The following is a 288,358-nucleotide window of genomic DNA, read 5'->3' on the forward strand; positions in this document are numbered from 1 at the left end:
TCCCAAGTGGGAACATGATGATAAAGATTATTAGTTCCTGCCTACGGCAGGAATACTTACACTTTCGTGTAAGTGCTAAAATCAATTCTTCTAGCCAATCAAAATTTACAATTAATTCATTTCTAAAGCTTGTTACTTTAAGCTGATTTTTTTAATATATTTTTAAAATTAGTATAAAGCTATTTATTTGAGCTTTGATTAGGTCACGTCCAAAAAAGCAAGGTGAAATATATTTTTTCCAAACAAAAATTAATTCAAATTTCAACAGCCACAATACTGCCATAGTGCCATCTAGGAATTCATGATATCTTTTCTTCTTATTAAAGATGTATCCACCGCTATATCTTTATAATCTGACGTCAAGCACATATTTAATGTTATGCACTTCAATCAACACATTACCTACTTGCTTTCCATTATCCCCGTGCCAGTAAATCACCACTAGGGCCAGATCAAATTAAGCAAGCAGATGGTTAGGATCTTGGTTAGCTCACAACAATTGGGATAAGTAGGGCATTCAATTTCTTTAATGGTGGCTGGAATTATTTGATTTACTCAAAGGATGTGACGAGGCTAGCTATAGGGATATGATCAAGCCCCTACTATGCTATAGGGCTGGTGAGAATAGTCTTAAAAATATCATAATTTTAAATTTAATATTTAAAACTTTTAGTTATTTATTTTAAAGTATTTTTTTCTAAATATTTAGTAAGTAAAGTAATTTTTTTTAAAAAAAGACCGAAATATTATTTAGTTATATTTTATATTTACAATTACTTATTTAATATGCTTTATATTTACTTCAAATTAAATAGTATAATAGTTATTTTTTCAAAGTACATTAAAAATGTTAGTTTTACTTGCTAAATAGTTATTTTTTCAAAGTACATTAAAAATGTTATTTTTGCTTGCTATTTTGAAAATTTTAAGTATTTTGAAAATATTTTTACTTGTCTTCAATAATAATGCCAGTTAAAAACTACCAATAGTCTTAAAAGAGATTAAATTTTTTAACATTGCTTTTAAAAAATACTTTGATTCATAGATATAAAGATGCACATCCAACTATATGAGTGAACAATTATCTCGTTTATGCATTCATCTTACTATGCATACTTTAAAGCTATTTGGAGCATTGGATATTGATCACTTCACCTCATCTCCGTAGTTTCCCACTCCAACACAATTCTACAATCATTAGGTAGGAACTATGATGCTATGCGTCTCTTGTTTGAAATCCACTATTAAAGGAAAGACAAAATTTCTAATTGCTCAATTGCATCATTTGGGATGTGAAATTGGTAGATAGATAGTATACACCAAAGTGTGTGAGGAAAAAAACTTGTAATTTTTGTAGCAAAGGGGTGGTGGAAATGAAATGTCATTTTATCAAAGAGTTTACAACATATGAAATTTCTACAACCAATATGAAAATAACTTAAAAGTAAACAATCTAGACGAACTCTTCCAAGAAACAAGATAAAAAAAATTTAAATTTCTTACTTTGGATCTACAACAAAAGAAGAAATTCAACATGCAAATTTATTGATTTGTTCTTGATCCCTTAGTTGAACCCCCAAATAAGTGATCTTATGAAGTCATTAAAAATATTTCATTCATTCATCACCAATAGTGCTAATAACAATTAATAACTAGCAGTTGTACATTTTTGTACGCACAACGATAAGCCGATAGAGTGATATATTTGATGGGGATGAAAAGATGACATAAATAATAATGAGGTTTTGATAAAAGGAATAGACTTCAACATGACATAAAATATAATAGTCTGCATTTTAGAAAATCAAAATGAACAAGAATATAACTTTGAGAATACATGACTGAAAGTGAAATCTTAAATTAATAGTATGAAAGAGAAAGTAACATTAACTAACTGACATGTTTAGATCTCATGTAGATATTATTTCTAAAAACATTTGTAACAATTTTATTTTAGATTTTTTGTAAATAAATACTATGAAAATTTGAGAGAAACTTATTATTGAAAAATAACATATTATTGATAAGCTAAAATTTGCATATACATGCAAATTTTTAAGTAAGTACTCTTGTTCTCATTTTGGAAGATAATCTATAAATGTGTACATATGCAATAGTTGTTGAGTTTGGCTCATTCCTATTGCCTTTTTTCTCCCTATATACACATGAATTTGACATATTTAGCCCCAACTTATCAACATAAGTATTGTAAATAGTTGGATATTATTCAATTAATTACATAAATATACATACATCAATCCTAGTATAGTTCATATCCACCTAAGTCGAGTAGTTTGCCCTCCTAGGATTATCGTTGTGGCCATAAACTCAACCATATAGACGTCGACTTGACCACCATCTTAGAAATATTTAAATTTAAAAATTAGTCAACTCGACTCTATTATGTTTCTTCATTGAGTTGATTAAGTACACAGTTTTAAAGATGTCGTGATATGTGTTAGTATTTATAACATTTAGCTCACTTTTATCATCCAAAGATCTTATCCTCTATGTTTTATCCACATAATTTTACTTTAAATCACTTTAATTGCTATTAATATTTCAATACAATTATAAATAATTTTATCCTTTAAATATTAAAAAAGAGCTAAGAAAGTGAATATACGTTAGGAAAATAATAAAGAGAAACTCTATATTGAGTAGGTTCAAATATAGATATAAAGAACGAATCAAAAACCTAAACTTAGACTTGAAATTTTGATATCAAATAAAGTATAAATTCAATAGGTACTAGCTTGTCTCGGATGTAGTTTCCACAAATGGCTCATCACAAGTTTATGTTTATGTATAGAATTAGGGTTATACTATGGTTTTGCATAATTCTTGGTATGATGGTTAAGCATGGAAGCTTTAGCAATTAGGATTAGGGATTACCATTAAGAGTTGGCGTTAGGGTTTAACATCTAGCTTTAGTAATATAGGAATATGGTTATGATACGAGTTTACTTCATTTTTAGAATTATGTTTAAGGTTAGGGTTTGATTAGGGTTAGCACGTAGGATAAGGGTATAGTGTTAGGATTATGATTTTTAAAACCATACTTTATCATTTAAGATTAAGAATAACAATAACCATAATTTTATTCTTAATTTGAGTACCCTTTAATCATAATTTTAAATTTATTATTTATATTATACATATTTAAATAAAATATTATTTACTAACTAAAGTTAAATTTTTACTTTGTAATATATGACATCATTTAGTTGTAAAAACAAAATTAATATAGACTTCAAAAAAATTACTATTCTATTTTTTAGATGAAGTAAAAAATATTCTATAAATTAAACTTAATTATATTTTAAAAAGGAATTAAAATGAGTTATCACCTTTCTAAAATTAATTTTGAAAACTTAATTTTTTATTTCAACAAAATCTTTCTAAATTTTAACTAAAATCTACGTAAATTTTTAAAAAATATTTTTCTTATTATTTCAAAATTAAAATCTTGATCATAATAGAATATTTCTATATTTTAACTATAAAATATTTTTTGTAACGTATTTTAATTTTTTTAAAGAAGTTATCGATGATTTTAAAATAACTTTTAAACCTAAAATCTATATTTCAAAAAATAGATCTATATTATCAATAATATTTAAGAAACATTACTTATCAAATCATTGTCTATTATTAATTTTTTTTCAAATTCTATATTAAGTTAAGTTGTAATCTCTTAATTTTAAAATGAAACATAAATTAGTTTTCAAATAAATCATTTTTTAATTTATAATTGACTAATATGAAAATAATAAATTAAAGATTTTTTTAATTAAATATAGATTTATGAAAAATAATGCCATCTTCCTCTATTCAACATTGACAACTTGTCAATAATTTGCAAGTTGTATAATTTTTTCAATTAACAATATGACTTTTGTTATAAAGTAGATTTTCCATTTTAAGCATTGCTTTATTTTGTTCTTCATTTACTTTCGTTTTTCTTTACAATCTATTAGCAAAACTTTTGATAAGTAGCTCAGTAAAATCATTTTCATTTTCAAAATATGTATTGGAAGTTTTACCTTTCAAAATATAGCTACTACTGTCAATTAGTATAGTTCAATTTTCCTATATTTTCTTTGAAAAACCTTCTTTATCATTGAAAATAATTATTCAATAGGATATAAATACCTATAAGATTTTAAAAGAAATCAACGTAGAATTCAACAAGATATAAATACCTCTCATTTCTTCTTTCCAATCTGGAAATCATTATACCTCAACAATGTCAACATATACAAATAGGAGAAAAATGACCACATTTCAAAGATCAATCTGGAGAGAATAATATTAGAAAATTGAAATCAAATTGAGAATAACAAACAACATTATCAAAAAAATGAAAACATTAATGACCAAATTCGAATCAACTAGCTAAAATTTGAGCTTTCTACTTTGAAGAAGAGATTTTTTTTTTTTTTTTGGATCAATAAACGGCAAAAGCCTTGATTTTATTTATTAATATAAGTTTTTTACAAATCCACCGTTCAAGTGGGCACTGGTAGGAAAGAATGGGGAAGAAAACCTCTAGTCTTGCTCGGGACAAATGTCTTTTATTTTACATGTATCTTAGGGGCATACCCCAACAATTACATCATGTTTTAATATCAATTTTACAATTTTCACTTTGAATCATTTATCATACAATTTACAAATGATACTTTCCAATGAATTTCATGGGCCGCTGTTATAAAGGACACGAGCCAAGGAGGATATCTTTGACAATTGCTGAGAAACTTGCTTTAACTTGTTTGCTTTACAACAAAATCAAACAAGAGATGCTTCCAAAGAGAGGGAATTAGTATTGTTAGAATTCCATATAAGTTTTATATTAGTATCTTATGCTAATATCACAATCATTTGATATTGGAGCATTTTAATATTTTTGTGTGAATTATTTGATCTTTCAAGCTTCGGATTGAGTTCCATTTAGATATCACTGAATCATCAGAAAAGGGGATATTTATGATGGGAAATTGTAATAACTTCACATCCTATTTTTAACATAACACTTTGAAGAAAAAATTGTTCTTATAAACAAAGTGTAAATAAAATCCTTCAAATGTGGAGGTAGAAAATAGAAACTATAATTTGAATTAGAAATTTAGATAATAAGAATAATTTGAATTAGAAATATAGAGGGTATATAGAAATATTTAGAAAGTGGAAATAAAGATAAAATTTACTATCAAAAATATAAAATTCGAGAGGGGCTACAGCGAAAAATTGTCAAATCCAAAGCAAAACTCCCACATATAAGCCTATCGGCTTAATCAATAGAAAAGGAACATAATAAAAATAAAATAAAAATAAAAATAACAATAACATAAAAATAATAATATAAAAAACAAGATTGCCAATCGTGTTTTTCTAAGCGGATTTCAAAATCAAATCAAATCCATGGAAATGTAAAAAATGTCCATTAATCCCGTTTCATTTTTTTCCTTCGTTGCTGCTCTTGGTGCAGGCGATTATGCAAGAATATCCATACTTTTACGTGCTATACAATTACTCAAATCGGTGGCGAAAGCATTCGATCTGATTGCAGTTTCGTGATTTTGTCCGGAGCACTCTAATCGACTGTTTATTTCGTCAAATTTGGGCTTGGTTTTCGGGAGATCTCGTTCCATCATTAATTTTGCGTCTTTTCTGAATATTTTTCTGTAACGCCCTGGACGATCAAGGACTACTCTTCCAGGTACAGTTATTCTCAAACTTATACGTTTATTAAATTTCAATTTTCACTGGAGATATTTATGTTTATGTAAATCTTGAGATGGACAGTCCCAGGTCTATAGGTTCGATTCGCTGTGTTATAAACCAATTTCAATTATGCCTTTTTATAGTATGGCATTTAGTGCATTTTTAGTGGGGCTTAAATGACTGGTTTTAGATCGGCGATCGTTTTGGGCGAGATGAGATCTAAACTTTTGGGTGGAATCCGTGTATTGCAGGGGGTGGCAGATACAAGGGCTGAAAGATCAGAGCGTTGAAGTGGCACTCGGATTTATAAGTCAATCGAGCAAACGAATTTGGGGTTTTCACTTTAGTTCTCCAAGTGTAATTGTAGTTACTCTGACAATTGCCAGTAAGGATTTAGATCTGAATATGTGGAATTTACATTGGCAGTGGCATTAAATCTGGAATAAGAATATAAAGTCAGTGAAATAATTCAATTGTGCACTGCAACACCATGGCTTCTCCAGTTCCTCCAGGCGAGCGGCCTGGCTATCCCAATTCTACAGGATATCCTTCTCAGAGAGCTTTTACACCCGGGCCTTCAGATCCAGCAGGAGCGTTGGTGGGTACCATGCAGAATCTGAATATCAATAGGCCTCCCCCGCCACCGTGGGCTGCTCAACAAGCTCCAAGACCAGGTGCAGCACCCCAAGGCATGCAGAACTCTGGTCCTCCATTTGTTCCAGCCGGGAGTCGTCCGATGGGCATGGGTAATCCTTCTACAAATGCTCCTCATGCTCCGCAGTCTTCGGCTTCACCATTGGGTGTCATGCCCTCTGGATCTCCAGCGGCCAGACCTACAGGAAGACCAGCTAGCAGGCCTGCAGGCCCAAATTATGGCGGAGCACCGACCGTATCAGCACCGACTAGCAATATGGGAAGACCCGTAACAACACCTTTTGTCCAAAGACCCAATGCTCCACCTTCCAGGCAACCTGGAGCAATGCCATTGCAAGATGGGTTGGGGTCCCCGTTCGCACCTGGATTGAATTTGAATTCGTCTAATCAAGGGATAAATGGAACTTCGCCTTTTGTTCAGGGGGCTCCTCCCATGCGACCTCATTTCTCTCAAGGAGCTAATCCCATGCACCCACCAGATGGGCTCCCAAGAAGTTCCGGGCCGATAGCTGCTTCAGGAGCTGTCACACATGCAAATGCTCAGCGACCTCTTGCATCAGTAGCTCCACCACCACAATTTCCTTCTGCTAGCTATACCCCATCACCTGTTCCATCAACTACATTCCCTGCCCCAGGTCTTGCTCCATCATCAGCGCCACCACCTCCTTTTGCTGGCGCAAGTCAGAGAGGACCTCCGTCGTCTTCTTTATATGGAGCTCAGCCATGGCGGCCTTCTTCTCTGCAGCACAATTATCCAGACAGCTATGTAAGTATTTGAGCACCGTATTGTTTTGACATTTTGAATTCTAACGAATTGTCTGGAAGCTTTTTTAAAGAAGGCCAGAAAGAAAATATGGTATTTTCCTTATTCAGAAAACTTACTACAGCAAACATTTACGTCTAGCTTTGCACTACCCAAATTAATAAAATGATTTTTCACATATCTCAAAGTTATGTCACCAGGTATTTAAATTTGCACAAATACATATACAATTCAAAATTGGGCTTAGAGTGTAGTTTGCTTCGTTTGTTTGCCCTTCTCAGTTATGTTGTTTTTCTCCTCGCAATGAGTTTTAATTTAACAACATGCTGTGCATGGTTTTGTGCACGCATATTTTAGCTACCTTATAGATTTTTGTCTCTTCATAGCTTCCTAATTTGGAATACCTTTTACTTCACAGTTGTTTTTTGTCCACTATTCTATAGTCATTTCTTCCTTGATTGTGTGTTGCAGTTTATCTTTTAAACTTTTTCTTCTTTTTTCCTTTTCTGACTCAGACAATTCGAAATAGTCAATTGTTTAATCCTCTGTGTTCTTTTTCTCTGTTCGGTTGTTTTTGTGACTCCCTTACTATGGTCTTTTTGATAGGTTATAGGTATTGCTTCATTGAACATCAACTGACGGCATAAATTATATGACTTATAGAGAACTGAGCAGCATATTTTTTAGTGTAACTTTATAAGGGACAATACATACAGTTAACTTGTAACTTTACTATCTATATATAATGCATTGTGGAAATCTGATGTCTTTGACTTCAGAAGTGACTTGGAAAACAGTACTAGTAATCTGTTACGAAGCTTTGTAGATGTTTATGGTTTAAAAATTAAGAAAGGAAAAGATGCACACCAATGGGTTATAGTGAAATTCACACAAAACAAAAACACGGAAAGGTGAAACATTCTTGGAAATTCAATCATCCTGTCTACAACAAAATGTCACAGGAAAATGGTGCAGATAACAAATGTTGAATTGATGGAGAATGAATACACGAAAGCTATCATGATGCAATTATACTACAAAGCAGTGTTTAAAAAAAGTTTTTAGTAGTTAGACTGAGCAGTAAGTGATCAATATTTTTGGAGGAGGCTGTTTTCTTTCTGAGAAAGTTATTTCTATGTTGATAATCGTACATATGTCGTTGTGCAGAAGAACTAATAATTTTCTTGTGTCAAGTTAGAAGAATTTGTCGATTAATGAATGCATTAACCAAATCCCTGAGGAACGTTCATTGATAAGGTTGCAGGATGATTTTTATTATTTGGTGACCGTCTATTTTTAGTTCATACAATTCTGGGAAACCACCTGTTGGGGATCTCCAGAATAGCAATGAAAGATCTGTTGTAAAAGGAACCTGTAAAAGTTAAAATATGAAGAATAACATTGAATCTCTTGAAAAAAATCTTTAAAACTTGAAGAGTAATATATTTTTAATTGAAAGATGCATTAGAAAGGAATGTTCCACAGTGTGAGGTACGCTGTGGCCATAGACATTTCCAAGTTCCAATGTGCCAATTTGAGGGTGTAGTATCTCAGCTTACTAACAATTGTAAAAATCAAAAGGGGGTGGATGAGAAATGTTGAGAATTAGGGAAATATGCCTCTGTTATATATTGCTTAACTTTTGTACCGTAGGTTTTGATCTCCTTGCCAAGCTTAGGAGTAAATGGAGTCTTGCAATTATAATCACTCATCATTGAAATCTTCCAGAATATAATATATATGCTTTTTTGAGGGTGTAGTATCTCAGCTTTGCTAACAAATGTAAATACCAAAAGGTTAAAGTTGGTTTGTAAGGTCCTGGCCTGGCTAGCTCTCCTCTGGGCGGTGAGAAATGTTGAGAAGGAAATATGCCTTGTATATGGCATTTAACTTTAGTACGCTAGGTTTTGATCTCCTTACCGAGCTTAGGAGTAAATGGAGTCTTGCAATTATAATCCTTCATCATTGAAATCTTCCAGAATATAATATTTTGCTTTCCGAGGACATGATTATAATGATTTAACTGTTCATGACTGATACTATGATATGTATTGAACATAGAAATCCATCAATTGCAGTTTATAATCTTATGGATATTTGCCAGTTTTGTATAAGCTTGTATGTGGTTGGACCTTCTACTCACATTTGTGGAGATTGATACTAAAAAAATTTATATCTGTGAATTTCTTTCATTATTTTTTGTACGGACATTTCCACCCTGGTTCATAGCCAGGGTTTTTGAAATTGGCATTTTCTGTGCTCTTATCCTCACCCACATTGTGCTTAACCAGTGTACAATACCAAGGGTAATTGATAGACAGTACTAAGTACTGTTCAAACTGCATAAAAAGCAATACCAATAATCAATGTGTTTTTAAAATATGATCCAAATAAATCCCATCTCCATGAATTATTCACTTCAACATCACCGACTGTTGGGTGACATTTTAAATTATCGAAAAAAAAACAAATATTTAAGATCAATTTCAAAACTTTTACTTTTGGATAAATGCTCTTTTAGATTACATCAGATGCTTTTAAAGCTTCACAGTTTGTATTTGTCATGTCTGTCTTTTATTTTGGTATAGATAATCTATCAGAGTCAAGGTATACAGTCTAGAAAAATAGTTGAGATGCCAAAGGCCAGACAGGGTTTAACTAATCAATTGGGAAGTTCAGATATGAATTATTACATTTACTACTTATCATCAAAATCAGTAGAGGTGCTTTGGTCTTTTTCTCTTCATCACTGTTCTTATATCTTTATTGCTAGCTGAAATATTTTCATCATGAAGCAGCTCTCTGATCTCTCTATGAGTATGTAGCTGCTTCACTAAAGTTCATCAGTTAGTTTTCTTAATCCCTTCCTCAATCCTTTTCCTGCTTTTGTTCCCTTTCTGTATTTTTAACTGGTGTGTGCATGATGATGCATTTGATTTGGTTTAGTTTGCAAAGAGAGGCATTTCTATCATTCCTTTGATTGTTTGGAAGAACATATCCAAATTTGTAATTATTTCTGAAAATTTTGAAGAGTATGAGATATCCTCTCTTGCCTTTGTTTCTTTCAATATTCTTGCTGAAATTATCACCCATGCAGATTATATTTAATGAAAGTCAATTCGTCAAATCCATTGACACACTATTTATATGCCATCCAATTTCTGTTTCTCAACCCTTTACCCAATGGAAGAGCATTTGTTTCAGTTTTAAAATCACATCCAAGGGTAACTCATTCTGAAGGTGGGAACTAGTGTGTTTTTCTCTCTTTGATCAGTTTTGAGTGAATTATAGTAGAGCTGATAATTAAAATAAGTATTTGCATATGGGGAGTCCTTCTTCCTGCAGATCACATACACTTTTCCTTGAAATGGAGCCAATCAAGCTGAAATAAATTGGATGCCACATTATGTATGAAGGTGAAAATGTGCATCCTGCACCAAATTTATTTGAATTAATTATGCCTTTTCTTTATATGATGTTATGTCTGAGTGGATAAAGTAGCTTTCGTTCATGTAAGGGATTTGAGGTTGTAAAAGAAAAAACATGACACGAAAGAAAAGAGAGCATTAATTCATCATTCTTCACGCTCCTCTTGTAAGAAGTCTGTGCTGTTAAAAAAATGTGAGAGCATTCCTTACTCACTTCTTACACATTTCTGTTCTTTTATCTTACTGCAATCTATTTGTTAAAGCTACTGTTTTATTGATCTTCTTTTAAATATGACAAGTCCTAGGCGGACCCTGAAGACTTTCGTAGTCATTTGTCTTTGGCTAAGTTGCTGGTTTGGGTTTGAGTATGGGTACAGGTTCGGGTGCTCTGATACTGTGGGATTTTGATCCTCTAGGATCCATATGGATGGGCATGGGCATATATATAACCAAAAACAAAATACTCTTTATTACTGATTCATGTCATGTCAAATGTCAACTCAATACAAAATTGCATTAAATAATCTTCATGGTGCGTTTCATCCAAAGCATCAAGGTCAACATTTGGTTTATTTGAACGACAAGCAGGCACAGTGAACTCCCACCAGCGGTGTCATGTGTATCTTTTACATTACATAAAGAGACTAAGGCAATCTGTGCAACTGAAGCATCTAACTCAGCACACTTGACTTTCTTATGTGACAAGAGATGCAAGTTGGGATGTACTTGTGCCACCTCCTTTGTCTTTTTAAAGCCAATTGGTTACATTTTAACAAAATCGATATTGCGATATGTATTATAATCTCACATAGCTCGAGAAGATAATATATTGATTCTATTTATAAATGTTACATTAAAAAGAACTAACTAATTTTGGATCAAATTTGGAAAGGTTGAGAAAATGAAGCATTATATTTTTATATATGTATTATATATAAAGAGACAATAGCATAGTCTTGAGAAATATTCTATTGTAATAAAATCAATCTTTTATTGATTTTTTTAATGATTTTGGTATTGAATGAATGAAAGTTTTTAATGATGTCCACAAGACCAACGGCCTATGGGACCACGAGCCAAAAACTATAAACTAATTCAATATTCCTTCCCAGATCCGATCTCCTGCTATGAATCTTGATAATCAAACTGGCAGTCTGCCTCATCTTATCCTCTTCAAATAAACTATGCATGCTTATGCCTCTTCCAAGATGACCCCGTAATGGGCCCGAATGTCCTCATATGCTGTGCACTCAATGAGAAAGTGTCGTTCAGTTTCAACAACCTCTTTTTAGCAAAACCTGTAGGTCCTCTCCTCCCACTCCTTGAGTTAGGCCTTTCCCATTGACACATCTCACATCTGAGACAATGTGAACTGGTCTTCAGCTGAGCCGTTAACAACTTAAACACCCTAGCCTTATTATTAATAGCTGACCCAAGATAAACTTGATCCCCATGTACCTCTGAAGGATTGAACACTTCAGTATAATGTGTCTTTTTCCGCTCCATGCTATGAGACCACATGGTAGTTTGGAATTTTCCCATGACAAACTTCTTTATTTCCAGAGGGATGGTAGGACAATCTTGCAACTTGCTGTTCCATGTACTAAACCACTATGTATTGTTCCATCCAAGTCTTCTTCCTACAAGTCAAGCCCTCATTCATTGCAATTTTGTGCCAATGTTGGTTATTCACATTTTCAAGTTTCTTTGAATAGCTTATTAACCGAGTTATTGCTGCTGCGTCCAATGGGTACATACCAGCTTTTGCTAGTAGAATTTCATATGGCATTGATGCCTTGACTTTGATATTGGTAGTGATTAAGTGTTTCAGGATCCTCCTTAATTGTCTTTAACCACATTTTCTCATGCTGCCCCTGCAAACCTCGCATCTGTAAAGAACAATCGTTGTGACCAGCAGACCAAAGAGAGTTTTGTTCGTCTTCCAATCCCAAAGCTCAACATATCTACATCTGTTTTATTGCAGATAGAACACTTTCCATCCTCCCTGAATCCTTTTTGCTCTACAACTCTCTTAGTTGAGCCTATTATGGAAGTTAATCCCCAAATATTTGTATTTCTTCACAATTTCTAATGGGCTGCCTTCGAAAAGAAAGTCCAAATGTTCCTTGTTCCTTTTCAAAGAAAAAATCGTCACTTTTGTCTTGGCAATGTTCACCTGCATCCCCACTTATTGACAAAAGCACTCTAAAACTTTTAAATAATATTTTAATCCCTTTGCCAGTTTTGATATCAAGATTAGATTATCATCATAAAGAATAAGTTTCACCACATATTTTGCTAATTTGACCCTCTCACTGATAGATGTCATGTAGGATCTTCAAATTCATTAAATTACTCCCTTGCTGTTCAAGGGCTTCTCAAGATTTTACAAGGCTTCTGGGCCTTCCCAAATGCTCACAAGACTCTAATTCACTCACTCTAGGTGACCTACCTTAATGCTTGTTTATGCATACCCTAAATGCACTACTTTACTTAAAACTTGCTCTACCTGCATGATTGTCCAAGGAAACCTTGCAGGGGTGTGGAATTGTTCAAATGCATCCCAATACCATTCTTGAGGGTCAACTCTAACTCATCGAGGGTTAATCTTCCTATCGATCTCATAAAACATGCAATTAGGCTTAGTAGCCTTTTGAGCCCCCATTTAGGCCAATCAATTAGGTTCTTGCAGCTTAGTTCTGCAAATCCAAAAACAACCCTATAGACAAACTTACTTTCCAGATACCCTTTTATCCGTACATGCTCTAATCAGGAAATGAGGGTTTAACAAGGGTTTTAAGGGTTTCAGTGGTGGTTTGAAGACAATCCTTTCAAAATCTTAACAAATGGACTCCAATGCTTCTGCACTTCAACATGCACCATCTGAAGACATCACTCTGGTTCCATGAAACAGAAAATTGCATTTGAATGTTCACCCTTGCAAGTTTGCATTCAAACTTTGTGACAACACCTAGCCGGGAAAGCCATCGTCTCGCCTAGGGCATCACACTAACAATAGCAGACTGCCACTTTCAAACTCCAACTTGGGACATATTATAATACATACTTCCTACTCCCAAACCTCCAAGCACCATATGATTTCAACGGTAAGAAAATGAGTAGTAAGCCATAATGTACAAACTACCCAGTTCAGGCCAGAGACTGGCAGAGAACTTGATGATTTTCCAACACATGCCAAGACTCAACAACTATCTACAAATGATGCACATAGTGAAAAAACAATCTGATCTAACTATCTATAATGGAAAAGATTGCACGCCAATCCATTAACACATAGATGCTCAAGTTGCAATAGAAATTTGTTATCACAGTTTGGATGTTCTTTCATCTATAGACAACCCTATTTTCAGTACATGCCCTAATCAAGAAATGAGGGTTTAACAAGGGTTTCAGTGGTGGTCTGAAGACAATCCTTTCAAAACCTTAACAAATGGACTCCAATGCTCTTGCACTTCAACTTGCACCAGCTTAAGACATCACTCTGATTCCATGAAACAAGAAATTGCATTTGAAAGTTCACCCCTGCAAGTTTGCATTCAAACTCTATGACAACACCTAGCGGGAAAGCCACTGTCTTGCCTAGGGTATCACACTAACAACAGTAGACTGCCACTTGCAAACTCCAACATGGGACATTATAATACATACTATCTACACCCAATCCTCCAAGCACCATATGATTTCAATGGTGAGAAAATGAGTAGGATGCCATAATGTACAGACCGCCCAATTCAGGCCAGAGACTGCTAGAGAAATTGATAATTTTCCAACACATACCAAGACTTAAAAACTATCTACAAAACGATGCATAGAGTGAAAAAACAGTCTGATCTAACTATCTATGATGAAAAAGATTGCATTTCAATCCATTGACACATAGATGCTTGAGTTGCAATAGAAATCTGTTATCACAGTCTGGCTGTTCTTTCATTCAAGTCTGCACCAAAAGCATCTCACTGTACAAAATAAATTGGGAGGGCTTAAAAACACTTACTCGACCTATCCCAACTGGTTCTTGGTTGCTGGTAACTACTTGGGCAAGCTTTTCCATGACTTGTAAAAGGTTGTCAAGTTGTATGCAAAAGTTGCAAGGTTGTCAATTGACAACTTTTTCAACATTTTGCAACTTTACATTTCTTCATCCTTCTATGCAATCTAGTGATGCTAAATGTCGTCTTAAGGCATTTCAAACATGCCTAGACCAAAAACAAACCCTCCTACCACTTGGATAGTGACTTTGACTATTAGGCCCAATTTGGCCACATTGTCAAACTTGGCATAGTCAGAACTTTATCATTCTAAACACATCATAAACAACCTAACACACACTTGGACCCCTCTATGAGCCCTTATTACTTATTTGACTCATCAATGAGTCATCAAGCCAAAATTTGACTAGGGTTTCCTATTTACCATAAGGTGCTCTTGCACCACTCACCTTCGGTTTCGTCTAGCCATGATTCTAGTTCATCAATATATAAGCCAAACAAAGTGGGGGACAATGGGCATCCTTGCTTCACACAAATGTCACTACCTAAACTCCGACATTTCCTCATTATATTTCCAATTAAAATAGCAGACATCAATCACAAAGGTGTATACTTGGTTACATTTACTTATTCATACACAAATTAAAATCTTGACAATCACAAAAAAAAGAATAGAGAGTGAATATTTTATACACATCAATGCTATAAGACTTGATTGGATGTTCAAGACTTGGCGAGTATTAAGGTGCATGACCTTGAGTGGGTCTTAGGGACTTGAGACTTGGGGTACTTGACAATTCTAGGAGACTCACTAAGACTGCCAAACTTGTTAGTCTTGTGAAGTCGAGTTAAAGCTTTAAAAAAAGCACAAGAAACATAAAGTTGTAATTTTACTTTTTAGTTACTATTTAAAATAAAACTTATGCCCCTTCAATGCTTGTTTGGTCTATTACATGACCATCTAGAGCTTAGTAAAATATATGAGAAGGGTGTGCACAATGAAAGTCAGTGTGGTTTTGAGGGTCTTTATTTGGGCTTAGTTGTGAGGGCTTAGCTCCTTGACCCTACCTTGTACTGTTACAGGGAATGCATGAAAGGTGTTGCATTGGAACCTTCACGAGACTCCTTAATGGCTCTGTGGATGCTACCCCCATATCCTTGCAAGGGGCACTTCTTGTCAGCCCTATTGAGGGTGTTGCCCTAGATCCCATAATAGCATAACCAATGATGAATCATGATCCCAAAATCTACAAAATACACCTCTTGTTGCAAATCTTTGCTTCTTAACTGTTGATCTTCTATATGCTATAAAGTTCTATGTTGTTTCATATGTTGGACAACTGATTTATCACACAAGGGCTATCATAGACAAAGTTGTCATGCTAGCTTGATTATATTGCCAAATACGATTTAAGTTATAGTTGGTTAGGAATGCCATTTTCATAATGCAAAAATGTATCAGTCATGGCAGATATCATGGCTGCATCATGATCTAGGATCTGTCTTAGACTCTAGTAAGTGACTTGCCGTAATGTTGGAACAAGTGATGTAGGGTCCTTTGAGCCATAGACTTGCATTTTTAGTTTTGATATTTGTTCTAGTGCTATGGATTTCATAATCCATGAGATTTATATAAATTTGACAATATATCTAAATTTTTTGATGTATATTATCTATGTTTTTTCCTTGAACAAAAGATCAAAATTTGTTTTTATACTTGCAATTGATGTTAAGTTTTTTATATGGTCACAATAGCTTCCATTTCGTTAGTTTATTGTTTCTTTACAGTTTATTTGTTTATTAAAAAGGGGGCACAAGTGTATTTATTAAAGGGTGCTGGACCGAAGATCAAGTTAAAAATCAGCTTGTCAAGTGCGCATCATGTAACAATGATATATGCTACAAACATTATTGTTTTATCCACATTTCTTCCATTTGGAGATGTTTTAGCATCTTCGAATACCAATCATATTGATGAAATTTGTTAGTTTGCAGTACAGTGTAAACTTTTATATGTCAATGGTATCAGTTTATTGTAGTTTACGTGCCGCACTTTGATTTGGTGTTTTCCTTGGTTGAGAAAAATACGAATTTTTTAAAGTGAGCAATGCCCCAACCTTCAATAAATGGCTACACTTCTATCATTATCATATGGTACAACCTATTGGGCTAGGTTATAGGCTCCTGCAGATGTATTTGTTAGGTGCTTGGGTTAGACCTTAGTTGTATCCAAGTTTGTCTTGAGCTCATACCTAGATCCAAATTGAAGCCTGGAAATACACTGCTCAATTTTGTTGAATTTGGTAATTTAAGTATTAGGGATGCTCATTTAATTGTTGAAGCATCCCCTGTATGCGGACAAGAGTTTTTTAGGTCGGGAGCGTGTCCTTGGGTAACACTGATGGATTCGTAATGAAGATATAATAGGATTTACTTTGAAAAGGCAATTGCTTAGTTGTGTTTAAACATGTAATGTTTATGGATATCATGATGTAATATCAATTTTAATTGGTAATGTTATATTCCTAAATGTATTACATTTCTTATTCTTAAAGGAAATGGTGTTGTTAGGGCAAAATCTAGGAATATCCCGATAAGGCACATTACTATTAGGTTGAGATAATTTTTTGCAAGACTTCTTTTAGAAAAACCCTTTGTATCAATTGAAGCCCGAATAAATCTGTAGAAGACGCATTGTTAAATAAAAATTAGTTATCAGATATAGAGGTTTGTCTAGGATTGAAATGAGTCAACTTTCCTTAGCCACCAGAATTGAGGGATCTATGGACATTGAAGCACTACGACTTAACCTGGTTCACGTCATTCTGGTTATTGTGAATTTTTACTGTTTAGTTTTTTGTTTTCTTGTTTGGATCTTCCTATTTGCCTTACTCTTTTCGTATAACTGGACCATCTGGACAGATTAAAACTAGCTATTCAAGATACAATCTTTGAACCCATAAATGGACAATGCATGTTACTTCTGGACTTTCCCTATTTACCTTTGCAGGGGAAACCATCAGCCCTGGGCTTCTTTTGCTACCTGCACCTGACTGTTTATGATATCCCTTAAATCAATTAGTCTGACTAAATTTGTGATCCATTTCAGAATCCTTTGCCAGTCCTTGCAGAGGCTTCTCCAATGCCAATTTCTTTGCTTTAGCTTCACTATGTTCTATTGCTGCTGGGTAAGTGGTTGGAATACGGATTTTGCTTCATTCTTTGATTCCTTGTGTTTTATTTTATTTTAAAGGTTGTATCCAGTCTGTACAGACAATTGGGTACTCTGGGTCCCTGGGATATGGCTTGGTCAACCAGTTAGTAAAATTTAATGTAATCATTCTGGTTGCTCCTCCTGTTATAATTTCTATTTGGCTGTCCATCCTGAAGTAAAGTAACATGCACTTTTATGCTATGTTATAACTCTAGAAGAAATTATTGATACCAACAAAGTTAAAATTTATACAAGACGTGGGAGAAGTTTTAAGCTCATTAGATTTCTTGTCTGCTTATCTTGTTGAATTTGTTCATTCCAAGATGGCTTGAGATGAGTTCCCATGGCTAAAGGATATTCTCCTGGGAATAGTTGTGTTGTAATCATCATTGTTGATAAGATCACAGAGTCGTTGAGGAGCTGATATGAGCTTGAAAGACTAAATGATTTTCTCAGAATATATATTTTCCATATTTATTGATTGCTAATGAGAAGATAGTGATAAGAGATGTTGCTCAATATATGTGCATGGATTATAGCAGAATCATACATGCTTGCTTCTAAAATACAAGTATCTGCTACCGGGTCACTGTTATGTGGTTATCATAACGCCTTATTTATTTTTGATTGAATACAAGTCTTTGCATTATACTAAAATATTAGTTCAGATGTATTGGAGTCCAGTAAGTACTAATTAGTTTGCAAACAATGTTCAAAATATTTCTATTTATTAAATTATTACCTTGTAATTTATCTAAATTTTAATATTTCTCAGTACCTAGAATTTCTGTAATTTCTATTCAAGGATGCTTAAATATGAAGAATGACATTTTTTTGTATTGTAAAATGCTGTAGGTACCGCCACCACCGCCAGTCGCTGGAAATCAAACTCCAGGGATGTTTGGTATGCCAGCACCTCCAAGACAACTGAGTCAAACTGTTCCACCTATGCCTCCTACCATGGGCCATCCCCCTGGAACAGGTGTCTTGGGTATGGGACAACCAGGATCACCTGCAGGAGGGCAAGGATCAGGACCTTCACGTATTGATCCAAATCAAATTCCCCGTCCAATACCAAATTCGACATCACTAATATTTGAAACCCGTAGCAACAACCAATCTAATCTTCCTCCTGTATGTCTGGATGCTATTCTTTCTGTTATTATCTATAAGAGTTTTTGGATTTCAATTGCTGTGACATTAAGGACTTGGGAAAATTGCAGATCGTCTGTATTTCTGTTGTTTTCTGAAACTTATTATAACAAGATGTACAAGGACTTAAAAGTTGGACTGATGTTTGGTTACTTTTCTGAAGTCGGCAACAAGTGATTTCATTGCTAAGGATACTGGAAATTGTAGCCCACGTTATATGCGGTGTACAGTTAACCAGGTAATAATTCTTTCTCTGTCCTTCATATCATCGAATTTTGTGAATTGAACATATTTATTTATGCTCTTGTGGGCTCAATCAATCAAGTCGAATTTTGCTACAAATTTTTGATTACACAGAAACTGTTTAACTGTTTGATTATGCATGGGATGTTAACAGATACCTTGCTCAGGTGACCTATTAAGTACTTCAGGAATGCCTTTGGCTTTGATGGTGCAGCCATTTGCTCTCCCTCATCCTTCTGAAGAAGCAGTTCAGGTAATGTTCCTTGGAATAGTGTACAATAGCAACTGATGATCCTACTGGTGTACGATATCATGAGCTTATTCTTATGCACGAATCATATAACCCACCTGCATTGGAAGAATATTTTAAAATATGCCATAGTCCCATTCCCTTCATAGTTCAGAATGATGTGAAGATTGAGATTCATTCTGTTTAAGTGGCATATGATGAAGGTTATATATATACACACACACACACACATACAAATTTTTACCGTGGAAAAACTCACTGGATATTGAAGAGTGAAGATGTTTGTGTTGGAGCTTTTCCTGGTCTTTTGTGCTTATTGTTTGAACCCCTGTGATGTAAATTTTTTATGACATTGTTTCTGGAATATCAGGCCACTGGGAACTAAAGCATTTCATTATTCTAAGCAATGCATTTATCCCAATTTATAGAACCTGCATTTGTGCAGGTAGTTGATTTTGGAGATAGTGGACCTGTTCGCTGCTCACGTTGCAAAGGATACATAAACGCTTTCATGAGATTTGTTGATCAGGGAAGGCGATTTATCTGTAATTTGTGTGGTAGGTGATTCCTTTAAGATGTTTTCATGTCTTTTATTTTTTCTATTATTCTAGACACACGATTTTTATCTTCATATGTGGTCATTGCTTTGTTTTTTATTGTTTATAGGAAAATATAAAAATTGTATTCTTGCTATGCAAAAAGAGAGTTGAGACATGGCGCTTGTGTGGATTTGAAGAGAATTATTTTATTGATGCACATTGTATAGAGTGATGCTAACTACAAACATTTCTGTATGATTGCTCCTCTATGGAGTTTGAACTTTCCATTAAATACTACAATACTTGCCAATGTTGTAATATATATGAGGATGCTAGTAATTATCTGGGCATGACAATAATACCATGCTATGGTAAATTTATGTTGTTGTAGTTGTGGATTAAACAAAGGAGATGGAAGCTCCTTATATAGATTTACAAAGACAATGTTTCTAAAAGAAACAATTGTGAACTAAAGATGAAAATAGAAGCTAATCAATAAACTAAAGACTAATTAACATGATCATTAAAGAAACATCATAATATTCTAATACCCTCCCTTAATGGTCATTGTCTAACTGCTGTCTTTTAGTCACAAATTCTTCAAAACATTTTAGACCCTTTCTAGATCTGCAAAATGTAAATGACCAAGAAGCTGTAATCCGTCCATAAAAGAGCAGAGAAGGGTGCGCCCTTCTTTTAGAAAGCTTTGTAAAAAGATACAAGAGCCTGCCATTGAGATGAGTCTGCCACTAACCATCCCAGAATTAGCAAAACATCTGACCATAAGTAATCACAAAATATCCAATCTGATGTTTGATATTGAAGCTACTCTTCCTTGGAGATAGAGGCAAGCACTGAGAACAACTAGCACGATTTTGAGGAAAAACTGACAAATCCTCCAAATTTTGCAGATGAGCATAATGCCCCAAAGTAGACTACAAAAAGCCATGATTTTTTAGGCGAAAAATTGAAAAAACCAAACACAATTTTTGTGGTGAAAAATTGATCAAAACTAGATAATAGAATCAGAGACGTGGATTGGTGTAATGATCCCATCTTTTGGCCTTCACGTTCTTTTAGTAGTTGACCAAGTGTGTGTGCGTTAGCCTTGTTCTACATGGTCGCGAGGGCTAACGAAGGGTTTAAAGGGATCCTGGAGTGTTTTGGCCTAGTCATGTCCAGTTTGGGCCAAAACGAAGTTGATTTACTCAGTTTCAGGCATACTTACTATGTTTAGTAAGTTAGCAGGACACAGTGCAGGTCAATTTTGGTGATTGGATTCGATACTCCTCGGTGAGAGCTTTCCGATGAGCTATCACTCGCATTATTCGGAGTCCGATTGCTAATACATTTTAATGCCTTAAGTTTTATTAAAGTAACATCTAATTTAATTGTAAAATATTAAAGTGTTACTTTAATATTTATTTTATGGTGATGTGTACCCAAGGGAGACATAAGGGGTATTTTAATATATGTTTTATATATTACACATCTTTTATCCCACATTGCCCATATGAGTTGAGCGGACCCTTGGAAATAGAATAAAAGGAAGCATTTGTGGCTTCATTAGGTAGGTTGAATATGAGAAGAAATTGGTGTGTGAGTTGCAGCTCCGTTCTTGGCATTTGAGGATGTCTATCCTCTCTTGTAACATTCTAGACGTCATTCCCTTGGGGTTTGGCCTTTGGAATTCTTTGTTATTGGCTTCATTATCAGGCAGTTTAGTTGCATTTCTGGCTACAGGCGGATTTGGTATTTTGCTCATATCTTCTTCACTACTTGTCCGACGCTTATGCCGCTTTAGGGGAATGGTATTACGAAGGTAGTGGATTGATTGAAGGACAAAGTATTGTAGCAGCAAGTTCGAAAGCATGGATAGGAGTATTATGTCAATACTGCTGAAGTAATTAGTGAGTTGTTAAATCTGCCATGTATTTGGTTTTATGAATTCTAAAAATAACATTTTATTAGCAGCAGTTCATTTCCACTTTGCATATTATTGTAGTTTCTTTCTTGTTTATGTTGTATGATACCAATTCCATGCACAAAACACAACAACCAAATAAACGTTTGATTTTCGGAGTTATAAGGGGTTTAAAACATTAAACGGAGAAATAAGAGGTTTCATGCAAACTGTTTGACAAAATTCCTTTCAGCAAATTGGTTTAGTTTTTGGGACATCCAGGGGTGCCCATTACAATTGGAAAATATAAAGCTTTGTTTTTGAGAAAAAAACAATAAAACCCAACATATAATTTTTTAGGAAAAAATAATAAACCCTCAAAGAGACCCCACACAACTATGTGAATTATAGAATCAAAATTTTTTTGAGGAAAAAAATTATGAAAACCCAATAGATAATTTTTGAAGTTTTTTTTTTAATGAAAACCCATCAAAAAATCTTCGTGAGGCCAAACGCGAGACTTCACATTGGTAAAACAGCACATGCAAGAAACAAAATGCACATGCAAGCAGCATGCAACTCACATGCAAATATATGCAACCTCCGAAAATTAGAGACTTTTTCTCTAACCAAGAAATCCACAATCAAAACCTTCAACCAGGCTTGTGATTTTCAGCAAAAATATTTGAAAACAAACCACAACTTTTTAATAAAATATCTCTTAATGATTTTTATTTTAAACAATTGAAAAACAAATTTTTAGATGAAAATAGGCTTGATTTTATTTATTTTTGCCAAATTTAATGAAATCCCATCGACCTACTCTGATACCATGTTATGGTAAACCAATGTTGTTGTAGTTGTATTAAGCAAAGGAGATGAAAGCTCCTTATATAAGTTTCACAAAGACAATGTTTCTAAAAGAAACAATTGTCAACTAAATTTAAAAATAGAAACTACTCGATAAACTAAAGACTGACTAAGATGATTTTGAAATAAACATTATAATATTCTAATATGTCAAAGATGTGTAGGAGGTTTCTATGATGTGATTTGAGTTTGTATCATAGTTCCGAGACTTGGACTTGGTGAGGTTGACCTGACAAAGGACACAAAACTCAGTTGAAAAACTTAGTGCAGTCATGGCAGCCTGAAAACCCAAGGAATTCAAAAACTTTCGAAGATTTAAAACTTGTTTCATGAAACCCTTTATTAAATAAACCATATAGATACAATAGCATCATCTAATAGAAGCTGATTTACGAGTCTTAAAATATTGTAATGTTCTGTTAATGGTCATCATAGTTAGTTTAGGTAGTTTTTGTATTTTGTCTTTTTCTTTTTAATGTTTGTTTCTTTTAAAAACATCATAATGTAATTGCCTGTATATTGTGAACTCTGTTTTCTTTATTGAGCACAGAATTACCATTATGTGGTATTAGAGTGGGTCTATGGGGCTTGGTAAACTAGTCGTGACCTCATTTTGGCAAATTTTTTAATAAAGAAATATTCATAGTTATTTTTTACCTTTGAAATTTGAGGGCTTTTCAACCGATATTTTTCCCTATTAAATACAAGATGAGCACCACGCATGAGTAGATGGATTACAAATTCTAGTCGCAGTATAATGCGAGTGTACTATTTTGTTCATCAGTTGATCAATGCCTGTCCATTATCATAGTTACAACATAATTATAAAGGACTACAAAATACAAAATACAAAATACAATATACTACAAAAACTTACACCTCTCCTATTTGGTAGGCTAGTATAAAATTCAAAATTGCTAATAGAAACAGTTAGTTTGCCCTGATCTTCTTCTATTTGGTAGACTAGTATAAAATTCAGAACCGCTAATAGAAACAGTTAGTTTTCCCTGATATGACTATCTTTAATGGTTTCCTTGAACCATCCTGTCCATCCTAAAGGACCCACTGTCCATTTTAGAATTGTAATCTCTGCTCCTGGAATTGTATTAGGTACTGCAAGTGTTAGGGGCACCGCAAGGTTTGCGACTGCTAAAGGTATCACTTGGGCTGCTGCTACAACTGCATCTAGATTTTATTTCTCTCTCTGATATTGTCTTCTCTGTTCTTCCAAGTCTGCTATAAAGTTTGTCAGCTCTATCTTGAATGGGTGCGTTCCTCAGAGCGTCTTATCCAAGTATAGCCATAATAAATTTCCCAAGAGAACTCTCTTACGGTGCCATCCTGTAATAGTCATTCAAATTTACCTTTGGAAAACCCTCAGTGTGATTGTTACCTGCCAAACAACATCATGTATAATGAGTCTCCTCAGAGAATAACTTAATAAGTGCTCTAACATTGCCATTAGAACTATCATTATACCTAGCTTTCCAAATCAACCATGGAACCTCACTGGAGAGAATAGACGAAAAGACATTAAAACCTTTATCAAGGTTATGGACCTACCCCATAAAAACTTCCCAAGCACAAATATTATGGCCAATAACTATACCAAATAGATTTCACACTTCCTTTGCAAAGATACAATCAAAGAAAATGTAATGTCCAATCCTATGAAGTTTGTACAAAGAACATAAACTAACATAACCATCTGGTTTAAGAAAAGGCACCTGGCAAAGGAGAACACTCTAAATAAAATATCGTTTCTTGGGCTAAATTGGCCTACTCTAGATGCTACTGAGGATAAGGCTCCAAGCTGGGATCAAGGCCAATGCTCCACCGTCTAGCTATATGGTTAAGGATATCAATGCTGTCTGCAAGTTGCAAGTAAATGGATGTGACTTAGACCAAGGGTAACAGGGAGCCATCAGGCCAGAAAAAGCAAGTAAATCTATCAGTAATTGAGTCACAAGGAATGGGGAAGGAAAAGGAAGAACATGCCTCTCTAAGAACAAAATAAGTTGTAACACCTCCACTAGGGATCCATAGGGTAAAGCTAGAGAAGAGTGCAGACAGGGAGCCATTGGGCTAGGAAATGCAAGTGAATCTATCAATAATGGAGTCAAGCTATGGGGAAGGCATATGAAACATGCTTCTGTAAGAACAAAATAAGTTGTAACACCTAGTCGAGGAAACAAAGGGTAAAGCTAGAGAAGAGTGCAATTTTTTTGATTGTACAACTTTTAAAGGAAAAGTTTAGATGATAAATATAAACTATCATTCTCTAAAGTTCCCCGACATTACTGACAATGCAAAACATCATGACGTAATTGATGTATCATGATCATTAATTTTCTAATTTGTACACATTGATAGAATGCAATACATAAATCCATCTCATGATACATCATATAGTTTATAATTTGCAAGATCTCTAATGTTTATGTTTACAAGAGTTTGCAACTCAATGAACTTTACATCAAGAAATACAATGAAACATCATAGAACATAAGTCTAGTAGAAATCATGAAGATGAGGAAGTGTCCACAAAGCCGTAGAAGGTAACCAGAAGTGTTTGACTACTTTGGGCCTTGGCTTCCTTTCCGGGCCACTCTCCTATACATGCCCTAGATTCTACTTTGCATACAACAAAGCCAAAATGCACAAAACATGAAAATGTCGAAAGGATTCATTAATATAGTCAAAGTCAATAGAGCCACATGAGCATATCAAAGTACCATACAGGTATAGTTGGATCCATCATAGATGCTGAATTGCCCATCATGACCATTCACCCACATAGGATAACATGAATCCAAAACCAATAGATTCATGCGTATACTCAACGATTACCCACATAGAGATATGAGCAACTTTTATAAAGAAAAATAATATGAAATAAACCATCAAAACTTAATCAAGGCACAAGAAACTTAAAATGAAGGCTGTCCAAGTACCACATCAATCAAGTCAACACAATTCTCACGGTCCAATCATTAAAGTAGTGTTGAACTCCCAAATCAAGCAAATGGGCTGTGAAACATATATTGACTAGGATCACAACACTACAGATTAAAACATGACAAGAGATGTGATTACATCACATTCACAATATATGGGCACAATAGTCTCACAATTTCTAGTAACAACAAATCCAAGTATTGCATCAAGCCCATTAATGTTATGTACATCTATAGAGGACAATAATCCAATCTTTTAAACACACAATCTACTTATGGGCTCATCAAGTGTGATGTCCCCTTCCAGTTGACATTATGTCAATTAAGTAGGTTGGCCTATAAAAGATCCTCGTAGGCTGATGAGGTTGGGTAGAGGGTCATCCGAGGGGAGCTTCTTCTTTAGTGGTCAGAGCTTATGCAGGATTGGTGTCCATTTGACGTCTTTTGGACCTCACATGGAGAACCTACTATTTATAGTAAGACAATGGGTGACTAAGATGGACCCCTGCTATTTTTAGAAATAAGGGTTGGTCATATGCAAAATCCTCATGCCAGTTTATAGTTTAGACGGTGTGCAAAACAGATGAGTAATAAGAGAGATATTAATATTTGTTTGGCTAAATAAATATTAATAGTCTGAGCTTATATTATTAAGTTATAAGATGATTTTATTTTATTTTTAAAATCACTTAAGTGAATGGTCAAGTTATCATGGATGGGGCCAAGTGAACAATTAATTTAAAAGAATTATTGGTGTGCCAACTATTGGGTTTTAAGTGAAAATTTAAAAAACGGTGGGAGCAGATCTTTTTATCCCACATTGGCCAGGAAGGTGTGTGAGCTCTCATAAGTAAGAATACAGGAGACTTAAGAGCTTATCCTTGAAAGGAGAAAATATATTTGTTCATTGTGATTTTTGACTTTGAGAAGGGATTACAGCTGTGCCATTGAACGTTCTTCTATGTGTTCATCATTTGAGCCAGTGAAATACCTGGTGAATTTGATATTTCAGAGAGAATCTCATACAGAGGTTCTGATTGTGCTCCAACAGTACGTATTTTCGTATTCATCTATTTACAGAACTAAGGAGAGAAAGTTGCAGCTGTGAATAGTGCGCGTGAGCAGTGTGCGTGAACAGTAAAATTTGCAGCTTCATCAACATTTTTTTTTCAGCTACATCAAGTTGCATCCTTGCTAGTGCATACCAGCTTATAGCAGCGTTTACGAATCAGAAAACAGGTTCTCATTTGTTGTGGCACTTGCTTTTCGTTAGTTTTTTCATCGGAAATAAGTAGTCATTGTACTTAATCTTTTAATAGTGAATTCAATACAAATTGCAGCAGTCATTTCATTGTTTCCGAATTCCAGAATTATATTGTATTTCTTTTTTCGTTCAAACAACCCTCAGAAATTTCAAAAAAACTATAAAATTGCAAAACAAAGAAAAGTTATTAATGATTACAGCAGTTAGAGACCAACTTGGGTTCTTACATCAAGATATATATCTATGCATAGGTAATATGACCAGCAAGGCATCATTTATCTTTAATTTTAACCTTGACATTTGGCACCTGAAACTTATCAGTATCATACAAGAACCATATACATCTGTTAACCCACTAGACTAAATTCAACGTTTACAATGGAAGAAGCCGAATATAAGTGAACCCTCAAGACATGACCCAAATCACAGTAAAAACACCTATGTACAATAGAGAACCATCATCATAATGTATAACTAGGTACGAAAAATCAATCCCCCAATGAATCAAGTTTTTTTTTTTTTTTTGTGAATACTATTCATAATTCCTTACAGGTCAAAGCCAAAATTTAGAGGACGGGACCTTAGGGGACGACGATTAAAAACATGGGATTTTTATATAGAGAGACAAAATTCAAGTATGCATATCATAACATTGATAAACCATTCACCATAGACATTTATTAAAATCAATACATGGAAAAATATCAAATGACAAATATTAAGTACCTCCATTATAACATATCACATACATAAGTAGTAAAATCAAAATGCCTAAAGTCTCCAAGTATTATGCATGAAATCAGAATGGAATAAAGAGAAGTGCAACTAATATAGTAAGTAGTAACTAGAAATACTAAATGCAATCTTTCCTCACTGTTGCTACTGCTGTTGCTCTATGTTTTTTTCCCTCATAGCAAGTACATCATATATTAAAATGAGTAGAAGAGTTAGTGTTTAGTGTTTTAATGGACAAATATGGTTTGCACATTTTTATTATGTCTTTAAGACAACTACGAACCTGCACAAAAAGTAAAATTTATTGTTTTGCCTTTATCTGACTAGCTGGAAAAAAGGGGACGGCGGTACCGCTGGCCGTCCCCAAGTTTCCTACCCAATTTTTTTGCCATTTCGGGGACGTTTCCGAATTTGGCAAAAAGGGGACAGCTTTGGGGATGGCAAAAATCCATCCCCACATCCTCGTTTTGTTCTCGGGATGGGTACGAGCCAAAAAGCCTAGGGGACGCATCCTCGTGGAACATAGGATTTTATGCAATGCTAAGATTATTTACCCTCCTTCCAAATTTTATGGTAAAATAATGAACGTGTTATTAAACAGAGATCATAAATGATCTATATATACACGTATAAGAAGAATGTTTCTATAACAAACGAAGAGAGAGATAGAAATATTCTGCAGAGAGAGTTTCCATATTGAACAGAGAGAGAATATGGAAACATAGAAGAAAAGTGACTATTAGAAATAGAAGTAAATCTATAGAAGAGAGAAGCAAAATAGAGATATTTAATAATACCTTCCTTTAATGGTCAATCTAACTTTAAAACAAAAAATTTGTAGAGGAATCTGCTTTGTATGTTTTGCAATATTGATTTGTGGTAGCATTTACAGTGGTAGGACGTGTGTCAATACCCAAAACAAGCACCTCAAGGCAACAATACTTAAAGATCATCATCATTCTTTGCTTCCAAGTGTTGTAGTTCTTTCCATTGAATTGCTGATTGCCTTCCAAGAGAAGATTGGTGAAAGATGCCATAACACGTTTTTGATAAAAACATGAATATTTGAAAAGGTACAAACTTCGAGGCAGATTGATGGGAGATCCAGAAAAATGAAAGTACACCCAAAAGAGAGCTCGAAAATCCTAGAAAGAATTTGAAGGTGGATTCTTAATCCACTGGCTCAAAAATTGAGACATGAAAAATGGTGCACCCCAAAAAAAAAAAGTCTGACTATTTGTAATTTTGGCTTGATTTGAAGAGCAGAAACCTTAGTCGAAAGTGCAAGAACTAGAGGCGGACAAGAAAGCTCAAATATGTGCAGGAAAACAAGTCACGATCGACATAAATGAGCCATATGGAAATGGAGGGAAGAATCTGCAAAATGCGAGCCGTGAAGCGTTCAAAATTGCAACCAAACAAAACTGAAAATCATGTCAAATAGGGCTGAAAATCGTGTCAAAACAGACGCAAGTTAGAGACACAACAAACCCCAAACCAAGCGTCGTAAAAAAACACAACCATAAACTAGAAAAATAAAAGTAGAAATGGAGGGAAATCATGCCAAGATGGCCCTGAAAAAAATAATAATGGCCCTCAGACACTACGAAAAACTGTGACTAATACAAGAAAAAATAATCTCCGATTTGCAGCTAACAAAACCCTATATGGATTTAAAAAATTAAAAACGAGTTCCGGCAAGTTTAAACACACCCAAGCAAAGGATGTTGAAAATCTTGAGTATAAAATTTTATGAAGAAACTAAAGATTTCAAAAACGTTTTTTGAAAAATAACTAAATTTTTTTAATAATGTAATTATTTCTCAGAAAAATAGCTATGATACCATATTATGGTAAAATAATGAATGTGTTATTAAACAAAGATCATAAATGATCTACATATACAACTATATAGAAGAATGTTTCTATAATGCACTAAGGGAGAGCAATAGAAACATTTTCAAGAGAGAAAGAGAAAGTTTCCATATTTAATAGAGAGAGAATATGAAAATATGTAAGAACCCCAAATAGGCTCTACGCTGATCACTGTTTGTTTCCCTGGGTGTAATAATTGTTTTTGGTTTGTTTTTGAATGTTTTAAGCTGTTTTTGGGTTTTTGAGTTGATGAAAAGAAAATACAAATATTGAAAACTAATCTACCTCAAATTATAACTAAAATCTGATTATAATGCTAATCAAATTCATTTATTCAGATGGCTCCTAATGTTTGTACAATACTTATTGCTGGAAGCATACATTAAAAACATCATCATTAATAGTTGAAAAAAACCTGATTTTTGTCTCCGATACGCAACCACGCTGCTGGTTGCTTCCTCCTTGGGCAGCGCCTATCAAAAACCGCAATATTAAATCTCTGATTTTTAATTCACTGTAGCGCTGTACTGTTCACAGCACTGTAGCTGCTGTTATAACCCCTTCCAACCTGTAACAGATTCATCCAATTCTTTCCTATTAAACACAATATTGACTCCAGAATGAAGTCAACTCACAGGCAAAATTCAAGTGATATTTCACACCCTCAAATTGCATCAACTCTGAAGATACTACGTCCTCCACAGTCTGAATTCTTCTCAAACTTGTAGAAACCCTTGTTGCCACAACTTCAAGAAATTTCACAAGGCAAAGTTTTTAAGCAATTCTCATAACCTGCTCTTGAAGGAAGATAAGGTTTGTTTATAAGGACTCCTCGACTCCAGAATGAGTCTCCACGCTCAATGTGGGATAAAAGATATAATAATAACATAAAAAATGTTATTACATTAAAACTTAGAAAATCCCTTTTAATTTTTCCATAAGCTTGGACCCACAATTAATTGAAACAATGGCCCCTTTTATGATATCATGACCCTCACTTAAGTTATATATTATAACTTAACAATATAGGCTCAAAACCAATAATGTCTATTTTAACTAAATAAACATTAATATCTCCATTATTACTCAACATTTTTGAATGTCGTTTGGACTGGAAGCTAACATGATAGAACTGCATATGACCATACCCCTTTTCTAAAAATAGCAGGGGTCTATCTTTATAACTCCAAAACTGCTAAAAATAGCCTGACCAAGCCAAACTCAAAGGAAAACTCATCATAAACAAACTCTGGCAACCCAAAAGAGTACTTTGCTTTGGTCCTTGGAGGATCTCCACACCAAGGTGACCCTCTATCCAATCTTATTAGCCTACGAGGGTCTTTGATAGGCTAATCACCAGCTAAAGTGATGTCTCTAGCTAGAAGGGGACATCATAGTCCGCCCTCCTTGAAATTGCTTGTCCTCAAGCAATCTCAACTCTGGATGCTGTAAAATCTCCTCGCTCTCCCAAGTAGCATCCTCTACCGGCAAATCCTTCCACTTCACCAAATATTCTCGGATGGTACGTTTCCTCAAGTTCCTCTCTCTAAAATCAATGATAGCCTCCGGTATCAAAACAAGTTTTCCCTCATCATCCAAGGGTGGTAGTACTGTAGAAGGCACAATATGATGCCCTAGCGCCTTTTTGAGGCGTGACACATGAAAAACATTGTGCACCTTGCTCTCCGCCGACAAGTCTAACTCATAAGCCACCTCTCCCACTTTCCTAATAATCCTAAATGGACCATAGTATCGTGGCTTGAGTTTCTCGGCACCACTCTTCTTGAGAGTGGATTGACGGTAAGGCTGCAACATAAGATACACCATGTCTCCAACCTCAAAAGTCCGCTCAGTCCTCTTCTGATCTGCATACTGATTTTGTGCCTTAGTTAGATTATCCTTGAGAGTCTTAACAAGGTCTTGACTCTCCTGTAACAAATCACCTGCACTAGGCACTCTATTGTCACTCAAAAGCAGATCCATAAAATTGGGTGCCTCATATCCATATAGGGCCATAAAGGGTGACATCTGAATAGACATGTGATAAGTGTTATTGTAGCAATACTCACAGAGATAAATCCATTTTACCCATGCCCTCTGTTGCCCTGCTATATAATTTCTGAGATATCCCTCCACCCATTTGTTTACTATCTCTGTTTGACCATCTGTTTGAGGGTGGTAGCTAGTACTTGGAGTGAGCTCTGTCGCACACAACCTGAATAGCTCCTGCCAAAAGTGACTCATAAACCTGCTGTCTCTGTCACTTACAATGCTCCGAGGTAAGCCATGTAATCTGAATATCTCTTTGAAGAACAACTCTGCCACCTGTGTAGCAGTGTATGTAGCAGTGATCGGAAAAAAGTGTGCAAACTTCGTAAGGCGATCCACAACCACATATATGCAGTCTCTGCCTTGGGCTCTAGGCAGTCCTGTGATGAAGTCCATAGACAAACACTCCCACTTCCTATCAGGAATCGGAAGTGGCTGAAGTAAACCGGCTGGATAGGAGTGTTCTTGCTTATTCTGCTGGCAAGTGGGACACTCCCTAACATATTGAAGTACCTCTGCTTTGAGCCCTTTCCATGTGAATCGCTCTCTAATCTGTCGGTATGTCTTGTAGAAACCAGGATGTCCTGCCATAGGTGAATCATGAAAAGATTTCAAAACCAGCCTCCTCACTATTGATCCTGGGACCAAAAATATTCGTCCTTTGTAAATGATGAGCTCATTCACAAGGGTGTATCTGCTGTCCTGAATAGTCCCATCTATGAATCCAGCTGCCCAAGTGTCCTTTGCATACTCTGCAAGGATCAAGTGTCTCCAATCCTCCGATATGTCTGTCAATAAGCTCAAATGGGGCCTACGTGATAAGGCATCAGCAACTACATTCTGTGTCCCCTTAAAATATGTAATGTCAAAGTCATAGGACTGTAACTTGCTCACCCACTTTTGCTGCCTATCATTGAGATCTCGCTGCCCCAAAAAGTGTCTTAGGCTATTATGGTCGGTTTTGATACAAAATTTGCTACCTACCAAATATTGCCTGAATTTGGCCAAAGCATGCATAATGGCTAACATCTCCTTATCATATATGCTGAAGCTCCGCTCTGGCCCTCTCAATTTCCTGCTCTCATAAGCAATAGGGTGCTTCTCCTGCATAAGCACTGCTCCAATGCCCTCTCCGGAAGCATCACAATGTAGCTCAAAAGATTTGCTGAAATCTGGTAATGCTAACACTGGACAAGAAGTCATCAACCCCTTAAATTTCTCAAAACACTCCTGTGCCTCAAGAGTCCACAAGAAAGCTCCCTTTCTCATCAAATCTGTCAAGGGTGCCGCATGCCTGGAATATCCATCCACAAACCTTCTGTAGAAACCACATAGTCCTAGAAAGCCCCTCAACTGTGTAAGGTTCACCGGTGAAGGCCACTCCACAATGGCACGAATCTTTTCAGGATCCATGCACACGCCCTCTGCATTGATGATGTGACCCAAGTACAACAACTCTGTCATGCCCAAATCACACTTCGACTCCTTTGCATACAAGGATTCTCTGTCCAATATACCTAGCACCGTGTCCAGGTGAACCAAGTGCTCCTCCCAAGATCTACTATATACCAAGATATCATCGAAGAAGACAAGTAGAAATCTCCTCAACTGAGGATGGAAAACCCTATTCATTGTTGCCTGAAAAGTAGCAGGTGCGTTAGTTAGCCCAAATGACATAACTACAAACTCAAAATGGCCACAATGACATCTAAAGGCTGTCTTCTCGATATCCTGCTCTCTAACTCTGATTTGGTGATAACCTGATCTCAAATCTATCTTTGAGAAGAAGCAAGCTCCATGAAGCTCATCTATCAACTCATCGATCTTGGGAATGGGGTATCTGTTTTTAATCGTCTTCCTATTAAGCACTCTGTAATCAATGCACACCCTCAATGTCCCATCCTTCTTCTTTACTAACACCACTGAAGAAGCAAAATGAGACTTACTTGGTCTAATGTGGCCCATAGCAAGTAACTCCTTTATGGTTTTCTCAATTTCATCCTTCAACCTCTTCGGATGCCTGTAAGGTGTAATCATGATGGGCTTAGCCCCCTCCTCTAACTCAATGATGTGCTCAATACCTCTGTTTGGTGGTCTACCTGGTGGAATGTCACTGAACACCTTAGAGTGTTTAACTCTAAGCTCCTGAATATCAGGAGGATATTCAATCTTATGCTGTCCCTCCTGTGATGGCATCAACATGCACTCTGCTGCCCACTCTATCTGATCATGTCGAATCAATCTAGCCATTCTATGAAAAGAGACCATCCTGAGATCACTGTCCCTGATTGCCTTAAGAATATGTGTCTTCCCATTCACTTTAAACCTCATCTCCATCTCCTTGAGGTTAAGAGTGAACTCACCAATATCGTGCAACCAACTCATCCCAAGAACTATATCTGTATCTCCCATAGGTACAACATAAAAATCTGCCTTAAAGTCATAATTATTAACTTTGAATGGGATTCCAGTGATCCTACGATCACATTTGAGGACATAGCCATCTGCTACCCTCACTCTAATTCCCCCAAACTCCTCTGTTTGTATGCCACGCTTCTCCACCATCCTAGCATCAATGAAATTATGAGTGGCACCTATATCAACCAAGGTTATGACTCGCTGTCCAGCGAGTACTCCTCTCATCCGGAATGACCCTTCTTGCTTAATACTAGTGAGACGAGCTTCCCTAAGTTGCCCATCTCCTTCCCCATCCTTGGACTCCATTTTAGACAAGTTTTCAGCCTTGTCTTCCTCTTTTTCACCATCTATTTCCTCTATATCAGACTGCTGATCTGAATTATCTGATTCTGATTCTTCATAGTATGCCCACATAACTCTGTTAGCTTTTCCCTTTGGCCTAAGAGGACAATCATGGTTTGCATCATAGGGTCCCTTACAGTAGAAACATAATTTTTTCTTCCTCAAATCGTTTAATGTTTCCTTGTCAAAAGGTGCTGGAGTTTTATCTTTAGAATCATTTTTAAAATCAGTCCTCTCTGGTTTTTTATAAAATGGTTTGTTATCCTTACTAGAAGATGCTCCTTTGGACTGAAATTTGTTTGTTGGGACTGCATGTTCCATACTTCTTGCCTTTTTCATCGCTTCCTGTAAAGAAATAGGATCAAATGCCTTTATCCAACCTCTCAGTGGTTCGGATAGGCCCTCAATGAAAAGAACTATCAATCTATGCTCTGAAATGTTTGGCACCATGACTGCCAACCGCTGAAATTCACCAATGAAATACTCCAAGTTGCCTGTTTGTTTCAGCTGTGCTAAGTCTCGGAAGTAAATCTCTGGATCTTTTTTGTCAAATCTTTCAACCAACCTATCCACGAAGTCCTGGTATTCTGTCACTTGGTTATGCTGAAGTGTTACCATACCATGGTACCACCAATCATGTGCTATTCCCTCCAAATGCAAGGTGGCATATTTGATAGCTTCAATCTCTGTCATTGGCCTCAGTGCCAAAAATGTGTCAAGCTTATGAATCCAAGCTTGAGCTGTCATCTTACCACTCCCATCAAATGTAGGCATAGTAAGCTTGCCTGTAGCCCTCTTCAGCTCACTATTTTGACCTCTAGGCCTCCTATCTTGTCTGAGTGACCTATAATGCTCTCTCCTCTGATTTACAAAGCGTTCAAAGGTCATCCTCTCCCGAACCTGCGGAGCTAATAATTCCCATTCATCATTTGCAGCAATGAGTGCATCTGCGAATATGGGGTCTCCTGTCACCTCCTCTACCGGAGCTTCTTCTGGCTCCTCTAGAACAAATGTAGGGCGTGTAGGCCTATCAGCTGTTCTGGAATGGGTCCGTTGTGGTCTCTGATTACCTGTAGCACTCCTGTTATCTCCTTGTTCTCCCGGCTCCCCATTTTGTCTAACAGGTGGGTTCATCCTTTCTACCATAGTAGTGAGTGCCTGTAATGCCTGTGCCATCTGCTGCTGCCCTGTAACCATAGCACGGTAGAATTCTCTGGTATCCTGATCATCATTATTCCTCCTGTTTCTAGGTGGACTACCATCATTCCTCTCTTCCATATTTCCTGTTTCCTGTAACTGTTCTCTTTCAATCAGAGCTCTTCTACGAGTATGGTACCTGTGTGGTCCAATTTCCAGTGGCTGCATATGACTCCCCAAACCCTCAGGATGGCAGGAATGAGGCTCTGATACCAATGTAAGAACCCCAAATAGGCTCTACGCTGATCACTGTTTGTTTCCCTGGGTGTAATAATTGTTTTTGATTTGTTTTTTAATGTTTTAAGCTGTTTTTGGGTTTTTGAGTTGATGAAAAGAAAATACAAATATTGAAAACTAATCTACCTCAAATTATAACTGAAATCTGATTATAATGCTAATCAAATTCATTTATTCAGATGGCTCCTAATGTTTGTACAATACTTATTGCTCGAAGCATACATTAAAAACATCATCATTAATAGTTGAAAAAAACCTGATTTTTGTCTCCGATACGCAACCATGTTGCTGGTTGCTTCCTCCTTGGGCAGCGCCTATCAAAAACCGCAATATTAAATCTCTGATTTTTAATTCACTGTAACGCTGTACTGTTCACAGCACTGTAGCTGCTGTTATAACCCCTTCCAACCTGTAACAGATTCATCCAATTCTTTCCTACTAAACACAATATTGACTCTAGAATGAAGTCAACTCACAGGCAAAATTCAAGTGATATTTCACACCCTCAAATTGCATCAACTCTGAAGATACTACGTCCTCCACAGTCTGAATTCTTCTCAAACTTGTAGAAACCCTTGTTGCCACAACTTCAAGAAATTTCACAAGGCAAATTTTTTAAGCAATTCTCATAACCTGCTCTTGAAGGAAGACAAGGTTTGTTTATAAGGACTCCTCGACTCCAGAATGAGTCTCCACGCTCAATGTGGGATAAAAGATATAATAATAACATAAAAAATGTTATTACATTAAAACTTAGAAAATCCCTTTAAATTTTTCCATAAGCTTGGACCCACAATTAATTGAAACAATGGCCCCTTTTATGATATCATGACCCTCACTTAAGTTATATATTATAACTTAACAATATAGGCTCAAAACCAATAATGTTTATTTTAACTAAATAAACATTAATATCTCCATTATTACTCAACATTTTTGAATGTCGTTTGGACTGGAAGCTAACATGATAGAACTGCATATGACCATACCCCTTTTCTAAAAATAGCAGGGGTCTATCTTTATAACTCCAAAACTGCTAAAAATAGCCTGACCAAGCCAAACTCAAAGGAAAACTCATCATAAACAAACTCTGGCAACCCAAAAGAGTACTCTGCTTTGGTCCTTGGAGGATCTCCACACCAAGGTGACCCTCTATCCAATCTTATTAGCCTACGAGGGTCTCTGATAGGCTAATCACTAGCTAAAGTGATGTCTCTAGCTAGAAGGGGACATCACAAAATATAGAAGAAGAGTGACCATTAAAAATAGAAGTAAATCTACAGAAGAGAGAGAAACAAAAATAGAGACTTAACTCTAATACTAAATAACCAAACTCTCAGCATATAAAGTATTAATTGTCAGGCTATGAGTATGACTTACGTTTAATAATTGGCAATATCCCACTATATGATATTATCTATACATATTATCTTTAATCCTTAGAACCTCTACTATTTTCTCATATAGGGTGTATTCATTATAATTATATAATTAGTTTACTCATCTCTTTATTAGTTCTATTATAATTTTACTTGGAGTTGCATTAATAACTTCTATACTCAGATAAAAGGTAAAATAATGAATGTGTTATTAAATAAAGATCATAAATGATCTATATATACACGTACACAGAATAATGTTTCTATAATGAACAAAGAGAGAAAGTTTCCATATTGAACGGAGAGAGAATATGGAAACATAGAAGAAAAGTGACCATTAGAAATAGAAGTAAATCTATAGAAGAGAGAAACAAAAATAGAGATATTTAACTCTAATACCTTTCCTTTAATGGTCAATCTAACTTTAGAACAAAAAATTTGCAGAGGAATCCGCTTTGTATGTTCTGCAATATTGGTCTGTAGTCGGACGTGTGTCAGTACCCAAAACAAGCGCGTCAAGATGACGATACTTGAAGATCATCATTCTTCGCTTCCAAGTGTTGTAGTTCTTTCCATTGAATTGTTGACTGCCTTCTAGGAGAAGATTGGCGAAAATGCCATGACATGTTTTTTTATAAAAAACATGAATATTTGAAAAGGTACGAAATTCGAGGCAGATTGATGGGAGATCAAGAAAAATGGAAGGACACCCATAAGAGAGCTCAAGAATCCTTGAAAAAATCTGAAGTTAGATTCGTAATTCACTAGCTCAAAAATTGAGACACGAAAAATGATGCACCCAAAAAAAAAAGATTCCGACCTAGTTGAAATTTTGGCTTGATTTCAAGACTAGAAACCCTAGTCGAAAGTGTAGGAACTAGATGCGGCCAAGAAAGCTCTGATATTTGTAGGAAAAACAGGACACGACCTGTAGAAACAAGCTCGATGAAAAATGCAGGGAAGAATTTGCAAAACGCAAGCCTTGAAGTGTTCAAAATTGCGACCAAACAGCATTGAAAATCATGTCTAATAGGGCTGAAAATCGCGTCAAAATAGACATAGGTTAGAGACGCAACAAACCCCAAACCAAGCACTGCAAAAATTGCAACCAAAGACCAAATAATGGGAGCAAAAATAGATGGAAATCATGCCAAGAAAGGTGCTGAAAGAATAATAACTACCCTTAGACCTTGCAAAAAACTATGATTAATACAGGAAAAAATAATCTCCGATTTGCAGCTAAAATAACCCTAGATGGATTTGAAAAATAAATTATGAATTCTTGCAAGTTTGAACACACCCAAGCAAAGGAGGTTGAAAATCTTGAGTCTAAAATTTCATGAATAAACTGAAGATTTTAAAAACCTATTTCGGAAAATAACTCAAAATTTTTCAATAATGTAACTATTAATTATTATTTGTTAAAAAAATAGCTATGATACTATATTATGGTAAAATAACGAATGTGTTATTAAACAAAGATCATAAATGATCTATATATACAACTATATAGAAGAATGTTTCTATAACAAACAAAGAGAGAGCAATAGAAACATTCTGAAGAGAGAAAAAAAAGGTTCCATATTTAATAGAGAGAGAATATGGAAACATAGAAGAAGAGTGACCATTAGAAATAGAAGTGAATCTACTGAAGAGAGAGAAATGAAAATAGAGAGATTTAACTCTAATACTAAATAACTAAACTCTCAGCTTATAAAGTATTAATTGTCATGTTGTGTATGACTTACATTTAGTAATTGGCAATATCCCACTATATGGTATTATCTATGCATACTATCTTTTATCCTTAGGACCTCTATCATTTCCTCATATAAGGTGTATTCATTGTAATTATATAATTAGTTTCCTCATCTCTTTATTAGTTCTATTATAATTTTAAATTCATGCCAAAATTTGCTTGGAGTTGCATTAATAATTTATATGTATTTTTTTATTGGTAAGAGGCCTTAGCCAAGATTAATTATTATGTGTTTTGATTAATTATTATTATTTATTAATTTAGCTCAAGTAGATTTGAACCTAAGACCTCCCAAATAAGAGGCTCACACTTTACTGTTTTGTTGTAGGCTCTTGTCTAATAACTTCTATACTTAGGTAAAAGGAAAATCCTTATATTAATATCATTTGAATATGAATTCTAAGGTACATATAAATATTCCTTATTGGTTATCATTATCATAACCAACATTGAATGACGTAACCAATTAGATTTCGGCTATTTCTCAAATCAGTTATATGATCATAGATATATATATCTTTGGGCTATATATATAACATTTAAATAACAAGGAGGGGATTATTAAGGACATAAATTTTTCTATACTATACATAACGATGATAACGTTCTCACAAAACTAACTCGAAACATAGAGCATTGTCCTTTCACCATTTTCTAAGTTCAATGGACATTCATGTAAAAATGTAAACAGTGTACCTGTATCGTCTTTGAAAAACGGCCATCCTCTCTTCATCCTCTCAATGTGTGCTGCCCATATTGGGTAGATAAAACTCCAACCTGATTTCCTCCACCTTTCGATGGGCTTTATCTGCAAGCCAAAACTCAAGTAATGGGCCCAATGCTGCACATCGTTTCTAGGCTTCATTTTCTGTTTAGATATATGCAGTCTCCTCATGCAAGATGCGTCCAGCCGAAACCTCCTTGAGACTTCTCGCTGCCAATCTCAGAATGCATCCTCTCTTTCATAGCGATCATAGTCTGATATCCTCTTGCAGTGTAGATCACATTCCCAAACTTGCGCTCCATTTCTCCCTCTCATGCAAAAAGCCACACCTCCAAGACTTCATGCACCTTGCAAAACTTGGGCTGCCTTCCCATTATGCATACCTAGCCTGCAAATACCTTCCTTACAAGCGTTCAGTAATCACCTTTCTCCCTTTCTCTTCGAAATGAAAATGCCTCCCTTCCAACAGGATCGACCATCTCTTATGTAATAAGTGGTTGCTGTTTCTAAAAAGAAGCTCATGCCTTCTAAGACATTTGACATTATTTCCTCCCTTATACAGCGTTTTCCAGCTAACTGCAAAATTACTTCAGATTTGCAAATAGAATTTATTATTAAGTTGAAACACCACTTTGCATAATAATAACAATACGTTTTCTGATTAAATGTTTGTAAGAATAATAAGAATCAAGATCTTTATGAATATATTATTGTTGAATTGATAATTTTTAATAACATTTATAATAAAAGGTATAATCGATAATGATGTTCTAATCATTTCTAATGTCATTATCATTATTATTAAGATTGTTAAAAATATTAATGTTCATTCAAAAAGAATTTCGACCTTAATTATTATCATTCATTTATTGTCGACCGAATTAATCATTGCCGACAATGCCAATATCACTATTGTTATAGGTATATATGTACACTTATATACATACGTGCATGCTACTAGTAAATGTAACATCCAGATTTTACGGTTCTAATTTAACATCTAACATACTCAAGGAATATAGATATAATTTCGATTTCATAGGAAGGTAGTTACATCATTCATGTTCATGTGAATATGATTTACCGTTAAAAACAGTTATACAAAATTTTCTTAACTAAAAAGACTTGAATTACCATCAAATGAAATTACTACAGAAAGTGAAAACCACATACCTTGGAAAATTGAGTTCGAATCAAACTAGGGATGCCTCTGCAACCACCCGGGTTAGTCCACAAATACACTATAACAACTTCATATGACAACTATCATCTAAAAACTATTTTCTTAAAATCAAATTAAATATGCAGTGTAACCTGGGTGCGCGCACCTGGGTCAAAACCCCGACGCACCCGGTGCGCGTAAGCACCCGGTGCGGGTGCATCACACCCGAGTACCCCCGCTGGGAGTTTTTCCGCTGCCGCACCCCCGCCGCACCGGTCAAGCACCCGGGGGGGACGCAGTGCTTGGTTGCTTCCAGGGTGCTTGGGTGCTTCCTGGGTGCTTCTCGAGTGCTTGCAGGGTGTTTCCTGGGTGCTCGCGGGGTGCTTCCCGAGTGCTTGCAGGGTGCTTCATGGGTACTCACTTTGATATGGCTATGATACATTATTATTATTTCATTGTTTCATGCTATTCGGCTCATTGTCATCATGAGCATCTTTATGATATATGATATTCATAGAATCATATTTGAAGAATGAATTTTGAATCTTGCATCTTGAACTAAGTTGATATGTTAAATGGTCATTAGTAATGGTTATGAAGTTTCAAGTTTCAAGTTTGAACTTATGGTTTGTGAATCACATTTCAATTTTCTCTTTTCATTGTATTCAACTATATTTGGTATGTTAATGTTATATAATATATTGAAGTATCATTTCATAATTAGCATTTTCAGTCATATATATTATATATATTCTATGCAACCCTCTCCCTCCACTCCCCCTCCTCGCCTACCCCCCCACCCCCCCTCCACTCCCCCACCGCCGCACCCCCGCCGTCCCCCCGCCGTCCCCAAATTGAGGCTTTTTTTTTCTCGCACCCGAAACTTGTCCCGATGTCCCCCCGCACCGCCGCACCCCTGCGCTGGGGTAATACTGTAAATACGTCTATTATTTTAAATTAGGGCATCACTTACCACTGTATCAAATAGGGCATTGTTTACCTTCGGTTCATTTAGGGCTTTTGATACAGCTATCTCACTTAAGGCTTCCAATACCACAGATTCATTTTAGGGCTTTTGCGACCAAGGATTTCAATTTAGGGCTTCCAATACCACGGATTCATTTTAGGGCTTCCACAACCACGGATTCAATTTAGGGCTTCCAATACCACTGTATCATTTAAGGTTCCAGCTGTCACCCAATCAATTAGGGCTTCAGATTTCTTTTCCTTCCAATTACTTATCTGTGACAGTTTCTTAAAATTAGATAAATACTTATATTCAATATTCATATAAATGAAAACAATTCACAAATCAATCCAAGTGTAAATTAATGATAACCATGAAATACTTCAATTTAATCTTACCTCCTCATAAATAAAAATGATTATACCTGTTTCCGAAAAACAATTGAATGAATGGCTTATCTTTGTCTGACGCATTTCTGACATCTTGTGAGAGGTGAAACATTGTCAAGGGCTTAACCACCCAACCTTGGACCACAACATATCCCCACACGATCACTAACGAGAAGGGCCCTCCCTACCCGGAATTGACAGGGTACATCTTACCATCCACTGGACATCATGGTATACAACACGCCATACAACTTGGTAGCAGGAGATCACAGTAGCAAGAATGTGCATGAGCTATTAATTCATATTTAAATGATAACATTGAAATGTCATAACTAATTACTGTTTCATGTTGTTGTAGAGTTCCTTTCTCTCACCTCATCACCCATTTTCTTAGCTACACAGTCAGGTGAGTCCCAGGTGTTTGGAATCCTCATACAACCGGTTCTGTTAGTTTTACATGCTTCCAGCATTTCACTAATTGTGATTACATAATTATGTTCTTTAAAGATCTCAAATTGAATGTCTAATTAATTAATTCCACCACTTCACCATAACGCCTGGTGAATTTCATCGTGTTTGGATTTATTGATGATATTTTTATCTTTGTATGGCATGAATGAATGTATAACTTCCTAAGCAAAATATAATTGCTCGCAGCTTACATTGCACTTCAATCTCTTATATGAATAAATGGTACATTTTTATGAATTAAGAATCATCTCCGATATAAGAACAATTTCCAATAACTAGAAATCAAATACTGTTCACCATATTTCAGTCGGTGTTTATATTAGTTCCATTACGTTGGATTTTCCATGATTTCTTATTCATCGCCAGATTGAGTATAAATGGAAGAATTTTAGATTCTAAACTTCATAGCATTACTATTCATCATTTTGAGACAGTTTATGGATTAAGGAACAATCGATGATATGAACATATTTGGTGACCTAATATCTTGTAACTGATATCTAACTGGATGATAACTTTATTGCCTAGAACCTTAAATGAATTCAGAGAATTTTCGAATCTCGCATATTCGGTTATATATAAATAAGAAGCATGACAGACCTTTATTCATAGGTCAGCGTCACATGATCAGATAGGAATCGACCCACTGTTTCAAGCAGTGTCTTAATATCTTAAAGAAAAACCATAGACATTAAAAGAGGAAAACGATAATCTTTTCATGAAATATGACAGACTTATGCATTACATCTTTATCTTATTATCTTAAGGAAAACGACAGATCTGGAAAGGGAAAACAACAGTAACCTATGGATATAAATATTACATTTATATAGAATACCCAAATCATAATAGATGTATATATTCAGTTTGGATATCAAGATGAATTGATATTTAAGTTGTAATAATAACTTGCAATTGCTTATGGTGCCTTGATTACAAAGGTAAATACATGTACAAATGTTAATGCCAAAACATTCTGATGTAGTTGATCACAATCAATATATATAGACACACACATACATCTGTGTGTATGTGCATACATTTCGAAATTTAATTAATTATAATATTTTTTAAATAGTCCACATACTATGCCATCCATATTCAATGTGTAAAACAAATCAACCGACCAACCAAACCTCATCAACCTTATCCTCAAACTGTGCCCAAAACAGAGTATAGTTAGAGGGGCATTACATAAGTTCACTGAGTGTGAGGGATGCCAAACTCAGAACCAATTTCATTCCAGGAATCATCTGACCAACTATAATAACATCATTGAAAGTATTGATACCTGTACTAGCCTGACTCTTGGCCAAGCATCCTTGTAGGAGTGTGTTGGCTCCAAAAACCACAGCTTGGAATCCTATGAGTCTTTCCAACTTGATGCTGGGATATTCCAATCGTTTATGGCCAGCTTGACGAGACTGATCAATGCAATCCAAGTCCCTTGTACATCTAGCTCTGCAAAGCCAAGGCGGGTGCACTTGATCCTGAACAGATCACTTAAGTCCAAGTTAATTATATCAGATCGATTTGAATTTGAATGAAAATTTCCCAAATGGCAAGAATAATGGGAAACTTCAAACTTTGTACAAAATTTATGAAAATGCTGAAATTAAATTAACTTCATAACTTTCAATGATAACTTCGGAATGTAAAAGCCTCAAACTCATAGATTCTAAATTGAAAACAAACTAAATAGTTATATAAATGTAAAAGTATTTGAAATGAAAAGTAATTATGAATTGGTGAAACAAATTGATGTATTAATTTTCAAAGGAAAGATATGAAATAATTGCCAGTGTATGAATTATGAAATCACAAACAATATAAAGTCCAATGCCAAAATTAGAAGGGCAATAGAGTCAATATCATAAGGGTATGAATTATGAAATCACAAACAATATAAAGTCCATTGCCAAAATTAGAAGGGCAATGGAGTCAATATCATAAGTTTACAACTTACAACTTTATAAGATACAATGCAATTTGACTATAAACAATTTTAATTTTTAATTATCAAGATGGGACGGATCAAATATATATATGCAATTTTGAACTAGTCTAGATTTTTTTTTGAAACCCTTGAAGAGACAAATTAAACACTGAAATGGAAGCAATTAAATATTTCATGATATTAATGATAATCGAGTTTAAAATGCTATAATTGATCCAATCCACTTAACTAATATTAAAACTGATTACAGAAAAAGATATTTATAAAGGACTGAACTATATAATATTCAGATTCTAAAGCGTCATGCACATAAAATAAAACCAATAATCTTACTGATTACACCAGAGACAAAAGAGCAATGAAGACACTCATTAATGATGATCAATCCATTGCAGTTCGAATCTAAGATCGCATTCAAGAGATTTGCTCAATGATCCGATATCCACGGGCTTAGTTCAATATTTCAATCTTTGCCAAATGAACAATAATATATCGGGAGTGTATAGAAATTCTGTATGCAGGAAATTTAAAAATATTGTATGTGAATCGTGTTGCTTATCTGATTTTACATCCCCTATTTATAAATTAGTGAATGGTTATACGGTTCTCACCCAACCATCACATTTCTTTGTATCAAATGACTAAACGCTCCTAAACTTTTAATATAATTCTGACAAAGATAATCAATGGTTTGACAATTTTATGTCCTCTTGTCTTCAGCAATAATTAAGATCGGTTTAAAAGGTCTTGTTCAAATATATGAATATGCTTAGGCCTCTATTCTCCAAATTTGCAAGCGTCTTCATTAGACCTGCAAACAAAATAATATTATTAGACATGAACCGCTAAATGAAACATGAATAGATAAGCGACAATAGGTGATGAGAAATCCCCATAATTCCAGACACAACAAGTTCAATTATTTTTCTTGGTTACCGTAGATTTTTATAACTCCAATTCCTTCTTTGTTTGTTGCGGATGTGAAATTAATAGCTTCTGCCTTATATTTTGAATATTATCTTGGAATATTATTCAATTGATCCTCTTGCTCTAGATATATACCTTGTATAACAAGGGATATATATCACCGACGCACAAGATTTATTTAACATGGAAAACATTCATAATTCATCAGCGCTCCATCGCTCGACTCTTAGCACACGCCATTCATGGTTTTTGTTCTTGTTGAGGGTATTTCTCAAGCTCTTCCATCAAACGTTCTGTTCAATGGTTGCCCGCAAACAATCTGAACACAAATATTTTACTTATATGAATTTTTTATGGCTTCATGTAACCATGGTTTTTTTTCATGCTTACGGGCTTGACATCTGAAAATATCTATAACCAGATATCACTTTTAATTCATGCTGCACCAGATCATACGAGAATGGGCACAATTACTCAAATCAGCAAATAGTAATACCTTTTCTTCTGTACTGGTTTGGAATGTTGTATCTTCTCTACCTGGGTCTTCTTATATATATATATATATATATATCGCTGTTGTTACTGTGTGACCTCATGATAATATTATTAATATATATCTTCATATGCTTGATCGTTTTTACTGACCAGGAATATCTATAAAGGAGTTTGCTATATACACTTTTGTGCTATTTGTATATTTACCATGTTGGACCGGCACGGGATGCTGTGTATTCATTTGAACTTAGTCATTTGTGTACTCCGCTTCTAATTTGTACATACTCTTATGGTTCCAACTCATAAGTTTCTGTCTTAACATTTCTGCATGCTATTTGTATAACTTAGTCATTTGTGTACTCCACTTCTGATTTGGACATACTCAAATGGTTCCAACTCATAAGTTTCTGTCTTAACATTTCTGCATACTATTTGTATTGAATTGCATATGGTTTGATATGAGCAGTCCAGAACTTTGTTGTTGACTGAATTTGCTCCAGATGCCACCTTTGTCATATTGCTAGAGACTTTGCTATTTTCAGAATACATCAATCCTTCTTGCTGTTGTATATGTTTCACTGAGGAGGTCACGAGTTTCCAACAATTGCTTCAAATATTAGTGCTACTGACTTGGTATATCTTGCTGGCAATAATCATAATTTATCTGCCTTCTTCCACACAGCCGTCCATGTGGTTTGTCAAACGCTGTCTCTATATTCAATGACCCATGCATCTGACGGAATACTAGTGATTTGTATTTAGAGTGCCAAATGTTTTGTCAGTCCCAAAAAGCATTTGAATTAGAATTTGGTCTGAAATCCTTAGGACAAGATATTTCCTTGACTGGGTAAATCATATCTCCAATATGCTGACTTCTATATGCTGTAGTATATTTGCCCATTAGCTGAGTGTATCCATGAATCACTATTTCTATGTATATATCATGCCTGCTGCAGATGTTTTATTCACCTTTGCTAATAGTAATATTGCAATTTATATTCATAGCATTTCAATAACTTTGATAACTTGAACATAATCTCCACTTCATTCAAACAGTGAGTTTAGCTCCTCATTTTTTGATATTGGTAATGGTTATACTAACAATCCCACCTACACTTATGAATTCCTTATATCGTCAATCTTCAACATTCTTCTTCAAATGGAGGCCTCATTTTTACGGAAAATTGAGTTCCATCAGAGTGCACGGGGCTTGCCCTAATGTTTTTCCACCATAAAGATCTTTCCTCACACAGTCTATTGTTCTTATCACTAATTCCATTATGAGAAATGAGAGTCCCAAGCTTCCCATAAAGATTTGAACACAATTGACCCAGATAATGTGACATGGAACTGCTTAGCAAGCAGACCACTAATAGGAATCCATCCCAAGAATGACTTTGTTTTGGAACATCGTTAGGTATGTTAGAGTAAATAATTAATAATTAATTATTTATTCTATTACTTAAGCTTACTTAGGTTAATGCATTTATTTAATATTTAGTATTTAATGCATGTAGTGGTTATTGGTTAGTTGTTGACAACACGGGAGTTTGTTCCCTTCTAGTTGTCACACTTATCTTCTACCACCTTCCAGCTTGTTCTACAAGCTTCCATGAGGCCTTTATAAGCGGTCTCTCACTCATTGTAAATTCATTCCATTTTCACATAGCAATTCTAATTTTCTATTGTGAAACATTCTTGTGCGTTTTTTGCTTCAAGCTCTTTGCTCCCTAGGCTTTTTTTAAGCAAGTTATTTGCACTGCAGGTGATCTTGGCGCATTATCGGAGTCGGATTCTCAACTCCTACATGGTATCAGAGCCTCCCTGCTGCTTCTTGTTCGAAGGTTTTTGAAGCCGTGATTTGATGTCACAAACTCTAGTTTGTTTGTGAAATTTTTTTTCAAATCAGGAGTAGAGCAATTTTCTGGAGCATTTTCAGCCCAAACGGACGCCACCATTGAATCCGGAAGGCCGTTTACAGTCATAAATCATATAAAATTTTTCGATTTCGGACACAGGGCATTTTTGGAGACTTTTTAAGGCCTCTAGGGCACTGTCGTACGGACTGTACGGACGAAAAGGGCGACCGCCGTAGCAGTGCCGGAGCGCCACCCGGCGGCCACCCCGCAACCACCCTCCGCCGTCACCACCGGCTCGTTCTCTGCCCGCAGTTTGACCGCCTCCCGTCCGCTGCCCTTCGGAAACTCCACCGACACTGTTTTTCGGCGTCGCCTCAGCTCTGCGCAGCCGCAGCGGAGCCTCTGCCACCGTAGCGGAGCTTCAGCCCCGCCGTCGCAACCCGCTGTGTAGACAGTCGCGCCGCCGGGTTTTTCTCCCGGGCGCCACCGCCGCCGGCGGACACTGCTCCGACCCTGCTATGCGGCCTTTCTGGCGGTGACATCATTTGCCGACTTGCTGACGTCACTTTTCTGGTGACCAGATTTTTTTGACAGCGACAGTCTTGTGACGGGCATACGGCCGTCAAATTTAGGCCACTGTCTGTAATTTTTCAGCAAGTGCATTTTTGGAGCAGCAGTCGGTTTTTTGGCTATAACTTGAGCATACGGAGGTCTTTTTTCGATCCGAAAGAAGCGTCGGAAAGCTGACTTATAGACGGAGACATTGGTGCTGGTTTTGTACAATTTTGAGTTTGTTTGAGCTTCCATTTTTAGCGTCAAAGTAGAGGCTTCTGTTTCCTCTTATTCTGCATCAACAAATCCAGGTTCCTTTCCAGTTTTTTGCTTTCCTTAGTTGTTTTTGTGGTATTTGGGAGATATTCTTGTACGTTTGTGGGGGGGTGTCTTTCTTTTCTGTAATTTACTTCAGTTAAGACCCTTCTACTTCCGTCTTCTTCTTTCTCTCAATGGTGGATCCATCTATATCCCGTCTCACACCACACAACTACCACACGTGGAAGGCACAAATGACTAGACTTCTCATGTCAAGGGGTTTATGGTCATGTTTGGATGAGAATCAACCTGTTCTTACACGAGCTTTTGAGGTTCTTCAGCATAGGAACAAAATGGATGAGGCCATGGGATTGATTGCACTGAACATTTCAGACAATCTACTATTCCACTTGGATGGTTTGACTACTTCACGAGCTTATTGGCTCAAATTTCAGACTTTGTTTGGCCAAGTGAATGAGTTTCGGGCACTTCAGCTAGATACAGAGTTGACTTCTTTGACACCTGATAGCTTTCCCACCATTGAGGACTTCTTGATGAAGTTCAAATCTCTACATACACTTTTGCAGGGATGTGGGAAGAACAAAACAGATGATGAGTGTATCTTTTTGATACTCTCAAAGTTAAAGGGACAGTATCAGATCTTCTCTTCCACTTTCTACTCCACTATGGATGCCTTGGGTGATAGACATAGGATGCCTTCATTTGAAATATTTTGTGATCGGTTAACCCGTGAACAGTCCAAGATCACTCAAATGGATTCACTTTCAGGTTCACAGTCACAAGCATTGCTTACACAGGAGCAGAAGTCAACGCAGATATCAGATCCCTCTTCTACTGGTTCATCATCTTCTAAGAAGAAGGAGAAAAAGAAGACCGCAACTCCTACTTGTTCCTATTGTGGGAAAGGATCTCATGATGAGGCACGTTGTTTTCAGAAGAGATGTGATGGCTATGAGAAACAGATTGCTGATTTGCACGCTCTCCTTCAGAAGAGCACCATTTCCTCTCCATCCTCTTCTACCTCACAAGGGTCTTCTTTTCAAGCTTCTTCCATCTCTTCAACATCTACATCAGATCTTGGAAAGGGTCATGCATTACAGGCTTCCATTGCATCTCCTTCACAGGTTCCTTGGATACTGGATTCAGGTGCTTCTCACCATATGACATCTTCTCAAGGTGTCTTCTCCACCCTTGAGGCTTCTCCTATTCCTCACATTCTCATGGGGAATAACACTGCATTACCAGTCTGCGGGAAAGGTTCAGTTCCCATCCAAGATGGTATATTCAATGATGTATTGTATGTTCCATCTTTGTCTGCTAACCTTCTCTTGATTTCTCAGATTACACGCAGTGGATCAGGGAAGACAGTTGAGTTCACTACTGATTCAGTCTTCATTCGAGATCGTGCTATAGGAGATCTTATTGCTACAGGGGCAGTTGATCCTTCCACTCATCTCTACACCTTCTCACACTTTGGTCCACCATCTCCATTGTTGAAGCACACTACTTCTCTTTTGCAGGAGCATCATGTGGTGCAGTCAGGATACTTGAACCTTTGTATTGTTTCTGAGATCCCTATTTTGACTGCCACGCCACATCCAGTTGAGGGCTTTTCTTCTCTGCAAGATTCTCCTTCCGCTCTACCTGATCTTCCAGCTTCATTTATTGAGACTCTAGATACACTTGTTGCAGATACTACAGTGGACATTCATGACAGTGTCATCACACCTGCCTCGGGGATTCCATTTCCAGATCCTCATACATTCTCCCCTGGGCCTCAACTAGGCTTTCCAATTTTGCCTCTCATTCAGGGATTCCCTTGTTATGTACCCTTGTTTCTTCCACATTGGAGTTGCATTGGTTTGATCCCTCCTTTAGGGGCTCCTTTATTCTGGGGAGGCTCTAGTATCTCTCATGGGGGGGCTGGTTTTACTTATGGTTTTGAGCGGGTCTCTTGACTCTTTTCTGATGGAAGTTTTCCTTGGGGGGATTGGTTGAGGCCTTCCTTCCTTCCTTCCTTCCTTCATGTTTTTTTTCTTTTCATTGTACATGGGTACCTAACATGGCCTCGTTGTCGGGACCCATTATGCATTTCATCTTAGTTTTGGGAGCTTAAGGCATTCCCCTAAGTTGCACTTAAGGGGGGGTGTTAGAGTAAATAATTAATAATTAATTATTTATTCTATTACTTAAGCTTACTTAGGTTAATGCATTTATTTAATATTTAGTATTTAATGCATGTAGTGGTTATTGGTTAGTTGTTGAAAACACGGGAGTTTGTTCCCTTCTAGTTGTCACACTTATCTTCTACCACCTTCTAGCTTGTTCTACAAGCTTCCATGAGGCCTTTATAAGCGGTCTCTCACTCATTGTAAATTCATTCCATTTTCACATAGCAATTCTAATTTTCTATTGTGAAACATTCTTGTGCGTTTTTTGCTTCAAGCTCTTTGCTCCCTAGGCTTTTCTTCAGCAAGTTATTTGCACTGCAGGTGATCTTGGCGCATTATCGGAGTCGGATTCTCAACTCCTACAAGATATATTATGCCTAATCGACACCTTCCAAGGCTCATTAGTCATTACCTTGCAATGCTTTGAAAATCCATATGGCTGCAAGGGAAATTCCTTGCATCCTGAGATCCTTCAGCCCCAAATCTCCACACTGTTGCTCATGATACACCATGCCCATTAGACTGCATTGCTCTTTTTATTACCTTTGCCATCTGTCCAAAGAAAATCTCTAATGCAGTTTTGAAGATGGTTAAAGTGATATTGATTAAAGAGCCAAGTAGAGGAATAGTAGATTTGTAGGATGATAAGATTTCTTTGACATACCTAGACTCTTTGCGACGATGAAAGATATTGATTTTTCACTTCTTTAATTTTGTTTTCAATCAATTTTTTCTTGAATCCAACGCCTCATTTTCTTAAGGTTTGGATCAAAAGCAAATGGAATACCCAAATATCAAATTTGGTGAATAGGACCCCCCACAGTATAGGATATTTTGAAAACCAGGTAGGAGGATGAGCATCCCATCCAAGCATAATAGATTTGGGCAGAGAAATTTTATTCCCAGATTCAACACAAAATAGATCCATCTTGTTCATCAGTGCATCAAAATTATGCTCATCAAGACTATAATCAAAACCACTGTGTCATCTGCAAACTTGATATTGGATAGATCTCCATTGTTGGGGAGGCTAATGCCTTTTATAGGTGAAGATAACTGAGCATCCCTTAGCTGATAAACCAATACATCAATAGCCAAAACAAAGATGGTAGGAGGAAGAGGACACACACTTATCTAATAGATCTAGTCAAATCAAAAAGTCACAGAGCTAACCCCATTCACCTCAACCATTGTATTAGCATCCTGCATTAATTTTTGACCATATTTTAGTATTGCTTTGGAAAGCCAAGTCCCCCAAGCATCATAAATATCTTAATTACCAGTTATAGTTTGAAGAGCCAATTTGCTAGGATGACAAAATTTTGAAATGGGGGTTGGGTTCATTTGGATTCTAGTTAGTACAAAAACACACACACACACACACACACACACACACACACACACACATATTTATGCATATTTATTTATATGCAGCCTAGAAGAATGAATTAAGATTAGAATGCCTCTTAGTATCATAAAAATAACAAAAACACCATAAACTTGTAACCATAGCATCATATCTATTATCAACACCCAAATATTAAAATAATATCGAGTTCAAGTGTCATTGTTTTGACTTCAGCAATTAGAACTTTATACTAAGTTTCAATCATCTAAGGATTATCTTCTTCTTCGTCTTCATCAAAGACATTAGTTGATTCATAAACAGTGCCAATATCACTAGGATCAGCTGCACTAGTAACATTCCTGCTTTCCAAGTTATCAAATGCTTATTACTTTTTTATTGCACAGAGAGCTCTTTAATCTGTAATTAACATCTTACTTGAGTTTTTTTATATAAGTAGATTGCAACTCCCTTCACCTATTGAAGATGTTGTTTAATGTTTAAAATATGATTTAATTATCACCCTACAAAACTTCCAATTAATCGGACAAGGGCCATTATCAGCAATTGGATATAAAAATATCACTAGAAGAAATTTTGAGTGTTTGTTTAATTTAATGTAATAAATATCTAAACTTGAGCAAACTTTGTTTTGTAATGTGAAAGATCTTTATTCAAATTCTGTAATAATCGTCTTTTGCACTAAATTATAGTGTGTTTCTCAGTGGATCTGTACCTGGTTTGCACTCAGTCTGCCTGGGTCTTCATTGGTTCGACCTAGGTTCGGCTTGGAGGAACTAGCCCGCCTGGGTTGGAACTCGATTGGAACCCAAAGGGAACCACGACCAGAACCAAGGACCAATTCGATATTCACTTGGTTCGAAGGGCCAGGCGAGAACTGGGTAACTAAGATAAATATAAAGTTTTATTCTTGGAGGAATCAACCTCGCTGGGTCGGAACCCAATTGGAACCCAGAAGCGAACTGAGACCAGGACCAAGGATTGGTTCAAAATCACCTGATTCGAAGGGCCAGGGGAGAACTGGGTAACTAGGATAAAAATAAGGTTTCATTCTATGCAGTCATAGGATTTTTCAATGTCAATAATAGCAAAGCATAAGCCTGGTTTAAGTATTGCTCAATTCATGGCCTCCCAAAAATGAGGATGTTAACTAATATATATCTCCCTTTCACAAATCCACAAATCCAGTATGTCTGGGTTGACAAATTTTGGCAGGATGCTCTCCAACCTTTTGGCCAAAATCTTAGCTAGGATCTTATTAGAAACATTGAGCAATGTTATGGGCCTCCAGATTTTCTTTACCCACAATGCTCATTTTTTGTCCATTTTTACTTACATCATTTGGTATTATCCGACGTGCAGAGTTTTAGTCTGAGTTTTTTCTTAAATTCTATTAGGTGTTTTGTTTGCATGTTTTTGCAACCTTAGACTTGCGCTAGGGTTTGTTTCTTTGCACTATGCTCAGTCTTTTTGGCTTTCGATTGAGGTTTCTCTTTCATGGGTTTTCAAGTCCACATGTTTCCTCTTTTTAAAAGCGACCTCTGTTTTCATTGAACTGCTTGTGCTCTTGTTTGCTCTATTTGGCTAGATCATGCCTAGAGTATGCAGCATGTGAGAAAAGGTTTGCTTTACTCTGGTTTGGGTTTTTGCATTTTGAGAGGGTTGTCTGAATATTGTTGATTATTGTAATTTTTCTTAAAAAATTAGTAGTGGGTTTTAATAAATTTTTCTCAAACAATTCTGGATGGGTTTTGAAATATTTCTCCTTTAAAAAAATACTGGAGGGGTTTTATAATTTCTTCCAGAAAAATTTGTTCTGGGTTTTTAAAATTTTTTTCCTAAAAAATTATGGGTTTTGTGTGACTTCTTCCACAAAAATTGTTTTGTTCAAGGGTTTTACCATTTTTCCTAAAAAACGAAGTTTTGTTTGCTGATGTGTATCTTGAATTTTGTGCCAGCTGCTTGCTGAGGTTCTTTTTCTGCAAGAGGGTTTTAAATTTTTTTTTCCACAAAAAGTCATGATTGATCTTTGAGTTTTTGGGTTCTTCTGATTCTCCTAAAAATCGTCTGTGGGTTTTGATCAATTTTTTCCTTGAAAATGATGTTTGGTTTTGATTGTTTGTTCTCCTAAAAAATCATGTCTAGTTTTCCATTTTTCTCCAAAAAAATTGTTTCTAGGTTTTTTAAATTTTCCCTCAAACAATTCCTGTGAAGTTTTAATTTCCCTCAAAATATTACTGTTTGGGATTCTTTTTTTTGTGATCTCCATTCTCAATATTACATCAAGGGTTAGGCAATCCTTTTCACAAAAATCGTGGTTTCTTGCAATTTGTTTGCTCATCTGCAAAAGGGTTTGGCATTTTCTCCCTTACAATTGTGGTTTCAGTTATAGAAAATTTTCTTGGTTTTTTTGGCTATGGGCGGGGAACAATTTTGTTTCCCAACTTTAGTTGGAATTTTTTTTTGTTATCTTAGTCATTTTCAGAATTAAGGAGGGTCTTGGTTGAAAGCTCATTTTGCAGAACATTTTGAGAAGGTTACAGCCTTCTATATGCATTCACAACCTGAAGGGGGAAGCCTTTTATACATTTCTGACCAAAAGACTTGCTGATTGTCTTTTGTAGTGTAGTTATAACAAATGACCATTGAGGGATGCTGTTATAATATTGTAATGTTTTGTTATTGGTCATTTTAGTTAGTTTAGTTGGTTTCTATTTGTGTCTTCTGATTACGTTTGTTTCTTTTAGAAACATCATAATTTACTCGCTTTATATTGTAAAATTGTTTTTAATATTGAATATACAATTACCATTACAAGTCCTTGAGACTTGGCGAGTCTTGCCCAGACTGGAGAAACATTATAATTTAATTGCTTTATATTGCAAAATTGTTTTTAATTATTTAATATACCATTACCATTACAGGTCCTTGAGACTTGATGAGGTTTGCCTAGACTGATTGAGTCCAAGTCCGAGTCCGTGTTCGTCCCCTAGGTTCGCTGAGTCTTAGAAGTACGGCTTGTATGTTATGTCTTTAGAAGCTAACCCCTGTGTTGCTTACACAAACTTTATACAGACCTTCACTCGGAAAAGTAATAAATATGTTTGACCTTTAGGAAGGATGAATTTCAAAGTATTAGTGTAAAATTGGATGTGGGTTAGATATTGTATGGAGATACCCTTTGTTTGTGGAAAGAAGGGACTTCAACGTTAATGGTTTTGGCATGGGCTGTAATATTGAAGGTTAGATAGATTAGCATGCATCCATACTACGATGAATATATGAATCTTAAATTTGGTATGCTTTGGGCACCCAATTCTGATAATTTCCCATACATGTTCTTTATGTACCAAATATAGAAGCCCAAAAGTTGGGAGTAAAAGGCAAAACATTTTTCATGCTGCAGTGATAATCTCATTTCCACTCTTTAAGAAATTATATTTTGATTAAATATACTTGCAGAAGTGTTCAAACATTATAGTAGGTGTACGATAAAATACTTAAATTACATAAATGGGCCCTTATTATTTATAGCCTTTCTACTATAAAACTTAGCAAAAAGAGGGGACATATTGTAATCATTGTAACAGTCAATAATTCAATAAGGTGATGAATTTTGGAAAGAAAACTGTAGTATTGAATTGATAATTTAATTAATAACATTTATAATAATAGGTAAAATCGATAATGATGTTCTAATCATTTCTATTGTTATTATCATAGTAATGAGAATTGGAATCAGATCAGAATTGGCAAGCCCGAATTGAATCAACAAATTTAAAATCTCATGAAATCTAGAGATTTTATAAACTTAAAGTTTATTTCATGCACCCTTTATTGAATATAACTTAAACACACTATAACATCATCAAATAGAAGCTAACATACATAAACAAGGAACGTGAATGAAAAATCCATCACATACGTTACACGTAAAATGTAAATTGTAGCTGAAGTAAATAGAAATCATTTGAAGTTTTGTTCTTCCAGGAAAACTTTCAGTATATTTCCAACATTTATCTTTTTTACCCATTGAAGAAAGTGAAAGTTAAGGCTGAAGTAAATAGAAATCATTTGAAATTTTGTTGTGCCAAGAAAGCCTTTGGTATATTTCCAATATTCATCTTTTTACCCATTGTGGAAAATGAATGTTAAGGCTCCCTACAATAAGAAAGTTCATATAAAACCTCAAAGTTTCAAACTAATAAACAAACAACAGAGTAAGGCTGCCTGCAATAAAAAAGTTCAAGTAAAGCCTCAAAGTTTCAAACTAATAAACAAACAACAGAGCCTACTTTGCAATTTAGCAAAACTAAAAAAATTCAAGATTTGCAAATGAAAACTAAAAAAAATTAACAAAAAATGAATAATATACTACAAAAAAATCAACACTTACCTCTTGCAAATGAGTCTAGGAGTGTTGCTACTGACTCCTTAATGCTCCCAATGCAATCTTATGGCCTCCCCAAATGGATTTTTGAAATCTTTGATGCTTTTCATTTTTGCTGGTTGCAAACCTGTGGCTTTTTTTGTCTGTTCTTCTCTCTCACTTTTCCTCTCTTCTACTCATGCTAAACAATTAGAAGGTCCTTTAGGGTTAAAACAAAGAGCAAAGGCAAAAAACAAAACATTAAAAAATGGGTTTTTAAACAAATTGGCTTGACTTTTTAGCAAGCCGCGTTGGCCTATTTTTTGCAATTCATGCAAGCGATTTTGTGGTTTTTTGGATGAATCAATGAATCAGCTATTCATCTGATCGATGGCGATGAAATCGCCAATCTGGTTCAATGATTCAAAAAATCCAGGAAGCCCGAATTGCAAAACTTGCGATTCACGCGATTTCTGGGCTTCTCGTTACTACGGTTATTATCATTATTATTAAGATTGTTAAACGTATTAATGTTCATTCAAAAAGAATTTCGACCTTAATTATTATCATTCATTTATTGTTGACCGAATTAATCAATGTCGGCATTGCCAATATCACTTTTATTGTAGGTATTGTACACTCATATACATACATGCATGCTACTAGTAAATATTGTTGTTATATAACGGACAAAATTTGATAATGATAATGGTGTTGCAACTCTGCTATTCGATAGTAATATGAATGTATTAGTTTCCATGTATTCATACCAACTATTATTTCAATTTCAGTAGTAATTATGTTATGATAATTAGTATATTGCTTCTTAATATTCTTAAACTTCTGCTTTGATCACTTATTAATGTCAATAGAATAATGGCTTCTAATATTTGCCACCTTTGTGTTATGATGCCATCGATGTAATAGTGATTATTAAACTATTCATTTCATTATCAACTTGATGTTGACAAGACTTCACATAAATGATGTTGCCAATGAATATATATATATATATATATATACACTCTATTACTATTTGTAAGTTGATACTCAATCCCCTCATCATGAGAATTAATTGTGTTGATTGAGATGATTTATAAATAAATAAATAATTTTATTATGTTACTCCCAATTCCAAATATTTTTACTTGAGATCCATATTTGACCATTTTCCACTCAAAATCGATTTAGTGACTGATCTCAGAATAAACGGGTATATATAAATATTATAGTTATATAGAATACCCAAATCACAATAAATGTATATATTTAGTTCAGATATTGGGATAAATTAATATTTAAATTGTAATAATAACTTGCAATTGTTTGCGATGCCTTGATTACAAAGGTAAATACAACTACAAATATTAATGCCAAAACATTATCATGTAGTTGATCACAATCGAAATACGTAGATGTGTGTATGTGCACTTATATATATCTGCATATATTTGTAAATTTAATTAATTATAATGTTGCTTAAATATTCATATACTCTGCCATCCATATTCAATATGTAGAACAAATAAACTGACCAACCAAACCCGACCCCCAAACTGTGCCCAAATCAGAGCATAGTTAGAGGGGCATTAAATAAGTTCTCCACTGAGTATGAGGGATGCCAAACTTAGAACCAATTTCATTCGAGGAATCATCTGACCATCTATAATAATATCATTGAAAGTATTAATCCCTTTATGTACTGACCCGTACCAATAGGCCACTAAACGAACTCTAGATTTAACACACTGCTAAAATATATTGCTGAAATAAAAGAAATAATAGTGCCAATGTATTCATTCAATGAAAACCAAATGTTTTTACAAATGATATGGCAAATTTCAGCACCAAAACATTATAACATAGCACATTACAGAGAAACCTTAATTGGCTGTATTCAATTGAGAACTTGTTGCAACTACAGATTGAAAAGAACCTGGATTGATCAAATACTGGAGATTGACTACTGAAGATGATATGGTGAAAGTGCAACTCCAACTGAAACTCCAAATCAGCAATTAAGTACAAATGAAAAGACTGAAATATCCTTCCCACAGCTGCAATAATTCAGGTGATCTCTCACACCCTCAAAATTGCGTACCAATTGAGAGTTTTCGTTCTCAATGGCCAATTGTGACTATTTGCAGAAACCCTAGGCTCCACAACGCACATAAGCAAAAATCAATAATAAGTCTCGATGATAGACAATGAGCCCCTCAATGCCTATTTATTCTTTTTTCCTTGATAGGTCGGCCTCCCTTTTTTAATTTTTCTCCGCTTCTTCCAACAACCTCTAGAAGCTTTTTTTATTTAATTTATAAAGTTACTTTGTAATATATATTTTTTAATTGATAACTGTATAATTAATTCCTCCCAAAAAATAAAAAAAATGGGACATTACAGGTCCGCCCCTCCTAAAATTGCTTGGCCTCAAGCAATCTTAATGCTGGATGCTGCAAAATCACTTCTCCCTCCCAAGTAGCATCTTCAATAGGTAAATCTTTCCACTTAACTAGATACTCTTTGATTACTCTCCTGCGAAGCTGCTTCTCTCTACTATCCAAAATGAATTCTGGCACTAAGATCAATTTCCCTTCATCATCCAAGGGAGGTAATACTGCAGAAGGCATCACATTCTGACCCAATGTCTTTTTGAGGCGTGATACATGAAACACATTGTGCACTCGACTATCTGTGGGAAGCTCCAACTCATAAGCCACCTCACCAACTCGTTTGATTATCTTGAATGGTCCATAGTAGCGTGGCTTGAGTTTCTCTGTACCACTCTTCTTGAGAGTGGACTGCTTATATGGCTGCAACATGAGGTAAACCATATCATTTACCTCAAAACTACGCTCAGTCCTCTTCTTGTCTGCATACTGTTTTTGCTGGTTCTGAGCTCTAGCAATGTTGTTTTTGAGAGTAGCAACTATATCCTTACTTTCCTGTAATAGTTCACCTGCACGGGGTACTCGACTGTCTCCCAACAACAAATCTAAGAAACTAGGTGCCTCATAACTGTAAAGTACCATGAAAGGTGTCATTTGTATAGTCATATGATATGTAGTATTGTAACAATACTCACAGAGATATATCCATCTGACCCAAGCTCGCTGTTGATCTGTCACATAATTCCTCAAATACCCTTCCACCCATTTGTTTACAATCTCTGTTTGACCATCAGTCTGTGGGTGATAACTGGTACTAGGTGTAAGCTCAGTGCCAGACAACCAAAATATCTCCTGCCAAAAGTGACTCATGAAGCGGCTGTCCCTATCACTCACAATGCTCTAAGGTAACCCGTGTAATCTAAAAATCTCCCTGAAGAAGACCTCTGCCACCTGAGTTGCTGAGTATGTAGTAGCGATAGGGAAGAAGTGAGCATATTTTGTCAGCCTATCCACCACCACATAGATACAATCACGCCCTTGGGCCCTAGGCAAGCCCGTAATAAAATCCATAGAGATGCACTCCCACTTCCTGTCAGGAATAGGAAGTGGCTGTAGGAGCCCTGCTGGATAAGTGTGCTCTTGTTTGTTCTGCTGGCAAACATGACACTCATGCACATACTGCAAAACATCAGCCTTAAGTCCCTTCCAAGTGAATCGTTCCCATACTAACCTGTAAGTCTTGAAATACCTAGGATGGCCTGCTATGGGTGAATTATGGAATGCTCTCAAAATCAACTGCTTCACTTTCAATCCTGGGACTAAGTAAATCCTGTTCTTGTAAATGATCAAATCATCTATGAGAGTGTATCTGATGTCGATTGTTGTCCCCTCCACTATAGAAGAGGCTCACGTGTCTTTGGCATATTCTGCTACGATCAAGTGTCGCCAATCCTCTGATATCTGAATCATAGAAGTGAGGTGTGGCCTACGGGATAAAGCATTTGCAACAATATTCTGTGTCCCCTTAACATATGTGATATCAAAATCATATGCCTGTAACTTACTCACCCACTTTTGCTGACGATCATTCAGGTCCCGCTGTCTCAAAAAGTGCTTCAAACTATTATAATCAGTTTTAATACAAAATTTGCTGCCCACAAGATACTGTCTGAATTTGGCCAAGGCATGCATTATGGCCAGCATCTCCTTATCATATATGCTGAATGATCTCTCAGCCCCTCTGAGTTTCCTACTCTCATAAGCTATAGGATGCTTGTATTGCATGAGTACAACATCAACTCCCTCTCCAGAAGCATCACATTGAAGCTCAAATGGCTTCGTGAAATCAGGCAATGCTAATACTGGGCATGTAGTCATTATTTCTTTGAATTGCATAAAACACTCCTGTGCCTCCCGAGTCCACACAAATGCCCCTTTCTTTAGCAAATCTGTCATGGGTGCTGCATGTTGTGAGTAGCCACTAACAAACCTGCGATAGAATCCACATAGAGCAAGGAACCCTCTTAACTGTGTAAGGTTCTCTGGTGGTGGCCAATTAACAATAGCACGGATCTTTTCAGGATCTATTCGCACTCCTTCCGCACTAATGATGTGTCCAAGATACAACAATTCTATCATCCCCAAATCACATTTGGACTCCTTGGCATACAAGGACTTGCTCTGTAAAATGCTTAATACTGTCTCCAAGTGCTCTAAATGTTCCTGCCATGTCCTGCTATAGATCAAAATATCATCAAAGAACACTAGCACAAATTTCCTCAACTGATGGTGGAAGACCTTGTTCATAGTGGACTGAAAAGTGGCAAGTGCATTAGTCAAACCAAAAGGCATGACTACAAACTCAAAATGACTGTAATGACATCTAAAAGTAGTTTTTTCAATATCCTGCTCTCGAACTCTGATCTGGTGATAGCCTGATCTCAAATCAATTTTTCTGAAATAACAAGCCCCATGCAATTCATCTATCAGCTCATCGATGAGTGGGATGGGATACTTGTTCTTTATAGTTCTCTTATTCAACAACCTATAATCAATACACATTCGTAGAGTTCCATCCTTCTTTTTTACCAAAACAACAGAAGATGCAAAAGGTGACTTACTTGGTCTGATGTGTCCCATTGCTAGCAACTCGTTGATGGTCCTCTCGATCTCATCTTTGAGTCGTTTTGGGCGCCGGTATGGTGTGATCATGACAGGCTTAGCACCTTCCTCCAACTCGATAATGTGCTCAATACCTCTGTCTGGTGGCCTGCCTGGTGGAATCTCACTGAATACCTTCCCATACTTGATTCTCAATTTTTGAATATCTGGATGATATTCAGTCTTATGTTGCTCCCCTTGGGTAGGCATCAAGGCACATATTGCTGCCCATTCTATATTATTATGCCTGGCTAATCTCTCCAACCGCCTAAATGAGATAGTCCTAACATCACCATTACGGATAGCCTTCAGCACATGAGTCCTGCCATCCACCACGAATCGTATCTCCATATCCTCCAATCTCAGGGTAACCTCCTTCAAAGAATGTAGTCATTGCATCCCAAGTACTATGTCCATGTCACCCATGTTGACCACATGATAGTCCGCCTTAAACTCATAGTTGTTTAGGCGCAAAGGTAGATCTCGCACCATCCTATCACAATGAAGAGTATATCCATCAGCTAGCTTAACTCTTAGTCCCTCGAACTCCTCAGTAATGAGTCCACGCCTCTCCACAAATCGTGCATCAATGAAATTATGCGTGGCATCTGTATCCAACAGAGTAATAATCTTTTGTCCTACCAAGACTCCTCGAAATCTAAAAGATCCCTCTCTTTGAATACTAGACAGATGTGCCTCCTGTAAATGTATCTCTAGAGCCTCTTTTTTCTTAGCACTATCTACCTCTTGTTCACCCTCTACCTCATCAGGATCCTTATCATGGTGCTCTAAGATGTCTGTATCTGAACCTTCATAATAAGCCCACATCACCCGGTTAGCCTTCCCCTCAGGCTTCATAGGACAATCATGACCAAACTCATAGGGACCTTTGCAAAAGAAGCATAGCTTCTTCCTACGCAAGTCATTAAGTGTTTCCTTATCCCAAGGTGCAACTAGCTTGTCTTTTGAGTCACTAACCTTCTCTTTACCCTTGTTGAATTCCCCTTTGTTATCTCTAAATGATGAAGAACCCTTTGAACTAAACCGGTTTGCTGGAGCTGCAAGTTCCATATTGCGGGCTTTCTTCATGGCTTCTTGTAATGTAAGAGGATCAAAGGCCTTTACCCACCCTTTGAGTGGTTCAGTTAATCCCTCTGTGAATAAAATGACTAGCCTCCTTTCTGAAATGTCAGGCACCATTACTGCAAGCTTCTGGAAGTCATTGATAAATTGTTCTAAGCCTCTTGACTGTCTCAACTGGGCTAACTCCCGGAAATAAACTTCAGGATTTTTTTATCAAACCTTTCTATCAATCTATCCACAAACTCCTGATAAGTGGCTACCTGATTGTGTTGCAATGTGATCGTGCCATGTGTCCACCAATCATGTGCTGCCCCATCTAAGTGTAAAGTGGCATACTTGAGTGCTTCAATTTTTGTCATAGTCTTCAGAGATAGGAAAGTATCCACCTTATGAATCCAAGCACGAGCAATCATTTTTCCACTGCCATCAAATGTGGGTGATACCAACTTGTTGATGACCTGTTGCAACTCACTGTGTTTATCTACTTGCTTCTGCTTGGCAGCTCTATAGTTCAGGTACCTGTCAAATGTCCATCCATCTTGTACATATTCTGGTAATGAATCCCACTCATTCCTCACTTGTCGGAGTTCATTTACAATATTTGTTACCATATCATCAGGTGTGCGTGTTGGAGTTTCTTCTCTAAATGTAGGACGTGTGGGTCTATCAGCTGTTCCAGGCCGTGTCCTATGTTGTGATCCTGCTATGCTTCTGTCATCCTGATCATGATTATTTCTCCTATTTTCCCCAATCAAATGTTGCATCATAACCATCATTGCCTGTATACTTGCCTCTATTGACTGTAGAAGCCTCTTCTGTTGCTGTAAAGTCTCATCAACTCGCACACTTCTGGATGGGCTTGGAGAATGTCTCTCAGCCATATTCTTAGTTATGCTGGTTCCTATGTAAACTAAATTAAATGGTGGCTGGGTAACCCTATCAGGCTGGCAGGAAACCGCTCTGATACCACTATACTGACCCGTACCAATAGGCCACTAAACAAACTCTAGATTTAACACACTGCTAAAATATATTGCTGAAATAAAAGAAATAATAGTGCCAATGTATTCATTCAATGAAAACCAAATGTTTTTACAAATGATAAGGCAAATTTCAGCACCAAAACATTATAACATAGCACATTACAGAGAAACCCTAACTGGGTGTATACAATTGAGAACTTGTTGCAACTACAGATTGAAAAGAAGAACCTGGATTGATCAAATACTGGAGACTGACTACTGAAGATGATATGGTGAAAGTGCAACTCCAACTGAAACTCCAAATCAGCAATTAAGTACAAATGAAAGGACTGAAATATCCTTCCCATAGCTGCAATAATTCAGGTGATCTCTCACACCCTCAAAATTGCGTACCAATTGAGAGTTTTCGTTCTCAATGGCCAATTGTGACTATTTGCAGAAACCCTAGGCTCCACAACGCACATAAGCAAAAATCAATAATAAGTCTCGATGATAGACAATGAGCCCCTCAATACCTATTTATTCTTTTTTCCTTGATAGGTCGGCCTCCCTTTTTTTAATTTTTCTCCGCTTCTTCTAGCAACCTCTAGAAGCTTTTTTTATTTAATTTATAAAGTTACGTTGTAATATATATTTTTTAATTGATAACTTTATAATTAATTCCTCCCAAAAAAAAATAAAAATGGGACATTACACTTTACTAGCCCAGCTCTTGGCTGAGCATCCTTTTAGGAGTGCACGAGGCTTGCCCTAATGTTTAAGGTTCCACCTTAAAGATCTTTACCCACACATTTATTGTTCATATCACTAATTCCATCTTGAAAAATGAGATTCCTAAGCTTCCCATAAACATTTAAACGCAAATGACCCAGATGATGTGACATGGAACTGCCTAGCAATCAGATCACTAATAGGAATCCATTCCAAGTAAGGCTTTGTTTTGGAACATCCTTAGATATATTATGCCTAATCAATACCTTCAAAGGCTCATTACCTTGCAATGCTTTGAAATGGGGTTAAAGTTGACAGAGAAATGTTTATGGAGTGAGTGAGAAATGCTGTAATGATGATGGCTTTGGGATAGATGATGGATATGCATGGATAGGAAATGAAAGAGTGGGACAAATATCAGTGTTAAATATGGGACATGTGAAGCAAGATTCCATAGTAATCAATTGATTATGTGCTGTATTAATAATATAAGGTGATGCTTTTCATATCCAGGAAAATCTTCCATGCCATTTAAGAACTAATGGGATCCCAGCTAGTTCAGCCTATCAATGGCGTGTCACAGCAGTGTGCTGGGAAATTGCAAGTTGGAGAAAATCTTATTTGTATTTTATTTTAGATCTTGACTGCAGTTATTACATTTTAACCTTTAATGTTTCATTTTCTAAACTACTAATTCCTTTTATAATTTCCTATTAACAATCTCTTAAACAAGTTTTGTTTTCCTTGTAATGGTAAAGAGAAGCTAATGCTTAATGTAAATTATCATTGATATACTGATGAATTCTTATAGGTAGATTTCAGTCAATATGTTATAGGTGTCGAGTTATGTAATTTGTATTACTTATGCAGGCTTCAGCAATGAGACCCCCCGAGAATATCAGTGCAATCTGGGGCCAGATGGCAGACGACGGGATGCGGATGAACGACCAGAGCTTTGTAGAGGAACTGTAGAATTTGTTGCCACAAAGGAGTACATGGTGAGATTTTGTAGTTTCTATACTCATGGATGGTGGCAGCACATATTTCTTAAGTTTAGTGTTCTATACTAATGCTAGATTGCATATTGCATATCTTTTGGATTTTCTGTAAGCTTATGCTTATTCATTGTTACTAGCCAATACATGATCAGTTGTACAATAAATATCATCATTATATTGATTGATAAATATTCAATACCGAAAAATGCATGCACTTGATCACATAAATTGATTTTTATTGTACTGCTAGACATATTTGTACATACCAATTAGTCTAATGATTTACTAATGTCCTGTGTCCTCATCATAGCCTACATCACAACAAAGAAAACACTATGGATCATATTTCATAAATATTGTTTTATCATCTGTCTTGATTCATCTTTGAGTTCTAAACATAGGGTGGAGAGTCTAGAGACCCTTCTTGGATGTTTGAAATGTTTTGGGGATAGTCATGGCCCATCCCCTTCCTACCCTTCTTACTTTAGATAACTGAGATTCCCTGATATGTGATTTGACAAGTGGAAAACCTGCTTCTTTGGTGTTAAAATTGGGACACCTTGGCGTCCCTCTGTGCCTGCACCTTTTGCACAGCAAAATTAAAAGTTTAAGACTTCATGAGAGCTGTCTGTGACTGAAATTAGACTTTCTCAGGGGGATATTAGAGATGAGGGCGAGGAATATAGGAAGCTTTCTAGTCCATATGCACACTTGAATTTGTCACATTGTTAGTTGTGGTGGTCTTGGATGCCAGCTAAGAGCATTGGTTTGGATGGAGGTTAACACACCAGGAAACTAATAAAGCATGGGAGGTTGCTCATAGAAAGAGATCCTTATCCCGAGCTTTCTGGAACAAATACTATACACTGCTCAAGGTTAATCTATTTTCTGGTCAAATGACGTTTTCAGTGTTCCTATGAGAGGAGACAAAATCCAAGTGACTACCCCTCATATGCCTACCTGATCTCTTTTGGGGAAAAAATAAGCAAACCAAAAACAATTTTTTTTCTTTAAAAAGTCGAGAAACATACTTAGTAAACTTAAAAAGTAATAATTATTAGTTTTAAAATTTAAAAAAATAGTTACTTTTATACCAAATCAAATAACTTTTACTATAATCAAATAAAAAAATTTCCTTTATATTTTAAAGAAAAACAATATTATTTTCTAAACATCAAATATAACTTAATCGTAGCATTATTTTCTAAACATCAAACATCATGTGCGTGCTTAATAAAACTACCATAGATATTAGAAAGTTGAAATACTATACATTAATGTATTTAAAATATGCAATGTCCTGTTTTTGGGACATTTCCAAATTTTGCCATAAATCAGTAATCTCAGCTTAGAGTGAGAACTGCAATGTATAGTTAATATCAATATAATATAAATAGAATAATAATTCTTCCTTAATATCGTCTTGTCCTTCTTTTCCTTGATAGATCCTTATGTAGATTATCTGAATCACTGATATGCTAATTCAATATCTATTCTTTATTGCAAATTGCATGATGAGTCTGTGGGGTTCAATAAGGCTTTTCTCAACAACCCATCCGCATCATGGATCCTCTTGGAAGATCATACTAGGTGCCTCAAGCCTATCCATCAAGCCCAAGAGCATGGAATGATACCCACCATTTGGCTGTCCATCCCCACTTGGGGTTGCTCTTCTTGAATGGAACCTTGTGCTACTTGTGCCCCTCATATGTGCATTCTCCCCTCATAATGAGATGGCATATATATATATACTTCCTATCAAATGGAAAACAAATAACAAACCAGCCAAATCAAATTGCCATGCATTGTACTTCATACCTAAATGTTTGATTTGTTTATAAACTGCTGTCTAATTTAGTAATTCAGCAACTGCCAATCTCTTGCTTGAGGTGGTGTTCCTTGTGAGACCTTGCCATTCCCCCTCGCACTTGCTTTCCTTCCTTAATATAGTTTATTATTGTAGGTGCATGATTAATACCTTAATAACACCCTTTGAGGATCAGTTGACATCTTTAGCTGAACGGTGCCTTCGTTAGATATAATCATTGTTTTTACAACAAATCTCCACCTCTTTTGTTTACCATAAACTCTCTGATTTCTGCCATAGTTGTGAATGGAGATCGCTTTCTCTTATATTATGATGATCACTGCTTCTTGCCTTTATGATAGTGTTGATTTTTTTGTATGTTTGTTATAGCTGCTTTTACCCTTAGACTATTTGTGACAAACGGATTATCTAAATCAAGACAGTTTACACTAAAAATTCCCCGCATTTATAAATAGATAACTGAATCCTTTTCACATTACATTAACTGCTTTTAACAATTAACAGAAAATAACTATAATCATATTCAATTAAAATAACTAGAACAACAATTAACTATTCATAACTGTAATTCATGATCCACTTATTAACAAGTAAAGTAAAATACTTAACAAGAAAAGAAAGGAACATACAAGCATCATTAGAGGATCTTTTTGCTGGTTGTGCAAGCCTCGGCGTTGGTGAGAGGAGAAGTATTGACATAGGCTTAACCTCCCAACCTCGGACCATACTTAATTCCCACACATTCTATTAAATTAGAATGACCCTCCCTACTTCGGGATTGGGCTTGGGATTTTCTTCAGTTTGACCACCTGAACATCCTGGTGTTTTGATTGTCTGCTCAGTTATGAAACGAACATGCTTACATGACTGGTGCTACTGACATCAAGTGATCATTAGATGGCAAACATGCCTATAAACTACCTTGGCCAAGGATTTCCGATTGGGTTCAACGACCCGATCACCACTGCTCGACTTGACAACAGGATTCATTATAGAGATGAGCATGAGCTATTAAATATATTTCATTTAAGGTATTCTTGTTTGATTTCTCTTTTGTTTTCTTGCAGATTTATTCCACCTCTTCACCATTTCATGGCAAGTAACAGGTGAGTCCCAGGTGCATTAAAAGTTTATGAGCACCTTGTCCTTTTTCCCCTCTTCACCATTTTGTGGTTTCATTGCTGGTGATTCCGAGGTGCATTGGATGAGCATTCTGCTCTAAATATCCTTTATCATAGTTTGAGACAGCATAAACCTTGCCATTGATATTAGTAATATTCATGAGGTTTCTTAGTACATTATGAGACTCCTTTTTAAGAGTTACTACTCGACTTCTTTAAAGATGGTTCTTAATACAATGAAAATAAAAAGAAAACTCAATATAATTCGTAGGGAACAGTCAACAAGTTGCATAATATGATCACAGTCATAGAGAAAAGGACTCCTAAGCTTAGTAGGCTGCAGTAGAATATGCATTAAAAAACATAAAAAAGTAACTAATGACTTGCTATGTATTCTTTGGGGAATTTGCAATCTGATCGGCTCCCTCCCGTTCTTCAGTGCTTAACTTCAATATACTAGCTGGAAATACTTGCTCGGCTAAGTTGAAATCACACAATCTGAACAAGGTTTTAACAATGGTATATTGCAGATGTATCAATGGCAAGATGCAGGCGTATCAATACCAAGATGCAGATGTAACAATGCAAGGTCAAATTGATTAATGAGACAAGGGAAATCTGGAACGTAGCAAGGTAGGAAGAAATTCGGGCACCAAGGAAAAGGTGATCCCGTCTCTCCCTCACGACTTCCTTTGGTTACAAAACATTATAGCCGATTCAAAATTCCAAGTACTAAATCGATTGTGAAAAAGAGAGGGAAAAAGAAATAAAAAGTTGAAAAGAAGAGTTGGAAAGATTATAATTTTCAATTGTTATTATAATATATACTTATTTATGTTCATGTAAGTATATCAATGGGGTGACATCATTAAATTACGTTATTATAATTTATTGATTCCACTTCATTTTTATATTTATATGTAAGTATTAATTATGAAAATATGATGAAGATCAATTAAAAATCTCTTGAGGTATGTTTTATATTTTAAATTAGATTATTTTATTTTTTCTTAGATTATTTTCTTAATAGCTCATGCGGTCCCAAAAATGTACCCTGTGATCAAGTCGTTGCGTCCTTTCCAAAGAAGTTTAAGGTCATACCTGCCGATCTTGATGACTGAACTAAGCCAATATCCCATTTCGATGATCTCGTTTGGCAATGCTTCCCCCCCCCCCCCCCCTCTTCATCTTCTCCTGGAATCACCCATGAAAACAATTCTGCCATAATAATAATTTTATAATAATTCATTAAAACATAATAATCGTTATTTTAAATCAAACAACTGCTAATCATCTAAAAACAGTTAATGGTTAACGACCATCTTCATTAACAGTTAATACAACGTATATAAATAACTACCTATTTCACATGATCATGAAAGAATAATTCGTTAAATCCAACGGTTATGAACAAATTAGGTCAAAATTTTGGGATGTAACACTATTTTCTCTATAAAAAATTTCTTGTATAATACCTTCCCTTTTTTCTACTCCTCCTTCCCCTTTCAAATAAAATGTCCTCCCTTTTATATCTAATGTTGAGGGAGTCACAACTCTTCACTACATATCTCTTGACCTTTAATTTAACTTAATTAACTTGTGATTATATAATGAAATATTGTTATTTTTATATTTTAATTCTAAGATTAATATAACTATTTATTAATCTTATTACAGAAAGGTCCTGCAGTTAACGCTTCCCAATTTCGATTGTCCCCATGCAATGCCAATTTTATCCAAATCCTTCAATATGAATAACTTGTATGTGCAACTCTAATTAACCAAGGCATTGAGAATTAGTAAGGTTTGCAATTTTTAGACAAGTTCTATCTCATGACTGAGATAAGGAGCAAGGTCATCTTGTAATATTATCAAATTGAATTTGATTGACCTGACATTTGCACAATAGCATGACGCACATCTAGACCTGAAATGTAAGAAATTCATATCTTTTTCATTTGATCTAGTTATTCTCATATTCTAGTTCAACTAAAAATTAAGCCAAACATGAGGCTTACACAACGAAAACGCAAAGCATACAGATGAATGCATGAAGAAACAAAGCATACACAAAGTATACACACAATACACACATCTTTAGATCCATTGGTTTGTCTTTGCCTTATAGGCTTGGCAAGATCAAGGCTTTGATAGCATTTGTAGTGTCCCCCTTTTGGTATCAAATTATACTTTCCCTAGGTTCACAAATCCAAATTAAAGAACACAAATTAATATCAAATAAAAATATAATTATAATACATGTAATACATACATTTTTAGGGCCAAGAGAGATACTGATAGCACATAATTGTCTTGGGCTCAACCATTGTGAGGGATTTGATGGGAAAGACTTGATGAGGTGCCCTAACTATTCTTGGCCTTAGACCGAAGAGTGGAAACTTTGTGCCCTTTGGCCTCATGCTAGCATGGGCATGCTCATGAGGTGGTGTACCTAGCGGAGCCTACTCTATCATGCTACATTTATGTTTAGATATCATTTTGAAATAGGAAGGACATGATGAGGTGCCCTTTCTATCCCCAACCCTAGGCCCAAGAATGGAAACACTATTCCACTTGGCCTCATGTGGTCCTCAATTGATCTCATGAGGTGGTGGACCTAATGAGTATTACAATAATAGATAAGACGTCTATTATTAGTTAATGGTTATCTATTGTAAATATTTAGTTAGCTTTAGTTAGCTTTTGTTTTTTTAGTTTTATTTGTTAGAATAGAATATTTCTATTCTTTCCGCTTTATTCTTTTGTATAAATTGACCTCTCGGTCTTTGTTAATAATAAGCAAGTATTTACCAATTACCTCGTAATATGGTATCAGAGTTAATACTTAAATTTTTTCGGAAAAATTTATAATTTCTTCTTGAAATTATTTGTTTAAATTTTTTCGAAATTATTTCCATTAATTTCTCTAAAACCCGCCTAGGGTTTTCTGCCTGGAGAAATTCGAATTAGCCTTTAAAAAAACTCGACTAGGGTTTTTCAAATCTCAACTGTCTGTGCAAATCATGTATTGAAAAAATTGTAGGTTCTGTTCTCTAAAAATTGTCTCCAAATCGCGATTTTCTCTCTGCAATTCGTGACTGTTATCTGCAAATCGTGGTTTACTGGGTCAAGCAACGGTTTGCAGTCATTTTTCCTCCTGGTCACGCGATTGATAATTGCTGGTGAAAGTCGTTTTTCATGCCATTTCTCCTTTGTTAGCATGACCTCTAGGCGACGGTTTTCTGAGTTAACATGCGCTTTTTTCTCCATACTATCGTGATATCCTTCCAGCATTGGTCGCCTGTTAAAACTGCTAATTTTTGATCAAGTTTTTGCAACTTTTTTGCCCAAACCACCATTATTTGGAGCTTGTTTTGCTACTGGATAGGGTTTTGCTTGAAACCCTATTTTTTGGGGTCGAATTTTTTTTTTGATTGCAGATTCTTGGCAGGTTTTTCGAGAGCTCAACTGGGTTGTCCGTTTTTTCTAGGTGCCTCGTTTTTCGTGCCTCAATTTTTGAGCCAGCGAATCCAAAAAACGACAGCAAATTCCTTTTAGGTTTTTCGAGCTCTCTTTTGGGTCACTCTGATTCTTCTGGGTCTTCCGTTTTTTGCCTCGAAGAACGTGCCTTCACAGATTTTCACAGTTTTTCATTGAAAAACGTGCCATGGCATCTTTGACAAATATTTTGCTCGAGCATAACTCCAAATTCAATGGTCGCAATTATGGAACCTGGAAGCAGCACATCATTGCAATCTTCGAATATCGGAACATTGATCAACTTGTTCTGGGTGTTACGAAGTGTCCGACTTCGCCGGGTCCTGATCAAGATACATGGGATCTGAATAATCGAGAGGCAGTAATGCTTCTCAAACTATCCGTGGCTGATGACCAGCTTTCTCAAATTCCATCCGACAAGAGTTGCCGAAATCTGGACACATCTGAAAGGTCTTAATGAGACTTCCGACAAGAGCAGAGCCTTCTTTCTGGAAAACACTATTTTCTATTGTCATGGATGAGCGCACCTCGCTCTAGGCACACCTAAATCGGATTCAAGAAATCCGTGATCAGTTACTTGCCATCAGTCGCAAGATGGAGGAAGAGGATATTATGGTAATCACTCTTCGGAGTTTACCAAAATCCTATGAGCATTTTATCGAGACTCTCAACATCACATCTACTGGTGTTGATCTGAAGTTCATTGATCTCTGCACCCTGCTGCTTCAGCAAGATCGGTGGAAACAAAAGTTCGGTAGCAGCTCCAGTTTCACCTCCATTGAGCAAGCCTTTGCTGCAAAATCCTTCAGAAGGATAAGGGCAAGTTTCAACAACCATCTCAGCAAAAGTCTTCTGCTCCAGCATCCAATGGTACTAGAAAAAAGAACATTTAATGCAACTATTTCCATAAGTATGGTCACATGAAGGTTGAATGTCGGAAACGCTTAGCTGCCCAGTCTAAGCAATCAAGTTCGCAACCCAAAGCGAACAGTGCAGAGCACACTGAGCAAGTGGAATCTGCCTTTACGCCTTTATGGCTAAAAGACCTGCAGATCATGTGAAGTCATCTGCCTGGTACATTGATTCAGGTGCCTCTTGACATTTCACTCACTATAGAGACTGGTTTACCGACTACCAGCCTTATTCAAATTTTGTTATTTTTGGTGCGGAGAAGAGTACACGGTTGTTGGTAAAGGCAACATTCAAATTCAGTTTGTGGGGAGGAATCTCATATTCCTTGATGTGTACTACGTTCCAAGGATGGAACTAAATCGACTCTCAGTCAGTCAGTTGTTGTGACATTCTCCACACTTGGCAGTCACCTTCAGTTCACATTTGTGCACCATTATTGATCGGGCGACGAAGTCTACTGTTGCAGTAGGTCTTGAGGATCATGGTCTTTTCAGACTTACTGATTTTGGTGATTTTCAAGACTTAGCTATGGCTGCTCGGCAATCTTCTGTTAGCACACTTTGGCATCAGCGATATGGGCACTTAAATGTGCATTATCTCTCACAGTTTGCTCGGGATGAGCTTGTTCTTGGTTTGCCAGAGATTCAGACTCAACACCTTGGAGTTTGTGACGCATGTCAGGCTGGGAAGCAACATCGCACATCGTTCACCAATGGCGATTCTTGGCAAGCTTCTCAGGTACTTCAGCTTGTTCATGCTGATATCTGCGGCCCTATGGCCACTCCTTCTGTTCTTGGGTCCAGGTATTTTCTGTTGTTTGTAGATGATTTCAGTAAAAAAATGTGGGTGTATTTCCTTAAAAAGAAATCAGATGCATTTACTGTATTTCAGAAGTTTAAACCCTTAGTTGAAAAAGAGTTTGGAAAATCTATTATTACTCTTAGATCAGATAATGGGGGGGAATTTTGTTCTAATACTTTCTCCAGCTTCTGTGATACACAAGGCATCCAACGCTAGTTCACCACACCTCACACGCCACAACAGAATAGTGTAGTTGAATGACGGAACAGGACAATCACCGAGATGGCTCGTTCTATGCTCAAACACAAACATGTTCTGAAGCATTTTTGGGCAGAAGTAGTTAACACTACAGTTTATTTGTTGAACCGATCACCCACAGTGGCGGTGAAAGGTAAAACTCCGAAAGAGGCTTGGTCAGGTCACAAGCCCAGAATCAGTCACTTGAAGGTTTTTGACTCTCTTGCTTTTGTTTGGATCCTTGATGCTTCACGCACCAAGTTGGATGCCAAGAGTTAGAAATTGATGCTTGCTGGATATAGCAGTCTTCACAAAGCCTACTGCTTGATTGATGTTGACACATCTCGTCTCATATACAGTCGCGATGTAGTCTTTGATGAGAAGCGAAGACCATTCATGCCTGTTTCTCTTGTTCCTGATCTAGTAGACCAGCCTATGCAGGCTCATGATTTGGGAGTTCGGCTTCCATTAGGTCCACCTGATGGGAGGGCTCTAGTAGCTCCTGCAGCTCCAGTCATTCCAGTGATATTTGTACAGACACCTCCGGCTTCTCCTGCAGGATCACCTCACTTTGTAGATGCTTCACCTCAGTTTGATCCAAATTCTTCTGATGAGGATCCTGCTGATCAAGCATCTCCTAGTACTGCTGTTGGTCATTCTCCTCTCCGGCCTAATTGGTGGGCTAAGACACTTGCTGATCTTCATGATGATGAGCTCATTGATGGGTAAATTGATTGGAAAAAGAGCAAAACTACAGATTCTGTTAACTTTGCTCTTATGGCCAACATTCACAGTGTGTTTGAACCTCAAACATATTCCAAGGCTAAAGGAATTCCAGAGTGGGAACAGGCCATGACATCTGAACACCAGAGCCTACTGAAGAACAACACTTGGGTCCTTTCTGATTTTCTACTAGGGAAGAAACCCATTGGCTGCAAATGGGTTTACAAAATCAAATACAAATCAGATGGTACTTTGGATAAGTACAAAGCTCGTTTAGTGGCAAAGGGCTTTTCTCAGTGTTAGGGCATTGATTATGAGGAGACCTTTGCTCCTACTGCAAAGATGAGCACCATTAGATTAGTCCTAGCCATGGTAGCACAATTTGGCTGGAAGGTCCATCAGATGGACGTAAGAGTGCTTTCCTGAATGGTGATCTCCATGAAGAGGTTTACATGACGCAGCCTCCTAGTTTCAAGGTTGCTGGTAAAGACCATCAGGTTCTCAGATTGGTAAAAGCTCTCTATGGTTTGAAGCAGACCCCTCGGGCATGGTACATCAAGATTGATAAGTACCTCAGTGATCAAGGCTTCAAGAGGAGTTTTTTAGATTCAAATCTGTACATCAAGACTACTGATAGTGACATCATCCTTCTGGTTATCTATGTGGATGATCTGATCATCACTGGCAGTTCGGCATCTTTGATTCAGGGAATCAAACAGAACCTATGCCAGTCTTTTGATATGACTGACCTTGGGCTCATGCATTATTGCTTAGGTGTTGAAGTTTGGCAACAATCTTCTGGTATATTCATCTCTCAGTCCAAATATGCCAGGGTCTTTTTAGACAAATTCCGAATGTAGGATTGCAAACCTGCATGTACACCTATGGAGAAAGGTCTCAAGTTATCAGCAAAGTGTGATTCTCCTTCTGTTGATGATACTACATACAGGCAACTAGTAGGCAGCCTCATCTACCTCTCTGTTACTAGGCCTGATATCAGCTTCGCAGTTAGCTATATTTCACGCTTTATGACAGCTCCTAAGGCTGATCATTGGATGGCAGCAAAGCGTGTGCTTCGTTATGTGAAGGGCACTTCAGATTATGGACTTCTGTACTCTCGGAGTTCTAATCCTAAACTCAGTGGGTTCACAGATTCAGATTGGGTAGGCTCTGTTGATGATAAAAAGTCAACATCTGGATATGTGTTTAGTTTGGGCTCTGGTGCAATCACATGGACCAGCAAGAAGCAGCAGGCAGTTTCTCTCTCTTCTACTGAGGCTGAATACAGGGGGACTGTTAAGGCCGGATGTGAAGTTGTTTGGCTTTGTCGGATGCTTGGGGATATGCAGATGTCACCAGTAGGACCGACTACTCTGTTTGTTGATAACGAAGGCGTTATCAAGTTAGCACAGAATCCAGTCTGCCATGAACAAACCAAGCATGTGGATGTTCATTGTCATTACATATAACGGCTGGTTGAAGACGGGACTATAGATCTGCAGTATGTTCCTACCACAAATCAGACTGCAGACATTCTCACCAAGCCTCTTGGTCTTGATAAGTTTGTCAAATTCAGAGGACAGCTTGGTGTGTTAGATAGATTAACCATTAAGGGAGGGTATTACAATAATAGATAAGACGTCTATTATTAGTTGATGGTTATCTATTGTAAATATTTAGTTAGCTTTAGTTAGCTTTCGTTTTTTTAGTTTTATTTGTTAGAATAGAATATTTCTATTCTTTCCACTTTATTCTTTTGTATAAATTGACCTCTCGGTCTTTGTTAATAATAAGCAAGTATTTACCAATTACCTCGTAATAATGAGGCCTCACCATACCCCCTCCTTGCACTTCCTTTCCATTCTCAATATGTTTGATTTTTGTAGGCGTATGATTAATAGCTTAATAGCACTCTTTGAGAATCCAATGACATCATTAATTGAATGCTACCTTTTCTAGGTATAATTGTTGTTCTTACAATGAATTTCAACCTCTCCTGTTTACCATAAAATCTTTTTGATTTCTACTATATTTATTAGTGGAGACCGCTTTCTCTTTATATATTTTCTCCTCCATTAATTCTTTCTTGTATCACAACACCCATCTTCCTCCCCACTCACCCTTTCAAATAAAATCTTCTTCCTTTTATATCTTATATTGAGGGAGTTACAACTCTTTATTACATAGCTCTTGACCTTTCTTTTAATTGAATTAACTTGTAATTATATTACATTATATAATATTTTATTATTATTATTTATTTCTAAATTTTTAATAATTCTATTATTATTTATTATTAAATCTTACTCCATAAAGGGGACATTACTTTCCACTCATCCTAAAATTGCTAAATTTTGAAGTGGTGGGTTCTGCTAAATTTTTACTTATGAACTGCCTTCTTTGCTTCTATTGACAACAATCTGGAAAGTCTCCAGTAACCAAATAGCTATCTCTAGTCTAAATGTGTGTTTTTAAAAAATGGTTGATAATCCCACTTTGAATTCTCCTTTATTAGAAACCTCTTGCATGACACCAAAAGTCGGGTTTGCAAATCAAGTGAAGGGGAAGAGTTCAGCTTTAGAACTCCACCTGAAAGAGTATGGAAAGAAACCAAATCTCTTTGAACACTTGTTGGAATAATGTCATGTTGTGTCTCAACTCAATCCACTTGGTGGGCATAGCAATTGAGCTCACAGGTTTGCATCTTTTGATATAAAGGGTAGAATTATCAGTTTAGAAGCATAATCTGCACCTAAAAATAGTTCTTTTTTGTAATCTATTGGTTGCCTCCAACATCTATTGCCCAATTTAGAGAGATTTCCACTAGAAGACTTTTGGATAGGTCAATTTCAACACATAAATCACACAGGTGGAACTTGCATAATTAGCGTTTTCTTTCAAAGTGTAGTGATATTTCCCTAAGCCATTTGCAATGACCAAAAAACTCTCCGTTTCCTTGAATTGTAGGGGATGATAAGGTAAGAGCACTTAGAGCAAAGCATATGAGAATGTCTCAATTTAAACATCAAAAGATGGAAACTAGGGTTTTATACTAGAAAAATCTCATGGAAAACTTAGAGACCATTTGTTAGCACCAACTCCTTGTATTCGAGAGATTCCAATACAAGGATAAACAAATCCTTGGCAAAGGGGTAATTACTGATATCTTCCTCATTTTTTTTTTCAAATTTTGGCAGTGTAAAACTAACACTGGGGTACGTTGGGATGACGAGATGCTGGGACAAGTTACCGGGATGGGGGGACAATGGGGCTGAATTTTGGGATGATGGGGGGATGGCTAGGGTACAATAGTGAGGGGATGATGAGGCAAGGAGGGGTGTTGTATATTGTACATATAGATCTTGAATGCAAGTTATGAAATTTGCGTATAACATACCGAATTACAATATTTGAACATGACAAAATTGCAACATGAACTAGAACCATGGGACATTCAACATTGTACCATAGTACATTCCCAATAGTAACACTCAAAAAATCAAAACTCAAATAGAAATTTGAGTACACATCCCAACGACGTCATGGTTGAGAAATGGCAAAGGTGGGGGTACTTGGGTACTCCAAGTACCTAGTGTGGGGACGTCTCGGGGTCAGGTACTTAGATGTTTGGGAGGGGTTGCGATCTCCATGTTTCATTGAATTTTAGTGATCCAAGAATAAAGGTTGCATAACTTTGGTTTTTGAATCATTCCAACACCTCCTTGAAATTGTGCGCATGCTTGGTTTTTGAAATCATTCCAATGATTAGAGTCACACAAGCAACACATATTAATGTCTTCCCCAGAAAAAGATAATCTAATAAACAACAATAAGCAAATTAAAGAACACCAAGACACAGTGGTTTATCCTTGGAAAACCCTCCACTTGAGGTGAAAAACCCTAGCACACCAAAAAATAGCTCTTTTATTAAACAAAAATAGATGTTTGTGTGCAATGCTTCTATTTGAATATACAACTCATCACACAAAACAATGATATATATCTTGAAATGAGAGACTCTTCCTATCAATACCGAAAAGCTTTTCATTTTCCAAATGTGTGTCTCTTCATATTTACAAATGCATGTCTCTTTGCATGTCTCTTCATACCCTCAAACCATATGTATCTTCATAATTTCAATCACAAGTATATGAAAGAGCACCATGTAGGTAATCAGAAGATCTTATGCAGTTACAAACGCGGGTCAATGAGTTTGACTAGAAAACTACATAGTTAAATCCTGATAGCAATATCACAAATCAACATGAATGTCTTGGAGCGAGGAACCCTTAGCTGGACAAAAATACACTATACCTTCTGTAAATTTGCTATTGTGTTTCACAGAATAACGTGCATCTCTGGGACAGTCAAAAATTGTTTAGTCATCGACAATGGAAGAGCCTCCATTTGAGAATATAGGAGTTTTGGCATCAAAGCTACAGAACAATGGAGATGAGAATCTTTTAAGAGCACGATTTTCCTTATAAATTTATCATTTGGAATATCTTTTTGAGATGTAGATTGAATAAAACCACACGAAACTTAAAATAGTATGTTCAAATAAATCAATTATAATTAGGATGTTTTGTTCATAATGAAAAACCATAAAATATATTTTCTTTGAGATAGAAAGCAGCATGAAATGAATAAACGAAAAAAAATAAAAGAACAATTACAATTAAAGGTCCAAACTTAAGTTGAAACCAAAGTAACAAGAATCGGAATCGGATCGGAATCGGCAAGGCCGAATCGAATCGTGAATCGGCAATGAATCGGCGATGAATCGGCAAATTTGAAAAAACCCTTTAAATTTAAAGATTTTAACAATTTAAAACTTATTTCATGCACCCTTTATTGAATATAACTTAAACACACTATAACATCATCAAATAGAAGTTAAAACTTAACATACATAAACATGGAACATAAAATCCATCACATATGTAACTATGTTATCTAAAATGTAAATTGTAGGCTAGCTGAAGTAAATAGAAATCAAATGATCACAATGATTTAAATCATAGAATGTATGTAAGATGATCCATAAGACATCAAATCATAAATGTATGTAAGAATCTAAGATGAAGATCCATGAAAGTTTGAAACATATGTCTATCAATGATTCAGTATCAATATCTGTAAACAAAATATAAAAACAAGGCTCCAGCTCAAGCCTCAGACTCACAGTCATCATCATCATCCTCAACATCATCCTGAAGCTCGGCTGCAGCCTCAGCCTCAGCCTCTGAGTATCCAGTCTGCCTAGTAGCAAGGCGTTTAATGTAGGTCCTAGAGGACTGCCGAGCCATATCTCCCGCATGTAAGATGGGCTCATGAACGTCGCTAGGGCCTGTGCCTGTGCGTGCACGTGTGCGTCTACCAATGCCTGAAGAACGTGCTCTAGCTGCCTCAGCCTCTATATCCACCTGGTCAACCAACACACGGTCTTCCTCAGTGAAGACTGGATCCACAACCTCTGTGAGCCACTCTGATTCTGGATCAATCTCCTCCAGAATGATCGGAGAGGAGTCAGTGCCCAAAATCTGTCTGATCCTAAGACGGAGGTTGTAATGAACAAAGATAATATCATTCAACTTCTGCACTGTCAACCTGTTTCTCCTCTTCGAATGGATGTGCTCGAACATGGACCAACTGCGCTCACATCCAGAAGCGCTGCTTGGCTGACTCAGAATACGAATGGCAATTTTTTGAAGTTTTGGGGTTGTGGCCCCAAACATTTGCCACCATCTATCTGCAATAAGGGAAAAATTGAAAATAGAAACAATTAGTCTCATTTACAAATTACAAGTTAACTCTAAAATTACATAATCAACTTTAAGATTAGAATCTAGATTCATGAACATTGAATATATTATTTAATTTTTACCTGGCTGTAGTGTTGTCTGAGCATTTATGGCCATCCTGCCAGAGAAAAGTGGCCCCTCTTTATTGTTGAACTGGTCTAGCTCAACAATCGCAGCAGCGCTATCTTCATCGCTACTCAACCTCTGAATCACTGTGTATAAGCCAGTGAGAACCTCCGCATCCGCCTTGAACTCAGGACAGAAACGATATGCCGGATTCAGAAAGTAAGCTGCTGCATGGATGGGTCGATGGAGCTGATTCTGCCATCTCCTATCGATGATGTCCCAAATAGGGCCATACCTCTCCTGCACTCCTACATATTGGGCTCTGATGGCCTCCGTGGCCCTATCCGTGCCCTCATAAATGTAGCCCATACAGGGCTTCTCCCCATCAGCAGTTCGTAGCAAAGCTACAAGGGGCTCAATGACCTACATATAAAGTAAAACAAAAAATTTGAGTCAAAACTTAAATATAAAATAATATAACTTAAAGTAAAAGTAAAATACTAAATGTTAAATTGCAATAAATTTACCTGCAGGATTTCTCTAGCGGGTTTCCAAAAACCATCCTCATCAAATATGCAATCCGCCACATCTATCCCTACAGTGATCGTAGCATAGGAAGAGGAAATCCACTCCCGTCCAACAAACATGCTCCTCAATTCATCCCTTGATGTCAACAAGGACTGCAAGGTGATGAAATTCGAGGCAAACCTCGTGATACCTGGGCGAGCTAACTCTTTGCCTTCTGTGTACTTCCTTATTGTGCTAAGGACAAATGAATGATTATAAATGAATTTGCATATATTTTTTGCCCTTTCCACACATGACTTGACAAACTCAAGTTTGCCAATTTCCTCCAACATGAGGTCAATGCAATGTGCCGCACAAGGGGACCAAAATATGGTGGGGTGCCTCTCCATCAAAAGTTTACCTACAACAATTTTAAGTCAATTAGAAATTCAAATTTCAAAATTCAAATAAATTTATTTTCAAAACTTGAAAAGTTAAAAGTTTACCTGCAGCAACATAACTTGCTGCATTATCCGTCACCACCTGGATCACATTTTGTTCTCCCACCTCTGCTATGACTTCCTCAATAGCCTCACATAAGTATGTGGCATTTTTTACATGTGCGGAAGCATCAATGGATTTGATGAACATGGTATATCCTACAAGTAACAAAACAACGAATTAGAATATTAAAATTAAATGGATCATCAACAAATTAGCATTCAACAAATCAAAACTTACAATTATGTATGTAGGAAAGTAGAATGATCAATTACCTCCACAGGATACAAGAAAATTGAGGAGTGTTCTATTCCTCCTATCTGTCCAACCATCAGTCATGATGGTGCAACCCTTTGCAATCCACTCCTTTCGGTTCTCCTCGAGCTCAGCCCTCATGTCCTCTACCATCTCATCCAAGAGGTATCCGCTCAACTCAGCCTCAGTTGGGGCTTTAAACCCCGGACCACAAATAGCAACCGCGTCTATCATGTTCTGCCAATAAGGAGCCCTGTCACAAATAAAAATTTAGATGTCAAAGACTCAAATTATAAAACAAGTAAATATAATTAAAGTTTTACTTTTACTTTTAATTTTAACTTTTAAGAAAACAACGAAAAAAGAATCAATTACCTGGCTGCAATAAATGGAATGTTGCAAAAGTACCAAAATTTGCATATCTCCTTTCTGGCAGCATCATGAATTTCCTTGTTCAAACCCATGCCCTCAAGCGTGGGTTGGGAACCAGGAGTAGTGCGGGGCACAAAGTAACTATCCATTCTGTTTTTCCGCACTCTAGGCTGCAATAGGTTGGTGTGGGACTCTGTCTCAGTATGTGACCGACTAGCACTAGCACGAGCAGAAGAACTAGGATAAAAAGGAGGCCTAGAAGAACCCTCTCCAACACAACCTACAGATGCAGAAGCTGATGCAGATGCAGATGTGGATGCGGCTGCAGATGCGGATGCGGGAACATGGGAGCCAATACCCCTTAATCCTTCAAGTTGCATTTTCCTATTGGCTTTGTCTTTTTCAATTTTTTCTAATGCCATTAAGCAAGTGCGTTTTGCCTCAGGAGTTTGGTGAGTGCAAATTGTAACATCGTGTCCAGGTATAGCAGCAATGTGGTATTTCAATCTATAAATACCCCCAGAAGTTATTTTTTCTTTATAAAAAATACATTTTGTTTGATATTTGGTTCTTCCAGGAAACTCTTTGTTTTTATTTCCAACATTCATCTTTTCTACCCATTGCGAATTTGCAAAAAATGAAAGCAAAGGCTGCTGCAATAAAAATTTATATGTAAAATATCAAAGTTTGAAGCTAATAAAAGCTACAAAACAACAAACCCTAGTTTGCAACTTAGTAAAAATAAAGAACATTCAAGATTTAAACTAAAAATCTTGAAAACTATAAAAATTTAACAAAAAATGCATAATACACTAACATGCAAAAAAAAAAAGAGCACTTACCTCTTGCAAATGAGTTGAGGAGTGTTGAGATTGGCTCCCTAATACTCCCAATGCAATTGATGGCCTCCCCAAATGGATTGCTGATCTCTTTTGTGCTCTTTCTTCTTGTCGGTTAGAAACCTATGGCTTTTCTTTTCTCTTCTTCTCTCTCACTTTTCCTCTCTTCTACTCATGTTAAACAAATAGAAGGCCCTTTAGGGTTATAATAAAGAGAATAGGTCAAAAACAAAGTAAAAAAAACAAGCAATTTTTTTTAAATTTTACAACTCTATACTTTATTGGCCGCGGGCGATTCCTGCCGATTTTTCCAGGCGATTCATGCGATTTTTTGGATGAATTGCCTGAATCGGCGATTCAGGCAATTCACTTGAAGAAATCGGCAATGGCGATTTCCGACTCCAAAAAAATCACCATTGCTGAATCTAATCGCCGAATCGCCGATTCAAGCGATTTTATGGCGATTCTCGTTACTCTGGTTGAAACAATATATATTTTTTTGATTTTGCAGACTTGTGTTCACTGCCTTTTTACATGACATCAAAATGAAAAAGCTAATTTACAACATAGATAGGTACACAGCCACAAACCAAAATGAAAAAAATAAACAAACAAAAATCTAGGGAATTCATTTAAATTAGTAAAAGAAATACAAGGAAAAAAAGCAAAAACAACAAAAATCTACTTCTTTCATTGAAATCTCCCTTTTCATTGTTTTTGTGAACAAATCAACACTTGCAACCATGTAGAAATATCATGTGAACCAATTTAAAGCATGCAACAAGCATTCTCCAACACTTTGAGCAATGACGAGCCAAAAATTTCAGCAATGGTGTAATATTCAGACCCGGAGAGCAAAGGAAGTGACTGATCCAAAAGCCAAATAAATATGGAGAGTGGAGCTAACAGTGTGAATGTTGGCAATAGTAATTTAAAGGAATCACAAAAAATTCACAAGATATATCGAATCATGTATTAAACTCTTCATGCGTTAAATCAAATTTGTGCATATAACCAAAGAATGATTGTAACAACACACAATAATACTAGGAAGTGCAACAATCTGTATATATCTGCAGTGTAACCGAATATGAATCAACACTACAATGGAACCTGGCTTCTGTGCGTGAGGGGAGTTTGCTGCCCGCGTGACTCCTTTCTGATGTCCGTGTTCCATCTGCTCTTACACCAACAGCCAGCCCGACATTCCTGTAGGGGCGTGTTTGACTCCTCAGCTGACAACGTGATTTCTGTATTGCAGTTGCCGAGGCCTATAACTGCACTCCGCAATCAGATACCAACCACCTACGGCTCAGTTACGCATGCTCGCAGATGACAGAGAGTCAATACCTCCGCAGGCACTAACCCGTGCCTATCACTACCAATCTGTATATCCATGTTGAAGGAGGAAGACTATTTGCTATCACTGGAGACTATGATCCCAAAATGGTTATTGATATAACAGCTGTGTATACTTCCCAAGCCCCCGTACTGACCCTGTGATTTCTGATATCAACATGAACTGATATAGCGATGGATAAGATCTCCCTTGATGCCTTAGTGATTCAGACTGAGAATCGATTGATCCTTGGTGTCTAAAAGTATTCTGGGAACATGTAGCGCGATTACCTTCCAGAATAATCAAGGCTTCAAAATGCTTAGGAATGTTAACAGACTTACTCCTGAAATTGGAACCGACTGAAGCCTGATTTCTCTTGCCCGATTCTAAGCACAACCTTCAATGAGATGCTAGGGCTACGTCCAACTTCTCAAACATCTCAAGGGGTTTCATCCTCAAGAGTAACCAATCACATTTAAGCAACGTTTTCATTTGCATAATAATATATTTCATGGTGAGAATCCCAATGTAGCTCCTTGCTTTTATAACCTCGTTATGAGGGGAAATACAAACAACTAGGCAATGTGGGATAAAAGCCAATTTTGTCTTTTAGTCACTTAAGTCTTAAAGTAACTTTATAAATCAACTTTATAAAATAAAGTGACTTAATTATAGGAAGCTCCACACTTAAATATCTCCCCAGTGAAACCAAATAGAATCATGTGAGTAGCAGGCATCCTCAAAATAAATGCCGTTAGACTATCCGGATGGAAAGATGGACAAACAAGGTGCCATAAGGCCTAGCGCAGAGAAGTGGACATTACAAATGGAGACAACTAGTTCTGTTTTTCATTCACAATTATATAAATGGGATAGGTTTTGCCTTTTCAATGTTTTTAGTGGTTGAAGACAGGGTTGGTGTGTGACTTTTACCTTTTTAGTTTTAAGTTGTTGATTTGAATCTTTGAGCAATGACAAGCCAAAAAAATTGCATTGGAGATGAAGAGTTTTGTTTTTCATTCATAATTACATATGGATTAGGTTTTACCTTTTGAATTTTTTTAGTGGTCAAAAACACGGTTGGGGTGTCGATTTGACCTTTTTAGTTTTTAGGATGAAAAACTTAAAAAAAGTCAAATATTAAGAAAAAGCCAAAAACAGCTCAGGTTCTGCTGTGGACCCCCAAATTCGTCCTGGATTCGTCCAGAATCGGAAGGGCCAAATGGACAGTCTGTGAGCCAGACCGTGTCTGGACTCTGAACCCACAAGGAACCTACCCCAGATATGGGCAAACCTGGTTTGGACTGGATCGAGGCTTGGGGAGATCCACAGGGAGGACCTGGTAATGTAGAGGTTGACTAGCCTATTCTCATTTCTTGTTTGATCCACACTATTGATCCTCTTAGATTATCTCATAAGCAAGAAGGTTAGGAAATGTTCCAAGCTTGAAGTTGCCGAGGTTTTGGATTTTTGAACAGTATTAAAACCTTTGCAAAATTTTTATGGAGCACTTGTTTGACTTTGCCTCTTAAATTGTTTTTGGCATTTGATCCGTGATCCATGCCACCTCAAAATACCGAGAAATTGAATAAGCTAGACTCAGCATACTTAGAAATGTTTTCACCAGCCCAACTGCAATTGTCTTGTAATTTGGCAAACATGTTTAAAGAGTTATTAATGTTTTCTGCTAGATTAGAGCCGGAGGATTATACTTTGCATTGGGAGTGTTCTATTAATTAGTATCATGATCAGGACAGAATGAAAAATCCTTGTAACAAAGATAGGTAGGCATTCAGAGAACCAAAGAATGGAATTGGATCATTGTGACAATGTTCTTATAAAGATGACACATACTGGACTGTCTATTATGTATGGGAAATTATGGGTAGAAATGTTAATGCTAAAATGACAGACTGGTGATGGGCAGGATTCTGCATTTATATATTAAATGTAATGGTGATGATTTTTACAATCTTTATTTGTCATTATAATTGAATTTGTCCGGAAATTAGTTTGCAGCAAAATTGATGAGAGGTTATGGTGAAAATGACTTATCTTTATGTTGCATTGTTGGATTATGCACAGAGATAAGCTTGTAGAGATTTTGCATGTCAGTATGATATATAATGTTCCTGTTTGCTACATTCTCTGCAAAGGAAATAAATTGGAACAACTATTTCTTTGCATGTGTGGTGAATGGATGTAGCTACGTGCAAGATAGCTGAGAGATGGGGTGACAAATATGCACTATAACAATGTGTGAAACTTTTGCAATTTTGCATGAGCCTGCAATCTATAATATTGCATAAATAAAATATATTAGGAAATAATTTAAAATTATGCTCAGGAGGCTAGGGTTATTGCATGGAATTAATCGCACCATGCTTTAAGTTGTATATTGCTTTAAGCAAGAACTAGACTCTTGTTTATCCTACTACCGTTCATTGAAATTCCATGACATTCCTTCATGCTTCTAGCACTCTCTCTGTTCTGTGTAGTTTCTATGTCTTTTTTTAGTTTCTGTTCAATTTGTCTTTCCAGAAAAACATTTTCTTTCAGTTCTGATTTGTTGTCCACTTTCTTTGATTTTCTTATGAAGCTTTGATTTTCAACTATCAGCTAATACAGAAACTGTATGTATATCAGGTCATAGTTGATATCCTGAAAACTGGATATAATTCAAATGATTTCAATACAACAGACCTTATCCAATTTTTTTGCATGATGAATACGATCTTTTCAAATTTGCAAAAATGAGTACTAGCCTCAATGATTTTTGAATCTGCAAATGTGAATGCTTTGAGTACTATACACTTTTACCATGTTAGTACAAAATAGGATCCTATTTCAAATGTAATTTTTAATGGCTTTTATTATGATGCATCTTTTGAATTGTTTTAGAATAGGTTGGATGATTTTGTCCTGGAGCTCTGAACTAGTCCATGACTCCATTGGGGTTTGAACCTTCAACAATAAAACTCCATTGGGGTTTGAACAACACTCCATTGGAGTTTGAACCTTGATGGCATGAACAACTTTACCACAACTATCACCCTATGCCAATACCGGCACCAGGATGTGTCTTTCAGTTATATATGCATATGAGTTTATCTTAAATTGGTTTAATGGAAGCTTTGGAATTAGATATTCACGTGTTCTAAATTCAAATATATGTTATTTTCTAAAGTCAATTAATTGTTAGGAAAGAATTTGATGAGACTTTTAACGAAAGAAAAATATCATTGGAGATCATCTTAATCCTTGTGTTCTTTTTTTCTTGTCTAGGTTCGGGATCCAATGCCTGCTGTGTTTTTTTTCCTTATTGATGTTTCTATGAATGCAATTAACACTGGAGCAACTGCTGCAGCTTGTAGTGGAATAAGCCGTGCAATAGCAGACCTGCCTGTAAGTATATGAACTAAATTTATAATGTACATATGCTTTTCTTTTCAGTAATTTGAATATGTCTATTATTGTTGAATTTAAAAGTATTCAGAGCCTATGTTTAAAATGGAAGGGCAGGCTGATCGACTTTCCTCCTCTTTTTGTCTCACTGCTAATGGAGCTGTTAGAAATATATAATTTCGAAACAAATGGATAATAACATTATTCTTGTGGTATGAAGAGAAGATTGAAATCTTTGATGTCTTTCTAGTTCTTTTAATCACATGCTATAAGATACCATCAATTATTGTTTACATGCTGTTATAAGATTCCCTCATAATTGTATGTGACCTGTCATTAGAATCACCAAAATGAATATTGCCCTCCATTCCATTGCGTACATGAGAGTCATAAGATTAACAATTAACATCAACTTATAAACCAGGTGTATCTTAGTTTTGTGTTCTATGATTTGTGTATTCTGACGAGGGTTGCTACGTAATGTTGAGTTTGTTTAGTGCATTTTTTGGTCCTTTCCTTTTTCTTGTACCAATTTATGCATGATGGATATATAAACTCTAATTATATAAACAACCTCTACCTGTAAAGCCTATCGAAATAACGCAATCTATGATATTTTTTGAATCCATGTAGATTGAAAGGCACCATCACATCCATAAAAATCATCTACTCTTTAACTTTGAGGCATGCTCTACATTGGAGCCATATGGCTGGTATGGACATTTAATGTGCTGTATAGTTGCCTATAATCATGTGGTTCCCTTGTGGCACTGTTACTGTATATACATGTTTCTCAAGATGGTTGATAGATTTATTTGGTCACACCATAAATATAAAAAATGCTGATTTTTAAAGACATGCAGAGTTTTCTTGCTCGGCAAGTATTTCCAGGAAAAACTTGCAGAAACGGGCAGCCAAGTTTTTAGAAAAACTCGCCAAAAAATTGCTGAAAAAATCGGGGAGTTTTTAATAAAAACTTACAACCTGTGAGTTAAAAAAAAAACTCTCACCAATACTTCTTTGTGCATCTTAAAGCAAAAAAATGTCATTTTTGAAGCTCATTTCTTATTTGCAGAAGGATTTAGTCATTTTTCCTGCTCAGGGCAGAAGGATATATACAAATTATAACTTAAAGTATTATATTTGTATAAATACTGTCAGGATGTTGGAGATAGGTTTCAGCTTCATAGGAATTAAAATGCAGATTCTAGATTTTGGGGGTTTCCAAAAAAATTCAGGATTAACCAAATTTCAGATTTCAGTATGCCTTCAGCAGTGTAATCTCCCACCACCCGTCCAGGCTATTCAAGGGCAACTCAAGCTGGAACAAGGATTTTCTAATGATTGTAACTCATTTTCTTGGAAATCCCTTGGTTTCAATTGTACATTCTTGAGTCTTGATAGACTTAGCTCAACCACTAGCTCACACCCAAGAGAAGCATAGCCATATCTTTCCAGCAGGCCAAAATTGCTCAAACTCACTCTCGGACTATTTTGCTATGATGTATTTACTTCTAGTTTTATAGAAACTATTTACTATTTTGCTTCCTGCCATCAACATTCCACATGAGAATGCATTTTTCTACCCACTTAGCAATATATATATACTCTTCTTATTTCTTTTGTGTTCTCATTAATTATCTCATTGGATGCATCTTCTCGTTGAATTTTGCAAAACAAATGTATTCTTAATTAAATTTAAGCTGCTATTTGGGTTTCCATGTTTTCCATGAGTTTTTTAAAAAAATGGCCTAATTTTTCCTGATTTTGGTTTTTGGCTTGGCGAGTTTTAGCCGAGTGAGAGTATTCCATCTATGGGGCACACAATTGAATCTAGAAGACCGCGGTGACTGGGAAAGGTGGCTAGAAGTTAGAACACTTTGATTTGAGATTCACTTTGAAATTTTACCATTTCAGTTCATACTTATAAAAGCTACATGACCCATGAAACTTTGGCCCTAGAGATGGTGTAAGATTGTAAAATACAAGGTAAAAAATCGAAGCAATTTAAGTGAGGAGACAATCAGTTGCCGTGCAGCAAAAGTTTCAGTGGGTCACAAGTCAGTTGAATCAGAATAGATTCAGAAGAAATGCTCCATATGGTGCCTGGAAATTCCTTTCCGTACTTTAAATGAAAATTTTCAAATAGTATAAATGTTCAAGCTTAATGTTGGACTGATAGCATATTCTACTTTTTTAAAGACAGCTGACCAGGAACAAAAAAATGATTCCTTTATGGCAGAGAATAAGTATTTAAGGATTGTTCTGTTCAGATAAGATGTCTCAGGGAAAAGAATGGGAAAGCTTTTTGGCTATGAATTAACAGGGGTCATTAAGTTTTTTAATGTTTAGTTAAAGAAGTTGTGTTTATAGTGAGTCATTTGTTCAGTGATTTATGCATCTCGGACTAACTATGCACAACTGAAAGGCATATTATGCAATGTAGAGTGTAGAGGTTGTACTCTGTATTTTACAAATGGGAGAATGGGGCAATATGTACCGTATAGGTAGTGCACACTGTCTGTGATGTGTTTTGATTTAATCTATAACTGGCTGGTAGAATAGTAGCTTCTTGAAAATTCTGACACCATATTAACATTAAACTTGTTATGTGGCCTTACTATATAAAATCTCAGTTACCAGGTTCTGCTTTTTAGGCCTAGGTCCTGGTACTGGTTCTTCTGGGGCACTTCACAGGTTCTCTGTGGGTCCTTCTGTGAAAGACCTACAGTGGCCCTGGGCACCTAGGAAGTACCCCAGGGTGTTAGGTCAGTTTATGTATGTCTCTATGATTTGTTCATCAGCATGTTCTTTCTATCAGCTTTAGATACTGTTTTGCAACAGCTTGGTAATATTATTCAAGCCAAATTTGTTCTATGTAATGCCCATAGTTTATGACAGTAGTGAACAAAAATCTATTTCAATTTATTTGAAGGTCAAGGATTGATTTTTTTCATACGTAGATCTAAGGACATGACTGTTGATATATCTGTAAAAGCCAGCCAATAGTTATGTTAGTTGATCATGTTTATATTGATGTCAATTGCCAATGCATCTAATCTGAAACTGTATCAGTATTATAATTAATTAATTTATAACTTTACTAGCCATTATGAATTTATGAGTATCACTTTTCTTTTATATTTGTAACTTCAGTATTTTAACATACATACATGCATACGTATACAGACAAACCCTAACCCGCAAGGGAGGAAAAAATGTCGTACCCACATACCCTAATCTCGTCTCTGTACCCGGACCGGAATCCGGATCGGCAACTTAGTATAAAATTATAAATTGAAGAATATACTACATGTTTTTGTTGTGTCAAACAACCAATATTTGATAACAAAAGTTGTTGATATGATCTTATCCTAGCAGTTGTGCTATTAACAGCATGTATATCAGGGATCTTAGTGAGCTGTTGCATTCCACAAGATAGTGATGTTAAATTCAGGCTATCATGGACACCATACATTTTTATTTTAATTCATAAACAAGGGGATTACTTGGGAGGATGCATGAGTGTTATGCAATTAATAATCATCCAATGTGGGTTTGTTTTTATTTTTGTCAAGTAATTTAATGATTCATTACGTTGCACAGGAGGGTCCTCAAACGAAGGTAGGCATAGCAACATTTGACTCCACGATTCATTTCTACAATTTGAACCGTGCTTTTCAGCAGGTAAATACTTTTAGCCAAATCTGATTCTTTTCTTAATCTTTTATTTTCATCATTTCATTTCTCTTGCAAGTATATAGCTTCTGCTGGTAGAGATATTTAAAGTTTTTTTTGGGCAATTGGCTTTTGCAATTTATGCTTCATTGTTCTTCTTCTTCTGAAATGTTTAATGAAATGAAACATATCACATCAATCTTTGGGTAACATAGCCTACAAAATGTTGACAAAATTAAAGCACTTGATCTTCTATTGTTTAGAAGTATATTAAATGAAATGGCACTGTATTTGACATCTTTAAAATAATGGTTGAGAAGCTGATGCACACTGTATGTAGCATCTTCAAAATAATGATTGACAAGCTGGGAGACTTATTCCTTTTGTCATTACAACTTTATCTTCATTCTGACAATAAATGAATTGGTGATAGATCATAGAATGAACTATGAAGTAGTGATCTTAGATACAGTTTCGGTCAGTTATATCTTTTTTTTTTATCAAGATATGGATTCTATGGGTCATAATTGGGTGGTAGTACCCTAATGACCACTTTGGTGTTGGTGACATTTCACATTATAATAGTATATAAATTGATTGGGACAGACCAGGTTCATTGTCATGATATATGACTTCAAACTTTGAAATTGGTGCAACTGGTCCAGTTGATTGACAATCATGATGTCTACTCTTGATGGCAACCATTTATGGTTTCTGTCACCTGAGCAAAGTGATCTGTGCTTGACAATTTGAGATATTGTGCTAGACATCCCTGATTTTGTTTGTTCACTGTTTACTCTCTACTTGATACAATTTTGTGATTGACTAGCTCTTCCTAATTACAGTTTGAAGATAGCTAGCTGTAATGTCCCCTGTTGGGACTGGACTTAAGTAATCTTATATTTCTTGATCAGGGTTTGGATTGTAATGTCCCTGATAGGATTAGTCATTCATCTCAGTAGATTTAATTCATCTTTAATACTCATATCCAACCTTATTACTATTTCAGCTCAAAAATGGAAGGAGTAGGTGTTATCCAAGTTGCCTAGATACCACTTTCCAATGGATTCCCTCAAAGTTCACAAATACAAGCCCCTTAGACTTTCTTGGGACTGTGTCTGCAAGGCACTTAGGACTGCTGATCCCCACCCTATTTTGGGAGAAAGATCTATTGCTTGGATTTTTACAAGACCCTCCTTGGTAACATCTCAGACTTTCTATAAATTGAACAGTAATAGGATTGGAAATATAATTTCTGTATACAATTATAGTTATTTTGTTTATATATTTTGAATATATATAAATATATATTGAGTATGTTTGTTTACTCACTAACAGGAGTTCCAGAGATCTATACATACCTGACAAATATATACTTGTATCACCAAAATCGGTGCTCTGCCTTATATGCTGATAAGAACCGTACACACACACGCACACACACACATATACATACATATATTTTGCTGGATTGATATCAACTGTTCTGTGACCACTATATCCTTCCTTAATGTCTCCTGTGGATTTCCTTTTTAATCTCTAACTTCTGTTCGGTGCTTCTTTCCTTTCCTGATGACTAATGTTTATATCTGCTTCCAACAAGGGATGCCCCCTTGCTATGAGAACCAAGACATCCCTTCGTATGTGCTGAGATGTACTTTAATGGAATCATGACTGACATCATGCCTTCCCAAGCTTTGATGTTGCTGACATCATTGTAGTTGTATTGCTTCCATTGTTAGCTAGGGCAAGTATTGTGTTTGTCCTTATGCAATTAGCACAGTGGTCAGCGCATCCATTGACACATGATTAGCCTTCAAATAATAAATGGTTGTGCCTGTTCACTATTGATAATTGCTATCGATTAACACATCTGCCAGTTGAATTAGATAATAAGATAATATTCGTAACTTACTGGTAATTGCCATAAGTCACTGAGTTCATCGCTTAGCCCTATATAGGAATCACTGATCCAACCCTCCACTTAATACTGAAGACAATATCATTGTCATTATACCTCGATATCTGTCTTTAACAGTAGCTCTAGGATATATTTGTTTGAATAGAGTTTCCGTCTTGTTATATTCGATGGCCTTTTCTATGGTATTCTTTTCTGTAATTATCGGATGAATCAAACTACTTCTGTAGGGGTGACTTAGAGAACTATTCCCATGAATGCAACTCAATATTCTTCAAGCTGAGCTTTATCAATGCTGATACTCCTCAATGTCTTTGTTTCATAATATCATGATGTGGCGTATCCTTGAAGACTTTGGTATGCAATGTCTTTATTCTGGAGTCTGGATGATGCAAAAGTTCCTTCATGGTAACTAGGGACAATCGATTGTGGATTGCTTCATCATAAAAGAGATATTGACCTTTCATTGATCTCAGTTATCTTGATATTATAGTTTATTATTTGTTTATTTATTTATTCTTATATTTTAATTATTATCTATAGTTAGATTCATTCCAGAGGGGTGGATATCACAGTAGCTGTTTTGATTTTCATAACGCTGGAGGTGAAGCTTTTAAACAAAACTGGCTGGGATTTGTGGAGATTCTTTCCACACATTGCCTACTGTTAATTCTGGTTTTTGCTAAGGTTATAGCTATGATTCTGACCTAATAAATCTATAAAAACCACCCTTTTGCTAAGATTGTTGCACATCTTGACTTGGTCTTATGTAGAAACTTTCCAAACTTTGCCTTATGGTGCTTTTAATTTTCCCAAATATTCTAATTTTATAGATCTGTAAAAGCTTCCTTCTTTTAGATCCTCTTCTTATCTGACATTGGACAACTGGTATAATGTTTGTTTGTGGGTAGAGTGAATATGATAATCTCTGATATATATTGTCATTCATGAATCTCAAATTGCTAAGGTCTTGCAGTCAAAAATTTCAAATATAATTTATTAAATGAGGTACATGTAGACATGGAAGATATATGGCCACTTCATATTAAAATTTGATATAAGGAGAAAATAAATAAATAATGCATTTTAAAGACTAGAAAGGATAAGGTACAAAACACAGGCTTGATATTCTTATGTTCTTTATTTTTAGGGACCTTAAATGTCTATACTTATAGTATCGTTCTGTTGTTTATTCAAGAGAACCCTTGGGCAATCAAATTTTCAGTCTTAGATAAAAAATTCTATTGACTGTCTTGTTCAAAGAGGAAATAATCCCGTACTACTTTAATACAATGCTATAGTACATTGTCTTTGACACTTGTTGAACATTTAATATTGGCAGTCTTTTAAAGAGCAACACAAGGCAAATTTTATGTATATTTTCACCTATGTCAAATGAGCCTTTTTATCATTCTAGGCTGTTAGAAACTTTATAAGTATAATTCATACATTTTGAGAAGTTAATGTTTGATGTCACCTTCACATCATTTCAGGCTCAATGTCTCTATTGGCTCCTTGCCATTCTAGGGAAATCATCTTAAGTTACATTGGACTAATGCTTGGGATGAAGAGATTTGATTTTTTTAGGACTAATGCTTGGCATGAAGAGATTTGATTTTTTTGTGTTTTACCTCTTCTTGTTGGTGGAGATTTAAGTTTACGTTATCTACGAGCATTTTACATAATTAGTTATTAACTAAGGCTGGTATAATATTTAGGCTAGGATTAGGTTTACTTAGGCTAGTATAATGTTTAGTCACTAGTGCATTTTATAATTTTGGTTGTGGTAGTTCTTGGTGGTTGTTCCCATACTTCTTCCCACCTCCGTTTACATTAGGGGTGCGTGTACATTGTTTATTATCTAATTACCCAATATTCGTGGTGAATATCATCTTCGAGGTTGATTCTCTTGGTTGTTATGAAGGTTGGTTTGGTGTGAAAATTGAGTTTCTAGGTGTGCTAACTTTGTAACAGAGCAATCAATATTGCAATTGTTTCTTGTGTGGAAGTGATGAAGTATCTTGTATACTTATCATCAACAATATAAATCTGCAAATTGGCCTTCTTTTGATTGGAGAAGTTTAATTGCTCTGCCAATATTATATGTGCCTAAAGTTGGCTACCAATTAGGATTTGTGCGAGAAACTTCACTAGTTTGTAGTTTCAACATAAATTGCATCGCCTCATACACATCCCTAGAGCTTGGAATGAGAAGATTGATAGTTTCTTTGATCCTTATGGATTTACTAGATGTCACACCTATCCCATTTAGAGACATGGGGTGATCCTCTTATTCTTGTTCCTTTTATGGATGATTTGATTCTCATAGGGATTTATGGTACCATGATTGAGGATACTCGTACAACTTTGATGGAGTGTTTTGATCTATGTTCTATGGAGTTTTGGGGATAGGGACATGTTTTCAGATCCCACTGTTTAGGGTCAATTTTTAGGGGATGGTAGGGGATGTCTTAAAAATAAGGGGAATTTTACATATGTAGAAAAATTTCAATTTTGCATGTCATAACATTGATAAAGCATTCATCATAGACATTTTAGAAGCTTAATAGATAGTGTTAGACTTGAATTGAGATTTCACATGTGAATTGATAAACAAATTAACAAAATTCAAAAGCTTTCGTTGTTGTCATGCCCAAAAATTGGGGCAAAAACACAACAAATTTTTTTTTTAATAATATTTTTAAATTACTAAGTTGTCTTCCTCTAGCAGTTCTCAACGACAATCTATGACTTTGAATTGTCCACAGTTATATCCTTCTGTGGCTGATTTCTTTGATTTCTTTGTACCAAGAAAGGATCCTTAGTCCTTACTTTGGGTTTTCTAGTCTTTTGTCTTGTTTTGTTTCCTCTCAGTCACCGTTTGGTGCTCCTGCTTTGGCCGGCTCTTTTGTTTATTGGACATTAATATTATTATCTTATCTTATATTAACATTGAAAGAGTTGTAGATAAGATAACGATACGATGAGTTGAGAAAGTCTCGAGGTGGAACGACTAGTTTACTAGTGTTTAGGGTTTCAGTTTGAGAATTACATCATCAATCAAGTGATAGCAATTAGGTGATGTTAAGATACATATAATGGTTTTATTCTCACTTCTAGGTTTAGACACACCAATGAATTCAATTATCAATCATTGACTCATAGGTTGATAAGGAAGACATACTTTACTATCTTGAAAGATCATAAGGTTGTTGCTATAGGAATATTGATATGGGTTGATAAGGTTTGATTTGATTAAACTATTAAGTTGTGAATTATAGGTACACCCTACAAGTCAAGGAATTCAGATTTCAATTTTCATTATATAATGTTCGGTCTACTAGGTTAACATTAAAAGATTATGTTCATGAGAGAACAAAGCATTATACTACTGTTAATCTAACAAAAAGAACCTTGCTATACTTAACATGCAACAATTATAGTTATATAAAATTACTATGTATCTAATGTGCCTCAAGGATAATTTAAAGGTATAGGCAAGGACTAATTTTGCAAATCTTAAATGTGGTATAAAATCCCTAATTACATGCATAGCTTAAATTTGAATAGCACGGGAAATTATTAAAGAAACGGGACAACACTATCCTATCTAAAACACTTACTATTGAATACTTTCTAATAACACTATACCTATTTACTTCAAGTTCATAAACACTACCTTAGAAATCCAATTTACAACTAATTTTAAATATCTAAATGCACCAACTTATTACATACATTCCTTAATTCTAAATCCCTCTTATTCATCAATTTGTCTAGGCTAATCTAACAATACCCATAAATTTGTTTTCCTAAATCTGCACACCTATTCCCTATAACCTATGCTACCAAATACATATAATTTTTTTAAATATGAATAAAACATAACTTAAAATACTTATAGAACAAAAAGAGATCAATTAAGCACATCCATTAAATCATATCCACGTACTTAGCTACCTAAACAAAGTATCTAAACTACCCCTAAACTTAGACTATCCCCTACACTTGGCAAGTGGTCCACTTGCTCGATGCACTTCCCAAAGACAAATGTGGCATTTTCCAAGGAGTGCAGGCCCATTCAAACGTCTATCAGCATATTACATGGAAAGGTATGCATGGGGAGCTAGGAATAAGGTTTGGGGATGGTGGGGAAGAATGGAGGCGGTCCCACCAACAAGGGCCCTTAACAAGGTTTAAAAGTAAGCAATAAAACTTGATGCCCAACATGATCCCAGCCCATGTCACGGTGGATGTCAGGAAAGTATGCATGAAGAAGACTTTAGGGCAGGTTGGAGTGTGAGGAAAGTTTGAGGAATAAAGGATGTGGGTCCCACTCCAAAACAAGGGAAGTCTCCATCTTAAGTTTGCAATTAATTGTTTGTTTTTCTTTGTTTGATCTCAAATATGAATGGCATGGGCTGCGTGACTTTAGGGAAGAGGGGTTGATGAGTGGGATGTGGCCCCCACATGGTCACATCAACTCATTCCCACTTATCCTTTAAAAAAAAACAAACTTAAATCATGGTAGTATTAAATAGGTTTTCGTTTATTATTATTTTTGATTTCGTCTTACATTCCCTTTGAATACCTATTAATGAGAACTTTAACATAATTGGAGGGAATTAATTTGTAGAATATTCTCTATTGAAGGACTTGGGAATGAATTTAATTGTTTCTCTATACATTTTCCAAAGAGCTAATGTGCTCTCCCAGATTTTTTTATGCAAATTCCAATTTATTTTCCCTTCTTGATACCAATGACCCTACATACAAAAGATTTCTATTTCCAATATGCTTGATCATATAACCAAGTAAGGTTACCCAACTACTATATTATTAATATTTTAAGAGGCTTATTGAACTAAAACTTATCCAATGAATCTATCGAATGAAACTATGAAATACATGTATCTATTTGGGTGTTGAATTAATCATGAACTTAAGGATTCTGTTAACAATTGAATTTAATTCCATCATGAATTACCTTGAACAACTAAAATCAATCTTTCTTTTTTATTACTGAAACAAATTCAGAGATGAATTTTGAAATAATTCAACATTCAACCTTTGTCTTCCAATTGTGATTAGGAACAAGGATCAAAATGAATTCATTATTGTAATGTTACAAAATATCATGCATCCTTTCTCACAAAATGAACTTCATTCTTATCATTGAACATGCAATTACAAGATATTTGAAATGAGATCTATTTGTCATCTTCTCTTTTCTACTATCCAATTTATACATAAGGATCATAATTCTTGATATTACAATAACATCTACATCATGAAATTGAAATCTAATAGGTCTCAATACAGATACAAATTTCCTTTTATACAAAGGTAACAAGATACACTAAAAATCATCACAAGGAGAAGTCTCCAACAAGACTGAAGGAACACTATCAAGGCTCCAATTTCTGAGATGCTCCATCATAAGGAACTATCCAAGCAATTTGCAATTATACAAGAACAACCATGGAGAGCTCACCTCCCATCCGAGGCCCTGAAAGGCCACCCACTGAGCTAGGAGAACCAATAATTGATTGGGTGACATTCAGAATCTAAACACAATGACATAACTCAACATAAAATTCCCATCCAAGGTATGCACAATAGGTTTCATATTGAACCTATGACTAGGGAGAAGGTGGATTTTTTCAAGTAGGAGAAGTCAATGAAGAACACAAATCGTATGCCTCTTCCAAGGATACCAAATCACTTTAACTTTTATTTCGCTCTCTCCTTATTTCCCCAAACAAACTCAGTTTTGCATTGACAAGGAAGGGCCCATAACACCTTGCTTCCTCCCTCTTCTCAACATGAAAAGAGACTTTGCATTGACCTGGAGTCCAACTAAATCCTTCACCTGTACATGGCCACTGCTGCCCTATCCAAGGGTGAGTAATGCCAACACTCCCTTCACAATTTTACTGACAAAACAAAGAGAAAAAAAACATCAAACGAAGCAAGTAAAGACCCACAATACCCATCCCTCACATGATACAAATCACAAACATACTGCAATATGCAAGAGTTTACACATACAAGCAATGAAAAAATGAACCTAACCATGGCAATGGAGAACCTACCTTCACAAAGGTTATGGCAATAGTGAGTTTTGAGATGAGCTAAATCCTCTCCTTGCAATTCCAAATTTGACTTCTCTAAATGTAGAGATTGGGTGAACAACCCTCAACTCTTCAAAATGGCCACTAAATAGCTTCTAAGCTTATCTACCCAAAATAACAATAACTTCAATCTTGACTTTAAGCCTCCGATAGTCTTCCCGCTTGTCCCTTCCATCAACACAACCCTTTTGCAAGAGTGTAAACTTGGGTAACCTCATGAAGATGATCCATTTTCGTACAAAAGGGAAATTGAGATATTTTAGGGGTAATAAATGTTGCTAGGAAGTTCTAGAAGGGTGGAAAAGGTTCGTAACCCATACTTGTACTACTTGGGCTCTTGAATTACATTAAATTTGGCTTCTAGGATCAATTCATGACCTATACAAGTGGCTTGAAATATTTGATCTCCAAAATCCTGAGGATGTAACCTTTCCACTAAACCCTAATCAAGGGGAATTAATTTAGGTTACTAACTAAATCAGTCTTAGATTAATGGGTTATATTGCCAACCCTAATTGACATGTCAGTACACATATGCATATAACGAGTGTCAAGTGACAACATAAGGTTTACTTTTACATAACATTCGACACGTCAAAAAATACAAAATGATGTACATGCATTTAGATTACGATACAAATTAAACACTTGACAGTGAGGTTCAAATCACTTTATTGGATTCAACCTTGGTCTTATAGTTTGCACATAGGGTCAGGTACTATTTCTCCGATTAATTCCATGGTTAAATTACTTGTACACTTAATGCGAATATTAGTAGTTTGATAAAATCACAATTATATATATAAACCAAATTTACATAATCAAATTGATCAAAACAACTTTCATTTAAATAAACTTTGTCCATTTATGCACATAGATTAACATCACCACTCTCATAATTGAATCGTCAATAGAGTGTACTGAACTATCTGAATGCATATAACCTAACCATCAAGGTACCATAAATAAACATCATCATCATAAGGTGAAACACCTCATTACATCGTTAGTACAAATGAATGTTTAAATAATCAAACAATGTAATTAGTGTTGGATCACAAGGTATCAAAACATGAATGTATCAACTGATCTCAATTTCGATTAGGACACTTAAACCATAAAACCTTAATTCATTTTCATCATCATATTCATATAAGTCTATAACTTTTTATCACCTAGTTATGCAAATGTATCCTAGAGAACCCACACAATGTTTATGCTTTAAATCATAATTTCGAGTAACCCAATAACTCATCCCAATACATAACCCCTTGTACACGATACCCTAACAAACTTAACACATTGCAATGTACTTATATTTAAAATTTTAGCTACTTAAGGGCACTTTTAGAGAGTTGATAATCTTTGTCTTCGAATTTCAAATGATTCATATGAAGGTACATATTACATTATATTATCGCAACAATCATCAAATCATTATACATAAGATGGCCATAATCATCATAATGTCGTCTACATAGTTCCTAGCAAGAACAACAACATTACCCCATACCATTGCCTTGTCATACTCAAACATCCATTGAAATCTCCTATAAAGAATTTAAAAAAGAAATTCATATTTAAATAAGTTCATACGAGCAGGGGTTTTACAATTGTCAATATATGACATACATATAGCAAGACACCCATAGGCTCCAAATTTCAACCATGAAATGACATAACTTATTAAAATGTAAATATTATAAGTAAACTACCAAACAGTAAACATAGAAGCTTGCAATAATACATAAGTGTCCATAATCAATAGATGGTAGGTCCAAGAGTCAAAATGTGGTTATTTTATGCTTAGATTAGGTTTTGGTTTGTTAAATGTGTTTTAGGTGGTCCTTGTGAGCCAGCAACCCTTTTTTTTTCAAATCAAAAAATATCTTTTTTTTTTAACACTAGCAGTCCAAAAATGGCTTGGGCCATATGAGACGACTAGAAGTCTCCGAGATAGATAGGGACTTCTAGTCGTACCTATGTCCTTGACCACTTTTTGAGTCGTTTTGGGGATTGTTATCAATTTTTGAAAAAAGGGTACAAGAAAGGGGACGGTAAAATACATCCCTGTACTGTACCAAGGATGGGATCGGATAAAAAAGCTTAGGGGACATGTCTTGAAGGAACATAGGTTTTGATATGATCGACCTTGGTCTATATTACTTTCCTGATCTTCAAGCTCATTAGTCTTTAGCAAGTATTTCTATCTTTCAGCTGAAGTATGCTTTTGATTTGCTTTACAGATTTGGGATGGTTTATTGTAAGTTAGACCCTTCACTTTTTTATTCAAGCATTGTGTTGTCTACTAATTGCATTAATTTGTAATTGACACTACTCTACATTCGTAGTTGGTTGGTAGCCTTTTTTACTTGACACATTGTCCTCCTAATATTTCCTTTGTAGTAGGTCTTGTTTCGTTTTTCTCTTAAGATCCCCATGAGAGTCATTAGAAGGCAGCCAAATGTATTCCGAGGTACATTTAGGACACTACTTAGTTTGGTATTCACTACATAGTTGGAGCCACCAAGATGTGGGATTCATTAACTTCAATTGAGCTAGTGATGTTGATGATGAAAAGTCCACTTTTGGTTTTTCCTTTTTTTTTTTTTGCCTTGGTCACGATTGAGTTGCATGGACTTGCAATAAGAAAACTACTATTGCATCATCTTTGGCCGAGGTTGACCATCTAGGAGAAGTCTTGGTTAGTTAAGAGGTCTTTGGATTTGACAATTGATGGCTGGGTATTGAGTAGTTTGGCTGATTAAGAGGTTCCTTGACTTTGACGATCGATGGTTGGGTTTGGCTTTTCTTTTGAGTATCCCATAACTCTTTGGTGTTACAATCAGAGTGTCATTCATATCTCTAGAAACCGAGTGGAGCATTAGCTTACTAAATGTATTGAGATCCTTATGCACTTCATTTGACAACTCATTCAATATTGTCCTTTCTTTGGAGTATATGATTATGAAGCAATAGGGTGCAAACATTTTTCTCTAAATCTTTGATATTCCCTCACCATATTTTGTTGCAATCAATGTTAGGGGTGAAGAAAGTTATCCTCGGGGTATATCGAGGAGTCCTTCCTTTCACTTTTTGCTTTTTGAGCATTCTTAGTTTCTCTAATTTGGAGATGTGTTTTCTTTTACATGGTTTCCCTTTTCATTGTTTGCGAGAGATTTAATTTCAATAGATTGTAGTTATGCATCTGTAATGTTCCCTTTTGGGACATTAGAAGTATTGAAGTCTTATTTTATATAATATTAAAATTTACTTTGAGACAGACTCAAAATATTAAAAACGTCAATTTAATGTTATAAAAAGGGCAAAAGGTCAAGGAGGAATAAAATGAAAGCCAGAGGGGAGCTGAAGAGTCTTGGTTTGTGTTTGAAAAGGGGAAAGACGCTCATCGCTAGTTATGCTTGATTTTAAGATTCTGTTCAGTTTTCTCTTTTGTGGGAGTTTTCATAAAGCTTCTAGCTTTCAGCTAGTTTGAGGACTTAGCCCTTCATGCTGGCAAACAGTGGACGCAAACCCATTGTCCCGAGGAACATCAGTTCAGGTGTTTCATTTGCGCTTATAGGTTCTTACTCTAACATTCCAATTTGACTGTTAATTTGTATTTACGATTGGGTTTTTGTATTGGTTATTGTAATGCTGTTGTAAAATGCAATAATGTATTTTAAGGAGTTATAAGAGTTTTCTGATTTTTTATAACACATGGTTATATGCTTGATATCTTGGATATTATTATGAAATAACGGGTTATATTCTTGTGGAGAATTCCTTGGGTTTTATTAAAGCATTGTACTCCATTTTGCCTATATCTGAGTTTGAATGTTATATCTAAGAAAAGTTGAATAAATCCCTATTGGAATTTCTACTGGTTTTTCGATTGTGCTAGAACTATCTGTAAGGTTTATTTCTGATTACATTGTTAAAAGAGAAATTAACAAATATCCGGTTAGGGATATTACAGTGGTATCAGAGCCTCGATCTTGCCATCCTGTAGAGTTTTATTAGAAGCAGATTCACAGATGGAATATTAAGGTTTCACAATTCTGGACAGGTTTTATAAGAATGTTTTGTTTAGCATAGCCATCTATCGTGCCAACATGTGAAATTATTCCAGAGACAACTTTACAAAATATTAGTGAGGTTTGGTTAGAAAATGTTATGGAATATCTTGTAAAGACGGGCTTAAATTTTGAAATGACAGATATTTTTCATATCGCTGCTTCTACTTCTACACAAGGAGCTTATTTTCTGAAAGAGGGAATGATTAAGCACTGGAGATTAGTGCCTTTGAAATATGCAATGAATAAGTTAATCACCCCCGTCGCAATTGCTATCGGCAAATATATTGAAGACTTTAACTTTGGCGAATATATTATAAGCAACTGACTTGATATCATGTGAGGCTTTGAAAGAGAAATATTTCGGCTACCATTCATTGCAAGTGCTCTTGGTACTCCCTTTATTTGAAGGTGCCAGGGTTATCAAGGGGTTTAATAGAGCTATTCTTTGCATGTGCTGATTGCATGAGGAGCCTCTGTGTGGAATTTCTAGGGACATTGGCTGCTTCCACTTCACCATAAATCAGTCTCAGGCAAGACATTAAGTGCATTTGTCAAATCGTGCCGTTACAACTATTGGTATTGAAGCATTTTCATTATGCATTTTGAATGGTTAACGCTTTTGAGTTTGTAACGATTCGTGGAAAGGTAATAACGATTTTCGTCATGGACTACTAGATCTATGGAGAGGTGCGTATTTGGCAGAAGTGGGAGAAACATGTGGGCCGCTGCACATTTGTCGTGATTATACAGAGAAGCGGAAATAATGGAATAAAGTCGGGAGTTTTATTGTGGGGCTACTAAAACGTTAATTATTAAGACAACAATTTCCTTCGTAAATCTTCTTCACTCTAGAACTAGAAAAAGGAGCTTGTCAAAACGCCACTAAAGTGAATCATTACAGACGACTTTATTATAGAACGACACCATCAAAATGTTGTGTCATCCGCATATATATAATGACAAAATTGGATGAGTTAGAATAATCACTAGGAGTTGAGCGTTAGAAATGTATGTGCGGGTCCGATAGTTATTAATAATGATTAAATTTGGTTAAGGAGATACGTGGCAAGAAACGACTTTGCGTAATTTATTTGCAATTAAATGACATCCCCTCAGAATCATCATTTATCATTACTTTCGAGGGATATAATAAATTCCGACAGTTACAAAAGAGTACGCAGAGGGGTACTTAAAATGTTACAGCTGGAGACTTGGTGCAGTTATGTGATTGTGGAAAACTTGTAATTCTGTCATTATATTGGTAGCAACAAAGTGTTATAAAGGAGCATATTCGCTTACATATTTTGAGACTGCAATGGGTAATTCAGACTGCAGATTACCACAAGTTCTGCTCCTGTCTGTGCATCCATGCATATTGGACAATGACTACTGATTGATTTGAAGATATCCTTGGAGACTTTAGAGAACAATATTGCCGTAAAAGTTGGAAGGTGAACTGATTGAATGTGTTGTACACATTGCAGGCTGTGGAAGACCTTAAGGCCCGTGCTGCAAAATCTAAACCTGGCAATAATTTAAAGTCCAAAAATAATAATTTTTGTTGGCAATACTGAGACTCCAGTGTTGCCCTCTGTCCCTGCACAGATTCGGTCAGCATCATCTCTTCCTACCAGATTTTTTTTTGAACCTGATGCCGAATGACAGAATCACGTATCACAGGAAGAGGCTAGTAATTCTACTACATCAGCAGTACAGGAAGGAAAGTGCCTCAAATTGAGATAAATTTTGCCATGGAAGATACAAGAGCTGTTCATTTTCTCTATGGTGTATTTCTACTGTGTGTGATTTCTCTTAGTTGGGTCACCTGAAGATTATTAGAGTTCCAGCTTCTGCATATTCTTCATGTCGGCATCCACTGCTACTGTTACAATTGCAGTGAAGTGCCAGTGAAGGAATGAATATGTAGTGAAATTCTTATCAGTTTGTGGTTTGTATAGTAATATAGGTTGGAGCATATTGGTCGTCACATGTCAGCTGGAATCGCATCTTGAATACAAAGAATCATATAACTATCGCTCAAACTAATATGGGTCTTGCTCATCAGATTAAACTTGACCGATTTGAATGGGATGTGCTTTTTATGCAAACAGACAGGAAGATTGAATATGCATAAACAATATCGACGATAAGAGTGGACCAAGAATCTCTATATTGTGCCAAACTTGAATTGCTGCTACCCAACTGCTTTCATTTCATGACTATATTTGACACAACAACAGTAGACAGTGAGCACGTATCAGTTAAGGGCTTGGTCACACCTCTCAAAAAGCAACATCTAGTAAGTTCCATATAAGAAATTAAAGGTGCAACCTTCTGGTGTTTGACTTCGAGGAATGATCTCAGTAATAATTGAACCTCTAGTGTATGAAGATGATACAGAAAATGAGCAATTCACAAGGTGCTAGTCAATTTAGTCTTTTCTGCATTTGTTGTGGTATTTCAAGGTGTTTACATCAGGGTCACGTCTACTAAAGAGTGAGGAGTTGCAGAGTAGTAGTCGATTCCATTCGTTTTTTAGATATATATGCTACAGTAGTGTTGTTAAAGTTCTCTGCACGTTGGTTATCTAACTTTTGAAAGGGCATCCATCTGGATAATTTGGGAAAATATAGGGCTTAGATAAAATCAAGAAAGATACTATGAAGATACAAGTACCAATAGCCCAGCATTTTGAATCCAATATGAGAGCAGAAATAGTCGACATGTATAGAGGGTATAAAGAACTTCCTATTTGAATTTAGAGTGATTTATCATTCAGTGACTACGTGGATTTTTATCTAGGGCAGCAAAATATGACTGATATGGCAAAAAGAAAGTATCTAGAGTTGGTCTAGGATCTCTTTGCAAACGAACAACACACAGGGGTGTACGGAGAAATTTCGATAGACCAAAATTATTATTTGGATGATCTTGAAATAGAAGAGCAGATAACTACTAGAGATGGACAGCCTTCTCGTGATTACATAGAAGATGTTACACAAGGTATAGGTTTCTTCATTGGTGACTTGGAGGTGAGCTTTGTCAAGCAGAATAATGAGGTAGATTGCACACAAGGTAATAACAGTTTGGAACCTTGGCATCATGATCCATATATTCATGATTCTTAGAACATGAATTTAGAGGAACAACCTAGGATGACATTGCAAGACAATGAACAGTTTCAACAGGGAGATAATGAAATACATGCCTTACAAAATCAACTGAAGGTTAGTAAAGACATGGTTGTGGCATCCTTGGTGCACTATGATAGTACCCACAAGTTGGTTGAGGAGCTCTACAGGAAGATTCCAAGGGAAGGGGAAGGTGACTGGCATGTGACCAATTTGCAGAAGGTCAAAACAGCCTTCAAGACTTTGAAATCAGATTACTTATATTTGTTGTCCGAGAGGGATTATATTCTTAAGGCTGCTGAGATTTATGCAGCACAGTCAAATAGGGAAAAAGATGAGATTGAGGATCTCAATAGGGCGCTTAAGTATGTTTGGGAGGCAATGAGTGAAACTCAATTATCTCTACAGGGAGCAGAAAATCAAATCAAGCTCATGGAACACTTTTGGGAACATGAGAATAGAATGAGGCAAGAGTTCTTCCAGGAAGTCATTGACAAACTTGAGAGCATTCAGTAGATGTATGACTTGGATAGCTGCCTCAAATGGTTAAGTAGCAAAACTTCAGAACACTTTTAGATTGTTGACAACCCTTTGTTTGAAGTTGTTTTTGATTGACGTCTGACAATCCTCTTTTTGTGTTAAATGAGGGATCATCTCTTGTTTGCCATGAAGAGGAAGAGTTTGATTTCAAACTTTGGGATCCTAGCTCAGATCGTAGCAGTGAATCCGGTTCTCAGCATAGGAGTGATGAATCAACTTCTATTGCTTATCATTTGATCAGCCCCAACATGTTTTCCGATTTCACCCCATGCAGGAGTTGGGTGAATTTTCTTCATCAGCCTCTGAACAATTCTCGGTGGAGTATTTATGTGAGGCTTGTGGTTAGATTCTCAACATCCTTCATATTCATAGCACCTATGCACTTGGGAATTCTTCAAGTTTATGTCAATAGTATGAATTTTGATGTCCATGGGATGGTGGTTTTAGCTTTTGAGCAGCTCATTTCTTACATCATCCATTTAGGTTAGGCCTTCACATTCTACTAGATTATACATGAACCCTGTATATATTTTTATCTCATCATAGCAATGAGGCAACATAACAGAGTTTGGGATCCAGGTGTTGGCAGAATGTATCTACGGTTAGACAAGGATTTTATTGTGGTCCTATTCAGTTTGAGGTTGAATATGGTGATAATTAGAGTTATTCAGTTCACAGGTGCAGAGTTCTTTCAAAGAGTTATATGGGATCTGGGGATTCGGTTGAAAGATAGATTGCAAAGTGATATCTTGCTTCGTCGTATGGCTGGAATTGTTTTTAGTTTGGGCTATAGGTCTACCTACAGATTTGTGTGAGATCTTGGTATTGATTGCTTGAGGACAAGTAATCTAAGGAGGGGAGATTTGTAATGTTCCCTTTTGGGACATTAGAAATATTGAAATATAATTTTATATAATATTAAAATTGACTCTGAGACAGACTTAAAATATTTAAAAGGTCAATTTAATGTTAGAAAAATGACAAAAGGTCAAGGAGGAATAAGATGAAAGCTACAGGGGAGCCGAGGAGTCCTAGTTTGTGTTTTAAAAGGAGAAAGAGGCTCATTGTTGGTTATGCTTGATTTTATGATTCAGTTCGATTTTCTCTCTTGTGAGAGTTTTCAGAAAGCTTCAGCTTTCAGCTAGTTTGAGGATGTAGCCCCTCATGCTAGCAGATAGTGGACGCAAACCCATTGTCCCGGAGAACATTAGTTCAGGTGTTTCATTTGCGCTTATAGGTTCTTATTCTAGCATTCCAATGTGACTGTTAATCTGTATTTATGATTGGGTTTTTGTACTAGTTATTGTAAAATGCAATAACGTATTTTAAGGAGTTATAAGAGTTTGCTGGTTTTATCTTATTGGTTTGTAACACATGGTTATATGCTCGATATCTTGGATATTACTATGAAATAACGGGTGATATTCTTGTGGAGAATTCTTCGGGTTTTATTATAGCGTTGTACTCCATTTTGCCTATATTTGAGTTTGAATGTTATATCTGAGAAAAGTTGAATAAACCCCAATCGGAATTTCTACTGGTTTTTCGATTGTGCTGGAAATATCTGTAAGGTTTATTTCTGATTACATTGTTAAAAGAGAAATTAGCAAATATCCGGTTAGGGATATTACAGCATAGGTACTTAACATGGCCTTATTGTAGGGACCCATGTTGCATTCCCATATTGCACGATAATTTCCTTAACTTGCACGTGGGGGGGTGTTGGTGTAGACTTAAGTTTACTTAGGCTATTGCCATTTTACATTATTAGTAAAGCTGCTAGTACAATATTTATTGCATTTTTAATTTTTGATTGATGTAGCAGTAAGTGGTTGTTTCTGTACCTCTTCCCCTGTTTATATTCGAGGTGGTTGTGCATTGTGTATAATTTGATTATTAGCCGATAGGCTATTTTGTGTGAGAAAGGTTGCCAGACTTCAATGTCTTATGCTGGCAGAAAAAAGGGTGACTGGCTGCGTGCACGTTGGAAAAAGTAAGGACTATTGTTGGCAACGAAAGTGTGTTACTCGGTTTTTCACTGCTATTTGGATTGGATGCGGCGCCAGCAAGCACGAATGGTGAAAAAGATTAGCATTGACCATGCAGAAGTTGAGATTACCACTGTAGAATTGCTCATCTACTGTCATAAGAAACAAGGGTTTGGTAAAAAAGATAACCATCAAACATACAGATCATTCTTCCGGCTGGGGCTGAGGATTACAGACCTGTATCCAACTTGAAGTCTGGGACTATTTACTGACATACTTCAGTAAGTTTTGAGGTGGTTTGAAGCTGTACGGAGGATATATTGATATGCTTTAGCCGGTGGCCTTATGTTGAGGACCCTGTCACTGCCAATGCACATAACTAGACACAAAGATCAGACCCGCAACATTTTTACTGTGTCTCCTTGTGGCTGATTGATAGTGTTGGAAGTGTGTGTACTCGCTCAGTGACTTTGGATGGTGCATTAAGCAATCTGACTGGGTGATTCAAGTGTTTTATATTTCTGTTTAGTCTGTTTTAATGTACAGAACACCTGAAATCATCTAAAATTGGTTCTTCTAGACCTGCAAACTAGGCTTATGATGCTTAAAGATTGAAGGAAGAGATAACAAGAGAGTTATATTAGCTTAAAACTTGGTTGATGTGTTGGCCTCAAAGTGGGTAAGTTAGCTGGGTGCAATTTTCATGATATTCTTCACACATTTTTTACGGACCTACCAACTCTCATTTGAATCATCTGAAACAAGGTAAATCATCTATCTTGAAGAAGTTGGACTTTGTACAGTGGACAAATATATATGAGTGCACTTTTTAAATGCCATTATTTAAACACTAAAATATCCCTGTTAAACCTAAATCGGTCTTCAATCATAGCAGTTTTATTTTTGTTAAATTTACATCAGACTTTGATGACAGCAGTGTAATCTCTATCATCAGACTATATAATATTCCTGTTGTTGGAGAAATTCCTAGAAATAAAAGTAGGATGCTTGCTACATGGAAAGAATTAAAACTCCTTGTCATGGCTTTGATGACCCAAAAATTCTAAAAGTCTTGCAACAAACGTGTATCTCAATCTCGCAATTTAGAAGTCTTGTTCCCTTATCTTTCAAAAAGGAATAATAAAACTTTGTAGGCAACACAACTAAACTAGGATAAAATTTCATGTCTATTTCTAATTAATGACTATTTTTTCTTAATAAAATGCTAAGTCGTGTCCCAGCACTTAAATCGTATTTATTTATTTAGCTTGCACATATGAAAACATTAAAAAAGAGATGAAATATTGATTTTGTAGTTTCAGTTAGGATCAGACTGGAATTCTGATTTTGGAATAGAAATATTATAGTTTTTACCATAGTTGGAAAACTCGCCAAATGCAAAAACTCGCCAAGCCCCCCAAAAGTTTAATCGGGAAAAACTCGGCGATTTAAAAAAAAAACTCCGGAAAAACTCGGGAACCTAAAAAACCGCTGAAATTTAATTAAAAATACATTTATTTTGCAAAATTTAATGAGAAGATGCATCTAATAAGTTAATTAAAGACAATACAAAAGAAAGAAACAAAGTTTAGATATATATAAATGTATAATGCGTACAAAATTGCATTCTCATGTAGAATGCTCATGGTAGGAAGCAAAATAGTAAATTACTAAATAGTTTCAATCTGTCAAACTAGAAGTAAATACTAAAAGTCTAAATACATCAATACAATTTGACAATGTCAATCACATCTTCCTCTTTTCACTTGCACTAGCAGGAAAGCGAGGGGGTCTAGTCCTAGAAGAAGTGCCCCGCACTGGGATAGGGCGTGAGCTGCGTGACTGTGAACTCTGTGGTTGTGCCCCCTCGCTCGACGTCCCTACTAACTGGCTCGGCGTCTTAGAAGAGGATGCATCTCCTCCTAATGGTAATGCCCGATCCTCGCCTGAATCATCATCCTCGTCCTCATCCTCAATGTCATCCATAGTGAACTGAAAATCAGCGTTAGCCTCCCCCTCCATGGCCTACCTCTCCAAATCAGCGATCTCATCTGGTGTAAACAATGGACTTGGCTCCTGTGCTATCCAATCAGAATAAGGATCTATCTCATCTAGATCAAGCGGACCAGGTAGTTCTAAGAGCTGTGCCTTTTTTATGCGCAACTTAAGATTATAGTGCACATAAACAAGGTCGTTAAGCCGTTTTTGAGTCAATCTGTTTCTTTTCTTTGTATGGATGGACTCAAATAAGCTCCAATTGCGCTCACAATGGGATGAGCTACAAGGTTGGGATAGGACTCTGAGAGCAAATTTCCTTAAATTGGGGGTATTGCCACCCCAACTTGCCCACCAAGCATCTACAAAACAAAATTAAAAAAGTTATAAAGCAATAAAAAAAAAATTAGAAGCGCAACTTATCAATTAGCAAAAAATTTAAAGTTTGATGCTTTACCTGGTGCTTGAGTAGATCTTGCTCTCTTTGCTAGCATAGAAGAGAACAAAAGACTCCTTGATTCCACATAGATTTGTTATTCGGTCACAATAAGGTCTCTCTCATCTTCACTTGATATCATTCTCTCAATGCATTTAGAGAGACCTTCCATGACCTCTCCATTAGGATCTAAGTAGGAATCATCAGCCCTAAAACAAATAGAAAATGATATCAAATCTTACTACACAACCTTAAAAAGTAAAGTAAAATAAAGACTTATTAAAATCCCAACTTCAAGGACAATCAATTATCATAGTACCTGAATTTGGGATTGAGGAAGTAGCCTGTTGTATGAATAGGTTGGTGGAGCATATTGTTCCACCTCCTATCAATTATTTCCCAAATGGGGTCAAATTTGAGACTATCCCCGTGATAGTAACTTCTAACAGCCTCTTTCGCCCTATCCATGGCCTCATAAAGACCTCCCATTGGGGATTGCTGCCCATCACATGTGCGCAAGACTAGAACCAAGGGCAGAGACATCTACATTTGAAATTTGAAAAATACAAATTAGTTAATAAATTAGTAAGTTATGAATTGATAATGAAACTTGAATACACTAAAAATATAATGAAGTTACCTCCACAATCTCCTTAGCCTTTGCAAAAAAGCTATCATCAAACACTATTCGTGCCACAGCCTCTCCTTCGGGCTTCTTTGCGTAAGGTGAAGCAACCCAATCAGCACACACAAACATTTGCTTCAAAGCCAATATGTGGTCAAGAATACTTTGCAACGTCAAGAAGACTGTTGCAAACCTTGTCATAGCAGGTCTCATCAAATCTTTGCCTTTAGTGGCTTTTCTCATCAAACTGAGAACCCATGGGTGATTATAGATATATTTCGTGACTCGCCTAGCATCTTCCACAATTGGACTCACCCAATCAAGTTTTCCTATGTCCTCCAAAAGAAGGTCAAGGACGTGTGCTGCACAAGGTGACCAAAAAAGTGTGGGATGCCTCTCTTGGAGGATTCTACCTAAAAGATTAGCAAAAAATCAATAATCAATAACAAACTTTCCATATTTAGTATTTACAAATTACATCAAATCTAAATTGAATAATACCATTATCCAGATTCCATAGCATTACATTCATAATTCATATTGATTCAAATATAAAAAATTAAATCTACCTGCTGCAACATATGCTGTTGCATTATCTGTGATTATTTGCACCACATTCTCTATTCCCACCTCCATGACAACATTCTCCAACATTAAAGCCAATGTGGCTGCATTTTTCACTTTGTTGGAGGCATTGACAGATTTTCAAAACACCACATCATCTTTGCAAGCAATCAAGAAGTTAATAATGGTTCTACTTCTTCCATCTGTCCACCCATCAGATAAAATGGTGCAGCCATACTTCTTCCACTCTTTCTTTTGGTCTTCTATCAACAATGTTGCCCTACCAACCGCTTTGTCAAGCAACCTACAAAATTTAGGTGTAATATTAAATAAAGTGTAAGTGTTAGTAAAAAATTAGGAAATAAGTTATAACAATTAAGATTTAAAATATAACAATGAACTAAAGTGAATCACAATTATTTACAATTACTAAATAGTAAAATACTAACCTTCCACTCATATCCTTGCGATTAGGCGGCTTGTACCCTTTGCCTGATATTGTCATTGCATTCACCATATTGACCCAATAGGGACTATTAGCGGCATTCATTGAGATATTGTTGAAAAACCAAAAATCAGCTGCTGCAATATCAGTTTGCTCATGCACCTCCTTAAACCATGCAGTGCCCTCTAATGATGGTTGTGCTCCAGGTGTGTCCCTGGGCACAAAATAACCACCTATCCCTGATGGGGATCCGGATGGTGATGATGAAGAAGTAGGAGATGTAGAAGAAGTGGAACCGGTAAATGAGAAATTTTGTTTGCGGATCCGTGGGCCACGAAGAGATCTTGGTATGTTCTCAAGTGCTTCTTCTTCCTCTTGCATATCAAAAGGAGCTCCTTCTGATTCAGCTATGGCTGCCCTCATAGCTAATTTTGTCCTCTCCCTATTCAATTTTTTCTCTTCAGCAGCTGCAAGTAGGGCATGGATGAATCTTTTTTCTTCATCAGTTACCTTGAGACAAGGATTTGAGTCATGTTTCTTTATGCCTGCAAGGTGGTATTTGAGGCGGTTTATGCCTCCAGAAATATTTCTCTCACAGGGAATGCATATCACCTTCCCAATATCATTTGGATTTGGAGCTTCATAGGCATACCGCCATGCCTTATCTCTTGCATTTTTAGGCCGAGTGCCTATATATCCAGATGGGCATGGTGTTTGTGGCCACTCTTCTTGCGGGTTTGTCATTTTTTTAATGCTTGACCGCTGCCCTATACATAAATTTATAGAAAAATGAATAAACAAAGTTAAAACTTAGAAGCTAGGGTTTCAAATGATTCAAAGTTCAAACATAGAGTTAAACTTAAAATGATTTGAAATCATTTGAAATCATTTACAAACAACAACAAAAACAAAAGAACATTTGTTATAAAACTATAAAAAAATTTCAAACTATGATAAAATGAACATACCTGGAAAGAAATTTGTCTTCGAAAATCGGTTAGAATCCTCTAAAATCCACTCAAATCCGTCTTGAATCACTTGCAATCAGTTAAGAATGCCTCCAAACCTTCTTCTCTCCATGCCTCAAGGCTCTAGACAATGCAAATACAACAAACAATGAGCAAAAAAATAACTTTGTGCCCTTTTTAGCCGTCATAGTCCGCGGGCCAGGAAATCGCGAGTTTTTAGTTAAAACTCGCTGAGTTTTAGCCGAGTAATCGGCGATTAATCTGCGAGTAAATACCTTCCAGCCGAGTTTTTGATTTGGCGAGTTAAGTGGCCAAAAACTCGCCGAGCTGAAAAACTCGGCGAGTGTTTGAAACTTGCCGAGTACTCGGCGAGTTTTCCATCTATGGTTTTTACAGTCTTTATTTGTTGGTTATAGGGGAAATCCTATGTCAATTGCATATTATTTCTATCATTTTTGCAACCTCTGTATTTTACTTATAATATATTAGTAAAATCATTATTTACCAATCAAAAAATAATAATCATATTGTTTATTATTTATTGTTATGTTTTAATAGATTAATAATTTAAAAGTCAATAAATATGCAACTGATATATATCATATGTAATAGATTATTAATGTGCATAAATCCATTTTTAAGGATGATACATAAAGTAAAATTTTTTATTAGAAAAGATTTCTGTAAAAATTTTTAGATAAAAAATAAAACTTTCTATAATGGACGTGCATAATATCCATTTTTAAAGAAATAATTATCTATAAAATGTCAAATTACTATTTAATATTTTAATGCAGTTGATATAACAAGTTAACAACAATGCCAAATTTTCTATGAAGAGGAAGAGTGTGATCTTATGAGAATAGAAATTAAGCAACATGAAGCTATTAAAGTACATAGAAAATTATTTCTAAAAGCATGAAAAATAGAAGTTGAGAAAAATTAACTAGAGGAACTGTAACATATAAAAATAATTTTTTGTGTTGTTTTAGGTGTCATTTAAACAATTTGCCAACGCTAAGAAATCTATCTATGACATGACTTATTAAATACGGAAAAATGGGGAACATTTTTATTTAATAATAAGAAATGCAAAGTAGTAATGTTAAGTATAACATTGTAATGATAAATTGTTGAAGATGTGATTTCATGGTAATGGTGAAGTTGTATGCAATGCCAATATTTGGTTGATTTAGGAGGGGGTGGAGAATAGGGATAAAAATTGAAGTTAATGCACAAGCATATGTTTAATCATATATGGACTTTCCATTGAATTTGAATGCACCACATCGCTCTAGAATATTAATGATGTACCAAGGAACCTCAACCTTCATGAGGGGACATTGTAATGTCCCCATTTTTAGCAGGTTTCTGCAGTTGGCTTGGTCAGTTCATCATTGCGACCCTCGTGAGCTGACATTGGGATTTAAGGGTCTTAGTTGTGGAGTTATTAGGCTTTCTATTGGCCTATGGTGAGTTTTGGTACCATTTTGGGTTTTCCCTAGCAGTAGTTCATGATGCAGATGTACCTGTGTTTAGTATGACACCCACTAGTCCTAGTCATAGTTTTGATGATGAACTTACCACATAGAGACATGTGGATGTGTTAGTGCCATTGGTGGTCGGTAGCACTAAGCTTCAGCAGGTTGAGGATTCCAGAGTTACCATTGATCAATAGTGGCTTACCTATTTGCATCTAACATTGTTCAAAAACTATAAAACAACAAACTTGCACAAAGCAATACTTTCATTCGGTTTGAATTTGTTTGCTAAGTGCTCGAAAAAATGTTAACAATTGAATAGTGAAGAAATCGGTTTTTGTCAAGGTTATAACCAGATTAGGGTTATTACAGTATGCCAAATACTGAAATAAATCTTTAATCAGGCTGCGAATGACCAATTGCTCTTGATAGCCAATTTTCGAAAAGAGATCACTGTTCTATTTATGAGTTATGCACATAAAACTTCAATCCACAGCTCTAATTCCTTTATGAAATGCACAACAAATTACAGTTTCAAATGCAAAGAACCTGATTCCAAAAGCTTGCAGCAGACCACGTCTCTATCAATCCTGTTTAGCTTATGGCAGCAAAATGTGGACCTGTTTTAGGAGGTTGCAGTCTGAGAAGAAAGTCTCCACAGCCAACCAAGAAGAATGCCCTTACAGCCAATAGCAAACAGACCCTATAGGGTAATCTGCTCCTCCAAAAACCTTACAGCTAATGCCGTCCAGCACCTCTGTAAATCACCCAAGTTGCAGGACTTAACTGCCCAGAAATGCAGCGTCGGTGTGCATATAATTCCCTTTCTGACATTGATAATTGTAGACGCCCAGCTAAGCCAATTGCACCCAGTATATAATGCCCTCAATTATAGATATATGATGATCAGCTTCAGAAATCAATGTTGCCTTCCAACCACAGTAATCATAGCCCAAAGAAGACAACTACAATCTTAGAAATCTATACTTTTTATTTTCTAAATCATTGGATAGTATGACTATTATGATACTTCACCCTTTATCAAAATTTGACATATTTCAAAATTCACATGATATATCAATATCTCAGTTACTGGGTTCTGCTATGTAGGCCTAGGTCCTGGTACTAGTACAGTTTTGGTACTGGTTCTTCTGGGGTACTTCACAGGTTTTCTGTGGGTCTTTCTGTGAAGGACCTACAGTGGCCCTGGGCACCTAGGAAGTACCCCAGGGCGGTAGGTCAGTTTATGTATGTTTTTATGATTTGTTCATGAGCATGTTCTTTCTATCAGCTTTAGATACTGTCTTGCAACAGCTTGGTAATATTATTCAAGCCAAATTTGTTCTATGTAATGCCCATAGTTTATGACAGTAGTGAACAGCAATCTACTTCAGTTCATTTGAAGGTCAGGGATTGATTTTTTTTCATTTGTAGATCCAAGGACATGACTGTTGATATATCTGTAAAAGCCAGCCATTAGTTATGTTAGTTGATCATGTTCATATTGATGTCAATTGCCAATGCTTGTAATCTGAAACTGTATCAGTATTATAATTAATTAATTTATAGCTTTACTGGCCATTATGAATTTATGAGTATCACTCTTCTTTTATATTTGTAACTTCAATGTTTTAACATACATACATGCATACATATACGGACAAACCCAAACCCGCAAGGGAGGAAAAATTGTCGTACCCACGTACCCTAATCTCGTATCTGTACCTGAACTAAAACCCGGATCAGCAACTTAGTCCAATATTAGAGACCAAATGTGAAGTGGCTGTAGGTGCAAATAGAGTTTCAAAATGAGTTGTGAATGCTATAAATTCACCTTTAGGGTCATTTTAGGGTTTCTAGGAAAAAAAACCTAAAAAATCAATTCAGGCTCATGTATATGTTAGAAAGTAAAGTCCACCAAGATAACTAAGAGGGGGTGGGGGCGTGAATTAGTTATCCAACTATTAAAACATTTATCAAACTTATTAATCCTTAACCATGTGAACAATATAATCAGCAACCATAAGAAAATATACATACACACTAACACTAGATATGTTAATTAGGGAAACTGTTGATCAAAGGGAAAACCCTGGCGGGGATAGTACCCACAAAATGATGTACTAATATAAAAGTTCCTTGTAAGAGGATGGACTTTGTTAAGAGCCAATGAAATACATTCAGTACATATTAGTTCCTATTAGGAGACTTTGAATCGGTGTTAGGAGATTTCAACTCTATTAGGAGTTGTGCCAACCCTGTTAGGAGTTGGAGAAGGCAGAAGGACCCACTGTCTAAACAGCTTGAGGGGCAAGACCACCGAACTCACTGTCCAATTGGCCTCTATATTATTTCTAGCAAAATAATAGAAATGAATGATCTTGAACTCCTCTGTCCTCTTGATCGGACCTATCCTCTTTCGATCTCAATACCGGCTCACCAACTTTGCATCCAAATAATCCCTTGGATTGCTTACACGCATTTACCAACTTTGCATATCACATGCACAATTCGCATTTCACACATCAATCACATGTCTCACATTTCATCACAACAAAAATAACCTTCCTTTATACCATATCCTCGAAATAATTCCTTGAGTCGGCCTTGAGGCTTTCCCAATTAATTATAATGTGACCTTATTAAGATATTACAAAACATTACATCTTTTCGTAATTATACGTGCAACTGCTGATTTGTGCATTTACTAACGTCATCATCAAGTTGTCTGCTATCACAGTCTAACTACGCTCGTCATGATTCTATCCCAGTTAAGAGATACAAATCAATCATCAGAACCACTTATCAAGTACCTTGTCTACTTATTGTCTTCTATAGATCTTGAATATCGTTTACATTTCTTCGACTCTTTGTATGTGCACTTGTCCACAGAACTAGGACACAATGTAGAATACATCCTCAATTGCACTTGACTTGATCATCAATAAACAGTCTGTATGACCTCTCTCTCTGTCTACTATTCTGCCATTCTTCATAGAAATAATCCTGTGTTGACATTAATGACAAACACTGTGTGAATGCAACATGTTATCCATCTATACAATGCTTAGGACACTCCCCCAAAGGAATATCATCAGCATTCATGCTAACAACATAATGGGGAACTTAAGTTGTTTTTGGGTTTTTCTTTATGCTATTGGCCGCTAGGCCCTTGGGTGCGTGTGGAAGCCAGTCTAAGCTGGCTGGAAGACAGCCACAGGCTTGCGGCCAGCTTCCATAGGGCTTCCGGAAGTACCATGCATCCGTTGGCTTCGGATGCGAAAACGAGCCTGTGTAGGGCGAATTGGTATCCTAGGTTGTAGAGTTTAGAGGATCCATCAAAGATTGATGAGGATGAGGGAGTATTGCCTTTAGATGTAGGGCTGGTTGGTGTTCGTTTGGGGGATCCGTGAGTCCAATAGTTCCAGTAATGAGAAGTTTGCCTTGAGGGATGATTAGAGGTGTCAATTACATTTTGAAATTTTGAGGGAGTAATGCCTTTAGATGTAGGGCTGGTTGGTGTTTGTTTGGGGGATCCACGAGTCCAATAGTTCCAATAATGAGAAGTTTTCCTTGAGGGATGAATAGAGGTGTCCATTACATTTTGACATTTTGTGTTTGTTTTGATATAATGCTACTCATTGCAATCATCATTATGATATTTTTGATATAATAGAAATCATTCATTCAACAATTTCATTTGTAAATTGAAATTTATAAAGTTTTCTAATTTCTAATTGATAACTCGATATTCAGTACTCATTGTTCAATGTTCAAGTATTTAGTATTTGGCTTTTGCAATTTTTGTATTTTACTTCTTAATAGCCTTATCGTCTTTTATAACTGGCATTTAGCATATAGAATATATAGCACTGCCCCCCAGCATTTCCACAGAACCCTCGATATCCTCCAAACTTAGGCCCTTTGGCCCCCCATCCATAAAACTCATTTTGGTGCTTCCTGGCCTGGTATAACATTGCATAATTTCTACTTTTCCACACTAGTCCAGCAGATTAGCCACCCACGATGTCTATGTATTGTCTATTGAGACAACATCAACCTGATGCAAGCAGGCTTAGATGACGAATCACTCCAAGCACACATATTCAGGTTTTCAATGGAAACAGTCCTGTAGTAATTCATCTGATGGGGTCATTGATGAATTATACCCTACTTTCCTTAATGCTTCACCACCTCTGATTAATATGATGTCACCATTTCAGATTTGTTCTGTTCATATGTGGCAGAGATAATGACAATGCTCCATTAAAACTCCTGAACAGATGTCTTTCGTCAATGATATTCGAATCACCAATGTATATCAACTCTAAATATCTCCTCTGTCAATAGCTGCAGTTTCAATGTGGCAATTACTTATCCGATGAATGATTTTACTGCTGGCACCCCCAGATGTTATTTCTGCTGTGTCCGGGTGATGTCAACTGACCCTTCCCTTATGCTGCAATGCCACAGTATTGATAATAAACTTTGTTTATGCCTTTATGCTTGATTGTGAAGTTGCAATGTCATGCATCAATCCTCTACTACAACTGATGGTGATATGCTTTTGTTTGCAAACAGTTCTTAGAGGACACCTTAGATATCCTATTTTAAGTTCATTGTCTCCATTCACAACTCAAATTCTGTCTGGGTTCTACTGCTTAGATAAAAAACCACTTCAAATGTGGGACCAGGGCCGTATTTGTGCCTGAACAAATCCAAACCCATATTTGGGACATACCAGACTAGGACCCTGTTCTTCCACTTCCAGGGAAGAATTTGGTAAACTTAGCCTGAAATGGGTAGACTACCAATTTATACCATTCTTTATAAAAGCTACACAGCACTGATTCACTTTCAAGTTTTGACCGGTTTGGAATGTAGTGACATACATTTGTACTTTTTGGAGTTTATTTGCATAAAACTTTCATCGTTTTGCTTACCTTTTAGTTACATGCTTGATGAAAGTTGATACAAGTATGAAAAACTCGATCTCTTGAGGTCTAGGAATTGTGCTTTTCTGTCAAATTTATTTTTCAAGTCTCTTTTATTTGAGCTTACAATTAAGTTTTGATTTATTTACTCGTGAAATATCATTTTTGAATTTTTTCAAAACAAACTAAAGCTACTTGTCCATACTTTCTATCATCAAACTTGATATTCATTATTTAACATAGTTAGTTTGATCAAACCAAGCATACCAGTTCCGACTAACACAAGAATTTTATGGTTTTTTCCTTTATCAACTCTTCAATTCATTTTTTTGCTTTATTTTTGCTTCAGGCAAACAGTTGAAGCAAACTATACTGGGCGAACATGAAAACTAAACCAGACATTTTGTATTAATCAAATTAGGGCATGTCAACATACATTTGACATTCTTATGTTGTAGTTAGCACTCTTCTCAGGTGCTATTGAATGTGATCAACTGATTGATTGATGAGTTTGGTTTTACATTAGAATTAATTGCGGCTGATGAAGGTGGAGCCTTAGTTTACTGTAATCAGGTTATGGATAATCATGACCATGTTTGTGTGGAGCTGATTGTTGTACATCCCCATTTGGGCACACTAGAGAGCACACAGCCTTTCTGGAGATGTTTTGACATACACTGTGATGAACCATAAAGAGTTCATTTTACATTGGATTTCAATGTACTTGCTTTAAATGCTGCAGGGTGTTGTTGATCTTGTCTAATTATTACATTTCCTGATCCCAAGTCATCTATTCAGTATCTAATGTTTCTGAAAACTCATGTTGCAAGAATTTGTGTTGGTGATAATGCTTGTTTTATCTTTTGAAAAAATTGCCCAGCTTCTTTGGATCAGAAATGAGAATCTTTCTTTAATAGCCTACTTAACAGAGCAGCAATATAAGGATGAAATTTTAATGATTGATGAATTACCGAGATTCCTGTTGATTATAAGTGATTGATTTGTAAGGTAATGAAGTATAGTTTAGCTCAGAAATCTTTTTGAATATATTGTTCTCTAAATAACATTTTAAAATCATGTTGTGATATATGATAACAGATATGAACAGTTTTGCCTGCAGCAATACTGAATGTTATTGTGATACTGTTATTAAAATAGAGGTTCAGTACATCTATCATTTTCATAGCTTTCTTTCTATGTGCAGCCATCAATGCTTGTGGTTCCTGATGTGCAAGATGTGTACACCCCTCTTCAGACAGAGCTCATCGTCCCAATTTCTGAGGTTTGTGTTTCTGTGTTCCAGAGTCCTTTTGAATTAAAAATGTTTTACCATTTTATTTTCCATAGCTTTTCAATCTTTATTCCATAGGACACATTAACCTTATCTGCTGTTATTGGACAATCTAATCCATCTTGTGAAGTGAATAGCTCTTCCAGTTAGTGATGGCTTTTGTGACATCCCACTAATCTTCTGTTTCTTTGTTGACATCCCAAATTTAATTAACGTGATCTGTCTTTTAAATTTATGTGGGTCAACTATCATTTGTAATTTTGGTAACAATGGCAATTACAGTGTCGTGAACATGTAGAACAACTTTTGGAGAGCATTCCAACGATGTTTCAGCACAATAAGATCCCTGAATCAGCTTTTGGTGCAGCCATCAAGGTTGTTTTTCTTTTCATGTTTTGCTGTTTTAATATTTTTTTTTCCCTTCTGTACCTTTCTGCCTAGATATTTATGATAAGTTTTCTGATCATTATGACCAGGGTGCCTTTCTTGCAATGAAATCCACTGGTGGAAAGCTGCTAGTTTTCCAGTCAGGTTAGCTAATTTGACACTCTTGTAAATAGATTTGAATTATATGATCACTCATACAGAAGTTGCTCAAAAAACCAACATGAGTTTATTTATTCAACAATCATGGTACTGTATGTTGTTAACAATTTTTCCAAATTTAATATGTACAAAAGTCTACCAAGAAGAATACTCTAATAGATTAATGCCATATACCCGAGGCATTTCCCAAGGAGTGTGGTCAGTGTACTTCCCAGATCTCAACACTTGATGAATATAGCCTGTCCAGCAATAGGGATGTTTAAGAGAATCTCTTAATCATTGTTTCAATGTTTGACCTCAATGGGACTGCAATTTTTACTGTGGATAAACTTTTTCTAGGAATTCTGAAACACATCCAATAACAAAAAGCCCTTTTTAGATGTGTTAGATAGTAGACATTATTCACATGTCACCGCCACTTAATCCTTAAACTTGTCTATTTTATGATCATGCGCCGACTGGGTGACTGATTCACATTTGAAATCACCTGTGTTTGAGTGAACTTTAATTTAGGTGTGTTCCAAACAGAACTTGACAAAATACCTAATCTTACTTTTAAACTGGATAGTGATGATTAAACTAGTGGATCCCAAATCATATACTTGTAAAGAAGTATCTTTATTGCAATTTAATTTAGTGTCTTTTTTATGCATAGTGAAAACTAGCTCGACTAGCATTGTTTTTGTTGTTTGTGTGACTTACATTGACAACCCCCTCCATGCTTGTTATAAATGAATTTCAAAGTTTTCTTGTATTTCTCCCATCCAAAATTTTATATATGAATTTCACTGGGTACTTCCACTTCCATAAAGATGTCTTTGCATGAATCTGAATATTGATTTCAATGAATATCTCAAATCTTCTTTTACAAGCTAATTAAAAAATACCGTTTCAAGGGAAATCTTGGTTGCAAGTTAATCAAACGCATTTTTTTATCCATATGTGCAATAGCTTGATTAGCATGACCAAAATTGTTTTGGTTGTTTGATCAACTTTTCCTTTGGCAATCCCTCCATGGTTGATGTCAATATTTAAATAGTGAGAAGCTGGTTTTTCTTTTCAACTATCATTCTCATTGAACCTATTTCTTTGGTGGTGCCCAAACTCCCATTTTTTGTGTGTAACGCCCAAAATGAGGCAAGCACAATTGGTGGGGGAGGGAGGTGAATCAGTATGCCAAATATAATTCCAAATTGTTTAAACAAGACACAGATCTGAAATATAAACAATAATGCAAGATCTACAACACAACACAATAACACTAGATTTGTTCTCGAGGAAACTGTTGTTGTCAGTTTTTATACCACATAACATATTAGCAATTAAACGTCCTCAATTCCTCTCTTGAAAAGTTAATACTCATGAAGACATGAGGATAACTCCAATGTTCCTTACACCTATGGATACTAACTTAGTATATCGATGTGATTTACTGGTAATCACGTAGGCGGCCTTACGCTTTTTGTTTGAGGATGACTAGGACTTTGATGGAATGATGGTGATGGTAGTTCGGTATGAATGCTAGATGATGTTGATGGAGAAGGTGATGGTGATGGAGGGCGAATGGTTCTATGACTTATGTCTTTCTAACTTTCTTCTTCAAAATTCCAACTCCTAAACTACTTGCTATTCTACTTCTACTCCTATGAATGGAAGATTAGCAAATGGATGGGGATTGAATCTAATGAAAGTTAACCAGTGGCTCCACCTCCATAGATACAATGATTCAAAGGAAAATAAACTAGTTTACTACACAAGGCTTCCCAACAAACCACTAGGATGCTAGTGGCCTAGTATTGATCCCTATCAAACATCTACTAATGCTATCATGCAACTATTCATCTACTTTACCTTTACTTAACAACTTGAAATGCAATCTACTTTAACAACTTTAAAAGAAATTTTACTCTAACTATTTGGAAGTAGAAACCATGCAATAATATCAAAGGCTCTTAATCACCATGCAAGTCACAACAATGAGAAAGAAAAGCGATTTTTGGCATTATCTTTGCAACAATTTTCTGCGACCATTACAAATGAGAGCAAATAGCCTTATATAGAGGCCAAAATGTACAACTGACGACAGAGATAAAGAGGCAAAACTGACAATCTAAATTGAATCCTAGAAACCCTAATTAGGGTTGCCATCCCATCGGCCAATGAGGAGATGCCACCTCGCCAATGGACCAATGAAAAAAGTGGAAAAGTAACAACCAATGAGAAGGCACCAAAATGGTGGCCAATCAGAATTAGACACTTGTCCTACCCTAGAAGAAAGAGAAATTGCCACTTGGGCTTACATCAAATGATCTTCTAATATAAATCTCCCTTTTTCTTTCGTTCTTTTAGCTAAGGCAATGAACCTAGCTAGCCTTTCGTTGACTTCCTCCATGGGAGGGCAAGGTGTATGCTATATCTTGAGCTCGGCCGATTTCACCATGCTGCTTGCTGCCTGTAGTGTCTTCTCATGGTCTTTCTCATACTCTTTTGCAAATTTGATAAAGGCGTTGAGGGAAGAAAGGGTGCTCAAATGTTTCTTCTTGATAGCAACTTTTCCTAACTCATCCAATCTTGATCCAAGTCTTGTCTCATCAATGTCCTCTTCTCTAATGTCTTCAAAATCAAGTGCCACCCCAACGTCGCTCATCATGGTTGAAATGGAAGTGTCGACACTTGGGCTATGTTGTGCAACTGCCTTCTGTATCTCCTCGAGTGTTCTCAATCTGGTAGTCAAAGAAACAAACCAAGACTCAACCATACTCAATCCTCTTTCATCAACCAACTTGGCCATTTCCAAATATGCCTCCGGTAGCCCAATAAACGCCTGTAGCCTGGGAATAGCTAAATCCTTGACTGGAAGGAAATCCTTCTACTCCTCTTCAAATACTCTGAATTTGTTTTAGACAGCCACTAATGACTGGAATGTCGAGATAAAGGAAGGCAAGAAGTTTCTCCCATCTTGGATTGTATCATGGATCCAATCCCTGACTTCATGTAGCTGAGCCGATATCTCTTCTAGGTTGCTCTCGCTGTCTTGAGGAAGGGCTGCCTAGTGCAACTATTGGATAGGCTGGCAATCTCTCCAATATTTGTTCTTGCCCTCCAACTTTATGATCCTTTCATTTGCCTTCCTCAACCTTTCTTTGATTGAAGCTATACCTTCCTGGATCTCCTCACATTCCATCTCATCTGTGTTTCTTCCCAAATTATGCTCCACTATCTCATATTCTTGGGCGGCAATCTTATCCAATGCCTTATTGACTGTTGGTATAGCAATTTGAACCTTTCGGTGACCATCATTGTCGTTCTTGATTACCTTTGCCACCGTTTTTGCAATCTGTTTTTGGTTCTCGCTATCGCCCTTCTCTATTAATCCTTGGATGTCTTCAACTATTCGGGCAGTTACTACCTCGCCTCTTGGCATAAGCATTTGCCTTAACCATAGTGGTGCAGTGCATGTCCCCCAATTTGGATTTGGTTCAACTAACAAAGCATCACCAACGGGCTTGGGTGCCTGACTTGTTGCCTCAATATCAATCGGCCCATCTCCTTCTTCACTAGTAACTGCCATGTCATCTCCACGTTGGTTTTTCGAGAGAGGAGAGTATTCGGTGCTATTGCTGTAACCACTTGACTTTGAATCAGAGCTCACTTCTACCGTAGTCCTTTGTTCACTTGTGTTATCTTCTTGGCTTCTAGCCTCAATTATACTTTCCCTTTACGGTGTTGCGTGCTGTCTCTTTGTTGGAGGTTCCGGATGTTCTTTGCTTTTCTCAACCTCCAAAGGTCTCTTCTTGCTCCTAATTGTTTCCTGTTGCCAGCTACTTCCTTCGCCCTTCTGTTCGATTGATTCTATTGGACCCTCTTTTGGCTTCATCTTCTCATAAGTAAGGGGAATCCTTTGACTTTGTAGCTTCCTTAATCTTTCGTTGTACCATGACTCGGTATGCAAATCAACTGCTCTTGTAACTGCCTCCAAGGAAGGATCCTGATGATCATCCCAATCTACTGGATTTAACTCTATTCCTTCTACTGTATCATAATCTTCTCTCAACACTTTTCCATCATCTTCCAGTTGATTAGGAATATCAAGGCCTCTCCATTTTATATCTCTCATCATGTTCATTGACAATCTTGAGAAAGCTAGCTTTCTCACATGAAAGTCATGCTTGGCATTGGCCCAAAAGTCTTCTATAGTGGGAGCATGTTTAAACGCATTTCCATGAGATACCTTGATAAGACCATTAGGATCAAATCCTTGCCTTGCTCTGTACCATCCTAGGTGATACCATTCCAATTCCTTCTTCACAGCTTCAAAGGCAACTCGGTTGGGGCAACTATCATTGCCAATCCTGAATGAGAAGGTAATCCCCGTCTTACCTTCGAGTCTCGTTATTCTGTCATAGTACTCAAGTTGCCTAGCCAATTCCATCAAAACTACCTTGTCGGGTGGGTATCTTGGAAGCCTCTTGGGACAATTAGGCATTCCCGCTACTCTAATGTAGGTGAATTGCGGAAATTGGATAAACCAACTCCCATATTTCTTTATCTTTGCTTTTGTTTTCGATGAGAGTCTCTTAGTAGGTGTCCCCTGTAATACCCTTATTGTCTTCATGGCAAAGGCGTCACAAAACATTTTGTAGTCCTTGTTGTTGTGCAAATGAAGTTGTGGATAGCATTCATGCACCAAATATTGCCTTGGCCCATTGCCAACTTCTCCTAAGGCCTTAAGTCCCAGATTTTTATACAATCTAGCAATTAGGTAAAACAGATAGGATCCCATGTAGAATTACTTTTGGTTTTGTACAGTTCTAAGTTGCAACTCTAGATTTTCGCTTATGATCCTAGCCCAATCAAATCTTCTTTTTCCTTTTTCAATTTCATCAATAAAGAAGTACAACCAATTTTCGAATTGCATAACTTGAGCTAGGCCCATGATCCGGTTGAGAAGTACAATGAGATCGTCGTATTCTGATTTGAAATCTACCATTGTGAGCCTTGATGATCTGGTTACACCTTTCTTTCCCTCGTGTAGCCACTCCTGCTTTATATGTGTGAAATAAGCTTCTTGGTTATCCTGAAATGATTTGGTTGCTTGATCCATCATCACCATTGTCATGCTCTTGTATTGGGGAATGTTAAATGCTTCTTCGATTGCCTGTCCGTTAGTATTGGCCAACACCCTCTTCCCTTCATAAAAAATGATGGATTTACTGATCAAATCAAACTTGGATGTGCACTCCATAACCAATTTTGGACAAGGCAATTTAGGAGGAAAAACTGCTACGTGTACAATTCCACTCCTGTATATCTTCTTTTTCAAGGGGGATTGTCCTTCCTTTAGTCTGTCCTTTATCTGTATCATATTTACTGCACTGACATTGGTATCGATTATTCGCCTCATTTTTGATAAGAAAGTTGTTTTTGGCATCATATCCTCTTTGTCTTTCTTAGTATTTGTTCCCTTAGAGTTCTTGCTTGCAATAACATCTACCATGCTAAACACTTATTTCTGCCCTTTCGTTCTAAGTGATACGGACTATACACCTATTGATCTCCAATCTTCTTTCTATCGATGAATTCTACACTTATATCTGCCTCGGCAAGTCCTATCACTACACTTATCAATCTCCAATCTTCAACCTAGGGTGGGACTAACATTTATTTCTGCCTCGCCGTTACCTTAGGATGTACTACACTTATATCTCCCAACTTCAACTTAGTGTGGTCTTGCTCATTTTTGCCTCTTCAAATGTCCTATCATGGATTCTACCCTTATCAATCTTCAATCTTCAACCTAGGATGGGATGATGAAGTGGTGGATAATGAATGCAAAAAGAACCAAGGGAAACGAAACTAGACAAGAACAAAAGAGAAATTCGCTTAAGGACCCCTTTCAACTCCAAATGATTTGAACTATGGCCTGGTCTTCTTTTGGAATTTAGGATCAGACTTAAGAATTTCAAATCCCTTGCAAATCTTGATGCCCTAGCTGGAAAAATCAGAATTTGGCCCACTTGAAATTGTCTATGGACGTGCTACAAATCAGATTTTAATCACCTTTTTTCTTCACCAACAAAATTGTCCAATCTCTAGGAGAAAATCGCAGCCCCTCTTGAAAATTAGAATTTTGTCTCCTGCAAAACTCGGCTCCCACAAAATTCGCCAAGCAAGAAGAGTGCAGATCTGCTCTTAAATAAATCACCAAACATGGAGAGCAACTCCAAGTTGCCTAAAAAAATCACCTAACACAATACCAATTTGCCCTTGCAAAAAACCATACAAGGAAAATACCAATCTGCCCTTGCAAAAATCGTCCAAGGAAGAAGAAATCTGCTCCCTTTGCTAAAATTGCCAAACACCATGAAGAGGAAGAATAAGGAATGAGGAGATAAAGGGAAAGAGCTTCCTCTTATACCCAATTTGCTTGCTCTCCCTAGCTGGCCAACTTGTACCTTGGGAGCAAAAAAAAACATTAATTAGAACACAAATCTGGCTTAGTTAAAAATTAATTTCGCCAAGATGAAATTTGCATTTTTAAATTGCCGGTTAGACCAAAATTGCAAAAATAAAATAAATAAATCCTTGGAGAGGCTAAACGTTTTCATTTAATGATGATTTAGTAATTAATATATCGTTAAAAATTGGATTTGGCAAGCTAAAATTGATTTTTTCAATTTTAAATTACTAATTTCTTTAAATATTTTAAAATCTTCAAGGCAGATTTAATCCATTTAATGCCAATTTTTGCAATTTAAATCCAAAATTGATTTTGCTATGCAATTTTACTTTTTTAACAGAAATAAATCATTTCTCTAGAATCCAAAATCGATTTTGCAATTTGATTTCACTATCACAATTTTTTTTTTCACCAAAATAATTCAAGATTTTCCAAAAAACCCAAATCTAACAAAAATTTCATTTTTGAAAACTACTCAAGTTTATACAATTTTATCCAAATTTTCGAAAGAAATTGTCTAAGTACAAGATTTACAATTTTATCCTGCTAAGTGTTCTTTGAAATTTGTTCGGCCTAAGGATGAAATTGGTTGTTCTGGAAAATCAAGTTGAAACCGGGTGAAAATAAATCTAACCCTCTCCCTTCTGACCTGAAGGCGTTCAAGACTTAAAATTTTCAAAAAAATCAATTTCTTTTTTGTACAACTTCTGAAATTTTTTTGCCAATGTGAACGAAAAAGGGGGTCCCCAAAATTTTGGGGTGATGGTGTGAGAACCTCACAACAGAAGCCCATTAGGGAAAACCCCGGTGGAAGTCAAACCCACAAGATGAATGTACTCTCCTAAAAGCACTGCCCGCTTTAGAGCAAATAGAGAACAAAATAAATACACTTGCATCTAGAGGCTTACAAACCCAATTTGTAGGCTCATTGTCTAGAGCACATTGCTGATAATACAATCACATATCTGGCTTTTAGCTGAACTGATCTAATCTTGATTACAATAGTGTGGACATATTGTCCATTACAAACGAACTGACAAATAGCATTTCCAATGCCAATACAGTTCCAGTGAAGTACAATTTATGTATGCACAATCTCTTTCACATCCATTCTTCATCATAAGTACAAAATGATCTTTGATTTATACAAATTACAAATATTAAACATCAACTAGGTTGGTCAAGACCTATAATAATAAAAAGTACAAATATTGTGCTCAATCTCCAGCATGATCCAGATCAAGCTGATCAAGACTTAGATAGGACAGAAATAATCAACTATGAACACGCAATAGCATTGCCAAAGCAACACTAAGAATAGCGACATGTTACTCCATCAAATCGGCTATGACCTAAATAGAAAAACACCACCACACCACAAAATTGGCAAATCTGATCTCTTCAATCAATGTGAACCAACAACACAATCATCACATGTTCCAAGAATGCAAACAAGCAGCATGAATACCATCCACAACCTTCGTATCATCTCCAACTCAAAATCCATGTTCATCTTCAACTCTAATCAATGAGAACACTAAAATACCAAGCTTTGTCAATAGAAGATAGCTTGCTATACTCTGGAACGGGAACAACACTAGCCAAGGACACAATGATAAGTCCCAATACAAGCACCATCTTCGCGACAAACATCAAATCCAATTCATATCAAAGAAATTACTCAACTACTGAATACAATAACACTGTAACAACAACAACTAGTGAATCAATCATAGCTCACTCAAATAACCATGCGAACCTCTGTAAGTTGAGTATAATCAACTATAGACATTGAAGACTCCAACAAGAATAACATCAGGAGATCTTCAATATATCATTTGAACATCATAAATCATCCCAACTCAGCAAACACAATACACTGTCTGCAACAACAATAGTATGTTGACATCAATGACAAAACACTAATAACCAAACACATCAACAATCTCTAACATGCTCAATGAAATCTCCAACAATCTCTCCCTTTGGCATTGATGACAACATATGAAGTGAAAAATTGATCAATGCACGATAACATAATATATCCATCCGATCACGCTGAATTTCTAGCTTCAAAAGCTGTCATCATCCATTTAGCGTTATAGCATAATTTTTCACACACATCTCTCCCCCTTTGATATCAATGGCGAAGGACCAAAGACATCAAAGCTTTGAACTCACCTCAAAAGGCTGAATGAAAATCTGCAGTACCAAACCAAACAAGACTGCTCCCTCTAAGGAGTAGTCCGCTATACATTAATGCAGATAAATTATATTTAGATAATACACTAGACCAATGCCATCCCAAGCATCTTAGTTTTGATTAGGAGGGGCTATAACCCCAAGCTTATCTCTTAGATACTCAAATGTATCCTTTGACAATGATTTAGTAAAGATGTCAACAATTTGTTCTTTGGTAGGTACAGACTTTGATCTTACTTTCGTTTTCTTCACTTTATCTCTCAAGAAATGGTACTTAATAGAAATATGCTTTGTCCTTTAATGTTGCACAAGATTCTTTGAAATATATATGGCACCAGAGTTATCACAATGAAGAACAATAGGTTCATCAATGTTTATCCTCAAATCTTGCAACATTTGCTTCATCCAAACAACTTGAGTACAATTGTTAGCAATAGCAATATATTCAACTTCAACAGTAGATTGAGAAACATTATCTTGTTTCTTACTTGTCCAAGAGGTTAGTCTCTTGCCCAAATTTTTTTTTACCACCGCTAGTGCTCTTTCTATCATCCACATTACATGCCCAATCAACATCTGTATATGCAATAAAGTGTGAATTCATTATCCTTACCAAACCATAATCCATATTCAACTGTTCTCTTCAAATATTCGAATATCTTTTCAATAGAAACAACATGTGATTACTTCAGATCAGCTTGAAATCCTGCCACAATACAAACAACATTAATAATATTAGGTCTAATTTGAGTCAAGCAAAGCAATCCATTGATCATTAATCTAAATCTAGTTTGATTTGCACAAGGGGATTTGATATTTGTAGTCAATTTGTAATCAGTAACCATAGGAGTATTAACTAGTTTCTTCAACAATTCCTTGACATACTTCCTAACAACCAACTTTTCTACTCCTTAGTTTCCTTATATTTTAACAATCAAAATAAGCTATCTACTTATTCGCATGCATGGGATTGACAATTATAATAGATTAACTAATTCTCATGAAATTCTTTAACTAACAAATTGAGATTTATTTCCTTTATTCAATTACAATAAAGATTAAATTGAATGAAAGGGTGAGATCATTAACTAACTGATACATTTAATTATTACTTAACATATAGAAATACATATCCAACTGAACTTGAATGAAACATGAAAGGAAATTCAAATACCAGCTAGGTCGCATTAGGCTAAGAATAGAAACCTGATTTGTCTTGTGCAAGTCTTGGCTTTGGTGGAGAGGAGAAGCATTGACATAGGCTTAACCACCCAATCAGGAACCAAGTGTATCCCCCTCTCACTCTTAGATGAGAATGGGCCTACTTTGCATGTGATAAGGCACAGGAGAACCATATCGTCTTGCCACCTGAGTATCTTGTTGTTAAGAGTGTCAACTACACAACCAACTAGACTGTAGAACCCTCCTATCAGCCTAACCATCCGATTGCAAGTTATCCTGACCGCTAGTGATCACAACAACATCATTTTCCATGAATCCTACCCTGGTCAGGGATTTTCATGGACACTATGTGCCCTATTACCCAACAATCGAATTGACAAACAAGACTACACTTAACTGTCCACTACGAGTTGAGTCGGTTTATAGTTTCAAACTTTAGTTTCCTTTTGTGTTGTTTAATTTATTACTAATTCAATCTCTTCATTTGCAGGGATATTCCCACAATCCATCATCTATAAAATACACCTTTCATCTCAGCCATGCTCGAGCATCCTTGATGACCCTTGTTGTAATTGTCCATCCTCATGGAATTTGCAAGTTGTTCATACAATAATAAGTTCCTTGCCTAATAAGGAATTTCATAAATGATATCAAGAGTAAAACATGGCTTTCAAGTGAATTCAATATTATATTGCAAAAGGGTACATCTCCTTGTCTCAGAGACATGAATTTTGATGCCTCTGTACAAGGGTGTACAACTTGTACAAATTATCTGCTTTAATTCATTACGATTATCTCATTTGTTTTAAAATGACAAGTTATAGTATATGTCACAACTTTGTACAAGAACGATGTGATCATTTCTCATCCATTTGTGCTTGGCCAATAGGAATTGTCAGGCTGATTGGGTTATGAAAATAATAGAATAATTGATAGAATGATTGATTACAGATTAGTAGAGATTTCAAGATATAAACATAAACTTTATCATCAAACGTATGACTTGTACGTTTGGATACAATGCTAGACATCTTGAGATTTGATAAGAAATAACAAAAGCATTTCTAGAATACAACCTGACGGGGCTGTGATGCAAACAAAGTGTAACCTGAGAACCCAAGCTGCTAGCTCCAATGTCAGGCTTACTGACTTGTGTTGGCATCACTAATAAGATGGAATTTTACTGATATGAAATATAGCATACAAGTATAGATGTGCAAGTGTATTTTGAGAGCAAGCCCTTGAGTGGCTTCGATCTTCCATCTTATAGAGCAATGTTTGGTTACAAGGGAATTATGCCCAACCAAGAAAGAGTTATGCGCATGAAAGATTTACGAGGTGGCGAGCATGAGTTACAATCTTGATTGAACTTGAGATAAAAATGTAAAAGGGCCGAAATAATAAGGAAATATAAGAGGCCAATAGACTTCATGCATTAATTTAATTTGATGTAAGAAAAGAAGAAAAATAATAGAATCCTTCCTATAATTTATTATATCGATAATACTCATATTTTTTATGCATGTTCGTATGCGTTATTTATACACATATATACATATACATTATGTTTTGAATATTTGTATACTTATACATACGTTATATTTAAATATACACATACATACATATACATATATTTAACACATACAAATGTATGCAAGTACTATGGGTACTACATATATAATAAGTTGTGTCTGACATTACAAGAAAGATGCACAGCATCCAGATTCCCAATCAAAGGTAACTATTGTTTTTATTTTGCTTAATGTTCAAGTGAATATATATTTATGTATCATTTAAGAGTAGACGACCCAGTTAGCTCACAGTTGACACTTGGCATAATTTATTTTGCCCAGCCTACTTTTCCCTGACCATGGTGGTTGAGATTCATACTTGTTAGCTTAGTGGCAGGTTGGTGCACCCATGCCCTATTCCCCCTCTGCCAATGCTTCCCCCCATAGCCACGCTTCCTGCAAGAAAAATTTACATGGTGAAAGCATACTTCCACATCATTCAAATGTAAATAAGTTATCATAACTAACAACCATATTAACCAACCATTTTGCATTCATGTAATAACATATAATTAACCAAAATCTTCCATTCCACATGATACATAATGAATAACTGATATTTCTATACATATGAACTCAAAATGAGTAACTAATTTAACTAACCATTTTAGATTAGCTTGAAATGTCAATGGCTAAATAATTTTCAAAATCAACAAAATAGGGGATTTAACATACTTGGACCATGTGATAAAAATTCCTTTATCCAATTGTGTAATTTACTATCCAAGAAAGAACTTTATCTATCATAGGCATCTGGAATTCTTTTAGCATCTCATAAACAAAACCCTTACTTAAATCATCACCATCAAATATGATATCATCAACAAAAACTTCAGATATTGTCTCATTAAAATCTCAGTAAGCAAAAGGGCAAAAAGTCTCATTAAAATCAATACATTCCATTTGTGAATATCCTTTGCATACTAGTCTAGCTTTATTCTGAATTACCTTACCATCTTCATTCAACTTGGTTTTGAATACCCATTTTGTTCTGGTCACATTCTTGTCCATTGGTGAAATATCCCAAATGAATATTGACCCGATTTTATCTCAAAATAATTTTCAAACATAAACATATGAAGATGCATTATAAACCAACAATATAAACTAGTAGATTCTCATAAAATATCTTAGAATATATTATTGCATTATATATCAGCAATACAATAAGTAGCATTCAAAATCCAATACTAAACACAATTTTACAACCATATTGGAATACTAATGAAAGAACCTATAAGCACATGTGAGACCCCTGGTGTGACGTCTCCATGGACAATGGGTTTGTGTCCGCTGTCTATAGGCATGAGGGTTTACGTTCCCAAGATGGATGAAAGTTGAAGCTTTCCAAATAACTCTCTCAAGAGAGAGATTGAAATCTCAATCATAAAACCAAGCATAAAGAAATAAGCTTCTCCTCCTTTTAAAGACCCAACTTGTGACTCTTCAGCTTCTGTATTCTTGTCCTTGTCCCTCATGCCAACTCATCTCTTATTCACTCTCCTTTAATTAAAATTGACTTAATATTCCTGTATTAAGTCCTCAAAAGGTCATATATTGGATTGGCCTATCAGTTTTAATGTCTTAGAAAAATGGGACATAATAGTCCTCCCCTCTTGAGATTGTTTTCCCTCAAACAACTGTAAGCATGTGATCACGATACCTGGGTCCCATAGCAACATTGTGAATAATGCTTTGACAATCCACTGTGCTACTGTGATATGAACGAAGGACTAAGAACTACAAAGCCATTTACCATCTTCCCATAATAACAATACATCAAGTGTGCTAATACTAGGATCCCAAACCATGTTGTCATGACCATCAGATATGATGAGATAGAAATGTATCAAGGAGTTATGTATATCATAGTAGATGCGACGACCCCACCTAAATTGTTGATGTAAGAAACAAGCTGCTCAATAGCGGAAATCAACAACATGGGCAACATCAAATACCATACTGTCGTGATCAATCTGGAGAACCCCTAAGTACATAGGTGCTATGAGTAAGAATGAGGCTGAAAAACCATCCCCTATGATTAAAACATAACTCTCATCAATCCTATACCAAGATTTGTTGAAAGGCTGATATATGAAATCCATCCAACCCATATAAAGGTTGGAATCGGGAACCATATATGGGCTAATCAAAGAATGAGCAACCATATTCATTTCACCACACCAATCCCGTGACCAAGATTCACTGCTAGGAATTGTATCTAGATCCAATATTTTGAAGTCAAGATAATCCTCTTCATGACAATTAAAAAGAGTTTTCTCATTTATCTCAAAAAGGGGATTATCGGAAGTCCAATCAGCATCTGCTTCAAACAAGGGGTTGTCTACAAGCTGAATGTGATCTGAAATTTTGGTATTTGGTCTTTTGGGACAACTATCCAAGCCATAAGTTTGTTGAATGCTATCAAGTTCATTAATTACTTCTTGGAAAAACTCCTGCCTCTTTTTACTCTCATGCTCCCTGGTATAATTTGTGACCCTAACCTGATTTTCTGTTTCATGAAGAGCAATCTGTGTACCATCCCATGTCTCATGAGCATACTTAAGCTCCCTGTTGAGTTCCATAATCTCATTCTTTCCTTTACTCAACTGATCAACATATATTCCAGCCACCTTTAGAATATAATTCCTGTCAGAAAGCAAACATAAATAATCTGATTTCATAGATTCAAGGGCTGTTTTGACTACTTGCAAATCAGTAACAAGCAAATCTCCTTCCACTCCCTTTTGATCATTCCTAAGGAGATCCTTGACCATCCTGTAAGTGCAGTCATAACGTATCAAAGATGCCACAACCATGTCTTCACTAACCTTCAGCGGTTTTTTTAAGGCATGCATCTCATTATTCTCATGTTGATACAACTCATTGTCTTATAGTGTTATCTTGGACTGTTCCTCGGAGTTGATATCATGCATATAAGAAACATATGGTTCATCACACCTCTCAAGAACATAATCATAGGCCTCAATTTCCATGTTTCTTTGATTTGCATGCAAAGGCAAAAGTGTTGCTATGATATCATTTTGACATAAAGGCTCATCATACAAAGACTCCAACATGCTATTAGTTGGAGTACAACTAACCTCATCATGTTTGTCAAGTCTATCCTCCAAATCACCAGCATAGAAACTTGTATGTTCCTTATCCATAGCTGAAATCATCTTATTGACATTTTTCCCTGTGTTGGTTTGAATTTCTTTACCCTCCTTTTCGTTATGACAATTCCTACAAACATGATCGGGTGTACTAGTGTCCTTACATGTCAAGCAAATTTGTTCTTGCCTCATAAGGTTTCCTTTAACTTGTAAACCCTTAAAGTTCTTCATTATCAATTGCAAAACTTTCTTCAACACCACATCATTGTAGGTTGTTATAGGAGATGTTATTAGCATAATCTCATTGAGACAAAAAGCAACCAGAAGGTTAACCCATTTATCTGGATGCTTCATAGACCTGGCTTGGACCAAGGTCACCATTGAAGGTTGCAAAGCCCAATTTAAGAGCCTACCATCTATCGGCTCTATTCTGGTCAAATATGTTTCTATCTCTTCCAACTTGGAGAGAATATCATTTGAGGATTTCATGTGTTCTAATTGCGACCCAAACACGTACAACCAACCAAAATCTTTCTCTTTCTGCAAGTCTCTTAGCTGAGGGCCATTGAATGTATTGTTAATTTCCTCTGAAAAGACACTATTTTTCAGATCTTCCATTGTTCTATTTTCTAGGATCAAAAACTACCTCAATCTGATAGACACTTCCCCTGTAGATCGCTATTGTAATAAACTGTCTGAACTAAGTTTGCTTGCTGCCTTGAAATACTGTTAACCAATATTCCTAAGCTGATTTTCCTTCAGAGAACCCTTATTCTAATTGTGATTTTACTCTATCACTAGGCCAGTTGTAACTTCCTTGTTCAGTATTGGCAGATTGTTTTGTATGTATCTCAATATGCACAGGATTTTGCTATCATATGCAGTCCCTTAACATCAAGAAATTGAATACCACTGCACTAAACTGCCTAATACTCTGTTTTTTCCCTCAAACAATTAAACAATTTGCTTGTTTGTGATACTGGAGATAGTTTTCAGTTTGTGATGTGATATCATGATGTAGAGAGTCATTCCATGCAGATTTTATATAAAACAACATTTCTGGCAATGGATGACATCTTTGAAACATTAATCTGCTTCCTTCTATTGAAACCTGGGGAAAGTCTCCAGATAAGCAGATAGTTTCTTCGCTTGTACACCACCATAAGTCTGATTTGCTCCTGCAGTCACTTACACAACCTGGTTGTATTTTGAGGAACCTCAAGGCTCATAGTAACTATGTTCAAAATGAATGCTAGCTCTAGTTTCTGAATAATAACTTTGTGGCTCTGTTAGACTAAATGGGTGAGAACATGAATTTTGGCAATTAGAAGATTATGGAGAACAATAAACCATTTTCAGTCACTCACAAGCTCAAGTCTCAAGCAGGGGGTACATATAAAAGTAACAAAACATTAATAATGTCTTATTAGAGACCAAAGTCTTTTGCCCCTTTGGAATGAAGCTTTTCTTAGATGTAGCAATTGAGCCTGAAAGCACAGAATCAGTTTTTTACCGATCCCAATTCTTAAGTGATTCATTTTAACATGATATGCTCCGCATCATCCGCGGCTGATTATTCTTTCTCATTCCATGCCAAAAATCATAATCATATCTCAATCCTTTGTGAATTTTTTTTCCCAGTTCTATGGCTCGAAGGAAATATTTATTAGTATCTCCAAATGGGCAAGTAGAGAATACGCAAATGATATTCCTGTCAAATGTTTACTACCTCAGGCTTATAAAAATTGTCGAAATAGAATAATAAGGCTTGTGTAGTTGAGTCTGACACCCCACAAATTCATAAGTAGGAGATAATTTCCACAGCAAGTCAAATTATGATTTTGCTATCAGGATCTAATTGTGTAATTTTGAGTTAATGAGTTTGACTCAAAATTACACAGTTAAATCCTGATAGCAATATCACAAACCCACAAATTCATCAAAAAAAAATCCTGAGAAAACGCCCGATGAAGAAATGATGAATATTCTTGACAAGTAATTGCAAAGGCATTAGAAACTACACCAATTCTTTTGATTTCTCTAAAAATAGAAATGATATGTGCCAAGAGTTTATTCATACCTATCATGACCTAATTAGAAACAACATGACATGAACAGACACCTATAGGAACACTCCACCATTACAGACGTTGCCGCACAGTTGTTGAGGCTATTGCCAAAGAACGCAAGCACAATATTGTCAGGAATATGAAAAGTCATGATTATCACATACGCATCCACATAAGAGTCGTTAACTCTTGAATCATTTCATGGCTTATGCGTAACTGCTCAGAGTACGAGAGGACAATAGATGCCACTTCAGAATTTGTGGAGGCTACATAATGAACAAATTATGTTTAATTTTCTAATAATGACATTGACTTCTGTAGAAATTTGTAAGTTAATATCCTTCATGCCAAATATTTTTGCTTTTGATATATTGATAGAGACTTTAGAAGATGATTTTCCAAACTTGATAGTCAAGTAGCCCAAACAGCTTCCAATAATTAATCACTCGATGATGGTATGTGCATTCAAAATATTGTCCATTCCCACTACTTGCTTTTGTTAAAATGAAGTCATGAGACCATTCAACTTCCGTATGATTCCTTTACCAAGAGACTCCTACTTTTACGTTCGTTGAATGACTTTCTTCCTGCTATTTGCTCAATTTGCAATGATAGTTATCATGCCTCCATACTAAGCATTCATTGTTGGCAATCTTCAAAAGTCACATTTTCAACAAATGAATCTCGACGCAATCTTAGACTTAAATGTGTCTCTTCTCTGTAACTGCGAAATTCCGTCCAAGTCCGTCTCAACAATATTGCGTGAAACAAATTCTTGGCTTGAGCTTTTCACGGCAGCTAGGAATATTGATTGCCAACAACTCTAGATGTTTCCTAACACGACCAATATATTAAATTCAATGCACTTGGAAGGAGGGCTATTGTTGTAATATATTTGCGATATTGAAGGTTCTGTCTCCTTGACGACTTAAGTCTTATATTCTTCTCGAGAAGTCTTCAATGGGCAAAACTCGTATGCTTCTATAACTGACGACAATGAGAATCATATGTATTGGGCAAGTTAAGACCATAGTCAATATTTGCGGCAAGAGACAAGCTATTTCTGGCACGATAACCATACATCTAAAACCATCGCAATAATGAGATCATTCAATATTTCAATCTCAAACTATAGGCAACTGGTAGACACATCAACATTCACGACACCACCATTTTATAATGTACCGATTACATATCTCGAAGCCCAAGGTTTTAATATTTCCAATATGTAGTTCACATGATTCATGCTCCCAACAAGGGAATAGAAATAACTCCACTGCAAAACCTTTGTTGAACAAAAACTGACGTTTGAACTTAATTTCTTATTACAAATGTGTAGATGCTATATCCTGTATACACTAAATAAAATGCTTTTGTTTGTCAAACCATTTGAAACTTTCCAGAGCTGTAAACACCTTGATGCTCTGATATAATTCCAAAGAACGGCAGGATTTTGCTGCTCTAATACCACTAAAATATCTTAAATGCAAATTGGCTTGATTTTATCTCAATTTTTTTTTCCGAACATAAACATATGAAGATGTTTTATAAACTAAAATATAAACTAGTAGATTCTTATAAAATACCTTATAATATGTTATTGCATTATACATCAGCAATACAATAACTAGCATTCAAAATCCAATCCTAAACACAATTTTATAGTCAGATTCGAATACTAAGGAAAGAACTTGTAAGCACATGTGACACCTGGTGTGATGTCTCCATGGACAATGGGTTTGCGTCCACTATCTATTGGGCACGAGGGTTTACGTTGTCAAGCTGGATGAAAGCTGAAGCTTTCCAAATAACTCTCTCAAGAGAGAAACTGAAATCTCAATCATAAAATCAAGCATAAAGAAATGAGCTTCTCCTTCTCCTTTTAAAGACCCAACATGCGACTCTTCATCTTCTGTATTCTTGTCCCTGTCCCTCATGCCAACTCATCTCCTATTCAGTCTCCTTTAATTAAAATTGACTTAATAATCCTGTATTAAGTCCTCGAAAGGTCATATATTGTATTGGCCTATCAGTTTTAATGTCCTAGAAAAAGGGGACATTACAGTTGGTCTGGAAATAAGAATCTAGATCTTGTTCTTCTTAGTCTGATCAAGTTCTTCTTTTATTGCATTCGTCCAACTTTCATCACTACATGCTTCTTTTACATCTTTAGGCTCAAATTCAGATAACAGACATGTTTCATCTCTAGCAATTCTTCGTCTAGTTTGAACACCTCTATTCTTATCCCCAATAATAACATCTTTATAATGATTAAGCTTTACATATTGTGGAGTCTTTAGAGTAGGATTTGTAGCGGACCCTTTTGTATCAACGTCTTCTTCATTCTCCATATGTTTAACTTGCTCTTTGGACCATTTTGCTCTTGAATCTGATTTTGTGGTTCCACAACCTGATTATCCTCTTCAACTATGTCATTCCTATATGTTCTTTACGATTTCTGCACATTCTCATGTACTCTGACATTTGCGCTTTCAACAATCTTCATCATCTATAGTTATAACATTTATATGCTTTGCTCTTTGTGGAATATGCTAGGAATATACCTTCATCACTTCTTGAATCAAACTTTCCAATTCCCTCATCTCTCTTAATATAACATTTACTTCCAAAAATTCTAAAATACCTTACTATAGGAATATGACCATACCAATGTTCATAAGGAGTCTTCCCCATTCCTTTCTTTATTTAGACTCGGTCTAAAGTATATATTGCAACACTTATTACTTCTCTCCCTTAGATATGTGAAACATTTCTTTCAATCATCATGGTTCTAGTTGTGTCTAACAAATATCCATTCCTTTGCTCTGCAACACCATTTTTCTATGGGGTTTGTGGAGCAGAAATTTGCCTCTTTATCCCATGCCAAATATAATTCCAAACGGCTCAAACAAATCACAGCTTTGAAAGATAAACAATAATGCAAGATCCATGGCACAATAACACCAGATTTGTTCTCAAGGAAACCCATTAGGGAAAACCCGGCGAGAGTCAAACCCACAAGATAAATGTACTTTGCTAAAAGTACTGCACAGTTGAGAGCTTATAGAGAACAAAAGGAATAACTTGCATTTATAGGCTTACAACCTAATCTGCAGGCTCATTGCCCAGAGTACACTCCTCACAATGCAATCACAGATTTGACCCTCGGTTAGGTTCATCGATCTAATCGTGATTACATCAAGGGGGAACTGCTGTCCATTAAAATCAAATTGACAAATAGCATCTCCAATGCCACTATAGTTCGAATGAAGTAGACTTTACATTTGCACCATCTCTCTTGCATCCATCCATCATCATAATTACAAAATGATCTCTCATTTACATACATCACAAATATTAAACGTCAGCTAGGTTGGCCAAGACCTATAACAATATAAAATATTAACATTATGCTCAATCTTCAGTGTGATCCAAATCAAGTCAATCAACACTTAGGACGTAAATGATCAACCATGAGCACACAATAGCATAAGTAGAAGCACCAAGAATCACAACATGTTACTGCATCAAGTCGGCTAGAACCTAAATGAAGAAATGCCAACACACCATCAAATTGGCAAATATGATCTCTTCAATCAACATGCATCAACAACATGATCATAACACGATACAAGAATACCAACAATCAGCATGAATACCATCTACAACCTTCGCACCATCTCCAACTCAAACTCCAAGTTCATCTTTGTTAGAAACAATAACATCAAAATGAACTAAAATAAAGAATTATCAATTAATCCAAGAGAGTTTGTGAAAATAGTTACCATAAACTCAGATCCAAAGAGAGAGTGAAAGAATGAACAAAAACCAATGAATCAACAAGAGGAGACAAAGATTTGAAAGGGTAAAGCAAAGAAAACCCCTTGTGAATAATATGAATGAGGCAAATGCCTAAAGAATGAAAGAAGGAGAGAGAAGAGATAAAAAAGAGCCACTGGCTCATTACAAGAACTACATAGTGATTGTGTGTTTAGAATGAGAGAGAAGCATCTCTTATAAAGAGATGAGAAGAGGAGTTATTTGTAACTCCCAAGTGAATGATTGCCACATTCATAAGTGTGTGCATAACAAGTGTCATAATCCTCTTAAGGAGGAATAAACTATTTTCCTTAATAGAGGAATTACAAAAAAAAGACTTGTCCTCACATGTGGATTAGAGGACAAACAACTTAAGGGATACCTTGGTTTATCCCATTTAATAAATACAACCAAGGAAAGATTATAGGTTCTAACACCCCCTTTTAATCTTTACTTGGGGAAATTACATCAAAGGGTATTAAACCCAACTTTTTACAATGAAATTCTAAATAGCAGCAACTTGATTTTGGAGAATGTCTTCAATTATGCAAAAGGTCTCTTGTAAGTGTAGGTAGATCTCCATAGTGCCAACTGCCAAGAGAGAAGTGGATAGGTCATATAATATTGTCTTGTATGTGCCTGGATGGATTACCTGAAAAACATAGAAACAAGACAACTATCCACAAGAAGTATTTCATCTTATATGCAAATTAAAAATCCTTTTGAATAAGGATAATAAAACTCTCATAGAGAAACAATGAGGAATAATAAAACATGTTACCACAAAACAATGGAGATAACCTGATATCAAAATGAAGTAAATGCTCAAAATATTATCAAAAGGTTTGATCAGAATTCTCATGAACAGGATATTATACTAATGTACTAATGACCACAGACAAGGCCAACTAATGATACGTGCATCAACATTGCATCAATCACGTGGATATAGACAGTCCACTTAATGAATCATCCCACTGCAAGTTAATGGGTGATCAATCCATAACATGCATGATTCATGATTTAAGCAATAAAGTATGCAGATCATTATCACATTAATATATGAAAATAAAGTAAAAAGAGAGACATGCTGATCAAATTACTATTATCATTATTTTGTTAGGATACTCAAATGAATGGATTATGAGGGTGTAACAACATATTGCCTTCAAATTGGAAATCCATCATGGACAAGCAACTTCATTGCCATGAGGAAAAAAATCATCATGGGAAATGATTCACATAGCAGGGTTATTGCCAGAGGAAATGGTGGGAAGGGCATATGCATTATTTGATGCAATCTTAGTTGTGGTTCGATATTGTGAAAATCGAAGGGTTCATCCTCAGATGAGGGCCTCTTCTGGGGATGACAACATAGGGATTATAGTGGAGTCGATGGGTTCTACTAATCAAGTGTAGGGGGTTGGGCCCAGAGGAGAGGGTTAAAAAAAAGTTAGGCATGCAAAAGGTTTCGGTTTAATTATGATAGAAAGAGAGAGAAAAGAGACATTATGTACTCATTTCGTTTGAAATAGACTTACTGTATTAATTTTCTACATGAATTCATAGGAAAATATGTTTTAACGTGGTTAAATAGCAACAACTTTTTTTTGATAGCAATGATTTCTCTTTATCATGTAATGCTGCAAATGGAAGACTTTGAATAATATTCTGAAAATAATAATCAAGAGTTATAAAAAGTTGTCAGAGAATAACTAAGAATGGATGTTGTAACAGGCGAATAATGATGCAGACCTGCAAGAAAACGTTAGAGGAATAATCTTGCAACATGCAGAACAGTTATTAAATTACTAAGGAATCTGCAAATATCCGTTTAAAGAAAACTATTTAAAAAGACTAGAAGTTAGTCGTATCTGAATATGAATAAAAACCAAACGTACAAGTTATAAATGAATTTTATAACTCGCAACTAAATAGTAAATAACCAAACTTATAGGTTATAACCAAATTTTATGAGTTGAGAATATGGAATCCTAATTAAAGTTTTTGAAAGAGTTTGAAATATAAGAATGTCAAACATTAAGTTATAAATCAATTTTATAACTTATGTTACGATCATTCTAAAAGGCTTATAAATAAAACTAAAAAAAAAAAAGTTTTATTAATAAAGTAATAAAACTTAAAGCATTCCTGCTTTATTGATAAAACTTAAACCTTTATTGTAAGCATAGCCATTGATAAAAATTTAGGAAAAGAAAAACATTCTATTACTAAAATAATAAGAAAAAACTTTATATTAAACCTTTGAAATTTATATTAAACTTTGCTTAGAATAAATTGACTTATAAAAAAAGATTTAAAAAAAACTTATTCAAGTAGCTAATTAAGAGCTATTAAAAGAAACTTATTAATCTTTTTTTCTTAATACTGCACAATAAACTTACTATCTTGATTCCTCAGACTGAGAAAAAGGACAAATAGATCATCATTAACAAACTTTCTCGTTGCGGTCACAAACTCATGAGCCAACTACAGAGTACCAAATGTAGTCTGATAAAGGAAAAAAAACTGATCTTACAATTTGAAAGATAAACTCTGAGTAAGAAGGTAAGCTAATCAATATGAAAAACGCATCATAAATTACTGCCAAGAAACCCTAGAAACCCTAGCTGGCAAAGCTGAAACCCCCATGGCCTGGTAGGTTATAGTATCTATCATTATGGAGATCCTACGATGGGCTTTCTTGGTTGGATACGAACGCAAGACCTTCGGGCTTCTCACGGCGGCTCTGGCGGGGCTCTGTGTGGCGGTTCATTTCAATTTTATTATGCAACCAGTGGTCATTAAGAGGGAGGTCGCGGGTTCAAACCCCAGCGGCCGATTATTTTATAGACCAATACTCATTGGTTTTATCGTGAAATGTGTAATCTACTGGTTTTGCCATGTAATTGTAATCGATGGACGTGTTCTACGCTTCTACTACATATATAATATTCACAGTTTATATTACTAGTCACACTCAATTTTATTTACATGCGCGTCAAGAAAATCTCAGATGTGGTAGAGGGTGTCATTGGGTATCTATGTTAAAAGTTCTGGTATATGTGTAAACAGCAAATGGGGAGGCAGAGAAATTTAGTACAAATATCGTTATAAATGAATTTGTCATGATTAGTCCACATCGATGTTACTGGGGTTCTACTATAGACATATTCAGAAGGATGGGAGCGAAAAAAAACTTAAAATCGCTGAAAAAGATCAAAGAACGAACCAAAAACAACAACTCTGGCTTTGTGAAGTCTGGAAATCACAATCCAATACAAACTAAAGTGACTGCAACGGAAATCCATTGCAAAAAAACCAAACAACGAGAAATATCTACCAGATCATTAAAAAGAGAAGATCTAGCTCGGATTGAAATTCATTTTCCGAAGGATGGGAGCGAAACAGAGTTAAGCAGATGCAACAGAAGTAAATCGAATCCAGAGATTAAAAAACACTTTCAGGAAAACCCAAATCACATAAAAACTTCATGCAAACCCAAAAAATTGAATCCAAGGATAAATGTTAAAAATGATACTTAAATAGCCGAATAGGAAAAAAGAAGTAAAGCAGAAGACTAAAGGAAAGATGCTAAAAAAAATTGAAAGGAAATCGAAAAAAACAGTTTCTAAATATTTACAAAATCTCATAAAGGTATAGATTAAAATATATATAAATTTCAAGAGAGAAATATGAATAGGTTTTAAAAAAAATTAGAATTTGTTGACTAAAAATATATATATAATTACACTTAAGATTATTAAAGTGATATTTTTGAAAAAAAATTGATTAAAAGTTGCTCACAACTTCTAAAAATATAAATAAAGGACAAAAGTTTGAAAAAAGAAAAACAAAAATTGAGTGAATGAAATATTTTCAAAAAAAATTATGAGATTTTATTAATTGAAGTTACATAAGATTTGTATCATAAATAAGTTTTGAGAATAATAGAAATTTCATAGAATTTCTAAAAAAAATAGATATTAAATATTAAGAAAGATGAGAGAATATGATATGAATGTAATTAAATCTAATTGAGTATAATGTATAAATAACATTAGTTATCATTGTTTAAGTAATCCCTACAATAAAGTGTCTAAAAAGAATATATATTAAACTCAAATTAATAAAAGTTACTAAGAGCAAAAAAATAATAATTTTTAAATAGAGTTACCTAGGTCAAAATAAGGTGAGCTCCAATCCATTATCACAAAACTCAAAACAAGGATTAGTTCTTGGCTCTGATACCATGTTAGAAACAATAACATCAAAATGAACTAAAATAAAGAATTATCAATTAATCCAATAGAGTTTGTGAAAATAGTTACCATAAACTCAGATCCAAAGAGAGAGTGAAAGAATGAACAAAAACCAATGAATCAACAAGAGGAGACAAAGATTTGAAAGGGGAAAGCAAAGAAAACCTCTTGTGAATAATATGAATGAGGCAAATGCCTAAAGAATGAAAGGAGGAGAGAGAAGAGATAAAAAGGAGCCACTGGCTCATTACAAGAACTACATAGTGATTGTGTGTTTAGAATGAGAGAGAAGTATCTCTTATAAAGAGATGAGAAGAGGAGTTATTTGTAACTCCCAAGTGAATGATTGCCACATTCATAAGTGTGTGCATAACAAGTGTCATAATCCTCTTAAGGAGGAATAAACTATTTTCCTTAATAAAGGAATTACAAAAAAAAGACTTGTCCTCACATGTGGACTAGAGGACAAACAACTTAAGGGATACCTTGGTTTATCCCATTTAATAAATACAACCAAGGAAAGATTATAAGTTCTAACAATCTTCAATAGTAATCGAAAGGAACACTGAAATACTGAACTTTGTCACAACAGAAGATGACTTGTCGTACTCTAAAACATGAACAACACTAGTTGAGGACACAATGGTAAGTCCCAATACAAGCAAAAAATTCGCAACCTTGTAAATTCGATTCATACTGAAGGAAATACTCAACCACTGAACACAGGAACACTGTAACACCAACAACCAGTAAATCAATCATAGCTCACTAAAGCAACCATGCGAACCACTGTAAGTTGACCAGTATCAATTAGAGACATATCAGAAACTCCGACAATAATAGCAGCATAAGATTTTTAATATTTCATTTGAACATCATGAATCATCCAAACTGAACAAACAAAGTACACTGTCTGCAACAACAATAGTATGTTGACATCAATGACAAACACTAATGTCAGCACACATGAACAATTTCTGACATGCTCATCCAAATCTCCACCGCTGCATGTTATCTATTTTGATTGCATGGGGAACATTCAGTTTTAATTTACTATGTGGTCGAACCTTCCAGGAACACAGTAGTTATCACCTCATTTAAATTGTTCATTTCTTTCTGAAGTTAAATGAATTCCCTAAGCTACAAGAAATGGATTGTTTTCAACTTTCAACTAGACAAAATATGATTCTAAATACTGAGTTTTATTAAGATTTCAAATGGTTGATGAGGATGCTAGATTTCTTTTAATCAATTTTTAATTAACTTCTGTTAGTCTCTTATTATTTGAGAAATGAAAATGGAACTATTTTATTCAAGTTCCTTTGTAGAGAATGTGTATTGTCATTTGCTTGCCAATTTTGTATTTTGTATCTGGCTTCATTTTATAGCTCAAGTCATTTTATTCCATTCATTCTCAAGTCAACCAAATTCCTGCAAGTTTTTTAGTGACAATTATGCAGGTTTCTTATGAATTGGGAGATAAAGAATTCGGACTAACCTTTTATTTATTTGTTTTGTGGGTGCACAGTACTGCCATCTGTTGGTGTGGGAGCTCTTTCAGCTAGAGAAGCAGAAGGAAGGGCAAACACAATTGCCGGGGAAAAGGTAAGATGTGGTGTTTAAAAAAGTGTGTGTAGAATTGTTTATTTCAATAGAATGTACTTTACCATAGAGTCTATTGCCCTTTAAATTAATATATTGAAAATTGTCATGTACTGAATATCTATGTTTCTTTAGGGTACAATAGGCATTATTTAATGACTATAAATATTTCTTTACATGAGTGGTTTATGCTGTAATATCGATATATAATCAGATGGTCTCTGTTTATATTAAGACAATGCTGGCTTTTAACAACTATAGATGTGGTTTCTTCAAAATAATTAGCACATAATCATGGCCTTTAAACATTAAATGTCTGGATTAAATTAATTAAACTATTTAATAAATTTTCTGAGGACATCTATTGAGGAACCTTTTCTCTTTCCATACCCTGGAATATTCAGATTTGAAAATTCATCGAAACTTCCCAATTAAATTTCTTTCCAAATCCTTGAATATTCATATATTAACCAAACTTTGCAGAAATCGCGCTGAAGCTTCATGTAACTCATTGGAAATGTTTTAAATAGTTTCCTAGGATGAAATATAGCATATTTGCTGTTTAATTTTGTGACCACTGACAGTCAATGTCTGCAACAATTTACCTCATAAACAAAGATCCAAACTGAAGCAAAAATCACTTTGCAACAACAATGAACTGAAGAACTCTTACAGAAATTCTACTATAAACCCTAAACCCTAAGCCCATGATTTCATGATTTTTTGCATTTACTTGCAAGACTTATAGGAAAAAATTGCCAAGAGTTTTCCAAAAACGACTTGGTGTAGTTATTCACCTGACATTTTGATTTGGGAGTACTAGCTTGTTTTGCATGTTTTTTCGGCACTTATTTGAACATCTCAATAGTAGAGAAAGGTAATCTTATATTCCAAAATACACCTGACACAATCCAGCAATTTGTATCTTTACTTACCATATAGCACATAAGATGATATGCCATAGAATTCTTGTATTCCTGCACTTTATATAAAGTGAATTGTGTTTTGTTGAGAATGAAGTATTTAAAAACTTTAATTCTATGGAATATTAAATTCTTATTCTATCTTCTATGCACATTAATTGTTATGGGTTCATCGTTCTTTTATTTATCTATTATTTGCTTCTCAGTTTTGTATTTTGTAATGCAGGAGGCACATAAATTGCTTCAACCTGCAGATAAGACTCTTAAGACGATGGCAATAGAGTTTGCTGAATTTCAGGTAAACATGTAATACATTCTTTGAGGGCCCATTTGTCTTTGTTTTTCAGTTTTGATGTCAAAATTGTCAATTCACTACAGTTTGTTCTTTATATAAATGCACTACTTCGCAATTAAAATAGAAATAATCCTTTTTGTAAGCAGTCACAATTGTTTTAATCGCAACATTTATTTTCTCAAATGTTTATCAGGTGTGTGTGGATTTATTTCTCACGTGCCAATCGTATGTGGATATTGCATCAATAACTGTTGTTCCAAGGACTACTGGTGGACAGGTACTTCGGATGATTACTATAAATTATAAATCATATCCAATGTGATGCTCATAGTAGATACTTTATTAACTGTGTGCCTTTCTTCAGGTATATTATTATTATCCATTTTCAGCTGTTGCTGATTCTGCACAATTATACAATGATTTAAGATGGAATATTGCAAGGCCACAAGGGTTTGAAGCAGTTATGCGTGTAAGATGCAGTCAGGTAAAGCAGAAAGGTTATTTAGATACACACATTGATTTGTGAAACATTGATTAGTCTTTTTCTCAAATTCATCATAGTCTTCTTTGTTGTTAATTACAGGGTTTGCAAGTACAAGATTACTTTGGCAATTTTTGTAAGAGAATTCCCACAGATGTTGATCTTGCAGGGGTCAGTATATGCGGTACTCAATCTTTTTTTTTAATTGTAGAGACTCTTTTACATCTTAAAATAAGGATTTTGATCAATTGTATGCAAGATTTTCAGATGGCTTAAGAAATATCAAAATTCAGGACATATATTGAGGGTTGTATGCACAAAATGTATGACAGATCATCAAGTCACATGGTTGGAGGGAAGTACTCCTTTATTTGGAAGTAGAATATGTTTTCATGTGGTTTGTTTTTTCTTGCCTTTGACCATTGGTCAGGATGCCTCTAGAGATGTGTCTATATGTCTTGCATTTTCAGTTGTAGTGTTGAACATATCATGTTCTTCTCTTGTCCCTGAAATGTGGATGCATAACACAACACTGAGGCTGTGTGCCTATTTTCAATATTTATAACTCCGGTATCACTGTGCCTTGTGTTTGTGGTCCTTCCATGCACTTTTTAGAACTTTGCACTAGGGGATTAGGTTTGTTGTATACCTTGCAAATCCTAGGTCTACTTAATTATTTAATATTTGTGATTTTGTAAATAATTGCTGCCTCATGGAACTAGGTGTATCACTTGGTGGAATCATGAAGATCTCCTAGTGGATTATGACTACCATTTTTGACTGGCTAATAAATTACTGTTCATAGGGGTGCAGAATAAATGAATCACTGGGGAGTGCATTGGATTGACTTATGATACCTATTGTCATAGTGGTTAAAAAGGGCTTGTAAGAGTTGTTAAACTTTAACCTGAGAGTCTTCACGCATGTAGGGCATTGTAATTTGAACATGAGGACTTCGGTACTCATTTTTAGCCCATGGTTTTGGTTCACGGTATGGGGAAAGCAATTAATGGTTCTTGGGGTTTCTTTGGCCCATATATTGAGTTCTTGGAATGGAGATCATGTCATATTTTTTGCATTATTATGTTACTAAAATTCCTATAGTGTCTTTAGTGTTGGCCTTTTGTGAAGGACTGGGCTTGAGAGTGTAATGTGGATGTTGTCATGCTGATAATGCATTGTTTCAGTGCTTTGAAGGCTGATTTTTTCCCAAAAGGGTATTTCCAAGGCATATTGGTGTCTATTTTGTCTCAATCTCTTATTTTCTTATTTTTTTCTAAGTTCTGCTTTATACATGGAGATTTTGTTGAATTTTGTGTAGATTTTATAACTGACATCTCTCTCCTTGTAGGATTAAGTAAGAAGTTTTTTATACTTACTTTCACCACTCTATTGTGTCTTGCAAACCCTTTTTTAAAAATGAGATGTAATGTCTCTTACTATACCTTTAATATCCAGTGTAACATGTGGATTCGCACCCCCTTCCCAAACCTTAAAGTGCTTGTTCCCAAGACGTCCCCGCACTGGGTACTTGAGCACCCAAGTATCCCCATCTCCGCCATTTCGCAACCGTGTCACCGCTGGGATGGGTACTTTAATTTTCTATTTGAATTTTGCAATGCTACACAAGGACTTGCACCCCCTCCCATACCTCGGAGTACTCGTCCCTGAGATGTCCCTGCATCAGGTACTCACTTACCCAAGTACCACCACCTCCACCATTCCGCAACCATGTTGTTGCGAGTATGGGGACTTGGATTTCTATTTGACTTCTTTTTTTTAATGTTACTATTGGGTATGTAATATGTTACTATGTTGAATGTTCAATGGTTCTAGTTCATGTTGCAATTTGGCTATGTTCAAGTATTTTAATTTGGTGTGTTCTACTGAAACATCATTTCATAACAAAAATTTCAAGTTCTATATGTATACCATACAATACTACTCGCTGCCCCCTCCTCCCCTTGCCACCATCCCTTGGCCATCCCGAAATGAGGCCCATTTTCCCCTTGTCTCGAAAACTTGTTTCGATGTCCTGCCATCCTGATGTACCCTAGTACTGGAGTAACATTGGAATTTTGTTTTTTGAATGTTAATATTGACTGTTCAATGGTTCTAGTTCATGTTGCAATTTTGCTATGTTCAAGTATTTTGATTTGGTATGTTCTACTGAAACATCATTTTATAACTAGCATTTTAAGTTCTATATGTATACAACACCCTTCCCCACCCCGTCCTCTCCTTGATGCCGTCCCTTGGTTATCCCCCTGCCATCTCAAAAATGAGGCCCATTCGTCCCCCCCCATCCCAAAAACCATTTTGCAACCATGTCACCACTGGGATGGGTACTTGAATTTCTATTTGAATTTTGTTTTTTGAATATTACTATTGAGTACGTAATATGTTACTATTGAATGTTCAATGGTTCTAGTTCATGTTGCAATTTTGCTATGTTCAAGTAGTTTAATTTGTTATGTTCTATTGAAACATCATTTCATAACTAGCATTTTAAGTTCTATATGTATACTACACCACTCCCTGCGTTGTCCAACCCTTGATGCCGTCCACTAGTTGCCCCCCTGTCGTTTTGAAAATGAGGCCCATTTGCCCTCACCCCCATCCTAAACACTCTTCCCAGCGTCTCGCCATCCCAACGTACCCTAATACTGGTGTTACATTGCTGTATATTGAACATTATTAATTTATTAGAGCTACTTCCTTTGCTTTTGGCACTTATCTCCGAAATGGGGACGAGTGGACAAGTTTTCGGGATGGCAATTGTTTTTGCCAAGTTTGGGGACGACTATATAAAATATAAGGTAATTTGTATAGTTACATCGCCTTGCGGGATGGGGCGATGGCGAGATGGGGGGACAAGTTTTCGAGACAAAGGGACAGAGGGGCCTTGATTTGGGGACGACAGGGGGATGACGGCGGGGGAACGGGTGGGGGAGCAGGGTTGTATATACTATACATATGGTACTTAAAATGCTAGTTATGAAAAGATGTACTACAATTATACAATATAAGATATAAAGATGTAAAAAACTTAAACATTGAACATTGCATTGAAGTTTTGAATTGGAACATCATGATTCATGATCAAATGACAAACAATGAACATTGAGCATTGAACATTGAATAACAACAAATGAAAAAGTGTCAAAATATATAATTTTAAATTTATAATATATATCAGTCTTCAGATCAATAGTATATCTACTTCTAGATTCTACTATCTAATAGTAATCAATGATCATATGAGTCATGAGTCATGACGTAAAGATGAATACAATAAGTATCATGTGCCATGAATCATGATATCAAAATAAGTATATAATGCAAACAAAAACTACAAATCTCAAAGAGTCCAAATCAAAATGCCAAATCAATGAATAATGATCATCCTTGGAGGCTGGAAGTTGAAACTCATCGCCACTGGAACTATCAGTCTCTCCAAGATCAAGAGCCAAAAAGGGAACACCAACTAGCCTTGTGGCGGGATCTAAAGCATCCTCATCAATTTGCGATGGCTCCTCAAGCTCTATATCCCATCGTGATGATGTGCTCTCCTTGCACACACGTGTCTTGCGGTCATCTATACACAACACATTGTGTACAACCACTAGTTTCTTTGCTCTTTGAGAGGTAAGTCTATTCCTCTTAAGAGAGTGGATGAAGTTATATGTAGACCAATTCCTCTTAGAAGTTGAGGAACTAGAAACCTAAAATGAAAAATAATTGGCCAATGTGAGACTCGGGAATTAGAAGTTGAACAATGATCATTGAAAACTTAAATAGTTTCAAGTTGAGGAACTAAGTACCTGGGACAACACACAAATAGCTAGTGTGGTGGTTGTAGATTTCGCTCCATAAGCTGACCACCACAAAATGGAATCCTCTTGTGCCATAGTTTTGATATCTACCTTTCTTGCTTGATTGTAACCCCTAAAAGTAGCAAATTTGGTCCACTCAGTGCGAACCTTAGCTACTGTCTCGAGGTCATACATCCTATCTATGCACTTGAAGAACCTTTCTTTCACCTGAAAATATTTAAAAGTACAAATTATTCACAAATAGAAGAATAAAGATGCTAGTAGTGTAAATGATTTTAATTTATAAAATGATAAGAGTCTAAGACAAAGTCTTAAAGATGATTAAAATGAGTAGTGTTATATAATAAATTAATAATATAAATCAACTAATCATCGTGAAGTGATGTAACTCTACCAGGCCTAGTCATGTACCACTTCGCATTCAATGCATATGCAACCATGTGTAAGGGTGTGTTAAGTTTGTCCCATCTACGCTGAATAATAGGCTGAATGTGATCACTATAGAAGGCTAATGTGGGGTTCTTCTCTCGCACAATTGCTCTCATCTGCCCAAGCATAGAATCAATGCACTTGTGCACCTCTCCAAGTGTAGGTGCATCCCTATCTCCATACCTGATCATCTCGAAGACTGGCCTAATGATAGAGACAATGTATTTGCATCACTCCAAAATACATCACTTTTAACTATTTCCTTCATTCTCATCCCCTGCTCTAACCTGGAACCATTTTGCCTATTCTATTCATTCATCATAACCATCAGTTATAGTGGCTCTTGCAACTCAAGCATTCTCTCCAAGAGAAGGAAATAGGATGCATACCGTGTCTCAATTAGCTTCGGTAACTCCTTGGCAAAGCTCCTAAATAGTGCATGTGAGGTGTGGTGGTTGCAGATATACATCTACACATCTCTAGCATCACTCACCACTCCTTTTATCCAGCTAATCTTCCCCATGTCCTTTAGAGCATTGTTCATAGCATGCACACAACAAGGAGTCTACCAAATATGCCAATATGTAGCCTCAACAAGCCTCCTTGCAGCTCTGCACACATGAGCTGCATCTGTCACTAGTTGGACCATATTTTGTGGCCCAATCTCCTCAATGGCTTCCCGAAGAATCTGAAATTGAAAATCAACATCTTTTCGATGCCTTGAACAATCAACTGCCCTAAGAAAGAATGAGTCCTCTGTGCATGTGACTATGACATTGATGAGTGGATGGTGTTTAATGTCCATCCACCCATCCATGATAATGTTGCACCTTGATTCCTCCTAAACAACCCTCATGCTCTCTATGGACTCATCAGTCTTGGAATACTCATCAGCCAACATTTTAGTCCTCAATTTGTGCTCAGCTGGTGGCACATATGATGGTAACCCCACCTTTGCTACATTTTGAAATGCCTCCTTAAAATAAGGAGACCGAGGAATATGAAGTGGAATGCCATTGGCAAATAACATTCTCCCAATGCATGCATCTAGCTTCTCTCTCCTTTGGGCTGCAAACAAATATGCTATAGGGTGGTTGTCACTAGACTATGCACTGTGTTTCCCCTTGCTCGATTGGGATGCTGCTATACCCATAGAGCTATAAGTAGAGGAAGGTGCGGAGGCTGCCCCTAGCAATGTAGTAGCTGAAGCTCTATATTGTGGTTTAGAAGAAGACATGCATCGGTGTTGTTGTTCTTGTATTTGTTACTATGTAGTTTGAACTTGCTGCCTACCAGCCAAGGTAGTAGGCACTAGAATGCCCAGTCCTTTGGAACTCCCCAAACCTTGTTGAATTCAATTCTCAAGTTCAAGTTTTTGGATTCACTCAAAAACTTACATGGTCCAACACCTTTACCTGTCCAAAAGAGGAGGTGTGCATTCACTCTAGTGATGCTACTATACCATACATCACCACAAATATTGCATCTCCACTTTCTTGTACCACCTGATGCTGATCTGCTTGTTATCCTAGTGGCAAATTGTTTTAAAAGAGATTTTGGATCAAACTTACCCCTAGCCCACTGAGCCAAAGATGGGGAGGGGCAACAAATAGATGGAGTACCAGGTAGTTGAAATTCACTACCCATGGAAGTGGAATTAGTTTGGGCCCCTTGCTGATTTGGCCCAGCCCCAATGTCACTCTCATGCTCACCCCTCTCAACGGTGTCATCATCATCCTCAGCCCCAACCTCAGGCTCAGGTTCATATTCTGATTCATTGCCACTATCTGAATGAAATTCTATCTCATCATTACTACGAGAATCAATGTGGGAGGCCATCTTGACACTGCATTTCAGAAAATGAAGATAAAAAATTAATAAACAAACTTTCAGCCTATACCCTACTTTAAATTTTCTAAAATTTGAAACTAAATAACAAGAATTTGCCAAATGAAACATCAAGAATCTCAATCTATTATTTATAAATGATTCAATGCATGAATGTTAACTATACCAAAATGAAACAACACATATTTAGAACTAAAAACATTGAGTAATAATTTATAAACATGCATTTGAAAATCAGAAAAAACAAGTTAAAAAACCTACCTTTTGCTTGAAAAGCTCCTTCAACAAGCTGCTAAACCCTCCTCTTCTTCTTCTTGCTCCTAGGCTCTCCTTTTTCACTTGCAAACACTTTCTTCACTCTTGCACAAATCCTTATCTCAGCTCTTCTTCTTGAAACAATGAGAAATGCAAATGTGAATAAACATGAAGAATAGAAGGCTTTTGAACAAAGGAGGAAGGAATGGGCCCCACATCCCATTATAACAAAAATAGAACAAAAAATATATTAAAATAATGCCTTATTTAAAAAAAAAAATTAATGTCCCCCATTTTGTTGCCATGGGAGACGTCTCGGCATCCCCCCGCATTAAAGGGGACGTAGTTGCATCCCCCCACACTCACAAGGGATGTCGAGACGTCTCGCCGTCTCTGGCGGAGGTTGCGCTCTGAGTGGTACCACCTTAGACACCAAGATGCCGTACCCCCATCTCGGGTGCGTCCCTATCTCAGGTGTGACCCAGTTTTGGTGGGGGGACGCGTCCCCATGTTACATTGGTAATTAGCAATATACGTGGCATGTATACGAAAATATGGATAAAGCATGCCATTTAAACATCATAGAACGTTAACATACAAGTTTACAATAATTCATTGTTTCAAAACACAATATGCATTCAAAATTCAGAAATTGGAATTCAATGTTCATTGTCAATATCATATATGCATGTGATAACAAAAAATATGGAAATAAGTTTGATATACAAAGCAAAAATGCCCAAAGGCTATGTGCCTCCATATGGTTTCACGTTCAATATAAAAATCAAAACACATAAAAACAAAGTACACTGCTGGTCCTATTCGGATTCAGCTAACTCTGCATCAGAATCAAAGTCATCTGAAGGTAGAGAGTGACAAAAGAACATAGAATAGCTCTGTTTTAAGCAGCAAGTATTGGACAAGTAGGTTTGAAGGGAATCTATTTTGGCTCATGAGTGCATGCTAAGTCACAAGATTCACCGAATTTCATCCATGAAGTTCAAATTTTAGCAATTTTTTACCCTTTCTGAACTTCATCCGAATTTTATGATATTTAATATAATATTTTTATTTATGATAATATTATATTACTTTAATATAATAAAGAGTTATTTAGTTTAATTATTTAGCAATGTCAAATTATTTTTGACGATTTTGTGGATATATTAGTTATATTTAAAAATAAATAAATTTATGTGTTAAAGTGAATTTCGATTTTTTCTTGAATTTTTAACCTTGTCGAATTTTATCTGAATTTTATGATCGACGAACTTGAATTCAAATTTGAACCTTGTGACTTTGAGTGCATGTGATGACCAACATTTTGGTCTGCTAATGCTTATGTTATTGCACAGCTAGGTCTATTAGTGTATAAAGAGATTAGGTCCTCTGGCTGTCCCCATGTCCCCAAAACCTCCCTGGTATTGGGACATAGGAAATTAGGTTGGGGATGCGTCCCTGGATAAGCTTGCTCATCTCTATTTTAATCGTTCTTATTTGGACACCTGAGGTTCAACTATCTAATAAACAATAGCCTAATGTGAGATAAATAGGCTTAATTTTTATATGGGACCAATTGGATTATGAATGTTGAGTGTATGAACATGTATCTCAAAATCTGAGAAGTTTTGGGATATACCTTTAAAATGCAACTGTTAAGTACAATGTGCAGTTTTTTTTTTGCTTTTGTTAGCTACTGGAAGAAATAAATATGTACTAAATTTTAGTTCCATAATTGATGGATGCTAATGGTATGATTCCTCAAATTTTGTCATTTACTTAAGTGGAGGCTGTGAAATTTGTTGTTGTTGAAGGTGTGTGACTAAACTCAAAAAAAAGGAAAAAGAACTTCAACTTTGAATGAAAGTTATTTGTTGTTGCTTTTCCTTGGACTTATTTTTCTTGGTTTATGAAGAGAATCTCGAGATATGACTCACTTCTATTGTAGGTTTAGTTTGATGAAATAGGATCATCAAAGATTTAAAAGTATTGCGCTTGCAAGTTTTCTTTGAGATTCTGATCAGGTGGATTTGAATTTCGTCAACAGTTTGACTGTGATAAGACCATAATGGTCACCTTTAAGCATGATGACAAGTTCCAAGAAGGTTCTGAATGTTGCTTTCAGGTAAACTGCTTGAGAAGGCTACCATCATTGATTAGGTTTACAATGGTTGGTAATGGTTTTATTTGAATGTAGCTGGAAATGTCCATTTGCTTGTCGAGATGGTGCTAGGCACCTAATCAAATGTGATCCTTTTGTGTTTTCTTAGTGTGCAGTACTTTACACAACAGTTTATGGCCAAAGGCGAATACGTGTTACAACTCTATCATTGCCATGCACTAGTGTACTGAGTAATCTCTTCCGTGGGGCTGATTTAGATGCACAATTCACTTATCTCTTAAAACAAGGTAAGTTTTCTCTAAGTTTTTCTGTTGATTATGGCCAGATGACCAAGAATTTGTTTACATTAATCTTTTCTTGTTATGGTTATGCATCAAAGCTTACAGGAATTCTTGAGTGCGAAGCACTGAGACTATGTTTTCTGATGCACTTAATACTTTTTCTGATGATGTGCTTTCTTTAAATACTACTATTCCTTTTTCTTCTAAAAATTGAATGGCATGGGAAAGGTTGCAACTTAATTCAGTCTTTCATCTATATGCAGCGGCCAATGAAATTCCAACTACACCACTTGCACAAGTAAGAGAACAAATGACAGGACTTTGCATTAGCATTCTTCATACGTACCGCAAGTTTTGTGCAACAGCATCATCGTCTGGGCAGCTTATTCTTCCAGAAGCTCTTAAACTCTTACCACTCTACACGTTAGGTATATGCTGGAGAAGATATCTACAATTTTATGTGGTTACTTTCAAATCTTTGAGTAGGCTTTCTGCTTTTCTCCATTTGTAAAAGTAATATACATGGCATTTCATCTATTAGCCCAAAGTTTACTAGAAGTTTTAGCATATATCATGTCGTAATACTTGAAATGCCAATCTTAAAACTTCCTTTGATATAAAGCTCTCTCTAAAAGATATGTAGAATAATATTTTAATTATCAGTATTAGTTCTTTATGATGAATGCTTAGAGCACCAATTGAAGATGAGTGGGCATATTCTTGATTATTGAATGTATTCACCAGTTCAGTCAAACTTTCTGCATCTTCAGATAACCATTTCATGATATTCTAGAATCAAGTCATAAGATGTTATTATTGCATACCTCCTTGTCTTACTTCTTGAACTTTACTAATGTATAGCACATTGTTTGGTTCATTTCAGCTCAATTTTTTGAACTGGCACATTATTTATTTCTTTTAAGTTCAGTTCTATTGGTGTACAGCACATAATTTGGCTCGTCTCCTTGACTTGTTTTTCCACAGCTTTAACGAAAAGCACTGGTCTACGTACTGATGTTCGCATTGATGACCGATCTTATTGGCTTACCCGAGTGGCATCTATTTCTGCCTCCTTATCTGTTCCTTTAGTGTATCCTCGACTGTTTCCAATACACAACTTATTATCAAAGGTTAACTGTGTGATTTCTTATCTATTAATTGTTAAAATTTAGTTTTTACTTTTATCAAATGTTTGATGTACTAAATTAATTTTGAATTTGCAGGACATTGGTGGTAGCATTTTGCCATTATCACTTCCACTTTCTAGTGAACATATAGATAATGATGGAATCTTTTTACTGGAGAATGGGGAAGATGCGTTAATATATGCAGGAAAAATGGTCAGTCCTGATATGCTGCAACAACTCTTTGGAGTGCAGTCGGTTGATGACATACCAAACAGTGTGAGTGTCTCATTTTCTCTTGCATATTCTCAAAATTAATTTTTAATGCTAAGTTTCTTCAAATTTTTACAACTAATATACATATCATTATATATTTCTTATGATGCATAATAATTCATACCAAGAATGCAGGACTAACATATTGGTATATATTCTATGATCAATGACATTGCCTTATTTGGCATGAAATATATGCAGTCCCTATGTTAAATAAATATTAAATGTAATAGACACTATTGACAGATAGCATTAGTCTTTAGAACTACAAAACCAAACCTGTCACAGTGTGTTAATGGCAATGGTCTGAAAAGGCTTGGCGTTGTGTCCATGAAAGTATGGCCACAATCATAGGGATTCCACATGTCACTAAGCCTAAATGCATTCAATTCTTCTTTGTCAGGCTATGAAAACCCCTTTTGAAACTCCTCGAAAGCCCCACGATTCACATGCTATTTAGTTGGAGAAATTCTAGTAATTTCTTTGTTATTTCCATCTGCAACTTTCTTGCCCCAGTAGGTTGTCTCTGTCTGTATTGCAAGTGGCTTGTTACTGTAATATTTGGGATGTAGAGAACATGAAATTAGAGCAACCAGGTGACATTTTGTTTACTCTTCCAGATGACATTTCTGTTTACACTTCCAGATGACATTGATTTTTTTAGTTGTGGGGCTCACACCCTAGAAAACATGATTATGTTGGTGAAAATTTGACTATTTAAATCTACAAAATGTGACTGCACTAAGATAAATGAACAAAAAGGAACCAAAATATAGAGGCTCGACAGTAGTAAGGAGCAGGGGCTGCGGCAGCCTCATCATCTTGATCTACCATCTTACCCTGATCTCTCATGCAGGTTAACTCTTTGAGTTATTAATTACTAGAACTAAATCCAGAGAATAAAGTTACAACTTACACCACACAAATAGTCAAAGAAACCATATCCTCCATTCTATTTACCCATTTTTGTATACCCACCAACCCGTTTGCTAAACTATACAGGTCCCCTCAAGAGATCTCTTCATCTAAAACAGTTATGTCTATTGGTTAATAATAATAACTTAACGTCCAAAATCCTTTGAAAGTGGCCCCTGCTTTTTACTTTCTTTTGTTAAAGTGGAGAGCCCTTTCCTTTTAATTTTTTTGAGGTGGATGTAAAAATGAATCTGAATGTGAAATTTAGAAATAGTCTAGGCTTCTGTTTATTAGGTAGAGTATTCCCTGTTGAATGTATCCATTCTTGAACTCTCCACTTAAGATAATCTTTATCACTACTATGTAACTCTAGGCAAAAGATAGTCCTTCCAGTTTGGGCATTTCATTGAGATTATTTTGTGATGAAAAACCTGCAAGAAACAGCTAAATATAAAAAGACAACGAACCAAATTATTGAAAGAACGAAGATTCAAGAATAAGGAATAAAAGACAAATGCAAAATTAAGACTGAAGTTTATATTCAAAGAAAAGAAGCACCTTGAATCTGAAGATCCTCTTCTCCCATGGAACTGAGAGCAATAAGACCTTTTCTTGGTTGCAATTCTTTCCTGGGTCCAATATATTGGCAATGCAACACAAACATTTGTATGCATAGCTAAATTAGTGCATAGGTCAATGTCTGCAGGTCAAGAAAGTCTTGTATGCACCCACTGATGAAGTTTGAATCCGAGGATAAATAAATAGTAAATATAAAAAATATGACAAGATCACGTTATCATTATCAATTATATTTATATCATATTTTAACACAAGACAGAAGGTAGGCACTTTGGACCTCATATTAAGAAAAGTTCAACTCTTAATTTTTTGAATTTAGAGGAACCCTCTTCTCATTTTAAATATGTCTAGCTTTTCTAACATAAATGCTTGTCTACACATACCAGAGACTTATAGATATAGTGTACATGGACATGGACATGTACATATACAAAAACGAAGGTTCAGATCTCCCAAATCTCAAGGAGAATTTGTAGGAGATTTAGAAATAGAGAAACATCATTTGAAATCTGGAGACCTCAGGAGACATTCCCTTATGTGTCTCCAAGATGAGATGCATTTCCGATATCTGAGATGAATACTATGGGTCAGAATACAAGTCTTCAATAAATGGGCATTTATATGTGTTTCTCTTCGTCATTTATGAGAAACTTGTTTAATGCACTGGGAATTCTCTTTGTTGAGGCTTTGAGGTTCTCAAGTGTTCTAAACTAGTTTTATCCTGCATTCTTTACTGGGTCTTTCATGATCAGTATTTCTTGTGGTCAGAGATTTTCTTTTATTCTAGGTTTATGTTATTTAGTAAATGTTTTATATTATGTTCTCAATACTGATGTGGTAGAAATACTAGTGCAAATAGATGCTTTCAGGATTAGTGTAGAGAATCAATTCTGTCAAGATATTTTCTACGCAAAGCTTCTTAATGGTTTGTCCATATGGCTTTTCTGTAGTTCTTGTTGCAGGAGTATGATAATGACCATTCCAGAAAACTTAATGAATTAGTTAATGAAATTAGGCGCCAGCGTTGTTCATATTTACGGTATGGTTTTTTTATATGTTGTGCAAATTGATGCTATTGTTTGCAATGTTTTTCATTTTGAATAACAATTTCAGTCAGTCTTCTTTGTTCAAAACAAATCAGTTATTTCACTTGCAAAAATATTGTGTTTTCATACAGGTTACGGGTTTGTAAAAGGGCAGATCCAACAGGTGAAGTAGAATGAACTCTGCTATTTCTGTATTTGGGTGATACAAATGAATCACTTCTGTATCATAACAGCATTACTTTTGAATACCTATTTATGAAGTTCGTAATATTGCACATGTTTCCCATGTATTCCATGGTTGCATTTGAATTTGAAACATTTATTGTTGAAAATCATGTTATAGTAATTTCTTTTTTCTGTTTAGAATCAGTTTGTCATAATCCGGGGGAAATCTGATTTATTAACATGGATGAATTTTCATTGTCACGCAGAGTTCCTGTTCTTTTCCCTAATGGTGGAAGACAAAAATTCTCTCGGATTGTCTTATGTGGAGTTCCTTGTACATATTCACCGGCAAATTCAGAATAAAATGGCCTAAATACAGAGATTGGTTTTCAGTAAATTTTGATCAATATTTTCTTTAGCGTTCTATTTACCCTTCCCTGGTTTCCTACCTTCTTAGCTAATTTCCGTAGAGTTGAGTTATTTGTACACGAAGTTGCCATGGAACATAGATTTGATTGCTCTGGTCCTGTAATTTGAAAAGCAATTTTAAGTTGACTTTAGACTGGACAATCTCATTTATTTTTCATCTTCTCTATTCTATATTCAAAGCAACTAATTGTGTTGTCCAGAGTTGTAGCCATTGCAGAATATTTATATCCTTTTGCGAATTGTTAAATTATTAAAGGAGAACCAAGTCGTGTGCAATAATTTGTCCTAAACTTATATTTTAAAAATGATATTTTGTTATTTTTCTGCATTCTGCATTTCAATAAATTTTGTATTCCTTCGAGATAGTGGACCTATGACCTATTCAAGAAGCATTTAATGTGTAATTTGAGCACATATTTAATATGTAGTTCGATCAATTATCTTCTTGTTTTCATTTTCCTCACTTTTATAATTTTAGAAAATTATTCACATTTTATTGACATGCATTTTTTCTTTTTTCTTTTTTAATTTTAGATAGAAACATGATAAATATAGAACTCCACTTGAAGTTAAAATCTACTAAACTTAATCATGTCCGAAACAGATGAATGATTATACATTTAAAACTTCAAAGAGACTGATGTATAATATATATCATCTCTACCATGTGTGTCTTGCGTTATTTGCCTATATGTTTGGAGATGGGGGAGCTGTGGGGCTGAGAACGCTTGTAAATTTAAGTATATCAGTTAATTAGTAATTGTATAGCAAATTTATTACTCAATTTACTAATCTGTCGTTGGTTTGTGTATATGATGTAAAGTTTTCTGTTCTCATAATCTATTGAATAGAGCAAAGCACTTTTATTTCATCTTGCTTTACGGGGCATTACAAGCGACCTTTTCCTACATTTATGCCATCTAGACGTTCTTTTAAATTTGTTGATTCAACGAACATCAAGATTATCGTTAACGGGCCTGCTATCAACAATTTCATTTTACTTGCCCAGCAAATACTATTGCATCCATTAGATGCAATGGAAAATTATAAAATATATTAGTTTAATTAATAAGATTCAAGTATTTTTTTAGGTTAAGTTTGAACATTTTATTATTTTTTCAAATAGAAAAAAGTCATTTAACTGAAATCTTATTGGATTATTAATAAGAGTAAGGGAGAAAATTAGTTGCCCAATTATACTGTTGCATCCATTAGATGCAATGAAAAATTATAAAATATATTAGTTTAATCAATAAGATTCAAGTATTTTTTTAGGTTAAGTTTGAACATTTTATTATTTTTTGAAATGGAAAAAAGTCATTTAACAGGTTAAGTTTGAACATTTTGTTATTTTTTGAAATGGAAAAAAGTCATTTAACTGAAATCTTATTGGCTTACTAATAATATTAAGGGAGAAAATTATTCGCCCAACTATACTATTGCATCCATTAGATGCAATGAAAAATTATAAAATTTATTAGTTTAATCAATAAGTTTAAAGTATTTTTTAAGGTTAAGTTTGAACATTTTATTATTTTTTGAAATGGAAAAAAGTCATTTAACAGGTTAAGTTTGAACATTTTGTTATTTTTTGAAATGGAAAAAAGTCATTTAACTGAAATCTTATTGGCTTACTAATAATATTAAGGGAGAAAATTATTCGCCCAATTATACTATTGCATCCATTAGATGCAATGAAAAATTATAAAATTTATTAGTTTAATCAATAAGTTTAAAGTATTTTTTAAGGTTAAGTTTGAACATTTTATTATTTTTTGAAATGGAAAAAAGTCATTTAACTGAAATCTTATTGGCTTACTAATAATAGTAAGGGAGAAAATTAATTTTTCAAACCAAAAAATAAAGAAAATTTTAAAGTTCTAACTTTTAGTAATTGTGTAATTAATATGATTGAAAATATTATAAAAGATGATTTGACACTACATTTACTTTATCGTTTCAAGAATTTCACAATTTAAATTCTTTATAAAATATGAACATTTAGGAAAAAAAGAAAAGAAGGAATAGTATTTAATTGAAATCTTATTGGGTCCTACTAAATAGTAATGAAGAAATTTAAATTTTTTTAAAAACTAAAAATTAATGAAAATTTAAAATTCTAACTTTTTGTATTAATTGTGCAATAATATAATTATTATAAAAGATATGTTACACCACATTTTACCATTAGTCAAATTAATAATAATAGAATGTACTAACTCATTAAATTTTTATTTGTTTTGCCCTTAAAACATTATCTTTTAAAAGAATTAAAAGTAATAAAAACTAAATAATGTAACAAAGAATTTTAAAAACTAGAAACTAAATAATATTACAAAGAATTTTAAAATGGTAGTTATTGTACGTATAATTATGTTTATTGTTTATGTATTTAAACTTTAAAATATCTTATATCATTTTTGATTGTCAAGTTGTTGAATGATTTTTTTTTTAATAAAGAAAAGTAGTGTATAAAGATGACAATTAATTGTAGTTTTTTTGAAATAAAGAATTATTTGATGTTAAATATTTGTAAAAAATAATAATTTGTCTCGTAATTTTAAATTTCTCTAGTTTTTTAATCATATAATTCGTTTTTTAAGGATAAACAATTGGTTTCTAATTCCTTATATTGCAAACATGATAAAAATAAAATAAAATTTATTGTACTGCAAACTCCAAGACACAAAGAATAAGCAATTTAAATTGTGGATGTCTTTTCTATATGTAGAATTTAGTTATAACATGTTTATGCTGTTGTTAGGGTTTTGGTTGGTATTGTTTAACCTTGCACAAGATCTCAATGATCCATTTGCTCACAACACATTTCAACACATTTATTACAATTTTATAATTGCATTCAAACTAATATTGTAGAAATTTTATTTATTATCTCAAGACTTCTCATGGAAAAATCAATAATGCAAAAAATGTCTTGCCTTGTAATGTATGCATGATTTTTTAGTGAAATTGAACAACATTTCTTGAGTGTTTACGAAGACGCTTTCCAGTCTTAAAACTCTTGAAGTTAAAGAATTCCATTTTGTTCTAAAATTCTTATACACTTTTGAGTTTTCTACGATAGATTTTAGATTTACTCTTTTTTTTTATTAAATCATGTCATTAGACATATATAATGCTCTAAATTTCTTCTCTCCATATATGTATAGAGTATAATAGCTTATTTTAAGAAACCACAATTGATTGTGATAAATTTCAAAGTAGACCAAAAGTATGACCCATTTTTCTTGTTTTATAATAAAAATAAAAATATTTTTGTTGTTAAGTTATTCTACAAAAGCATTCCTAACACCAAATTCATTACAATATGAAAAGTAAACCTTGTATTATGTTGAGCACGCCATACAATATCATTTATTATCTAGTCATCTTAACTAATTTTAGAGCTTGTTGTAACTTTTTTTGTAAAGGCGTTGATGTTTAAATTATAATGACACAAAGAAGTAATTTTGCATTTGGTAAGAGCTATAACTTATCTACTCGCATTCAACTACAAACATTAATGCAAAATGTAATTGTTTTTGTTTCTCCATTGTCCTTAGTTCTTAAGTTCTATGTACAATTACAATTAATTTTAATACAGTTTAAAGATAGTTCAACCTCTAAAACATCAAAGGATATGAAGAATGTTGTCGTAATACATTTTGCATTCTTTCAAATTAAAATATTTATTCCTCCATCTCAACCATTTATTGCCACACTCTACAATACTATAATCATGACACATATGGCAGGAACTATGACGCTTTGTGTCTCTTCTTGTTTTAAAGGTTTCTTTAGTTGCTTATCTAAGGAAGTTTTGCAATCTAAGTTTTATCGGGGATAACAAATTCATATGAATACAAAGAATCTTCAAGAGTAGGATTGAATATATGATAATCCCTTTTGGAGACTAATACTAACACTGTGTCCACAGTTTTAAATATTTGAAAAGTAATAAGTTCTAGGAGTCTTGGGGAATGGGTGGGGATGGGCAATGTGTTTCTCGAGACATTTCTTAGGATGAGTATGTACAAATTTTTCTAAGGGGTAAATTTCTTAAAATATATTAAGTTGAGAGAGGTGGGGATGCAGGCAGGGGGAGGGGTTTGAGGGAGATTAATAAAAAGAAGTCACTATGTAAATAAATCACGAATCCACAACTAATTATAGTAGTATAATAATATAAATGATATCGGTAGCATATAACAATAGTCTTAAATATCAAAACTACAAAATGTTTCAAACATGTATTTCAAGTCTTAAACATCAAGATATAACAACCTACTGACGCATCATATGAAATTAAGCTTCATTCTAGCTATCAATATCCAAAGGCTCGTAACCAATTGAGTCACCATCTTCCTCTACTAGAAGTGGGTCATCCAATGGCAGTCTAATCAGTCTTGGTTGCACCTACTCCATTTGAAGTCTATTATTTGTAGACACAAATTTGAATAATGAACCCCCTACTGCATTATCACAAAGAATTTTAATATAAATGTATTTTGTTGTTTTTTAATGGAAAAAAAAAAAATCCAAAATTTTATGGGACACCTTTTCGTTTTGGGTTTCCCTAGGCATCTTGGGGTTGAAAAGTTGTCCCCAAATATCAATGGACATTTCTTGTTATTTCATGGTTTTTTTTTTTTGGAATCAGGGATGGTTGGGGGATGTCCCATTTTTGTACCACTTTTTGAAACATTTTGGGGGCAAAAATAGTTCCCTTGGGGATAAACACTTCCCTCTTTAACATAGGCAAAAACAATATTTGTGCTTTGTAGACTAGGTTATGGCATGTGAAAAACATAATCATAAACAAAGCTTATATGAAATTAAGTTCTTGTGAAATGAGAGCTTATGTTATACATTTATGTGAACATTATTTTTTAATATATTCAAAATTATGTAAAACAATTATTTTATCACTCTTTTCAACTTTTTAAAGAGCTTTAAACCATTGTATGATGATTGTTATTATATACAATAAATGTATACATTTTTGTGTGAACTTTAAATTAAATTATTGTAGATTTGTCACTAACCTCTTAGGTTGTTGTGTTACCCCTTTGCTTTTATCTAAATCATTAGATATATGGGTTTTCCAAGAAACTCTTGACTAAAAAATTTATCAATAATCTCATAAATTGTTGCCTACTCTCTTGGGTAATGGGTCATGAAGAGTTAAATTTTGGGTGCATAATGACCCTTTAAATGGACTGAGGCAACATCTAGAAACATTGTTTTTGAGTTTCACAAAAGTTAAAGGAGACGTTGAGTAATCATTAAATTTATGCTCATTGGTAGTTTCTTAGATTGATGATTGAATACTAATGTATGCGAATTAAAAGGTGTTCTGTAGTGACTTTAAGGCCATGGATCCATTGCCAAAAAAGGAAACAAAGCTAAAGACTATTTGGGTTTTCAAGGGTTGATGTTATTAGTTCAAAAGGTGAGAGATCCAAAATTTTGACTCTAGTCGGTAAATTTTTCCAATTTTCTATATTCTTCTCACTTTGAATGTTATTGTGTTAGGATTAAACCATATACATAAATAACAATTACATGCAAATATAAACAATATCATAAAAGAATAGATCACATAGAAAAGAACACAAGACACCTAGATTTAACATGGTTCACTCAATCCCTGGGCTATGTCCACCAAACAACAAGTCCGATATTATTATGATCCAGTGATTACAACTTGATTACAATTTCTAATCCCTTATAGCTCAATACTTCCATAGGAACCAATTTTCGCATCACAAAAATGAAACAATCCCCAACCCTAAGCCCTTTTATACAAGTATTTTTACCACTTTAGGGTTATAATTAATAATTACATGTCAGCCCAAAATCTTGATAAAATAGGGCCCAATTTTTTATTTTTTTTTACAGTCTTTCCTGATCAATCACCACAAATCAACCTATTGACCTTTCAAATATTCTACGATTGACCATTGTATCACTCTTATACACCATATTGAGAAGGTTTGGGATATCTAAGGCAAAGAGGTTTTTTGTTGTTTTGAGGATTTCAAAAAAGCTTTTGACACTATCCTTGGAGACAAACTTTGGAAATGGATGGAGGAACTTGAAGTTCCAAATGAGGTTAGAGTGATTGTTCATGGACTTTATGAGAATGTTAGAGCTAGAATCAGAACGGAAGAAGGCATGTCAAAATGTTTTGGTAGTGATATTGTGGTTAGGCATGAATGCCCTCTCTCGCCTACCCTATTTGGCTTATATATTGATAAGTTGGAGGAATGGTTAAATAAAACTTTAGAGGAGGAGCCCAACTTGCCAAATATGTGGTGAAGTTGTTTCTCTATGTGAATGATCTTATTCCAATTGCACAAACAACCAAGGGTCTAAGAGAACACTTGAAAACTTTGGAAGGTTTTTGCCACAAAGTTGGGATGCAAGTGAACACTAGCAAGACTAAAGTTATGGTGTTCTCTCTAAGAAAACAACAACAAGAAGTTGACTTCCAATTTGAAGAAAATACTCTTGAGATTGTGGAAGAGTATAAATACTTGGGTATAGACTTTAACAACAAGCTCAATTGGGAAACCTGTAGAGCTAAGCCGATTCAAGAGGGTTGGAGGGCCTTCTTTTTGCTGCAAAACAAGTGTAGATAGGCATAGCTTTGGGATTGAAAAACCAAAAAGATTCTTTTTAGGCTATTGGTCACCCTAGTTGTGTTATATGGGTGCGAGGTTTGGGGGAGTAACATATCCAACTACAAATGGAAGCAAATAGAAAGAATACAAAAGAACCTCATCACTACTAACCTTGAAGTCAAATCAACTATACCATACGGGATCCTCTTGGCTGAAGCAGGGATGTTCCTAATGGAAGCCTCTGTGGTTATATGTCTGTTAAGCTATTTAAACAAGGTGAAAAATATGGACAAGAAGTGAAAGCCCAAACTAGTGGTTGAAGAGGGGCTAGCCCAAAGAAAGAAAATGCGGATGAAGCAAAATGAAAAATGGTTAATTAAGTGGGACATTAACATACTAGAATGCCCCAACACCAATGAAGAGATGAAAAGGTTCGTGATGGAAAATTTTGAAGTGGTAATGTGGAAAAAATAATTAGGGAAGAAAAAGGCCTACTATGTGAAAGAGTTCAATCCCACGTAGTGCCATGAGGTTAATGATTACCTGCATGTAGATATGAAAGGTAAAAATAGGTTGTTAGTGGCATAGTTATGAACGAGATCCCATTATTTACGATGTGAGACGGGGAGGTGGATGATGCCCAAGGAGGATTGGGAAGAAAGAAAATGTATCTACTGCAGTAAAGGATGTGTCGAAACATAATGTCACTTCATCTTTGAGTGTGCAACATACTAAGATATCCAAAAGCAATTCGTTGTCAATTACACTTCATCTTTGAGTGTGCAACATACCAAGATATCCGAGAGCAATTTGAGGTCAATTTGAATGACGACCAATTACACCAAATTTTTGAGAAAACAAGACTACATAAAACAATGAGATTCTTAAAGCAGATTCATAACAAGTACACTGACATTGAAAAGAACATGAAAAGGGTCCCATAGGCTGGTTAGTCTCATGGATGTCATTAAAATACCTCCATTCATTCATTCATTCAATGAAAGCTTAAATGGACTACCTTATGATACTTTTGTTGGTGCTTGGTATCATGTAAGTTCCCCCACACAACTTTCTTGTAGGCTTATATCATACTAGCGCTTGCACCAAACATGGGTACAAGGTACAATCGATAGTTGAATTAAGTGTTCCATTTGTAAAATAAAATATAAATGAATTATTTTGAATATCTTATAAATAACAGTTTTATGTTTTCATTAAAAAGGTTTAATTAATTGTAGGAATAAACTCTCAAAATACTTGTGGTTGTCATTATTTCATTCACTCTTTTAAAGCTAAGAATGAATTTGTAATTTATGTGCCCTATTCTAAATTGTTACACAAATCATTGCTGAATATTGCTAATTGAATTGATGCTTCTCTTAAATTTCTTTTCATTTCCTTCCATTTGTATTTGTTTTTCCTACCTCCGCAATCATTATCATTTTTCAGGTGAACCATAAGCTTTTCCTATAGATCTGTAATAATTATTGTTTTCAATAGAAACAAAGTTTAATATTTTCAAACAATTACCCAAAGCAACAATTTTTTCATTTAGTGCACTTCAAATTTGTCATTCGATACTTCAAATTTGTCATTCTATAGATCTTGATCTATTGTCAATGCCTAATAAACAAGTTCCAAGTACCATCTATTATAGTGTGAGATCGAAGACAAATTGTAGAAGAGAAAGTAGTTCTTCCTAGTAATTTATAATATTTAACAACAGAGGTACAAAAATGTATATACATTTTTTACACCTAGATGAATTCTAGTACAACACTTTGAGGGCTCTTTTGGTTAGAAGCATAGGAATGCATATTGGGAATAGGAATGGATATTCCAATAACAATTATTTTTTCAAATGGGTATAAGCTCATTTTTGAGGCAAAATGGGAATATGTATTCCTATTCCTTTTTCAAATTTATGAACCAAACAGAAAATGGAAAATGTATTCCAAATTTTCTATTCCTATTCCAGCAACCAAATAGGCCTTGAACGTGTCCAGGCCACCCTCATTGTTTTTCTAGTAACCATCTCCTCTTTCTTTCACACTTTTTGCCACTTAACATAAAGTTGACATATCAAATGACATAAAAGAAAATTGAGATTGTTGTATGATCATTATGGTTTGATGGATGGTTGTGCCCTATTCCAAAGCACTCATGATGGCACATCCATCAAGCATTTGACAAAGATTCTAAAATGTGGCATTGCACCTACCTACAATTGTTTCTAAAACCTTTCAATAATTCAATTTTGTATTGAATATCATGCAATCATTGCAATCCATGAGGTAACATTAATTTGAGGCAGTTTATCAAGCAATTCACATGCTTTTGTAAACACTTAAAATTGTCCTAAACACTGTATTATTAATTTAATATTTCCCTTGACATTATAATTGATTATTTACTAATTAATTATATTTTTCTTATTCTTCTACTTATTTAATTAAATAGGTTCACTTTCCTAATGTATTTAAATTTAATTTAAATACTTCAATCCCTAATGTGTTAAATTTATTTAATATATGATCCTCCATAAATCCCCTTTTTAAATAAATCTTATTTATTTAATTCCCTCCATTCCATTAAATTCTCTAAACCTATGATTAAATTAAATCCTATTTAATTTAATCTTAAAACCTAGCCTAAAATCTATTCTACAACCATCACTTTCATCCTTCTAAGCCTACCCACTACTTAATTAATCCCACTTATTAATCCTAAACACCTTGCTGAACCCCTTTTAGTTCCCAAGTGTGTGCTCACACATGTGTGAGGAACACTCAAACTTCTCACACCTCTCATGCTTTCCACACCTCTTACACCTTTGTACCCCACTTTTTCAAGTTTGCTCACACGTGTGAGCAAACTTTTAATGTTGACCACTTGCATGACTTGCCTACATGTCTCCCTTGTGGCACCTATGTGGATGCCACATAGATGGCACCTCACCAAGACCTCTCTCAAGCCTATAAATAGAGCCCTTGCCTCAAACATTTTCCATCTCCCTCATTCGCATTATTATCATGCTAGTTTGTTGTTAGAGCTCTTTGGTGATTTTTATAGTTGCATTGTTACTAACCTTTGATAGTTGATGAATTTTCATTTCACTTGCATTGTTAGCATAGTTTCTTTGTTGCATTCTATACTAATATCCATTTGAATGCTCTTAAGCACGGTTTCTTTCATAGCCATTGTTTGAAGCATTCCCCGTTCATCTTAGTGTAGGAGCATTGTCATTTTCATTTTACAACCTTGGGATTCAAATAGTTGTGTTTTGGGAGAGCACACCAACATCCCTCTAATCTAAAACACAACAACAGGGCCTCTCATGGGTGCCTTTGTTGAGCTGTTTTAGGTTGCATGAGGACTTTTCTTTTTGGTTGCTTTGAGTTGCAAAACTCAAGCATAGCATTAGTTGTGTTTGTTTTATTTTGATTACTTAATGTATCTATTGCAACTAACATATGCTTGTTTACTCTTGTTCCCATCAGGTTAGGTTTTCTTGCATACATTTTGACACACTTAGTGGGACCCATGTCCCTATTTTCCTTTGAAAAATCTGTCAAAAAACTCTAACTTGTCACCAATACCCACACACTGTCATTTGCGATAGACGCAGTGTCATCTACATTTTGTCATCTCTGCAGATTAGCATTTGTGCAGATTGACGTCTTCGCCTTTTCTATTTTGAACTATTCTGCATTAAAATTGAGTTTTAGCATCTGTGACATTCCTTTTGTCATCTATGTTGTGGGAAAATTTAAAATAGATTTTTTGTTTGCGACCCATAGATATGTCATCTACAACCCATAGTTCTGTCATCTGCGACCCATAGTTCTGTCGTTTGTGATCCTTATTTCGTCGTTTGCTATGTGTGCTGGTCTTTTATCGTTTGCGAGTTTTGGTACTTGCGAACTAGTTCTGTTGTCTGCATCTAACAAAGTTACCACTAACCTACAAGCCGTACACCCTTGTACTTTATCGTCTGTGAATTTCAACGTTTGCACGTTCTGTCATTTGCGAGTTTTAGCATCTGCACAGTTCTATCATTTGTGCCTGTCATCTATCATCTTTGATTTTAGGTAGATTAAGTCAATTTTTAATACATTATTCACTAACTGGTCGCTTTGTAGAGAGTTCTAACAAGTTTGCATTGCAGGGAACAGACCTTGGAAAATCTAAAAACTTATAGTGATTTTTATCACTTGGGAAATTTTTAGTGATTTTTATCACTTCTAGGATTAAAGGGTGAATGAACTTGCATGCAATAACCACTTGTCTTTGAATGTATGTTGCAAGTTAATATCTAAAATCCAAACACACTCTTGAATATTTTAAGATGAAAATAATTACATCCAATCTTGAATGCCTTAAGAGAAATTTACTCACATTTCATTAGAATGCATGTTTAGATAGAAAACACACTCTTGAATGCTATTAAGGAATGAACAAGCTTTTCATTGGAATGCATGTTTAGGATAGTCGAACTCAATCTTGAATGCCTTAAGGAAATTGACATGCTTTCATTGGACTAAATGTTTAGGATAGCAAACACAATCTTGAATGCCTAAGGTTAATGAAGCTTGCTATGAAACATTTGGATTTGGTGGTTAAAATGAACTCACTCAATGTTGAATGACTTAAAGGAATTGTTTTTATTTTCAGTAATTTGCTTATGTTCAGCGATTTATTGTTGACGAATTTGCACTTTTTTAGTTATGTTGACAACATTTTCAAGTTAGAAAGAACAATGTATGCTTAAACACATTTGTCTTCAAGAGTAGATTACAAAATTTAAAGCTTCATTGGAAAAGAACAAGTGTCTTTTAGCCCCGAGGCCACTTACGTATTCTCTCCTCTCACGCCTTCGAGTGATCTTCAGTGCACAAGAAATAAGTGGTCTTGTTTTTTTTTTGAGGAGGCCTACTTGGGGATTTCATCACCTCTTGGAATGACTTCAAATCCAGTGTTCTGGCGGAGTATAAGAATCGAGAGGTGAATCAAAAGAAAAATTTCTTGGAATTAAAATATTGTCACTCTTGGTTAAGCCCTAAAGAACTTTATACCTTTGGGAAGTAAAGGCAGAGATTTGGGTTACCATCTCCCCCAACTTTGTGGCATTATTTTCTTTCATCTACAGATTTGGACCTCACGTACCTTGTGTATATTGAGGATGCCCTTTAGATAATCCTTGTACATCCTAGTGGCAGCCTTATTGGGATTCTTGGCATGTCCTGCGTGCTTGATTGTTTAAACATTCAAAACCAAAATCAAACATCAAAACAAGTTTTAAAAAATGAGTGAAATTGTGAGCTAAACTTTTAGTGAATGAAATTGTGGTAGGTGGGTCCTCTTGACTCAAGATTATTTTTAGGAGTTCTATATTGGTCTAGCATTTGAAATTGGTTGAGTCCTGTTATAGTTTGTGCTTGAAACTAGGTTTTGTTTTGTTCTTGCAATGAATGACAAAGTCAAACCTACGAAGGTAAAATTATCCAAACCATTTGTCTACAAGGAAAGGGAAAACCTAGCACACAGTGACAAACAATTCTAATACACTATCAAAGACATCCATAAAGAAGAGGTTGAATAAGATTGTTATGATAAAATTGAGTACAATGCTAAACTTTGAAATTGGTCTACTTTCCCTGGAGTAAACCCAAGATTTTTGTTCCCAGTAAGCAAGGATTGAATTAACTGTATAAGTGACCACCACACCTTCATTTTCCACATCAACCCCATTTTTCCAAACTTCTAGTCTTCCATTTACAAACCTCCTCTAGAGAAGCTGATCATTTGAACCTGAAAACTTTGGCATAAGAACACCTTCCAATATCACAACACTAGACCTTTTATCCATAAGCAAACATCTATCACTCATTTGTGATCACAAGTCCATCTCCAAATAGTGGGTAGTCAATTTGGTGTGCTATCTTGCCTAAAGATCACTTGACCATCTTTGGTAGGAGAAAGATACTTTTAGCCTATAATAACACTTTATTTGCTAAAATCAAGGTCTTTTATTTACATTTAGGTTGTTGGCCCCTTGCATCACGTAAGGTTTAGCAGTTCTCCCTCACATTCCTCTCTTTCTTCCATAGTCTTCCACCCATTGGTTTGGTCACTACTGTATGGTACATACATGATATGACAGATTCACATTTAATCCCATGTCTTGCTTGTTGGAATTATTAAGGCAAAAAGAGATGGAGAATCCTTTTCCTCCACATGCAACATCATTGGGGGGAACATTTCCCTCTAGTTCAAACTTTGGTATGCCTAGCTTAACATCCACACAAGAACCAAAAGATCCTTTCTATAACACAACTTTGGGAAGTAATGATGAAGAAGTATACTAAGAGGAAGACCCTATTGACAACAACAACATCCCTAATGATGTCCGAACATTCCTTGTAGATCCATACAATGTTGAAATGATGGAAAAATCTATTAGGGCAAACAAGATTGAGATCTTTCTAAACTTGGTTAAAGATGGTGTTAATGCCCCTATGAGTTTTGATGAGATCACCTTGTTTAGACAGATTACAAAGGGTGGTGCTCTCGTCTTGTCAACTTCAAACACAAATCACACATCTGGCAAAGGAAAAGAACCCATAGTGACAACTAGTGCTATATCTACATCAAGTGTCACCACACAACCAACATTCCAATTAAGTGTGGAACATATCCAACAAATCATTAGTGCCATGCCCAACACTACTACACATGCTAGTATTCTACAGTCCACCTTAAAAGGTCCAACCATAGGATGCTTAAACATTGGGCAAGTGTCTACTCAATAGATGGAAATTCCAATGTAACCAATGTATTCCTCTTATTCGAAAATTTCAACAAGTATGGTGAAAACATCTGTACCAATTCCAATTACTGCATATCAATACATTGGCCAAAGTGGAGTACTTCTACCACCTCATAATATGTTTGGAACTTCTTATAACTTGGGAGGTGGATTTATGAATTCCCAATAGTCACAAGTGCAACCAAACCAAGATTTAGCCTAGCAGTTGCATGAACTTCAAAACTTGGTACATAACATGAACAACAAAGGGGTGAAATATTTCTCTTTGAGGAAGTTTGTCCCTTTCCATTTGATAGATCCATTAACATGATACCATTCCCACCAAACTTTGAGATTCCTAAATTTGACAAATACACGAGAGAAACATGTCCTATCACACACCTCAAGGAGTTCTTGGTTTTGTGTTAAGAAGTAGCCTATAGTGAGGATTATCTTAAGAGACTCTTCACACAAAGTCTTGGAGGCCCCACACTAGAGTGGCTAATGAACTTACCCAAGGGTTTCATTACTTCTTTTAATAATTTAACAAGGAATTTTGTAGCATAATACTCTTACAACATTGAACATCATGCCTCACTAAGTGATTTGTGCAACACAAAACAATGAAACAGTGAAACATTTGCCAACTTTCTACAATGGTGGAGGCATCTTGCTAATTGTATGCCATATAAAATTGAGTATTCCCACCTTGTGGATATATTTATCAAAAGCTTGATACCAGAGATGTCTTTTCACATGAAAATGGCTAGTCTTGAAGACTTCGCTACATTAGTCAAGAGAGGCAAGAGCATTATAAATGGGCTTTTAGACAAAGGTGTCATTAAACATTATAGCTTATCATCCCCAAACAATGACATGAACAACAATGGAAAACCCAAATTTTGGTCCAAAAACAAAGGTGTCACACATGATGTTGTCATTGATGTTAAAAGCATACAAAACCTTCAAGGAGGAAACAACAACAACTATCGTAATCGAAACAACAACAATTCAAACCATGACAGTCAACAATCTCATAATCAAACACAATTTTTTCTTCACAACAACAACAATACCAACAACAATCAAAACCATGACTATGATTGAAATAGGAAGTTCACTAACTTTCGTGAACCCTTGGATACCATATTCCAAAAACTAGTGGATCATAATTTGATGGTGTTTCCCAACACACGACCCTTTGATGAGAATCAATCCAAATCAAAATGGTATAGGGAAAATGAATATTGCAAATACCATCGCATCAAAGGACATGACACAAACAAGTGTATAAATCTCAAAGTCTTCATTCAAAATCTTGTCGATGATGGAGAAATTGAGGTAGAAGGTGGACCAACCTCTAAAAATGCTAAGTTGAAGATATTTCAAAATTCGTTTCTAGATCACAACAATGACAATAATAAAAATGGAAACAACAATGCGAACAATGCAAATCGAGCATCCACATCAAATGCATTACTCTATGACTATTCTACTAATCACATATTAGGGTTTGACTCCTTGTGTGGAAAAATAGAGACCAACAATATATACGGTTTTGACTCCATGTGTGGCCACATTGAAGAGGTAGATACTCATGTGAATACCCTTGTCCTACAAGCAACTGATTGTGATGCAACCACTCGACAGGAAATAATTACTTTGCAAGCCACCACTCCCAACCCCACTAATCCATCAGTTCCACATGCACCTGTTGCGCCATCCACCTCACAAAGGCCTACTTCTCGCTATGATGTGTTGTCCTAGTTAGGTAAGACTCCAGCACAAATATCCATTCTAGAGCTCCTAACCACATCACCCATCCACAAAGAAATTTTGGAGAGTACTCTTTTGGAATCTCGTGTCCTTGAAAACATTAATGACTCCCAATTTATTGCCATGATTGGAAACCTTACCACACAAAAACACCTTGTCTTCACAGAAAAAGATTTCCAAGGTCCTGATCCAAACTACAATTTGTCGCTCCACATTGAAGTCCTTATACAATGACATAAGATTAAAAGAGTCCTTATAGATAATGGATCCGATTTGAACCTATGTACATTGAAGATGATTCATTTCTTGGGACTTCCAAAAGACCTCCTAGATGTCAATAAAAGGATAACAATCAAAGCATATGATGAAAGAGAAAGAGAATCAAAAGGAGTTATCATGTTACCACTAAAGGTTGGGCCAACTATCATAAATACTGAATGCTATGTCCTAGACTTGGACCTTCCATATAAAATTTTGCTTGGTCGACCATGGATACACAAATTCAAAGAAATACCATCTATATATCATCAATGCTTAAAATTTCCTCACCAAGGAAGAGAGGTCATGATTCCAAGTGATCCTACACCTTTTTCCTTTTGTAAAAGATTGGAAGGTGCACCAACAATTTTTTTTCCAATTAGTGAGTTTGCTAAGGTTATACCTAAACCTCTCACCATAATGGAATCACCTTCCACAACAGTGCTAGAATTATCCAATAATGATTCCAATTCCTGTAAAGGAAAAGAAAAGGTGGAAGATACTAAGGTCAATACTACAGCGAAGAAGGTTACTTTTGCTAATTTAGGAATGGGAGAGTATAAGCTTGAAAATGCTTTGTGTGTTGGACAACTACCACTCTCCCCCCATTTGTTTGGAAAACCTTCACAATTACCTCTTGCCAAAAAGGATAATGTGCATGTTAACAAGAAAATTTTTGAACATTGGGGTTCACTTAGTGATGAACATATGGAATCTAATAGCCTAGATTGGCTATATTTTGATGGAAAAGATGAACCTGTGGAATTCCCCAAGGATAAATATGTTAAGGCCCCTCCCATCATCAAAACCATGGGATATCATGGTACCAGCCTCGAACCTAAAGAAGATGGAATTAGACAACCCCTTGAGGCTAATAGCTATCCTAAAGGACGTGGTTTGGGCTCCATTAAACCCAAGGTGTCCTTTGTTGAAAACTATTGTATGATTGACCCTAATTCTGAGACTGAAGAGGAGAAATTCTTTAAAGTACCCTTCCAATACATTGAGGATGACCTAGATAACCATATCCATGCCATTACCATAGCCAACCTTTCATCTATCGATCTACCTCTCACCAACCCTAACATGATAGAATGGGACCTTCAGGACGCACCACCAGATCTCGATATCTGTAACTCTGACAAAGCAGTAATGACACTCTTTGGCCTTAAGAATCTCCAAGATTATGAACATGAGATCCAATACAATGAGGAAGCCTACTTTGGTAGCTAGGTCAACTCTCTTAGTCGCAAAAGTGAAAAAGGAAATAAAAATGGGAAAATAAAAGAAACATCCTTTAGTGAAAAGTCTTTTAGGGCACTTTTGGATGAAGAAAAAGTTAAAATAAAGGACACATCTTCTGGAAAAAACCTCCTAGAGGTGCTAGAAGAGGGAGAGGTTGACTTGCCATTTAGATCTTTACCATCAGAAAAGTCATCTATCTTGAATGAGGACACAATTCCAATCAACTTGGGTATAGAGGATAATTCACAAATTACCTACATTGCAACTACCTTAAGTCCTGAAGAACAAAAGGCAATGAATGAATTCTTGAAAAAGGGTAAAATCAATTTTGCATGGACATACAAAGACATGCCTAGTTTAGACACAGATTTGGTTGTGCATCACTTGACAGTAGATCTCAAGATTAAATTAGTGAAGCAAAAGTTGCGCAAAATGCATCCTAAGGTAGCACTTTTAGTCAAAGAAGAATTGCAAAAGATGTTAGAGGAAAAGTTTATCCACCCTATTGATTATCCTGAGTGGGTCTCCAACATCGTTCCTGTAGGAAAAGCATTTGGGGGCATTCGAGTTTGTTCAAATTTTCAAGATTTAAATCTTATATGTCCTAAGGATGATTTTCCACTTCCTAACATAGACATCATAGTGGATTTGACTACTGGACATGAGATGTTGTCTTTGATGGATGGTTTCTCTGGTTACAACCAAATCAAAATTGCAGAAGAAGATCAACATAAAATTGCATTTACCACCCCATGGGGAACCTTTTGTTATCAAGTCATGCCTTTGGCTTGAAGAATACCGGTGCCACTTATCAACGTGCAATGACTACAATATTCCATAATCTTCTACATGTCATAATGGAGGACTATGTTGATGACATCCTAGGAAAATTAAAGACACGTGACTCCCACATTGATGTGCTGACTACCATTTTTGAAAGGTTAGAGAAATATAAAGTACACCTAAATCCAAAGAAATGTGTTTTTAGGGTCAAATTAGGCAAGGTGTTAGGCTACAATATGTCAATAAGAGGTAGTGAGGTAGATCCTGCCAAAATAAAAGCCATCATGGAAATGCCTTCACCTACTACATTGAAACAAATTCGCAATTTTCAGGGAAAGTTACAGTCCATCAAACGATTTGTGGCCCTGTTGGTAGATAAGGTTCATCCACTTCAGTATTTTCTTTGCAAAGACACTAAGTTTTAGTGGGATTGCCTATGTCAGAAAGCATTTGAACAAATTAAGGCATACTTGGCTAATCCTCCAGTTCTAGTCCCTCCAATTGCAGGATGACCATTGATTCTATACATTTCAGCCACTTCAGTTGCCTTAGGTGCCCTTTTGGCACAAATAGATGACAATGGAAATGAACAAGCTATATACTATCTCAGTTAAACATTAGTTGGCTATGAGTTGAATTACTCTACTATTAAGCGAGCTTGTTTGGCAGTAGTCTTTTGCATGCAAAAACTACATCATTATATGCTCATAAATCATACTACACATCTCATTGCCAAGATAGATCCTCTGAAATATTTTCTATCAAAAGCCTCCCTCACTGGTCAAGCTACAAAATGGGTCTTAATTTTAAGTGAATTTGACATTGTTTATAAGGAGCGCAAGGCCATTAAGGGACAAGTAATTGTAGATCAGCTTGTTGAAGCTCCTCTTCCAGGAGACCATCCCATAGTAGTAGACTTTCTAGATGACACAATTATGACTATTACCCCTAGTACACACTTGAAGTTATTTTGATGGTTCCTTTACACAAAAGAGATCGGGGGTAGGAATTTTTTTCATCACACCGCAAGGAGATCTCATTCCTAAGTCTTATAAAATATCATTCCCTTGCACAAAAAATAGAGCTGAGTATGAAGGATTAGTTATAGGGCTACGCCAAGATTTCAGATGGAATATCAAAAACCTTCTTGTCTTTGGAGACTGACAATTGGTCATTAAATAAGTTATAGATGAATACCACACAAAGGATGAAAAGTAGTTGCCATATCACAGAATAGTTGAGGATCTTAAAAAACACTTCACAGAGATAGTCTTTCAGAAAATACTAAGGGCTAATAACAAAGTAGCAGATGCTATGGCTACCATTGCCTCCATGATTTCCATGCTTGAATATAGTCCTAAACGTGAGTTTCTTGTTGAGAATCTTTCTATTCCTGCTTATGAGCAAAATGATTTAGAGTTGGAGTGTGAGATTGTTAGTCCTAAGTCTCCATGGTACGCTAACATTTTTTCCTATCTAAGTCACAAAACCATTCCCATAGCCCTCACCTCGAATCAGAGAAAAACCTTCATCTGGCGCACTGCTTGATATACCATCCTAGGTGACAAAGTTTTTCAAAAACACTTTGATGGAACCCTCCTCTGATGTCTTAGTTCAGACAAAGCCAGAATGACGTTAGAAGAGGTCCACCAAGGAATTTGTGGTGGCCTTACATTAGCAAAAAAAGCTCCTTAGAATGGGTTACTATTGGCCTACTATGGAAGTAGATGCCTATCATTTTGTGAAGAGATGTGTTCCTTGTCAGCAACATGGCGATTTGATACATGCCCCCACCCAAGACCTCCAACCCACCATTACCCCATGGCCCTTTTCCCACTAGGGATTCGATCTTGTTGGTCAAGTATATCCAAACTCCACAAATGGCCACAATTATATTATTGCTGCCACTGAGTATTTCACAAAGTGGGTCGAGGCTATCCCATTAACCTACTTTACCAGAAAATAGTTTTTGAAGTTCATCTTGAACTACATTATCTGCCATTTCAGTATAACTCAAGACATCATGACTAATAATGGAACGCCTTTCAAAAATTAGGAAGTTTCCACATTGTGTAGGAAATTTGGAATCACCCAACATTTCTCCACCAAATACTACCCCCAAGGCAATGGCCAAGTTGAAGCTACTAATAAAACTATTTTGAAAATCCTAATGAAAATCGTTGACTTAGCTGGCCGTGATTGGCATCTCCAAATTGCTCCTGCCCTTTGGGCCTATAGTACCTCCATCTGTACCCCCACAGGAGCCACTCCATTTTCCCTTGTTTATGGTTTTGAAGCTGTCTTGCCCATCAAAATTGAGCTCCCTTCCCTCAGAATCTCCCTCAAGAATTTGATGTCCGAAGAAGAATACCAAGTTGCTTGCTTGCAAGAGCTGCAGCTCCTCAATGAGAGACACCTCATTGCCCTAAACCACCTCCATGTGTATCAAAATTGCCTTCAACTTTAGTATCACAAAAAAGTCAAGCCATGGGAATTTGAGGTGGGTGACTTAGTTTTAAAGCATAACATGAAGAATCTCTAGAACAGTGGAAAGAATGGAAAATTTGAATCTAATTGGCTTGGTCCATTTATCATTACAGCCAAATATGGTTCTAGGGCATATTAGATTGCCACTCCAGAGGGAGATCCGCTCCCTGAGCCTGTAAATATCCAACATCTCAAGCAGTTCTATGCTTGAGTCTTGCAGTTCTTGTATAGTGTTGTTATGGTCCCACAAAAATTTAGAAAAATCCAAAAAAAAATCATTAAATGTTTCTAAAAAAAAGACTAAAAAGAACAAAAAGTTCTTGAAAAAAGCATTTTGATCCATTATCTATAAGGCTCATTTCACTTCACCCCATTCTGTGATTTCATCGCCCTGTTTCTAACTTACATTTTTCATGCATCAAATAAAAAGGACCTCTTATCTATGAGGATTCATTTCACTCCCATTTTTCAAAAGACCTCTAGTCCGTGAGGAATTTTCTCGTTGAATGCTTGTTCAAATCCCATTACACCGAGCTTTTCCCACAATAGTGACTACAACAGAACTTAAACAAAATCACCTTTGAGACTTAATGATCCGAGAAACTTGTTCTTTTCACATCCCTTTCCAACAAACAAATTGCGATAACTGACATCAAAACAAAAAAAACTTGCATAGGATGAATCTTTCCTATATGTGGCATTACAAAATTCACCTTTAGGCTTTAAGGTTCTTGGTAGGAATTGTGGACTGAATGACTACTTGGTCATGATATCTCTTTTTCGTTGATTTAATTTTGTGTGTTAGTGGAAGCCTTTTATGGTGGTCCTTGATCTTCCATGTTTTGGTCATACCTAAATTGCTCTCATTGACTACATGTGTTGTTTGTGGTATGATCTATTTTTGAGGCTTTAATACATATGTGTCAGTTTCAGGTTATGTTTATGCATTGTGCAATGGGGGCAATAGGTTAGTAAACTTTCCACCAAAGATTCTTAAAAAGACTTTGGGTGTACCTAGACCTCTCCATGGCGTATATGACATTTGTTCCATCATGACTATGCAAACTACACCTATTGTTCTAAAGTCTCTAGTCTATGCAAAGGAGCCTTGTCATTTATGCTTCTATAGCATAAAATGCATAAACTCTTTTGCAAAATAAAATTAAGGTGTGCTCTTTCATATAAACACAACTGAATCCCTTGGTATCATGTAGTATAGGGTTTCATTGAGCCCTGCTTGAAACAAAGGTTATGTTTATTCCCCCCCCTCCCATGCTACGCTACTTGGTTCTTACAAGTGAGGAGTTTTGACACATGTCCATTCATGTTACATTTTAGGTTCAATCATTTCACTTTGCATTCATTAGTTAATGACATTTTAGGATACATTCATTGTCATATTTCATTAGGCATTTTATTCATTAGTAGATTGCATCATTAGTTCATTACATTACTTCATTAAATGCATCCATTCTAATCATCATGTCTAGTGGCATATACATCATAAAAACATCTCACAAAGCATATAGTACATCCATAGATACATGTAAAAGCAAGAAAATGCATGCATCTCATTGTCGCCAGCAAACTTGCATCATACACATGTTAGACATCATATATAAATCATATGCAATATCACATTACACACATCCTGCATCACAAATATCAGTATCCACATCATAGATATCATATGCATAAACCATAATCATCCATGTACACATAGGCCCATCGAATCATGTCATATATATATATCAAAAGAATAAATGTCTATACAGTCCTTATACAAAAGAATCATATAGTGTCATTGTGTACAAATGCATCATCAAAAACTCGCTGCATCTGCATCTCTCTGTCAAAAATGACTCATTGTACAAAATCAAGAAACTAACTATGAGGGCCTAGCCTCCCTTGTATCCCTTCCTTGTGGAGGTTGGTGTTGTCCCACATACTGCTTTGACTTGTTCTTGCCTCATGTGGTCCATGAGCTCGAGGCTACCTAAAAATCTAGCTGCCGCTAATTGGTAGGCACAACATCATGATACAATGATCTGTAATAGGCCACCTCTAATACTGCTCATGTCTTTGCTTAGTGAGTTGCCATTGCCTCCTACATCACTACCATAGCCGCCCTAGGCTATAGTACTTGCCTGGCTATATCTCATTGCCAATAGTACTCATCTAACTAAGCCTCATGGGTGTCTCGCTCTACCCATAATGTAGTCACCTCTTGCTAGAGGGCCTCTATCTCTATGAGCTCCTCAACATCCTCCTCCATGCTTAAATTGACAAACTCCACAGCATTAATCCATGCCTATAAGGCTAGCAAGGCTTCTTGTGCACTATCCGCTCTAGCCCTCTGCACCTGTACCTTTGCTTGTAAGGCCGCCAAAGCCTACTAAGCACTGTTTGCTCATGCTCACTCTACCTATGCCTCACCTTAGAGTTGGGAAACCTTTGTATGGAGACTATCTTGGCCTACCCTAATCATGTCTACATCCTGTGGCCCTAGCGACACTTGTACCTATGGCCTTGATGACACTTGTATTTGTGGCCCCTGTGCTAGTGCTCTCCTTGCATGAGCTCTGCATCCCTATAACCCCTCCTGAGCCCCCTGTGTTGGTAGTGACATCATCGCTACCTATCCTCTATCTTCTGCGCCATCACCCTCTCCTTGTTCCTACTCTTTTGGTGGTGGTGCTCCAAGCACTCTCAATTGGACTGGTTGATGTGTTACCCACCACTATGCATAAGCTGGAGTCATCCCTACATCACTTGTATCTTGTCCATGAACCCAAGGCACTAGTTGCATAGATCACTAGGAGATCTATGCCAATCGTAGGTTGGTCCCATTACCCCATAACCTACAATACTCCCATGATACTATAGGATATAGAAACCTATCAAGAACTGCATCTTGTATCCTGTCAAACTGTCTCCGCACCCTAGAGGGCATATATCGCATAATAACATGCATGGACCTCCTGATGAGCCAATAGTATGTCTGAGTGTAAGGGAGATACCTCTGACCCTCTATGTCATCCTCTCCTCCCATTGACAAAATGCAACCTCATCGCTCCACATCATCATATGGCGTCCAGTCAAACATAATGATCTCATCTAAGCACCTACGCCAAAATGCCATAGACTCTATGGAAGTATACTAGATCAGTGGTTTGTATCTGTATGCAAATGGCTCACCAGGCTACCAAGTCTCTCATCTAGTGATCGACTGCGTGACACTGATGTGCTCCCATGATGATACCATCAGCAGTGTCAACCCCAACCCCATGGTCCTTTGTGCTCTATAGGAACACATGTGTAGATCATGATATAACTCTGCCAGAATGGTCTGGCCCCAATAGTAGATCACACCATCATCTTGTACTAGGGTGCTAACCACCTGTGTCCATCCAATGAGAAACCCATGGCTAGCATGGTTTGGAACCATACTCTAGATAAGTGATGCAAGATACATGACCAATCAGGGAAATCACTACTCTAGTGCCTCACTCCATGTAAGCCATGATCTCTGAATCAACAGTCTCTATCATCACCTACTAAAGAACTCCCGTAGAAAGGGGTCTACACCCTCTAGCATGTACTTAGGATAAATTCCATGGATGGGCACTCATAGTATTTGCCACATGTCGAGCAAAGTGATGGTCGCCTCTCCAGTAGGTAGATGGAAACTAGATGTAGGTGTATGTCATTGCTTGATCAGTGGTGACAGTTGTGTTGAATGTGCTTGTAGATCAGGCCACTCATGCACATGTTCCAGTCTGCATAGCCTCAGGTGTCCCCACTCAACCTTCGTCAATCTCTCCTCTAGAACCATCGTCAGTGGGTAATGCTCCCTCGATTAGAATATTACCATCTCCTCCTACAACATAGAAATGCAAATGGTCAGTTCCTTTATCTTATGATTGCCCCTGTATGGGGCATCCTCTCCTTCCCTCCATCGATTTGTCCCAATCGGTGAAGACGTGAATTGAAATAGATGCTAATTTATGTAGATGCTGATCAGTGTAGATGCCAATCCACAAAGACACTGATCAACACAGATGTCAATCAACACAATTGACAGTCTGTGAAGATGCCAAAAAGGCATCTCCGACAGCTACGCAAACGTTAGTTTTCCCATCGACAACTACTATTTTGTCATTTGCAGAGCAAATGACATGGAGATTATTGTCTCTACCCCTATTTTTTGCCCTTTTTCATCTGTGTAGATGATAGGACATATCTTATCATCTTTGTAGACCTCCCCATTCCCCTTTTATCATGTGCGTAGACGATAAGATAGATCTTGTCGTCTCTGCAGACCATCTAGTCTCTATTTTGTCATCTGCATAGACAATAGGGCAGAGACTATCATCTCCTCCTTGACCACATTTTTGGCCTATTTAAGGTGTCATAAATGTACCCTAGCCTACAAAATTGACCAATTAACAAGGTGGGTTAGTTGACTCACCGGTGGGCCCATCTTTGTTGGTCTCTAGTGCTCTCGGATGCGCTCGCTAAGCTGTAATCTCTTGATGGGGTCCATCCTTTGCTCTGATTTTCTACTCTCTAGGTGTGCAAATGACCCTTCCTTGATCCCCTTGGAGGCTTATATAGGCCCTCCAAGACCCCTTTTTGAGTCCATGTCCTTTTTAAGCCATGTCAATCCCCTATTTTTACCTACAAGTCATGCAAAGTCTTAATTTATCCCCTTTTCTTCTCATTTCCTTTCTTCCAAAGACCTTTTCACGAAAAATTGCACAAAATTTATTTTTTGCGCAATTCTTGAGAGGGGGCACCCTCCTTTGTCATCATTTCGACACCACTCCTAAGACTCCTATCCTTTCTAGGGAAACCTATATTTTCTTTTTTTTGATATAATATCATCCTAACATTACATCAAAGAGAGGCAAAATGTAGACACTTAAAATTGTCCTAAACACTATATTAATTTATTTAATATTTTCCTTGACATTATAATTGATTATTTACTAATTAATTATATTTTTCATATTTTTCATATTCTTCTACTTATTTAATTAAATAGGTTCACTTTTCTAATGTATTTAAATTTAATTTAAATTCTTCCATCCCTAATGTGTTAAATTTTTTTAATACATGATCCTCCATAAATCCCCTTTTTAAATAAATCTTATTTATTTAATTCCCTCCATTCCATTAAATTCTCTAAACCTATGATTAAATTAAATCCTATTTAATTTAATCTTAAAACCTAGCCTAAAACCTAGTCTATAACCATCATTTTCATCCTTCTAAGCCTACCCACTGCTTAATCCCACTTATTTATCTTAAACACCTTACTAAACCCCTTTTAGTTACTAAGTGTGTGCTCACAGATGTGTGAGGAACACTCACACTTCTCACACCTCTTATGCCTTCCACACCTTTTACACCTTTGTCCCCCACTCCTTCCTTCAAGTTTTCTCACACATGTGTGAGCAAACTTTGAATGTTGACCACTTGCATGACTTGCCTACATGTCTCCCTTGTGACACCTATGTGGATGCCACATAGATACCACCTCACCAAGGCCTCTCTCAAGCCTATAAATATAGTCCTTGCCTCAAGCATTTTCCATCTCCCTCATTTGCATTGTTATCATGCTAGTTTGTTGTTAGAGCTCTTTAGTGATTTTCATAGTTGCATTGTTACTAACCTTTGATAGTTGATGGATTTCCATTTCACTTGCATTGTTAGCATAGTTTATTTCTTGCATTCCACACTCATATCCATTTGAATGCTCTCAAGCATGGTTGTTTCCATAGCCATTATTTGAAGCATTCTCCATTCATCTTAGTGTAGGATCATTATCATTTACATTTTACAACATTGGGATTCAAATAGTTATGTTTTGGGAGAGAATACCAACATCCCTCCAATCGAAAACACATCAATAGGGTCTCTCATGGGTGCCTTTATTGAGCTGTTTGTGGTTGCATGAGGACTTTTCTTTTTGGTTGTTTTGAGATGAAAAACTCAAGAATAGCATTAGTTGTGTTTGTTTTATTTTAAATACTTGATGTATCTATTGTAACTAATGTGTGATTGTTTACTCTTGTTCCCATCAGGTTAAATTTTCTTGCATACAGCCTTGTCTATACTTCCCAACTTTGTATAAATATCTACCAGGGCTATTGCAACTACATTCGATAAAATTAATCCATCAATTTTTCTTTGATGGATGCATTTACCCTAATCTGAAGCTCCCATTTTGGCATAGGTAACAAGGATGATGGCAAAGATTATGGAACTTGGGTCAATAGCTACCAATTGCATTTGCCTAAATATTTCTAAAGCTCTTTCATCCATTTATGCATTATACTGCAATCATTGTGTTCCATTTGACTTTGAATGTTTCATTGGAGAAACGTGTAGCCATATCCTTCTTATTTATGGCTCCCTTAATAAATGTCAAAGTCTTGCATGGGATATCCATCTTGATCTTCATCTAACCCACTCGGTGATTATTGCTTTATTGAATGATGCTTTAGCAGAGCCCATATTAGTTATGTTTTTTAACATGAACCTTGCCTTATATGCTTCCCCTTCAACTCAAATAATAGAAATGAACGACAAATAATTTCAAAATCATTTCACAATTTCAAATGTCCCATTCAACCATCATCTCAAATACTTAGACACTATTATACTTGATAGAAACACAATGTGGAAGGTTGCTGATACATTTGTATAACCTTTTTATAATGCAAATACCTCTGTATCACCATTGAAAAGGTGAGGATAAAACTATTCAAACTACTTGTCGACTACATTTGTATAAGCACCAGAGTATTCAATAGCATCTGACTCTGATTTGCTTTGCAACTTCAGCACTCACACAAATACACAATAAAATGTAGTCATATATACTATATTTTCTTTTTCAACATAAACCAAATTTGGATTTTCTTTTTTGATTCAGATGTGGAGTCATTTGTTTAGAGAAAAGAAGGTGAGTTATGGTGGGGAGATGAAAGGAATAATGATGGAGTTGGAGAAGGGGAAGAAGCGAGAGTAGATGCATGGTTTGAAGGGAGGAGTGGAATTGGGGGTGATTCAAACCCTTGACCTAGTGGAGATGCAACTAAAGAATGTATGGTAACATTTGAGTCACGACCCCTCCATTCATCTATTGGTCTAGGGTGCTCAATCACTCAACACAGTTGCAACTAGGTCTCTAGCATAGACATGTCAACGGTGGTGAGAAATGTTCGGCAACAGTTGACAAGTAGTAGTGTGAGGAATTCCTAGTGGGCTATCATGAGGTGAAATTCTATTAGCTAATTAAATAATGTTGATTGATGTCTCTATTTTGATCTCATTAATTTTTTTTTTTTGAGTTCTTTGGATAGTTTTGTAGCTTTTTATTTGGACCACAATGTTTAATACAAAACAATGTATAAAGGATGGTGTCATACAAGGAAAATGTAGCTTCTTATTGATGAGAGCTCTTAGCATGGTTGATGTCCATGCCTTTGGGCTCCATTTATACAATTATAGGGTTGATATTTAAATATAAAGTATTTGAATTATGATCATATGCTATTAAAAAGTGAGATAATTGCAAGGTGAGATACAATTATCTAGAATGCCAGTCTAGGGGTGTGGATAATGACAATGTAAAAGATAGGAGATCCTTGCTATTCGTCTGTCTTCCCTAATGGTCCAAGTAAATCACAATATGGAGTGCCCAAAGCACTTTATAAAAGGGCTAAAATTTTACAATGATTTCATCATCATTTTTAGAAATAAAAAGACCAATCTTTTTGGCTAACATAGGTGGTAATGTGGGTTTAATGGTATGGTGAAGATTATAATGATTAGGTTTAGTGGTGTTGTACTAATGGGGTTTTTGTTGGTTACCTTAGCTATTTGAACAAGTTTACACTTTTTTAAGTTTATATATGTTTAGAAGCTTAATATTGATAATATTCTTGGTATTCTATTGTTTGAATTGAATACACTATAGGAAATTTTCTTTAATAACTTTTATTAACATTTTGATATGTAAGGCTATATAAATCACATAGCAAGAAAAAAGATACATATTAGAAAATAAAAAGAAAACTCTTAGGAAAAGTAATACAAGAAACCTATCAAAGAATAAGTGAAAATAGGAAACAAAAATAGGAAATAATATTTTTAGCATTTAAAACAAAATTGCGTAATAATAAAATAGAGATGAGAAAAATAACCAACATAATCCTTTGACAAATTGGCTTGTTTACATGTTTAGAAATCGCTAATAGTATAGATGAAAGGAAATTATGAACTTGTCATAGTTTTAATGTTATAATTATTTGTATAGTGTTGTTTGCACCAGTTTCCCCAACTCATGGTCAATGCACATTATCTATTTGATTCTCAAGATCGGCTTGGCTTCGAATCTAGGTAACTACCAAACTATCATGATAGGGCACACTTTTGCTAAGCTTCATGCTACAACTTTGAACATTATTCTTTCTAGTGACCTTGACAAGATAGTGTGCTAAGCTAGGGGTTAGGATGGTTTTCAAGCTGATTACCAGACCATGGACCATATTTTGACATTGTGGTTCATCATCAAGGAGACTTTTCATTGCTTAGAGAAAGTCTATTGTTTCTTTGTGGAATTTTGTAAGGCATTTGATACTATCCCAAGGGTTACTCTTTTCCAGAGATTGAGAGACATCAGTATTTCAGAGATTTTGTTGACTGCCATTATGAGATTATATGAGAGTATTATTGGTCGATTTAGGATGCTAAAGGGTTTCTTAGTGCCTATTCATAGCACTATTGGAGTGAAACAAGGTTGGACCCTTTCCCCCACCTTGTTTGGTATTTATATTGATGAGTTGGAGACCTTCCTTAGAGACTCCTCACTCTTTGTGGATGCTTGCTACCTTCATCAGGTCTTGATCTCCATTCTCTTATTTTATAATGACATGATCCTTCTGGAATTATCTCTAGTGAGTCTTCAAAGACTTCTTAATGGCTTGGCCTCCTTTTATGACCTTTGTCAACTCTTAGTGAACCTGAGCAAGACTCGGGTTATGGTCTTCAACTGCTTGAGTTGAAGACCTCTCATCTACACTTCTACTTCCAGGGTCATGAGATCGAGATCACCACATCATATCTGTACCTTGGGGTCAAGTTCTTTGGACCTTGCTTCAATTTGAGACTCGCCATCTAACCTAGGGTTAGTAAAGGTATGGGATCCCTTTCCATACTTGAGAGACAATGCTTCAAACATCGCTGCTAGGACACTTCGTCAAAGTTGTCCCTCCTATACTCCTTGGTTAGACCAATAAATCTTTATGGCTCATGGTTTAGGAGCCCTCTCTCCTTAGTTCTAATTGGGCTTCCATCGAGTGTGTCCAAAATCTATTCTTTAATTTATTATCAAATGTCATCGACTGACCCTTCATGATACTGTTCTGGTCAAGTTCAGGGCCCATACCTTTAGTTTGGTTGCCATTTTTTACCTAATTTTGTTTCTTCATCATCTTTGTGGTTTCACTAACTTTGTGGGTGGTCAGTTTAGATACTCTTACTTGGCTTATTGCTCCTTTTTCATTGTGGTTGATTCTGATCTGACCCCCGAGCCCATTGTTGGTTCGTGCATGCTTCATCTTTGTTGAGCTCAATTGGGATTGATATTGACCACTTCCCTTCTTCTAGTTCTCTCTCAATACTCTTGCCCACCTCCTCCCCTCATAGCAAGAGTTGAACCAACATGTCAAACTCAACATTTATTGACAATATATCACCATGACTTGGTGTAACCTATAGGGAGGTTACACCTGAAGATGGCCTTTTACATTGATCACTTTTTGGTTATTAGAGATGGTATTATTATGCTCCCTAGCTACTTATCTTGGCATTGGTGTCATGCCTTATATATCTCTTTGGGTTGCTTTTGGGTTGGATCCCACTAGCTTTGGATTAGATAGATCACCACATGGATAGAGAGGACTAGACTTGTCACTTGTGTACCTTGGGCATGGGCAAGACAGAGATCCATTTCATTTTTCATTGTCCCACCTACTACAAGATTTGTGCAAGACTCTATTTCTTATTTAGGGACTGCAACTCCCTTGCAACATTTTTCTACTACACAAACTAGAGATGCCTTTCACTATACGTTAGAGAGACTATGCAGCTCTATGACCACACCTTACAACTCTTATTCCCACAAAGTGTGACCTCAGTTCAGCTTATCACCACTTTCTTCTCTCCCTCCTCTCTTAAATAGGGGACAAAGAGGCCTTCTAGTGCCACCATTGCTAGCCACTCTAGATCTATGAGATCTTGTCGTTGTTATACTCGTTAGTGACACCCTCCTAGCTTCTCTCATCAGTAGTTTAGGGCACCTACTCGCCCTAGTTCATACCATTTGGTGCTTAGCTTCTTTTTACCATGTAAGGACTCTTAGTCCTTGCCTCGTCTTGTGGTCCTTGATTCTTATTGTATCTCTTATTTTTTCCTATTTACTTTCTTTCCTTGGCACCATTTTGTGCTCTTACTACTAGTGGTCTTGTATCTTGTATGATTTTTGATCTAATAGACCCTTGTGGTCTCTTGTTGGACATTAATAAATTTATCTTATCTTATCTTATCTTATCTTATATACTTTGAGAAAGACGAATAACTAACGTAAACATTATGAAAATGTTTTTAAATTGCCAAGATTGTGAATAAAATAAAATAATGATAAACTGTGTATTGTCTAAGTGTTAGATTCACCTCAAGCAAGAGAAAAATAAATAAGGTAATAATAGTGCCATCAATATTTGTAGTTTCACATTAGTTCAGTGTTAGATTTGCCTCATATCAAAGAGAAAGAAATATGGTCACAATAGTGTCATTAATGTATGTATTTTCAAATTAGCTTAATGTTGGTTTCTAAACTTAGAGAAGGCAATACATGCCACTATTAATGTATGGATTTTTTGTTCTTACAATTCATAGTACCATGTAAATGTTCTATTATTCCTGAAATGAGGATTTTCAAAGACCGGTGATCTGAGACTAGAAAGAGGCCCTATATTGGGATCAAATAAAAGGGACAAAGTGCACGATAGGTTTCAAATTCTTATTTCATTGTGAATAATTGAGATGAATTTAAATAACCTAATATTAAGGAACAAGGAGGTATGAGAAAAGGCTGGACAATTTATAAGGAATTAAATGACAAATTTTTATTTTAAAAATTTCAAAATTGAATTTTATATATGAGCATTAATGAGAATGTATGGTTTTTCCATAACCAATCTACCACAGTTCAATCTTGAAGTTTTACAATTAATTATTGATAATTTAAATAACCTAAAATTAAAGGACAAGTAAGCATTAAACAAAGGAGAAATCTAGACATGATGTTATAAGGCAATTAATATGAAAGTCATTATTCAAGAAGAACATGTATTTATTTTTGTAGACACTCAAAAATGGTTCACATTTATGACCCCCTTTTTAACATGTCTTATATATAGCGATATTGTATCATTCTTCTATGTCATTAACCATTAATATTTGTCTCTAATTTATACTATTGTCTAATTAATTCAAGATTTTGATCATGTTCAATCATGCCCTTTGTCATCATTGGCTATCAAGCAATTCATCCTTTTAGGGACAAATAACCATTAATTTATCCCTTATTCCTATGGTTGAATACTTGATATTTTTTTAAATTAACTTATCCATTTTCTCTAAGTTTAACAATTAATTAATTTGACATTAATTAATTGGATAATTTTTTATTTATAGAATTTTATAATTCCTAAATCTAGTTTCTAATTTATAGGAATTAATAATTTTTCAAATTAAAAAATTCTCTCCTTTTGCCAAATGCGAATTTATCCCTTAATCTTTCTATTACATCCTATTTTCTAGCTTACACCTACTTTTTTAGCCTCCGCTTCTTCTCTTTTAACCTCCACCTTCGGTTTCCATTTGTCATAAATTGTCATAGTTTATGACGAATTTATTTTTCCCTTTTGTCATAAATTGTCATAGTTTCTCACAATTTCCTTTTTCATTTTCTCATAATTGTCATTGTTTATGATGATTTTTTTTTTCTTTTATGTCATACTTAATGACAGATTTCCCCCTTTTAACTCTTTAATTTCTAATTGTGCATTCAACATGTCATAAATTATGAAAAAAAATCCTCTTTCATATTTGTCAATTGTCATTGTCTATGACAATTAACATTTTGTGCACTTAATTGCTAATTTGCAATTCCTCTTGTAAATATAATAAAGTTAGTTAGTTTCTCTCATTTGTTTTTGCTCAATAAAAGGATTTTTCCATATTTTACTATTCATATAAGTTCACAAATTTATGAATTTTGACAATTTTTTCTCTCTTCAAGTGTGAGCACTAGGGTAAAAAGAACGGAGAAGAAAACTCCTAGTATAGACTGAGATATAATATCATGTATGAAATACAATTTCACTACTTAGTGTAGGCATTCTTAGAGGGCATTTCCTTTACTAACATTATTGAAAATAGATTTAATTTGCATTACATTATTAACTGTCCCTTGCCATCGGGACCTATATGAAGGTAAACCTATTAACAACAAGATAAAAGAGATGACATAAATTTTATAGAGAGTCTTCATCTAGCCTTCACAACCTTCATATATCTTCATAAATGGCTTTATAATTAGGATCAACATTTGAAAAGCTCATGCCAATGTGCTATGATCATTGTTAGATTGCCAGAAAATTAATAAGTATTAAAATAATTTTAATGTCAACCATCACTTTAAAAGATATGTTTAAATATAATATTCATGTCTAAATACTTATCCACTATTTTCCATATTGAAGGAAGGTAACATTATTGTAAGAAGCCTTAGAGATTAAATTTAAGAGAAAATGCTAAGAGATGTCAATATTAAAATCAATACTAGCACCAATGCACCAATTTAACATTAAAAATCAAAGAATTGAGATACTAGCTTTTTGCTTACTTGAGTAGAATGCCAAACAAAAGGATGGTGATGTAGCTTTCTAAGAGAGAGGAGCCAACAAACTTGGATTCTTCCCTTAGAGAAAGTATAGCCTAATAATCTTTATCCTTCTCAAGAAAGATTATGTAGGTTACAATGTTCCCAAGTGCCAGATGATTGAATGTAAGTAGCTATAAAAATTAGTCATTCAAATAAACCTCCAACTTTTGAATACCTCAAATTTTCTTTCCTTATATGGAGAGATTAAATTGATATCAAAATATCATATAACTTTCCAAATGCCCTATGCTTATCGAAATAATTCAATACCCATGATTCAATCCTCATTTTATTATACCAGGAGGGATTAGTTACAACTATAGTTATGAATACATATTTTATTTTGTTAGTTTTTTTTAAATATTTCCATAATATTACCTAATTAATGTATTTAATAAAGAGTTTTAAGAGACCATGAATTGATCAAAGAAAGCTAAATTAAAAAAATCCTAAAAAGAACAAAAAGACAATAGAAATAAGGCTCAAAACTAGAGAAAATGGTAAATCATGTCCCTAAAAGAATATTCTAATCCAACCTGAACGAGGAGAAGAAATACTAGGATTAATAGATTCATCCCATGGGGATATTGTGGCCTTGAAATCTATTCCTTATATGGGTAAAAAATTATTAAGGCTATGATAGCCCCATAATAAGAATAAATTAAAGGAGAAAGGATAAGATAACATAAAGGGAAAATATAGAAAAGACATCTTAAAGGACAAGAATACGCCAATACATAGGCTTTTATTCTCTCTATGAATATTAGAGAAAATATTAGTGAAAAGAAAAGAAAAATCTTCACATGGAGATATAATATCATCTCAATTTTTATCTTCTACATGGAAGATTATCAAGGGTACCATATGACTACATGAAGCATAAAAAAAAAGCAAAAATATGAAGCAAAAGCCTATTCAAATCATATTTAAGGAATGAAAAGGAAGTTGAGCTATACATGATAAAAAAGGACCATAATACTATTTTAAGAGGAATAATCATAATACCTTCCTAGATGCTACTAACTAGAAAAAGAAGGAAATGTTCACATTAAGTCAAGTTTGTTATTAGTGACAACACTTATTCAGATTCTATATGGTGACTGAGCTCATTGAATAGTCTACAATGTTTTCCATGTAATTTAGTAGCCACCGAGCTTTACTATTCCTCCCGAGCATTCAATGGTTACCAAGTAAATTTAGTTAGTGTAAGGTGCAATAGTTCAAACCAAGCAGAATCAGGCAATATGAAGTCTAGTAGTTCAACTCAAGCAGTTTAGTGGTTACCAAGCTTCATAGTTTCAACCGAGCTAGCAGTTCATGTGAAGTGAAGTTAGTGTTAACTGAGCTATGTAAAATTAGTGTTTACTAAGTGAAGTCATCATGAACGAGTAATTTAGTTTCTACCAAGTTACACAGTATCTATCAAGTCACTAGTGCAGACCAAGTTTGAGACTACTCTAAGATGATTAGTATGGACCAAGCTTCTACTTCTACCAAATGCATGATGATGCCGAGTAGTGACAGTGGATGTTGTGTATTAGAACTTCACCAAGTCAGTCTTCAGAACCTGAGTGTCTTCATTTGAGCTGACTTTGTAATATTAGTGTTAATTTTTATACTGGCCAACTTTGTAATTTTGTAAATATATATATGTAATGTATTGTATCATATCCAAGATGCATATGAGAAAAAAGAAGGAAAGTATGAAATAATGAAAGAGTAAGAAGCATGTGAATGTGAATCAGTAGCAAAGTGTATTGTAAGGCCATATCAACAAAGGAGAAACAAAGTCATATCTATCACATAAAGGTGATTAGTACTTCAAATAATCTCTATTAGTAAATCAAGTTATAAGTTAGAGATCTACTATTTCATCCTAATAGGTGAACCAATCCAAATCTTCTAACAAGGTAGACTTCATGGTCTCTTTTCAAATCTCTTTACCAAGTGCATACTTCATTGTATGTTTGTAAAACCTCTAACAAGGTGGACCTAGTAGTCCTAATTGCTCTTAACAGGGTAGATCATCAGAAGTGATCATTGTAAGCCTTAACAGGCCAACTTTATGCTGCAGTATTCAATTTTTGTGGGTATCATCCCCAACCTAGCTTTACTTTCTATTTTGAAGGTTTCTGGGTCACCAAATTATTGTGTTCAAGTGCCATGAATGTTTTATGTTTTCAGTTTCTCATGCATGCAATTAGATCTGATTTAATGAATTAAATGGTTATTGATTATTGTAATTAAGACCTAAATTTGGTAAAGTGTTTGAGGTTACTAATTCACCCCTCCTCTCTTAGTAACCTTGCATAGTCTTGAATATTTCCAACAATTGGTATTAGAGCATTGTGGTTCTCAGGAAAAAGCTTGACAACTTGAGCAAAGATCGAGGACAATGGAGATATTTAGACTTGTTAAGGAAATTGACAATGAAAAGCTAGATCTAGAAATGGCCATTGCACAACTCAGGAAAGCTAAGGAGAAACTTTTCCAATCCCTAAAAAGAAGGAAGGAACTTGCAAATCAAATGAATGATCATCAGTACATTGAAGAAAAGATTGAAGACCTTCTTCCTTCAAGCAGTTTAGATGAAGCAAATGATGCAATCAAAGAACTCTTAGAGAAGAATGGTTCCCTACAAGAAGAAATAAGAAAGCTCAAAATAGAACAAGAAATTTAGTCAGTAAAGCTATGTAAAATCTTGGAGAAAAGGAACAAGATAAAAGAAGAAATGGATGGAAGAAATAATGAGATCCAAAACCAATCCCTTTAGCATGCAGATCTTATAGATCAAATCTCTGATGCAAATGAAGAAATCATGAGCCAAAGACATATCAATGAAAGATTAAGAAATTATCTAAATTCAAAAAGAAAAATCAATGAAAGAATAAGAAGTGAGTTGAGATTTGAAAAGCAAATCAGTGAAAGATTGAAAAATGACCTAAACATTGAAAAGAAAATCAATGAGAGAATGATGAAATCCTAAGCAAACATGAATCAATTGAATTAACTAAATGAGCAGAATCTTAGGAAAAAAGGTAAAGCAAGAATTGGATACACAGAAGAAGATGAATCATCCAAACAAGGTGCTCAAAGGAATCAAAGACCTACTTGCAATCACTATGGTAAGATAGGTCATACATCAAACAAATGTTGGAGTAACGGTAAAAAAAAATTCAATGGAAAATGTTACAATTGCAATTAGCATGGTCACAAGGCTAATAAATGTAAAGAGAAACCAAAATTTGGAGGCAAGTGTCACAAATGCAAGAAACAAGGTCACAAGGCATCAGACTATAGAACCAAGTCATCCAATCTAGTAGAGTGAATTGTGAAAGCAATATTTGGTTGGGACTATAACACCTAGTGTATATGTCATTACTATGGAGAGTATGGACACATTGGCATGAATCATGTTAAACATCACACAAGGAAGAAAGATACTACCATAAGATGTTTCACTTGTATAGAACTTGGTCATCTAGCCAAGAATTGCATGAATACAGGTAGAATTGAAGATGAAACAAAAGCAAAAGAAGACAACATTACAAAGAAAATGAGGGAGAAATGGATTCCTAAATCCACTGAGGAAGCTAGTCCAAGAAATGATGGTCATGTCACTAAAGAAGTGGGTGACTCCACCATTTCCAACTGAATTCTTAAATAAGAACTGGAACTGCGTTAACATGATTACATCCAAACAATTCCAAAATTTAAAGGAAGCAAAGGTCCAAATTGGTATTCAAGATATAAAAGGATGATAGAAGATCAGTATCAATTATCTAAGTTACTTTCTCTACCGAGTAAGGTTAGGTCATGGACTCTATCAAGCAAGGTCGAGAGTAACTAGTCACACATGTTTGGTTATCAAGTTATGAAGCATTCACCGAGCAACCTGAATAGATAATGGATGACAACTTGTCATGCATAATGATATCATTATAGCTACCTTCATACTAAGAATTAATGGAAAAGTGTTATCAAAAGGCAGGAAATCAAATTCATTTTTCATTGAGAATTTTAAGTGTATTACGATTGAACGAATTACAAATCGATCAAGTGAATTTGAGCAGAATTTGCAGCAAATTTTTTCAAAGTTTTCCATAACCTACCGAGTAGCCATGGAAACATCAAGCAACAACAACAATGCAAAGAAAGGGTTAGAAATGTTGGTCTGAGGAGTCAAATGCAAACCACTAGATTTCAAACTTGTGCCAACAATTGCTGAAACCCTTGATCCAAATGGAACACAATCACAAATTCCTCCTAAGGTACTACTCATTAACAATATCTGAACTCATTTTAAGTGTGCAATTTAAGAAATTAGAACCCTAGAGATGGATGATGCCCTAGGTGAATTGGGTGTGAATGGTGTTTTTAAACTCAAACATAAGTACTTGGAAGATAAGGGTTTAACCCACATTCCCCACCTGCCCCAAAGTTTCCAAATCAAATGGCTCAGATACATTCTAAGCCAAGTTCACAATGGTTAGTTATGGCTTGAGAAAGTAGTTTTGATCACTAAGAAGATGATTGATTGTGTCAAGACCAATTTTGGAGACAACTGAGACTATTATTAACTTAAAAATACTACATTGGTAGCATAATTTGTATATTGTACGCATCTCAAGCTAGGGAAGCCTTTCAAAGTATTTTTAAAATTTTGCTCTCTAAAGCCAAAACTACTAAAATCCTAGGTCAGATGGAGTTAGAGAAGAAAACCCTAGCTGAGTGGGATGATAGAGGTATGAAGATCAATAGTATAACTGATGCAAAACTAAAATTTGGCATACATGTGATAGCTCACAAGATCTACAGTTCTATTCATCTAAATCATTGTCATGTGAAGTAGTAGACTTGGCATTCAAGGTTGTGAAGAACAATCTATCATATGATCTTGCAAACTTGTTGTTGAAATAGTTTAACAAAAACATGGAAAGTATAAGGACATCCAAGAACAATCCTTGTAAATTTAGTTCTTTGTTGAAATGTTTGTTTTTCTATGTTCAAAAGTTTTTCCCTTCAAAAGGCACGGTAGTATGGAGAAAGGATGTGGCAGTTTTGTATTAGATTAACAAATATATTGTAAAAATGGGTGAGAATTTTGTCAACATAATGGATAACTACTTTGATGTCTTCAAGGAGAAAGTAAATAATAGATTTAGGTTCCCAGGAAAATGGTTGAAGATTACAAAGATGATGTTTGTTTCATGGTAGGCAATGACAAAGTCTACATTTAGGTAGTGAAACCCACAATTGTATGGGTAAAACATCTTCCCTATGAGGTGAATGTCAATGAAGAAAAGGACATAATTGAAGCCTTGATAAATGAACCTATTGATCCAAAGGCACCACACTTTGGAACATATGATGAGGCCAAGACAAGAATAGAGCTTGAAATCAAGCTTGCACATGAGGTTAACAAAGGCAAGAGGAGAATAGTAAAACTCAAAAAAAACACACCTCTTATGTTGACCAAGGGTAAGGGAGAAGATGATGATGAAGCAAAGGATGAAGAGGAGTCAAAAAAGGAAGAAGAGCCAATGAATAAGAAAGGCAAGGTGATCATCACCAAGCAACCCAAGCCATCCATTGTAGTGTTCACCAAGAGATCCAGGAAGAAAGGAAGTGAAGTTGTGTTTAGCAAGCCTCTCCCACCTTCTAGGAAAAATTGAAACAATTGGAAGAAGATGTAGGCATAACCAACTTCAAATCATTAAGGTATGAGACTGGGATAGAGGCTGAGAAGAAAGAGGTTGAAGAATTGGTGCTAACCAATATGGGCAAATGGAAGTATTCCCCTGATCAAATAGCCACTTAGATCTCTAATGAATTATTAGAGAAATTAAAGCCAAGATGGGACTCAGCTATGCAAATAATAAGAGATATATATGAACAAACCCTGAGGCAATTATTACCAAGCATCACAAACGCTGAGGTAAAAGAGTCTATGAAGAAAAATGAAGAAAAGATGACTCTTAGATTTAATACTTGTTTAATTTTGCTAAAGGATATAGAGCATGTAGTCAAGAATGCCATAGGTATGTGGAAGAATGTTTATTACTTGCATAAACAAAGTGACTTCCCAGTAGAAGTCAAGGATGATGATAGTGATGATGAGGAAGAAGAAACATACTTTGAGCCAAAACATTTTGACAATGAAGAAGTTGAAGAAGATAAAGAGGAAGTAGCTATTGAGGAAGACAAATAAGATGATGAGGAGACTGATCCTATGAAGATAGAAGCTGTAGTCATTGCCTCACTTCGTCACTCTCCAAGCAAATCAGTAGCTACATCAAGTTTGAATATAATTTCAGCAAGTTTGATTATGACCACAATAAATACATCAAATGTCCAATCACTCTTTGCTCCCTCATAGCTTAGCACGTCACTAATAGAAGTGTTTACCACTTCATCTACCAAGTTGTAGCCTCCCTCTTCTTCAACTCCTGAGTTAGCATCATCATCAATAAGTATAGTATGTTCTACAATTTTGTGTTCTTCAATAATAAGTATAGTTTCAAGTCCTGCAATTTTGGATTCTATAGTTTTTTTTTCTATAGATTTGGATACTTCTATAAGTACTTCAATTTTGGATTTAGTAAGCATACTAGTCAATATTCCATCTATTGTACTGTATCAATTTTTATAGCTAGTCCTACTATCTCTATTATTGTTTCCATTCCAGATTCTAAAGCATTAAGTACAAAGGTAGTTGAATCTAAGGCTCAACCAAGTACAAGATTTTTGAGTGGAAAGGAGATAGAGGAGGATATTGATCTAGATGAAGATATTGAGATTCCAAAATGGGATTTTGATAATACCACTGTAGATCAAATGCAAATAGCTGGTCAACTCCTCCAAAAGAAAGCAAAATAGAAGAAATTGAGAGAGGAAACAGACAGAGAATATAAAATCATAGAAGATGCTAAGAATATTTTGACTAAGGTGATAGGTGTTGAAGTTGATACTTCTCAACACATTTTATTTCAATTAGAAGAGGCAGTCTAGAAGTTTAATGAGGACTCCAGTAGTCAAGACAAACTGATTGAGAAAGTAGAGAAGAAATTTGATAACAAAGTGCTTGAGCACATTGCTCAACAAATTTCCATTCAACAAGTAGAACTTTTTTCAATTTTGAACAATCTTGAAAAATCTTGCACAAATGTAACATCACTTTTTGGAAAATTATGTAATGTTAGCGAGTTCACAAAGGATATAAAGAAAAAATTGACAAAGATTGATGAAGATCTGAAGGCTAGTGCACAAAAGTTGCAACTTGAACCTAGTTCAAGCTCTACAAATCATATAAAAATTAGATACTTTTCAGATATGCAGGCATAGTTGTTGAGAGAAGAAGCAAGGATCTAGTCTTCATTGATAGATATTCAAAATATGATCCTTCCCATTATGGATACAATGCAAAAGCACATTGTTTACTCAAAGACATTGATCCATGACAACAACTTCTCCACTGCAGATCACATGATAGAACTCTCTGCAAAAGTCCAAATTTCTCTACATACGTGTAAAGTTTTGCAAGAAAATTGGGATAAGACTTTAGCACTCATACTTAAGGTACATTCTAATTTTCTTTCTTATATTGGTGTCTCTATGTAAATAAGTATTGAATAAATCTTTGGCATTATTGTCAAAAAGGGGGAGAGACAATATGTATATATATATGGGGAGAGACACTTAGTATGTATATTGTATGGGGGAGAATCATGCAAAGAAAAGGAAAGTATAGAATTTGCAGATACTTACAAAGACAAATTTTGAAAAATCTCAAAAATAGTTTACCACACCAAGCCAATATCACACTGTGATGTATATAAGTCTTGGATGATAAGTGTTTTTGTCACTAATGCCAAAGGGGGAGATTGTTGATATTAAGTCAAGTTTTTTATTAGTGACAACACTTATTCAAATTCTGTATGTTGATCAAGCTCATTGAACAGTCCACAGTGTTTTCCATGTAAGCCAATAGCCACCAAGCTTTACAGTTCCTACCGAGCATTCCAGTGGTTACCAAGTGAATTTAGTTAGTGTGAGGTACAATAGTTCACATCAAGTAGAATTAGGTAGTGTGAAGTCCAGCAGTTCAACTCGAGCAATTTAATGATTACCAAGCTCCATAGTTCCAACCAAGCTAGTAGTTTATGTGAAGTGAAGTTAGTGTTAACTAAGCTATGTGAAATTAGTGTTTACCAAGTGAAGTCATGGTAAATAAGTAATTTAGTTTCTACCAAGTTACATAGTATCTACTGAGTCACTAGTGTAGATTGAGTTTGAGACTACTTTGAGATGATTAGTATGGACCAAGCTTCTACTTCTACCGAATGCATAATGATGCTGAGTAGTGATAGTGGACACTATGTATTAGAACTTCACCAAGTCAGTCTTCAAAACTTAAGTGTCTTCATTTGAGCCGACATTATAATAGTGGTGTTAACTTGTATATTGGCCGACTTTGTAATTTTGTAAATTGGATAGATATATATTTAATGTATTGTATTATATCCAAGATGCGTATGAGAAGAAAGAAGGAAAGTATGAAATAATGAAAGAGTAAGAAGCATGTAAATGTGAATCAGTAGCAAAGTGTATTATAAGGCCATATCAGCAAAAGAGTAGCAGAGTCATATCTATCACATAAAGGTGATCAGTACTTTAAAGAATCTCTATCAACAAATCAAGTTGTAAGTTAGAGATCTATTGTTTCATCCTAATAGGTGAACTAGTCCAAATCCTCTAACAAGGTAGACTTAACAATCTTTTGTCAAATCTCTTTACCAAGTCCACACTTCATTGTATGTTTGTAAAACATCTAACAAGGTGGACCTAGCAGTCCTAATTGCTCTTAGCAGGGCAAATCATTAGAAGTGATCATTGTAAGCCTTTACAAGCCAAATTTATGGTGTAGTATTGAAGTTTTGTGGGTATCATCCCCACCCTATTTTTACTTTCTATTTGGAAGGTTTTTGGGTCACCAAATTATTGTGTTCAAGTGCCATGAATGTTTTATGTTTTCAGTTTCTCATCCATGCAATTAGATTTTATTTAATGAATTAAATGGTTATTGATTATTGCAATTAAGATCTAAATTTGGTAAAGTGTTTGAGGTTACTGACTCACCCCTCCCCTCTCAGTAACCTAGCATAGTCTTGAATATTTCCAACAAGAAAAAGCCCTCATGTTACACCAGTTATTCCACTAAGGAATGATTCTTTTATAACTTTGTAAAGCTTCCACCAAATGCTATTATTTGAGACCAACTAATGCATCATATACATTAACAAATGTAATATTTATTTTATGAACATTTGAGTAGATTAAAAAAAACCATATGTAAGAAAACATTAATCTAAGATAAGGCATTTTGAGCTAGAACATTCACAAACCTTATCTATGTTTTCCTTTAAAGGGAATCTAGATCACTAAATACTCAACCCATGTAAAAAAAATCATTTACATTGGTAAATGATATGAGATTTATTGAAAAAATTCCCTACCATATCAAAATAGGACTACTTTGCTATCTCTTTTATTAACATAATAATACTTGGCAAATTCAACATATTCAAAAGAAAATCCTAATGGAATGATACATTTAAACTTGAAATAGGATAATTTCCTACTTGACTTAAGTGATTAGGAGATATTTGCTAAATTAATTCCTGGATCAATTCTTAAGAATAACTATGCAATCCTAAAATAAGGATTACACAAACATTAAATATTCAGAGGAGGAAAAAAACATTACTATGGAACAAAACTAGGAAAGACTATAAACCAACAAAACCAAGTTTATAACAACACCATTACCAACAATTTTGTTAATATCCTTACTTTCCAAGAAATTTAATCTTCTTATGAAATTAATGAGAAATAATAAAAACTTATCTAAAATTTCTTATTCAAACTAAGATTTAGAATGAAGATGATAGACATAAAGAAATTACCGATAGCAATTCAACCCAAGAAATAATGAGTCATATATTTATTAAAACATACACTAGTTGGTAGGATTAGAAACTATTTTAGAAGAGTTGTCTATGCTATAATATAAAACATGTCTTATAGTATATAAGACTAGTAGTTACTCAACTGGTTCATATGTAATAAACTATTTACATATAACTATAACCAACTTTTTATTTGAGTTGTCTTCTGGGTGTACCAAATCTTCTACATAGGATCCTTTAGAAGAGTTTTTTTCATTGGGGGGGGGGGGGGGGGCGTAGGGGTTGTGGGGGGAGAGGGGGGGAGGGATACATTTGGAAAAAGTTTTGTCAAGTAACTCTAGAATTCATCCAATTTTAAGGGACCTAATACCCTTTGGTACATTGTAACCTTCGACATCGAGATAATGACTAAACCATTTATTGTCTACTATCGAAATCACCTTTATCCAACAAAGAAGGAACTGAATGCTTCTCCTCATCATTGGTCAATTAATATTTAAGATGTCCTTATCCTTAGAATTCATAATTGGTCTCCATGCTATGTTAAAAACCCTAATCAAGCTTCCCACTTTTGAATTCATATAGATTTTAGGTAGGGTGGTCTTTTTTATTATTAATAACAACATAAACTACTTTATCTAATTCACATAATAGTTTCCTAGGAAAAATATTCTGACATAGAGCTACAATATAAAATTTATCTACCCATGCCAGGACTAAACAAGCTATAAAGATACCTACTATCTCAACACTAGATTTACTAGTAAACTATAATCCAAATGTTTCACTAAGACTTTGATGATCCCTTTTCTAACCAAGTCTTCCACAGGTTTGATAATAAAGTTCCATCTCTTAGGTTTGATGATACCTAAGACTTAAATTTCCCTATTATTAAACAACTAAAAAAGTGTTGATGTTTGGCTCCATGATAATTGATTCACAAGAACTTACAGAGAGTCTACACACATTAAATAAGGGGCTCAAGCCCTTGAAAATGATAAAAGACAATTATTCATGCTATCTCATAAAATCCAACTAAATTCAATGATAACTTATGCAAAAAATGCAACTATAAATTTGTGAGAATGGATTACTAGAGAAGCAAAATCACAAACCTAAAACCAACCCATCAAGCCAAATCCTATAAATCCCTTACAAGACTACAATTATGGATAATAATACACACATCTCCATATGGAATCACTAATCTACAATGTGTATATAATCACCATTCATCATAACTCTAAAAGATGTATAAACAAATAAGCCATGTTGAGAGGGAAAATAACCCAATTACAAATAAATATTTGCATATTATTTGTGCATATACATTACCAATTAAAGAATTAAGAATTTTAAATATATTACAAAGAGTATATATAATAATATATATTATTGTATATATTTATACATATTACTTAACATATTAGTCAATATTAATATGTATTATAAACCTAACTATGAATAAACTGTTGGAGATTGTTGGAATTTGAATGGAGTTACATGGACACTTTTAGTTAAAATCAATGAAGCAATGTTTTTTATTGATGGAAAAATATCTGAGGTATACTTATTATTGGTATTACTAAGGAAAAGTTACTATCAAAATATAAGGATTGCTATTAGAAAACATTATTGGAGAAGTGTATGATTGGTATTATCAGAAGCTTTTAAGAGAAGTTAACAATGAGATGGAGAATGGGATCAACCCTAAGATCTATGGTCATTATTATGTTTAAGGTTAGAATTCAAGAGATAATAAAAGGGACTAAGACACACTGAGAAAGAGAAATTAAAAAATGGCAAACAAAAGAGAGAACAATGAAAGAAGTTATCACTAGATAAAGGAACAAGAGGATTTGATAAGCTTAAGGGAGAAGCATTGAGCATTTCAAGGTATCTTGTACAAATACCTAATTATTTTTGTACAAGGGTTGTATGGTTTTTTATAGGACTAGCTAAGTTCGTGTATGACCTTTTGTAAAATCCTCTAACAAGGCAAATTCCTAGACAAGCAATATAAAATATCTTGGCCAATTAGTCCTAATAGGCTAATGATACAATTAAAAATGTAAGACCTACAATAAGACCTAAAATACAAAACTTTACTTGTATGTATTTATTTCTGTGTTAATAATTTTTTCCCTGGTATAGGAGTGGTAGAATGAATGAAAATAGATCTATTATTTATCAAATTAGCAAGTATGTTGAGAAATTCAGAGAGGAATTCAAGAGAATCATGTGGAGTTACTTCAAAATAATTCAACTGAGAATGTAGGAGCACTATCAAATTCCAAGAACCATTGTACAAAGGTATAAAGACACTTTATGTTTTGTTTTTGATACTGACAATTGTAGGAATCAACCAATGGAGCCAAGAACTTCTTGTTTTCCTTATCTGGACTATGAGGTCTCAAAAGAGGAGTTGGTCATCTATGCTAATTATATACTGAGCTTGCCAAATAATACCTTAGCTACATGATTTGAGACTTATGAGGAAGTTTTCAATAGCAAAGCTTTGGAGAACCCAATTGTCAAGAAAGAAAAGAGGATGAAGAAAATATGTGATATTTCATATGAGACATCCAACAACCTATCAGTGCAAGAGGTCACACAAGAAACTTTGACACTTCAACTATCTACATCAGTAAGGAAGGAAAAAGACATAGATACTCAACCTACTGAAGAGGCTATTGTTACTTTTTTAGAACACAAGGAAGAAGATAGTGGAGAAGAAATTGAGTTGAACATATTTGGTGAAGCAACAGAGGAAAGAGTTATAAAGATAAACAAAAATAAAATGTTCAAGAGAAGAAAGGGTCAACCTATTACTAATGATAGAAGGAATACTCAGAGTCAAGTCAAGACTTTATCAACGTCAAAGAAATCAAAAGTTGAACTGGAGACAGAAATGAGTTCATGGGGTTTTAAATATAGTTGGAGAATGTAAAAGATTCCTTTTGACCCCAAGGGATTAGCTAAATATATCATAGAAATAGGCTTAGTCAGGGAGATGGATCCTAATGCATTTACCAATCTAATTGAAGCAAACAAGAAAATCATTGAAGATTCATTAATTAAGCATTTTAGAGAGGCTTACAAATATCCTAGAGATGTGAATGATAAGGTGTCACATAAATTTTACACTACTTTACTTACAAGATGGCATTATGAAAGTCATAGAGTAGAAGAAGTGAGGAAGTAAATACTACAAGAACTATTTCCTGGTTTATTGGTTAAGAATACAAAAGTTTGGATTGCTGAATATAACAAGGCATTTAGAATAAAGGAAATGAGAATGATGGTATTAGTTGATAAGGAATCTATTTTGATTCAAAATATTAGAGAATTATGGATTAAGGAGTTGTAGAGGGAACAAAATCAAGCCTATAAAGAGGCAAAACCTTCAATGTTAATGATGTGTTCATTATTAGTGAGTTAATTGGAACTTTTATCATTAAAACTGAGAAGAATTCTGATGAAAGACAAGTCATAATTGACATTATTGATAGATAAGGAGGATATAATTCTGAGAGTGATAATCAAAAAGTTTTGAAACAAATACAAATAAGTGCACAGGGAACGAGTACAAAGACTATGACTAATATTATACAAAGTGTGGTAGATATAGATGACTAGGCTACAACAAGACATGATGTAATAGTACCAAAAAATAGTGTTGTTCTTCCATTAATTGATCTAACTGCTCAAATAATGATAGACACAAAAGAAGTATTAAATGCTATGAGCAAGTAGAAAGAGAAGTATTTGACATCCACTAAACAACAACACTCCAAAATGACTATAGGAAGATAAAAAACTAAGGCGAGTACTAGTGAATAGAGAGATAGTGGTGATGCAAGGAGTCAGTTAAAGTACTCTGAAACTCAACAAGCACAAGAGAATAGTGAAAGAACTGAAACCCAAGGTCCCAGTGCATCTAATTTGACAATTATTGGAGTAGAAAAGATAACTAATGAAGGAAAAGATAATGATGATGATGACTAGAATAAAGACTATTAGAATATTTAGAAAATTTGAGTGGGGGGTGGGGGGGTGGGGGGGCGGGTTGGTGGGGATGAATCAGTCATCCTCAGGTCTATATGTACCAATTCATCATTTAATAACTTCAAATAGCTTAAAAAATCTCATTAAACAACTCAATCTATATAGCATGTCATTAGCAACTTAACATTCTTCAACTCTTTGTTTTGTATATGTGTGTCAACCAATAGTAAAATTAACAACTTTAAAAATAGCATGGGTAACATAACATTCACACAAGTAAATAATGCCAAGATTTAACGTAAAAATCTAATTTGGGAAAACCACCAATAACATGCTACCAACTTTTCACTCTTATGAAGTGGGCTCAGTTAAGAGCCAACCCTATCAATGGTTACAAAACAAACTATTAGATGTGACCTTGTTAAAGGATTCAATCACCTTGTTAGGAGTGGCTTCGTTAGAGGACTTTGGATCATTCCATTAGAATGTCACCTTGATTAAAGGATTTGTTAAATGATAGTTAGGTCAACCTTGAATAAAGGATTTTAACTTTTATAATGATTAGAATGTAACATTAGGTATGATCTATAAAATACAACTCACTTTGCAAATTCAGATCTCCATTTGGTTCATCTATTGGTTCATTAACTAGCCTCCATTATGTTCTCTCTCTTTGATCTTCTTGGAAATCCTTTAAGAAATTACACTTCACCAATCTTCTCACTTCTCCTTTTCCACTCTATTCCACATAGGTTCTCCTTAAGATCACCAATCATGTAACACCCTGCCAAGGGATCCAAAAGAATTAACCTAAAGTTTTACTAAGTTTTCCAAACCATTTTTTTTTAAAACAAGAAAGATAAATCATTCACATCAATCAAATAGTAGCAGAAGCAATAACATATAATCAACTAAAAGCATAGATAATAGGTTACATTCCTTAAGGATCCCATGACATGGAGTCACATTTATATTTAATTAATTCTAAGTCTAACAACTACCACATCCACATGAAAGAATAATAAGAAAGTTCAATGTCCATATTATACATTTGTTCCGAATGCCTCTTGGAAAATTAATTCAGAATGCTCAATCATCCACTGTACATGTCACAGGGCATGAAAGGCTAAAAGAATATACATGTGTAGAAATATAAATACATCATCCTCTTTGGATCCATGATAAAAAGTACAATAAAAATAAATGAAACCATCTACCATACATGATACATCCATTCATCATATAAGATATAAACATCTAACTTGAAATACAACTATTCATCATAAACACATATCTAACTATGCGCGCGGTTCCTCCCAACCATCAATAGCATCATTAGAACATCGTGGGCCCTAGCCATCCCCCACATGTAACATCCCAAGCTACTGATCAGATCATTAGTACTATCGTAATAGGGATGTCACTACTAAACATACTACAACATAATCATAAGGAAATCTAACATACAAGAATACAACATAAGATGATGCTACAAGTAGATAACATCACCTATCACATGCTAATCATCAACATGAGGAAATACATCAGTAAATAACATCACCTAATAATGATAAAAAAGCATCCCAAGAAGTTCTAGCCATTGTGACTACAGATGGATCTCAATGGTAAGAGTGAAAAAGCACTACCACCCGACCACGTGGAACTTAAATGGCCCACTCCCATTGCACTGAGGAGATAGTCTCAAGTCCCAAACATGATATCAAATCACATAATCACAAGTACTCTCTAAGTCTAGGAAATCCTAAAAGTATACTAACTCAAAGGTTCCAACACATAGGCTGACATCTATACCCAGAGGCACACAAAGACACATAGGAAACCTACTATATAAGTGGTAAAGTGTCATCGCACAAATCACATTGGAAGTTACCCGAGCAATCCCCTAGGAATCCTAGGTCCCCAGTGATCCTTGCAGCCACTAGTATCCTCTCATATTGACAAGGCATACTATGGAATGTAAGGTCATAACCAATCGTTCCCTCAACTCCCATCCTAGTCTGTACTAGCACTCAAAGCATGGGTGAGAACATACAATTAATCTTATTAGGTTCATTTAAGTCAGTATTTAGTGTAATGTTATCACTTATTAAAAAAAACTTATAATGAGTTATCCCCAGAGCCTCTTAGGGCCCCCATCCCCCATTGCAAGCCACTTCTTGACACTACACATAGATAACCTACCCTAGGCTCATGAAATCACAAATCACAAAATCACCTCAGCCCTACACAAGCGACTGGGAAGCATCAAAAGATAAGCTACAATAATCACATTAGTTCTCCATGAGCAACTGAAAAGCATCAAATGATAATCATAATAATCACAACAGTTCTCTATTAGCAACTAAAGGCATCAATGATAAATCACAATATCCAATGGTTCTCAATGAGCAATTGAAAAATATCTCAAAATAAATCACAATATTGATCAAAGACTCCAAAATGGTTAAGTCAAAACATGTCACAACATGACATCATCAAGAATAAATATATCAAAACACCTTAGTCTCAAAGTGACTGAAAAGAAAATCAAATATAACTGATCGATGACTCAAAAATGGTTAAGTTAGGTATCTCATAAACATACACCTTAGCTTCATATAAGGAAACTGGAAAGCAATAACAACCAGTAAATACATCCATAATAGAGCATATCAACACATCACCATGGTTGGGTTTAGAAAGATTGAGAACAAATCATCATAACATCACAATCGCATAACCCCTGAGCCTCTGGTAACAACCTATAACTGGTCAACAATCTAGTCAACCCCAAAAACCCCAAAACAAAGATAGCATAAACAAAATAGTAGAGTTCATAGTTTGGGTTTGATTTCAAAATACACAATAGGGTTAAAGGTAAAGTTTTAGTTTGTATATCAATGTATGTTTCAAGTGTATACGAGTCTCAGTATTACCCTTATAATTTAACCCAATCATTTATTCGACCCATAAATATAAAGTTATTCTCATATTAAAAGTCAAATTTCTTAACAAAATAATTTGAGGATAATCTTTTATTTTATTAAGTTATAAAAATAACCATTAATGATTTTAAATAAAATAACTACGATTTTCTTAAAATCAATAATTTTTTTAAACATCAATAATTAAATCCTCCATAATAACTTCCAGTATTAATAAATATTATTTAAATCATATTCAAATAAATAAATAAATAATTTATTTAAATATATTACATTCATTGTTATTGTATCAATTTATAAAATATTAATATAATTTAATAATTGAATTATTAATAAATACAACATAAATTTAATTAATTTAAAATTTATTAAAATCTAAATGCAAATTTATAATAGTTAAACACTTAATCACCATACAAAATCAGATATTAACCATATTAAAAGGACATAATAAAGTTTTTGTTTAAAAAATAAAAATAAACCAAGCAATTTAATAAATGCTGGCTGCGATTAAATGTAGCGCAGGGTTGTCACAATCGTCCTGTGTCAGTAGGTATGACTGCATACATTAGTCACCTGTTGTGTAGTATTAAAGGGGGTAGGGGGTGATTAAGCCACCCCTCCCCAACCATATATATATATATATATATATATATATATATATATATATATATATATATATATATATATATATATATATATATATATATATATATATATATATATAGTTTTTCATCCTTATTCTGATGGAGAAAATATTATCAACCTTCCAAATTTTTTAATTTAGAACTTCATCTTTAAATTCAACCCCTTCTCGATTAAATCCTATGTTCTTTAATTTAGAAAACGAGGGTTTCTGATTACTTTTCTTTTTCCCACGAATACATAAATTGATGAAAAGCATTTAATAATTCATTATATTGAAATGTTTAAGCTTTCACCACAGAGAATTCGGATTTACAATCCACAAACACGAAGAAGACAGGAAAGGATAATTGCGTAATTAATCAGTGATCAAAACACCAAGACCCTACCTGAGCCTGATGCTAATACGTAATCCTCGAAAACTGTAAGAAGATTCGTTCCAAAATTCACATCCAAATTCATCTCCAAAATCTGCGGTCCTTCAAAAATGAACCCTCAAGTGATAATAAGGAGTTCTCTCCTCAAATCGGGGCACTAATTGTGCGTTCACCCAAGAAGACTCCTTGCTCACCAGAGTTAACTCTAAAATTAACCTTTATTTACCTTATCTTTTATATTTTCATGCACGTGAAATGGATTATTAAATTACTTTATTTAATTTTTCACTTGACTTCTATTTTTAATTAATTTATTACTTTTAATCTCATGCACACTTTATGCAAATTAAATTATATTTATTAAGTTCATTTGTTTTATCTTTTTAATTAATTTCTTATATTTTCAACTCATGCACGCATCATGTGATCTAAAATATTTTTAATAATTTAATATCTTTTCACTTTTCAATTTATTTTCGAACGTTTAATTTGATAAAATATTTATTAACTTAAATAACAATAATATTTAGCATTTATTTAAAAATGAACTCTAAATATATTATTATTAAATTAAATAAATATTATCACGTTCTAAATTTATACTTACAACTTTTATCTCTAGTTTTAATTCTTTTTATTTAATTAATTTCTCAACTAATTAAATATAATTAAATATTAAAATATCATAATAATTTTCCATTAAATTAAATTATTAATTAATCTTTTAATTAGACTTAATTAATAGAAAATACACTAAAGACTCATAAAACAACATATGAAAACCCATCATAGCAAAACACATACCAAATCAAACAAAAAGAGTTATAATCATGAATTAATGTCATTTGACACATTCAGAGGGTACTAGACTCAGATACTTGTTCTAATTTTCAACTAGGACAAATGGCTTAAAGGTTTAGGATTTGGACTTAAGAATTTATCTCCCCTCTCTTACCATTAAGATAATGTGATAAGGTATGCTCAGCCTAGCAATTCAGGGAAGTCAATACTCAGTATTTGCAACCTGCATAAAATCTACGCATGTACAACATAATATTCTATGCTAAACAGGCAATGATAGGAAGTAGTGCATCGTGTAGATCTTGACTAGCAGGTGACTACGACTCCCTTCCTTAACCACATTAGAAATGCCATACATAAAGAAAACAAACATGCACACCATACACATGTAGTATGGGGTAAGTATCCATAAGAAAACACATATGATAATCATCATCAATAACTAAAATTATTGAATAATGATCGTGCATACATGAAATATAGAGTACCAAGTAATCTCATCATATAATTGATAATCTCAAAACAATACTAGTAATCATCAAACATAAAACTGGCCTATAAGAGTCTGGCGATGATAGAAAAAAAGTAACTTAGGGTCAGGCACTACAAATCAATAATGAACCAACCTTAGAAAACATCTCTTATGTCTTCTTAAATAGGTAATTTTGATCTATCATCGCTTAAGCATCACTGTAGATATTAGAGTTAGGTTAGATCCATTGAATCTTCCATTATTTTTGTCTTCCTCTCCTTCCTTGATACTTCTATAAATTTCTTCTTAAATCCTTTCCTTTGATCACATAACAAATTCTATTCATACATTGAATATGACATGTCATCAATATTTAGCATCCATGTGTTTTGACTAATCCAAAAATTCAACTATGTCGGCCTCAAACTTGATCTTTTACAAACTATTATTTTTGTTGACACTTGATCATCACTATGTTCTTCTTCTCGGTCAACACTAGGTAGCTCAGTCTCTACTATTTTGTCTTTCTCAACTTCCACTACTTGCTTGGTCATCACTATGCTTGATCAATACTCCAACTTGCTTGGTCATAACCATCACTTGGCTAATACTATTTACTCAACTAACCTTAAATTCCTTAATCTTCTACTTTAATAGCTTTCTAAAATTGTCATGGTCAAGCTTAATATTTTACTTAATTGCTTGTCTTCTCTTTTAAACATCAATTCAACTATCTTCCTATCTCCCTTACTTTCTTACTTAATTTCCCATTGTAATTCCATCATAATTTCTCCTCATCACTCAACAACTTCACTAGTTCATCTAGTTATCTCTCTTTTAGATTCTCTTCATTAATCAATAGATATGACACTCAACATAGGTAGTAAATTTCTTACCAGTAAGGTTTAACATCAATGACAACACAACGATTGTTCCGATTGTAGTTTCCAAAAATCTCCCTCTTTGGCATTGATGGAAACACTTCTAGTTACCATTCAAATGAAAATAAATTCTCATGATTCATTAGTAACAGATCTTTAACAACTCCCTCTGTGATTTGATACATATCTGCAATACTAACACCAATTGTATTACCACCTAAATTGGCAACACCTCTATCATATGTATTCTTGTAATTCAAATTCTCCCTCTGATCTCTAGATGAAAACACCTATATTCCTTTAGTTATATTCTCCCTCTTTGATCTTGACACATACTCTTCACCATAATATGAACTCTCTCTCTTTCACTCAGATATAGGATGGTAACTTTGACATGTATCTCCCTCTTTGAAAAAAATTCCAAAGACATCATCCATTCACATGTATAACTTCTTTAATCTATCACTATCTGATTGATATGTCACTATCTCTTTCATCTTTACCTTAAGTCCTTGAAGTCACATCTTCTCATGCTTTGGTTCATCCTTTGACAATCTTTAAGAAGTTCCTAAAGTGTGACTTCTTGCATTAATGCATCAAATATTCTGATCACAAAATTTGATGCAATGCAACATCTCTTTCAACTTTCTTTAGATAGGGGAATCACCCCTAACTTGCCTCTTAGATACTCAAAACAATCCTTAGGTAATTCCATAGTGAATATGTCAACTATCTACTCCTTTTTATTCACATATTCTAGTCTCACTTCTTTGTCTTGCACCGACTCTCTTAGGTAATAATACTTGATAGCAATGTGTTTTGTCTTTGTATGCATCATGGGATTCTTAGATATGTTTATAGAACTTATATTATCACAATAAATAACCACATGTTTAGTGACCTCTTCCTTTATTCCTTTCAACAATTTCTTGATCCACACAATATTAGAATAATTAACTACCGTAGAAATATATTCAACCTCTATAGTGAATTCAGAAATATAGTTTTGTTTCTCGATTTTCCATGAAAACAATCTCCTACCTAGAAAGAAGGCTCATCCACTTGTACTTTTTATGTCATCAATGTTGTCTGCCCAATCAACATCTATGTAAACCTTTAGTTCAAACTTGTTACTCTTTTTGTACCATAATCCATAGTCTTATGTTCCTTTCGAATATCTCAGTATCCTTTTCACTGACATCTTGTGATTTTCTCTAGGATTAACATAAAAGCTAGCAATAATACCAACTACTAATGCAATGTTAGTTCTTCTATGTATAACATATTGAAATTTTCCAATCATTGACCTATATAATGTTTGATTCACCTTAGTTGAATCATCATTTTTTGACAATTTATGTCTAGTCATCATAGGTATTCCAACTAGTCTTGAGTTTTCCATTCCAAAATCTTGAATATCTCCTTGTTATATTTTGATTGTGTAATAAACTTGTAAACAAAAAAAGAATTTGATCTCTCCAAAAATTGACATCTCAAATTGCTTCTTCATTTCATTAGCAAATGACTTACACAATAGATCTTGTCCTCCAAATCTGACATCATCAATAAAAAATTTAGCTAACAATTTCTTGCTTTCATATTCACTTTTCAAGTAGAGATTGATATTTTCATCAGCTCTTGCAAAACCAATTTTCACCAAATAAGTATGTAACCTTTCATACCATGCTCTAGGGGCTTGTTTCAAACCATATAATTCTTTGTGTAGCTTACATACCATATTTCTCTTGCTAGGATCAACAAATCCTTTAGGTTGATCAATGTAGACTTCCTCCAAAATTTCATTCAGAAATGTAGATTTAATATCCATTTGGTATACTTTGAATCATTTATAAGAAACATATACAAGTAAAGTTCTCACTCCTTCCAACCTTGCAACAAGAGAGTATGTCTCTCCATATTCAATTCCTTCTTCTTATGCATATCCCTTATAGACTAGTCTTGCTTTGTTCCTTGTGACTTCACCTTTCTCATTCATCTTGTTTCTAATAACCCACTTGGTTCCAATCAAATTCTAGTTCTTTGGATTGGGTACCAATGTCCATGCCTTTTATTCGATCAATTTCCTTATTCATTGCTTTGATCTAATCTTAATTATCCAAGGCTTCTTTAACTGATTTAGGTTCAGCTTCACATAATAAGCATGTATCATTATTCAACTTTCTTCTTGTCATGATTGTTGAATCTTTACTTCCAATGATTTAGTCTATTGTATGATTCCTTCTCACATACTTTCTAGGACAGGTTTGATATTGGATACGATCGATTAATTGTGTATTGTCTTTGATGTTACACAAATGTCATATCATTATCAATCAATATATGCCAAGCTCACTCGATTAGTGAAGACAATTTTCTATGTCTACCAAGCATTCCTGTGATTGCCTAGTTCAGAAGGCAGTGTCTATTGAGTTCCCTCAGGTGTTGAAGGAAAGACTGCAGAAGGTGAGTGGTAGCCGAGCTCACTCAATTAATGTAGAAAAATTGGATGGAACCAGTTCTAACTGAGCTCACTCAATTTCCAAAGGATTGTTGCAAGTTTGTAGTTTTAACTAAGATTCTGTTGGTTAACACAATAAATCACTTATGAGCTAATTTTGACCGAGTTGGGTTAGCTAACGAAGCATTTTCTTATCTTGGCATATTAAGCTTAATTGATTTATCTATTGGTTCTAACCAACTAAGGTGACAAATATTAATCATTCTAAGTTGTATATGAGCTGACTTGACAATGTGAAAGATATAAGTATAAGGTCAAGTCATGGATTCAAAAAGTGTATAAGTGAAGTTGTGATGAATGTATTGAAGATTTAATGATGAAGAAAGGAAGTGAATTTGAAGGATAAACATAATATCCTTATGGAGAAGAAAAGCTATATTTAATTAGGAAGGATCAAGTATAAGCCAGAACATAGATCTATCATCAGCAAATTAGTTTCATTCAAATCAAGTCATCTCATCGTTACTGTCAAACCATTATAGTAGTGATCTAAATCTCCTAACAAAGTTGGCTTAACAATTATTTGTAAATCCTCTAACATGGTGGTAGTTCTATTGAATTATCTCAAGACCTCTAACAAGGCCACTCTTATTAGGGTGATTAAATCCTTTAACAGGGTCACATCTAATTGTGTGTTTTGTAACATTTAACAGTGTTCTCTCCTAACAGGGCTCACTTTAAAAGAGTGAAAATAGTAACTAGTTGTAATTGGTGATTTTTCCCAAATTGGGTTTGCACATTAGATCTTAGTGTCAAATGTGTTCATGCTACTTTCTTTTATGTGTTTGGAACTAAGTTAAAGTAATGGTAATCACAAATAACATCTAAGATTTGCATAATCAATAATTACCAAGTTACAACATTTTATGTGTGTTTACTGAGCATCAATAGTGTCTAGTTATTAGAGTTTACATCTTTATACTAACATCTAAGGGATCTGGGATTTATTTGAGTAGTAACTAATTCATCCCTCCCCTCTTAGTTACTCCTCTTATATTTCCAATAGTTGGTATAAGTGCTTTTGGTGCTTACAGAGAAAGTTTCAAGGACCTAAGCTAAAGATTAGGATGTCTTACAGAAGAGAGATCCCCAAGCTGAACATAGACAATTTTGTAGCATGGCAAGGAATTATGAGGTTACATTTGGCTACTATCAGTGACTTAGGATGCAAATATCTTGATACTAAATACAAGACTCCCACTGGAACATTATTTGTTGAAGATATTGTTGAAAATAAGAATCATAACATCATCATGATTGATATTGCATCTGCTCTTAGATATATTGAATTTGATGAAGTTAAAGATTGCAAGATAGCTTATGAGATGCGGATCAAGCTAAAAGACATATATGGAGGAGATGAAAATGTAAGAAGAGCTAAGGCTAGAAGTCTTAGAGGTCATTTTGATCAGATGAAAATGAAATAAGATGAGAACATTGAAAAATATGTGGAAAGAATTAAAGCAAGTGTAGGCGCAATCAAAGCATCTGGAGGAGACATTGAAGAGAAAACACTAGTAAGCAAGGTACATAGAACTCTTCTTCTTAGTTTTGTAATTAGAGTGTTTGATATTCAACAAATGAGATGTGATCCAAATAATAAAATATCTTTGGACGCTCTAGTTGGAAGATTGATAGCTTTTGAGTTAGATAACTTTGATAACTATGTTCCTAGTTCAAAGATTATTGAGTTTTCTTTTAAAGCTAAAATCTCACTCAAAGAAAAGGCCAAGAAATCAAAGTCCAATCAATCAGAAAGTGAAGAAGAAGAATTAGAAGAAAGTTTAGATAGTGATCTTGAAGTTGTTGAAGACCTACTTGCAAGAAAGTATTCCAAAGGCAGAGAAAAGTATAAAGGTAAAGTTCCTCTGATCTGCTTTTCTTGTGAAGAAGTTGGTCACATTGCTACAAGGTGTCCAAATAAAGAGATCAAATATGAAAATAAAAGAAATAAGCACAAAGTCAAGAAGGATTCCAAGAACTACAAGAACTATAAGGACAAAGGTAAGAAATCTTATTTTATAGGTAAAGATTATGACAATAGTGAAGAAGAAATGGTATATATTATTGTAAAATATGAATCTGATGATGAAGAAGATAAGATAGCACTTATCTCTCATGTTAGAAAAAATGATATATGGATTATTGATAGTGGATGTTCAAATCATATGACTGGAGACAAAACAAAATTTGAGCACATGGAATATTATGATGCAAGTAGTGTGAGATTTGGAAATAATGAACCTTGTAACATAAAAGGAAAGGGATGTATTTTATTGACTAAAGAACTTGTATGTAACAATGTGTATTGGGTCTTATCAAAAACAATGTGTATTGGGTTGAAGGACTAAAGCATAATCTAGTGATTGTGGCACAATTGAATAACATTAGATTCAAGGTAGAATTCATGAATGGATAGACCAAGCTACTAAATGGAAAAGGAAATCTATTTGGATTTGGAGAGCAAACAAAAAGTAATCTATTTTATCTTGATCTTAGTGATTATTCATTTTTTATGGTTCAAGTAGAAGAAAGTTGGTTTTGGCACAAATGGCTATGTCATAAACTTTGATAATTTGGTTAAGATAAGAAAACATAGAAGAGTAAGAGGCATTCCTAGTTTGAAGAAGCCTTAAATGGGTTTATGCAAGAATTTCCAAATTTGTAAGATGGGAAAGACTAGTTTCAAAAGAAAAATCTATCAGTCAGAAGAAGTCTTAGAAATTGTCCATACAGACTTATGTGGACCTATTGGAATAGAGAGTTACAGTGGAGAATTTTTTTTCATTCTTTTTGTTAATGACTATTCTATAATGATGATTGTAATGTATATAAAAGAAAAATCAGAAGCCTTTCAAAAGTTCAAGTGATACCTGGCAAGAGTAGAAAAAGAAATTGGAAAGAGGTTTAAATTTTTAAGATAAGACAGAGGTGGTGAATTCAATAATTTCTACATTGAAAGAGGAATTAAAAGACAAGTATCAGCCCCTAGTACACCACAATAGAATGGTATAACTAAAAGAAGAAACTAATCTATCATGTATTTTACAAGAACCCTAATGATTGAAAAGAGTATTGCTCTCAAATACTGGAAGGAAGCTATTATCACTATAGTTCATACCTTGAACAGAGTACAATTGAGGAAAGATTTAAACAAAACTCCTTATCAACTATGGTATGGTTACAAACCTAATGTAAGTTACTTGAAAGTATTTGGCAACAAATGTTATATCTTGAAGGAGTCTAGAAAAGGAAAATTTGATGTAAAAGGTGATGATGGCATATTTCTAGGATACTCCTACAAAAGTAAAGCATACAAATTTTTGAATTTGTCTACTCATAAAATAATGAAAAGTACACATGTTAGAATTGATGAGTTTGCAGAAAAAAGTGAAGAAGAAAGCAATAAAGAACCAAAGGATTACAGAAGATTCATTTACTATAAACTTGATACCCTACAAAACCTATCTGAAAGAAAGGAGGCTTCATCTCTTGAGTTCCCAAAATCTCCAATAGTCACTGAGTTGTAGACAGTGCAGCCCAAGTCATAGTCAGAGGCTACCGAGCTAGTTCAAACCAAGTCTGATGGCCCCGAGTCACAGACAGTGGAACTTGAGCTTGATACTAAAGTTCATGATGAAGATAGTGGAACTCATTCAAAACCTAAAGAGCCTATGTTAGAAAAATATGTCAGGAGGCATCGTGCACTTGATTAGATCATTGGAGATGAATATGATAGAACAATGACAAGAAGCAAATTAAAAGGTACATGTTAACTTACTAAATTTGAACCTAGAAATGTTAAAGATTCTCTAGAAAATGAAAGTTGGATTGAAGCAATTAATGAAGAACAAACAGAAAAGAGAAAAACTTGGACTCTTGTTCCCAGACCCAAAGATAAGAATGTAATTGGCACAAGGTGGGTGTTCAGAAATAAGCTGAATGAAGATGGAAAAGTTTCAAGAAACAAGGCAAGATTGGTATGTAAAGGTTATTATCAAGAAGAAGGTATTTATTATGGTGAGACTTTTGCTCTTGTAGCAAGATTAGAAGGTGTTAGAACTTTACTAACATATGCAGCACATAGAGGATTTAAAGTGTATCAAATGGATGTTAAATCTGCATTCTTGAATGGAATTCTTTATGAGGAATTTTACATTGAACAACTAGAAGGTTTTGTAGATCCTGGCAAAAGAGACATGGTTTGCAAGTTACACAAAGCATTATATGGTCTCAAGCAAGCTCCCAAATCTTGGTATGAAAGACTTCATAATTACTTGGTATAGATTTCAAAGAACAAATGATAATAGTATTTTGTATATCAAAGAAGGACTAGACAAGAAGATTATGTTTGGAAAAAATATTTGTTGATGATACTCTATTTACAGGAAATGATGACTTGTGAAAAGTATTTTCAAAAGAAATAAGTAAAAAATTTGAGATGTCCATGTATGGTGAGATAAAATTCTTTGTTGGGTTGCAGATACAGTAGAACAAAAATGGTATCTACATTGCTCAATCTAAGTATATCAAGGAGATATTGAAGAAGTTTGGAATGGAAGATCCAAGACCAGTTGGAACCCCTATGTCTATTGGAAATAAGTTTTCCAAGAATGATGATTCCAAAGTAGTAGATCAGACCACATACAAATCAATGACTAGAAAATTGCAGTATGTAGTACATACAAGGCCTGATATTGCTCAAGAAGTTGGAATGATGGCAAGATTCTTAGCAAATCCTAGAGAAAATCACATGATGGAAATTAGGATAATCATGAGATATGTAAAAGGTACTGAAGACTATGGATTATGGTATAAACTTGGAGGCACTTTGGACTTGAAAGTATTTACTAATGCTAATTAGGTAGGAATTCTTGATGACAAAAAAAACATTAGTGGTGGAGCATTCTTTCTTGGTAAAAGACTAGTGTCTTGGAAAAGTAAGAAACAAAATTGCATCTCTCAATCTAAAACAAAGGTAGAATATATGGTAGTAGCAGTTAATTGTTCTAACATTATTTGGTTCAAATAATTGTTGGAAGGAATGAAGATAGAGATCAAGGATCTAATAGTCATATACTGTGATAACACCAGTGCAATCAATATATCAAAGAATCCAGTGATGCATACCAAAAAAAAAAAGCACATTGCTATAAAATATTAGTTCTTAAGAGAGTTGGTGCAGGATAAAGAAGTTAGATTGGAATATGTCAATACAAAAGAATAGATTGTAGACATATTCACCAAGCCATTACCTAAGGATGCATTTCTGTGTCTAAGAGGTAAGCTAGGGATCATTCCCCTATCTAAAGCTCACTAAATAAAGTTTAGTGATGTATCTACAAGAACTAAGTTGAAGATCAATCAATTTGTGTAGAATTGACAAGAGCATATTGCAAATGAATCAGTACTTAAGGTACATTGATATTAATAAAGTTGTTTCTTTGGCATGTGTTATTAAAGAGGGAGAAGTTTACCATCTGTGAATGAACTTGGTAGAAGTTGTTGCAGACAGAGGAAGAATCCAATAAAAGGAAGAGCTCATACTAAGAAAGGGAGTTCTTAAGAATAAATACAAAGTTTCATTGTATTATGACATGTTGTGTTGCCATCAATGTCAAAGAGGGAGATTGTTGGATACAATTGATTAATTGTGTATTATCTTTGATGTTACACAAATACCATATCATTATCAATCAATATATGTCAAGCTCACTTGGGCAATGAAGATAGTTTTTTGTGTCTACCGAGCATTCCTATAATTTCCTAGTTCAGAAGGCAGTGTCCACTGAGTTCCCTCGAGCATCGAAGGAAATACTGTAGAAGGTGAGTGTTAACCAAGCTCACTAAGTTAATGTAGAAAAGTTGGATGGAACTAGTGCTAACCAAGCTCACTCGGTTGCCAAAGGATCTTTGCAAGTTTTTAGTGTTAACTGAGCTTCTGTTGGTTAACACACGAAATAGCTTTTGAGCTAGTTTCTACCAAGCTAGGTCAGCTAACAAAAGATTTTCTTATCTTGGCATATTAAGCTCAATTGATTTATTTATTAGTTCCAGCCAACTAAGGTGATGAATGCTAATCATTCTAAGTTGTATATGAGCCAACTTGACAATATGAAAGATATAAGTATAAGGTCAAGTCATGGATTCAAAAAGTGTGCAAGTGAAGTTGTGATGAATGTATTGAAGATTTAATGATGAAGAAAGGAAGTGAATTTGAAGGATAAGAAGAATATCCTTGTAGAGTAGAAAAACTATATTCGGTCAGGAAGGATCAAGTGCCAGCCATAATAGAGATCTATAATCAAAAAATTAGTCGCATTCAAATTAGGTCATCTCATTGTTACTATCTAACCATTGTAGTGGTGATCTAAATCTCCTAACAGAGTTGGCTTAATAGCTATTTGTAAATCATCTAACAAGGTGGCAATTCTATTTGTATCACCTAATCTAGTAGTGTAAATTCAATACTAACTAATAATGAAAGCATTAACAATACTAAATAAGCCAACACTTGTGATAGGACTAAGGTTATCACCAAGCAAGAAGGAAAACCAAGAATGGTAGGCTCAATATGGTATAACCCATGATGAAGTGGATATGTTCCTGATGGATGGAGATGTGTGCTCAAGCTTCAAATGGATGGGTGATTATCAAGTGTGCATATGGATGAAGGCTTCAACAATGAAGATATAGAGGGATTTTAGCATTATGATGGTATTTTGATAGTTTTTAGGTTCTCAAAATAGAATTATAAGTTTTCATGAAGGTGGTTTATGAATTGTGAAGGGGAAGGGCTTTATTTATAGGCCAAAGGATAGTGAAATGGAGGGTTAGGATGCAAGGATGGAAGATTGGTGAGGGAGGGCTAGGATGCTTTCACAGGGAAGCACATGGATTGTGCTTGTTTAGAACCAATAGAGATGTGACACTTGTCCCAAGGAGGATGAGTGTGAGGGGATGAGATAAGGGTTGGTCAAAAGGAGTAATGAGGTTGTGTAAGAGGGATGTAAGAGACATAAAGGGGGATACAAGAGACATTAATGCTCTTGGATGGGGATGGAAGAGGATAAGGAAGATCTTTTTACTTTGGTTTGGGCTAGCAAGTCTTAACCCTTGTTTAAATTTGTGCACATGTTGAGGAGGGGGATTAGGATTATCTTAGGAAGGGAGTTAGGGGGCAAGTGGCTTACCTTTGATGGGATGGGTTAGTTAGGAGGCTAAGTGAGGTTAGTGTAGGTGAATGGGTTGGAATAGGGATGAAGGTAGGTTTAAGGGATGTTTTAAGGGTTTAGATATTTTATTAAATGATTTATTTAATAAAATGGGGATATGAGATTAAATTAAATATATTTGAGAATATATTTAATTTAATAGAGGAATACGGATTTAATTGATAAGTTAATTTTGGGTTATCATTTGATTTTATCAATTGGACTATACTTAATTTAATTAATTAATTAACTAGAGGATGGTGATTAGTTAATTAAATATTAAATATTTAATCAGTAATGTCCTAGGAGATAACTAAATATGATTACCTAGTGATATAATCGAATTTAGATGTCTACATTTTGCCCCTCTTTGATATAGTGTTGAATATAACACTATTTCAAAGAAGTTTAGATATAAATGACATGAAGAAGACTTTCTGAAGCAACATGGTTGCCCTAGTTTTGAGTAGAAGAGGAGAGAATGGACTAGGTGATGCCCCCTCAAGAAGGCGATAAGGAAAGAAGGCAAGGCCCGATGACTTCTTGAAAAGTTGTAGTTAGCCAAGTGGAGCAAGAGGACATAAAAGGATAAAAAAGGGGTGGAAAAAAGGGGGATAAAAGGAAAATAAGGTTGGGGGACAAGGAGGGCATAGAAGGAAGCAGAGAAGAAGACAGGGCACCTTAGGGGGTCTATAAGGGGCTTGAGGGGGGCTAGGTAGGGTTATATGCTTTCATACAAACAATGAGATATTGTTGCTGAGAGCTCTGAGTTAGACAATACGATGGCTATGATTGGATGACCAGAGTATTGGGTAGACATGGTACGGTGAGTATGAGTATAGCTGACACCAGATAGATTGGTAGGGTCAAAAAACCAACCTTCTAGTTTTTAATTTATGTCTATTTTAGCATTCTTGCAATGATAAAAAGGTGATCCTATATACATGAGTCTAGTGGGATCGCTAGTAGGATTGATAGGATCATGATCCTACAAAAATGGCTTGGGGTTAGGTTTAAAAATAGGCCCTAAAAGAATAGTTTGTGAGATCACGAATTGGGAAAGACATTATCCATAAGAGTGAGGTTAGGGTAGTGGGATCACAATCTCATGAGGAAGAATGCACTTCTCTTAGTGGGGGTGTAATCTTGCTGAATAAATTGGGTCAATGCAAGAATGGGATAGGGTTTCACTGAGAGGGGAAGGTGCGAGTGTGATCTTGTGAGATCATTGGTTAGTGGGATTGCTAGGTTTAGCTTGCACGAGAATGCACTGGTAGGAGCATGGGTCAAGCTAGTTGATGGGCTCAAAAGACAAAGAGCGATCCCATAAGAACATTATTTTGCAAGATCACAAGTTTGTGAGTGTTTGTGGGAATGTGGTGGTGGGGATGTGGGAAAAAGGGGGAAAAGGGGGAAGTGTGCAAACAAATCAAGGGTTTGAGAGGGGAATGGGTGTTTAATTGAAGGGATGAAAATTATGAAAAGGAATATTGATCTATGAGTGGTTTTTGTGTGCAATGGTCTTTGGATGCTCTAGTGTCATGCGATTGATGGGTGGCCATACTACACGCTAGAGAGCAACTGAAACTGGTAGATTGGGTGAGGATTGAGGGCATCAACCTAGGATATCTGGAGAGGTTGCCTCATACATGCACTTATATGGTGATGGTGACATCATTATGCAAGTGGTGGCACAGTGAGATAGGCACATTCCACCTACCCATAGGGGAGATGACTATGACATTGGAGAATGTGTACATGATATTTAGATTACTAGTGTGGGGGATGCCACTGATGGCAACAAGAGAGATGACTACAGAGGCAACGATACAGGGGTTGGTAGGGCTAGGCATTGCATTTAAGATTTGAATAGGGTAGTTTGCATTGGATGAGCACTTGGACTGAGTAGCCACAGAGAGGAGGATCTATCTCTATGTGTGTGGGTTAGTATTAGGGTACATTGCTCCAAATATAGGTAGGATAGAAGTAACCTTGGCATTGATACTAGTGATTATGTAGATAGTGGATGCGTGGGTCCTGATGGCTTGGGGGTCTTTGATGGTGGAAGAGTTATATCATGATTTGCACCAAATTATGTATCAGGGGGCTAGATGATAGGGGAGGAGTATAGGGTTCCCTGGATTACTATAGGTTTGGGCATGGGAGCACATCACAACATTCAGGTCGATTAGACGAAGGTATAGGTAAGCGAAGAAGCCAGTGGTGTACAACTGGGGAGAGCCCTTGACATATCACCACACAAAGGATGTGGACTATTGGCGAGTCCAAGTAGATGAGATCAGTTCAGTAGTATGGAGAACATAAAGGGGTCTATGGCCATGGGCGAAGGAGGGATAGTATTTACCATATACTATCTCACCATGTTTCATTTTTGGGTAATGAGAGTATATAGCTGAGTAGTATTGACTAGATAGGGTGTTGTGGTAGTTTGGATGGAGGCATGTGGCTCTAGGGGAGTTGAACTAGTACCAACAAGTTACTCATGAGATAGTGTCTATGTTTGGGCTAGCACTTTGGTGAGAGGGATTATTAAAGGCCTAGAGAGAGTTAGTGCCACTGCCTTGGGATTGGTTTGGTAGGGTGGTAGATCCAAGCTCCACAGAGGAGTACGAAGACTAGTTCTAGTGGTCGAGGTTGATAGGTTGAGCACAGGTGACTAGGGCTATGATGGTGGTAGGGGAGATAGCCCAGGCAACCAAACAAGGAAAATATGTAGCGAGAGGGCTACAACAGTGGGTAGAGGTTGTGGCATAGGAGTAGGGGTCAGTTGGGTAGAGGTGGAGGAGAGAGGAGAGGTAAGAGGAGAGGCCAACAATGGAGAGGGGATAGGGGGTAGAGGAGGAGAAGAGGCCATAGAGGCTTGTAGGGGGAGGATATGGGAGTAGAGGAGGGGGCTCATCTATAGGGGGAGTAGATGATGGAGTGTTAAGCCGATATGCATCACTCCAGTAGACACATGAGGCAATGAGCTAGCTACTATGGGACACCTAGAAGGAGAGGGATCATCTATAGAGAGAGCATGATCACATGATACAGGAGTAGGATGTAGTGAGGGGGTAGGTAGAGAGGGCAGAGACAAAGGTGGGGACACTACAGGTGAAGGTTGGGCAAGTGGAGGGGAGGTTAGATGTGGTGAGACTGGAGAGGTAGGTAGTACATGAAAGGGTGGACACTCTTCAACAAGAATGAGACAGACTGGTGGTGGAGGTGACAACCTTGACAACACAGGTGGTGGTCGATGGAGGGATGGAGGAGCTAAGGAGGTTGTAGGGAGAGGTGGAGGATTTGAGGGAGAGGGAAAGGTTTTACTAGGGAAGGTACCATGCAACGGTTCCCTAGGATAGATTGAGCATTACAGGCAAGTGACACAGTCAGGGATAGTTTGGACCTACATTGGTATGTAGGGAGGAGGGGGAGAGAGTGGATGGAACACAAGGGGATCAGAGAGGACACATGGGTCTTGGTGCATAGGGAAAAGCCACAAGATAGGTCAGAGCCAAAGTTGAGATAGGGGGATGAGTGGGAGAAGGGTTGAGGTGGAGAGCTTGGGAATGAGAGGAGGATGGATGGGGCCACAACCTCCACCATCAGTAGTGCCAGGGGCGGAGAGGGATGTATATGAGTCTCATGATGAGGAGGCAATGGATGAGGGAGACTAGTGATATGCTAGGTATTCTTGTGATTTATTATTATTCTTTTAGATGTATTGGCGGATGTATTTTTGTCGGCACAAACCTAATGTATTTATATGTATGATATGGATACTAGATATCTAGACCATAATGGACTTTGAGATTTTTGTAGGGGGTGATTTATTTATTTATTGTGGATGAGAGATATAGATATAGATAGGATCATTTTTGGGGGTGGGATGTGGATGTATGGACTTATGATGTTATGATTATGTTGATGATGTGGATGTTTATATATGATTAGATGTAGATGAGAGACTGATGTGTTTGTATGCAGAATGTGATGTGTGGTGAGAGATATGATATTTTGCTAATAGTTTGTGGTGCGAGATATGATGTGTTGTGATGATGATATTTTTTTTGATAGTGTTGATATATTTTTGATGCGGGATATGATGTGGTTTGATGATAAGATTTTTTTTGATAGTGTTGATATAATTGTGATGCAGCATATGATGTGGTTTGATGATGAGATTTGTTTTGATAGTGCAATATATGATGTTATTTGATGATGTGATTTGTTTTTATAGTATGGATGAAAACTTATGATGATGAGTATGTTAAAAATAAATGTTATACTATGATAAAAAGATGATAAAATTAACATAAACTAGGATAATGATGTATGAACTAAACAAACACAAACTAAGATAAAATGAATGTGAGTTTTATGATGATGGCATAGAATTAAAAAGGAACAAAAATGAGGGTAAAGTGAATGTGAGTTTTATGATGATGGCACATAATTAAAATGAACACAAACAAAGATAAAATGAATGTGAGTTTTATGATGATGGAACATATTAAAAATGAACATAAACAAAGATAAAATGAATGTGAGGTTTATGATGATGGCACATAATTAATAGGAACACAAACAAAGATAAAATAAATGTGAGGTTTATGATGATGGCACATAATTAAACATGAACATAAACAAAGATAAAATGAATGTGAGTTTTATCATGATGGCACATAATTAAATTGAACACAAGCAAAGATAAAATCAATGTGAGTTTCATGATGATGACACATATTTAAAATGAACACCAAAAAAATGTGATGATTGAACTCAATGTTTTTAGGAGAACATGTGAGAAGTGAACTAAAGATTATGATAATAAAACATGAGAAATATATCTAGCATGTGATGAAAGAACAGAAACTATGATGGGGAAATATGATAAGATAAAGCCAAATTATGATAAGGGTAAATGAACTCAATCTATGATAATACAACAAGCTAAATAAATTAAACACTAGAATGTGAGGAGATAACAAATAGATATAAGCAATGATGGTATAAAAAATAAGATACCAAAAAAATTATGATGGTGGGAAAGGATAAATATAACTCAATATAGGATAATGATCTATGATAAAGAATGAACTTTAAAACATAAGAGATATTGGCTTTAAGAATATGATGTTGGAAAATGATTAGCCAACAAACTTGTAGTCAGGATGATAGGAAATAGGATAGGTGAACTTAGAGTTAGGATAGTGAACTATGATAAAGAACATAATATGATGGTGGTGAAATCTTAGCTTAGGGATTTGGAATTTGTAAGAGTATGATAAGGAAGATAGCTCAAAGTTTGAGGATAAGGAAATTGAATTGAAAGATTCTGAGGATGGAAAGATCTAAAGAGTGAGAGAGATAGGTGATGCAAAGGAAGAGGGTATCATAGCCAAGGGAGAAAATTAGGAGAAGGGATAAAAAAGAGGGGGTAGGGGAAGGAATGATGATGGGTTATGATATGATAAGTAAGTAGGGTGAGGGGGAAATAGATGTGGGGGATAGTGGAATGGTGCAACATATCACTGATTAGTCCTGACCGTGGTTAGGGGGTAGGAACAATATGTACAACTTTAAACAAGATAGGTGTAGAAGACTCTATGGATGTGATTGAGTAGGAGATCAGGATGACAAAGAGAGGTTAGGTCATGGGGAATAAGAGTTACAAGGGAGTGAGGGTAGCGAGGGTAGGGTGCTAAGAGAATGTGTAGGAAGGGATGAGTACAGATGTGCATGGGGGTGATACAAACATATAATTCTTTATATGGGGGAAAATAGTGAGAGTGAGGGGATATACTTGAAGCTTGAGAGTGGGGTACTTCATTAAGAAGTACCACCATGTAGTGTGAGCACTTTATTTGATATAGGAATATTAGGGATTTTCCAAGGTTATTAAGAATTGTTGAGCTGTCATTTTGCACAATGCTAAATGGCAGGAATTCTTGTGAATTCCTTTCTTGAAAAGCTGATTTTGTGAATCAACTCCAAGGTTCCAGGTGATCTTGCAACCTATTGGGATTGAATCAGTTGAAGATAAATGTGAATGTTCATGAGAAGGCCTTTGCTGGTTCATTTTGATTTTGGATGGAATGAAGAATCTGCACGTTGTTTCAAAAATAACACTAAAAAAGAACTATGTTTTTGTATTTTTTATGTTTTTTATGAATGCAATCTAACCATGCAACTAGTATGAAATCCTATTCTAACAAGGGGGTTAAAAAATAAAATAACAAGAACTTTAAATAAAATAACATTAAATTCAAAGAAAATAACATGAAATTGAAATCCTAACAGATATAAGCTATAGAAAATAACACATCTACGAGTTAAGCTTTCGAAGAGATCGGTAGGTAACCAAAGAAATTAAGAACAACAGTTCCTAGATTGCACTGATGCAATCATTGATGAGAAATTTCAATTAAAAAATGATGTTTCACTCTTCATCAAATCGCAAGGCCATGGAAAGTGCACTCATGTGAGACAAAGAGTTATGTAGGCACAATTTGGTGATTTCTTCTTGAGCTTGATACGTTAGCAAAATTCATAAATTTGTAGCAAACACCAAAACTAAAAGATCACACAACCAAAAAAAACACAATAAACCTTTGGCTCAATCACAATTCCATGAATAAAATTCACAAAATAATGAAACATTTAGGAAAGAATCAGTACACTCCAAATGCGAGCACCAAAAGCATAATTTTATTGCATAATAATGGCAGCCCTGATTACAAATTACAATAGGGTATTTAAAATAAATCATCTCCTCGATTTATGTTGAGAGTGAGAGATATCTTCATGTAATAAATTCTTTTTAAACATTAAAACAAACTAATTATATACAAACTAACTATCTAACTAGTGCTTAGTAGGACTCCATCCATATTTTATTGATTAATTGGATGCATGAGCCTTTTACATGTTCAAAACAAAGAAATTAGAAGAGAGAAAGCATGAGAAAGCTTCGAGTCGAAGTGGAAGTGTTTGGAAGTGCCAAAAATAGAAGCTAATCCTTTACAAGGCATTGGTAGGAGTTAAACTGTCATCATAATGCATTTCTGATGCATAGAAAGTGCTATTTTTGGAACTAGTAGTTAACTGTCGGTGCACCTCTATATTGCGGAGCTGCAAACTTGCAGACCTATGGACCTCAACAAGGTCAAAATCTCAAAATTTTACTGAGTGTCAAAATTGAGATTTTGGCATCTGGGTTTTGTTATTCTTCATCCCGAAGCTATGTTTGGATGTTTTCCCTTGAATTTATCTATCATCTCAATAATTTTAGCCACATTTGATAAATCTAAAGCCTCATATTTATCTTTAACCTTCTGTCTATAATTGTCTACCTCAATTCGGGTGTCAGCAAAATCTCCAAGCTTGGTATCCAATTCTAATAGGGCTTCTTCTATCCTAAAGGCTTGCTGGATATCTTCATCACTAGATGCCTCCTCCAAATTCTTTTTAGAATTCTTTACTACTACCTCAATCGATAATAGCTTCTTGCATTTCTCATCCTCAAAAATTTCTAAGCATGCATCACTATAAATTTTCTCTACTTCCAAAATTATCTCTCAAGCTTGGTCCTAGAGTTGATGAATCTCCTCATGTAATGTTCCCATTACCTTATTGCTATCTGCTATCTTTTCTATCGATTCATCAATCATATCTAGCTCTTCTCCTGTATATACATCAATCAAAATTTGGTACCTTTGCCCCTTTATGGCTTGTTGAGTTTGCAAATCCTTACTCCAGGCTCATACTTCATCCATAATACTAAATTCCTACTTCAAAATTGCTATGATCTTATTCACATTCTCCTATGTAGCATGCAGTAACTTCAAATTTCCCATAATTATCAAAACACCTTTCTCCTTAAGAATTTCTTGCCACTCCTAACAGGCTCTCAAAAATGGATCTAACTGTAGACCTCCCCCTTCTCTGAGTATGGTATTCAAAGTTTGCTTGGGGTGCTCAAGATCAAATGGACCAACTACTTCAGCTAGATATCCTTTCAGGATCTCGACCAACCTTCAAAGTGTTTGGAGTTCAGTCTCATCTTGCTCCATGTTCTTGAGGACCTCTTTGACCCCCATGATCATCATTAGTTAGGCTAAATCCTATGTAGGTCTTCCCAACATAACCTCCTTCAATTCATAATCCTCAAGACCAAGGCCTTCCATATCTATGTCTCTAGGAGGGAAAACCACTTTTGCAAACAATTCCTAGTTTCGTGTGCTGGTGACAAATGCCAATAGTGTTGCCTCATGTGATGGATAATTAGGTTTATTCAAAATCTCTACAATATCATAAATGTCTTCCTCTAGAGCACGGAATTGAGGATTAGTACTCCTCATTATTTCCCTTTGGATCCATCTAGGGATGTGTTCAACTAAGGACCTAGCTCTTGATGATGAAGGGGTATGTTCTACAACTTTTTTCCCTTTGTTTCTACTACTCAGAGTTGTCTCCTATTGGGAGGTCTCTTCTTCTATAGCCTTAGTCTCATTAGACCCTACAACTTGAACCTCAATGTCTTGGGAAGGTGTTTGAGAATATTCTACCATTTGTCCCTCCTTTGACACTTCATCAGTAGCCATTTGATTTGGTCCCTTTTCCTGTGATGGTTCCTTCTGACCCTACCCTTCCTCTAAACTCTGAGGTAGAGGAGTAACCAAGCCCTATTCTACCACTATAACTCATGGTGGAGATGGAGGAGTAAGATTAGGACCCTCTGTCTCTAGCGGCATTTGTGTCTAGTCTTCCTATTGAGGTTCACCTGTAGGAGTCTCCCTGATCTTATCCCCAATCAACTCTATACCCATGAGCATAAAATAAAAATTTGACATTGAAAAAATGTCATCTTCCTCTTCACTCTACTCATCCACCCACTGCTATACTTCATCTTCCAAGGAAGAGAGTTCTAAGGGTTCTTCTTGGGTGGATGGTGAGGTACCCATGGCACTCTTTCTCCTTTGTAGCTTAGTGGCTCTTGCTAGCCGAGTTCTTCCCTATAGGGGCACTTGTTCCTCTTCCTCTTCTGATTCTTCTTCTTCCTCCTCTTCATCCCATTCTAGAATGGTTTCACGAATGGATGGGGAAGGCACCAATATTTTGTTGATCCTTTGCCTCTTTTTCATCTGAATCTTAAACCTATTCTTTTGTTTCTTAGAAGTAGAAGGAGAAGTTGTCTCTTCTTGCATAGGAGGAATGGAGGCCTATGGAATCTCTCCCTCTTTTGGTTGGCTAGGTACAATGGGAGGCGATTGAGGTTCATCCTAGACTTGAATAGCTCCAGTATCCTTGAACTCTTGTGCACTCTATTCTTGCTGCTGGGGAGGCACCTATTCTTTAGCCTATTCTGCTTAAATCCTCTAATGGGAGGTCCTCTTTATTTCATTCTTTCCCTTCCTCTTTGGAGGGTGACAATATCCAACCAGGCAATCAAGCTGGTACACTATCTCTAGCCTAATAGGAGACTAGGCCGCAAAGGTAGGAATTGTTACTTTCTTCCCTCTACCTCTTTCTAGGTAGGCATGTGCATGAAAGATCATTGTATCAGGAATTGAATCAAGTGAAAAAGGTTTCTTGATCCAATCATTCTAATGACATGCCTCACCCAATGATTAATATCATTGGCTTGCTCCCTATCAACCTCAACATTCATAATAGGACTTTCTCCTATTTTATCTGAGTTGAATAGGGGGTCTAGTAGCTCCTTTGAATCCTATTGCCTTATCTCCTCTAAGATGTTCAATTGGAGAGCCTTCTCTGCTAGATACAAATTCATTCTACAATAATCCCTTATGCGGACATCATAGTCATTTGTTGCATTCATCCAATGATCTTCAATAGCATCCTCATGATGGAAGTATTTTCCTACCACATTCTCTACTCTCCCAATATTGTCAAAATAAGGTCAAGGAGAGTTGTATTCCTCTAGGGGATAATTCTCCCACTCCCACTTGAAGGACAAAATATCTTGCTTCCACTTCACCTAATATGGTCCAATGACCAATGGCCATGCCCAACAAGGTCTCTGTTATCTCTTTATCTTCACATATGCCAACTCAATTTGTTGGAAAATCTCCAATAGTACCAGTTTGTCACTTGGATATCTTAGGAGCTTCTTAGGATTGATGGAGGCACCAACTACCTAAAGATATGTGAATGTTTTGAACTAGATGAAGTAGGCTCTGAGAACTGTAATCTATGCTTTGGCTTAATCAGATAACCTCTTCCCATAATCTCCCTCAATGAATCAAATGATCACAAAAATGAACACATCATTCATGATTCTATACTCTTTTCTTTGTGCTGAGAGCTTCTTCTTTACTAGTTGAGGGTATACGATGTATCGCCAGGCATTAGGATCCTGCATATTGCCTCTCTTGTACAAACTAAGGTAGTTTGTCACCCTCACTACAAGCAAGTATACCATGTAAGAAGTCATGCAAAACTTCTTCTTTTCCTTTACCATCCTCAATTGCTCACACAAGTTTTCACTTAGTGTGGTGGCCCAGTCCAATGGTATCTTTGCCACTCTAATGGTCTCAATGAAGTTGACCATAAAAGTGCTGAGATGGCCTACTATAGGTAGACCCATGACTCTGCTTAAGAGAATGAGAGAGTATCCAATGTCCTCCTTCATGTATCCCCGAGTCATATCGAATTTTCCTATTATCCTTCCCCTAGGAGGCTTCTCAATGAGGTAAGAGGATTATATGATGTCTATTGCTTCCTATTGTTGCTCCCTGTACCATCTCTCAGCTGCTTCATATGAGAGTCTAATGAATTGGTCTGCTCTTGGGAGATGGAAGAACCTCTCAATGTTGTCAGGTCATAGATCCAATACAACTTCTCCTATGATGCTCTTGACCACTCTTTCTTTAGACACAAAGCATTGCACCAGGGCCATGATTAGTTCTGATGACTGCACTAATATGGGAAGTGACACTGCGTTCACCAACCTAGAATGAATCAATGCATATACCAAGGCTGATCTCTTAGTTGGTTTGTTATAGATTCTAAAAAATTCTCCTAGATTTGTGTGCCTTAAATTAGTATCCCTAATTTCTATGTGGTCATCATGAAATCTTGATTTAGATGGTACACTTTAAAATTTGAAAACTATGGGCTTGGGTGCCATTTTGAATGTAGACGCCATTTAATATCCTGCACATCATGAGAAAAATGTTTGCCAGTTCAAAGTAATAAAGACTTGGAAATAAAGCCCAAAAGCCTTAAATTTAATGAAAAATAAACATAAAGAAAAAAATGAAACACCCAATTTGGGCACTTTTACTTATTTATTATTTTTAAAAAAAATTCTTTTATATTTTAAATTTTAAATTTTATTTTTTAAAATTTTAACAATTTTTTTAAAATTTAATAATTAATATTTAATTTATGCAATATGGAGAAATGTGTAATTGTGCAGTGCAAGAGCACACGTGATTTGTTATTATGGGCACATGCAGCATCGTCGAGGAGGGCGCATGGCACCTTCATGAAGGGCATGCACAAGCACTGCCAAGGAGGCACATACGACACCTTCACAAAGGGTGTGCACAACCACTACCAAGGAGGCATGCACAGTGCCAAAACATAAAATGGGCACGGTTGAAGGGTTGCCACATGGGCGCACATGATGGTGCCGCACAAGCATTGGTGAAGGGTTGTCATGCAAGCACGCATGAAGGGTCATCACACGAGCACATAGAATAAGTGGCTCACCTTTCACTTGTGTTAATGGTGACAAAAAAATGCAAATGAGTTAGAAAAAATGAGCAGTGGGGGTTTTATAACCCCTCGCCCACCTGCAGTCTTCTGTGAGTGCGCAGCGCGCACCTCCCATGTGCAGCACACACGTGCTATTTATTTATTTATATATATATATATAATTTTATTTATTGAAAATTTCCAATTTTTATAGTTTTTGAATTTTATATTTTTATATCTTTTTTCTATTTTCCAATTTTTTAATTTTATTTTTGGGTATTTTCAACTTTATGACTCAAACATTTTCTCGAATCTCGAATTGTGAGCTCGGGAGTCTGACAAAAGTAAGGGGGTTCCCATTCCTCGTGAGGAATGGGGCATGCATTGTGGGACCACAACAAGAATGTCAAGGCCTTTTCTCCAACGTTACATAGGATTGACTCAAACAAGCACACAAGGATGGCCCCAACATTACACGTGAGCTCCGAAGAAATCAATGTGGAAACCATGTTGGGTGATCCACAAGAAAATGATATTTCCCAACTACATCGTGTGATCATAAATGAAAACATGTTTGGAATATAAAAGGGTGATATCTGACTGACTCACAAGTAGAAAAAGGTCATAGTCAAAACCATGCTTTCGAGTTACCCTAGTCAAAACACACCATGATATGGAAGACCATGGAAACCATGAGGAGGGAACAACTAAATCACCTAGAAATGACCTACCAAAATATACAAGAAAAAACCAAAAATAGAATAAAGAAAAAAATCTAGAACAAAGTAACCTTTTTCCAAAGATATTGGGAGAACCAAATACTGACGGGCCAACATTTGGGACAAGGAAGGAAGCATTCTATAAGGATTTAGCAATAGTATGGTTAGGATGGTGACAAAATAGGCAATGATACTTTCCTACAGATGATTGGCCAAGGGCGTGGGGTCTTGATAGAAGACTCAAAAATGTACAAGCATGACTATATAATAGGTGACTTGGGGAACATATGATAGAATATAGTAGTGGGTATGTATATGACAGGGGAAAGCTCAGGATGAGGAGATAGCATCGTTGTAATATAATAATTGTTACATGGGTATGATACATAAAGTACTACTATTATTACAAGGATAGGATACATAGGATACTACTATTTTTTCAAGGATATGATACATAGTATACTATTTTTGTTACAAGGATATGATACATAGGATACTACTCTTGCTACAAGGATATGATACATAGGATACTGTTGTTGCTACAAGGATATGATATATAGGAATGGTACAAAGAAAGGCTACACCTGATAGTACACATGTGGTAGAGTACAAGGATAGGATAGATATATGAATTAAAAATATAATATAGGATCTAGGTAAGCTATTCAAACTAATAGATGTTGAAAAGTGATGTCATGAGGTGTGTGGGAGTGTGAATAGTGAAACTATGGGGAACACCTTGGAAAAATGGGGAGATGGTTGATGAAGTGTGAAGGGGTGATGGGGGAGATGTATGTCATGGATAGATAATAAAAAGGCTAAGTATACCTAGTGCCTAATTGCTAAGTTTTCACCAAGGTACCTATCCAAGGTGCTTGAATTGCCAAGTTTTTACCATTGGACACTTTTTTTTCTTTACCTAATTTTTTTCTCAAAAGGGGGCAGGATACACTGAGGATGTCTTAGGCATAGAATTTCTTGAGGTGAATGATGTTGGTGGGATCATTTAGTATTTCACCTTCAAGTGTGGATAGCTGATAGGCCCCTAACCCAAAAGATGTTGTGATCACATAAGGACCAAGCCACATGGGCTTGAGCTTGCCTTTCTTTTCTCAGGAAACTTAGACCTTCACGTTTTCCTTGAGGACCATGTGTCCTTCTTGAAAGTGGTGTGGATGGACCTTCCTATTGAAGTTGCACTTTAGATGATTCTAGTAGACCATGAGGTGGTTATAGGCCTGCTGCCTTTTTTCATCAAGTAAATTGAGTTGGGTAAGTCTAGCCACTCTGTAATCTTCATCTAATATCTGGCCCCGTAAAGAAATGTGAAGTGATGGGAGTTCAACCTCAATAGGTAATATTGCTTCAACACTATTAACTAGGGAGTATGGAGTTGTGCCTATGGATGTACAAAGTGAGGTGCAGTAGGCCCATAAGGTAGGGTTGATCTGTTAATGTCAATCATGACCAGAGTCATTGAAAACTTTCTTTAGGATCTTGAGTAGAGTTTTATTAGTTGCCTCTACTTGACTGTTACCTTGTGGGAAGTATGAGCTAGAAAAATAGTGATGGATATGAAGGGAAGTACATAATTCCTCCATATTGAGATTTTCAAAATTACCTCCATGGTCAATAAAAATGGTACATGGGATGCTGAAGTGACATATGATATGATATAGGATAAATTTGGACACCTGAACTCCTATTGAACTAACAAAGGTGACTGCTTCTACCCACTTAGTGAAATAATCAGTGATGGTGATTATCCACTTGTGTCCTTTTGAAGAGAGAGGTGCAATAACACCAACAAGGTCAAACCCCCAATAGGCAAATGACCATGGCAGTGCAATAGGTTGTAGATCTTGAGCTAGGGCATGAATGAGATTAGCATTGTGTTGACAAGGTAGACATCATTTCATAAAGTCACAAGCATCATGCTCTAGAGTGGGCCAATAATAACCAGCCTGAAGGATTTTCTTAGCTAGAACTATTCCACTCATGTGAGCATCACAAAGTCCAACATGTACCTCCTTGAGAGCCATTGCAGCCTCATTTTGGTCTAAACATTGAGAGAGAATATCATGATAACCACGAAGATATAGGGTTTGAGTAATGATAATATAATGGGAAGCTCTATGAATAAGGTTCTAGCATTGGGTTCATCTAAGGTGAGGAGATATGATACCATTTTGTAGGTAAGCATGAATTTCTTGGTACTATGGGGATTGGGAGCCAACCAAGATGCACACCCATATTGATTCATCATTCTCATATGCAGGCTCATGTAGCTACTTAACTAAGAATTCATACTATGTAGCCTCCTATGGGATCTCTAAAACTGAGCCAATAGTGGCCATGGCATCCACAACTTTGTTTTGCAACCGGGGTATCTGTATGAATTGTATCTGAGTAAAATGTTCCCTCAATTGATCTACCAACTCTTTGTAAGGTTGTAGCTTGTCATCTTTGGTTTGATATTCATCCAAAATCTATTTGATTATGAGTTGTGAATCTCTAAAGACCTATAACTCTATGATGTTCCATTCGACTGCTATTTTGAGTCTTGCAATAAGGGCCTCATACTCTAAGATGTTGTTGGTACACTGAAACTATAGTTTAAAAGATTTAGGAATGTAATCTCCCTGAGGTGTGACTAATATTATGCTAGCTTGAAATCCATGGGATGTGTAATATCCATCAAATTATAACTTCCAAGAGGGTTGTTCATTTATTAAGCAAAGGTGCTCATCTAGAAATTCCATAATGAGGGGGTGATCAACAATCAATGGTGCATTTTCCAAGTGATCTGCTATAGCCTATCCTTTGAGAGCTTTCCAATAAATATATTGGATATCAAATTTTCTTAGAAGCATGACCCATTTAGCTAGATAGCCTATAAGCACCATACATGACAACATATATTTTAAAGTATCAATTTTGGATATGAGTTGCATAGTGTGGCTTAACATGTATTGATGTAACTTCTGAGAAGCAAAGACTAGAGCTAAGAAAGCCTTTTCCATTGGTGTATAATTGAGCTCATATCCCACTAGAGTATAATTGATGTACTAAATATCCCTTTCCTTACTTGCATCATCAAGTTGTGCTAGAAGAGAACCTAGTGCTATTAGGGTAGCTATGATGTAGAGTATGAGATAATGACCTACAATTGGAGGAACCAAAATAGGTGGATTAGCCAAGTATTGTTTGATTAATTCAAAATTGTAGTAGAAAATGGGGTCCCACCTGAAATTCTAATCTTTTTTGAGTAAATGTGTGAATGGTTGACACTTTTCAATGAGCTATGCGATAAATTGCCTAACTGATTGCAGCTTTCCTTGAAGAGAGCGGAGCTGCCTAAATGTCTTAGGAGGAGCCATATCCATGATGACCTTGACCTTCTTAGGATCAATATCAATACCACACTGTAATATAATGAATTTGATGAGTTTTCTTGAGGTAACATCGAAGACACATTTCTTAGGATTGAGCATGTGATGATATTTAGCCATCGATCAAACACTTCCTCAAGATGAGACAACTAATCAAGGGCATTAAGAGATTTGACTAAAATATCATCCACATAGTCCTCAAGTATTTTATGGATGAGGTCATGGAAGATGATTGTCATGGTGCATTGATATGTTGCCTCGGCATTCTTTAACCCAAATGGCATCATGTTATAACAAAATGTCCCCCAAGGGGTGGTAAATTTTGTCCTATGTTGATCCTCCTCCACTATCTGAATTTGATTGTATCTAGAGAAACCATCCATAACTGATAAAATTTTGATTGTATCTAGAGATGAACAATCATGTCTATGTTTGGTAATGAAAAATCATTCTTCAAAAAAGACTTGTTGAGATCTTTGAAGTCGGTGCAAATTTTGATATCACTAGAAGGTTGTGTGATAGGTATCATGTTGGGGATCCATTCTGAATAGTTAATTGGGCAAATGATCTTTTCCTCTAGCAATTTTTCTAACTTTTCTTTAACCAGTAAAGCAACTTTGGGATACATCTTATGGAGCTTTTGCTTGACAGGTTTGGCCTTTAGATCTATGGCCAAATGGTGTACTACTAACTTGGGGTTCAACCTTGACATGTCTTGATAGGACCATGCAAAGTGACCACTATTTTCATGGAGGACTTAGATGAGAAGGTTTTTCTACTCAAGTGGTAGAGATGTCATGATATATGTGATCTATGGTATCTCAATCAGACTAATATTGACCAGTCTAGTTTCTTCTATTAAGACTGATGATATGGCAAGCCTATGGTCTTGTGAGGGGAGGATGAAATTTCCATCTTCAAGTGCCTCTAAGAGCTTTTCATCATTGGGTACATCCTTTTTTTTTTAAATTTTTTTTTTTGAATCATTCAATGGCACTCCAGAGAAGTTTTCACTAGAGGATGGTTTTCTTTTTCATTTTTTAGCTCAATTTTGCGACTGGAGATTTCCTCCTCCCCAAAGTAACCTGTTGGATCCAATTTGTAGACATATGTTGATGGTAGCAGTGACTATTTATGTAATGTTTCTATCCCCATGAATTTAAGGAGTGTATGCTCTATACAGAATTTGTCAACATTGACAACACTTGGTTGGTCCCAATCAATGAGTTTGGGGTGAGTGAGTGGTAGATCTATGATATTTAAGGATAATTGGTAGAGCATAGAGGCTCCTAGGATAATGTCATCAAGGAAAATATCATCTCAAGATTTCTTTTCTACCTCCTCAGGAATGTCACTGACCTCAACTATACTATTTTAGATTTTTGTGAAGGCATGGCCTTTCATAGTGCCCCCAATTATAGGGAGTCCATAACCTAAGCCCTTCTTTTTCTTTTTTTTGTATGCTTCTACAAGTTTTCTAATACCTAATTCTAGATGGCTCAGATTATTGCTTGGTGGCAAGGCAATGTGACCAGGGATATTTGTGTTTAAAGTGATCAAGAAGTTCTTCACTTTTTTGAGGTGGCTCTTTTTATAGCCATGTGCTAATGTCTAGACTAGTTTCCTCTCCATCAAGGAAAGCTTTGGTAATAAATATGGTAGGACCCAGATATTTGAGTTGAGATGTGGTATCTGGCCTTGGCCCTTGATGTGTCAGGCACCCTTGAGTATGCAGATCAAGTGGTAGAGCACCAACAACAAAAGCATATGTGATAATTTATTCACCACAACCTTGGTAGTTGATCTTAACCATGGAAAGAGTGGAGGCTAAAATGGTATCTAGGTCATGGTAGGTGCCAGAGGAACTGGCCATGGTGTGGCCAACTTTGATTCCTAGACAATGGTTGGTGTATGAAGCTTTGATCGCATTGCAATAAGTAATGGGTTCAGGATCTGTGTAGATGGTTACCTTAGTGTCATTATACAGAAATTTAATGCACTAATGGTATGTAGATGGAATGGCTTTCATGGCATGAATCCATGGTCAGCCAAGGAGGATATTGTATGGAAGGTTAAGATCAACTACATGATAAACTATTTCTTGACTGATCGGGTTGACTCTAAGAGGGAGCAAGATGGTTCCTTCAGTGATGTGCTCCAAGTTGTCATATGCTTTGATGGTAATTACCTCATTAATGATATTTGCCTTAGTGTATCCTATCTTTTTGATGAATTTTAAAGTACATAGATTTAAAGTTGATCCATTATCTATCATGACCCATTTGAATGCAAAGTCAAAAACCATGATAGCTATGCGAAGTGGAAGTATATGGTCAAGTTCAACTACTAGGATGTGAGAGTTCTTGAAGGAAAAAGCACATGATGTGGAAAGGTGGCTGACCAAGTTGTAAAACTCAGTGGCATTTATGTTAGTGGGGATGTGTGACTCACGAAGAGTACTATCGAGGATCTCTTGATAAAGTGGGCTTGTTCATAAGAGATATAGAATGGAAATCTAAGCTGGCGTGTTTCCAAGGTGTTTGAAGATATTATACTGTGGTCCTAATGGCGGTGATCCTGATGAAGGTGCTCTTGATGGAGGTGGCCTTGATGGGGTAGATATAGATGGTCTAACTACATTGAGTCAAGCTCAATGAGTAGTAACTACACATTGGGTATCTAGGCCTTTGATGTTTATAACATTGATAGATAGCTCAACTTGTGATATGTAGCCAATAAGGTTTCCATAGTCCAAGTATGCTAAGGTATAGTTTTGAGACTTATCTCAGTTATCACCTTGATATTTTTTAGCATTGTTGGGTTTGTTGGTAGGAGTGTTTGTAGGTTCTTTTCCTATGTTGGTGTTATGAGGAGGAAAATCATTTTGATATATCATTAACCCTGCATTGGCTAAGGCTTGTGCCCCCACTGTGATCTCTTTCCAGTCAATAAGGTCTTGGATGTAGTCCTTGAATTGCATGCACTTGAGGGTGGTATGTCCTTTGACACAATGAAATTTGCAGAATTTATTATCCTTATACCAAGATGCTCTAGACTAATTGAGTTCCAAGGGCTATGTTTGTGGATGTCAGATAAGATTATCCTTGGCTAGTTTCTCAAAGATTGCATCAAGAGGTTCCCCCAATGGGGTGTATACATGGGGTTGTCTCTAAACATGTCGTTTAGGTCTAGCTGAAAGTGTGATAATGTTAGTCTAATTTTGATGGCTAGGCATTTGGACATTGTGTGGGTTGTTTTGCATAGGAGGCTGCTGGTAGGTTGACGATTGTTGCTAATAATTTTTTTGTTGATAAAATGTGGTAGGTAAGTTGGCAACCACCCCAACAATATGAACATGTTGAGTGTTAGTGATGCCATCTGTTACTATGTTCTTATTCTTATTCCAATATCATGGTTTGTCATTGCTTGGGCCTTGTTCCTCGGTGTTTTCTTTGTAAATTTTGATGACACCATCCTTGATGAGCTCCTACTCAAACCCCATCCCCTTTTCCTTAATGTCCTTGTATGTTTGTAAATAGTTCATTACCATGTGATGGGAAAGACTAGGATGTGCATTGTTTATAAACATTTTGACAAGGTGATGTTTAAGGATGGTACATAAGATCCTAGTTGTGAGGGTTTTCCAATGTTGTAAGTATTATGCAAGGCTTTCTCCTCATTTTTGCTTGGTATGAACTAGTTCTACTATAGATAACTCAGTCTCAACAAGATGAGAATATTGAGCCACAAAGGCTTCAAAAAGATCAACAAAGGTTTTAATGGTACCCTGGGGTATACAATAGAACCATTTGAGGGTAGGCCTCCCTAAGCTTTTCAAAAAAAATTGCATGAGGAATACATCATTATAAGCCACTTCTTGGCAATGCATATAAAATTCCTTGACATGTGTGACTAGATCACCTTTCTCTCTAAATTTATCAAACTTGGGGATCTCAAAGTGTTTAGGAAAAGGTGTCCTTGTAATGGTTTTGTCAAATAGGTATGGACAATCATTTTCAAATTTGAACATTTTGGAGTTTGTCCCATCCTTGAGGGCTTTGAGAGCATTTTTCATCTCTTCCCATCCAAATTTTATAGGTGGGGTAATAGGTACCCTTGGTCCAAGTGCCCCCACTATGGGATACATAGAAAATGTTGAAGGTTGATATGGGAAACCTTGACTACCATATGGTGGTTGCAAAAAAATAGGTTGCACAACTAGTGGGAAGGATGTTATAGGTTGTTGGAATGTAGTTTGTGCATACTGCTGCATTTTTTGGGTAGACTGTTGATGGGGAGGGTAAGTATGAGGTTGTTACCTTACTAGATAATTCTATGTAGATACCTCGGCATACTACTAGCATGATGATTGCAGTTGAAAAGATGGTAGCATTGGCGATGCCTGGGACATGCTTTGGGAATATATACTTTGCCCAATATATGTTGGTTGTGCTCCTACTTGAGAAAGCAACTGAGTATTAATAGGGGTACAATAGTTAATGTGAGGAAAAGTGTTCATAGTAGGATATTGTAGTGGAGGGGTTATTTGACTATTTCCTAAGGGTGGCATAGAAAAATAGTTGGTCATGGGTGGTAATGAATAGACTTGAGGAGTGGAGGATGAAAGCAACTGAGGTACGGACATGGATGCAGCACTAAAAGGGAGGCTATGGTAGGCCCTTCTATAGTACCAATACTCCAAGGCCCTAAAGGGAATAAGGCTAAAGTAATTTGGCTAGTAAAAAATGGATTGATAGTGATGTTGGGCGGGATGGAAGATGAGGTGTTCAACTATAGTGGAGGCATTCTGGTAGTGAATGGATTCGATGCACTTTGAGATGGAAGGGAAAATGTAGTTCTATTATATGGAAAAGGGGGATTTTGTGAAGTGTCAAAGTGGGTGGTGGAAGTAGATGCAGGTGATACACTTGTGGTTGGTTGAGATGTGGTATGTACTAAGAGTTGAGTGAGCATGGGATGGGTGTTTTGTAGAATGGGAGTAGTCACCTGGGTTGAGGGTATATTCGAGTCTGCTAGTTCTATCTATGGTGCTTGGTACCCACTGTTGGGTGAAGAGAAAGGATCATGAGGGATAGATGACTCTGCAAGTGGTGGTTGCCACCCAAATAGAGGATGTGCAGGATCTATAATCTTGGTAGGTGGTGGGCATCCAAACTCAAAGGCACCAACATTGTCCTTTAAGAAATTTTCCATGATGGTTGCCTTATTTAGGTCTATGATGGCATTAATAATGGTTGCATAGCTAGGTTGGTTCATGAAAGCATCAATATCTATGGAAGAACCTATCTCTTCTAGGGTTTGTGGTGGTGGGTCTTGTGGCATCATGGGAATTATGTTGTATGGTTGAACCCGGGCTATGCTACTACTATGACTAGGATCCATGTCTTTCTTTTTCCATGTGTTCTTACTAAAAAAATTGGTGGGTGGCATGAAAGGATAACTTCCCTAAGGATTAAATGCAAGAAGGATGTTTCTAAGTGTGAGCAAAAAGGTGATTCGCCTAAATGTGACTAGGGTGGAAGTGTGTTTAATGATATTGTAGGGACCTAAAGGATATGGTACCAAGTGAAGGAAATTGTGTGTCCCTTAAGTGTGATCTTAAAAATGTGATGGTGATATCAAACCCTAAGATAGCCTTATGTCTTCTTTGGGGAGACAAAGAAGGATCAAGTGTGTAGCCTACCCTTTTGCTCAAGCTGATGTGGGAAAAAAGTGACAACCTATCCTAGACAATGCTTAGTTTCAAGGATAACTATGATGGTGAGATGGATGGAAAATTTTCTTTAGGGAAAAAAATTCTAATAAAGTGATGCTAAGATGTTTCTAAGTGTATGAGTAAATAGTGGAGGGTGCTAGGGCTTAATGATATATGTAGAGAATTTTTGAAAACCTAAGGTTGATGATAAAATGAGAGGAGATGATTCTATTTTAAATGCTTGAATGGGATAGTAGTTTTATGTGGAAGACTAAATCTATGAGGAGAAAAAGTGCATAAGTGTGTGTGAAAAAAGAAGGACCTAATCAGAGTGAGTAATAGTAGAGTTGTTGATAAGGCTATGGTTGACACCTTGTCAGAGAGTTAGGTTCTGAATTTTGTAATCCCACTTAGTTTGCAATGCAATGTCTATGTCATCTTTCTCAAATTGGTCTAGTTTGATGATCCTTGGGTTGGGGGTATATTTCTTGTGTTCTGCTTCTATTTACTTGTAAATTGTATTTTTCAAAGTTTAGCCTTTTTGAACTCATTCTTGGTTTGGCCTGACATGAGATAACTCTAAGAGACTTGATCACAACTATGGGTGCCTATAGGCAGTGACTATGTTAAGTATACCTTTTTAACTGTAGGTTGGAAACATAAATCAATTGAGGAGTTTCTAAGTGTAAGAATTTTCCTTGGGGAAAAATTCATCGAAGACCAAGGAACTCAAACACAAGCACAAAATAGACCAGAGTATGATCAGAATAATGGTATAGTATTCAATTTATTGTGCAAGTACACTAGGAGTGCCTATATATCAAGGCCTCTGAGATGCATCTAGAATTCCTAGGAATCAGCATCATGATAAGTCATACAACTAGACACATGTCCACCAGATATGTGTTATCCTCCATTAAGCACAGAAGTAAGTGAGATGATGAGAGGATAAGCTTACAATAATGTAGCACACAAATTTATGTTGTAGAAAACATGTGCTAAATTAGGAGTGTGAATAATTGTGTTGTCTACATGACAACTTAGTGAATGATGCAAACTCCAATGTTGTAGACACCATGTGCTGAATTAGAGTTGCACACTTCTGTGTTGTCAACATGAAAACTCATAAAGGTACACAAACTCCTAAGTGTCTCACAAAATAAAATAATAAAATAATGCATTAACCTAGGTAAATTTAAGTAAAGTGTAAATAGTAAATACCTATTTACACCAACACCCCCCCTTAAGTGCAACTTAGGGGAATGCACTTAAGCTTATGAATGCATAATGGGTCCTAGCTACAAGGCCATGTTAGGTACCCACATACAAAAATTAATGCTCTACATACAATGATGCAATGAAATCTCTCATAAAGTGGAGAAAGAGGGAAAACTTCATGGGAAAAACCCTCCTTCAAAAAGAGAGATAAGTACATTAAAGAAGATCAGAGAGAAGAAGACCTCAAATGAGTAAAAGATCCCTCCCAAAAGAAGGAGAAGAGAGAAGTCAAGGGAATCCCCTTTATGAAACATCCCACACCCCCAAGAGATCTCACAAATTAGTATACTTGACCTTAGTGAAGGGTTTGGTGAAGATATTGGTGACTTGCTCTGTTGTAGGACAATATTGTAGTGCAATGATCTACTCATGTATAAGCTCTTTGATGTAGTGCATATGAACCTTGATGTGCTTTGTCCACTGATGTTGAACTAGATGCATAGAGATCTCAATAGCACTCTCATTGTCACAATGAATAACTATAGGCTTAGGTACATTAAATCCAAACTCCTTTAGGATGTGTTGTAACCAAAGAGCCTCTATAGCTGCATTGAAGCTCCTCAATATTCAACCTCTGTGGAAGAAAGAGCAACATTATTTTTCTTCTTACTCTACCAATGGGCCATAACCAATGTGAAATATGTAACCTAAAGTGGACTTGTGAGAATCTAAGTCCCCTGCATAGTCTGAGTCTATGTATCCAACTAGCTAAAGTCTGGAACCTGCTGCATAATGTATCCCATGTGTATGTGTACCCTTTATGTAGTGAAAAATGAACTTAGTGGCCTTCTAATGAAGCTCATGTGGCTCTTGCATAAAGCATGAAACCATGCCAACTACAAAAGCTATATCAGGGTGTGTATTTGTGAAGTAGATAAGGCTCCCAACTAACTATCTATATAATGTAGCATCAACAAGTGGAGTGGTACACTTAGCCTCTAACTTGACACCTGATAGAAAGGGAGTAGGAGCAGGCTTTTAGTCACTCATGTGAAATTTAGAAAACAAGTCAAGAGCATACTTGGGTTGTGAAAGTGTGTTCCCTACTGAAGACTATGTGATCTCAATGCCAAGGAAGTAATGTAGCAAACCTAAGTCTGTCATAGCAAATCTATCCTATAGAGAGGTCTTGACACTAGCAATGATTGATGAAGTGCTTATTGTAATGATCAAGTCATCTACATAAAGCACTAGTATCAAGTTTGAGTCATCATTTTGAAGAATGTAGACATTCAAATCAGAATGACACCTAGTGAATCCTACTAAGAGTAGGAAGGAATCCATTTTGGCATACCAAGCCTAAGGAGCCTGCTTAAGACCATAAATAGACTTCTTCAATCTAAAAACCATAGTAGAATCTTGTATAAACCCCTGTGGATGCTCCATATAAATCTCTTCGTGAAGATCACCATTCAAAAAGGTGCTCTTAACATCCATCTAGTGTACAACCCAACCATGAGCTACAACAATAGCTAGAGTGAGGCAAATGGAGTTCATCTTCACTACTGGTGCAAAAGTCTTTGTATAGTGAATACCTAGAGCCTATGAGAAACCTTTGGCAACTAGTCTAGCCTTATGCTTATCCACACTTCCATCTATTGCAAATTTAGTTTGATAGATCCACTTACATCAAACCACCTTTCTTCCCTTAGGAAGGGGAACTAAGTCCCAAGTGTTGTTTTTCATCAAGGAGTTATATTCTTCCTCCATAGCCTTGTCCCATTCTAGAATCCTTGATGCTTCCTTAAATGACTATGGATCTGAAGCAATGGTTATATATGCATGTGGAAATGACTTGCATTGTGACCTTGTCCTCCAAATGTCTGAAGGATTCACCACCAATGAACCTGCTAAATCAAGGGTTTGTTGTGCCCAACAAGGTTTAGTGGAAGAAGAAGGAATGTCCTCAACTATTTTTTGACCCTACGGAGGTGGTGTCCTATGAGTAAAAATTGAATGAATCTCATCTTTTGAGTCATTGTCATAACTATGATTAGTGTCCAAGAAGGAAGAAGGAGGAGTTGAAGAATCCAAACTTGAACAATTTTCTTCAAAGTGAACACTCCTCTCATAAAAGATTTCATGTGTCTATGGATCCATTAGTTTGTATGCCTTGAGATGGTCAGGATATCCAACAAATATGCATGGTTTTCTTTGTAGTTTTAATGCCCTTCACTTTTTTGGAGGTATCCTTGCCCATGTTGGAAAACCAAAAACTTTGAAGTGCTTTACACTTGTATTTCTTCCACATCGTGCCTCAAAAGGTGTTATTCCATCTAAGGCCTTATGCAAACTTCTATTTTGGATGTAGTTGGCACAACACATTACTTCTGCCCAAAACACTTGATCTAGAGACTTATGTTGAAGAATACAAGTGGTTATTTCCTTAAGGATTCTATTCTTTCTTTTAGTGACACCATTTTGTTGTGGTGTGTATGCAATTGAATGTTGAAGATTAATACCCTCATGAGTGCAAAACTCTATAAGCCTAGAGTTGACATATTCCCTGCCATTATCTGTTCGTAGGATCTTGATGGCTTTACTTAATTTTTTCTCAACTTGAGCTTTGAAGGTGATGAAGTTATCAAATACCTCACTCTTATGAGAAAGAAAAAAGACCCAAGTGTATCATGAAAAGTCATCAATAAATGTGAGAACCTAGCAGACCTTACTAAATGATGGTACTGGAAATGGGCTAGCTACATCACTATGAACCAATTTAAGAACAATAGTTGCCTTCCAAGACTTCCCCTTGTCATATTTATCTTTGGGATGCTTTCTTGCTTCACAACCTAGACATACACCCTTTGAATACTTGACTTGAGGTAGACCAATGACCATATCCTTTCTGCTAAGTTGTTGAAGGTAGCAATAATTGAGATGTCCAAATCTCTCATGCCATAGTTTATTTTGAATATTTGAATGAGTCAACAAGGAAAGGGAAGTGGACTTAGGCACAAAATGTGAGAAAGAATAAGGTCTTATCTAATGATTAGCCTTTCCAACTACCACCATAGAATCATCTTGGATGTTTTTCACCACAATTGTATCGGGAAGGAACTCTACTTTGTTACCACATCCATAGTGAGTTATCTGATAGATGGAGAGAAGGTTGGTGCTAAGGTTAGGAACATGTAGAACATCCTTGAAGACACCATTTTCCAACTCAACATTTCCTTTCCCTTCAACTTCCACTTGAGTATCATTTCCCACATAGATGTAAGGCACATTTGATGGTTTGAAAGAGGAAAACTACTCCCTTGAAGCACCCATATGATGTGTTGCTCCTGAATCAAGAACCCATTCCTCAACATTATTTGTACTAGCTACCAAAGCTTGTCCCTTACCCTTTGAAGTGGATGAAGATCCCTTGTCCTTATATGCATTTGGTACATCTATTTTGTGTTTCCTCATTATGTTGACCAATTCATCAATCTGCTTATCCTTGCACTCATGTTCATCATGACCATTCCTCTTACAATAGGAACAAGTTTTCTCCTTTTTGTTGGAATTTTTCCCCTTTTTATTATTCTTTGAAGAAATCTTTCCTTGTTGTGAAGAATATTGTTGAGTGGAAGAAGATTGATTTGAGGAAGATTACTGTTTTGAGGAGAATTTGTGTGTGTCATCTTGTGGCTTAGCCTTCCACTACTTTTGCTTCTTGTTGGAGTTTTTACCACTTGAATTACCTTCATTTTCTACCAAGGATTTAGTCTTGGAAGACTTGAGAATTCTCATACCCACTAGATTGTCATGTTCTAAGACCAACATTTCTGAAAAATTCTCAAAAATGAAGGCTTAATATAGGCACTACCCATCGTTAATTTATGAGTGTTAAAACTAGAAACAAAAGGAGCATATTTAGGTGGAAGATGAGTCATGATGTGTTTGATCATCTTTTCATCTTTGATGGGTTCACCACAATCCTTAAGTGTGCCCTATACATGTCTACTTGGGTAAGATAGTCTTTGATGGTGTCAAAATTCATAGGATCCAACTTGAGAATTTTGTCCTCTATGGTGTAAGCCATGTCTTCATCTACTATCCCATACAATGCTTCAAGTTTAGCCCATACCTCTATTGGATCGGTAAGCTTTCTAATGTAAAATTTGACAGGATCAAAGATATTTTTCAACAATTTTCCTAGGGCCATCTCTTGTTTGGATTCCTAGTCTTCTTTCCAAGCTTCATCAACATCAGTAGGAGGTTTCTTTGTTGCACGAGTTACATAATGCAGTAAACTTTTTTCTACCCCAATGGTTCTTTAATGTTTTCTTTCCAAGTAGCATAATTATGTGGAGTTAACTTTGAAAAAGAACCCATAATGCAAGAGCACAAGATCAAGGAGACACAATACACAGTGCACACTCCCCCCCCTTTTCACTCAGTAAAAAATCCCCCCTCCCAAATGAAAGATTTTGGCACTTTATATGTAGTGCGTTTACAATAGGCCACTTGTCAAAATGGACAAAGTGAGCTTTCTAATTTTTCTAATTACAACCTCTGTATAGAGTACAAATCTAAAATTTTATAATATAGCTCAAAAATACAACAATTATAAAGCAATACAATGCAAAATAGGACCTATTTCTAAAAGTGTGATTTTTGTCCACAAAAGCCTACAATCTGACTGTAGATTTGAAAAGTAGACCAAAAAATATACACTTTCAAAAAAATAGAACCTAAAAAGGAGTCCAGATGAGCTTGTATGATTCATTTGAAGTTGTAGAATGTAGGATTAGACAGGTGCAGTCACCAAAAAATGCTTATTCTGACAAATCTATGCACCAAAACTAGAAAATAGCTGCACCACTGAAAAGTTTAGGAAATTTTACCCAAAATAAAAATAAATTGCACCTAATTTGGAGTCCAAATGACTGAGTTATGGCCTCTCAAAGTTGAGCTTCCAAATCAAAACTACATCTGAAGAGGGGTCTTAAGAGGAAAATACTATGTTGAATTTGAAGGTCAAACGATTGTTGCAGTAGTTCAAAATTTCCCTAGAATGACAGTCAAATGGTCATCAATTTTAGCCTTGCAGTTTTCTGATGTCAATGAAAATGTAGGCCCTTACTAATGTGGTGATAATGTCAGCAATGTACAATAGAGTATGGTTGGAGACATGGCAATACAAAACTTCTTACATGGCTTTGCTGACATGGATGTCTAGCTAGTGTACGAAGGCTAACTTCTCATCCATATGGTTATGTCAGAGCTATTGTAGGGTGATGTGGCGCTATGAGCTATCCGAGTGACATGGTTTGTGGCTATCCTGCATGTAGGGCTAAGAGATCACTGCATCTCTACATATGTTGTAGAGCTAGGTAGACATGTTGATGAAGTGGTTATTGCTGCATGTTGTTGTGATATGATGGTCGGAGTTAAGTTTGGCGACAGAGATTTCTAACTACAACAGTCGTTGAGTTTTAAATCTATAGTTGCCAGATGAACCTACAAGTATCAGAGATTGTGAAAAAAGCGCTAGGTGTATGGGGTTCAGTCCCACATTATTGGTGGGACTGACCTCAAAACAATTTAAAACACAAAGCCTACAACTATAAAATAAAACAAGCTACTGCTAGTGTAGTGGGCACATCAAAGAATGGTGAGAGCACGACCAGAAATTTGAAAAGTCAAATTTGGCCACTAGTTTAATGAACACTAACGAGATTTAAAATATGATGCCTACCAAATGATTAAATTTTCCCAAATTTAAAAGAATATTCTATCGAATATTCTTTGAAGGGTTGGGGTGTCAGTGCTCGTTTCTGCAAAAACTATTCTCTGCTAGCCTAACTGGGCCAACAGAATTTGAAAAATACCAATTCAAAAAAAATTGCAGAGAAGGAATTAAATGCAGATCTAAAAATTAATTAAAAAAATCAATAAAAGACCATATCCAACTTGCAAATTATGCCTTCGGGTTTCAATTTGCAAAAAAAAATTGCCTCAAAATCTACTTTTTCCTAGGGTAGGAAAATTTATATTTGATTTTCACTAAATCATCGCTCTAGATGCAATGGCAAGGTCCACTTCAGCTCTAGACACTCCCAATTGTTGTAGATGCTCTAGATCTAAATTAGGTTCCACCATTAAGCAAAAAAGTAAGTGCAATGATGAGAGGATAAGCCTACAATGGTGTAGCACACAAATTTATGTTGTAGACAACATGTGCTAAATTATGAGTGCGAATAATTGTGTTGTCTACATGACAACTCAATGAATGATGCAAACTCCAATGTTGTAGACACCATGTGTTGAATTAGAGTTGCACACTTCTATGTTGTCAACATGACAACTCATAAAGGTCCGCAAACTTCTAATTGTCTCACAAAATAAATAATAAAATAATGCATTAACCTAAGTAAACTTAAGTATAGTGTAAATAGTAAATACCTATTTACACCAACATGTTGGTGTAAATACCTATTTACACCAACATGTTGGTGTAAATAATTATTGACTATTTACACTTACTTAATTTTACTTAAGTTAATGTATATTTTAATATTTATTTATTAGTCACCTAGGAGTATGTACACTCTTGTGAGTTGTCATGTTGACAACATAGGAGTTCACACCTCTTTTATGCACATGGTGTCTACAACACAGGAGTTAGCACACTAATTAAGCACATGGTGTCTACAACATCTCCACTTGAGATACACCTTATCACTCTTATCCTATCATCTAGAATGATGGATAAGACATGTGCTTAGTTGTCATGCTTATCTTATCTCCTAGCTCTTTCTAGAGACATTCTAGGTGCTTCCTGAGAGGCCTTTATATATAGGCACTCCTAGTGTGTTTGGACATACAATACAGAACAATGTATGAGGACACACTTTGATATATTGATCATACTCCTTTTTTGTCTATAGTTGTGCTTGTGTTTGAGTTATACGATCTTGGGTGAATCTTTCCCTAAGGAAAATTCTTACTTGGAATCAGAGCTATACCAAATTCTTACATGGTATCAAAGCTCTTGGAGAATCTCTCTTCACATAGTTGTTCGAGACCATCTTCTTGCTTCAGCACCTCAACCCAAATCTAGAGTATCATAGTCATTGAGAGTGTCTATAGCCAAAGCAGACCTTACCATTGTGTCTAACTCGTCGATTTGGTAAAATTTGACTATAATTTTGCTTACCCTAGACATAGTCAAAATTGGGGCAATTTTTTTTTGCAAACCAGCACCTGAAGGACCAATTTACGAAATTGGTATGATCATTTTAGATATTTACATTTAATTTTTAGATCTACTTTTTTTTTCATCTACATCTCTACAATTTTTTTTAGATTTGCATTATTTTTTGGGAAATTTTTGGCCATCAAGCCAATTGGAGAGATTTTTGCAGGTGAAGATTGAAGCTTGTTGGTGCAAATTTGATATTTGCATCACATTCAGAAGGTTAGAAAACCCCCCAAATCAGATTTTATTTCATCCAAATCGGACATTTGAGGCAAAATCTAGACTCATTTGATTTTTGAAGGCACGTCAGCGGTGATTCAAGAAAAATAACAGCAGGGGTTATTTTCAAACAGTGATATCTCCCTCATACAGGCTCTTTTTTGTGAGCATTTTTTTTTTTGTTTTGGGGTAGGATTTTGTGATCTACACATTGGGCCAGGAAGTTTGACATCTCTATTCCTAAATTTTTTTGCAACTCACAAATCCTGAATTTTGCCACTTCAAATGCTTTCTAGAAATAGTGATGTAGTAAAGTGGGGTAAACTAGGTTCAAAATTTGTTGCGAATAAACTTGCTAATAATCCTTTTGAAAAAAGGTGAGGAGGAACTATTTGGAAGACAAAATGTGTTTATTTTTGGTCAAGTAGGATAGGTAATCAAGGATTTTTTGAAAGAGACAAATTCAGACCAAGTAAAAAAAGTTTTATAACAGGATTTTGCTACTAGTTGGTTTTGCAATAATGAGTATAATTTTGGAAAAGGTAAAGTTGAACCAATTTGACAAAAGTTGTTGCGAATGAACTTGCTAACAACTATTTTTGAAACAACGAGGAGGGAATCTTCTTAAAGATAAAATGTGTTTATTTTTTATCAAATAGGATAGGTAACAAGGATATTTTCTAAAAAAGTAAAGCTTTGAACCAATGAGGCAAAAGTTGTTGCGAATGGACTTGCTAACAACTATTTTTGAAACAAGGAGGGAATCTTCTTGTCATGATGGATTATGGACAAATAATTTTTGAAAGGACAAAGCAACTTTGAGAAAGATAAACAAGTGATCTCTTTAGGAAAAGGATTTGATAGTAACCATAGAATTGTGTATGTTTTTACAAATGTTTTTCACGGGACTTGAGCACACGTAAGACAATTCAAACACACTCTTTATCCCTAAGGTCAAATTATTGGTTGCAATATGCTATTCAACGACCCACAAATTCATGTCTCCTGATTCTAGTGCAATATGTCCCTCTAATTGAAGAGGTGAGTTGATACAAGAGTCAATCAACAAATGATACACATCAAAGAATCTTCAAGGCATGGAAAATAGAAGTTCCCCTTCTGTGGGAACAATGACCCTTGGAGATGAAACCCAAGTGGCCTTATGCCTCTACCAAGGGAGCACAATGGTGAGTAATCTTGAGGGATGTTATTTCCCTTGCACTGTGAATGAACAAACCATGGAAAAAAATCGAGAATTTTGACTAAAAAAGGGTTGTAAATGGGTCTGTGACATCTCACCAAATGGTTGTTACATATGTGATCCACTTAAGAATCTATTCTAGACATGCTGAAATCATGGGAAATTTTTCCCACCTTAGGCTACCCCCAGAAACACACCGCTCGAACTTGGGTGATAGAGCGAGAAATTTTACCTTTCCCCTTATTTATATATTGGCCAAACTTTTTACCAGTTTGAGCTTCTCATCGAAGGGCACACACTTCCCAAAGGTGGATGAACTCACTAGAAGCACTCCTAGGTTGTTGTGGATGATCTTGCTAACAACTTTCAGTACATGCATCATGCACTTTAAAGGTCTTAAGATGGAAAAAGAGAGAAGATCAAGATGTGCTAGAGGGCACAATCTCAAAACATGCAAGTCACTTGATTCATTTCTAATTGGATGCTTTATTGTATTCTAACAAGCTAGTTTTTGAAGAGACACATGAGTTTAGCATTCAATTATTCATTCTAACTTTAAAGAAATGGTCAACAAAAGGAAATCAAGTCAACAAAAGGTAAATCATGCATGAAAGCTTTGAAAAGGAGGAAATAAGAGCGAGTTCTATCTTTAAGGCATTCAAGATTTGATGAGTTTATTCTAAGCACTGAAATTGAGGTCTTCACACATAATGTTCATTTGTGCCTTTAAATTAAGTGTTCATCACATTGGTTCAATTTTAAGTACTTGGCATTCAAGAGTGGATTTTCTTAATTAAACTATCCAAGCATTCCAATGAAAAAGCATTCTAAAATCTAGGCATGCATTCCACGAAAAAGCTAATTATTTATTTTAGAGCATTGAGAGATGTATTTTGTAGAAAACATTTAAGGAAACCTGCAAAAACCTGTTAGTGTTTTGCTCCAATAGATACCTGCAAAAAATAAAGTCAAACCTGGTAGCAGGACTGCCACAAGGAGAACTAGTGAAACTATAGAAAAAAAGGGTTGCGGGTAAAAAAGACAGAGTGATCACACAAAGTACACAATCCCACAGGTCAATGTGGGAGCATTCCCATAGAAGTATTTTCTTGTGAGTTTGACAGAGGAGTGAAAAAGTTGGGAATAATGGTCAAACAAAAACTCCAAGCATTCCCACAGGTTTTTAATAGTGATCTCATAGATAAAAGCAGGCATTCTGATGGAAATAGAGTTAGCAAGGATGAAACATGTATTTTAATGGCATATGGTAGAACAAAGATCATTCCCACCTTCACAGGTATGCATTCCCGTTGGTTTAGTGAGCAATCTAGCAGTTGTAAGTTCATGATTTTGCATTCATAGGATCACAAACAAAAGGTGTGAAAAAATTGGTTAAGGTGGACTTTTCTCCTATGGATAGGAGTCTAATTCCTGATAAGAGATTTTGGTGCCTGCAAGAAATGTTAGAACATCACCTATCTTCATAAACAAGCACAAAACATTAGGTGGGTTAGTTTAACAAAAATAAAAAGAAACAAGCAACAAGCATGATTATGATGACCTGTGTAAACGGTCCCATCAGTTGTGCCAAAATGTATCGCCTAATCTAGTAGTGTAAATTCAATACTAACTAATAATGAAAGCATTAACAATACTAAATAAGCCAACACTTATGATAGGACTAAGGTTATCACCAAGAAAAAAGGCAAACCAAGAATGGTAGGCTCCTTATGGTATAAACCATGATGAAGTGGATATGAACCTAATGGATGGAGATGTTTGCTCACAGTGTGCTCAAGCTTCAAATGGATGGGTGATTATCAAGTGTGCATATGGATGAAGGTTGCAACAATGGAGGTATGGAGGGATTTCAGCATTATGATGATATTTTGATAGTTTTTAGGCTCTCAAAATAGCATTATAAGTTTGCATGAAAGTGGTTTATGAATTGCAAAAGGGAATGGCTTTATTTATAGGCAAAAGGGTAGTGAAATGGAGGGTAAGGATGCAAGGATGGAAGATTGGTGAGGGAGGGCTAGGATGATTTCAAAAGGAAGCACATGGACTGTGCTTGTTTAGAGCCAATAGGGAAGTGACACTTGTCACAAGGAGGATGAGTGTGAGAGAATGAGATAAGGGTTGGTCAAAGGGAGTAATGAGGGAGGATGAGTGTGTAAGAGGGATGTAAGAGCCATTAATGCTCTTGGATGGGGATGGAAGAGGATAAGGAAGATCTTTTTACTTTGGTTTGGGCTAGCAAGTCTTAACCCTTGTTTAAAGTTGTGAACATGTTTAAGAGGGGGATTAGGATTGGCTTAGGAAGGGGGTTACGGGGCAAGTGGCTTAGCTTTGATGGGACGGATTAGTTAGGAGGCTAAGTGAGGTTAGTATGGGTGAATGGGTTGGATTAGGGATAAAGGTAGGTTTTAGGGATGTTTTAGGTGTTTAGATATTTTATTAAATGATTTTTTTAATAAAATGGGGATATGGGATTAAATTAAATATATTTGAGAGTTTATTTAATTTAATAGAGGAATAGGGATTTAATTGATAAGTTAATTTTGGGTTATCATTTTATTTTATCAATTGTACTATAATTAATTAAATTAATTAATCAACTAGGGGATGATGATTAATTAATTAAATAATAAATATTTAATCAGTAAAATCCTAGGAGATGACTAAATATGATTACCTAGTGATGTAATCAGATTAAGGTGTCTACACTATTGAATTGTCTCAAGACCTCTAACAAGGCCACTCCTAACAAGGTGATTATATCCTTCAACAAGGTTACACCTAAAAGTGTGTTTTTTAACCTTTAATAGGGTTGGCTCCTAATAGGGCTCACTTCAGAAGAGTGAAAACAATAACTAGTTGCAATTGGTGGTTTTTCCCAAATTGAGTTTCCATGTTAGATCTTGGTGTCAAATGTGTTCATTCTACTTTATTTTATGTGTGTTCAACTAAGTTAAAGTAATGGTAATCACATATAACATTTAAGATGTGCATAATCATTAATTACCAAGTCACAACATTTTATGTCTATTTATCGAGCATCATTAGTATCCAGTTATTAGAGTTTACTTCTTTATACTAACATCTAAGGGATCTGGGATTTATTTGAGTAGTAACTGATTCACCCGTCCCCTCTCAGTTACTCCTCTTATAATTCCAAAATTTAGGTCTTCTTTCTTCTTCATGTTTTTCATTTGGTTCTTTTTGCTCTTCTATTTTAGGTATCTCTAGCTACGATTCAACTTGGTATGTCTGGTATTCAATTCTCTCTTTCTATTTTTCAGCTTCTTTTGTCTGTGATTCAATTACTATAGTTTGATGCTTGAGATTCTACTAATGCTTGATATAGCTCTTCTATTTAACCTCAACAATGATTGGTTGTTGATGCTTGACAACCTCCTTCTGTGGTTTAGGTAAAGTGCTAGGTTCACCTTCATAGATGTAGACAAAATTAATGAAATATTTAGGTTGTTTCTTGCATTCATCTTCAATATTTTCTACAAATTTATCAACTATAACATTTTCACTTTCCACAATTTTGTTAGTGTTAGAATCCAAACACTTATATGCCTTCATTTTAGTGGAATATCATAGGAAAATGCATTCATCACTTTTTGCATCAAGTTTTCCTTTCCTTGCATCTTTCAATATATAATATTTTCTTTGAAAAAATTTAAAATAATTCACATTAGGTGCATAGCCATATCAAAGCTCAAAAGATGTTTTATTTGTACCTTTCTTCACTTGAACTCAGTTTAGTATAAACTATAGTACTTATAGCTTCTCTCTAGTATTTTTATAAAAAATTCTTCTCCATCATCAATGTTCTTGCATGATCCATGATTAATCTATCCCTTCTTTCTAATATCTCATTCTATGGTGGAGTCCTTAGTGCACTCATTTATCTCATGATTCCTTTTTCATTGTAGAATATATTGAACTCATCTGATATGAATTCACCTCCTCTATTTGATCTCAAGAATTTGAGACTATTTCCTATTTCTTTCTCAACTCTAGCTAATACCACTTAAACATTTGAAATGCATTAGATTTTTCTTTAAGAAACATCACAGTCATCATTTTATAAAATTCATCAACAAATAGAATGAAATATTTGTCACTATAATAACATTACACTTCAATAGGACCACATAAGTCAATGTGAACCAACTCCAAAATATCATCAGAAGAATAGGTCTTGCTCTTGAAACTAGAATTTGTCATTTCACTCATTTGACATTGTTTGCACATCACTTTATTAGGTTTTCTTAATCTTGGTGGCCCTCTAACTCTTTTCATCTTACTAATGCTTACCAAATTATCGAAGTTCATAAGATATGGCCTCTTATTCCATAACCACTTATCTTTGAATTGTGCAAATATACAATTATTTTTAGATAAGACTAGATAGAAGAATTTACCTCTTGTTTTATCATCGCTTCCAATTATTTCATTAGTAGCATAAAAACTCTCTGTCTTTCTATTTTGGAATTCAACTCGGTATCTCGAACCGATCAACTATGCCACACTCAACAAGTTATTTCGAACTATCAACCCAATATGCAATTTCTCATTTAATCTTATCATTCAGTATAATTTATGTTTTACCTTTCACATAACATGGTGCATCATTGTCAAACTTAACACTACTTCCATTATAATGTTCTAGCTTTTCAAACTTACTTGTATCGCTAGTCACATGGCGTAAACAACCACTATTAATAAAACATCTATCATTCTTATTCACATGTAAAATTAAAGACGTTTTTTATTCTTCATCAGAATTGTCTTTCATTTCTACATATACAACTTCATCATTTTCATTAGTATCACTATTAGAACCATCTTCTCTAGCAATGCACCAAGATTTATTACCTTTTCCTTTGTAGTCTTTGTTACCTCAACTATCTCTCTCTTGTCTCTTCTTCCTTGATATCTATTTTGTTTCTTTTCTTCTTTCTCATCTCTATTAGGACATCTTGTAGTAATATGACTAACTCTGTTACATGTAAAATAGATAATAGGGTGTTTACCTTTGCATTTTCCTTTTCCTCCTTGTAGCATTCTTGCCAATAATATTTCAAGATCATCATCTAATTCACTATCAATGTCCATGTGTCTACTCTTCTTCTTTCTCTTAGATCCATCAAGGGTTGGTTGAGACTTGAAAGAACATTCAGCACTAGCAAGTCAATAATTATCAAAATTTGACAACTCAAATGCAATAATTCTATCAATTAGACTATCCAAGGTTAGATAATTACCAGGTGTACACCTCAGTTCTTGAATTACATATACTCTAGTTGCATAGGTATGAAGTAAAGCCTTCAATACCTTACTTATCAAAGTCTCATTAGATATGATGCCTCCATCTCTTTTAATAGCATTCACAACCTCCTTGATTTAGCCACAATATTGTGCAACAATCTCACCTTCTTTCATTCTCATGTAATCAAGTTTACCTCTCAATCTCTTAGCTTTTTCTCTCAACACATTTTTTTCTCCTTCATGAATTTGTGCCAACTTGTCCCTCATTTTCTTTGTATTAGTGCAATCCTTGACATAATCAAATTCAACATAACTCAATGCAAATGCTATATCTATCATCATTTAATTATGTTCTTACTTCTCCTTCATTTTGTCAATACTCATGGGTCTAGGTACTTCAATGTATTCATTTTTCAGGTAGTATGTTGTAGAATCTCCAACTCTAGATAGATGTAATTTCATCATTTATTGCCATGCTAGGAAGTTCTCCTTGTTCAACTTAGGTACCTCTTTCTTGTACATCTTTATCTTTGACTTGAGTACTTTTAAACTTTCCTTACAAGCAACAAAATCTCTGATACCAACTATTAGAATATTTAGAATAATTGAGAGGGGGATCAATAAGTTATCCTCAGCTTCAAATGTACCAATTCAACATTTAATAACTTTAAATAGCTTTAAAAATATCATTAAATAGCTTGTTCTATATAGCATATCATCAACAACTTAACATTCTTCAACTCTCTATTCTATATATGTGTGCTGACCAATAGTAAAACAAACAACTATAAAAATAGAATGCATAACATAACATTCACACAATTAAATGACACTAGGATTTAATGCAAAAACCCAATTTGGGAAAAAACACCAGTAACATGTTACCAACTTTTCACTCTTTTAAAGTAATGGTTGTTAAGAGTCAACCTTGTTAAAGATTACACAACACACTATTAGGTGTAACCCTATTAAAGGATTTAATTACCCTATTAGGAGTGGCTTGGTTAGAGGACTTTGGGTCATTTCATTAGAACATCAACTTGAATAAAGGATTTCTACAACCACAATAGTTAGAATGTAATGGTCGATTTGATCTATAAAACACAACTCATTTTGCAAATGCAAATCTCCATTTGGCTCATCTTCTGGTTCATTGGTTGGCCTCCATTATTTTCTCCCTCTCTGATCTTCTTGGCAATCCTTCAAGCACTCACACTTCACCAATCTTCTCACTTCTCCTCTGCTACTTTGTTCTTTACAAGTTCTCTTTAATATTTCCAATCAACAAATAACCAACCTTATAAAACATCTTTTTGTTGGAAGTTTAATTGGTAAACTAAGATACTGAGGGGGGGGGGGGGGGGGGGGGGGTGAATCAGGATCTATAAAACTTTTATCCTTCAAAATAACTTTACTACATTTACCATATTGACCATCTCATATCTAGTTTATGCATAACATAACTTGAAAATTCAAATGCTAAAATAGATCTAACTATCAATCACATCCATGAAATGTAAACACATAACACAAAATATTTGGCTACCCAAAAACCCTCCAAGGTGAAAGTAAAATTGGGGTGGGGATGACACCCATAAATCTTCATCACTAAAGTAACAAAGTTAACCTGTTAGGGTTTTAATTTTGATAATTTCTAATGATCTACCCTCTGAGGGGTCTTCCCTATTAAAATATTTTAAGATTGTTAGGTCTTACCTTGATTAAAGGATTTTACACTTACAATTAAGTAAGGACTATGTTAGGAGATTTAAAAAGGTCTATTAAAACCACTATGTTAAGAGATTTTCCTTGATTTAGTCTGTTAAAAATCACTCAGTACCTAATCCTTTAGTCTGCACTGATAACTATTGATTATGTATCTTCTTCTAATTTATGATCTAATCTCCAATCTAATATAGCTTTTCTCAGTCCTTCACTACTTCATTAGGTTGCAAAACTCTTTTCTTCACAACTTTTTCATGCAACATCCAAAACTAAAACTCCTTCACACAATACTTCATTTTCCTTTGCACACTTCACAATCTTTTCTATGACAGTTCACTCCACACTTGTTAAAAATAAGGTTTGGACCTTCCTATTTAAAGACATCTATAGTCTTCTAAATGCTTCTCTTTTTGCCTCTTCATCTGATTGGTTGTCTTTTCCTCATAGGGATTGATGATCCATGTAAATATCATGTTCCTTTTGGTTTCAAATAGTTTACAGTAAAGTTTGTATCAATCCAAACTTTAATGTTCTCTTTGTGTTACTTAGCACTCATCGTTTCTGATGCTCAGCCATAATTGTTCTTTCTTTTGTTGCTCATCCTTAACTATACTCGACTTCTTTTGCATAAGTCACCATCAATGTGCTATGTCTACTAGGCACTCACTAGGCTCAACTTATACTAAAATTATTTAGCGACCAAAGACTTGCTTGACTCCTATAGAGCTCAGAATATACATGATTATTTACAAGTCTTTACATTTCTCAACCTATATAGAGTAGCTCAGTCGTAGTGATGACTAATTGACTCTGTCTTATATATGACTAAGTGTTTGACACTAATAGTCAACAAGACTTAGAGATACCAATAATCTCCCCCTTTAACATTAGTTGCAAAGACAATTTGTCATGATTACATCTTTACAATAAAAGAATAAGAGTACTCCGCCTAAGCCTATGAGTCGATTCTTATAGAAATTTTGCAATATAGAATACATACTTTACATGACTCAAATTAGTCTGATTATAGCTTTGTCATTTTGAGCTTTGAATCTATATATCTTTTCCATTCTAACCTCCTCTCAACTCATCATTCCCTCTTTTATATATCAATCATCTATCTCAATCATTTCCCCTTGTTTTTGACACTTATGTTTGTTGCTAGGGTGTTTGCTACTAGTGTTGTGAAGGTGGAATCAAACCATATTTATCAATGAATGGTTAATGAATTTGATTGATCATGGAAAAGGCATGATCCCATTTGGTTCTTGCTAATTCTAAAACATGAATCTTCAACTCCAAATTTTATGTCAAGTCAATTAAGCTTTCAACAATTGAAATATTATGATCTCCTTGCACTAGATCCTTTGTTGAAATTATCTTTCGCTACATAACCTCCAAATGAGTAATCAAAATTGATTGGATGGAGATTAGTTTGGCCCTCATTCTTATATCTATCATTTTTAGCTCAACAAACCTCCCTTATGCAAATAACAATCTATTATAATTCATTGAGCTTGATTCAACTATCTGAGAGATAGAACTAACTAATTGCTTCATGCTAATTTGAATCCTCTGAATGTTTACTTGAAATTCACTTATAAACCGTGGCACATCACAAAGTATATTGTATAGATCTTATATCTTTTCACAAGTTCTTCTAATTTTTTTACAAATGCTCACAACTCAACTTTTCTTACTACAATGTTAGTTGAAACTTTATCTATCATTTATATCATGCAACGCTTGTTTCTATTCCTTTTCTCTTTTCATCTCTTCTTTCCTTTTCTTTCTTTCTAATATGTCTTGCAAGATCACAATTTTCTCAAAAGTGATATTGACTAGATCCCATTTTGGCATATCAATTACTTCATCTAGACTAACAATATTATCTGGAGAGCTATCTTGATTCTTCTTTCCTTTACTTTTCTTAGGATTTTTGTTGTTTAACATTGTTAGAGTAAGAGTAGGTGATGGGGTGTCACCATTTGATATTTCTTGTACTTCAGTGCTTGGAACAACAATCATAGCACTTGACACTAAATTCTTTGTTTCCTCTTCTTATTTTCCACTCTCCTTATCTCCCTTATCCTAACATCCTAAGACATGCGGTTCTTCTTAACCTATATTAGATACTTCTATATTTGTTTCCTTGAATGATTCCTCTTGCTCTTGCTTCTCCCTTTCTTGTTCCTCAACTTTTGAAGTCTTTTTTTGTTCATCAACATTTTGTACTTGTACTTCTCCTTCCTTGGGGTAGTCTCTTATTTGTTGCAACACATGAGTCTTAGGTGTATTATCACAAATAGGTGATACATTGGCCTATGGGCTTGGCATACATGAACTTTCTTCATTACTTTAATCATCTTCAATGGTTATTGTGTCCACTTCTTTCTCCTGTTTATCTCCTTTTGTAATTAATCCAAAAATACTCTTCCATAACAATTCATTTTGATGTACAAAAACCTCAATATTATTCTATAAAATCATGAATTTTATGAACTTACGAACAAATTGGTTCCTATGCTTCTCCAAAAATGTTTTCTTTTGTTTATTTGTCAATTTAGGCATAATCTTGGCCAATGTGCCATCTCTAATTTGCTTCTCAACTTCTGTCCCATGTTGCCATTTTCTATCAAGTCTACTATACAAATAATTTGGAATAATCTTTTCCAATTCAATAGGAGAAATTTTATTTTTAGCCATCATATCTATCATGGCCTCTTCTAACTTGGACTTTTCATCATTGCAAAATGTATCATACTTCACATATCTAAAACTTGATAACTTGTAGAGCTTCTAATGTTGGCGCATACCTTGTCAATATTTATTAGCATTGAAGGCACAATGACTTGATGCTGTCTAGATTCATTAGATTTAGTCCTCATTGCATATTCCTTTTCAATATCTTTCTATTTTACTATCTTTGTTCTTTTTTTTGGGCTTTACTATCGAGTACTTTCCTCTTCTCTGCACTTATGCCACTAGGTTTTTTGATTTTAACCACTCCTTTGTTCATTGGTGGCTCAACATTACTTGTTTATACCCTAGTCCTTGGTCTTTGTGGTGCAAGAGGAGAGAGGGGTTTTGATGTCATCTTCTTTTTAATTTTCCTCATCGTAGGCTCAGTGGATTTTACTATTTTAACCTTCTTAATAGGTGGGGTGACAAGTGTTAAGGCATACCATTTTTCTTTTCACTTTATTCCTCTTGACCACTATCATTTTCTTCATCTTCTCCAAGACCTTGAGTCAACATCAAAGGTTATTTTCTTTTTGTCTATTTTCCTATATTTCCTTCTAGGTCTTCAATCATCTTCTTTCTCTTCTTATTTGTAAAAGAAATTTTGATATCAATGATTATTCTAGCCTTTGTTTCTTCGTACTTACCAAAGGACTCAACCTTTGCATCAATTTTTTTCTTTAGTATAGTGAAATAATACGTGCACTTACATCATCAAATTCAATTCATAATCAAAGGGATTAATCTAGGCTTTCCTCAACTTAACTAATGTACAAATGTGTTGTCTATATCAACTAGAAAACATATATCATTATAATACTTCATAACTAATGATGTTGAGATCCTTAGTCTCTTTCTCATCTTCTATTTGAACTCTTCAAAATATCCATGTAGAATATCTTCAAAATTTTCTCCCAACTCCGTTATATACTCACTAATCTATCTTGTAATAGGTTTGTCTTGTTTCCATACAACATTTCCAATAGCAGGAAAATAATTCACACTATAAAAGAAAATACACATAATCAATGATCCAAACTTACACATTGAGTTATTTTCCTTCCTGATTGATGGCAAGTTCTCTACTAGTTGCAATTATTGCAACTCCACAAGATCACATTCATGATCTTCCATCCCTGATTAGCTGTCATACATAGTACACTATTCAATCAACTTGACTAATGAAACTTATAAGAGATTACTCTCACTCAAAATTTAATCAATGGATAAATGATGGTAGAAATAGATAGCACATGTTCATTCCACTCAGCTTTGGTGTTTGCCTCAATAGCTTCTTTGGTTTGGCACCACATTGTCTTCTTTTGTCAAATGTAGGGTAACTAGTAACATTATGGATTACCTTATTTGTAATTTGTATTGGTCCAATCTCTAACCACAACTCCATATCATAAATTCTACTCAGAAAGCCTTAATCCATTCAATCTTGAAACTCCTCAAAAAATCTAGGGCACAAGTTCACCCATTCCTCTCAACAATTTTGAACTCATCCTTTAATATTTCTTCATCACACAATTTCTCATACACCACATGAATCTCATAGTCTCTAATTTTTCCAATTTTGTACATGTAACAACTCCTCACATCGTGAAGCATAATGACTTTAGGTGGTATCAATGATAACACACCCATTGAATCCCCTTTCATGGAAATTTCAGGTATAGCATGAAACTTAGGTGGAGAACAAGTGTCACTCTTCGCCAATTGAATATTTCTCACCTCTTCTCCCTGATTCCTCATTGCAAAAGATGAAGACACTATTTTCTCATCTCTTGAAATCTAAATGCAAGGTGTGTAAAATACCTTCAAATTCTCAATATAGACACCCATTCATTCAAGTTAGGGTCTCCATTAATGTTGTGTCTTCTATTAGGTGGAATCCAGTTGTTTCACTTGATATAGAAGCTTTTGAGCTCAGTCTCCACTATACAACTTGGCCAATTCCATCTAACTCAACCTATACATCAATCTCACATTGGGGTACTTAGTCCATGTTGTAATAGTTGGTTAAAATAGACAATTATAGACAATTTTACTAATGTTCAACACTCATCATGTAAATGATTCTTTTGCAATATCTGTTCTAATGCATCTTTTCTCATGTAGATATGAACTTTTGCACATTTTAAATGTTGAGAATTGATATAAGATTAATTATTAAATATATAGCTCCTTACATACCTTTCTTAATTAATTTAAGGTAGTGTGATCACCTTCTCCATTGGATTGGGTCATCTTGACTTTATTTATTCCACTACGTCTAGCTTCCACCTTTTTCTTCCAGATTTGATTCATTGCCTTCTTTGTTTGTTCAACATCTAAATTTCCTTTACCCTTGACGTGTTCATTATTAGGGACTAGTGCTTGGGTCTTGTAGTTCTTTCTTACAAGTCCAATTTTGTGATAATTTGAACAAACTTTCTTTAGTGTATTCCTATTTGTCCAGTTAGGTTTTTCCTGTGTTCTACATTCATATGCTCTATGTCCAAAATTTTGACAATTTTAACAATATCCCTCAAATCTAGGTGTAGTAGGTGTATTTTTCATTCTTGAACTATACTCATGTATTTGGTTTCCTTGTTGCTTGCAATAAAAATAATAACCAATAAACTTAGGTTTAGGGTTTTACATATTATTCTTGCTTATATAAATGTTTGCAGTATATCCAAGTTTACTACAATGATAACATGTAGGTTTTCCTTTTGATTTTGCATTCCTTATCTCTCCACTCTTGGATGATTCTCCTTCCTCAGTAGATGAATGTTTCTCTATATTTCCTAGTCCAGAGGTGTTGCCAAATGACCTAGATGATCTCATCACTTCTTCAAAGTATCTTAATGCTTCATTAGGCTTGTTCATTCTTTCCACATGTTCTTTCTTAGATCTTAACTCATTTCTTAGTAGATCATTCTATGATCTTAGATTTAGTATCTTCTTGTTTTTCCTATTTAATTCTTGATTTGCAAGTATCAGTTGATTCATCATGTCTAGTTGAGTGTTTGTAAGCTTTTGCATATCAGATGACCTTTCTTCAAGTCTGAAAGAAATTTTTCTTTTGTCTTAAACAACTATAACTTTTTCTTCTTCAAATTTCTTCTTCTACTTGGTCACTTCACATAGCCTTACTAACTAGATTTCATGTTCTATTTTCAATCCTCTAACTTCTTCATTTAGGATACTGTTCTTCTCCAGTAGATATGTAGCAGCTGCATCACTCTCATTGGAATTTCTATTTTCAAACAATCCTTATGTATAAAATTCTTCATAAAGTGTGTGTCATTTTGTTGAATGGTCATATCCTTTCTCTTTCTAAGGGATTTCCTCATATCCTCTCTTGCTACATCAAGTTGTTGAAGTATGAGTTGGATGTCAATCGCTTGATTGTCAATTACTTTTCCCAATTTGTAAGCCTTCATCTTCAAGATTTGAACTCTCAAGTTGTTAGACTTTCTTCAAGAGAACTAAATTCTTTGATATGAATTGTTAGAATTTTAATTGGGAAACTAAGATACTGAGAAGGGGCAAAGGTAAATCAAGATCTATAAAAATTTTATCCTTCAAAACAACTTTACTACATTTACCATATTGACCATCTCATATCTAGTTTATGCATAACATAACTTGAAAAGTCAAATGCTGAAATAGATCTAACTATCAATCACATCCATGAAATGTAAACACATAACACAAAACATTTGGTTGCTCATAAACCCTCCAAAGTGAATGTAAAATTGGGGTGGGGATGACACCCCCAAATCTTCATTGTTGTAGTAACAAACTTAACCTATTAGGTTATAATTTTGATCACTTTTGATGTTCTAACCTATGAGGAGTTTGCTCTATTAAAAGCATTTAAGACTGTTAGGTCTTCCCTTGATTAAAGGACTTAATGCTTACAATGAAGTAAGGACTCCATTAGGATATTTACAAAGGTCTCTTAAAAACCACTCTGTTAAGAGATTTTCCCTAATTCAATCTATTAAAATTGACTCGGTACCTAATCCTTTGGTCTACACTTGTAATTTTTTATTATGAATCTCCTCCTTCCAATTTCTAATTTGATCTCCAATCTAATATAGCTTTGCTAATTCCTTCACTACTTCATTAGGTTGCTAAATTTTGTTCTTTACAAATTTTGCATGCAACATCCAAAACTTAACTCCTTTACACAATACTTTTCTTTCCTTTGCACACTTCGCAATCTTTTCCACAATAGCTCACTCTACACTTGTTAAAAATAAGGTTTGGATCTACCTTTTTAAAGACATATGTAGAGTCTTCTAGATGCTTCCCTTTTTTCCTCTTCATCTAATTAATTGTTCTTTCCTCATAAGGATCGATGATCCATGTCAAAATGCATAACAAACTCTACGATCATTAAATTTCATGTTCATGTTATCTTGAAATGGTTTATCTTAAAGTTTGTATCAGTCTAGACTTTAATGTTCTCTCTATGTTACTGATCACTCTTTTTTTTTTTATGCTCATTCATAACTGTTATTTCTATCATTGCTTACCCTTAACTATACTTTTCTTCTTCTATATAAATCAACATCATTGTACTTGTCTACTTGGCATTCACTAGGCTTAGCTTATACTAACTATACTCAATGACCATAGAATTTCTCTTCTCCAATAGGGCTTGGCATATACATGATTATTTACAAGTCTTTACATGACTTGACCTATATAGAGTAGCTTGGTTGCAGTGATGGTCGACTGACTCTACCTTGTATATAACTAAGTGTCTAACACTAATAGACAAAAAGTCTTAGAGATACCAATAATCTCACCCTTTGACATTAGTGGCAAAAACACTTTGTCATGATTACATCTTTACAATAAAAGAATAATATTACTCCACCTAAGCCTATGATTTAGTTCTTATAGAACTTTTTCAATATACAATACATACTTTGCATGACTCAAATCAATCTAATTGTAGCTTTGTCATTTTGGGCTCTGAATCTCTATATTATTTCCATTATATCCTCCTTGTAAGCCATCATTCCTTCTTGATCATGACTAATTTTTTGAAACTAATAGACAACAAGACTTAAAGATACTAATACTCTTATGCCTCCTTAAATAGGTGATTTTGATCTTTTGTTGTTTAAACATCACCATAGATCTTACGGTTAGGTAAGATCCATTGAATTTATCCATCATTTTGTTCTTCCTCTCCTTTTTTGATACTGCTAGAAATTTATTCCTAAATCCTTGCCTTTGATTTCATAAAAAAATTTATTCATTCATTAAATATGTTAACTCATCAATCCTTATCATCCATGCATTTTGACTATTCTAAAATTTATACTACATCAGGCTCAAACTTGATTTTTTTATAAACTATTATTTTTGTTAACACTCAATCATTAGTGTATTCTTCTTGGTCAACACTAGGTAGCTCAATCTCTACTATTGTGTATTGCTCGACTTGCACTAGCTCATTCAATCATCACTATGCTTGGTCGCTACTCTTACTTGCTCAATCATAACCATCACTTGACTAATATTGTTCACTCTGCTAACCTTAAGTTCCTTAATCTTTTGCTAGTAGCCTTGTAAAATTTTCACTTGGTCATTCTTTGTGTTTCACTCAATTTTTTGTCTTCTCTTCTATACATCAACTCCATTGTCTTCCTTACTTCATATAGTAATTAAATAACTCAACGTCTTGTCAAAGACTAACTGATCAAGTTACCATTGTAATTACATCATACTTTCTCCTCATCAGTCAACAACTTTACTAGTTCATCTAGTTATCTCTCTTTTCAAATTCTCTTCATCAATCAATAGATATGGAACTCAAAACAAGTAGTAAATGTCTTGTTATAAGGTTTGACATCAATAATAACACAATAATTGTTCCAATATAGTTTCTAACAAAAGATGAATATGCAAAAAAGGATCATGGAAAAGGCTTACAACAAATTGTTGCTAAAGGTAAGAGGAAATGAGAAGAAGAGAAGGAGGAGGAGGAGGATGAGGACAATGACCTGCCTAGTGATGACCCCCAATTTGACACAAGAATGATATAGTAGAATTCAAGTGAGTCTTAGATCCAAACATTGAAATCAATCAAAGTAGATCAAAGAGAATTGAGAGACAAGTGTTAAAAAAGACTTTACAAATTTTTGAATGAATTATGCAATATACTACTATGGATAAGGAGAAACTAGTCCAAAGATGACTGAAATTCTATCTAGACACAATAGAGGCAACAAGAACAAGTTTTTAAGGCCAATTAGATAAAGAAAGCTACATGCAAACTAGAAGAGCAAACAAAAAAAAAATTGTTGATCAAACTTGTAGATTTAAAAGGGAAATTACAGAAAGATATAGTTGCACTACATGTAATATTAAAATGAGGAAATATATTTCTTTGTGTAATCATGACACATTTACTAATGAGATAGACAATCATTTATTGGAATTCAAAATAAAAAATTGAGTCATATTGGAGGATTAGAATCATCAGTGAATATTGTATAGCATTATTCAAGAATTAAGGATTTAGTTGCACAAATAAGACATCTCATAGTGGAACAAGATAAAGTGATTGCAAAAGTTTTTGAGTTGCAAGGAAATAAAATAAAATCTATTAGAAGCATAAAATATTGTACAAGTACTAGAGAATAGTACAATAAGTGGAATGGAGAATACAACTGCAAAATTTTAGAAGCACATTCTCACTCTTTAAGCTTTGAAGAAGACATAAGAAATATTGTTACAACTTATTGATTATAAGTATTTAACTATTGTGAGAAAATTGTAGCAAATTATGAACCTTTCACGGCAGATTTTTTTTTTGGTCATGTTTATTGGCATTGATTGCCATAAATAAAAAGGAGGAGATGAAGACAATGTCTGGAGATGATGCAAATATCTCAAGAAAAAACATAATGATTAGAAAAAGGCAAGAGTCACACCATAGAGTATAATGCAGAAGAAATGATATTAGAGATAGCATGAATAGGGGAGTATAGTTTACAAGTGGAATTTACAAGAATAAGCTTTTTTTTTTATAGTTTTTTATCATCAATGCCAAAGGGGTAGATTATTGGAATTTGAATGGAGTCACATGGACATTGTTAGTTAAGAATGATGAAGCAATATTTTTTATTGATGCCAAAATATCTAAGGTGTGCTTATTATCGATATTACTAATGCAAAGTTACTATCATAGGTTTTACTATCAGAGAAGATTATTGAAGAAGTTTATGATAGGTATTATTGGAAGCTTGTGAGAGAAGTTAACAATAAGATGGAGAATTGGATCAACCCTAAGATCTATGGCCTTGATTATGTTTAGTGTTAGCATGCAAGAGATAATAAAAGGGACTAAGATACACATAGAAAGAGAAGTGAACAAAATGGTGAACAAAATAAAGAACAAAAAAAGAAGTTATCACATGACATCATAACAAGAGGATTTGATAAGATTAAGGGAGAATCATTAAATAGGTGAGTTATCTTATATAAATACTTAATTATTTTTCTCCAATATTTGTATGGCTTTTTAAAGGACTAGCTAAGTTCATGTATGAAATTTTGATAAATCCTCTAACAAGGTGAATGCCTCAATAGGAATGATAAAATATCTTAGCTAAGTAGTCCTAACAAGCTAATGATACAATTAACACTGTATAAATCACTCCTCAAAGTGTGAATTTCTCAAAAAGAAATAGTATTGTATACCTAATTGAAAAACCTTTTTAACTGCAATGATAAAGTTGTGGATTTCATCCCCACTGCAGTTTTTCCCTTTGACCAAGGGTTTTCTGCAATACCAAATCTATGTGTTATGTGTGTGTGTGTGTGTGTGTGTGTGTGTGTGTGTGTGTGTGTGTGTTGATTTCTTTCATGAGTTGTTATTTACTTCTATGCATCTGAATTGTTAATGGTTAATGATTACACTATCGATCATATCTACGATTTATCGAATTAATGTTGCAATTGGTTATTGGTTAAAACATTGAGAAATGAAAAAATTCTTAAGTAATAATTCACCTCCCCACCTCTCCTTGGTACTTACATTTCCTACCTATACTTAACATTAATATAGGTATATTGGATTATTCTAACAAATTGGCATGATGACTAGAAGATATGTGATGCTTACCACTCTATATCACACATCAAGTGTTGTCATTGATTGTAATTGGTAACAAAGGCAAGCAGAAGACATGAAATTTGTAGACCAGGGAAAGCCACTAATAGATTCTCACACTGGTTGATATGAGATAGTGGATGCAAAGTTTACAATGACACAAGGGTACTATGTGTAGTCACATGTGAAATGCAAGAGTGTTGAGTCACTATTGATGTGACATGACAGAATGACCATTATAACATTTTGATGTGATAATTTTTCAGCTCAAAGTCTTCATAGAAGAAAAGGTTGACAACTACACAAGGTAGGACTCGAGGTAGACTAGAAGGCTTTCCAAAATAGGTACCTATGAGTAGGTAGTCATGGGTATTATGTGACTTACCTATATGAGAATTAAAAAAATTAATTCATTAACTAAGCAAGATTTCTGAAATGAGGTGGGCACCTAGATGATGTTAAGTGTAAAAATAAAATGTTACACTTAGAATGATGTTGTTGATGTTATTAATGAGAGAGTGAAAAAGAGAATTTCCAGAGCAGAATAAATGAACTAAAAATAAGTTACTCTAAGATAACTAGGAATAGGCAAGAGTGAAAGGTGATACAAGGTAGATCATAGGGAAATCCAAAGTAGAGGAAAGAGGCCAAAGGACTTTTAGTTATTGAACAAAAAATCTACAAGGTAAGTTGTGTCATTTCTAGATCATTAAATTTAGTGTGTTTTCTTACCATTTCTTCTATGTAAAACTTGACTAGACATGCTTCTATTGTAAGAATTTGTAAATCCTTTAACAAGATAACTTTCACGGGGTGATTGTAATATTAATAGGTTACTATCATTCTTGATAGGATGATTTCTTAGAAATAATAGTTGTATCTCTTAACAGAACAACCTTTTATGTGTAGTAAAAGGCTAGTGGGTATATTATTCACACCATAGTTTTCATCCTCACACTGATGATTTCCATGTACAAAACTTTATGTGTTATAGATGTATGCTTTCCTATGTGATCTTACATGATTTTGCTTTATTTCTTTTATCATTACTTTACTATTAAAGTTACCGGTATGCAAGTTATTTGAAGTATTATCTTAGCTAACTATTTTTAAGTGTTGAACTAATTCATCACCCCTCTCAATACTTGTTTGAGAAAAAAATTGCTATCAGAGCATAGGTCCTAAGAGTAATGAGCTTAATAGCTTCAAGGAAGATCTAATGGAGGAATATAGGGTACATAAATAATTGGATTAAGATTTAACTATTATTAACAACCTAAAGGATAAACCAGGGACTTGCTTGAATACAAGAAAGAAATTGGTGCAAAACCTGAGTGAAAGTTAAGAGCTCATAGATTAGCCTAAAGACCAGAGTGGGTCTTATAAATCTAAAGAGGCCATAATAGATCTCATGGATGAAATGAGAAGTTGGCCAAAAGCATTGAGCTAGTGAAAAATGAGTAAGAGGAAGCAACAATAAGAATGGGAGAAGCATTAGATGAGAGAGGCACTTCCATTTAGGCCAAAGATGAAGCAAAGGAAGCACTGAAAAGAGACCTAGAGGCTAAAACCTAATTAAGGAATTTATAAGGAAAAAAGATGCATAGATGGTGCAAATGGAAGAAGGTAGCTAGCATATAAGACATGAGAATAGTATTCTACATGAGTATGAACACAGCCTCAAGGAACATATAACACTTCTAACTGAAGAACAAACATAGTTGGGAGAAAATGTGCACCAAATAACTGATGAGATGAAAAGTGCAAATGATAGAAATGAAAATTTGAAGAAATTTAGTGAAAGTATTAAAAAGATAGATGAGAAGCTAAGAACCTAGAGAAGAAATAAGAGCACAACTAGTCTAGGATATGCAACTGACAACAAGATTGAAAATGGTGAGCCTTTTAGATCAAAAGACTTGGATGAAAAAAAGAAAGAGATATCATCACCAAAAGGTATGAAACCCAATAGACCCACCTGTTATTGCTGTGATAAAGTTGTACATGCTTCAAATATATGTTGGTACAAACAGGATACCCTTGGAATCCCATATGTACTTCTGATGGGTATTGCCACTACTATTACTAGTATGGTCACATTGCACATGACTGAAAGTATCAATTCAATGAGAAACAAATTGGTAAGTATTGTTAAAATTATAACAAGTACATGCACTAGTCAGAAGATTTTAGATCTATGGAACAAGAAAACTAGTTTTCTCCAAAATTAGTAAGTCCTACTAGAAGGGACAAGTTTTCCACAAGATCTTCTCAACTTGTGGAAACCATGGCCATCTTTCTACATATTGCAAGATAAGAACATGTTAAAGAAGCAATGCATGACTTTGGAGAGGTACAGGAATGACATGTCTCAATTGTCACATATTTGATTAACTTGCTAGAGATTGTAGGAAAAGAAATAGGTCAAATAATCAATTCAATGATAGAAAAGGGAATACTAAGAAAAGAGATGGAGATGAAGCTAGGAAGGACTTTGAGAAGGTATGTAGCAAGAAGAGTGATGATGAAAATGCAACCAATTCTTTAAAGGATGTGTTCTCACTAGTCACCAGTGAGACATTTGAGTCAAGTTAAGCTAATTATATCTTTAATGGTTATATAAAAAAGTAAAATCATGCACCAATCCTCATATTAAAATTGGTAAGCCATGTGTCATGACAAACTTTTTGAAGTGTTGCTTGCACTAGCAAAGAAGTTGCACCTATTGCATGGATGGAAAATAGTAAGAAGATGATCATTGACAAACATGTAAAGAGCAATAATTACTCAAAGTAAAGGGTAGGTAAGCACTTTGATTACTGTTATAACCCTAACATTACAAAATTTCAGTATAAATAGAATCATGTCGAGCCATTCATAACTTTACAAATTTGAGAACTGTTTGAGCTTTCTGATTTGTGAACCTTAGCTTTGTGTGATTGTTGTATCAATTTGTGTAAGATAGAAAGGTTGTTCAAATGTTGTGTTATTAAGTTTGTGATTGAGTTGAGAAGTAGTATTTACTATCCATGATTCAAATGATGAAGTAAATCCAAAATATCATGTTGGTTGATGTAAATATAAAGAAGGATCCTTAGTATGAGATTCTTCTATTAAGGAAACATGTGAAAGATATGTTTGGTTTCCTATTATCACTTCCAGGTAATATTCTTCTCACTAAGAGTTTAAGTGCATTTATTTAGGTCAAGATATAAGAATTGGGTGACAAGGAAATTCAAGAACTATTCTCAAAATTCTACAAGGATGGAGTCTCAAAGAGTGAGCACAAGCATCTACAGAAAACAACCCTAAAAAATGTAATGGATATCCCTAACTTCATCAATGAATATTGGGTGAGATTCATGCTTAGAAGAGTGCATGAACACATGTGGTTACACAAGCCCTACAATATTGAAAAGGTGGTGATTTGAAGGGTAATTGGTTTTAGTTTGATTGGGAAGAAATCACAACATATATTGACAAAGCAAGTCTCAGAGCTACATGAATATCACCAAGATGGGCATGCATGCACAATCACTCACATCATCAATGCCAAAGTGAGGTATGCTATAATATTGATTGCATACATGATTTACTTTTTGAGCCACAAAAATATCATGCCAAGAAGAGTCATCTATGAGGCTCATCAGTTGATTAACAATCAATCTTCAGTTGACCCAAGCACATGACTTCACATCAAAATGATAGAGAATATTAGTAAGATTAAGAAGGATTACACAAAGAATATTCTCAAATGTGGAGCAATGTTGGTTTTCATTTTGTTATACTTTAGAAGGGGTTCCTTGGCTTTAAACCCTTCACCTAGTTGAAGGATCAAATCCATCTTAGCTCAATTTAGTGGGCTATAAAGGAGGTTAGAAGGTAAAGGTAATGTCATTTTGTGGGATTACTTCAAGATTTGTTAGGAAAAAATGCATAAAAGGAGAGAATTCCTCTAAGTCTTGTCAAGGAATACAAGGAGGATCAATGTTTCCTTGCAAATACAGACTGGTGTATGGTATAAGCAGTTCAAACTCCAACTCACTGGTTGACAAAGTTCAAGTATGAGATAGATGAAAAATATTTTAGGCTACACATTGAAAGGTTACTTTCTATGCCAGTAAATTCTAAATTGTCAATATTTGAAACATAAATGGAAATTAAGGACAAAATCCTTAAACAACAAGAGGTAACAACTAGAATAAAGAGGAAGCCAAAGAGAGGGACAAGGAAACATGCTCCTAATTCCACTAAACTTGTAGAAGTTGAAGATATTGAATTTGAAGAAATGGAGGTAGATATTACTGGTGAAGCTCAATAAAGATCTCAGCTGAAGATGGAAGCTTGAGAAAAACTTAAACCTAAGAAATAATCCACTCCTGAGCTGGAAGAAAAAGGAGAAGCAACTAGTGTAAAGGATGAAAGAACAACGAAGCTCACAAATATTGAAACTTATAAAATGAAGAGGAATGAGAAGGAAAAGAAAGATGAGAGAAATCTCATCCAGAACTAGAAGAAAAATAATCCTAGATTGGCGTAGAAGTGGAGAAGTCAAAAAAGAAAGGTAAGAGGTAACCACCACCACTTTTTGTAGATGATATTATTGTTAATATTATCCATGCACATAAGAATAAATTAGTTATGTTGTATTAGTAAATATGAGGAATTTCAACAAAAAGCTACCATAAGGGGTAAAGCCAAAATTAACTAATAAACTATTCAAGATTGTATTCAAGAAATGGCCAGATAGAATCATTAGTTTGAAAAAGACACTTGATGATGCACTTGCACACATGAGGATAGAGTAAATTGAGAAAGAGAGAATGGTACTAGTAGATGGGCACAAAAAAGAATTCTCAATGAAGGAAAATGTAGCCCTAGTGACTATAGGTGAAGGAAAAAAAGTATTTGAATAGGCACATAAGAAATGTAACACACTAGTTGAATAATTAGTAGAATTTAACAAGAAGAAATAGGATCAAGAATCAAAGGCACAACTCCCTCAACATAAAGACCTGAAAGGTTAATGCATAATGCTAGAAGAAAAGAAGAATAAATCTAAAAGAGGATTAGGGATATGTAAAGACCATGAAGAGGTATAGGTAGAGGATATGCCTAAGGTACCTATAGCATTTAATCCACTCCAATTATAAAGGACTAAAGCCCAACTCAATCCATTATAGAAGAAAATTCCTTAGAAAGAGGATAGACCAGTGAAGGAGAAGAAACTAGAAAAACCAGCTCCATCAGTAAAAGAAAAATCACTCAAGAAGATAGAGAAGGAAAAGCTAACTAAGGAACCCAAGGAAAACACACTAGAGAACATAGAGGAAGAGAAGTCAGCCAAGGGACAAGAAAAGGAAAAAGAACCTAATAAAACATAAAAGGAGAAGATGTTAGAGGAAATAAGGAAGAAGACACTAGAGAAAGATGTAACATCTATTAGGATGTCCCAAATAAGGAGGCCACACCAGGAAGATAGGCTACATAGGAGAAGGAGAAAAATCCTAAGAAAGAAAAGCCACCCAAAAAGAGAAAACCTCTAAGAAAGAGATAATGTTGGAGAAATAGAAAACTCTAGAGAAGGAAGATATAGTACTAAAAGAGAATAGTCGAAAGAAAGAGAGAAGACTCTCAAGAAAGAGAGAAGAATCCCAAGAAAGAGAAGACAAAAAAAAGGGAGATAGCACATGAAAATGCCAAGTCCTTAGAAAAAGAGAAAACTCCAAAACTAGAGCAAGAAGAGAGGCAAGAGAAAGAAAAATCCCTTGAACGAGAGGTGACACCAAAAAAATCCAAAATGTCAGAGAGCATTTTTTTGTATAAATCTTAAAGTTTTGATAGTTTTGACATTTCCTCAATTTTTTACTAAGTGTTACCATCAATGCCAAAGGTGGGGATTGTTGGCAAGTTGGAAAGTATAAGCTAGTTTAGTAAGATTTCCCAAGTATAAGCTAGGAATACAGACATCAAAGGTGCAATTTTAGTTAATGAGTTTCATTGAAGTAATATATATGGCCAGAATTTTGAATATTAGTAATATAGAGTCTATAGATTATCGATGTATGTTTTTTGGTATTAATTTTATAGTTGGCATATGTTTTGGATGGAAAATCTGAAGGCAATTTATTGTCACAAAGTATGAAGTATATCAAAAGTAACAGGTAATTTGGTTAAAGAATTGAATTTTCCCATCAATTCAATTACTTGGAAATGTAGGGACAACATCCTAGATTTTAACCCTTAGTTAACAAGTCTTGACAATATGTTTTGAATAAGTGTTTACATGTTTCATCATGAATGCTAACTAGGCAACTTAATTACAAGGATACACATGAAAGGCATTTTGGTCAAGCAAAGTATGCCACTTAATGATTATGTTATGCAAGCTTATGTATGATGGTATATTAGTATTTTGATGGGTATATATAACCAAATGTTGCATAGTCATGATTAGATGTAAGAAATACAAAGGATCAAACAGATATTGAATATATCAATATAATAATTTTTGAAATTGTATCTATAACTTTTGTATAGATTTTACATCATTGTATGAGAAATAAGCTCTATTGTAATACAACTTCTAACAGGATTCAGAGCTCTATCAAGGTCAAGTCCCTAACAAGGACTCATGTACTAAATATATGTAACTAATTCATAACAAGGTCAACTCTCCTTACAAAGTATTTTTAGATTAGTTCATTCTCTTGTGGGTAGCATCCCTACTGGGGTTTTCCCTTAGTGAGGGTTTCCCTACTTAACAATCATGGTGCCATGAGTGTCATTGTGTCAGTTACTTTACATTTTAGTTTATTTATTCATGAATGCACCTGGTTAAGTGATAATATATGATTTGATTAAAAGATATTAAATTTGACTTGCTATGTAAAAATATCTCCTACTTTTCAGTTGATGAGCTTAAGATGATTTCTAATGAGTGATTCACAAGGCACAACACTTGTTGAAGGTTTTGAAAATGGGGTTGCAAGAAGAGTAGGTTTAACCATGGATGAAACTTATTAGTTAAGTGCACTTGAGCTAGAGTATTAATGGGAAGGGTGACCTCCCAAGAAGTCTTGATACTTCACTTCTATGAGAATCACCTAAATTTAATGAGTTCTAAGTGTTCCATTTATTCTCACGAGAGATGGATTCATGTGAATCACTACTCATGGAACATAGGTAAATGATTTTGACTCAAAAACTATACAGTTAAGTCTTAAAAGAAATATCACAATATGATAAATAGTAATTCACCTCCCCCCTCCTCTTAGTATTCCCTATTTCTAACATGAAGAGACAATACAAGTAGAATAAATTAGAATAATTCTGATTTCTATGCATATTTGATGGATGAAATGATAGGAAATGGACCAACAAATGCCCTTATAGTTAGGAAAATCACATCGATACCCTCTACAAGTGACAACATAGGAAGAAAATTGTTTGTGTTACATACCAAATATTGTAGTTTGGCAATAAATATTATGCTATGAGGTCATGTCCAAACAATAGTAAAAATTAATGTAGGCATAAAAATGCAACATTTCTTGCCTACACATGTTTGACATTTCTTGCCTACACATGTTTGCACCAAATATTTTATTTCATCAAATTTACTTGTGAACATGTGAAATGTAAAAAACACACAACATTTTCATATTGTACACCTTTCCACTCAATTTTCCCCCCTCAAATCTAGTTGTGAAAATGTGATAAAATATAAATCATCAATCTTAGAAAAGATTATCAACATATAAAACCTCAAAAAGTATATGGGACCCAGTATGCCCAAAATACACTATGTTTCTATCAAGAGCATACGTCAAAGAATAAATAAAATATTACTTGATAGGAGTTATTAAGTAACATCGTCCATTGGGATGAGCCAAACATATTTCTTTGATAATCTATTTTATTTGATGATGAAAATACACAATCTTTTTTAACATCTAAGAAGAAAATACAATACACTTCATCTACTAACAAAAAATGCAACTTGTCCCATGAAATGTGTCTTTGATTAGTTATTTGTGATGGGCTATAGGGTGAAAAAATTATCAAAAGTAATCTTGGCTGGAATAAGTGTATCATCAACAAACTATTGCTGAGTGATGTTTGATACATGTTTTGTGACTCTAAAACATGAAATTAACCCATTATGATGATGATGTGATATCATTTTTCCAAATATTTCAACCATGATGACAAATAGAAAAAAAGATATTGGATCTTCTTGTTTAAGGTCCTTAGAAATGTCAAAATATCCTTTTGGAGTTCCATTGATTAGAACCAATATCTTAGGTGTTAAAATGCAGTTATAAAGTAGATTTATCATTGTTTAGTGAATCAAAATACTTCTAGTTACTTGTATAGGAAATGTCAATCTACTTTGTCATATGTCTTTTGAATATGAAGTTTAATAATTGTGATTGGTTTCCTTTTTTTTAGTACAAAGTGGATTAGTTCTTGAATAGTGATGATGCCATCAACAATAGACCTTCTAGAGATAAACCTTATTTTCTCTTCAAAGATTAAATTTTGAAGATAAGTTTTGAGTCTATTAGTTGGATCCTTATATGTTCTTTTTCATAATGTGTTACAAAGACCTATAGGTTTGTAATCACTAAAGGATTTACAATATATATTTTTGGGAGTAAGGGAGATGGAAGTATTATTAATTTCTTTAAGAAAATCCTTTGACTTCTTTGTCTTTTCAATTGCTTCTCCAATTTCAAATTGTAAAAAGTGTCAACATTTTTTAAAGAAGTTACCCTGAAGACCATAAGGACTAGGGGTCTTATCTGGTTTCATATAAAAGAGAGCATTTTTTTTTTCTCTAATGAGAAAATATTGTTTACAATTTTGTTATCTTCCGAGGAAATTATTTTAGGGATACATTTGAGGAGTCTTTTTTGTGATTCAAATTTATAGTACTTCTAATTATTTAGAATATTTTCAAAAAGTTAATCTCCACATTAACAATTACTTTAGGGATATCAAGCATTGCACCTAATTTTTTTTTAATCTTGGTAGTTTTATTAACATTTATGCTAGGTTTAGTGCTATTATGAAAGAATTTACTATTTTTAGAAGTTCTTCCTATTTATTTAAAAGTTCTTTTTCTTTGAAATATTTATCATTTTCCATCTCATTCTTGAAGATTTCTTCATTTAATTCCTAAATATGTTTTTCTTCTTCCTCTTTTACTGCAAATATATTTTTGAAATAATGCTTGTTCTAGATTTTAATTTTAATTTTTAGTGATGTTAGTTTAGAGACAGAGAAAAATATTTCTTCGTCCTTCAGAAGACTCTTCAAATCATCATTTTTTGAATATGGACATAATTTTTTTGTTATAATAACCACATATTATCAAATTTGGAAGGATTTCTAGCAACTCTAGCTTCTTTTGATATTTTCAAGGTGACTAAATCAGAACCACAAATTCTATAGATGACAATAGAGTATGGTCAAAGGATCCAAGGTTCCTAGAAAATAGGAATCTATCTAATATTCTTTAAGAGATGTTATTTTTTCTCCCTCTTTTATTTTTTCAGGTATATAAACCATTATTTATGATTATATCAATAATTTTTTATTTAATAATCCAATCATTGAACTCTTTCATTGATTTGCAAGTCTATTTGACTCCAACTTTTTCATGTTTATGTTTCTAATTGTAATAAAGTCCCCCAATATAAAGTTCCAATCATTATGTGCATATAAGAATTAATTTATGCTCCTCCATACTTTTGATTTTTTTGAAATATTAATGGGGCCATGTAAATTAATTACAAAAAAAGATAAATTATTACTAATAATTTTTAACCAATCTTCAATCCAATTAGGCTCCCTAATCATGCTCTTCTATTTTACTTTCTTAGGATCCCAAATGATAACTAATCCACTAGACAAAGCTACAATTTTAGTGTGATCAAGTTTCCAAATGCCTCATTTTTTGCTAAATTTATTAATTTCTTTAGTGGTTAATTTAGTTTATTGAATTAAAATTATTTATTCATTTAATGATTTTAAACTATATTTTAGTAAATTGTATTTTGTAGGGGCATTTAAACCCCTAAAATTCCAAATTATCACCTTTATGGTTCAGTAGGAAGGAACATCCCCTTCCCTACATTAAATAGGTTTGAGAGTTTAGATAAATTTTATCTTCTCCATCAAGTTTCCTTAGCTCTAAAATAAATTTCCTACCTTTTTCTGTGATTTTTTCTTGCATTTGGACTATCTGCTCCTTTACAATTTTAATCTATTCATAAATTAGTGCTTTTTTAGTGTTAGATATCATGGATGCATCTAATTTATCATGTATACTTCTTTCTTCAATGTCTAATTCTTCACTAAGTCTATTTATTATTTATGTTAAAAGATTTCCTCATGAATTATCCATTGGCATATTAATGTTGATTTTTTCATACTCCTGAATTATCTCTAAAGTATTCAGAAGGGTCCTATTTTCCCCCATTAATGGTTTATCATTTCGTACTTGGTGTCATTCTTCCAATTCAAAATTTATTTATTCATGGATGTCAATGATGTCCTACATTAGGTTATTAAGCATTCATGTATTGAGCTCTATACTCTCAACTATCTCTCCTTGTGTTATGTTTATATTTGTTAAAGTATTGGAAGACTCCCTTATGGATTTAGAAGATAGTACTAGGTTTATGTTTGCTTATGTATCTATTTTTTTATCTGCATTTGTAGTGTTATTGTTCAAATTATAGTGCGGGCTTCCTAAGAATTTACCTAGTTAGAAGAATATTTCTTCATACTATTATCATAAGTGTTTGAATCTATTAAAGGCACTTGTATGTGTGTTGTTCATTGAGATAATAGATCAATTAGTGATTTTTCTATATTTAAATTTATTCTCTTAGACTTCCCTTCTTATTATTGTTGGGTTCAAATTTCACTCTTTTCTTCCCATCTTCTATCAGTTCACCTTCTTCAATGTCATGTTCTAGAGTTTTAGAAATTACAAACCCTCCATTCTCTTATTTGGGATAAATCAATACCTTTTTATTATTTATCATTCTTATATATTTTTTGATAGGAATTTGAGAATTATAATACTCCTTCAAAACCTTGAGATTCTTAAAAAATAAATTTTGATTTAATGTTTCCCTGGTAGAACTCTAGTTTAATTGTATCAGTTGACTAGTTAGATATTTATTTTATAGGCCTCAAAAACCTAGTTGTACAATAATTTACAAAAAAATTTACATTATTCGATGCTAAAAAATTATCCTCAAACCCTATGAACTTTTCTAATGAGTTCCCAATCTTAATAAGAATATAACTATGCAATAACTCTATGGGGCAATCTGAAATATTAATCCATCTTATGGTAGAAGATAATCTAGAGATTGAGGTATCAAAATTGGAGATTGTTTAAATAATTTAACTACAAAAACCAAAATGAATATATGAGGTCCATTTAATAATGATTTCTTTAGCGAAGAGTTTTTACAATCTACAAAAATAATTTTTTTACTCAAGTTAGTGATATTTACTTGGTTTGTGTATGGATTTGATAGTCAATTATTGATGTTGAAGTCTGAGATTCCATTTCCTCTCCAATATGCATACATACCTCGATTCTTACAATAATAATAGAGGCCATACAAAAATTATTTCTAATATATTACCTATTCATACTCTATAAAGGAGTTTGTGTGGTTCTCTTCCCTCAATTTCATAAAAGGTATTAAATCTTTTTTAGAAATACTCCTATTAGTATTGTGTAGTGTTAGTTTGGCACTCTAGTTTTGGGTTCTCTTGCCTTTTGACCTATTTTGATTTTCAACCAGTTTTCATGAGACATCATCATTATTTCCAACATCATTCATTTGCATTATTTTTTGATTGAGCCATCTTTCTTTTCATTCTAGGGCTTTGATAGATTTATTGAGGTATAATACGTATTTAGTTTTTGCAAAGATTGCTTTGTAGAAATAGAATAGCTTGTGTTTTCACTACAATGTTTGGGGTCAACTTGTGATGGTGGTGTAATTTGTGGTGATTTTTATGTTTTGTTTTTGCAATTTTCCCCGATGACATTGCAATACTAATGTTGGTGTCATAATTGCAACGCCTTGGGAAGGATTAAAAAATAAAATATGACAATCATTTTCCATTTGCTTACATTTTCGAGAGAGTTGTGCACAAAAGAGGTGGAGAGGTATGAACGTTGTTGTGGCACCCTTGTGATTGGTGTATTTAGTTGTTGTGCCCTTGTGATCTCTACATTTTGTTGGTGTTCCCTTTCTTTGTGATTCATTGTCATGTCATGCCCTTGTTATCTACGTGCCCTAGCTCTATGATTTTCTTCAAGGGCGGGAAGGGGTATGTATGTAAAAAAAAAATATTTTCCTTGTAAACATGTATGTCTTTATATTTCCTTCTACACATGTATCTCTTTATATATTCAGAGATAT

The 288,358-nt window shown here is 35.2% G+C and overlaps 4 protein-coding genes across 4 annotated transcripts; 1 reads left to right on the plus strand and 3 right to left on the minus strand.

Moving 5' to 3' along the window:
• Positions 1-5,475: 5,475 nt before the first annotated feature.
• On the plus strand, positions 5,476-164,088 carry LOC149562745 (protein transport protein SEC24 C-like). Its single transcript, XM_089826163.1, has 25 exons — positions 5,476-5,722; positions 5,979-7,147; positions 18,652-18,930; positions 19,112-19,186; positions 19,346-19,444; positions 19,887-19,998; positions 65,352-65,479; positions 87,568-87,687; positions 91,294-91,374; positions 121,808-121,885; positions 122,177-122,269; positions 122,371-122,425; positions 148,650-148,726; positions 149,873-149,944; positions 150,135-150,218; positions 150,306-150,425; positions 150,525-150,593; positions 158,838-158,915; positions 159,061-159,199; positions 159,457-159,621; positions 160,178-160,323; positions 160,417-160,596; positions 163,038-163,126; positions 163,265-163,296; positions 163,565-164,088. The coding sequence occupies exons 2-25, from the start codon at positions 6,218-6,220 to the stop codon at positions 163,669-163,671; spliced, it is 3,408 nt and encodes a 1,135-aa protein (XP_089682289.1). The 5' UTR covers positions 5,476-5,722; positions 5,979-6,217; the 3' UTR covers positions 163,672-164,088.
• On the minus strand, positions 79,591-82,712 carry LOC149562746 (uncharacterized). Its single transcript, XM_089824189.1, has 6 exons — positions 82,108-82,712; positions 81,753-81,985; positions 81,483-81,635; positions 81,069-81,397; positions 80,487-80,844; positions 79,591-80,351 (listed from the first exon to the last, which is right to left on the minus strand). Exons 1-6 carry the CDS (start codon positions 82,710-82,712, stop codon positions 79,768-79,770), a joined length of 2,262 nt encoding a protein of 753 aa, XP_089680315.1. The 3' UTR covers positions 79,591-79,767.
• Positions 111,890-112,708, minus strand: LOC149562747 (uncharacterized). The gene is made up of 2 exons (XM_089824190.1): positions 112,227-112,708; positions 111,890-112,129 (listed from the first exon to the last, which is right to left on the minus strand). Exons 1-2 carry the CDS (start codon positions 112,452-112,454, stop codon positions 111,890-111,892), a joined length of 468 nt encoding a protein of 155 aa, XP_089680316.1. The 5' UTR covers positions 112,455-112,708.
• Positions 112,797-113,964, minus strand: LOC149562748 (uncharacterized). The gene is made up of 2 exons (XM_089824191.1): positions 113,225-113,964; positions 112,797-113,079 (listed from the first exon to the last, which is right to left on the minus strand). Exons 1-2 carry the CDS (start codon positions 113,962-113,964, stop codon positions 112,917-112,919), a joined length of 903 nt encoding a protein of 300 aa, XP_089680317.1. The 3' UTR covers positions 112,797-112,916.
• Positions 164,089-288,358: the final 124,270 nt, after the last annotated feature.

Source organism: Cupressus sempervirens, chromosome 4 (assembly GCF_028749045.1).
Source record: "Cupressus sempervirens isolate cs-2001-9-10 chromosome 4, ASM2874904v1, whole genome shotgun sequence".
Taxonomy (NCBI): domain Eukaryota; kingdom Viridiplantae; phylum Streptophyta; class Pinopsida; order Cupressales; family Cupressaceae; genus Cupressus; species Cupressus sempervirens.

What these genes read in the sequence shown, in the direction of transcription:
- LOC149562745 (XM_089826163.1), top strand. Translation starts at nt 6,218, where the DNA reads ATGGCTTCTCCAGTTCCTCCAGGCGAGCGGCCTGGCTATCCCAATTCT. An exon ending in TGCGTGTAAGATGCAGTCAG is followed by an intron (nt 150,426 to 150,524) that starts GTAAAGCAGAAA and finishes TGTTAATTACAG; the next exon opens with GGTTTGCAAGTACAAGATTA. An exon ending in CACTTATCTCTTAAAACAAG is followed by an intron (nt 159,200 to 159,456) that starts GTAAGTTTTCTC and finishes ATCTATATGCAG; the next exon opens with CGGCCAATGAAATTCCAACT.
- LOC149562746 (XM_089824189.1), bottom strand. Translation starts at nt 82,712, where the DNA reads ATGAATGTTGGAAATAAAAACAAAGAGTTTCCTGGAAGAACCAAATAT. An exon ending in AGCAAGTTATGTTGCTGCAG is followed by an intron (nt 81,398 to 81,482) that starts GTAAACTTTTAA and finishes AAATTGTTGTAG; the next exon opens with GTAAACTTTTGATGGAGAGG. An exon ending in CTTCCTATGCTACGATCACT is followed by an intron (nt 80,845 to 81,068) that starts GTAGGGATAGAT and finishes GATGGGGAGAAG; the next exon opens with CCCTGTATGGGCTACATTTA.
- LOC149562747 (XM_089824190.1), bottom strand. Translation starts at nt 112,454, where the DNA reads ATGAGAAAAGCCACTAAAGGCAAAGATTTGATGAGACCTGCTATGACA. An exon ending in AGGCTAAGGAGATTGTGGAG is followed by an intron (nt 112,130 to 112,226) that starts GTAACTTCATTA and finishes TTTCAAATGTAG; the next exon opens with ATGTCTCTGCCCTTGGTTCT.
- LOC149562748 (XM_089824191.1), bottom strand. Translation starts at nt 113,964, where the DNA reads ATGACAAACCCGCAAGAAGAGTGGCCACAAACACCATGCCCATCTGGA. An exon ending in CGCAAGGATATGAGTGGAAG is followed by an intron (nt 113,080 to 113,224) that starts GTTAGTATTTTA and finishes TAAATTTTGTAG; the next exon opens with GTTGCTTGACAAAGCGGTTG.